This window comes from Spermophilus citellus, assembly GCF_964194105.1.
Source record: "Spermophilus citellus genome assembly, chromosome: X".
Classification (NCBI taxonomy): Eukaryota; Metazoa; Chordata; class Mammalia; order Rodentia; family Sciuridae; genus Spermophilus; species Spermophilus citellus.
The window spans coordinates 79,672,012-79,960,369 of NC_138190.1; the positions used below are offsets into that span (position 1 = coordinate 79,672,012).

The 288,358-nt window shown below is 34.2% G+C and overlaps 1 protein-coding gene and 1 pseudogene across 2 annotated transcripts; both read right to left on the reverse strand.

Annotated features, from left to right (window-relative positions):
* Positions 1-31,520: 31,520 nt before the first annotated feature.
* BRWD3 (bromodomain and WD repeat domain containing 3) lies at positions 31,521-156,260 on the reverse strand. The gene is made up of 41 exons (XM_081278037.1): positions 156,033-156,260; positions 155,845-155,903; positions 155,609-155,638; positions 155,139-155,198; positions 142,776-142,926; positions 140,364-140,462; positions 109,425-109,585; positions 107,505-107,726; positions 103,130-103,230; positions 102,211-102,281; positions 101,228-101,328; positions 98,604-98,644; positions 95,084-95,188; positions 93,381-93,534; positions 86,516-86,650; positions 84,289-84,417; positions 83,189-83,414; positions 81,324-81,491; positions 79,115-79,298; positions 72,849-72,942; positions 70,367-70,516; positions 69,416-69,492; positions 67,558-67,726; positions 66,302-66,415; positions 65,493-65,600; positions 63,661-63,785; positions 62,242-62,324; positions 59,327-59,438; positions 57,886-57,947; positions 57,628-57,783; positions 56,801-56,921; positions 55,308-55,433; positions 54,934-55,012; positions 52,884-52,940; positions 51,705-51,845; positions 50,791-50,865; positions 45,740-45,883; positions 44,119-44,282; positions 43,654-43,751; positions 43,005-43,163; positions 31,521-38,451 (listed from the first exon to the last, which is right to left on the reverse strand). The coding sequence occupies exons 1-41, from the start codon at positions 156,061-156,063 to the stop codon at positions 37,697-37,699; spliced, it is 5,397 nt and encodes a 1,798-aa protein (XP_081134163.1). The 5' UTR covers positions 156,064-156,260; the 3' UTR covers positions 31,521-37,696.
* A 61,358-nt stretch (positions 156,261-217,618) lies between these two features.
* LOC308639283 (mitochondrial nicotinamide adenine dinucleotide transporter SLC25A51-like) lies at positions 217,619-218,517 on the reverse strand (annotated as a pseudogene). The gene has a single exon. The product of its transcript is annotated as a mitochondrial nicotinamide adenine dinucleotide transporter SLC25A51-like (transcript).
* Positions 218,518-288,358: the final 69,841 nt, after the last annotated feature.

Below are 288,358 nucleotides of genomic sequence, written 5' to 3' on the forward strand. Positions count from 1 at the left end.
TTATCATTCCAGGAGGGGAAGGGAGAGAGCCTGAGGCAGAATTGGAAAATTTAGTTGAAAGTGAAGTTTTTTTTTTTTTAATTAAGTAAACAGAGTCTGCAGTCGTAAGTAATCTGACCAAGATAACAGACAAAGATAAAGCGAGTTGAAAATTAACAGGAGTCTAAGCAAGGTTGCATATATGCCTGTAAGCGCAGTTACTCAAGAGGCTGAGAGAGGATCCTCAAGTTTGAAGCAATCTGGACAATTTAGTGAGACTATGAATCAACCCCCCCCCCAAAAAAAAACATAAATAAGTTAAAAATAAAAAGGACTGGGGACTGACATCAGTGGTCAAGTGCTTGAGCATGTGTGATCTCTTGGTTCAATTCCTAATATTGCAAAACAAAACAAAAACCTTCATAGGAAACAATATTTTTTACCAAACACACATTGCAACATAAAGTATCATAATAATGCCTTTCCTTGAGTGACTACATTTTTCCCTAAAAATCCAGAATATCAGAAATATTACTGGTTCAGCCAGACATGGTGGCCATGCCTGTGACTAAGGAGGCTGACAGCGGTAAAGTGCCCCTGAGTTAGAGCCCCAGTAAAAAAAAAAAAAAAAAAAACCGTTTGACACTTGGTGAGAAAGAATGAAATATTCCATATGTGGCCTGGAGTATCGAAATCATATGGACCCACAGAAACAGCCTTGATTTCCAATCAAGCTACAGAGATTCAGACAAGTAGTTTCTAGATATAACATTCCACATCTTTATCACCTTTATTTTTTCCACAGGAAACAGAACCCTGAGTTCACTTTGGAGTCCACTTAGATGTTGATCCCTTTACACACAGCCTTATTTTACCTATAAAAAACATTGCTTTATTTGACTGTCACCTAAATTCCATCCTTCCCTCAAATTGTATAGTAATTCTATTTTTTCCCCTTTGGTGAAACACACCCATGATTCTTTTGGTATGCAAAATAGATTAAAATAGATCAGTAGGGGGCTGGGGTTGTGGCTCAGAGGTAGAGCTCTTGCCTAGCATGCGTGAGACACTGGGTTCAATCCTCAGCACCACATAAAATAAAAAATAAAGATATTGTGCCCACCTATAACTAAAAAATAAATATTTAAAAAGTAGATCGGTAGGGCTGGGGTTGTGGCTCAGTGGTCAAGCACTTGCCTAGACACGTGAGGCCCTATGTTTGATCCTCAACACCACATAAAAATAAATAAATAAAATAAAGGCATGTGCCTGTTCTAGCCCTGCTGTGATTAAAGAACCCGACCAGAACAATTTTAAAGTTTATTTGGGTCTCAACATTTCAGAGGTTTGAATCCATAGACAGCCAGCGTTATTCCTCAGGGCTCCAGGTGAGGCAGGAACAACATGGTGGAAGAATGTGGCAGAGGGAAGCAGAGAGAGACTCCACTCACCAGATACAAATATGTACCCTATAGCCATGCCCCCAGTGAACCACTTCCTCCAGCCACACTTCACCTGCCTCCAGTTAACATTCAATTAATCCCGTCAGGTTAAGGCTATAACCCAGTCATTTCTCCTTTAAACCTTGTTGCATTGTCTCACACATGAGCTTTTGGGGGACACCACATCTAAACCATAACAGCATCCATCTACAACTAAAAAAGATGCTTTTTTAAATGGGTCAGTAAACCCAACTTTGTGAGATTGTAGGTTTATTCCCAGTGGTTTCAGGCTACAAGCCCCCACCACCACCTTTTCTCCATTTTCTACAAAGGAATGTTCTTCTCCAACTTCTAAGGATATCAAGTGAAAGGTTTTCTAGCTATAAATTTGTAGTAGTTTTTCACTGTATTTGTTACCAGAGTTGTAGGTCAGAGACCTGACTCTGGGGATCCCACAAATCAGGTCCAGCCAATTGCCACCAAATCGAAACAGAAAAGGTAATGATGAAAAGAACAAAATGAACTTTAAACAGTATAGCTACATCAGGAAAGGAAGGGGATTCATGTACTTAGCCTGTCTTTGAAGGACTAACAATGACTTAGAAGTTTTATAGAAAGAAGAATGAGGACAAGGATTGGAAATTTGCATTTTTATTTAAATAAATAAAATAAAGGTATTGTGTCCATCTACATCTAAAACAGAAATATTTTTAGAAAGGTAACAATCTAGGATTTAAATCTTGGCACTCTGGCTCCAAAGCATGTTCCTTTAACCACAACACAATACTGTCTCAGCACACTCAGTGCCTTATACCTTCATAGAGCATATAACATCTTTAAAACTGGTTATATCTCAGATACTTTACTAGCTGTTGAAAGTATCAATTATTATCTATGTGCTTAGTTTTGTGACTGTTGTGGTAGGAGGCATTAAAAAGGCATTAAAAAATTGGTATTTCTATTTAGATTTTAGGATCATAAAACTGTCTTTAAAAATCAGAGGAATACATATGGATTAAATAATGCACAGGATGTGCCTGTTTATAATTATGCACAGAACTCTGTGTACTAATTATAGTCCTTGGATTCTTTGTGCAGTAAGAGTTCAGATCAGGGGAAGATGAGCATGTCCTAAAAGAGGTGGCTGAGCTAAGAAGGAATATTTAGAGTGTATGAAAGGGAATTGATTCTGACTTATATACTTTACATTTTAGTTTTTAAAAATTTAGAAGTTTTTTGTAGGGTTGGGTATTAAACCCACAGCCTCAGGTCAAGTTCTCTGTCACTGAGCTATATCTCCAGTCTATCTTCTTTATACTTTTGAAACAAGAAATTTCTTAAAGAAGCAGTTATTGTGTAACCGATGTGATTCTGCAATCTGTATATGGGGTAAAAATGGTAGTTCATAATCCGCTTGAATCAAATGTATGAAATATGATATGTCAAGAGCTTTGTAATGTTTTGAACAACCAATAATAAAAAGAAGCAGTTATTTACATAGCAAATAAAGTTGTAATTAAATTTACTTAAGGTTCCATTGACCATGTTTCTCTGACAGTTTACCATTCCATTAATTTTTAGAGCCTTTAATATTTGGCCTCTCAATTTCTGGATGTTTTGTTTACATTCTGATGACTTCAAACAAGCAAGGATTTTTTTTTCAATTTATTTTTTATACAGTGTTAATAATTGTCATCAGTGAGAGGGTTAAAACAGACACATTTTGCCTCATCATAGCCATAAAAACATCTATTGTTTTTATTTTCTTATAAAAAACTAACTTTTCTTCTGTCCTTGGTATACTTAACTATATAGATAATGAGGAAGTCCAAGATATCATAGTATGGTCTAAATTGGTAGGTTTAAAACCACCTGGATGTTTAATATAACTTTAAAACAACATTGCATCTTACTATTTTACATTGTAGAATTCTGACTCCATGAAAGGGTAAAAGATCACTAGTTGATTCTTCCAGTCAAATCATAGTTGTATTAGAGTGTATAAAAATTATTTACACAAAGGATGCCAAGTATCACTAACATGATTAATGCTGTATAAAAAGAGGCTGTTGGCAGTGGGTAAAGAAATATGGCTGTAGAATAAGATATTCTGCAATTATCCCACCATAAGCACACCAAGTTAGATAGCTATGGGTTTACAAAACTACCTTCAGAAGAGCAGAGAAAACCATATGAGAGAACATGGAACCAATTTTGAGTATAACAAAATGAAAAGATGAATTGATGACAGAAGGAAAGAACTGCCTCAGTCATCCCTTCCCCAATTCCAAGTAGCCCAGCATGAAAAGAGATATATCCCACTTGGGGGAAAGAAAGACAATTAATTCCAGTCCTTGACATGAAAGTAAGTACCAGGACTGTCAAGGTGAAACTGGCAACAGGCCCTTGACTACTATCACCAGGCTCCAAACCTCAGACAGAACCACTGAAATGACCTTAGCCAGGGAGCAGAATATTGCCTCCACTGTCCCTTACACCAACCCCAGGAAGAAGAGCAGAGAGCAATATTCCACCCACTGAGGAGCAGGGCACTAAATCCCTCTATCTTGTAGCTCAGTTCAGACCCATTACAGTGAGACACAATACCAAATAGACATTGAAAGCCCCATAAGCAGGACAGAGCTCAAATCCAGCATTTAGAACTGCCCTGGCATCAGATAGACTTGTCTACCCATGGGACAGACTTAAATTTTGAGTGTATCATAGTAAGCCTTGGAGTGAACCTGGGAGACACACACACACACACACACACACACACTTTAGATTACAAGACTCTGTGGGTGGGTGACTCAGGTGCAACCCAATTTAGGGACAAACTTTGGTAGCCAAGGGATAGTCTACACCACCCAGCAACCAACCTTGGGCAGAACAGCTATCTCTAGGCTAGTGCTCACCAACAGTTCTTTATAATTGACCCAGAACCAAGCAGAGACCAGTGCCCCAGTGGAATGCACACATGGTTTGGCCTGCATCTCTGCCAGCTGCTATGTGAGATTCAGTGTACCCGTGAGGGTGAGCAGGTCCTTGTGGCTATGCTATTAAGATATGGCCCAGCTTAATGTCAGCTTAGTACTGCCTTCACCAGAATTACTACAACCTTGGGAAGTATAACAGAGAGGAAGACCCCATTGGTTGGGGATAGGTCAGTGTAATAAACCAGAGACTTTGCCCTAGAATTTAGTGCTGGGATGGTGAAACCAACAGTGGATAAATATTAATGGCCCCCACCTCTATATCTTCTTTCAGGTGGCACTTCTGGAAGAGGGCTGGTGCCAGGGTAAGACACAAGGCTCCAGACTATTACAATTCCTAGGCTGTGACACCTGTGGATGGTTGCAGCAGTCCTAGAGCATAAGTCCATCTCAGCAGTAGGCATTCAATGCCAATATGGGCATTGGTCCTACACCAGTGCTGTGCTAGCCTTGGTGGAGTAGGGGCTCAAGGTATTATACAGTTTGAATATGTTGGTCAACACAGGCATGACATAAGAGCCTGGGCAGGTCAATCCATGGTAACTCTATGCAAAACTGAACATAATTCTATAGTGCCTGACCACAGACTGGTCACTGTGGATTTGACATCTGGGCCTACCTGAGCTCTAGGGGGAGGTTTATGGTGATATACTACTCTTTCTATATAGTTCTCTGGCTCATTCTGGACAACACAGAAGTTGTGGATTTGGGATAAAGCTGGGTTTGTATCTCCCTCTAGTGCTGAAACAGTGACAACACACAAGTAGCAGTCTTGTGGCAACCCCTGTCTTTGATTGCCATCCCCTGTTGAAATTGTGGAAGTGATTATAGGCTCAGAGTAATTTAAGCAGCATTCTTAAATTTCTGGAAAGGCAGGGTCAAAGTCAGACTAGAAAGACTGCAAAATATACCTAATCCTTCAGTGCCCAAATGCTGTCATATGCCAACAAGTATCATAAACTATCAAGAAATCATGACCTCACCGAATAGTCACCTAATAGCCATAAATTAACCAGGGAGTAATCAGCATGGAAGAACAATCATACAGAAACTTTAACACTACTATTTTAAGGAAACTTAATGAGAGATTGAAGAAATACTTCAAAGGTCTAATAGAAGAATTTAACATGGTAAACAATTTTAAAACATCAAACAGAAATACTGGAACTGAAGAAAACACTCAGCAAAAATAACAACACAATAGAAGTCATCAACAACAGAATACATAAAACAGAAAAAAACAATTAGTAGCCAGGCATGGTAGTACACACCTGTAATCACAGCAGCTCAGGAAGCTGAGGCAGGATTCAGAGTTCAAAGCCAGCCTCAGAAAAAGTGAGAATCTAAGCAATTCAGTGAGACCCTGTCTCTAAATAAAATACAAAATAGGGCTGGGGATGTGATTCAGTGGCCTAGTGCCCCTGATTTCAATCCCCAGTACCAAAAAAAAAAAGGAAGGTTACTATTTGATGATCAAAGATATAAAAAGGTCATTAATTAATGATAAAAGGGAATCAATTCATTAAGGTGAAATGACAGTTCTAAATACACATGAATTCAATATTGATATGGTGAATTTTATAAGTTAAATATCAATAGACCTAAACAGAGAGATAAATTTCAATATTTGGGGACTTTAACATCCCACATTCAGCAAAGAATAGAACATCTAAACAGAAATTAAACAAAGAAACAGCAGAATTAAATCAAACCTTAGACCAAAAATATCCCACAGACAACTCTAGAACATTCTATCCAACAACTTCAGAATAAATATTTTTTCTCTTCAGCTCAGAGAACATTTTTCAGGATAGATAATATGATAGATCACAAAACAAGTCTCAGCATATTTTAATTGCAGTCAGAGTGAGCACAGTGCAATATAACAAAATATCAAGAACAAGAAATCATTTGGAAACTAAAGAAATATCTGAAAACTAAACATCTTACTGCTAAACAACCAGTGGCTCAAGAAAGAAATCAAGAATAAAATTGAAAATGTTCTTGAAACAAATGAACATGGAGGGAAAATATGACAAAACCTATGGGATATAGAACAGGCAGTACTAAGAGGAAAGTTTATAGCAAAAAACATCTACATCAAAAAATCAGGAAAATCTTAAACAAACTATCACTGCATCTAAAAGAACTAGAAAAACAAGAATAAATCAAACCTAAAATTAGTAGGATGATTTAAATAAAGATAAGAGTAGAAACAAATTAAATATAAAGTAAAAGATGATACGAAAGATCAATGACATAAAGAGCTGGTTCTTCAAAAAAGTAAACAAAATAGACAAATAATTAGCTAGACTAATAGAATGAGAGGAAAAAGCAATTAAATAAATCAAAGATGAAAATAGGGACATTACAACTATTTCAACCAGCTTTCATCTAAGGCCATTTTAGTTGGAAGTCTCTTAAGCAACACAAAAGAAGAAGTTGTTAATAACTCCCATTCCTTGTTCTCTCTAAGCAATGCATAGTTCAAGAAAACAAAGAGAAGTACAGATTTACACAGAAAATAAATATCCACTGTTCCACAGTTTCAACCCCTTATTAAAGATAATTCATTTTTCATTAAGTTTTTTTGTTTTTGTATTTGCTTTTTGGTTTGTGAGTGTATGCTTTTTTCCTGTTTCTATTTCTTTTTAGTCATTACTGTTTTGTTGTTGTTGTTTATATTATGTTTGTTTTTGTTTTGTTTTGTTTTGGGTTACTTTCTCATTTCTTCTCATTGTAATCATCAGTTTATATTGTTCTCTTTTTGTTTTGCTCCATTTTTATTTTATTTCATTTCATTTTTTTTCTTTTTTTTCAATAGGTATCAATATTATATTTTATCATTTTCCAAACTAAACACAAAATAGATATTACTGATAATGAAATCATACTATCTTACTAAGAGGCCACATTAGCATTATTTTATTTTTTATTAATGTATTATAGTTATTAATAATATTATAATTATTGTCAGTATAATTATACAAGTATGAAATATAATTTTCTCCAACTCAGTTTCTACTACTTTGCATTCTCTTCCCTCTTCCTTCCAACTATTTCATTTCCTCTATTCTAGTGATCTCATTGTGCATGTGTGTGTATGTGTGTGTGTGTGTGTGTGTGTGTGTATGAAATTCACTGTACTATATTCATATATGTATGAAGGTAAGGAAAGGTTGGTTAGCTTTATTCAACTCTTCCTCCATTTTCTCATCCCTCTCTCCTACCCACTCCAATCCTCTTCTGCTACTTCACTCTTCTCTATTTTATTTTCATGGAATTCCCATCTTGTTTTTTCTTTTCTGTCTTTTTTCCTCTACTTTTGGTCTAGCTTTCATCCATCAGAAAAAAAATTCAACCCCTGATTTTCTTTTCTGGGTCTGGCTCATTTCATTTAGCATGAAGTTATTCAGTTTTATCCAGTTACAAATGGATATAGATATATATATATATATATATATATATATATATATATATATATATATATATATATATATATATAATGGAAATACCATAATTTCATCCTTCTTTATGGCTAAGGAAAACTCCATTGTGTATATATACCATATATTTTCATCCATTCATCTGTTGACAGGGACCTAGATTAGTTCCATAACTTTGTTTTTATGAATTGAACTGCTAAAACATTGATATGGATGTATCCCTATTAAATTCTGATTTTAGATCTTTTGAATATATACTGAGGAGTGACATAGCTGGATCATATAGTGGGTCCAGTCCTAGTTTTTTTTCTTTTTTTGAGAAATTTCCATACTGTTTTCCAGAGTGACTGTACTAATTTGCAGATCCACCAACAATGCATGGAACCTTTTTCCCATATCCTTGCCAACGGAAATAAAATGAAGAATCAATAAGTAGGGTGGCATCAAATGAAAAATCTTCTACACAGCAAAAGAAACAATTAATTAATAGCATGAAGATAGATTAAAGAATGAGGGAAGATCTTTGCCACCTGCACTTCAAGTAGGACATTAATATTCAGAATATAAAATTCAAAAAACTTAATAAAAAACCCAAATAACCATATTAATAAATGGACACAAAAACCTAAACAGACACTTCATAAAGAAGAAATACAAATGGCCAGTAAATATAAGAAAAAAAACTTTCAACATTTCTAGAAATCAAGGAAATGCAAATCAAAACTACATTTAAATTTTATCTCATTCTAGTCAGAATGGCAATTATAAAAAATACAAATATTTTCTTTTTTATGTCCTTAAATATCTATATTTATTCAGATTTCTCTCTTTACATTTTTTGAATATTCTAACTTTTTTGTCTTACTTTTCCAATTTACTTCTCTCAAATAATTTGTATTTTTATCTTTTAGTTTTTATAATTTTTGCTCCCACCATTCCTGTTGCTTTGTTAGTGTTGTGGATATCATTTTTGGCACCTGGTATTTATTTTACTGGTATATGCTGTTCACTGCTATTTTTTGTTGCTTCTGTTGTCAGTTTCCTCTTTTATACTTTTGTAGGTACACTATATTTGCACATAATGGAGGATTTGTTACATATTCATATCTGCACACAATATTGCAGTATAATTTGGCCAGTGTCATTCCCCAGTATTTTCACATTATCTCCTGTTAGCCAACTATTGTCAATTTCTGACCTCATCATTCCTGTTGTAGGTTTTAGCATTGTAGATGTTATTCTTTTTTTTAAAAAATATTCTTTTTTAGTTGTCTTTGGACACAATACCTCTATATTTATTTTTATGTGGTGCTGAGGATCAAACCCAGGGCCTCACATGTGCCAGGCGAGCACTCTACTGATGAGCCATGACCCCAGCCCCCTGTTGATGTTATTCTTGACACTAGGTTTTTACTTTAATGTTGTACCTGGTTTACTGCTGTTTGTTGGTGGTGTTGTTTTTACTTCCCCCTTTATTCAAGGTATTAGAATTATAACATGACATTTTGAGTTATGGGGGTAAATTCTCTGCCACAGATCTACACTCCCATCCCCAGTAAGAGATAACATACCTTGCTACACACACAATATAACCTTGCAAAAACATTGGCAAATCCTTTAACACCAAGAATAGTGAAGATTAAAACACCAAAATAATTACCAGGACCCAGGTAGACATGAATGGGGAACATGAAGACCAACTCCTGGACATCTGCTCCTACAGTAACAGCAGAGAGAAATAACATAGACTGGGGATACCACACCTATAAAGATTGTCAACCTAGGGCTCTCCCATACAAATTCAGAAGATAAATTGTTGACAGATTAGAGGAGTAATCACAAAGAATGTACCCCATATACTCTGTTATTCACAATTTTCTGATCCACTAGAAGGACTCTACTCATGCAAGACCTTAGTTGAATCCTTAGGCTCCAGCAGAGTACATACTGTGCCAACGTTAAGTAATCAGCATGATAGAAGCAGCAGGGAAACTATACTATAAAATCCATGTGGAATTATATTAAACAATACATAGGAATTTGATACATTGTACAGAAAATGTTGTACCCTAAAAAGGCATTCACATAAAAGTGTGAGAAAAATCCAAATCAACAGATGTACAAATCTCAGCATAGAAGTGTAAGAGATATGAAAAACAAGTACTTGCTAAGATTCAGAGTTCACCAGCTACTGACTTCAAAAATATTGAAACATATTAAATGTGAAGTAAAGAATGACTATGTTATACATCCATAAATAACAAGAAAACATAGAAAAAATAACTGAATAAATTAAGGAGGACAGTATAGAATGTGAATAAAATATTCTATAAAGAGAGATTAGAGGTTCATAACCCACTTCAATCTAATGTATGAAATATGATATGTCAAGAGCTTTGTAATGTTGTGAACAACCAATAAAAAAAATAAAACTGACAAGAGATGAAAAAAAAGAGATAAAGATATTTTAAAAGAGTCATATAGAAAAATAACCACATTGAAATGAAAAGTTTATTAAGTCAAATTTAAAAAATGTGGAAATACAAACCAATGAACTAGATCAAGTGGAAGACAGAATTTTGGGGACTTGAAAACAAGATTGAAAAACTAGAAAATTCGGAGAGTAATAAAGGAAAAAAATAAGAAAAATAGGAACAGCATATATAAGATCCCTAAAAAAAAATTAAGAAGACTAATCTACGATTTGTGTGCCTTTAAAGGAGTAGAGATAAATGACAATGACAGAAAACCTATTCAATAAAATAATAGCCAAAAAATAATCTTGTGCATGAGATTAATACTCAAGTATTAGAGAAATTTACAGCCCCAAGTAGACATAACCAGAAAAGAGCCTCTCCAGGATATATTATACATAAAATGCCAAAAATTCAAAATAAAAAAAAGATTATTAAAAAATCAAAAACTGCAAGAGAGACACTACAAGTCACTTATAAAAGTTAGCTGTATCAGAATAAGATCAGATTTCTTAGCAGAAAGGTATAAAATGATACTTTCTAGCATTAAAAGAGAATAAATATCAACATATATTGTTATATCCAACAAAATTATCTTTCATAATAAATGAAAAAATAAAGGCCTTGCAAGATAAAATAAAGGAATTCATAAACATTAAGTCAAGATTGAAGATACTTAAAGTAATACTGTACAGAGAAGAGGAAAGTGAAGACAACCATGAGAGCAAGGGAAAGAACAAATATCAATAGAAGAGGACATATGCAAATGTGGAATCGGAAGGAATAATATATTAGAAATACAACAGTATGGTATAAATGATCTTAAAATTTTGATTAAAATACATACTCATGGATTCCGGTAAAAAAGAAGACTCAACTTTTTCGTGCCTGAAAGAAACATATCTTTTTGGCAAAAAAAAAAAAAAAAAAAAAATCCAGAGACTGAAAGTGAAAGGTTAGAAAATAATGTTCCATGAAAATGGATTCTGAAAGAAAGAAGGAGCCACTCTTGTTTATGACAAAGCAAACTTCCAAACAAAATTAGAACAGACAAAAAAGGTTGTGGTTACATATTGGTAAGGAAACAAACCATCAAGAAAATATAAAAATTGTAAATAGATATGTACTGAATGTTGGTGCACCCAATTTTCTGAAACAAACACAAGGTGATATAAAGGAACAGATAAGCTCCAGTACAATAGTAGTGGGTGATTTCAACATCCCAATTAGCTGGGCATGGTGGTGCATGCTCCCAGTGGCTCAGGAGGCAGGAGGATCTTGAGTTCAAAGCCAGCCTCAGTAACAGTGAGGTGCTAAGCAACTCAGTGAGACCCTGACTCTAAATAAAATACAAAATAGGGCTGGGGATGTGACTCAGTGGCCTAGTGCCCCACAGTTCAATCCTGAGTACCCCCGCAAAAAAATCCTAATTATAGAAATAAGTCATCCAAACAAAAAAATAAAAAAATAATCAGAATTAATTTATACCATAGAACAAATGTACTCAACAATCACATACATTATTTTCAAGATGGCAGAATAGGGAAGACCACTTTTCTGGCTGCTTCATAGCACGAAACCAATAAATCAGACAGCTTCTCAGTATGTGGGTGAACAAATAAAGGGGGGAGGTCCTTACTAGAATTGAATACCAGAAACTCAAAGAAGATCAGAGACTCTGAAGGTTGGATATGATAAAATAAGTAAAAAAATAGAATATACTCTAATACCTGGAGACAACATAATACACTATTGAATGACCACTGTATAGCAGAAGAAATCAGGAATGAAATTAAAAAAAAATACTTAGTGGTAAATGAGAATAGTGACAAAATTTATCAAAATCTCTGGGATACTGTAAAGGCAGTTCTAAGAGGAAAGTTCATTGCATTGAGCTCATTCATTAAAGAATAGAAAGTCTCCAAATGAATAACCTAGAAGTACTTCTCAAAGCCTTGGAAAAAAGAAGAACAAGTCAACAACAAAAGCAGTAGATGACTGGGAATAATTAAAATCAGAGGTGAAATCAATGAAATTAAAAAAAAAATAAGTGAAACAAAAAGTTTGTCCTTTAAAAATAAATAAAATTGACAAACTCAGCCAAGATAATGAAGAGAGAGAGAAAACTCAAATTACTAAAATTCATGCTGAGAAAATTATGAGGAAATATTATGACAGACACTTCTTAAATATAGACAATAATCAGAAACTATTTTGAACACTTATACATCAATAAAATAGAAAATCAAGAAGACATCCACAAATTTCTAGAGAAATATAGCCAATCCAAGTTGAATCAGGAGGACATAGAAAATTTAAGCAGATTGATTTCAAACAATGAAATTAAGACCCCATCAAAAGCCTACCAACAAAGAGAAGCCCAACAGCAGACAAATTCTCAGCTGGGTTCTATGAGACCTTCAAAGAAGAAATAACACCAATCTTCCTCAAATTATTTCATGAAATAGAAAAAGATGCAACCCTGTCAAACTCACCCTATGAAGCCAAAACTAGATGCATAAGGAAAGAAAACTTCAGACCAATATTCCTGATGAACGTAGCAGCAAAGATTCTTAATTAAATACTGGCAAATCTCACTGAAAAGCATATTAAAAAGATAGTGTACCATGATCAAGTGGGTTTCATCCAAGGGATGTAAGGTTGGTTCAACATACATAATTATTAAACATAATTCACCACATCAATAGACTTAAGGATAAGAATCACATGATTATCTCAATAGATGCAGAAAAAAGCATTCAACAAAATCCAGCATCCATTCATGTTCAAGACACTACAAAAACAGATAGTAAGAACATACCTCAACATTGTAAAACACAAGGTGAACATCATTCTAAATGGAGAAAAATTGAAAGCATTCTCTCTAAAAACTGAAAAAAAAAACAGGGATGCTCTATTTCACTGATTCTATTAAACATAATCCTTGGAACCTGTGCCAGAGCAATTAGGCAAAATAAAGAAATTAGAAACATAAAATAGGAAAAGAAGATCTCAAACTATTCTTATTTGATGATGACAGGGTTCTATATTTAAAAGACCCAATAAACTCCACCAGAAAACATGTAGAACTCATAAATGTATTCAGCAAAACAGCAGGATATAAAATTAACACCCATAAATCAATTGTGTTCACATACACCAATGATGAATCAAGTGAAAGAGAAATTAGGAAAACTATCCAATTCACAATAACCTCAAAAAAGTAAAATACTGGGAATCAATCTAAAAAAAGTGATGAAAGACCTCTATAATTAAAACTACAGAACTCTAAAGAAAGAAATTGAAGACCTTAGAATATCGAAAGATCTCCCATGTTCTTGGATAGAATTAATACTATCAAAATGGCCATACTACCAAAATCGCTACTCAGATTCAATACAATTCTTGTTAAAATCCCAATGATGTTCTTCACAGAAATAGAAAAGGCAGTCATGAAATTTATTTGAAAAAAAAAAAAAACAAGAGGTCCAGAATAGCCTGTAGAGAGCAAACTTCCTCCACCACCAAATTCCAATTTAAATGGAATCATACTCTCCAGATGATTCAAGACCAATCTTGTTTGAGAATCATTGATCTAAATGCGACAGCAGAGGAAGCAGAGGTGAGTGAATCTCAGAGGACACTGAGAATGCAAAAAACTCCCTCCCTGTTTGGGGGCATTTTTTTTTTCATTTGTGTAAAAGTTATCAGTAGTACTACATAATCTTTTATTTCGCTTACAGCTTAACTCTGTGCATGAGAGTGGTCCAAGGTATTCTGGTCTTATTCACTTAGCTCTTTATAGAGAACCAGTATTGGGTTATCCATATGTTCCAAAGCATTCAGCACTTTCTAGAATTAGACTTGTCTAAGCATCATTTTTTGTCCACTACAGAGTCATAACAGAGCCAATGGAAATTTACTATTTATAAACAAAGAAATTATATGATCAAAAACCTACCTTGACCAGAAAGTGTTCACTACTGCCCAGCTTTCCAATCTTCTGTACTCTGATAATTTTTCTTTCCTTGTTTTAAAATGTGTGCACTTAATTTTTGTTATATGTCATTTATATTAGTTTATTCTGTGTTTCTTTAAAAATTACCTGAGACTGGGTAATCTATAAGTAAAGAGGTTTATATGGATCATGATCCTATTGGCTGGAAGGTTCAAACAGTAAGGCAACAGCAACTTGGGGAGGGACCATTGCTATATCACAACATGGTGAAGAAACAGAAAGGGAATTAACCCTGCAGAATAAACACAAGGAATTGCTACTCCCAAATGCATGGAATTGTTACTAAGTATCCCGTGGGCAGCTCCTTTCCCACCCTTTGGTAACATAGACAAGATAAGAGGAGGACAGGGCATGATACGAAAGAAAACATAAAATCTATAAAGGGGCAAGATACCACTACTCCCATGAATACCAGATCTTGTGCCCACTGGTGAAATTTTTCTGTTCTATCCTTTAAATAAAACTTCTTTTCTACTCTTGCCTTTGTGTTTCTCAGGTGTTTAATCTTCAACACCTGGGGAGTAAGGAACCAATCCTGATTTTCAAGACCAGTATCATAGGGACCAATTTTCCAGCACATGAACTTCTGAGGGATATTCTCAAATTATATCCAAATATAAGACCCTTGAAATTTTACTACATACGCTTACTTAAAATGTTTTTTTAAAAACCTTAATCTGTGAAATATGGTATATTAAGAACTATGTAATGTTTTGAACAACCAACAATAAAATAAAAAATAAAAAATAAAAGAAAAGAAAAAAAAAACCTTAACCAGCTTCTCAAACAATAAATGAACCTTAAAACACTTTTACTCCAATAGCATTCTTTCTAAATTATTGTTTTTCTGTCATTTGGAAACCCCATAAAAGTAGACATTATTCTTAACTTTACAAATTACTTATTTATATCCATCTAAATATTACCAGATTCCTAATTCTCTTTACCTATTGTGTCACTAACATTTCTTCTGGAATTACTTTATTTTGACATGGGTATATCCTTTGTAAGTTCCTTTAGAAATGGCCTATTAGGGTAAATTATTAAGAGTTCTTTATTTCACATTTGTCCTCAACAATCATTTTTGACTACTTATTTCTAGGTTAAAAGTTATTTTCTCATAGAACTTCAAATATATGAATTGGGATTGTGGTTCAGTGGTACAGCATTCACCTGGCATGTGTGAGGCCTGGATTCAATCACCAAAGAAATACAATTTCAAATACATAAACTTTCATCTACCTTCCATTGTTACTTTAATATGTAGGCTGTCAGTTTATCATTGCATGTGATCTATTTTTCCATTCTAATTTCTCTTCAGAGTTTCTTGCCAGGTGTAAGCCCAGTGACTTTGGAAGCTGAGGCAGGAAGATCAAAAGTTCAAGGCCAGCTTCAGCAATTTAGGGAGACCCTCAACAATATAATGTAATCCTATCTCAAATAAAAAAAAAATAAGGACTGTAGCTCAGTGTAGAGTGCTCCTGGGTTCAATCTCCAGTATCATGAAAACTGTTTCTCTTTGTTTTGAGAATGTTACCAAATGACTAGACAATGTATGCTTTTTTTTCTCTCTTATTGTGTTGAGAATTGAACCAGAGCCTCATGCATGCTGAGCACATGCTGTCTCATTGAGCTATATCCCCAAGCCCTGGACATGCTTTTCTAGTTTGCTAATATTTTATTTAAGTCCATCTAATTCATTTAGCACATACATTAATTTTTGCAAATAATAACTTTTTCAATGTTATTAATTTCATTTGATTTTATATATACATATATATATAACATGTATTTTTATTTAATGATTTTTAGAGTTCATTTTACATTTCATAAAGCATTTGTACATTTTTTTCATAATCTGTATCTGATCATTCTAATAACTGAAGGAATTGGAGTCTAAATTTCTACTTTGTTTTTATCTGTTAACAATCACTCATAATGGTTTTGTCCCTATGTATTTGGTGACCTTCTATTGTGAGCCCACATTCTATTCATCTTTATCTGTGATAGTGTTTAAATTGAAGATGGCTTTCTCTAGAGATCTGTACTTGCCTCTGTGTGGGGGACTAATTTAGTTCCTCTTTGGGGTGATACATTTTTAAGATTTGTTCAGCACACTTTTTGTTATATCTGTATTTACTTAATTTTATGTAGTGCTGAGGATTGAACCCAATGTTGCACATATGCTAGGCAAGTGTTCTACCACTGAGCTATAACCACAGCCTCTGGGGTGATACTTTTTTTAATGTCCCAAGCTTTAATTTCAGTCCTTTTGCTTGATACTGACCCAAAGTTAGTATCCTTGTCTATTTCAGTGATAGTAATAACAGTCCTCATATGTAAATCATATTTCTGCTTGCTTGTTGCTAGCTGCACAGTTTCAGCTTTATTATTTTGGGGTTATGGGCCAGCAAGGAGGACACCTTTAATTTTTCTCATACTTTCTAAGCTCAGCAATACATTCAACGTATGTTTTATTCAGGATATAATTGATCTATTATGAAGAAGCCCTCAAGATTATTTCTAGTTCCCCACACTGATAGAAGTTCTCTTCTCACTCTAGCTTTAATTTACAGGAATCGGATTTCTGCTCTCACTTTTTATCTGAAATTTTTAATACCAAGGTCACCCAAGAATTTCATAATGCTAAATCTAAAAGACTTCTGTCCTTGTTCATATTGACCTTCCAACCATACTAGAGTATCTCATAGTTTCCTTGGTAAGTTCTTTTTTGACTTTTTAAAATTTATTTATTTATTTATTTATTTATTTGTTTGTTTGTTTATTTATTCATTCATTCTAATTGGGTATATATGACAGCAGAATGCATTTTGATTCATTGTACACAATTGCAACACACTTTTTCCTTTCTCTGGTTGTATACAATGTAGCATCACACCATATGTTCAGCCATACATGGTAAGTTCTTTTTATATCATTTATCCCTTAAATGTTAATCTTTCTTAGGATTTAAATCTTAACTCTTTTCCTTTTAAACTCACATAATTTATATTATGCATAAGATCCTTTTTTGTGTGTTTTTAGCTACCATCTATATACATATGGCCACCAACACAGTGTCTTCATCTCAGATAATATCTATCCAACTGCCTATTCTACTTGAATGTTCCATAGTTAGCTCATATTGAATATGTTTAAAACATAAATATCATCTTGATTTCTGTGCTCTCTATCCAAGTTGCACAGGCCAGAAACCACACCATTATTCATAATACTTCCTTCTCCCAAATATTTCATATTCAAAAAAACAGAGTCAGACTTTTCTACATCTCTTGATACATTTACTTTTCTCCACCCTCAATGACACTGTTCTAGTACTGAAAAGTCACTTAGTGAAAAGTTACTTAGTGTTGCTTAAATATTTAAAAATTTAGATCTGAAAATTAACTTAATGGATCTTCTACCAATGAATATCATTTTGAATGATGAAAATGTATATCTTAAGGGGGGGGAAGAAAAGAAGAGGGGGCATCTAGCCCTTGTTTCTGCGGTTCAATCTATTTCTGCTGCTGCCATCTAGTGTTATGTCTGAACTTTTTGCTTGCTTTTTAGCATTAATGTGCATCTTTCTATATCTCTAAATGCCACTACATGAAGGGATATGGATATTCTAATTTCCCTGTCCAATGTTCTTTCTAATTCACCATATTTAGTATCAAATAGGACACAATCATTACAACTGTAGTTCCCATTTGTTTTGGTCCTTGTATTTGACTTAAGTATTTACATACTTTAGCATCCCAAATACTTCCTTATAGCAGTATTTGATTATGCAGTGACTAAAAATTTTCTAAAGCAAATAATCATAGAACATCAGAGTTGGAAAGTATTTTCAGTCCTAGAAGATTCCCAGGAAGTGATTTGGAGGGTAATGGGAATTCTTCACTATCAAGCCCTGCACCTCCCATTCTTTCCTCACCATATAGACACATACCTCTTTATCTATAACACTATTTTATGGCTTTTATTTATTCTCCTTGGGTCCTATATAAGTTATTTCTTCTGTATCAAGTTTGTCCCAAGTAAAGATTCTACTCCTTAAAAATTGAGAATCTAACACCATTCATATTAAAAATGCTGGAAAAGCAAGGATTGAAGGAATTTACCTTAACATCATAAAGGCCATTTTCAACATACCCAAAGCCAACACAATACTAAATGGATAAAAATTAAAAGCATTCCCTTTAAAATCAGTAACAAGACAAGACTATCTCCTCTCACTACTCCTCTTTAATATAGTCCTCAAGGGCTGGGGATGTGGCTCAAGCGGTAGCGTGCTCGCCTGGGGCCCGGGTTTGACCCTCAGCACTACATACCAACAAAGATGTTGTGTCCGCCGAGAACTAAAAAATAAATATTAAAAAAATTCTCTCTCTCTCTCTCTCTCTCTCTCTCTCTCTCTCCTCTCTCTCTCTAATATATATATATATATATATATATATATATATATATATATATATATAGTCCTCAAAACATTAGCCAATCAGGTAAGAAAATGAAATCAATTGGATACAAATAGGAAATGAAGAAATCAAACTATCTCTGTTTGCCAACAATATGATCCTATATATAGAAGACAAAAAAACTCCCCCAGAAGACTTCTAGAGATTATAAATGAGTTTAACAAAGTGGCAGGAGGGCTGGGGATGTGGCTCAAGCCATAGCGCTCGCCTGGCATGTGTGTGGCCCGGGTTCGATCCTCAGCACCACATACCAACAAAGATGTTGTGTCCGCCGAGAACTAAAAAATAAATATTGAAAATTCTCTCTCTCTCTCTCCTCTCTCACTCTCTCTTTAAAAAAAAAAAAAAACAAAGTGGCAGGATACAAGATCAATACCCATGAATCTATAGTGTTCCTATACTTGAAAAGTGATCCATCAGAGGGAAAAATCAGAAAAACCATCCCATTCACAATAACCTCAAAAAAATTAAATACTTTGTAACTAATCTAACTAAGGACATAAAAGATCTCTACAAAGAAAATTATGGAATATTGAAGAAAGAAATTGATGAATACCTTAGAAGATGGGAAGACACCCCATGTTTTTGGATAGACAGAATCAATATGAAATATGAAGAGTCCTTGGAAAACTGAGAATGGAACCACCATTTGACCAGCTATCCCATTCCTCAGTCTATACCCAAAGGACTTAAAAACAGAATACTATAGGGACACAGCCACATCAATGTTTATAGCAGTACAATTCACAATAGCTAAACTGTGGAAGCAACCTAGATGCCCTTCAGTAGATAAATAGATAAAGAAACTGTGGTACATATACACAATGGAATATTACTCAGCATTAAAAGAGAATAAAGTTATGGCATTTGCAGGTAAATGGATGGAGTTAGAGAATATCATGTTAAGCGAAACAAGCCAATCTCAAAAAAACAGGAGCTGAATGTTTTCTGTGATAAATGGGGGCAGGTGGGAAGAGTTGAGGAACTTTGGTTGGGGCAAAGGGGAGGAGGAGGGAGCAAAGGGGAAGGAAAGATGGTGGAATGAGACAGACATGGTTACCCTAGGTACATGTATGATTGCACAAATGGTGTGATGTTACTTCATGCACAACCAAAGAAGTAAAAAATTCTGCTCCATTTGTGTGCAATGAATCAAAGAGCTTTCTACTGTTTTGTATAACTGATTAAAACTAATAAATAAATTTTTAAAAAAGAAGGGCATGGCAGTGGAAAGTAGCTTAGGTCAGGGCAACAAGGAAGAAGAAAGAGAGTTCTGCTCACCAGAAACAAAACAGAAACCCCAAAGTCACATCCCTAATGACCTACCCACTCCAGCCACATTCTATCTGCCTGAAATTATTGTCCAGTCAATCCATATCAGTGATTAGTTTACATCTCTCATAATCTAATATTTCACCTCTGAAATTTCTTGCATTGTCTCACACATGAGCTTTAGAGGGATACCACATATCCAAATCATAAGAATGTTGCAGTAGGAGAACAGGATTGGATTTAAATTTTTTGCAAACAGTTTTTCTGGGCATGCTGATGTACGATTATAATCCCAGTGACTCAGGAGGATTAAGCAGGAGGATTACAAGTTTGAGGCCAGCCTTAGCAATTTAGTAAGTCCTTGATCAAGTTATCAAAATCCTGTCTCAAAATATAAAATTAAAAAGCTGGGGGATGTAGCTTAGTGGTAAAGCTCCCTTGGATCAATCTCAAGTATAAAAAAATAAGTAAAAATATAATGGACTGAGAATGTAGCTCAGTTATAAAATGCGCCCAACTTCAATTCCCAGTACTTCAAAAAATAAATAAATAAAAATAAACAAAGCATTTTGTATTATAGTTTTAGGGGTAAAGCTTTAGGAACTATGGTTCAGGGGAAGATAATATACCATTTATGAATTGCAGTACAAAGATAGAGGCCTCAGCATGTTCCAGATTTGATTTGATGAGATTTGGAGTCAGAAAATTATCAGTACAGTCAGTACAGTCATTTCATGCCCTCATATTCACTCCTTTACCCAAGTCACTTTCTTGTTCTGCATTAGCAGAAAGGAAGGAACAATGAGTGTTAGAAGGTTGTAATGTGACCTTAGGTGGAGGAAACAAATGAGTTCCTAATAGCCGCTGGAATAATGGAAACATGTAGTCCTTGAAGAACTGCCACATAATCTATTTGATGATATTCAGTAACAATCTCACATTGCTATATTATGTGATAAATGAGGAACACCCCCTCCTACCCTTATTTTCAAAGGTGGGGATACAAGAGCAATATTGAAACTAAATGATGACATCCTTGGGTTAATATCTCAAACCCTAAGTCATTTTGTCCTAAATTTGAACATACAGGGGAAAGTGTCTTTTATAAATTATCTGTAGTAGCCAAGTTCTTATTTCTATTTTGCACACACATATTTCTGGATACCACAAATAATTCTTTCACACTATTATTGGTGGTTGACTGAGATCTGGTAAAGGTGTGAATTAAGGGTGATGGTGAAAAATTATCAGAAGAAAATGGCATTCCTCTAAGTTATCATTTTTGTTTTGTTTTGAAATTTTCAATTGTAGGTATAATGGGAAAATATTTAAAAGATGCTGAAATAAATGCTAAACTTAATCAAAAGCTTATTTAACTTTAAAGGAAATCTGATTTTATTAGTTTATTCTTATTCAAAGCGTTATACATTTTAATACCTTTATTGAAATACAACTTAAAGTTCATTTTTTAATATGTACATTTCAATGGTTTTCAGTTTATTTACAGAGTTGTGCTCTTTGAAGTGATGAACATGATTGATAAAATCTTAACCAAATTAACCAAAAGGAGAGAGAAGACCCAAATCCACTCAAAGTGGATCAAAGACCTAGGAATTAGACTAGAAACACTGCAACAGTTAGGAGAAAACACAGGGTAACATTCCACCATGTCAGTATAGGCATTGACTTCCTAAATAAAACTCAAGAAAGAAAACAAAGAATTAATAAACGAACGACGTCAAATTAAAGTTTTTACACAGCAAAGAAAAGCATTAAGGACATGAAGAGACAACCTACAGAATGAAAAAAAAAATGCCAATTACTCTTCCAACAGGGGAAATGTTTGACATTCTGAAATCCATAAGTAACATAACTTTTTAGTTTGGAAAGTTCAAAAAGAAGAAACTAAGAGCAAACACAAGGAAGGAAATAGTATAGAGACAAAGCTGAAATAAACAAAATAAGAACCACAAAAGCAATAGAGAATATTAATGAAACTAAAAATTGACTATGGAAAGATAACAAAATTGACAACATTTAGCTATACTAATGGAAGAAAATGAACAGAAAAACATTCAAATTATTAAAATCAGGAATATAAGACAGAACATAATTACGTACCTCAAAGCAAACAAAAAGATTATTAGGGAATAATAAAAAATGGTGTATTAGTCTGGTAGTGCTCTTATAACAAAATACCACAAATTTGGTAGCTGAAACAATAGAAATTTATTTTCTCATAGTACTAGAGGCTGAAAGTAAGATCAGAGCTCCTAAGAGACTGGCTTTTCCTAAGTCCTCTCTTCTTAATTGGCAGATGTCAGGGAAGGGTGGGAGGGTGGTATCTCTTATAAGGACCCTGTCACCAATCATATGAGACTAGAGTGTCACTCTTGTGACTTCATTGAACCTTAATTTGCTCCTTAAAGGCCCTATCATCAAATGATAGTCCCATGGAAGATGAGAGAGTTGATATCCAGTATGGAAATTAGGGGAAGTCAGAATTCTGTCTATAACAAAGAGATACAAATTAGATAACTTACATGAAATGAACATTTCCTGGAATGACATAAACTACCAAAACCAACTAAAATTCATAAAAAATCTGGATAGACATATAACAAGAGATTGAATCAGTAATTAAAAAAAATCCACAAAGAAAATACCAGTCATAGATGGATTCACTGGTGAAACCTACCAAATATTAAAAAAAATTAACACTAATCCTTCATAAACTATTGTAGAGAGTAGAAAAGAAAGAAAAACCTTCTAGCCCACTTTAAGAAGCTGGTATTAGAAAAAATTACCAAAAATACTAGTAAACCAGATCTAGTGTTCTCTCTCTCTCTCTCTCTCTCTCTCTCTCTCTCTCTCTCTCTCTCTCACACACACACACACACACACACACACACACACACATGCAGGTGAGATTTGTCCTAGAAAAGTGGGTTGGTTTAAATGTGAAAATTAGTGTAATACATAACACTAACATAATAAAATAAAAGCCATATGATCATTTCATTAGAATCAGAATAAAACATTTCACAAAACTCAACACCATGATAAAACTTGAAGCAAAATAAATATTGATGGAAACTTCTTCAATAGATGTTATAATGAATACCAATGAAAATTCCATACCTAAAATCATATTTAAATGTGAATTATACAGTGGTTTCCCCTTATGATCAGGGGATCCCTATAAGACAGAATTTCTGTTCTTCTTCTATTCAGCATTGTCCTGCAGGTCGTACCATGGGCAGTTAGTTAAGAAAAGGGGAAAAATCATCCAGAGTAGAAAAGGAGGAGAAAAACCAAGCCGAGTGCTTTGACTCATGCCTTTAATCCCAGCAAATGATGAGGCTGAAGCACAAGAATCACAAGTTCAAGGATGTATCACCACACCCTGTTCCTTGATGTCTTTGGTTTTGGTATCAGGATGATTCTGGGATCAGAAGAATGAATTTGGGAGTGTTCCCTCCCTTTTTATTTCATGGAATAATTTGAGAAACATTGGCATTAGTTCTTCTTTAAAGGTCTGGTAAAAGTCAGCTGAGAATCCATCCAGTTCCAGGGTTTTCTTTGTAGGAATTCTTCATTTTGATGCTTCAGTCTCATTACTTGCTATTGGTTTGTTTGGGTTTTCTATATCCTCTTGGTTCAATATGGGTAGGTCATGTGTGTCTGGAAATTTATCAATATCTTGTATATTTTATAATTATTGGAATAAAATTTTTCAAACTATTTCCCAATGACCATCCATAATTCAGAAAAGAAACCGTAATAATTCTTTTGATTTCTGTGAGGTAATTATGTCCTGTCTTATATTCCCGATTTTAATAATTTGAGTCTCTTTCTCTTCATTGTTTCCATGAGTGTAGCTGAAGTTTTGTTCATTTTATAGATTTTTTCATGGAGCTAATTTTTAGTTTGATTAATATTGTTGCTTTTGTTATTTTATTTCAGCTCTCCTCTTATTTCCTTCCATGCATTGCTTCTAATTTTCTCTTTTCTAATTTACTAAGCTGAAATTTGCATTATTGTTTTTAGAACTTTTTATATAGAAGTATTTTTAATTATTTACTTCCTTTTCAAATTTTCCCCAGTTCCTCCTGTTGTTGGTTTCTAATTTCATTACACTGAGGCAAGAGAACATACTTTGTATGTCTACTGGAACTTTTTAAAATGCTTTGAATGTAGCATATTACAGAAAATATGTTCTAGAAAATGTGCACTTGACAAAAAGGTGCATTCTGCTATTTTGGGAGTGAAACATTCTATACATGTCTTTCTAGTAGGGAGTATAATGTTCACACCTTTTGTATCCTTGTTTTTCTTCTTAGTAATCTTATCCATTATTTTTTTTAAGAGAGAGAGGAGAGAGAGAGAGAGAGAGAGAGAGAGAGAGAGAGAGAGAGAGAGAGAGAGAGAATTTTTAATATTTATTTTTTTAGTTCTCGGCAGACACAACATCTTTGTTGGTATGTGGTGCTGAGGATCGAACCCGGGCCGCACGCATGCCAGGCGAGCACGCTACCGCTTGAGCCACATCCCCAGCCCTCTTATCCATTATTGAAAGTGAGACATTGAGTCTCAAATATTAAACTATTTTCCCTTCAATTCTATTACTTTTTGATGCATGTATTGGGGGCTCTCTTCTCAGGTGCATATACAATTCATAATTTTTATCTCCCTGAGAGACTGACACTTTTATTATTATAAAATGTAACTCCCTAACTCTTTTGGCTAAAGTCAAATTTGCTTATTTTATTAGGCCCTTTTTAATTTATTTTTGCAGGTTGCATTTTTTGCAGTCCTTATACTTTTCATCTATTTATATTTTTGAGCTAAAATATTATTTCATTTAATAGCATATAGTTAGATTTTGGGTTTTGGATTGTAAAAACTACCTTGTGATGGACTTACTTAATCCACTCACATTTGATGTTATTATTTACATGGTTGATTCTCCTCTGTCATTTTTTTCATTTCACTTTATCTTATGACCATGTTGTTAGAAATTGGAATTTTAGATAATGCTTTGTAGCAACTCTGGGTACTGACGACCCCCATCTGGGGACCCGAAATTTTTGATTGTTTATATGTTTAATGATTAACTGAATTTTTAAAAATTCTCTTTTCCCTCCCAGTTGGTGAGAGACTAATGTTGTTACTCAGGGAGACTCAACCTCTGGTATGCCCACACTCTCCCAGGAAGGTCACGGTTTGAGTAGAGTTCTTTTCCCCACCTTTTGAAATCCATTAATTACAGGTTGATTGTTCAACTGCTTTCAACATCATCTTGTGGCATAAAAATATAAATGAATACCATCAAATTCTGGCTCATTTAAAGAAGTCTTTGAAGTCCACGTTTTTTTTTTTTTTGACCCTTGGAAAGCATCTCCCAACTATCCTATTTCCCACTTCTTCCCTGCAAACTAGCCTGTCGACAGTTTAACTTGTATCTTGAACCCCTATCACTGACCTTTCCCCACAATCTCTTTTGTTCTTAAGAACACTCTCAGGCCTGTTATAAATGAAATCAGAAACTGTTTCATGGTCTGCATCCTCCCACAAGCAAGGCTTAAGGATAGGTGATGAAGACAATGGCAAGCTTCTCTCTGACATCACCCCCCCCCCCATTCTAGGGATTGAGTAGTTAGTGGGGGTAGGGCAGCAGCCTGAAGTCTTCTGGCATTAAACAACTATTTCATGAGCCCAGGCAATGGTGATTAGGGCTTGTCATCTGAGCCTGAAACACCAAAGAGAAACATCTTAATTCAAAGAGGGGGAACTTGAAACGACGACAGCGGTCCCATCTGTCAACCTCAATTATTAGATGTTAGCTTCAGCATCACTAGCTTGAGGAAGAGGAATGAATAAATAAGATGCCCACCTATCAGGAAGAAAGCCCATGGCATGGGGCCTGAGGGAGGAGTTGTTCTGTTCTCTACAATAGTAGTCTATAGTGAAGTCTGGGACAGAAGCGGTACAAAAGAGCTGCCTTGTTCAAATACTAGATTCTCACCTTTCTTAATGAGTTTTCATAAAAGAAGTTTCTTCTATTTAATGTTTGTTCTTTGGACCATTTCCAAAGGCTACAAGTGGTTGTAAAAACTACTTTCCTCCAGTTTCACTGAGAAGTGAGTCATCAGAACTCCTTAAACTGTCATACTATTAATCTTTTCAATTACTTTTTTTAACACTTCCTAAGATGTTCAGTCTTCCCTTATTAAAACTGAAGCCTTCAAAGGCAGATCATGGGATACTTGCCTTCAAATAAGCAATTTTTTACCAGTAGGATAGAGGGCTTATCAAGATTCTAAAAAATTGAGACTTCAAGAAAAATGTTTTGGAGATTAGGAAGATAGATAAGGTGTTGTACAGAACTGTGAGTCCCTTTTAATGTTTAACTCAGTCTTGCACAGTTAAAGACAAGTGAAACTAAGGGAAAATAAGCGACTTGATCAGAGCCACTCAGTAAATTTCTGACACAGCTATGACTAAAACTAGTCCAGTGGGTGGTAGTATATATAACATTTAGGCACACGGGCTTTGGAAATAGATCCATTTGTTATCAGTGGGACCTTTGCATCTCTGCGCCTGTTTCTTCATCTGCAAAATGGAGTTAACATCAATAATGTTCCTAATAGGTTTGAAACCTCAGGAAACATTATTACTAATATAATTCTGACATTGAATTGCTACTATCACCACTAATAATCCCTCTGTGAACTCCCTACCTCCAAGGAACAGAAAATCTCACAGGCTTTCACATTTGTTTCCGCCATTTGGAGGCATTTATACCCAAACACAGAACATTCAAATTTTTTATTCCTTATTAACCCTTCAAACCCCATTACCTTCTCTTTTCTAGTTGAGATGAATTTTAAAAGATCCCAAGTGTCTTTCTTCATGACCTTTCTTAGGCCTCACCAAAATGATGGTACTTAACTGTAGGTCAGGCTACTACCATCTAAAGACCAAGCATACAATACCATGTCACTGAATAGTGTCCAACTATCGAAAAAAAATTTCTGATAATAGATTTCTAGTTTATATTCTCCTAATGTAATCAGGGAGCCAAGCTTTCTCTGTTCTATTTTGAGGACTAAAATAAACCAGAACTAACCAGAAACCAGACAGTAAGCCCTAAGAAAATCTGTACACCTTTCTATCTCCTTTTTGATTTTTTACCAAAATAACTCAATAATCTATCTTCTGGAAAGCAATACTTCGCTTCCTCATATAAGGTTCAGAATAAGTAGAAAGTGTTTAGAAGAAAAAGTGGCATTATGAAATATGAATGAGAGAGTCCCACCCCACCTGCCTAACAAGCAAGCTGGCCTGGCAATAGATCCTGTCGCCCTTTCCTCCAAAGTATTCCCACCAACAGAATGGCACCGTTCCCCATCACTTCTGCTGCCACCGCTCCAGTCCAGCTTCAGTATCTCCCCTGGGATTTCTCTAAGAGCCTCCTGACTGATGTCACTACTTCTATTCCTGCCCCTGCAATCTACTTACTGGACCAGAGTGCTCAGAACTCTGCATGGCTCACATCTCACCTAGGAGAGAAGCCCAAGTCCTCAAAATGACCTTCCCTGCTCCAGTTCCTTTGAGCCTTTATCGCGGTCTACCATGCTCCACATTTTACGTATATTGTCCTGTCTTTCCCATTTCAAAATAAGCTCCAGCAGGGCAGGGATTTTTGTGTTTCCTTTGTGCTGCTGTGTCTCCAGGGTATAGAATACTGTCTGGAACCTATTAGGCGCTCAATATTTTTAATGAAATAAAAAAAAAGAAATATGAATGAGATCAATGTAAATGTCATGAACCAAGTTCAAGTTCAGCACACCTAATGGCTTTTAAAATCCATTGCAAAACCTTGAGAATAAACAGTGAATGTTTTGACTTTAATTACTTGAATTTTTCCCATAATAATATACCAAGGGTTCGAGTTAACTGTAGTGTATCTATAAGCCTATTCAAAGCCTTACCAATCACCACCCTGTCCCAATCTTAAATAAGAAAAAAAAAGCCATTAAAATTATTTGATAGGATTGAATACAAAAATTGAGATAGTAAATGTCTTTTTTGGATCTTGGATCAAAAAATAAATGAGTGCAAAGATGGAGTGAAATTAGATAATGAACAAAATTCAGAAGTAGTTCAAATAACATATATGTTTCCACATATACACAATCCCAAGGAGTAGGGTTCTCTGGTGCACACCTGTAATCCTAGCTACTTGGGAGGCTGATGCAGGGGATTGCAAGCCTAAGGCCAGCCTAGCCAATTTAGTGAGACCCTATCTCAAATAAAACAATTATTCAGCCGTAAAGAAAACTAAAACTATATATTTTCAGGAAAATGGATGGAAATCAAAACATTATGTTAAGCAACATAAGTCAAAATCAAGGGGTTGTATGTTTCCTCTCATATGTGGAAGTTAGAAGAGGAAAAAAGAAAAGACAGGTACAGGGATCTCGTGAAAATCAAAGAGAGATCAGTAGAGTACACAAACCAGAGGAGGAAGAAGAAAAGGAAGAGGGGAAATGGAAATTATATCGGCCAAAATTATATTACAAAATTGTGTGCATGTACAAATATGTAACAATTCCCATCATTATGTACAATTATAATGCACCAAAAATATATGGGAGAGGCTGGGATTGTAGCTCAGTGGTAGAGCTCTTGCCTAGCATGTATGAGACACTGGGTTCATTCTCAGCCCCGCATATAAATAAAATAGTTCTATCAGCAACTCAAAAATATATTTTTTTAAATATGGAAAAAAGGATTGAGAATGTAGCTTAGAGGTACAGTACTTACATTATATGCATATGGCCCAGGGTTCTATCCCCAGCACCAGAGGCAGGGATGGAGGTTGGGAAATGTTCCCACAAGTCTCGAGGGATGATGCATGTCTATTATCTCTATCTCTAGATAGAGACTGGGATAGGAGGATCCAAAATTCTAGGCCAGCCTGATCAACTTGTTAAGACACTGTCTCAAAAAATAGAAGGGTAGGGGCTGGGGATGTGGCTCAAGCGGTAGCGCACTCGCCTGGCATGCGTGCGGCCCGGGTTCGTTTCTCAGCACCACATACCAACAAAGATGTTGTGTCCACCGAGAACTAAAAAAAAAATAAATATTAAAAAATTCTCTCTCTCTCTCTCTCTCTCTCTCTCTCTCCCTTTCTCCTCTCTCACTCTATCTTTAAAAAAAAAATAGAAGGGTATGCTGGGGTTGTAGCTCAGTGGTATAGAGTGTTTGCCTAGCATGTATGAGATACTGCATTCAATCCTTAGCCATAAAAAAATAAAATAAATCTTTAGCCATAAAAAAATAAAGAAAACAAAGGTATTGTGTCCATCTATAACTAATTTAAAAAAATATGTAAAAACAGCTGGGAATGTGGCTTAGTGGTAGAATACCTGTCTTTCATGCAGGAACCCTTGGGTTCAATTATCAGTACAAAACAACAAACAAAAACAAATCTGTAAATTAAACCCAGGGATGAAGTCAGGAACTTTGGCATATTCACTGAGAAGTGTATTTGAAACATATTTTCTCTCAGATGAAAAAAGATGTTCTAGGTTTTGCCCTTGAAATGGAGCATAGTATGAACAGAATTAACTGATCCACTTTGTATCACACACTGTAAAGCATACTTGTGTTGTTTATCAGCAGAATTATTCCTCACTATAAGAGTAAATTCTCTATACTTTTCTTGGATGTTTACTCTTGTGCAAGCGTGTGTTAAAACACACTTTTAAGAGGCTGATTACTTTTTCTACTTCCAACCTACAATCTTTAAAACTATAGTCTCTACCATCTCCCACTAGTAAGTAGCATGAAGACTCATACCACAAAGTCATCTTATATTAAATTATTTAAGCAAGAAACAAAGGGAAGTATGATTTTTAGGATGCACATGCAGGACTTACCAGTCTGTTTCATAGAAATTGGAAAGGAGGAAAATAGAACCAAATACCTATTAATAGGTATAAAAGCTAAGACTAAAAACCTGAAGGAATCGAGACTATTCTATTTAATGACCATATAGAATTAGGAAAATTATTTAATATTACTGAAACTCATTTTTTTTTCATCTGAACATAGGAGTTGACTAATAATGATAGTGTCATTCTGGTAACTGAAACTATGGTTGAGGTATGAACTTTGTGAACTGCCCACCTCTTTAGATGATTACAGTTATTGGCAAATAGAAAGTACTCAGTAAATGTTGAATAAAGAACACACAAATGAATGAGTATGGGGAAAACATTCTAGTCTTCTTTTAACCATTTCTTATCACTAATATAGAACATAGACTATAATCTCCTGAAGTAAAAATCTTCAATGAAGGAGATCACCATACAAATCAAGAAAAAGAATTCAACTCATTTCAGACTTGTGATAATTTCTACTTTTATAATTATAATCAAAGTAATAAAAGATTAGTATTTTTAGTGTGGAAAACTTGTGGTAATTACCAGTCTTAAATTTGTGAAGCAATTGGAAAGCAAAAACATACCTACCATAAGTTTGAACTATTGTTTTGCCTTAGTAACTACTTTTCTTTACCGTGAGAACTACAAACCACATTTAAAATACAAATGGCCAACCTCCAAAATGGAAAGAATTTGGTAATTTAGTGACTATGGGAATGTCAGGGGCATATTTTCTGATCTACAGGGTTAGACTAGAAACGATACACATTTTTATACATGAGATTGGCTTAATTTGTAAATTAAAATTTAACCTAAGGAAAGAATTCAGAACTAACTACTTCATTATTAATATTTTAGATGAACAATACCTAAGGGTAACAAAACATTCCCCTAAAAATCAGCCATTACACAATCTGGGATGGAAGTTTCATTTTAACATGATATTCTAAGCTTTTGTAAAAGGCTAAAAGGAAAAAGAAACACTGTAAGATAGTTTTACTACCTTAAATTATTTCACAGATTAGACAAAATTGCTAATATAAATTAACCTGCTACTATACAACTTTTAATTAGAATTGCAATAAGATAAAAGTCAACCACAAAACAGTCCTAAGAACAAATAAACCTCACCAACTAATATGAATAACCTAAATTAAGCAATTTGACATGTTTTTATTTCTTAATATATTTACTACAAAGCTTATCAAATTGAAAAAAAACGTAAGGACACTGAGAAGACAAGTTAGCAGTTCAAAATTTACAAATGAATAAAGGATAAGAAAGTTTTAAAAGTTTTCAATATCAAATTAAATATTAATCTGTTAATAATCATTGCTTAAATATCTATTAGATATTTGTAATCTGAAGGTGAGAACCAAGTTTATTAAAGTAATTGCCAGAACTGGCAAAGGAAAAGCTATTAGAGTTACAAAGAAGTACAAGAAAAAGAAACATTTTTCTCCAAAACTTCAGGAAAAAAATTAACACCATAAAAACTTCATTTTACTTAATATTATATTTGGTCTATCAGCATTATGCAGCATTAAAAACAACTGAGAAAGAAAATTAAGTATATGGGCTTAAAATATACCTTAAAATCTCATTTTTAAAAAATCAAATAGCAGGCTTAATATATTAGCATCAATTTATTTCGTGCATGTTTGGAATGTATTTTTTAAATAGATGCAAATAATTGAGTGAAAGGGAAAAGAGCACTTTTTTCTTGAACTTCTTAACTAGGAAAAAATGGATCTTCTGAATACTGCTTTTGTCATAAAAATACCTTTAACTTTTCTACTTAAAAAAATCTAGAGGGTAAGAAAACTTGAAAGCCTGTGAACAAAGAGTTTTTAATGTAAATTATACATCTTAAAAGAGGGGCTACCTTTAGCCAACCAAGCAACTAAACAAAATACCAATTTATTCCCACCTTAATCTCTAAATATTGTGAAAAATCTGGCTAATGTGATAGCCAATGGATCTGATACCAGAAGATAAAGGTGATAATTTTATAAATACCTTATTTATTGAATCTAAGCACACAATAGAATAGTATAAAAAATACAGTCCAGTCTTTAGGCAGCTTATCTTGAACCTGGTAGAATTCTTGACTTTGGGAGAAAGAGTGTTCATAATGTATAAATTCAGACTTTGGATAAATGTTCCTGTTAGGGCACTCAGATCCTGAGCATGTCTCACCTGACTTCTGTTCCTACTGCACTTACATGTAATTAAAGCACCATTTGCAATATAGTTAAGCTTTGCAGGAAATTTGACCATAAAAATGCCAGGGATTCATAGCTCAACTGTTAAAATTTATAAACATATAAACCATAAATATGTTAGAAATCTATTCACTTCAAAAAGTTCTATTAAACAAAATTGACTAGAGCTCTGCAGGCTGTTACTTAAGGCACCAGGCAGCCCACATTTAAAGTGTATCACATATATTACCTTAAAGTCACCAAAAGTATATTTGCTATGATTAAGGGAAAACTCTTTTCTTGTATAGAAATCACCCCAGTTTTTTATATAAAAAACATAATAATAAAATATTCTATGACAAAGAAACAAGAAAGGAAAGACTGAAGAGTTACATGTTATAATCTCTAAAGCAGGATAATAGAAAGGTAACTCCATATTTCTTTCTTTTTGTTAATTTATCTCTGGTACATGAGTTAAGGCATAAAGCAGCAAGAGTGCAATTGATTCCAAACAACTTGGAATTTTATTGTAAACATCCCATAAAGAATGGCAACAAATTAATCGATTTTTGTCTTTGAAGGTAATTGCTTAATAATGACTGACAACTGCCAAACAAAACATCTTTTATAAACCAAGCCAGTTTAGTTTACCTTGTTTTCTTAAAACTAAATTTTAGTTTAATGGACATTTTGCCCATATACAATATCACATTGACTATTAACTGAATGATTTTCCATCTTTAAATTTATGGATACTAAGAACAAACAAAGTACAGTTTTGTTAATACTGTGTAAAGGATTACAAAAGACAAGAATGATAAGTTACAGGATAAAGAAATAAATTACTGATTGCCATCACCACAGTATTATTTAAAGAATTAACATTTGTAGTACTGCCTAATATGTATTTGGTGACATGTAAAAACACATTTCCCAACTGGGTTTGTAAATAATTTGTATGTGATTTTAAGCCAATTAACAATGGCAATTTCTATATGTTATCAATAATTTTAGCTTTCTAGAAAATACTTATCATGCTTCTCTATGTCAAAGTATCAAATAATAGATTCAGTTAAAGATGGTAAAATAACAAATGGGCATACACATAAAAAAAACCCCACCTTATTTCTAAACTGCAAGGCTGTTCTACTGCACTTCTCCCATCAATCAAAAAATTTCCAGTCTTGCTGGAATATGCTAATTTAGGTGCAGTCTTTATTGCAGATAAGTAAGTGTGGATAAAAGCAATCAGGAGAGGAAAGACAAAAAAAGAAATAATTAAGGATAAGGCTATATAGGAAATAAATATCAAGAAACCTGAGTGCTATTAATATTCCACAAAAATACAGCACCATGAAAAAAAATTAACTTTATATTGGATTACCAAAACTTGGTAAATTCGATAATCAAAACTTGGTAAAGAAATTGCTAAAATATAAAAAACATGAAAATATTTTCACATCTATTTTCAAAACAGGCCTTAAATCTCAGAATATTCTATTTTTAGTAAAGCGTTAGCCTCATGTACCACAAAAATGTTGGGGATGGGGCTAGAATTTTTAAAAATATGGACTTTAAACAGCAAAAGTCCCAAGTCTTCACCCAGAACTATTCATTTTTTAACTCAAAATGGTATACTTATTTAAGACTGGACATCATAGTATACTAAATATTACTCATTAATTCTCCTTTTTGTGAATGAGAGTATTCCAAATTTGAAGACAAGTACCAGTTGGCAAATGTGCATAAAATGATTCCAAAGATGTAAAAGTGAATAATTAAGTGTTTATCATTTCCACAATCATACAAATTTTGAAAAATGCTCAAAAAGTGTTATCAAAAAGTTAGAAGTGGCATTCACATCTTTCTCTTTCACTCTATTATTGTCTGATGACAATCTACAGAATTAAAACAAAAGTAACAAAAGTTAAGTCACTCAAAATTTCTTCAAAATACTGGAAGGCTGAGTTAGATATCCAAGCACACAGTTGTGCAGAATTTATTTATGAATTTTAATCAGTTTCTTTGCCTCTGGGTTAAACAAAGTGCTGTATGGAATAATTTTAGAACAAGCTTGATCTCTGGGGAGGGAAAGAAAAATAAAACAAAAGAGCAAATAAAATGAAAAGAACAGAGGGATACAAGTTCATGACAAAACCTGTGTTGGTAATCTAGAAAGCATAATGGAATAGATGATCAAGCAATAAATGCTCAGGCTAAGAGACACAGAGGCAAAGAACTGATAGACAATGTCCTCCATCATAAAATATTCTCTCTTTTTTAATGTCTGAGATAAGGTATATCAAGTTGGGGAAAAAACCCTACATACATACAAGCATACACACACACACACACACACACATATACAAAAACAAATTTAGTCATTAGGCTAGAAGTTTAGTTAATGTTTTGGAGAACATCCTATTGCTGGATGAGATAAAACATAGCAAGCCATAGAAGAAACATATGATTCAGTTTTTATAAATATATACACATGCTAAGATCTTAATGCTGGGAATTTAAAAATTGTTATCATTCATGAGAAATATTATAGCTTACTGTCTATTCATAGCTAGCATAGGATTAGGCTTACACATGTGTATGTTTTCATGGACCTAAATGTAACAGTGATTTTTCTTAGCAAATTCTTAGTTAATTTCCTACTTGCTTTGCTATGTCTAAACCCAGACCTTATTTAAAGGGCCCCTAGAAATTAAAAATAATAAAATTATCAATGTGGTACAAATTATGACACATTCACAAGAGGTGATATTACAAAAAAGCAAAGTATAAATGGGGAGAAAAGTCCAGATAAAAAAGTAAAAATAATATCTCCCAAACTTTTATTTTTACACTTATCAAAATAATTTGCATGCAAACAGAAAATTATCTGTTTTTTATAATAAATGATAACTATACTCACCTAACATACCCTGGTGACTAACTCTTTAAATCCTAATAACTGAAATCAACATTACAGCAAAATTGCTGTTCACTAGTATTTTCACAGTATTTCACTACATATAAAATAAGCTTAAAAATGTTTTTAGCCTTATTATTCTAATTACCTAAACCTAGAAAATCTTGACATTTGGGGAATAAATGTGGCATTTTTATTATTCAAAATAAATTATAAATAAAGCTCCAGATAGCTAAGATCACACAAATGACAATTCTTCTACATTTCAAGAGGTCAGCTCTTCATAGAAGAATGTCAACAACAACAAAAAAATTCACACTAAAATGATACACATGATACACATTTGGGTATATCCAGGAATTTAAGCAACTATGTTATTTTGATAAGGGTAGGCCAAAGTATTATTGATTCCAGGAAAACACAGGCACAATTGAGTCTAAATGCCCAAGAGATGAATAACTGAAGTAGTACATTTAGGAAAAAATCAAACGTAGAGTTTCAAATAGGAACATTTTGAATCTATACTATGGTTTAAAATGGCAGCTGAGTTATAACCAGAGTAGTTTTGGTTTAGTGAAAAAAAGGCTACAACAAAAAATATCAGCTTGGTCTATTGTCTAGTAACAGAAGTTAGTGCCATTAACAATTCACAACAATACTTTCTTAAAGCCCGAACATCATTTCTACTGCAAGTGAAAATTGCTTAAAGATGTTAGTCCAAGAATAATTCCCACCCCAACCCTACCAAAAAAGCAAAGTTATGTGTGTACTCCTTCCTCTGTACTTAAGGATTTTCAGATGCATGAAATGATTGAAATCATGAGACAAACATATGAGCTTAAGAAATATCCTAGGATAGATAGCTAGGTATACATTAAGAAGTCTGTTTTATCACACGTTTTGATCTAAATGCAACAAATTTGCTGTTACAAAAACAAAGATCAATATTATCCCTCTCACTTCAAAATTTAAGTATCTAACAAATTAGCAACTCTGCATTCTCAAATTTGAGGAGTAAAATTGATCTTGGGACTCAAGCTCACTTATGGAACCATGTGCACTCTACTGCTGTAAACAAGACCATAAGGGTTTTAATAATTTTTTTTCCATCTATAAAATAATGTTTCAAAATATCAGTGTGCAGTGCAATGAGGTTAATTTCTGAAAAAACTAGACCAGAAGAACCCTTTGGAATGACAAGATCAGAACCTACTGATTCAAAGTATTAGCTAGCCCTAACATTCCAACTCAAACTAGGTGCTTTGTTACATTTTAAGTTTCAAATAAAAATCAGTAATGCACAGCTGTTAAATAGAAAGTGGTAGCAGAGATATATAAGCAGTAGCCCAAGTCTATTTATACAAATGTGTTCTAAGAAAGCCTAAGGTAAAGCATACAATACTTAGGAAAGTTTGTTAATTACAACTATTCATTTGAGAGCCAATATAATAATTGACAACCTCTCAGCTTATAAGTTATGAGTGTTCATTCCTACCAAGCTTGTTCTACTTCTCCTTAGTCATGAGTAACAGCATCTATTTTCCTTAATGTTTCCAGTAGTTGTAGTTTATAGAGGTAGCTGAGCTACTATTCAAAGAAGTTATTCTTTGTGGATGAGGATCTTTGAAATGTTTAAGTTATTCTTTAAGCTACACAAATTCTATTAATGCAATAAAATATAATAGGAAAAAGAAAATGGATGCAAGAAAATTTTGCATTTGGCACCTTGTCTAGATTGATACCTCAAGTATTCTCTTTTAATAAAGTTAATGCACACATCAGGACACACCACAAAGATTTGCTACATATTTACAAGGCACCAACCCTTTCTCACCATTAATGTGAATTAAGCAAATCAATGAAAAGCATATCAAGATTCCCCCCACCCCCAAAAAACTGTAGTATAAATATATACTTCAGTTCACTACAATTAATGAAAGTTTGGCCTGGGAAGAGTAAAATAATCCAGATCGTTCTTACAATATAGAAACTGTAAACATTTAATAGCTGCCTTTAGGATTGGTGTATTGTGCAAAAGTTATTATTACTGGGTATAGGAATCAAAATGGCAAAAACAAACTATATAAAACTCTGTAAGAAGGTGCTATACTTCTGTGATACAAAAGCAAAAGAGGGATAATTCCATTGAGATAAAAATGTCATGCTACTCTTAAGAAGCAGAATGCTCCTTTAATGTAGTAAATCTGTAGTGTGCCTATGTGGTGTGTGTATATGGGGTGTGTGTGTGTGTTTGTGTGTATGTGTGTGTCTGTCTATGTGTGTGTGGGCAGAATTTCTTTTAATTTAAGGCCTAATGAGTAAGGCTTGTTTGAACAAATGAAGTGTGGAGATCAAAAGTCTTGAAACAAATATATACTGGCATAATGGAAAAGCACCAATGTGAAAGGAAGCAGAAGTCCCCACACAACTTGCTTTATAGATTTCCTGGTAAATTCCCTGCAGTAGAAGGCCATTGAATTTTTAAAATTATTCTAAATTTATTAACTGTTAATAATTCCATCCCATGAGATGGCTAACCCTGGCTTTTTCTGTCATTTTACGCACTCTGCCTGATCTGGATGTACCAAGATTCAGAGGATCCTCAGTGGACACAAAATTGTCATTATCAGAATCATCATTGTATAAAACAGTCCTCCTGCCTTGGTTTCTTGTTTTGATTCGAGGCAGTCTACTGAAACGTCCCGAAAACATGGTATCAAACTCATCATCTGCAATACGTGCTCGCTTGGCTCTAGTGGCTCCTCTAGAGGCACCTCTTCCTCCTCTCCCTCTTCCTCTTCCCCTAGTGCCACCACCCCCTCTGCCTCGACCCCCTCGTCCCCTGCCTCCTCTTCCTCTGCCTCCTCTACTCCATCTACCCCATCTTCCCCATCTTCCTCTTCCTCCTGTGCCTCTCATCTTCCAGTTTCTTTTTCCATTGGCATGTTGTTTTCTGAGTTTTCTTTTAGGTCTAGTTTGTATGAATTTGCTATAGTCGTGATCTCCATCTACGTAATCTTGATCTGTTCTGGAAGTTGATTCAGAGTCAGAATCAGAACCACAGGTACTTTCTGAACTTAAACTTGATCCTAACTCTCCACTCTCTGAGGAGGATAGATGTGATTTCTCTTTTGTTTCTTTTTTGTCTTTCTCTTCTCCTCCCATGCTTTCATCTTCTTCTGATGCACTAAGTAGTTTTCTCTTGATTCCTGTTCGGGGCTCTCTGCCATCACCATTTGTAAGAGGTCCATCAAGGGAGTGATCTAAATCAAAATGATTTTTGAAAGTTAAGCTTTGACATTGATAAGATGATTACTTAAGACTCAAAAGTAAAATAAACAGACTATCAAAATATTTACTGACTGAAGATAGTTGTGGCAAAATCATGGAAGGTGGTAAAATAAGAACTTAAATTTGTTTGAAATGGAAGATAGTGAAATTTTGATTTTTGTCTGACTGCTTTTTCAGGGTGGTTATTAGGATATAGAGATAGACTGAAGGGTGGTGATATACCTAGACAGAAATTTTAAAGGCTGACCTTTAGGACTAATTATGTGAGAACATGTATCAGAAGAGTTTCATTAATTTGTTCAACTATGTGCCACAGACACTGCTTGGATCTTGAATTATGGTAATGAATGAGACAAAGTCCTTATTCTTGTAATTTATGTTTTACTGGGGATAGGTTAACAGATAATGACGTAAATGAATAAGTAGTACAATTTCAATTAGTGATATACGCTATAAAAAAAAGGAAAGAGTTTAAAAATAGTGTGAGAGTGTTATTTTAGACAAGGAAGACCTCTCTGAAGTGGTGGGATTTTTTTTTTTCAAATGGTAGGGATCAAACCCAGGGCCTCAAGCATGCTAGGAAAGCACTATAAAGTACCCCCAGGCTCCTGAGACAGGACTTTAAGAAAGAACTGAATGAATTGTGATCTGATGAAAAATATTCAAGTAGAAGAAATATAAAGAAAACCAGGATAATCAGAATGGAACAGAAAAATGGGATGGTCGATGACTGACACAGGAGGGATTTACACTAGAGTAAAATATTTTATTTAAATTGACTGCCATGGTTGTTTTATTGAGAACAGGTTATAGAGGGGACAAGATTGGGATTCCGTTTCAGTAGTCTGGATAATATATAATGAGGGAGGCACCAATAGAAGTGATAAAAAGAGATCAACTTTAGAATATTTCCTTCTAGGAGACACCAAAGTAAACTTTTGATTTTTTAAAGGTTGAACTGCTGGGACTTGCTGAGGGATTAGATATCAAGTGCTAAAATGCAGAAAAAATGCTAACCCCTTGGTTTTATAGCCTGAGCAACTGTGTAAATGGTAGATATATTTTGCTAAGTTGTAATACTATGGTGGAACAAGTTTGAGCAGGGTGCTATAAAAATCAGGCTTCCAGTTATGGATGGTAAAAGAATTCCAAGAAAAGATAATGAAGAAAAAAAACAGATTGGAGATTATGCACATGTAGAAAACATGCTTACCATTCTCAATACCCTCAAAAGTAAAATAAAATTTACAAAGAAGGTAGATATGTCAGCTGGAGCTTATGAGAAAGGATGGATCTGAAGACGAAATTTTGGTAATTTTTCATAGAGATATTTAGGGTCATGGCAACTGGAAGAGCTTACTGAAAGAGCAAGTATAGAGAAAATGGCCAAGGATGGCAATGAGGGATGTTTTACTTAAAGGTAAAGAAGAACCAGCAAAGGTAATTGAGAAGAAAGAGACAATGAGGTTAGAAGAAAACAGAAGAGTAGACTAAAAGGAAGAAAGACTAGGGTTGTATAATGAATACAATGATAAGTTTAATCTAATAATTTAGTTGTTATGGACTAAATAATGCCCCCATCAAATTTCTATGTTGAGGCCCAGACCCCTAATGAGACTGCACATAGAAATTGGGGCCTTTAAGGAAGTAGGTAGTTAATAAAGGTTAAATAAAGTCATAAGGATGTCACCAGTAGGACTGGTGTCATTATAGGTGGAGGAGTAAACTCAGAAACCACCCCCTTTCTCCATACAGGATCATATAAGGACACAATGAGAAGGTGGCCAATTATTAGCCAGCAAAAAAAGCCCTCATCAGACACTAACCCTTATCCATTTTGATTCCTTGGACTGACAGCCTCTAGAATTGTGAGACAATAAATGTCTGTTGTTTAAGTTTCCCAATATATGGAACATACTCATCACAGCAAAAGTGACTAATATATTTGGCTAGAGACCAAGATAATAGCAACAGATAACAGATAAAGAGGTTTCAGTGGTATTAAGAACATTAGTGGGGGGCATGTCATTGTAGCTCAGTAGTGGAGTGCTCATCTAGCATGTGTAAGATACTGGGTTCAATCTTCAGCACCATATAAAAATAAATTTAAAAAAATAAAGGTATTGTGTCTATCTGCAATTAAATTTTTTAAAAAGGAGCATTAGAATTACTGGCTGAATATGAGGAGTAAATGGAGAGTCAAATGTATTATGAAGACTGGGGATGTATCTTGGTAGTACAATGCTTGTCTAAATGAATGAAGGCCCTGGGTTGAATCACCAGTACCACAAAAACAAAAGAAAACTGTGAGATAGGAAAAAGGTGGTACCATTAACTCAAATAATGAGTACACAAAAAGAAGTGAACTTGAGATGAAAAGATGTTAAGCACTGAAGAATTTTTTTAGGGAGCAACTAGAAATGAAATCAGTTAGAATAAAGAGATTTTTGATCTGGGCATATGTACTTGGAGAGACACTGGCATTAAGGTAACTGTTATAGTCTTTAGATTCTATTCTTTGGAGAGGACAAAAATAAACTAAATCCAGGGGCAAACTGCAAACAGAAAATAGGGCCAAAGAGAAGAAAGTAAATACAGGTGAAGCAGAGATACAAGAATATCAGAAGAGTATAGAAACCTGGAAGTAGAGTTCATAGAGGAGGTAGTCGACTGTATGCAATGATACAAAGATAAACAATATAAGGACTAAGAAAAGGACATGGGTTGACCCTTAAATAATACTGGGGATTTTGAGGAGAACAGATTTGGCAAGTGGTTAGAACAGAAGCTAGGTTACAAAACTAAAGGAATATATAGATGGAAAGAAAATAGAGGAAAGAAATATAGGCTATTCTTTCTAAAAACATATCAGTGATAGAAAGGGCAAAATGGGAGAAGGCAATAGCATAAGTTTGCAAAGAGTAGCAAGATCAGAGAAGAGCCGGGAATGGTGGTGCACAACTGTAATCCCAGCAGCTTAGGAGGATAAAACAGGAGGATCCCAAGTTCAAAGCCAGCCTCAGCAACATGGTGAGACCCTGACTCAAAATAAAAATTAAAAGGGCTGGGGATGTGGTTTGGTGGTTAAGTACCCCTGGGTTCAATCCCCAGTTTAAAAAAAAAAATCAGAGGAGAGAGTAAAGATATGGACAGGGAAAAACAAAGGCACATTAATTTCAAGTAATAGGGTATTTTGATATTTTTTCTCATTATTATAAATTATATCTCTAGACTATGTATAGTTGATTTCAATTAAAATGTGCATAAAATTAAATCCATATTCCAATAAAAGCATTTGTAAAAACATATTAAATATTCTCACAAACTTCAAATAGTTGAAAATACTAGAACTGTCTTTGAATATGTTTAGGGGTCATAACATATAGAACTAAGTATAATAAAAAAATTTTGGTAATGATGAAACCTTCAAGTATTTATAATAATCAATGTCCCTGACAAGGACTAAGATGGATGCACATGGTAATGAATTAGGTCAATGATTTCTTTGTCAACACTGAAAATTTTTTTTTTCAAATAAAAAGTTATATGGAAGATCATTATAGGAAATAATAAAATGGCTTAGTTCATCTGGTTAAATGTGTAAGACTTTTCAGGGAATTTCTGAAGTACCTCTATGTATCCCCAGGGCATAATCTGAAAATCAATAACTTAGTGATATAGCAGGCACCTAGGGAAGAAAATATCTGAGCTATATAACTAGATAACCATAGGAAGGCAGGAGAATTGGATACTGACTGAAAGGAGGATCATTTCTCAATTCAGGCCAACTTTTGTTTTACTGGAATAGTCCATAAAAATGTGAGAACTATTTCAAGATGACTTTACAAACTTTTCCCTTCTTATTAATATGATTTACTAATGAAAAATCCTAAATGTGTCTAAGTGTATGTTTCTTCTATGTTTGGGGAAAGAATTCCTTATTTAGTGATTTTCTTCCTATTTATTTTAAAAGACTAAAACATAGCCAGGCATGGTGGCACATTCCTGTACTACAAGTGGCTCTGGAGACTGAAACACGAGGATTCTGATTTCAAAGCCAGCCTCAACAACTCCACATAGTGAGACCCTGTCTCAAAATAAATGATAATAATAATAAAAGGGCTGGGGATGTGCCTCGGTGTTAAAGTGCCCCTGGGTTCCATCCCTAGTACCAAAACCAAAAATGACTAAAACATGATGGGCACAGTGGCACACACCTATAATATTAGCTACCTGGGAGTCTGTGGCAGGGGGAATCAAGTTTGAAGCCAGCATTAGTGAGACTCTATCTACAAATTTTAGGCCAGTCTAGGCAATGTAACAAGACTCCATCTCAAAATAAAATAAAGGGTTGGAAATATGGTTGGCTAGCAAGCATGAGGCTCTGGTTTCAATCCCTGGTACCATAAAAACAACTATGAGGACATACTAGATTTTACTACTCTAGCACATGAGTTTTCAAATGATTCATCTTCCATCATAGGAGAATGAAGAAATGAATGTTCTGTTCCATATTTTTTCCTACCTTGTTTCACTGGCAAAACTCTATTTCGAAATGATTTGGCTTTTCCTGGATCATGGCTATTTCCATTTCGGCTATATCCACTGAAGCTCGATGAAGAAAATGGCCCATCTAGTTCATCATCAAGCAGATATGATGAAAATCCTTCAGCAGCATCTGAAACTTTCATTTTAAACAACTCGTTAGGTTGACATAATTTCATGTTTTCAGGAAAGTTAAATAGGCTGCTTTTAAAACTATGTATCTGCTATTTTACTTTAAAATAAATATTATAAGTTATTATAAGAAGGAAGTATGTATATTTTCAGGACAAATTATCATTCTGTCAAGCACAAAATATCAGATAAATCTTCTCCAAGGAAATCATCTCCAACAATATTGAATGAATGTTCTGAAATAGTATAGATAGTAAAAATCATATAGTCACAGAATTCCCAAACTAAGAGCCATTAAAATGTATCTGTCTAACTAATCAAATTATGTGGCCTATATCCAGGGCCACACTGCTAAGCAAACAGAACTAGAAATAAAACACATTTTTCTAAATCCAAAATTATTCCTTTTTTCATTAAAAGCTGTGCTACCTCTTCCATATCCTTAATATCCATAATTAATTTAGATACAGAACACTAAAGTAAAAAAACATATTTACCAGGAGAGGAGAAAGGAGAACTAGTCCTGGCATAAGTCACTGAGGTATTCTGGTCATTTTTAGGTTGCAACTTCATTTGTTTCTGTTTCCCTTTTGGACTGTAAATAAAAATATGTGATGAAGAACATTTTTTTTTCTGTTAATAACAAATAATGATAGATAGTATGCTATAAAATGCTTAAGTTGACTAAAGAGGAAATATCCCCAAATTCAAGCTTTGAATTGATTCAAATTTGTAATTTGACAAATTTAAGCTTTGTTTAATAATTTTTCTTAAAGAATTTGGTACAGTAAAATCCACATAAACAATGCTTTGGTTACTAAATCCATCTTACTCAGAAACAAGAGTTCTGGGAAAAATGACCACTTAGGATTTCCTCAAACTATTTATAAACTTTGAGAAATGAGGTATACATACAAAATGTTCTGAAACCAGAAAATGAATGCTGCATCAGTATAATATACCTAGGAGCTCTAGTACTAGATAAGGAACTGCTGCTGCTTCTGAGACGTTTTCTGTACCGTGGCCTTCTCCTCTTCTGACTCTGGATTGCTGACTTATATTCAGAGATGATAGTTTTAATATGATTTTCAAATAAGGCAGATAGTCGAAGTGTCATACTATAGATCTGAAAAGGCAGAAATTTTACCAATTACTTTAATCATGTAAAAAAATGGTACAAATATGTCTGGACCAATATCAGCATAATCATTTCAAACAAATATACACTTTATTTATTTACTTGAGAAACTCTTCCTGAAGAATAAAAAAACAAGACATATTTTCACAACAAAATTAATGAATATTTTGAAAACACATATTTAGTTGTTCTGAAGAATAGAAAAAAAGAATCAAACATTGAGGAAATTTTATCTGGAGTAATATTCTAAAGGACAATTTATAAGAGGTACCATAAACATAAAATTATGCATATCTTTGGCTAATAAATTTACCTCTGAAAATGTGTCTTATGAAAATATTAGGGAATTGAATGCAAAATTATGTTCAAGGATATTTAAAATGTTAGCCATAACCATTATTCAGATAAAGTAAAAAACTGGAAAAACCTATATCTTTAGCAACAGGCAGTGGTTAAATAATATAAAATAACCACAAAAATAGAATACCATTGAAAATCTTCTTTTCACAGAGTTATAACATATAAATAATAAAGATCCTAAAACATAAAACCTACTGTTTAAAATACATAAACATATGTGAGGATATGTGTTAATAAGAAACATTTTTAGTATATGTATTAAATATTAACTGTAAACAAAAAAATGAGCTATACAGCTGATTGCTTTTTCTTTTTTCATTTTTATTGGTCTTTTTAGTTATACATGCCAATAGGATTTGACATAATTCTTTTTACTTCTCTGTATTTCCCAAACTTTCTACAAAAAATTGTATATCACTCTTAATAATCATGATTAAAGGATAAAAAGAAAATGTGAAAAAAACTATGCCTCCAGAATTTAGAATGAATGGGCAAATATACATACTATGTAACTCACTTAAAATTTAATGAGATACCAGTGAACAGACAAAAAATATTATTATTATTTTTGTCCTCAAGATATTTTAAGCTCTGTCAAAATATAAGGTATTATTATATGTGAGTATGAATGAACAGTTAAAATTTCCCAACGTGGTTCACTGTTTCTTATAATAAAGGTAACATAAACATTCAGAGCTAATCAAAAAGTTTTATAGAAATTAATACCATCAACTACCATTATATTTAATGAGTAATTTATTGGATATATTAAAGGGCATTCAAATTTATATCTCTTCTTTCCTTCTCTTTTCTCTGGAAGGTGTAAGTATTATTAAAGACTAAAGAAAAGGTAGATATGAGAAAGAAAAATGTGCTTCATTTTAGTATGGTTATGTTAAATGTAACTTTATGTATGCATAATAAAAAATACACATTTCAGAGAAGATACTGAAAACTAAATCGCAGTAACTATGTCAGAAGTGTAGTAAATACTTAATTAGCAATTTCAAAAATGTTGGAAGAAAACTGCCAGTTATGTATGTCATTAAATGCTTAATTAACCCATCTAATAGTGTTTTTCATACCCTTGATTTTTTATTAGAGGTATAAGCTTTGGAGTTGCTGAATATTTGGCGAACATCCTTATAAAATTCCAGAGGACTACCATAGTTTCCTGCTTCTAAAGTTTCTTTCACAGTGCTGAAGTCCATAGGTGTATCTTGATAATCCTACAAAGAATAATGTATTACATTTAAATATCCAAACTACATAACAATAGTAAATAATACATTGGACGGAGATTTGCATTACATACCAATGTAATCCACCATGAAATGAACACATCATCTTTCAACCTGCCAACTACCTTCCCCCAGCTCCAAACCATAATTTGGTTTATAACAAAAAATGTAGGGTCTATGGAAGAGCCTTAATACTACCAACGCAGTCTTTAATCATACATTATTTTGAAGGCATAGAATATAAAATACATAGTCACTGGCTTTATTTTCAGAGTCCACAATATGGAATTCAATTTCCTGCTTAAAGGCTGATGTAACTTCCAACACTTGGCCAACTGTTTAATTAGAGAAGATGGAATTGTGCATGCATAAATAAATGGTTCCACTATACAAATTAGCTATGTATTTCCAAAGTTTTCCAGCTATGAGGACATTTTTACTTGAAGAGTAATTAGCAACTGAAGATCTCGATTTCTTTTTCTCTGTACTTTTTGTCTCCTTTTTATTGGTTCTTTTTAGTTATACATAACAATAGAATTTATTCTGACATAATTATAAAGACATGGAATATAATTTATTCTTATCCAGTTCTTATATTCGGTCCCCTTATCCTCCCCTGCTCTCATCCTACTACTATAGTGATCTTTCTGCTATTCATAGTTTTTTACTTTTAATTAGTGTCTAGTGGATGTAATTGATGGTGAGATACACTGTGGTATATTCATATATTTACATAGGAATGTTATGCCAGATTTATTCTGTCTTTCTCAGTCCCATCCATCTTCACTTCCTTTCATTCCCCTTTGTCTACTCCATTGATCTTTCTTCAATTCTTTTTTATTTCCTCCCCACACCTTATTTTGGGTTAGCTTCCACATATCATAGAAAATATTTGACATTTGGATTTTGAGAACTGTCTTATTTTACTTAGCATGATAGTCTCCAGATCCATCCATTTTCCTGCAAAGGACATGATTATATTTTTATTTATGGCTGAATAAACTGCATTGTGTATATATACCACATTTTCTGTATCTATTCAATTGTTGAAGGGCACCTAGATTGGCTCCACAGCTTAACTACTGTGAATAGTGCTGCTATAAATATTGATGTGTCTGCATCATTGTAGTATGCTGATTTTAAATCCTTTGGATATAAACTGAGCAGTGTGAGTAGTGCAATAGCTAGGTCAAATAGTGGTTCCATTTATGATTTTTTAAATGTAAAAACTAGCCTTTTAAAAAAATTTTTAGCCTATTCCTAAGCTGACATGTTGGAGGTGTTGGTCCTACATTTTCTTCTCTTCTAATTCCTAGGTCTCTAATCCACTTTGAGTTTTGTATAGGGTAAGAGAAAGAGGTTAAATTTTCCTAGCACCATTTGTTAAAAAGGCTATCTTTTCTGCAATGTATGTTTTTAGCACCTTTGTCAAGTATCAGATAATTGTAATTATGTGGGTTTGTCTCTGTGTCTTCTATTCTATTCCATTATTCTCCATACCTTTTTTTGGTGCCCATACTTTTTTTTTTTTTTTTTTTTTTTAACTGTAGCTCTGCAGTATAACTTGAGGTCCCATGTTGTGATGTCTCCTACTTTACTTTTCTTGCTAAGGTTGTTTTGGCCATTCTGGGTCTCATGTTTTTCTAAATGAATTTCATGAATGTTCTTTCTATTTCCATAAAGAACATCATTGGGATTCTGATGGAAATCACTATTGAATCTATATAGCACTTTTGGTAATATGGCCATTTTTACAATACTAACTATGCCTATCTAAGAACATGGGAGGTCTTTCCAACTTCTAAAGTCTTCTTCAATTTCTTTCTTTCGTGTTCTATAGTTTTCATTTTTAGAGGTCCTTCACCTCTTTTGTTAGGTTGATTCCCAAGTATTTTATTTTTTTGAGGCTATTGTGAATGGGATACTTTTTCTAGTTTCTTTTTCAGAAGGTATATAATATATAAGGTATATAAGAACGTGACTGATTCATGGGTGTTGATTTTGTATACCACTATTCTGAATTTATTTATGAATTCTAGAACTATTCTGGTAGTTTTTTTGTGATCTTCTAAGATCATGTTATTGGAAAATAGAGGTAATTTGAGCTCTTCTTTTCCTATTTATATGTCTTTAACTTTCTTTATTTATCAGATGCCTCTGACTGGTGTTTCAGGGACTAAGTTGAATAGGAGTGGTAAAAGTGGGCATCTTTGTCTTGTTCCTGATTTTAGATAACATGCTTTTGAGATTTCTCCATTAAGAATAATGTTGGCCTGGGCTGGGGTTGTGGCTCAGAGGTAGAGCACTCGCCTACTATGTGTGAGGTATTGGGTTCGATCCTCAGCACCACGTAAAAATAAAGATATTGTGTCCACCTATAACTAAAAATAAATATAATAAAAAAGCAAACTTTTCTTTGAAAAAAAAAAAGAATAATGGTGGCCTTGGGTTTGTCATATATAGCTTTTACAATGTTGAGGTATGCTCCTTCTATCCCTAGTTTCTCTACTGTTTTAAACATGAACAGGTGCTGTACCTTGTCAAATGCTGATAATCATGTAATTCTTATCTTTCAGTCTATTTATCTGGTGAATTATGTTTATTGATTTCTTTATTCTGAACCAATCTTGAATCCCTGGGATGAAACCCATTTGATTACTTTTTTTTAAGAGAGAGAGACAGAGACAGACACAGAGAGAATTTTTTTAATATTTATTTTTATTTTTCAGTTTTTGGTGGACACAACATCTTTATTTTCTTTTATGTGGTGCTGAGGATTGAACCCAGCGCCCTGTGCATGCCAGGCGAGCACGTAACTCAAGCGGTAGCTTGAGCCACATCCCCAGCCCAAGTGTACTAACTTATTAATGTGTTTTTATGCAGTTTTCCAATATTTTATTAAGCATTATTGCATCTACATTCATCAGGTGTATTGGTCTGAAGTTTTCTTTCATTGATGTATCTGTCTGATTTTGGTATCGGGGTGATACTGGGTGCATAAAATGAATTTGACAGAGTTCCTTCCTTTTCTATTTCATGAAATAATTTGAGGAGAATAGTATTAGTTCTTCTTTGAAGATCTCATAAAACTTAGTGCTGAGTATCCATCTGGTCCTTGACTTTGGAAGGCTTTTGATTGTTGCTTCAATGTCATTACTAGAAATCAATCTGTTTAAGTTTTCTATATCCTCCTTGTTCAATTTGGGTAGGTCATATATCTCTAGGAATTTGTTCATATCATCAAGATTTTCTAGCTTATTGGAATATAAATTTTCAAAATAATACTAATGATCCTTCGGATTTCCTAAGTTTCTGGGTGATATTTCCTTTTTCATCTCGGACTTTTGATAATTTGAGTTTTTTCCTCTTCTTGATATTTTGGCTAATCATTTATAAATTTTGGTTATCTTTTCAAAAATCAACCCCTTGATTTGTTGCTCTTTTGTATTTTTTATCCCAATTTCATTGATTTCGGCTCTGATTTAATATTTCCTGTCTTTTAATGATTTTGCTGTTCGTTTGTTCTTCTTTTTCTAGGGCCTTGAGATGTTAGATTATTTATTTGGTATCTTTCTATTCTTTTAGTTTATCAGCTCAATGCTATGATCTTTATACTGTCAAAGAGATTTTTTTTTCATTTTTTAGTTGTAGTTGGACACAATAACTTTATTTTTATTTATTTATTTTTATGAAGTGCTGCAGATTGAACCCAGGGCCTCGCACGTTAGGCGAGTGCTCTACCGCTGAGCCACAAGCCCAGCCCTGTCACAGAGATTTTGATATGTTATTTCATTATTCTCATTTACCTCTAAGTATTTTTTATTTCTCCCCCAATTTCTTCTGTATCCATTCATCATTCAAAAGTGTATTATTTAATCTCCAGGTGTTAGTTTCTATTTTTCATCTTTTGGGTAGTACTAGGATACCAGGAATTAAACCCAAGGTCTTTTGAACACTAGGCATGCTCTGTAGAACTGAGCAACACCTCTGATTCTCCTTTTTGATATCTGTGTCTGTGTTTGTATGTGGTGCTAGGGATTTAACCCAGGACTTTGTGCATTTTTTATTTTTTAATCAATGTGTTATTTTTGCTTCATCTGAAATCCTCTGGCTTAGAAGTTCAGAATTTAGTTTGATTTTTTTAGGAGAAAGGGAAGATTCCATATTAAATTAAAAGATTTCAAGTCTAGCTAATATTAGAGTTATCATATGGAATAGTATTTGGTATTTATACCTATATACATATGCTATAATCCTCAATATTTAAGTTTTGAAGTAAAACTCACAGTCAATATTAGAACCCTCATTCTACTTAGAGGGATTAAAAAGTAAAATCACATTTCCTTTAAAGAAGAAATTAAAAGAGCCAGAAGTAGGGCCAGAGAAAATGTATTCTAAATAAGAGAAGACAACATTTTCCAAAGAATGAGAACCCTTAATTGCTCTAAATGTATTATCTTATTTTTTAAATCAGAAAAAAGTCCAAAAGAATATTCTCACAAAACATGGTTTATGAAACACTAATATTTTTATAAAGGCAATTTTTGGGACTTCTGTAATACTATTAAACCCAGACTCAGCCTGCTTGTTGAATTAACTCCTAGGGGGAATAATCAGGTGCACTACAGACAAAATCATATTGTGTAATTGATGTTTTCTACTCTGCTGAATTAAATTTAGTCTATATAAACAAATAAACATCTACATGGGTACTATAAGGAACAACTTTAAGAAACTGTTAAAAATAAAAATTAAAGATAAAAAATGAACAAATATGAGAAGAAAACAGAATTAGAAGGCAATTTTAACAAGTTACAAAGGGCATAGTATTTTTTTAAAAAAACACATACAAAACAACCACCAGTGTATATATTTTTAAAGGCAAATAAGCCTACCTCAGAAAGAGATGGATCTTGTTGTCTTTCTGGAACAACTGACTCTGAGGATTCTCCTTCTTGCTCTTGATGGCCCTATTAGGGTAAAGATCATGCATTTTCCCCCCAGATCACCACTACAAAAATATCAGGTCTTGTAATACAACTATAACTTAAGGCTAAAAAATCCAAAAATGGAAATAATATTTTATAGGTTGTACTTTAATATGAAGGAATTCTGCATTCACCATTATTTTCTGCTATAAAAAATAAGACTAGTATGTTCTGCCCAAACTCTCTAAAAACAAAAAACAAAATGAGCTTTATCTAACATGATATTGTTCCTTAAATATCCTTTCCAAACTGAATCCCATGAATACAGAGAATATGGATGGTTGTTAAGCTTAGCTGATGCTCTGATGTATTTCTGAAATATTGCCATATTTTTCTATGAAAAAGTTTAAAAAAGACTTGTTATTTAATAAAAGTTAATGAAACTATTTGATACATTCCTAGAGGAGAAATCCTATAACCTACTTTCTCATGTTTTTAATGTTTGTTGAAAAGTAATATTCGTATGTTGGCTACTCTAGTGACCATGTTTATTATAAACTAAATAGGACTGACATGTAATTAAGTATTCACGCTGAATAAAAGTATATCATAAATTACCAACATGCGTTCAAGAAATATCTGAAATAAAAGCAGGAAAGAATAGCAAAGAAATTTATTCAAATTTGGTTTTTAAATGAATAATAATTTATGTACCTAGTACATGAAAGCCATTTAAAAAAGTCATGACTAATCACAATTTAAAGATAGAAGTATGGAAGGAAATAAAGAAAAAAGGGGGAAATTGTACTTATCTAGATGCTAGCATGGACATTTAAGGAAAATTATTATATTGGCAATTATTTAAACAAATGCATGCTTACTGGCAAAGGAGGAGGATCAGCTGGCTGTCGAAATGGCTCTGAGTCTTCACGTTCATAAATGAGGCTCAAAAGTTCTTTGCATTGTTTTTTCCAAGCATCAGGATTACACTTCAAAGACTGTCTTCTGCCTCGGCATTTGACCTATAGATTTTTAATAGAATTATATCTAAAGACTATGCCTTTAACTTTTCACTGACTTTTTCATGTATCCCTAGTGTTAATATATTTGTATAAAAAAGAGCAGCCACTATTTAAAAGTTTATACCATTCTCACTGAAAACAAAACAAAACAACAACAAAAAAAAGATAAAACCACTAGACATTGCATTTGTAGAAATGGCAAGATTCTAGAATTCTGAATTTTTATTTAAAAAAACCTGAATCTCAAATAAAGTACAAAAAAGAGAAGAAATGAATGCTTTTCCTATACAAAGCTAATAGATTTATAGATTTAATATTTCTTGATAGTCAAGTTTACTTGACAAGGACACCATCAATTGTTCAGGACAATTTTTTAAAACTAAATCTTTTATGGCCATGATATTCCGATCTTATAATTTGCTGCCTTCTGTTATGATCTCTTTCAATATTTTAAAGGATATTGTTCTTTCTACAGAATAACTTTCATGTCTAATTATCATGGAGAAGAAATATGCAGAAAAGAGTTAACATGAGAGGCCTGAGGTTAATGTCTTTAGCAGGGCTTCACTTAAATGGTTAGCCCATGGCTGACATTTGGAAACTTCCTTTATTATAAAGGTAGTATAAACAATTTGATTTGTGCTAGATACCTACTTTCTCTGGGGAATCTGAAATCTTGGTATATACTAGTTAGATAGTTTCTACATAACTAGTACCTAATAAAATCCTTGAGGACAGCGTCTAATATAACATACAGATTGCTTCATTTTCATTTCTAGGAGAATGACCTCATAGGAGAGGGATAATAGATGAAAACCTGCACATGGATTCCTCCAGACTCTGCCAGTGTCTTTCCCCCTATGATCCAGCAATGTATGCATACTGAGTTACTGTAAAAAAAATCTTAGCCATGAGTAAAACTATAACCTTAGTACCAAGAGTCCTTCTAGCAACTCTCCAATGTGGAATTGCTCTTTGGAATCTCTGACACAGTAAGTATGAAAATGTTTCTTCTCAGTAGTTCACTTAGTTACCTACCCTTCTTCCAGATGAAGTACCAGGACCATCTGAATCTAAATCAACCATTTCTGTATCCTAAGTTAAAAGAGGAAAGTATGAGAAGATATTAAGATTTACAAACTAGAAACCTACAAGTAAATGGCAAATATAATCATAATCAACTTTCCTCAGTGGAGCAGGCAACAAAACAAAGGCTGAAGGGAGACTTACCCCAAACTTTGCCAATATACTGTGAATAATTTGAAAACGATATTGGGAGAACTTAACAAGGTTTCTCTTCAAATTAGAAAAGGAAACAACAGAAAAGTTGTAGTGACTGGAGAACGTTGTTACCTGTGTTAGTATTTCTTATAAAACTTTATTATAGATGACATGTTCACTTAATAAAATTAGAAAATACTCATAATCAATTATTTGTTATTTCAAGAAATAGATCTTTTTTCTATAGGGAAATTTAACTTTTTACTTAGCCATAGGTTCAGTTAATTGTCTCCCTGAGGGATAGTTTGTAGTCAAGGCCTATACCACTGGTGATGGCAAAGCACATAGGTTAAGAGCTACTAATAAAGTAACTAATGAACTATTTATATTCCTTTCTAATATCAGTAGTTAAAAAACAAAGCTGTTAAATTATATTTTACTTTAGTTATCTATCCTAATCCAAGTAGTGCTAGTTTGACAAGAAATTCTTGAAACATCAAATCCTATGTTAAAATACATTTATGAAAAAGGTCAGAGAAAATAGAGGGAATGATAATGATAAACTTTTCTTGGCTTTCAAGAGGATAATATCTAATTTATGTATCGTGTTTTCCTTTTTATTATTATGAAAATAAGATTTAACCCCAATAATACAATGCTTTATAGTCAGATACTTTCATAAAAGGAAAAAAAGTGCCGGGATGTAGCTCAGAGATAGGGTCTTGCTTAGTATGCATAAGGCCCTGTGTTCAATTCCCAATACTACACACACACATACACACACCAAAATAAACATGTAAAATATCACATGCCATTGCAATAAGATCTAGCATAATTGAGTCATTTCTCCCTGGGATGAACTGTTTTCCAGTAAAAATTTTGAATTACCAGTTTTCAATATTATTCCAATTTCTTATCTTGTTTTGGTTTCTATCATAAACTCTGGTCAAATATGGTTTTATGTAAGTTAGGAACAATGATTGGTAAGGAAACACATATGTGAAATTCTGTTGAGAATATAAATTCCATTTTATTCAGCAAAGACTACTTTATATTTAGAAATTTATAGAAATAAATAAAGCTACAACTTCATGAAACTTAAATATTTAGATGTTTAATCTATCATTATAAAATAATTTAATATTTTACATACAATGCATAGAAAATAAAACCCCTAATCAAATTTTCATCAACTAGATATTCTTTTAAAATATTGAGTGCTTTGTCATTTTTTTTAAGGATCAGAAAATAAAGTATTAATTTCTCCTCACTGAAACCCACTGAGTTATACAGGATGACTGGCCTCCTGACCTTGACTAAACCCTCTAGCATGATTATATTTTTGTATAGTCCATCTGAATATAGGTCAAAGCATTTAATATGTCTTTAGCAGGGCTTCACTTAAATGGTTGGCCCATGGCTGACATTTGGAAATTTCCTGTATTATGGAGGTGGTATAAACAATGTGATTTGTGCTAGATACCTGCTTTCTCCTGGGAATCTGAAATCTTGGTATGTGCTAGTTTCTACATAACTAGCAACTAATAAAATCCTTGAGGACTAAGCATCTAATAACATATAGATTGCTTCATTTTCATTTCTAGGAGAATGACCTCATAGGAGAGAGATAATAGATGGAAACCTGCATATAGATTCCTGCAGACTCTGCCAGTGTCTTTCCCCCAAGATCCAGCAATGTAAAGAGTGATTTGACAAAAAACAAGTGATTTGACAAAAAACAGTCAGCTTCCAAAAATCTTTTACTGCTTACTGCTTACAGCCAATTGTAATATTTATGTATGACACTTACTATACTCCAAATAACAGAAAATGAATTCATTACTATTTATCATACTATGATTCTTACCTCCTCTCCATCAGTACTGTTTAGTTCTTCTGCTTTAATTTTATTATAAGTATCCAGTATATCAGTACAGCTCTGATCCCTAAGAAACAAGTCAAAATACATTTCTACTTATTTATTTATTTATTTATTTCTGGTATCAGGGATTGAGTTAGAGGGGCTTAACCACTGAACCACATCCCCTTCCCTTTTTATTTTGAGAAAGTGTCTCTCTGAGTTGCTTATGTCTTTCTTAAGTTGCCGAGGCTGGCAGCAATCCTTCTGCCTCAGCCTCTTAAGTACCTAGAATTACAGATCTACATCACTGTGCCCAGCCATTTCAATAATTTTTAAAAAGCTGTAAGTTAGTCTCTTAGAAGGAAACAAATGCTTCTTACCCAATAAATCGAAGTAAAACATCAGTTACAATTTTGGCTGCTTTAACTATAGGACTGTCTGGCTCATTGAAAGTCCTAGCATTATGCTCAATGTAGCGCACCTCCCACATTAATGCTGATATTCTCCTACAAAAGAAAAAATATCCTATGTTACCTTTGTCTGATACATTTAAACTACATTCTAAGAATAAGCAACAGAAAAAGTAGGCACTTAATCATTTTATGTCAAAGGAGATCCAATATATTAATGTCTCAAATATGTAACTGATGAAGGCTAAAAAAAGGGATGAACAATTTCAGGATTAAAAGCACAGGAGGGAATTTTGAAATACTAGACAGCCTATTAAAACTAGAAGAGAACTGATCCAGGACACTGTGGGTAAAGAGTGATTTGATAATTATGTAAAAACGTGAGTGTGTAACCGATGTGATTCTGCAATTTGTATTTGGGGTAAAAATGGGAGTTCATAACCCAATTGAGTCAAATGTATGAAAGATGATATATCATGAGCTTTGTAATGTTTTGAACAACCAATAAAAAACAAACAAACAAAAGTGTGTTGTGATAAAGACAAAATAATGTTTCATTTTCAGAAGAAGGGGACAAAGAAAAAAATAAACCAGGTTATACAGAATGACAGATTATTCATAATATTTAGTATTGAATAATATTAAAATGTTGTAAAAATACATTCAATTCTTAATTATAAGAGGCAGACTAACCAGTTCATGGGATACTAAGATTAGGGTGAAGTGGACTTCAAATAGAGAAGAACAAAGAACTATCTTCCAAAACCTCCCATAATCATTCCCCTCCCAACCAAAACCAAGGAAAAAGTAACTTGGTTCTTTTACTACATGGTTATTAAACCTAATTAACTACTACCTAATGCCCCAAAGAAGATTTAGACATGCTCTATATCTATGTACAATCTCCCTCTCCCTCTCCCTGTCCTCTCCCCCTCTCTCTTCTTTTTCAGTACTTGGGATTGAACCCAGAGTCTCATACATTCTAGGTAAGCACTCTACAACTCAACTGCATCTGTAGTCCTCTTTATTTACTTATTTTTAATTTTCAGACAGGGTCTCTCTGAGTTGTCCAGGCCAACCTAAAACTTGAAATACTCCTGTTTCAGTCTCCAGAATGGCTAGGATTACAGGTGTGCAGCACTGTGCCTGGCTTTCTGTAGCATCTTAATTATGATGAATCCATAAAACATCTAATTTGCCTTTAATAAACTAAGTTAACTTCACTTTTCATTTTACAACCTAATTATGCATGCTACCCATGTTTTCCTCTTTGTCTTCCTTCCCTATACCCTTTTCACCTTGGAAAAGTGGAAACCGATTAAATAAAAGAAAATTGGTGTTCCACAGTTTTAGAAGAAATTTTAGAGTGAGTCATTGGATGATTATTTAATACCACAAAAACACGATCTCAAAAAAGCAAGTCATAGACATAAAACTGGATTTTTAAATAAAACTAAACAAACCTATAAAAGCGATTTTCAAGTCTCCGCCTGATGGTATTGAGGTCAGTTGGATAAGCAACTACAGTACAATACAAGGGGTAGGCACTGAGATCCACTGGAACAGCAAAAGGGCTGGCAAAATCTACAAAATTACCAAAATCAAAAATAGTTATAAAAGACACTAATATTAAATGTTAACAGTAATAAATAAATAAGGGCAAAATTCTAAATTCAAAAACAATGATGATTCAATTGTATCTTTTTCTTTTTATTTGACATAATATCAATGAATCATGCACAAAACACTAGTTAAACTCAGGTAAAAGAAAACAAAATTAAAGGAGCACCATGTTGAACTTTAGACTGCTAAGTCTTTTCTGGATAAAACAACAAAACTTTTTAAATAATATATTTCTGAAAACATAACTATTCATGTGGGTAAAATACATTATTCACACACTATCTTTATCAAGGAACCCCATCCAAGATCAGGTTCAGGAAATTAGCAGCTAGAGAGTCAAAATGACTCAAGAAAGAAAAAGACACTTACATGCCTGCCTTCAATATTATTCCCCAGAATACTGAAAATATTTATCAGTCATTATTTTGACCAAGCATACAAAAAGTTAATATTTGGCTGGGGATATAGCCGAGTGGAAAAGTGCTTGTCTGGCATGTGTGAGGCCCTGGGTTCAATCCCCAACACCATAAAAAATATTAATATCAAAACTAGTGTCAGTAAGAAAATGCATTTCCTATTATACAACTTAAAATTCTGCTCAGCTTAGCTTCCTTCAGTTGTCTTATTTATTTGTTTGTTTATTTATTTATTTTTGCATTTACCATACCCAGGGAAAGAAGGTGGTTTATGCCCTGAATAACTCTTTCACATTCCTCATCTCTGGAATGAGCCCCCCACTCTCCTTCCTGGGGTTTGTATAGCAAAGCAGTCAATTCCTCTTGGGAAACAGGAACACCAGCACCAACTTCATCTGGAAAGGCAGCTAGGTATTAAGATGAAAAATTAGAAATGATTAGTGTCTAATATCATATTATAGTAATTTTATTTTAAAAGAATTATAATTTGACTTTAAAAGCGTATTTACTTCCTTCTGGAATTGGCTCCATATCCCAGGGACTCATCTTTTCTCTCTCATTATTGTCCCAGCTATTGAAAAACAATGAGATAAAAATTAAGTTTACAAGTGCGTCCATTCATATATTAGTATAATTTGCATAACTTCTAGGAGGGTGAAATTTAGAAAAGGGAAACATAGTAATCATTAAAGTTCAGCTCTGTTTAAGTAAAGATAATAATAATCCACTGCTAGAGAAAACATGCACCAAAATGAAACTTAGTGGTTAGTAAGCCTATTCCTAGTATTTTATTTATCTTTTGTTCCAAATGAGCATATATTCACTATTAAGCCAGGGAAAAGAAAGCAAATATCTTTCAGGTGAAAACAGTTGGTGTAATGGATCACTTCTTTCACTCCACTTCTTTCAATCTCTCTTTTTCTCTTCAGTACAAGGGTCTGAACCTGGGGCCTCATACATGCTAGGTAAGTATTCTAGCACTGAACTACTTCCCCAGCCATTTCTATTTTATTTTGATAAAAGGTCCCACTAGGTTGTTCAGGCTGGCCTCAACCTTGAAAATTTTCCTGCCTCAGCCTCCAATGTAGCTTAGATTATAGTTGGGCACTACGATGTCTTATTGGATCACTTCTTAATTTATCCCAATATCTTAAGTATTTTAGCACTTTCAAAATTTTAATCTTCTCTTTTTATCTATAATATAGTGGCTTTAAAGGCAATCCTCACAAAATGAACATTTTTTCCATAATTTTTGAGAAGCTTCATTCATTAGGAACCTTACAACTCTGGTATTTCCAGAACAATTAAACTAATATTGCAAACAAACAGTATCTCAAAATATAATGCTGTCAGCTCTACCTAGAATTCATGTCATTAAATAACAGACTAAGTAGTAATATTCACTACTATACTACAGATATAACAATTACTTTAAACATTGATTTAATTTCACTATTCTCTATGGGAAAATAATTTCAATTCTTCTTTAAAGAAGAAAGATTTATGCCAGGTATAGTGGTATATGTTTATAATCCTGGCAATTTGGAAGTTTGAGGCAGGAGGATTTCAGATTGGAATCCAGCCTCAGAAACTTAGTAAGACCCTGCATGAAAAATTAAAGGCCATGGGGGAAAGTCAAAAGGGATACAGATGTAGGTCAGTGGTAGAGTGTTCATGGGTTCAATCCCCATTACCACAAAAATATAAAAAGAAGAAATACTTAAGAGAAAAGGTAAACAACAAGGGAGGTAGAAATGCTTTTAGTATTTGCCTGGTTTTAGTATGCACAGTGGCACAAATAGTTTACCATCAAATTCTTTCCAGTAGGTACTATGCTTACTTCCTTATAGTTATTATAAGAGTAGTAATTCAGATAAAAATTTATTATTAATGGTAGTGTTATTATACGACAGTATTATATCAGGCAAAAAAAAATATAACTATACTTACTGAACACTGTAACACTGGAAAGAACTATCAGGATACTCTGGTTGAAAAGGTTGCTGACTCTCTACAGTCCCAAACCACCAGGCATCATCTATTATACTGCGAAATCTATCACCTATAAGGATTAAAATTTAAAAAAGAGTGCTCTTGAAAAATATCAGCTTTGTACCCAGTGTAAATTGCTATTTTTTCTTGAACACGTAATTAGCACTATATCTGGTATTACCAGATTTTTCAAGATGAGTTTTCCAAATAAGTGAATTTTACATTTTACCCTCTTCAAGTATTTTAATTTCCAAGTGGTAGAATTTTTCTCAAGTACATCATACATGTTTATGTCTTCATAGAAAATACTACAAACGTAATTTAACTTTAATGAATATCATTATGCATAACCCTTAGTGTATGGAATGTATGTTAATGTAGTTTCTTTACCTTTTTTTCAGTGCTAAGGCTACAGCTGTTTCTTCTTTTTTTGTTTTTAGTGTTTTGCCTTTAAAAATCTCTTCATCCAGGCTAACTATATCGTATCCAAATGTTTGCATCTAGAAGTGTTTCCAATTTGAGTTTTTCGTATTATATAATATTTGCAAAGATGTTACTGGTTGAACATCACTAATCCAGAAACCTAAAATATGAAATGCTCTATTCATCTTAGAAAGTTTTCAATTTTGGTTCTATATAAGGGTGGAGATAGAAGTTCACTGAATTAGACAAAGGAGAATGAAGGGAAGGGAGGGAAGATGGGAATAGAACAGACAGTAGAATGAATGGGAGATAACTTTCCTATGTTCCTATGAGTAAATGACCAGTATAACTCCACATCATGTTCCACTACAAAAATGGGATCCTAACTAGAATAAGTTATAATCCATGTATTAAAAGGTCAAAATACATTCTACTGTATTGTATGTATATCTAAAAAGAATAAAAGAAATAAGAGAATGCTGAAAAACAGGCTACTGTAAACAAGATAAAAATTACTAATGGATGGAGTGATATATTTGGATATAAAACAAATGTCAAATTATAACCAAAGATTTGTTGTGAATAAAAAAAAATGGACAAAGGAAAGTTTTTGATTTTGGAGCATTTTGAATTTTCAGATACGGGTGCTCAACCTATACTAGTATTCTGCCTTTTTAAATAGCTAAGGATTAAAAAACCAAACCTCTATGGAAAAAATATTCCTTATACACTGAAGAATGTAAAAACACTAATAAGCACATATTCACATGGTTTTTAGTTTGTATCAGGAACCACTGTGTAAGTGCTTTCTATATATTACATCTCTTCCTTGATTACATCAACATTATAGGTGTGCACTGATATAATTTCCCTTTTAAAGATAAAGGGAGTAAGCCATAGAGGGATTGAAAACTTGCCCAAGATCAATGAGATAGTAAGTGACAGAGCCAGAACAAAAATATAGGCAAAATATAGAAATGTGTGAAAAATGCCAATAGTATTAAAGGCCTTATGTTCTGTATTAATAATGACAGAGCTATAAACTAATTTCTTTAAAAAATTCCCTCATACTAGTATTATATTGCTTCTTTTCATCAGAGAAAAGAAAAGAAAAAGAGGGCAGAAGAGTTAGGGCTAAAGGAAAGAAACAATGGTAAGAGGGAGGGAGAAAGAGGAGGAAGGGAGGAAAAAAAGGAAACCTCAATAAGCAATGGTGTTTTTAAAAGCCCATGTATAAAAATACTCCCTAGGGGAATTGACAGTTCAGAATTTTCTTTAATTCAGATTTATATTATTAATAGAGTAGGTATTTGCCCAAGGTTTAGAGACTAAAGTAGTCCCCACCAATTCACAAGGGATATTCTCTAAGACCCCCAATGGATGCCCGAAATTGCAGAGATCACCAAACCCAACATAGTGGTACACTGACGTTGGTGAGGCATTGGCTCAACACTTCTCTAACAGATATTCATAAATGCAGATTCTTAAGAACAGTATAGTATTTGAATATAATCTACAGAATCCTTCCATATATTTTAGATTTCTAGATTACTTACCATTCCTAATAAAATGTAAATTTTATATAAACTGCTATTATACTCTATTGTTTGGTGAATAATGATAAAAATGTACATGTTCAGTACAGATGCATTTTTAAAAAAATATTGTTGATCCATGGTTGATTGAATTCACACACGCAGAAACAATGAATTCAGATAGCCAGCTGTATTTGATTTTTTTCCCCATACATACATACCGGATAGAGTTTATTTTATAAATTAAGCTCAGTAAGAAAGTAGCAATAAGAGAATAATAATAATAATATATAGTAACAAAAATTATGTGAATGCGTTTTTCTCTTGCAAAATCTTATTATACTCACCCATCTTATGATGATGTGAGATGATAAAATGTCTGTTTACATGGTAAGATGAAATTAGGTGAATGATATATGTATTGTGACCCAGTCTTTGTTTACTATGTAAGGATTACCTGATCACAACAAGCAAATGATACGGAGAGTTCAGAACACATAGCTAAATAACTACCAGATATATAGTATAACATAGATATACTGGACAAAGGGATGATTCACATCCTTAGAGGGATGGAATATGATGGTGCATGATTTTTTATCACATAATCCAAAACAGTATGCAATTTAAACTTATGAAATTTTTTAATTTTTGGATTTTCTATTTTACCACCACAGGCAAATGAAAGTACAGAAAGTGAAACAACATATAAGGGGGGCAGGGACTACTATACATACTACACAATATGCATAAAATCACTTAATCTGGAAAAGAAATTTTAACTGAATTTTCCTAGTTTGGCTGACAGCTTTCTTCAACTAAACATTAAACTACATTCTTTCTATTAACTTAGAGTTAAAACTTTACTTATTCTACTTTAAGCTTAATAGTTATTAGCAGCAGTTCTATACTCACCAATCTGCCAGTTCCTTTCTTTGGCTTCATTATAAAACTGATGTAGCACAAGAAAATCAATGACATCTGGCATGTCATGATACCTGTATAGAAAATAAAGCAATGGGAATAGATAACATATATATATATATATATATATATATATATATATATATATATATATATATGTTATTACTTACTAAATGTCCAAGGATATATGTTTAATTGGAACTCATCAAGAACAATTTTGCAAACATCATAATCCTTGGACATATGTTTACTTAAATTAAATCCCATCTGGCTTAATCTTTTTAGGATTGCTTTGCATAATCTTGTATTGCTTTAATAATGTAAAGGCACTAATAAAGGTTTTTAAATTTTAATACAAAACTCTTCATATTGCAAATTTTAAAAAGAACAGTGTGAATTGAAGTTTTCTCATCTCCTTAGATTTGAAATTTGACTTCAAGAAATGAGCCATTGACTATTTCTACTATTATTAAGAGAAAGAAAAGCAACTACCCTGTTTCAACAATAGGCACTTATAAAAGTTAGTCTTTGATTCCTCACAACAATCCTGAAGAAAAATATTAATATATTAGCATTTTCATTTTACACAAGATTGATTAACCTGTTCATGAATCCACCTATCTAACCATTTATATATATGTGTGTGTGTGTGTGTGTGTGTGTGTGTGTGTGTGTGTGAGAGAGAGAGAGAGAGAGAGAGAGAGAGAGAGAGATAAAATTCAGAAATCAATCAAGAAGGGTTGGGGATGTGGCTCAAGCGGTAACACGCTCGCCTGGCATGCACGGGGCACTGGGTTCGATCCTCAGCACCACATAAAAGTAAAATAAAGATGTTGTGTCCACCGAAAACTAAAAAAATATTTTAAAAATTCTAAAAAAAAGAAATCAATCAAAAATTAAACACTAGTGTTTATAACTCTAAGCCCTGTGGTAGTAGTGCTACAGTACTTCCTCTCTTATTAAGTCCTGTACTCTGCACAATATACAATGGGTATTGGGGTAGGGAGGGGGAACATGGAAGGAATAGATGAATTCTAGATAGAGAAGAGGGGAGGGAGGAAAAGGGAGGAGGCAGAGGATTAGCAAGGATGGTGGAATGTGATGGACATAATTATCCAGAGTACATGTGTGAAGACACAAATTGAGTATCAACCTACTTTATATACAAACAGAGATATGAAAACTTGTGGTATATATGTGTAATAAAAATTATAATGCAAAAAAACACTAAAGTACATGTATAAAGACATGAGGTGGTGTGAACATACTTTATATGCAAAGATATGAAAAATTGTGCTCTATATGTGTAATAAGAATTGTAATGCATTCTGCTGTCATGTATTTAAAAGAATAAAATCAATTTAAAAAATACACACATATAAACACAGAGAGCTAGAGATAGCTACTTACTTAATGGAAAAAGACTCTCCAGTCATTTTTCCTGAAATGGGGTCAAGAAATGCAAGCTTCAAGCAGCATAGTGTAGGTGGTCCAACCTCATATTTGATTCCTACAATCTTAACAAACTCTTGCTCCTATTCATGAAAATTTAAATGAATTATTATTTTCAATACAAATAATTACCTAACATTCACACAATATTTCATTACTACTTGAATAATTTAAGAATTATCTGAATACTCACCATATGTTAGGTAATACAAAGACTAATGTTAAAAGTAGTTAAGATATGGCTCTTGACACTTAATACTTAATAGCAGGTTAAAGATAGTTTAGGAAAGGACATTACACTAAGTAAAAGCAGCAGAATCCTCTAGGAAAACATTTTAAAATTCATGTTCCTAAACCCTACTCTTATAGAATCTGATCCTATAGGTCTGAGTTACAGACCAGTAATATATTCTAAAAAGACACTCCATGGGATGATCCAGCTCTGTATACATAAAATTACAACCCTAGCAGTATGTAAACATACAGGTTCATAGATGACATGTTTATATTTGAGAAGATGACTTTTTTGAATGCCTACAATATTACACTACAACAACACTATATATTATCAGTTACACTAAAGAGATGGCAAACTGGTTCTCAGGAGTATAGACACTTGCTTAAAACTTCAGGCTCTTATGCCACACATGCTACCTCCTTTAACTTTCTAGGAACTTGGAGTTAGAATTAGAAATAAGAAATTTTAGGGGCTGGGGATGTGGCTCAAGCGGTAGCGCGCTCGCCTGGCATGCGTGCGACCCGGGTTCGATCCTCAGCACCACATACCAACAAAGATGTTGTGTCCGCCGAGAACTAAAAAATAAATATTAAAAAAAAAATTCTCTCTCTAAAAAAAAAAAAAAAGAAAAAAAGAAATTTTATGTTTTAGTCATTGCCTTAATTCTAAATTCAATTTTTACCTGATTCAAAATAGATGGTAGCTATCCCTATCTCCCAAGAGTTGACTAAATAAACCTCACTTGATATTTTATCAACTTAGAACATTAATACAACTTTTTTACAAATCTCTTAACTAAGTTTTTACTTCAGTAAATATACAGATTCTCTCTAGGTTCCTTCCTGCTAAGCAACATGACATAACAATCCTTTAGTAACATGGAAGACCATAGTAAAATTGCCCTTTATTCTCTTGTTCTCCAAATCACAAAAGCAAAATAGAACAAAATACATAAGCCTAAATAGAAATAATGGCCCAAGTACACCTATGTCTATATGTATGTATATATGTGTATATAAATAAATGACTGAACAGATATTTAGTGACAGAAAATCCTTCAATATAAATAGATATATCTCATTTATTCAATGTCACATAGCTATGTGGGTATTACATCAAAAGATATTCCATAAAGCACCCCATATTTCTAAGCTTCTTGTGATTTATGATATTTAATATATCCCAAAGCTTCCAGAATGTTGACAGTGTCCATAGTCAACATACTCTCTCACTTTGTTGAGTATGCAGAATGTACAAAATTGTTGATGGAGAAAATATCCACAGTAGGGTACTCTTACTTTGTTCTATGTACGGAATGGAACAGAGTACAGGATCTAAATCTTGAAGGAAATTAGGTCAAATAATGAAGAAAATGTCATAAAAATTTTGGGAAACATACAACATATGACCCATCAGAGCCAATTCTATAAGAGTGTCATGTATCAATTTATATTGGATACATGAACAGTGAAATATGAATTATACTGAGAAAAACCTTATGGGTAAAGTAACAAACTATCAACTGCATAGTTTATGAATTTGAAAAACTTACCCTGAGATCCATTTTATTCCATGGCTGTTTCTGTAAATTAACACTATATATTTTTGACTTCCTTACAGCACGCACATAAGCTTCATGCCCTTGCCTAAAATAAATAAGCTAAAAGAGAAAACATAAGGCATTAAATCATCCTATTTAACAACTCCATAAATTCCAGTATATATTCTACAAATACCTTACTGTTTGCAGAAAACACATCATTAGAGTTTTGAAAAATCTATTCCCCATCAAAGAGAACTCAAAATGGCATCATTTGAGCATTAACTCAAAGTAGCAAAATAGCATTAAATTCTACTAAGTGGTAATTAAGACAAAAATCAAGCCAATTATTTTCATGAATTCACAAGCAAATCAAGTTATCTCTGTGTTCAATGAGCTTCTACTATTTTCAAGACACTATGCCAGGCCCTACAAAGAATACAAAGATACGAAGATTCAGTCACTAATCTCAAGAAATATATGATTGAATACAGCATCTAAGACAATGTGTGTAGGTATGTATGTATGTATACATATTTATATCTATATTTATCTATCTATATACATATAATTCACAATGTAAATATTTTATCCAAAATAAAATTAATAATATACATATTCTAAGACTCATTAAAAATTTAGTGCTCTTGAGGATCTGAGAGAAAAAATTTTAACAAGGAACAACCAACCCATCTTGCTGTGCAAGGTGGTACACACCTGTAATTCTAGTTCCTGGGAGACTAGGGTAGGAAGACTGCCTCAGTCTAGGAGTTCAAAATAACACAGCAATATTTCCATGTATCAAAAAAAAAAAAAAATACCTCGTCTCCCATCTGTGGAACAAATGGGGAACGTCGTGGTATAGTATCCAAGATCCACTGTGGGGCAAACCATTCTTCATTGGGTTCACCTGCCATAGAAACCAGTCCTCCTTTCTAAAATATAAATATATTTATAGCACATATATATAAAACATAATTTATAAATGCTTAAACAAATTAATAACAATATGAAACATAGCAGGGAGAGAATGTTAAAACATCAGGTTCAAAGAAACCCTGGAACACACACATTTTAGACTTTTCTTTAGCAATTATAATACCTTTTGTACCAATACAAAAAATCTTCATTTCACCTAACAGATAATAAAACTATATAACATCTAAAAACTAGAAATTTTACTCTTCATATTTGTAGAGTACAACCTGAATTAAAACAACAGTAAGAAATAACTTTCACAAATAGAAGGTGATAATCAAAAAATTACATCTACTAATGAAACAGGACATATAATGTGTATATAATTTTTTTTTTAATTCAAAGAACTATGTGAATTAATTCTTTATGTCATCTAAATGAAATTATAGTGGAAAAAAAGAAACCATTATTGGGATAAATTAAAACCAAAGGAATGGAAGAAGTGCCCTATACAATTAATTACACTTTTCCATTATCTGAGTCAAAAATATATAGAAATTTATGACTGGTAACATTGAAAGAATAATACATTTACACTATAGTTGCTTATTATTCAAGAACTTTGTTATATTTTAACATATAATGATCAATATTATAATGATGAAGACTCAGCCTCTATCTTTGATAAACAAAAATGTCAAAATGAAAGGGAGTGACTCAAAATGGGGTTGGGAGGGAGAGCAAGGGAGGAAGATTACCTCTAGATAGGGAATAGGGGTGGAAGGGAAAGGGAAGGAGAAGAGGAATAGCATGGATGGTGAAAGAAGACTCTCATCATTATACAAAATACATGTATGAAGATGTGAATTTGGTGTCAACATACCTTATACATAATCAGAGATATGATAAATTATTGTATAATGGTGTATTAAGAATTGTAATGCAAAATTAACAAATAAAAATAATAATAAATAAATAAATAAAATGTCAAAATTATTTACATTTGAAATCCATATAAATTACTTTTATTTACTTGTTTTCTCAGCTATAATGTTATTTTAAGATAAGTTAAATGTGACTGTTAAATATTCAAGTATCTAAGGAAAAAACAAACCACTACAATAAAAGCAAAACTAAAACAACCCATATAGTTACAAACCTTCTTTCTAGTCTGTTTAGGTTTCTTTGGCCTTTCTTCTAGTGATTTCAAATTCTCCTCCTCAGAGCTGCTGCATATTTTCCGTGTGGCCTGTCTGGTTTGTCTTTTTGGAGGTTGCAAATTTATTCCAGCATCAGCGGTCCAATCAGAATATTCGCTTGATGAATCACTGTAAATAAACCAAAAGTATGAATACCTTAGTACAGAAAAGTAATAATTTTACCTAATATTTGAATAGTGACCACTATATTATCAAATAGAATTATAAATGACATGGCTGCACAGAAAAAAAAGTGTCAATATAAAATTCTGATCATTATCAATGTGATTTTAATGAAATGCTTCTTGGGTAAAGCATAACACTTAGTTTTCTATAACAGGATTTCGAATCCCTATCTAAACCACAATATCTTATTTAAAAGAAAGACCTACATTATTTCTAGGAATAATCAAATAGGGTTCTCTAAGGTATATAAAGAACTCAAAAAGCTAAGCACCAAAAAAAAAAAAAAAAAAAAACAAACAAATAACCCAATCAATAAATGGACCAAGGACCTGAACAGACACTTCTCAGAAGAGGATATACAATCAATCAACAAATATATGAAAAAATGTTCATCATTACTAGAAACTAGAGAAATGCAAATCAAAAACTACTCTAAGATATCATCTCAATCCAGTCAGAATGGCAGCTATTATGAAGACAAACAAAAAATAAGTGTTGGCGAGGATGTGGGGGGAAAAGGTACACTCATACATTGCTGGTGGGACTGCAAATTGGTGCAGCCAACATGGAAAGCAGTATGGAGATTCTTTGGAAATCTGGGAATGGAACCACCATTTGACCCAGCTATCCCTCTCTTGGTTTTATACCCGAAAGACTTAAAAACAGCATACTACAGGGACATAACCACATCAATGGTTATAGTAGCAGAATTCACAATAGCTAAACTGTGGAGCCAACCTAGATACCCTTCAGTGGATGAATGGATTAAAAAAATGTGGCATATACACACAATGGAATTTTACTCAGCATTATAAGAGAATAAAATCATGGCATTTGCAGGTAAATGGATGGCATTGGAGAAGATAATGCTAAGTGAAATTATACTTAGCATAACTCCCTACACCACTATGAGTCAGCCTCCTTATATCATAGTGGTGTAGGGAGCCGGAGCTTGGGAGGAATAGATGAATTCTAGATAGGGCAGAGGGGTGGGAGGGAAAGGGAGGGGGCAGGGGATTAGCAAGGTTGGTGGAATGTGATGGACATCATTATCCAAAGTACATGTATGAAGACACAAAATAGTATGAATATACTTTAGATACAACCAGAGATATGAAAAATTGTGCTGTATATATGTAATAAGAATTGTAATGCATTTTGCTGTCATTTATTTTTTAATATGAAATAAATATATATATATATATATATATACATATATATATATATATATATATATTCACCAAGATGTAGAATCTAGAATTAAAAAGGGACTTCATTTTACAAATAAAGAAATTAAAAAGCCCAAAAGGACATAAAATAAAGGAAGAGACAAGATAAAAACCACAAGTCTATTGACTTCTAATTCGGTATTCTTTCTTTATATAATATTTTGGGGCTGGGGGGATAGCTCAGTGGTAGAGTGCATGCCTACCACGTGTAAGGCACTAGGTTTGATCCTCAGCACCACATAAAAATAATTAAATAAAATAAAGGTATTGTGTCCATCTACAACCAAAAATATTTGTGAAACATTATTTTAACTCTTGTTTTAACAAATTCCTATAAGAACATATTTTCATATTAAAAACTGCTGAATAATTTTGACTAAGTCAAAAATCATTAAAAAATAACCTGGAAGAACTTTCACTTTGCCATTCAATAACAGGATCCTCTACAGAAGCATCACTTGTGCCAACAGTTTCATCTTCCTACAACAAAGAGTCAATAATTAAGATATATGGTTATTATTAGATAGCATAATATTCATTGGCAAACTACTACCTATTCTATAACACTTTTTTATTTACCCCAAAAGTATTCTAGCTAAAACAGAATTAGTTTTCTCTATATATCTACATCTCACAAGTAAGCTTCCCAGGTATTTATATATTTCTGAATTATACCATCTTATTGACATAAAATAACTTATATTACTTCATAGACTGAAAAACACCTTAAGCCCAAATACAGTATAATCCTCTTATATGTTAAAATATTGTTTTAAATATACTGTAATTTGTCATTCTTTTAAGATTAAGAAATTCATGGGGGAAAGATTTTTTGAAAATATCTAGTTTAAGAATTGTGAATGGCAGGAGAATGGAAGTATCATACTCTACCGATGCACAATTAAATTCCTATTGTGCATGACTAGTGTGGTTAAGGGAATAAAAGGATTGGAGAACAGAAGAACAGGTAGTAACAGAAAATGTGTACATTATGTTGATTTCACAGTCCATAAGTTCTGAAACTCTTATTACTACTGTTTATATCCCATATCTTTCCAATTATAGGAAGATTTTTCTCTTACTGTCTTTCCTCATTGTCCCAAAGTCAAACTTTTGCTTGCATTTGTTATACTCTAACCAAGATAGTATCCTAGGTACGAATCAGAGAAGACATATAAAATAATTTAATATGATGCCTAGATTTGTCCATTAAGCTTCTTATTAATGAGTAAACTTCTTATAACAAAATTCCTAAAATTTTTCTATTAAAGTGACCCTCAAAAGTAAATCCAAATTGACGGCACATACTAGCAAACAAACCACCATATTGAATAAATAACAGAAGATATCAAACCTCTGAGGAGCTATCTGAATCTTCCTGTACACCTGAATTTTGACATGATGCTTGTGAATTATGCTCTATGTTGGACCGTGTTTGATAAGTATGCTGACGCTTGCGTTGTGTCCTTCGTAAAGACCGCCCACAGCTAGGTGGGTAATCATTCTGTAGAAGAAAAGGAAAACACATTTTTAAAAATGAAAAGCTCTGCCTGGCTGTGGTGAGGATTCTGAAGTGGGGTTGGGGGCCAGGGGTGTCCCTGCTATTGGGAACATTTGCCTCTAGTAGATCCAGCCTTAATGTTTTCTGACATCCTAGTGAGAGCAGACCCTGCACAAAGTGGATATCAGAGTTAATACTATAAGGAGACAAAATAATGAGAATAGTTTTACCAAAGATAATGAAATATCGCATAATGTCTGAGTATTACCACTGAATAGAGTGCATCTTTAGAAAACTGAATGCAACAAAAACCCAGGACATTTCTGGAAATTGTATGCTCTCTAGCAATTTTGTGTGAATTTTTATACAAGCACTGTTTTATGAGTTATATAAAATGTTTTAAAAATAGAAAAAAAATGAAAAGCTCCATCAATACAAACAAACTGAAAATAAATAAGTCAATTAATTAGGCAGGGAAGGAATCAGGGATGAGGAAAATTTGCTTAAGAGAGAAACCAATATAAAACTATAATAATAATTAGATACACACAAATATATGACTCATTTTCCACTGATATTGATCACCTTCTTATTTTGAAAATGTTGTGATCAAATCAAAGCTGATAAAAGACTGTGTTGTAAAAATTTGCTCATTCACCATTTGCATATGCTACATTATTTACAATTACGGGATAAAAAAGTTATCTATATTATATTTATGTTAATATGTACATCTTTCATTCCATTAAAAATCTAGGCAAATTTGAAATATCTAATTAGATGTAATGATCTATATTTTTGTTCATTCTAGTTTAGTGTACTTAAAACTGTTAAGAAATATCTTTAAAATCAGTTTAGCCCAATTCTCACCCATCACAGAAAAATGATAGGAGAGTTACTTAATATATATATATATATATATATATATATATATATATATATATATAAACCTTATATTCACTAAACCAATAGAAGGGTGAATATAATGTATATATAAAAAGTAATACATAATTCCATTTTTAGACCACATCAAGGCACACCCAGACATATACCTCAAAATGCATGCCACATTTAAACTCTTATATCACATTGCTTAGTCCCATTTGTAATTATGGATAATTCACTGGTGGTAATAATAATTGTTGGTAGTGTATCCCTTTGGTAAATAGGTCAAAATAAAGATTAAATTTTTACATGGCACAGCTATAACCCCTAATATGTCATTAAGAATAAATAAGTTTAAAAGTCTTACAAATCAGCCTCAAGAGTTAGTTTCTTATTTGTAAAACATCTGTCATTTACATTATATACAAAATGCATAAGGACTGAACACCCCATCTGTTACTCGCAGATAAGACTGATATTTGACAATTTGCCTCAGCAGTAAAAAATGAATAAAAATAATGAATCTGAGTTATTCAAAATCTCTAAAAATTAATCATGCTATAGAAGATCAAATAAGCCAACAAAACCAAAATAGAAAAATTTAAATAAGGCATCAAAATCACCTAAGAATATTTGGAAATATGTATATGAAAAATATCTAAATTTGTGTTTATCAATACTGAAAAAATACTTAATAGTCTACTAACTAGACTTCTTTAACAAAATTATAATCATCCCAGACTCTTAATTACCATACTCTTATTTTATGGTTAGAATTGGAAGAGAGTGAAAAAAGAAACTATTCATTCTTATGCCTCTTGTCTGGTAAACTGAGAGTACTAGTAATGAGCTTACCGTGTACCTAATTGGGTACAGGCATCCTACTCATGGCTTACCAGATTCTACTGTGAAAACATTTACAGTCCTTCCAAATGAGAAGTCCAGCAATAGGTCTACGGCAAGGGTGAGCAAACTATTGTTTTCTAAATAAAGGGTCAGAATACAAGTAGTTTGGTTTTGCAGGGCATATAAATTCTGTTGCCACTTCTCAGCTTTGTCTTTATTGCAAGAAAACAACCGTTGGTAAGATATGAATAAGTGTGGGTGTGTTCCAATAAAATTTAATTAACAATAATAGGAGGCAAAAAGGATTTGGCCTATGGGCCAACCCATTACTTAGGGTATATAAACATTTATTTACATTGTGATTAGGGATAAGGCAGCATTTTAAAAAATCCAATTTAACTAAGGAAAAATGTATTTTAAAATAAATATCCTATACATACAATAACTACATGTCCTAGACTTGGGGTGGACGGTGTAACTAATTTTATTAAGAATAAACATACATCTCAACTGAGGATCATAAGATAGATTCCCTATAAGACAGTCTTTGAATACATAAATGTTGCAAATAATATATCTCAAAGTACTGCACAAATAAACTTACCCTCTGGATAGTATAAGATGGCTTTTTCTTCTTTTCAACTGTATAAAGACCAATTTCTATGTCACCTTTTGCGGTTCGACATTCTTCTTGAACCCTAATTACAAATCAAAGGTCAAAATATCAGAAAATCATAAATAAGGAAACCAATAGTTAAAAAGCCAGCCAGACAAAAAAGAATAGAAAAAAATTTACAAAATAAGTAAAAATTCAGAGAGTAAACATACATTTAAGTATAAAATTTGCCATTTTAATGCTTATAGGTGTTATTACTTCAGTGACAATTAATTACATTCATAATGTTCTGTAACCATTACCAGTATCATTTCAAAAAATTGTCATCACTACAAACATAAAGTCTGCAACTATCAAAGCAATAACTTCCCATTTCAATTCTTCCAGCCTTGGATAACCTCTAATCCATTTTTATGTCTATAAGTAATTTTAGTATAAATATTTTAAGTAAGTGGAATCATACAGTAATTGTCCTCTTGTTTGTCTAGCTTCTTTCACTTAGCATTTTCAGTGTTTTCAATGTCTTTTAACAGCAGGTATCTTTTGTTATGGCTGAATAATTTTCCATTAAATAGATATACCACTTTTTTTTTGTACCAGGAACTGAACCCAGAGGTGCTTAACCACTGACCCACATCCCCAGACACTTTATATTTGTTATTTAGAGATGGAGCCTTTTAAGTTGTGGAGGCTCTCTTTGACCTCATGATCCTCCTGCCTAAGTCTCCCCAGCCACTGGGATTACAGTCATGTACCACCATGCATGGTGATATACCACATTTGATTACCCATTTATCTGCTGACAGACACTTGCATTGTTTCCACAATTTGATTGCTGTAAATAATACTGCAATGAGCATTCATGTACAAATACCTACTTGATTCCCTGTTTTCAGCTCTACTTCTAAAGTTTTGAGTAAAAATTATTTCAAATTGCTCTACTGCCAGGGTTTTTAGCACTCTATTCCTAAGTTCCTAAGTTAGCTATATCTACTTTTTCTTATTAATGCTTCCAGCTTATACTAGAAGGCAGCTTATCTATATATAGATAAGTTGAAATCAAATGACTTTTGCTACTTAGTCAATCTACTAAAAGGCTAGGTAAAGAGGATACATGATTAAAATAAATTTTACATGGTCTTTGTCAATGTCCTTTTCTCTTTCCAAAATCCACTTCCAATTGCTGGGAATTATCTGAAGTTGATATTATAGCAAATTATTAGGATTTATAAATAAGAATAGGAATTTTTAAATTCATTAGGAACAATAAAAGATTCAGAATAGCCAAAGTTATTCTAAGCCAAAAAAGCAATGCTGGAGTCATCACCTGATTTCAAATTATACTAGAGCTATAGTAGCAAAAATTGCATGGTACTGGCATAAAAACAGACACATAGACTAGCGAAACAGAATAGAAGACAGAGAGATAAACTCATACTGACAACAAAAATGTGTTGGGAGAAAATATAGCCTTTTAAACAAATGATGCTGGGAAAACTGGTTTATTCATATGAAGAAGAATATGACTAGATCCTTATGCCTTATCCTGCAAAAAGTCAACTCAAAATTAAAGACCTAGGAATTAGACCAGGGACTATGAAACTGCTTGGAGAAAATGAAGAATCAACACTCCAAAAAAAAAAAAAAAAATAGGTGCAGGCTGTTGAGAGCCACAGCCAAAGGGGCCCTAGCAAACTTCCAGCTGCCAGCAAACTTCCAGCTGCCGTCTGATGATTGGCTCACAGCAGCCCCAGCAACATCTAGCTGATTGGCTCCTCTGCGGTGATGTTCATTGGGCTATTTCCCTGCCCTTCAGACTGCCAGCTGATGATTGGCTCACAGCGGCCCCAGCAACATCTAGCTGATTGGCTCCTCTGCGGTGATGTTCATTGGGCTGTTTTCCTGCCCTTCAGACTGCCAGCTGATGATTGGCTCACAGCGGCCCCAGCAACATCTAGCTGATTGGCTCCTCCACGGAGCTGCTCATTGGGGGACTTCTTTGGCTCTGCCCACGCGACCCAGCCAATCAGCCTCAAGAACAGGAGGATTGTGGGAGGTGGTGAGGGTTGTGTGGGGGTGAGAGGCTTGTGGGAAGCCGGTGGTGGCAGTTGGGCTCTGAGGGTTTTTTCCTGAGGAGCTGTTTTGTTTGGCGTTTGTAGTTCTAAAAATAAAGTTAGTTTCTTTTGACAAGTGGCTCCTGAATTGTGCCCAGCCAGACTGCGGCATTTGGTGGCTCGCACGGGGAGCAACTGAGGGTAAGTATACTGCTCGCCCCTGAGGGCAGGGCGAGAGGATGGGTAGCCATTCTAAGTTTCCTCTTTTGTTTTGCTTCATTTTTGTTTTAACTTGCCTGTCCCTGGAGATGAGTGAGACGGAAGAAAAACCGCTCACATCTGAGGAAAAACTATTTGTGTCTGAGGAACAGATAGGGAGAAAGGACGGATGGACATTTCAGGAGGATAGAAAGGTTGATATAATGATTTTGTATGGTTCCATTTTTATTTCATTCTGTCTCGGTTTTGTTTGGCGTCATCTTGTTGGGTTGTATTATAGCAGAAATACGGGATCAGCAATTAGTAAAAAACAAACCGAAAGACTGTTAAGTAAATTGTTAGAGGAAGTAGGCATCTCAGTAAAATCAAGAGCAGTCAGGGCATACGTTGATACAATACAACAATGTAGCCCATGGCTTTTTAAGGAGGAGTTGTTAGATACATCACAATGGAACCATCATGGTGAAGATTTAAAAAGAATAGAAAAGAACAACCCAGGGACTCTGCCAGTTGGCACATTGCCATTGTGGACACTCGTATCTGGTTTGCTTAGTCCAAAGCCTTCAATTCAGACAAAGGTAGAGGAAGGAGAAGACATACTGATTCAAGTAAAAGAGAAGGTCTCTCAAGTTAGTCAGAAAGAGGAAAAGATTCAAGTAAAAGAGAAGGTCTTTCAAGCTAGTGAGACAGAGGAAGGAAGTTTAGAGCAGAAAAAGCCATCAGGGGAAAAGTTACAACAGGAGACTGCTAATAACACCTTTCTATCAGAGAGCGTAAGTGTCCAACCATCAGCACCACCTCTACAGGAGACTGCTACTAACAGCATTCTATCACCAGAGGGCATAAGTGTCCAATCAACAGCACCACCTCCATATGCTAGGAGGCTCCCAACCCCCGCAGTTGATAGTTGGGATCCTGAGACAGGATCTCAAGTATGCCCTGTATTTGAGGTAGGAGGGCAGCGAATTTACCAGGGTTTAAATTTCAAAACAGTGAAGGAGCTAAAAGAGGCTATAACAACCTATGGTCCTCAAGCACCCTTCACTGTAAGCTTGGTCGAATCCATTACCAACTTAAACATGACGCCAGCAGATTGGGCTAATATTTGTAAAGCTGTGCTAAATGGAGGACAATACCTGTTATGGAAGGTTGCCAATGAGGAATTTTGCAAGGAGACGGCTAGGCGAAATGTAGCAGCTGGTTATCCTCAGAGAAATCTAGATATGTTGTTAGGAAAGGGACCTTATGAGGATCAGCAGCAACAAATTGCATATGATCCTGGCGTATACTCACAAATTGCTGTAGATGCAGTTAAGGCATGGAAGACTTTACAAGGACATGGAGGTTTACAAGGTCAATTATCTAAGATAATACAAGGAGCTAATGAACCTTACGCTGAATTTGTAGATAGGCTTATTCAAACAGCTACCAGAGTTTTTGGGAATACAGAACAAGCAATGCCATTAATAAAACAACTGGCTTATGACCAAGCGAATCGTTGGTGCAGAGATATCATTAGACCATGGAAACAGGAAGCAGGCAATGATTTTGTTAATAGGATTCCTAAAACTCAGGAATTAATGTCAAAAAATATTAAATAGGATGGCATCAAATTAAAAAGCAACAAAGGAAGCCATTAAGACTGTGAAAAGAGAACCTACAGAATGGGAGAGAAATATTTGCTAGCTACTCTTTTGACAGAGAATTAGAACTCAAAAAGTTGAACACTAAAAAATGCATAATACTTAATAGATGGGCAAATGAACTAAACAGACACTTCTCAAAAGAAAAAAAATACAAATGGCCAACAAATATATGAAAAAACATTCAAATCTTTAAAAAATATTTCTTTTAGTTGCAGATGAACACAATACCTTTATTTATATGTGGTGCTGAGGATCAAACCCAGTGTCTCATGCGTGCCAGGCAAGTGCTCTACCACTGAGTCCAGCATTCACATTGTTAGCAATTACAAAAATACAAATCATAACTACACTGAGATTTCATCTTACCCTAGTTGGAATGACAGCTATTTAAAATACAAACAGTAAGGATTGGGATTTTAGCTCAGTGGTAGAACACTTACCTAGCATGTGAGAGGCACTGGGTTTGACCCTCAGCACCACATAAAAATAAGTAAATAAAATAAAGGTGTTATGTCCATCTACAACTAAAATCATTTTTAAAAGAATACAAATAATAATAAAATAGGGATAAGATGTAGAGAAAAAGGAACATTTCTATACCATTGGTGGAATTGTAAATTAGTACACCTACTATGTTACATAGTATAGAGGTTCCTCAAATGACTAGGCATGGAATCACCACATGACCAAGTTAGTCCAGTCTTCAGGACTTACTCTAAAGAGTTAAAGTCTTCATACTATATTAATACATACATAATACTATGGAACTAGTCTAGTTTTCTGTGAATGGATGAATAGATAAAGAAAACTCTACAGAATAGAGCTTCATTGACCCATAAAGAAAAATGAAGTTATGTAATTTGCAGGAAAATGAATTGGAACTTGAGAACATTATGTTAAGCAAAATAAGCCAACCTCAGAGTCAAAGGTCATATGCTTTCTGTCATATGTGAAAGCTAGGGAAGGAAAAGGCAAAAAAGCGGGATTCTCATGAAAATTAAAGTGAGACCAGTAAAGAAGAGGAAAGGGACCAACCAAAGGAGAAAAGGGAAAGGGGAAATACTAGAGATTGATATTGGCCAAATTTTATTGTTGTATTGTGTACATGTTTGAATACATAACAACGGATACCACCAACATGTACAATTATAATGCACCAATAAAAATATTATTTAAAACAAAAAAGAATAAAGATTCTAGGTTTGACATTCATCCTAGTGAAATATTTTTCATCAAATAAAGTCTATTTAAGTGACATTTCTAAACATACTCTAATTACTAGGGTCTAGCAGATAACTACATTTTACCCCAAAACTGCTCCAATATTAAGCTGATGGCTCTCTCCTGGAGCCACTATTGAACACAGGATCTATATACAATTCATATGTTTAATCACATATAACTTCTTATAATTTATTACTTAATAACATTTGCATTCCTATCCTAACCTAGATTATAAAGTCAAAGAAAATAAATCATACACCAGGGGAGGGAAGAGGAGAGGAAAGGGAAGTAATATGGAACAAAATTAACCTAATTATGTTTTTTTATTGAGTACATGTATGAATATATAACAACAAATCCCACTATTATGCATAATTTAAATGCAGTAATAAAAACAAACTTGGAAAAAGAAATCATTCTTTGCATTTTTATATGCCCCAAAGCATTTAGCATATGCTGAACAAATTGACAATAACTGACTATTTGATATGGAGTAAAATAATTGGAGTTATTTTGAAAAATATCTCAGCTAGATTAAAAATTGTCAAAGTTACTAGGAAAACTTAATATAATTTACTTCCTAAAAAATTGTGCTCTGGGGCTCAGGCTGTTGCTCAGTGATAAAGTACTTGCCTCGCATGTGTGAGGCACTAGGTTCAATCCTCAGCACCACATAAAAATACATAAAGATACTGTGTGTTCATCTACAACTAAATAAATATTATTTTTTTTTAAATGTTTATTTTTTAGTTTTCGGCGGACACAACATCTTTGTTTGTATGTGGTGCTGAGGATCGAACCCGGGCCGCACGCATGCCAGGCAAGCGCGCTACCGCTTGAGCCACATCCCCAGCCCTAAATAAATATTATTAAAAACTTGAGCTCTAAATTTTCTTTCTTTTAAAGGTGAATGTTTCTTTTATTTGTTTTTAGTTGTAGATGGACACAATACCTTTGTTTTATTTATTTATTTGTTTGTTTGTTTTTTAAAGTGGTGCTGAGGATCAAACCTAGTGCCTCACACTTGCTAGGCAAGCACTCTACCACTGAGCTACAACCCCATTACTATAGAGCTCTATATTTTATTAGAAATGTTACCTTAGTGACTCACCTACTAACCCCATTATTTAGTTCATTGACCACCACTCTTCTGCTCCATGCCATGAGATCTCGTTCTGTGGCTATCTGGCTCCGAGGAGCATTGTTATGCATCTGTCGAACACCTTCAATTTGACCACTACGTCGAAGTCCTATATTTGGGGAAGAGGATATGTCCATATTTGGACTTCGTAGAGCTGAAACACAAATGAAGAAAAATATAATTTTCTGAGCAATAGCACCAACTTTTAGATGAAGGTTCTTACACAAAATAGGAGATTCAAAGATAGGACTATCTGAAGTATTCCTACCTCTTTGTTCTACATTCTGTACCATCTTTTCTTGTTAATGTCATCAATAAAGGAGCTCAATAAATTTTTAAATCTTCTATAGTTCTTACCATTTACTCAATTCTCACTAAATACAAAAATGGATTCAAATATGATTTGGGAGATTTGCAAATGTTTATTAGTACTGTTTTAGGAAGCATCTTGTTATTCTAAATCCTTCATTTAGTCCATTAAAATATTTCAGAGTAAAGTTTCAATAAAGCTTTCAGAAATAGTATAATAAAGAATATAAACCAAGCCAGGTGTGGTGGTGCATGACTGTAATCCCAGTGACTCAGAGGTGGAGACAGGAGGATCCCATTCAAAGCCAGTATCAGCAACATATGGAGGCCCTAAGCAACTTGGTGAGACCCTGTCTCTAAATAGAATACAAAAAAAGGGCTGGGGATGTGGCTCAGTGATTAAGTGCTCCTGTGTTTAATTCCTGGTACCAAAAAATTAAAATAAAAGTATAACCCAAAGTTTTTAACATTAAATTTTCATTTCCCAAGACTGATGAGCAGCTAGACACAATGAAATGTGACTGTAATTCCAGCTACTTTGGGGGATGAGGCAGGAAGATCACAAGTTTGAGGCCTGTCTGGACAACTTAGTGAGATCCTATCTAAAAATAAATAAATAAAAAGGGCTGAGGATGTAGTTCAGTGGTAAAATGCCCCAGGGTTCAATAACCAGTACCAGAAAAAAAGTAACAGAACTTTTAATTTTCTTTAGGGTACTCTAGATAGGTTCTTGCTATTTTTCTAATACTTGCAACTAAAACACAAATAAAAACTGAAATATTCAACTGCTATCATTAAAACAAAAAGTCAAAACAAATAAACACTGTAAATAATAGCCAATAGGGTCCCTTTGACAAATGGAACTCTATTGAATTTTCAAATCTATCCACAGAAACCTAGTATAGAATTTAGAGCTGAAGGTTGATTTAATAAATGGATGTCTAAATCAGGGAAAGCCCTAAGAAAGTTTTATGTCTTAAAAACAAAGGACTTGGAGATATCAGATTATTATTTACAAGTTCAAGGTTCCATAAAGCTTCTTACCTTGTCATTAGGTGCTCCAAATGGCCCAAAATGAAGAACCAATTTTAATTTAATTTCATGGAGATTGAAGAAATAATTAAGTAAAATATCCTATGAATCACCTTGAATTTAAATATCTTTATTCAATTAATTATGGGCAAACCCAAATGCCATTCTATCCAAATAAATTACCTCAATTATGAAAATATAAAGATATGTGCCAAATTCTCATAAAGCAATTGATAAAGCTAAGATTTATATATAACTGAAATGCACAGTCACTTTTCATTTCAAGTGAAAAAATATAAGTTAGAATATCCATTTTTAAAATACAGTGATTACTTATAACAAAACTTTTACTGATATTAAGATAAATGTATTGTGAAAGTCAATTCAGAGGGCTTCTTGTTTTCCAGCATACTTTTGTAAATTCAAGGGGGGAGACATGGTATGCTGTTCTTCTCTCAGCAAAGAAGGATCAATTTAGGGGGGTAGTGTTTTGTAAACTTAAGGTGGTTTTAAGCTTAAAAACTTATGTTTTTTGTGGTTCCCCTACAAAAGAATTGGACATTGCAAGATTTCACTTCTATAAAAAAGTAAAGATTGCAAATAAATTCAATTAGAAGAAAACAGCATATAAAAATATGACATCTGTGTTTTTAGGAGATACAAAGTCATTTTTGTTACAAATAATAATGAGATTAAAACCCCATGGAGTATCTGACATCACAACTGTAAATTAATAAATGTTTTCATTTATAAATAAAATCTTTTCTCACATATAATTCTTTGTTTAAGTAGAATAAAGTATATTCATTATACTTTTCAGAAATATACAAACACTTACCACCATTAACAGAGTATGATCTATTAAGTGGAAAATGTGGAACATCTCCTTCATTAATTAGTCTCAGATCTTGTTCTCTCTGTAGTTCCCTGATTATACCATCAAGAATGCTCTCATCCTGATCATTGGTTTGCTGTCCAATTACCTGTTCCACCACTTCGCCATCACCTTAATGAGACCAAAGATAAAAAGCCACAAAATTGATTACATTTTAGTATACCCTAAAACCAGTAAAAACAAACTTAACTTCTAAATTTTCAGAGCAATAACTGAAAATTGGCTTAAAATGAAAATAGAGTATGCATCAAACAAATTATTTTATAAATCTTTTAATTTTTATGTGTCAGCTTCTCTTTGATTTAGTCAATGTTCCTAACTTAGACATAATTATGAGGAGCATCTCAAAGAATATAAAAGTTAAAACAATTGATTTTAAAATAAATTTCATCCAAAGAATATTCTAAGGTAAAAATCAGAAATTAAAGATTTAAGTAAGGTTTAAATAGGTTCAGTGACCTGAAATATTTACATCTTTTTTGGTGAAAACTGCTTTCTGAAAGACATAATTATAGTTTTCCAAATGAATATATCATTTGCTAACATCCCATTGTTCTTATGAACAAACAATTTTTATTATGAAATATTGAAACTCGTTGTTTACCTTAAATGAAAATTTTAAATGTTTTTCTGTCTTAGATATCCCTATTTTTTATATTTTCTTATAGTCATATCAAGAGGTATCTGATAGAGTAATCAAGAGATCAGGTCTTATAAGGAATAAAGAGTGATAAATTATTTTTTATTCAGATGTTTTCAGTTTTATACAACATTTAATATTCAGTTTTTCTCCTCAGTTAATAATTATGACATCGTCAGAGTAACTATTGGCATAGTTGTCATACCAGTTCACTGCTTTACAAACCTTTATGAGACAGGCATAAAAGGATGTATGGAACTTTATAAAGATCAATTCAAGCCTTAATCCCCTAGTCAAGAAATTGAATTCCAGTTGCAATTTAATAAACTCACTACTACTCCATACCTAAAGAAAACCTACAAGTACCAAACTGAGATATAAAGACATTCTATGTGGGAAGGGCAATATACAGAATGGAAATATGCCAATCTGAAGAGGCAAAGATTATTTGGCACAGAATAGCTTATTCTAATATTTTATTCTATTATCTTCCCACAGTCCATCAAATTTATTGCTGATTCCCCAATATCTTCCAAGATTAGTCTTATTTAAACAATCACAACCCATTCCCCAATGTCCAGTAACTTTTTGCATTTTAAGTATGAGGATGGGTAAATATCTACTTTGTAATATTTAAAGTTTTTTATAGTGGTAGATAGACAGAATGTCTTTATTTTATTTGCTTATTTTCATGTAGTTCTAATGATCAAACCCAGGGCCTCACACATGCTAGGTAAGCACTCTGCCACTAAGCTAGAGCCCCAGCCCTAGTATGTGGATTTTGAAGTTTCCTCTTCTTAGGTCCAATTAACTAGAGCCTTTTAAACTAAAACACCAATACAATGAACAGAGAAATTTCACCAATATATACATTAAAATTAGTCCATTTAATCATTACTAGAAGGCAATATTACATAGAAGATGATCATATGTAGGGTTTCTATGGAACTAGATCAACACATTCTGTGCTTGAGTATACACTTTTGTTTCTATGTAAAAGTACTCTGGTAGGGTAAAAGGTATTATACAAATGAAAATGAACAGAAGTAGAAGGCAAAACATACCATAACTTATATCAGTATTTAGTGAGGGACAAATGCCATAGAGAGAACAGAATCAAGTATGACATTTGCAAAATATTTCCAATTTAATTATCATGATAACATACCATTGGCCACATATCCCAGTTGTGGTATAAGTTGTTCATCTTTACAATTTTCCCGTCCCGGCACTAGCCGTTGAAATTTTGTGGGATGAGGATTTCCATCAACATCCACCAAGAATGGGGGAGGCATTAAGTGAGGAGCTTGTTGTGTTTGTTCATCTAACACATAGTTATTGGCATCACGGATAAGAGGTCGATAATCCGTGTGGAAGAACATCTGATCTGGAATCTTATGACAGAAGTTTTAGTATTTAATATACATAGGGAACATATAGATTTGGCACTTATTTTCATTTCTAGAGCATACACATTTCTGAGTCAGACAACTTTTGTATTCTCTTGTAGTCCTGTGTTGCCAAATGTTCCATCTGAAGCACATTACCTATATGGTAATTCTCTTCTCTACAAATTCTAGATATGCATTACTTTTTTGCCCTATATCATATTTCTCTAATTATGATAAGAAAACTAAAGCAACAACCATGTAAAGAGTTATTTTAAGTCATAAAAATCATATAAAACTCTATTTTTATTCAAATGAATATAGACCAGAAGTATAACACATATGGTAAGACAAGTAAATATATATCACATTATTGACACTGAAAGCTGATACAAATATTGAGCTGACATCAGTGTTTCTGAGTTCTCTTTCAGCTCTAAGATTCCATAAGCTATTCCAAATTCACAGCTAATAAAATATAAAGAACTATTAAGCTAGCTTCCTAAGTATTTTCACAAGATCAATAATAGGTAAAATAACAATCAGGAAAGTAAACTTTCAGTCACCAACTATTTATTTCCATTCATGATAAGCAGATGATATAGCAGTCTGTTTCAGTTATTCTTATTACACCTGAACAGTAACACAAAATATATTCTAAACCAAAGTTTTTCCTAATGAATGTCTACATCTACATCACCCTGCACTTCAATAGTGACACACACACACTGTGAAGCCTGATGTTCAGCAATGACAAAAACATTTACCAAGAGATACAATATTCTTACTTTGTATCTATTAACCCTTATTAATTTAGGAGTCAAACAAAACTTCTGAATGATATAATCCCAAATTATAGTCTACCCAAAAAAGTACTGACCTTTTCATAGTATTTACTGCAACCAAAACCAAAAAGCAACAAATGCCCATGAGAATCTGTACACGCAAAATGGTTTCCATCTGGTGAAAATTTACAATCAAACACTGCACCATGTCCTTGGCCTTCAATCTGGAATTCAGAGGAGTCGTTTTAAGTAATCTTATGACTTGTTCTAAAATAATAAGTAGGAGATAACATCTCTTTGCTAATACATTGGATGCTGTGAAGCATTAATATCCCAATGTACTCTCTGGCTTCTGTAGCCAGAAACCTAAAGAAATAATGCTCCAAAAGAAAGTAGGGACAGTAAAATTGCAATGAATGGAATCAATCATCGCTAGTAATGGCACACCCTGTGAAATACTATTGGGTGACCAAGGAGATTTTAAAAATATTTAAATGTAACCAAATTGTCACAGGTTTGCTATTACAGAAAAGTTCAGATACTATCTTCATATCTTAAGAGAAATGCAATTAAGCCTTATATTAACCATCCTAAAATTAAATCACACAAATTAATTTTAATAACACAAGACAGGGTAAGTACTCTAGATCTTTATAATGTCTTTCAAGTGGGCTCAAAGGCCAACAAATAGTTTAAAAATGTTGTCAGAACTGTTCATAAGAAAAGTACACTAACTATGGAAAGTATGAACAAAGGGGGAAAAAATCAATAAATATCCTAAGGAACTGAACAGACACTTCATAGAAGAAATACAATTGATCAACAAATATATTAAAAAAATGTTCAACATCTCTAGCAATTAGAGAAATGCAAATAAAAATTACTCTAATATTTCATCTTGTTCCAGTCAGAATGGCAATTATTAAGAATACAAGCAACAATAAATGTTGGTGAGAATGTAGGGCAAAATGTACACTCATACATTGCTGGTGGGATGCAAATTGGTGCAACCACTCTGGAAAGCAGTAGGGAGATTCCTCAGAAACTTGGAATAGAACAACCATTTGACCCAGTTAAATTACTTCTTGGTTTATACCCAAGGGACTTAAAATCAGCATACTACAGTAATGCAGCCGCCTCGATGTTCACAGCAGTTCAACTCACAATAGCTAAACTGCAGAAGCAACCTAAATGCCCTTCAATAGGTAAGCTATGGAACCAACCCAGGTGCCCTTCAACAGATGAATGGATAAAAAAATGTGGTATATATACACAATGGAATATTACTGAGCTTTAAAGAAGAATGAAATTACGGCATTTACTGATAAATGGATGGAGATGAACAATATCATGCTAAGTGAAATAAGTCAATCCCAAAAAACCAAAGGCTGAAGGTTTTCTCTGATATGTGGAGGCTAATTAAAATAAGAGGGGGGGTGGCTAGGGAAGAATAGAGATACTTTGGATTAGACAGAGGGGAGTGACAGGAGGGGAGAGGGTATGGGGCTATAAAGGATAATAAAATAAATTGAACATTACTACCCTATGTGTATATATGATACACAACTGATGTGATTCTACATCATATACAAGAAGAATGAGAAGTTATACTCCATTTATGTATGCTGTGTCCAAATGTATTCTACTGTCATATACAACTAAGTAGAATCAAAAAAAAAAAAAGGAAAGAAATGTTGTCAGAACTGTTATTAAGCAAAGGACACTAGGGGCAAGGGTTGTGGCTCAGTGGTAAAGTATTTGCCTAGCACGTGTGAGGCCTTGGGTTTGATCCTAAGCACCGCATAAAAATAAATAAAATATATTGTGTCCATATACAACTTAAAAAGTTAAAAAAGAAAAGGACACTAAATATGGAAAATATGGTAGTGTTTTCTGATTTATATAAAATATATCTTAAGAGCATCCCTATTTGCAAATCTATTTTTCAACTACTAAGCCATATGAGAGTTACCAGAGACAAATTCAAATTATTACTGTCACTTTTATAATTCATAAATTAGGATTATAGATTAAATAACATTTTTGTGATCTTGGTTAAGAATTAACTGAAAATTTAACAAATTTGAGATTAAGAAGTTTAGAGGTGGGAACCAGAATTTGGAAAATGCTAATACCAAGATAAATGAATCAATTCGGCTTAATTCTCCACTGGCCTTATTATAAGGCTTCTGAATTATTTTCTGAATTATTTTAGCAATTTTAACAGAGATAACAGGAGGTTCCTTTGAACTAAGTATACTCATCAAGTTATCCCATAAAAACAGTTATTTTTAATATAAACTAAACACATATTTCTCTTACCATGTTAAAGTAATTCCGAATTTTGGTCCCCCGGTCAAGGTCCCAAATAAATATGTTTCCATCATGACCCGCTGAAAGAATGATCCTTGGATCAAATGGATGTGCTTCTAAAACAAATACTTCATCATCATGACCCTGTGATAAAAATCAATATTAAAATTTAAAAGCAACACCAAGTATCAGATTTATTTGATCAAAACATCTTGGGAATACTATCAATCAGGTTCAGATGAATTCATGCATTACAATTTAATACATACCATTTACTATGTGGCTACTACATGAATAATACAGTTCAATCTGACTTCCTTAAATGTATAACTGCTGATTTTATAAAGAATGCAACACACACAGAAGACACAGGAAAGTATTTCAAGCTCATTAAACAGGTCTTTGAAGGGAAATTTGGATATCTGCAAATGTACTATTTAAAAGTGATAAAAAAGTGGCAAACAAAATCTTTCATTAACATCTAATTCTGCCACAATGATAACAGACAAACCTTCATTGTTCTTCATCCGGTATTTTCTATGACTGATATTCAAACTGCATTTTGGGAGGCCCCATGATACATTCAAAGGACAAAGCTTAGTGACTTTGTTCTGTATCTACTTTTAACCTGGGATTCCATTTAAGACATTATCTGAAAAATAGATTTTCTGCTAAGAAAACTGAATTTGAAAACCAATGCTAAGTATTACATGCTTCTCTGTAAGCTAATCAAAGTATAGCAGTATATAGAGACCTTAGATCCAGAGAAAAGTAATGGATTCTAGACATGTTTATACAAACAGCCTATAAGCTAAAAATGTTTATGGTTTTAAAAGGTTATATAAAACCCCAAAGCAATAAATAAAACAGCAAACAATATGCAACAGAGATGGAATGTACAAAGTCTAAAATATTTATAATCTGGCCTCATAAAGGAAAAGTTTGCCAACGGTTGAATTAGATCATTGTCATTTCATTAGACTTAACTCCTGGTAAGAGCACATAAAATGAACAATAGACCCCACCCCCAGACTTAAAGCATAGAGAACATCCCAAAGCTGCATTTCACATGGTGATATGCCAACACATAATACATCAGAAGCTTCTAGAAATGATCATATACTGTGAGCCTCATAAGTACATTTTATCCCCAAATTATCAAATTAAAAATAATTCTACTATGTTATAATTATAGAAAAATTACACCTTATTAAAAATCACTGCAGCCTGGATCAAATGCAGTGTTAATATGCATAGGTAAAATTCCCTTACCACAAACACCGTTAGAACTCAAAATTTGCCAAAACTCTTCCAATCACTATTGAAAAATCCTTTCTACAATAAAATCCTTTGTTCAATAGTCTATTTGATACAGTAAATATTTTCTAAATTTCCTTTTCAGTAAATCATAAAATTACTTTGATAAATTCACATGATGATGACATAACTATGGCAGGGTATGTACACTGGGGAAAAGTCATAAGTAGGATTTTCTTTGGTAGGCACATCCCACCAAAGGATTCAGTCAAAGGATTGTGGTGAATAAAATCTAATCAAAATCAATAATGTCGAGGCTGGGGTTGTGGCTCAGCGATAGTGCACCCGCCTAGCACATGTGAGGCCCTGGGGTTCGATCCTCAGCACCACATAAAAATAAAATAAATAAAATAAAGGTATTTTGTCAACTATAACTAAAAAATACAAAAAAAAGAATCAATAATGTCTTGCCTGTAACCACAGCAACCAGGGCAAGGTGAGGCAGGAAGATCACAAGTTCAAGGCCAGCCTCAGCAATTTAGTAAGGCCCTAAGCAATTCAGCAAGATTATTTAGCAAAATAAAAATGAATAAAAAGTGCTGGACATTACAGTTTAGTGGTAATGCACACCTGTTTTCAAACCCCAGTTTAAAAAAATAATACTGTCTTCAGATTTATCATTTGACATATCTACATTTATTAAAACATTTCTATTTCCACCACCAACACAGAAATCTAGATTGTCATGACTCATCCTGGTTGCTACCCTAGATTTCCAGTCTATCTGCTGTCATTCTTACCCCATTCCAATCTATTCTCTCTACTGTAGCCAGAATTACAATGCATTTCTTAAAAAGCAAAACTCACATTCTATTTTGTTGTTGTTGTTTTAAACCCTTGAATTGTTTCCTACTAGTCTTAGAATAGATCTACAAGATCTTGAATGGTCTGACCTCTATCCAATTCTCCAGTCTTATCTGGTGAGACATTCTGCTCCCTGTGCTCTATCCAAATTGGTTTCCTTTCCACCTTAGGATCTTCACACAAGCTGTTTGAATTCCTGGAAGGACTTCCCAATTTCCTTATATATAACCAAATATGTTACTATGACCACAAATAAAGAAACTTTAAGAGGAAAATATTGATTTTTGATAAACAATAATGAAGATAAACAAGGAATGATAAGAAAAAGACTAGGAGACTATCTTAGATTATATGATGAGGGAAAGCCAAACAAGGAAATGTCACTTAAGCTGTGACCTAGGAAATCCCTACTTATGTTTCAATCCTTAACTTAGACTTCATTTCCTTAGCAACAACTTTCTCAGAATCTCTCAGATCATATGTGTCATGCTATTAGAAACTTATAATGGTATATCTTTCATTTTTCATTCTTAGCAGTTATTTAATTAAAAGTTTTTCTCTCTTAATAGGCTGTAAACTGTCGCAGGACAGGACTTTGAATTTTACCATTTATTCCTTCCTAATGCCTAGTTCTAATCTCTAATACCTAATCCAGTGCCTGGCAGAGTTGTTAAAAGGATTAAAAATAGTCAATTCTACAATTTATGCAGTAAAATTCAGTGAAAAGAGATGAAGCATGAGTCAGCCCATGGGAAGAGGTTCTTTAAACAGAATCCAAATTAAGGTATTTAAGGAAGAATTTCACACTGATCTATGAAACCAATGGCTATAACATGGCCTTAAAATTGTGATTTTAGAGATCAGTCTTGTACTGTCTGATACTGTAGCTGCTATCACATGTGATTATTAAGCAAATGAAATGTGGATAGAATAAATGGAGATGATTTGTAAGTATAACATACATGCTAGATTTCAAAGATTTAGCATGAAATAAGAATATAAAATATTTCATTAATAATTTATATATTAATTATAAATTAATGATAATATTTTAAATGCATTAGGTTAAATAAAATACATTATTACTTTCCTTTTATTTTTTATGATGGTTGCTAGAAAAATTAATGATATATGTGGCTTATGTTAAGTTTCTGTTAGACTATATTGACATAGACACACATTTCCTAATAAAGAGTCAAGGAAACAGTACAGGTATTTTTAGACACATTAACAGAAACTTATATCAGGGAATAGGGAAAACCAAAATAGGTAAGCACTGCCTTAGGAGACAAAAGTCGGAATCTAAAACTTCACTAATATACTGTTAGGACTTTGCTTTAGAAAGGGGACTTCGGAGGTATGAGACAGATAAACAAGAAATCCTCCCTATATCAAAACTTGAGAAACATCAGAGGCTTTATGCTAAGATTATCTTACATAAGAGTCGAATAAGGATGATATCATGACATACTACAAAGAAAATTGAATTGAGTTTCTAGTCTAAATCCCATCACTTACTGCTGTCCAAACCATATAGCATTTAGTTTTCTCCCCTTTAAATGATATGAATTTATAAATGAGACAGGAAATGTGGCTTATAAATTAAATATAATATGAAGTCAATCCATACCATGACAAACTGACAAACATCAGCACCACCCATCAGATTTCTGCTATTAAATGTATCAATGTTTCACACCAAACACTGCAGACTCTTACTATAAAAAATAGCTTTTATAAAGAAAAACAAAAAGGACCTTTTTATCCTACTTCTATTCCCCTTACTTCTTGCATAAGCTAATCACTGAATGTAGAATAGGATATCCATAAAATATTTACAATAAAATATCCTAACACTTATAGAAAGAACCTACCTCAGCATCATAAAGACAAAATATGGAAATCCCAAAGCCAACCTCATAATAAATGGAAAAAAAAACCTGAAAGCATGAACTTTAAAATCTGGAATAAGACAAGGATGTCACTCTTTAACATAGTGCTAGAAATTCTAAACACAGGAATTAGGAAGAGAAAGAAATACAGGGGGAAAAATAGGTAAGCACAAAGTCAAATTATCATTGTTTGAAGACATTACAATTTTTTTTTTTCATACCAGGAGTTGAAACAAGGGGTGCTTAACCACTGAAACACATCCCCAGGTAATTTAGTATTTTATTTAGTGATAGGGTCTCACTGAGTTGCTTAGGGCCTTGCTAAGTTGCTAAGACTGGCTTTGAACTCCTGATCCTCATGACTCAGCCTCCCGAGGCTCTGGGATTATAGGTGTGTGCCACCACACTTGGCTTTGAGTGACATGATCTTATACATATTAGATTCCAAAAATTCCACCCAAAGACTGTTAGTGCTAATTAACAAATTTGGCAAAGTAGCAGGTTACCAAATCAACACACAAAAATCAACAGCTTTCCTTTATACCAACAATGAATCTGTTGAGAAAGAAATCAGGAAAACAATTCCATTCACAATAGGTTCAAAAACAAAGTACCTAGAATAAATCTAACCAAGGTAGATAAATACCTCGACAATGAAAACTATAGAACACTGAAGAAGAAATTGAAGATCTCAGAAGATGGAAACACCTCCCATGTTCAGGGACAGGCAGAATTAATATTGTTAAAATGGCCATAACACCAAAAGCAATATAAATATTCAATGAAATCCCCATCAAAATACCAATGACATTCTTCACAGAATTAGAAAAAAACAGTCCTAAAATTCATTTGGAAAAATAAAAGACCCAGAATAGCCAAAGCGTATTAAAGCCAAAATAATCAATGTTGAAGGTATCACAATATCTGACTTCAAATTATACTACAGAGTTATAGTGACAAAAAGTGGGTGGTACAGGCATAAAAACTGATTATAGACCAATGGAACAGAATATAAGATACAGAGACAAACCCACACATCTACAGATATCTGATCCCTGACAGAGGTTACAATAAAATACATTAGAGAAAAGACAGCCTTTTTACAAATGGCTCTGGGAAAGCTGGTGTTATCCACATATAGAAGAAACTGATCACTTATCACTCATTATGAACAAAAATCAAGTCAAAATATATCAAAGACCTAAGAATTAGACAAGAATATATGCAACTCTTAGGAAAAAACACAAGGTCAACATTCCAGCTTTTAGTTACAAGCAACAACAATCTCAGCAGGACCCTTTATAGCTCAAGAAATAAAGCCATGGAGTTAATAAATGGGACAGCATTAAATTTAAGTTTCTACACAGCAAAGGAAACAATTAGGAATGTGAAGAGAGAACCCACAGAATGGGAGAAAATCTTTGCCAGCTACTCATCTATCAGAGGATTAATATCTAGAATATATAAAGAACACACAAAACTTTACACCAAAAAATCAAATAACCCAATTAATAAATGGGCAACTGAATCAAACAAACACTTCTCAACTAAACAAATACAAACAGCCAACAAATATATGAAAAAATGTTCAACATCATTAGCAATTATAGAAATGCATATCGAAACTATACTGAGATTTCTTCTCACCCTGGTCAGAATGGTAGTCATCAGGATCATAAATAATAATAAATGTTGGAGAGAATGAGGAGAATAAAGGAACACTTTTACACTGTTTTGGGGATTTTAAATTAGTACAACCACTATGGAAATCAGTATGGAGGGTCCTCTAAAAACCTAGGCATGGAAACACCATATGACCCACCTATCCCACTTCTCAGTATTCACACCATGATTAATAAAGGTCTCTTACTACAGTAATACATGCATAGCCATGTTTATCGCAGCATAATTCACAATAGCCAAACTACAGAACTAACCTAGGTATCCATCAATGGATTAATGAATACAGAAAATGTGAGATGTGTTTTATTGAGCCATAAAGAAAAATGAAATTATGGCATTTGCAGGAAAAAGGATGGAACAAGAGGCCATCATGTTAAGCAAAATAAGTATAACTCAGAAAGTTAAGGGTTCTCTCATATGTGGAAGCTAGAGAAGAAAAAGGAAAATAAAGTGGGGAGAAGATCTCATGAAAATCGAAGGGAGATCAGTAGAGGAAAGGGACTAAGACATGATAGACAAGGAGTGGGGAGGCAGTGCTAGGGAATGATATTGGTCAAATTATATTGTTATATGCATGTGTGAATATGTAACAACAAATCTCATTAATCTATATATCTCTAATACATCAATAAAAATATGGAAAAAATCTAACCCATGCTAAAACATATTTACATATATCCTTCAAAGCATACCATAACATAATAAATATTAGATCTGGAAAGGATCTTGAAAAGACCTCAAACCTGTTTTTAGTGGTGTATCATGTGTCAGCACTATTTTGCTGATCTATTAAAAGGACTCTGGAATAAATACTTTTCCAAGGGCTAATAGTCATAGAAAGAAAACTATAACTTAAATTTCTTATCTCCTAGAATAATATACTTTTGACCATTAAAACTTTGAGATGAGGTATTCAATATGTTTTGCCCATGCTGGCCCTGAACTTAAGGGATCCTCTAGCCTCAGCCTATGGAATACTAGGACTATACCTATGCACCACTGTGCCAGGCTTAAAGAATAAATTTTCCATTCATTTCTGTATTGATTAATTTATTTCTTTCTTTATTGTGGTACCAAGGATCAAGCCTAAGGCTTTGCAAATACTAGACAAACTCTCTAACCCTGAGATGCACGCCCAGCCCCTGACCATTTTAATGAATCTAAAATAAAATACTCACAGATAAAGTATGAAGAAGCTGCCCTGTAGTAGAATTCCACACTTTCAAAAGGAAATTGTTCACTGCAGTAATAACTGTGGTATCATAACGATCCCAGGCCACCATAGTCACCTTTAGTTTAGTGACTTTGTCTTCTCCTGATGGTAAATTATTCCTAAACAAAACAATTTGCAGTATTCATACCTTATAAACTGTTAACAAAGGTGCATACAAAATAAGAAATTATACTAATTTCTCCAGGCACATGTAAGTGGTTAAATTTTTAAAAACCTCGACTATCATTTAAATATTATGAAATAAAAAATTACATAAATATACTTGCAAATAGGGCAATACAAATGAGCTTATTTCAGGGAGAAAAAAATATCTTAAAAGGACCTCAATGTGGACTTAATTTTGAGAATTCAAAAAAGTGAAATGGAAAATAAATCTATTACTATATTGAAAAATAAAACACAAGGTTACATTGACTACTGGACAATATGAAAATGTATAATGGCCACTGTATTTCTTTCATTATTATTTTAAAAAATCGAATAGGTCTTGCTGGGCATAGTGACACATGCGTATAAAATGACTTGGGAGGCTGAGGCAGGAGGATTGCAAGTTCCAGGTGGGCCTCAGCAACTTAGTGGAACATTGTCCCGAGATTGACTGATTAAATAAATAAATAAATAGAACTGGGGATGTACTTCAGTGGTAAAGCACCCTCTATTCAATCTCCAGTAACCCATCCCCTAAAAACAGTGAACTAATAGGCCTTTAAAAAAAAAAAAAACTATGTAATTCATTAACTTGTTTTTTGGTACCAAGTATTTAACCCAAGAGTGCTTAACCACTAAGCAAAACCTCAGCCCTTTTTTAAGAAAATAATTATTTTGAGAGCTGGGTTGTGACTCAACAGTAGAGCGCTCGCTTAGTATGTGAGAGGACCTGGTTCAATCCTCAGCATCACATAAAATTATATTAAAACATGCTCTGAGTTGCTTAGGGCCCCTTTTTAAGTTGTAGAGGCTGGCCTCAAACTTAAGATTCTCCTGTCTTAGCCTCCTGAGACTTTGGGATTACAGGAGTGTACCACAGCATCCAACTTGTAACTTTTGATTTAACTGAATGGGGCAATAACAATTGCTGGCTATAACTACAGTCAATTCCACATTGTTATTAAGAAGATAATTAATATCATGCTCAAATATTAAAGGAATTTTATTGTCCCAAAAAGATAATTATGTTTCTTCTGTTCAACAGTTAAGATTATGAAACAGGATGTTGATAAAATGTACATATAAACACTAAGCTGGAATGCTATAAACTATTATAAAGGCATATTCAGAAAGTTAAGAGAAAAAGTTAAACATGATGTTAATTACTTAACATGGACAACCCTCATACTAAAGGTAGTAAAGACACATATTTAAAAAGTGACCTATAGAAAACTATAAGGCAGAGAGTGATTCTCTGAACATCAGTAGAGCACAGAGATCTTAGGGTCACAGTAGACCAGAATTTTGGATAAGTCAGCACTGTTCTAATCTATTAATTAACAGCAAAACACAATTTGCTTAGAGACAAAATAAAGATGCAAATATCACATGTACCAATTAAATTGAAAGTATCTATTTACATAAGCTATTTTATGTTCATTATTAAATATGTCAATAGGCCTTAAGAGAACCACTGAAGCATCTAGTATCAGTTCTTACCCACTCATTTTAGTAGCCATATCTAGCACTATACTCTTCCATTCTTGTTGTTGATATTGCCATATTCTTGCTGTTCCATCTCTACTTCCACTAACAAATCTTAAACTGGAAAGAAAAAGTTAAAATAGTCTTGTTACTTTTCTCCAAAATTAGAATAATTTTTTTATTAGAAAAGTAATATATCCACCTTCATACACTACTAGGGGGAATATAAAATGGTGGCACAGTCACTTTGGAAAACAGTTTGGCAGTTTCTTTTTTTTTAAGAGAGAGAGAGAGAGAATTTTTAATATTTATTTTTTAGTTTTCGGTGGACACAACATCTTTATTTTTATGTGGTGCTGAGGATCGAACCCAGCACCCCGCACATGCCAGGCGAGCGTGCTACCACTTGAACCACATCCCCAGCCCTGGCAGTTTCTATAAATACTAAACAAAGTTACCATGTGACCCAGCAATCCTACTCAGTTATATTTTGAAAAAGAAATAAAAACATAATTCCACAGAAAAAACATGCACATGCATACTCATGGACGCATTATTCATAATAAGTCAAAAGTAGAAGCACCTCAAATGTCCATCAGAGGCTCAAATTGGTAAACAGTATATGGCATATATTCATACAATGGAATATTACTCAGTAATGCAAAAGAATGAAAATAATAATATACATTGCAACAAGGATTAATTCTGAATAGGCAAATAAAGAGAAATGAAAAGTAGATTAATGCATGCAAAGAAATGTTGAAAAGGGGATGGAGTATTGGGGTTGACAGCTAAACAGTATGGGTTTTCTTTAAAGGACAATGAAAATGTTCAAAAAATTAACTGTACTAATTGTTACACGACACTATAAATATACTAATAGCATTAAATTCTGTATTATGTGAATTATACCTCAAATAAAAATGCTATTTTAAAATAATATATTTATTCACCCACAATTTTGTTACTGTTAACACTTTAGTATCTATTCTTTTAGACTTTATTAAATACATGAATGTATACTTATATATTTTCCCTTACATGAAAAAAAAATTCACTACATGTTTTTCCCTAGGTTAACTGAATTTTGTAGATTTATTTCTATGTTGACAAGTATAAAACTATCATCACTTTTAATAAGTGCTTAACTATATAAATATTATCAAAATTTATCTAATAAATCTTCTAATGATTAATATTATATCATTTCCCATCTTCAACATGACAATTAATGCTGTAAAGAACATCTCTACATGTCTTTGTATAACCCTATAAATATCTGTGCTAAGTTGAAAAGGAACATTTTTAAAGCTTTTGATACATACTACCACACTATTTCACTAATAGTTTTTTTTTAATTATTTATTGAAACAATTCATACTCTCATGAAAACCTGAGGAAAGTAACTTTTTGAGGGGGTAGGATTACTAGAGATTAAACCCAGAGGTACTTAAGCATTGGGTCATATCCCCAGCCCCTTTCATATTTTATTTTGAAACAAGGTCTTACTAAATTGCTTAGGGCCTCCCTAAGTTGCTGAGGCTGACCTCAAAATTGTGATCCTCCTGCCTCAACATCCCAAGTTGATGGGACTACAGGTGTGTACCACCACACCTGGCACGGAAAGCACTCTTAGTAAAAACCTATAGCCATGATGGATATTATGATTTTGCATTATCTGTTTATTCTGGAGGAAATAATTGTTATTTTAATTTTCATTTCTTTGACTATTAGTAAAACTGGAAATATTTTAAATGAATTACTTTTTGTTTACCTTTATAAATAATAATATACCTTTATAATAATTATTTATTATTTACCTTTAACTAGTAAGAATTTTGAGCATGAACAAAAGTAAAATCACATACATTCCTACCTCATAAAGAAATCAAATACTAATATTTTTATTTTCATATATTGTATACATACATTACATATTCTGCATGCCCCATTTACTGGTTATTTTTCGCTTACTCAAAATAAAGCTCTTTAAAGACATAGTTACAAATAAGCACAAGAAGTTATTTTCAGAAAATGTTTTCACTATAAATGAAATTTATCATGAAGTCTAAAGCATTTAGGGTTATTTTATCCTCTATAAGCTTGTCTATTCAGGCCCAGTTTCCTCATTTGCACAAAGCTCAGCAGACTTTGATATTAGAGTTGTGCTATCATTGAAAAAGCAATTCAGAAGTCTCTCTTCATACTCATATATATAAGCATATATTATTCTATGGATACTGTTATACTTAGTTTAAATTGGACATCTTTTAATATGTGCCACAGAAATAATTAAGACAAAATAATGTGTTTTCATTGAAAACAAAAGCAAGAAAATAAAATTTCAGGTTATTTTAGCATGGAAGAATACTAGGTGTATATATCTTAAAGGCTATAACTCAGTAAGTTAACCTTAAAATTTACTTGAAGCTTTTATCATTCATAATGTAGACATCACTTTGAGGATCATAATTATTTACTCTTGGATTTAACAAACTTGTACAAATTCACCATGGTAATCACCTACTGTTCAAAATATTTAAAAATAAACTGTGGTCACCCATATAAAGTCCTAACAGACATAGATAGATATACGTTTATGCTAAGAGGTTAAAATTTTAAATCCATTCCAGGTTAAATTTTAGACCAGGAAAGACTTATCACTTTGAGGGGACCAGACAATATAGAGGGTTCACAGATATCTGTATAGAATTTCTGAGTTTACAGACATAGGAATATATACATCATGAAAAACAAAGGCAATAAATGATATAGATGTTCAGAGGAAGTCAAGATAAATTAAAAGGCTGGAACACTCAGGAAAGGCTTTCAGGTAGGACATGAACCTTAAAAGGGAGATAAGATTTAGATCAATCAAAAGAAGGGATAGAAAAGAGAAAATAGGAAAATAGGGGGATAGGGAAGGAACAAATGTAGGATAGAAAAAAGGAAAGGTCAGAGGAATGCAGGGAATGACATTTGGGGTTAGGAATGATGGAAAAGTGTAAGCAAAGGAATGGATAAAATAATATACATAGGACATGTCAGGAATAGTGCATAAAGTCAATTAGGCTTAATATAGGGATTCATATGGGGAATAGTAGATCAGGAATCAAAGATAAATCTAAAAAAGTTTTAGGGAGCTCTGAATGTTGGGCGACATTTGATTTCTATTCCATGGGCAAGGGAGAAGGAAACACTAAGGATTTCTAAAGAACTATATTGTACGGGAAGAGATGGGCAGGTGAAATAACACAATTCTTGACTAAGATAGGAAGATTGTTGCCAAAAGAAGTGGAAAGAGCAAAATAAGAAAAGAAATCACTCAGAAAAGAAGAACTTATAGACTATGGTGACTATTTGATTGAGAATCAGGAAGGGATGTGTTGAACACCATTAAGGACATACAAAGTTTTTTTTAAATCTATGTTATGGGATGGAAATAATACATCTACAGTAGAGGTAGATGGTTCCCAGGGATTAGTAGAAAAACATGTCAAACATTTCTTTACACAAATACGTACTACATAATTACCTGTCTCCATTGTTACAGAACTGAACTGCAACAACTTTGTCCTAAGATAAAAAAAGAACAGATTTTTGGTTAAAATAAACTTTTAAAATAGACAATGTATACCTCACTTCATATTCAAATGTGAAAAAGGCATAATGGAGTAGTTTATGATGCTATAATTTCCTTTAAAAATAAGCTACTTTTCTAAAAAGAAAAAAATTTAATTAATGAAGCATAAAACAATGTATTAAGGTGGCAGCAATTTGAAACTTCTTTATGAACCATATATCAAGAGATATAGCTGGGACTGTAGCTCCGTGGTAAAGTGGTTGCCTTGAATGTGTGAGGCACTGGGTTCAATCCTCAGAACCACAAAAAAATAAATAAAGATACTGTATGTTCATCTACAACTAAATAAATATTTTTTTAAAAAAGAGATATATAGTGCTGAGTGTTCCTTTCCTATGGTCTGTAAAAGAAAGAATATTAATCTGACTGAATAATAGCTAAATGAAATTTCCCACTTAATTCTTTTCAATTTCAGAATAAAAATTAATCACTTTCTCATTCCCATGTGGCTTATTTAATTATTTTACAATGCAAAGTATAAGCAAATACTTGGTATTTCCTTCACTTTAGTCCTTGATAAGAAAGCTACAGTGCATCCTCAAATATTGCATATTTTCACAATCTATAACTGCATTTAAATTTAATTTTAAATTAAAAGAAAATGTCAACTATCTTTTTATTTAAGTATTTTAATTTTTTTAAAAAAAATTATAGTCTTCATATATAATGAAGTACTCCTGATTTATATTGTTTTGTGATTTCACTGTTGTATTTATCTGATAGATTCTGAATTCTTACTGACAGGTACAATACTTTGTTTGAAATATTCTGAAAGAATATTTTATGGCTAACATCCATCACTGATTTCAACAGTGTGTATTTAACTTTTCATATTTTTCTTCTTATCTGGACTCCTGCAAATCAAACTACTAAATCAAAATTTCCTCATTATTATACCCCTCAAGTCTTGCCCATTCATTTATTCTCTCCTCTCCTAGCTTTCAATATACTTCAGCACACTTGTATATATACCCTACTTTGGTAATAACTGTAAAGATATCTTCTTATCATGTTCTAGCAGAGATTTCTTCTATTGATGTCTCAGACAGAGACCATCAGTGTTCCCTACGTTTTTCTTTCAAAATTTAAATAATATTTCAGGAATTTTGTATCTAGGAATAAGTGAAAACAAGGTAAGAGTTCAGCTGGATTCAGTATATCTTCATAAGGGAGATACTCAATTATGTTTGAATGATAGGACAAAAAGCAAGAAATTATTTCTAAAAGCTCCCGAGAGGAGGTTTCTTTTTTTTTTAATCGTAATTTCATTTTATTTATTTATTTATTTATTTATTTATTTATTACATTTGAATCAGATGGGATATAATTTCTCATTTTTCTGAGTGTACAGGTTGCAGAATTACATTGCTCATGCAGTCACATATATACCCACAGCAATAATAATATCTATTTTATTCTGCTGTCCTTGGTTTCTAGCAGGAATCTCTCGTACCACAAATTTCAGGAACAATTGATTTTGCACGTTGCAAGATATTTTTAAATCACCTTTTAGAGAACTTATGTGTTTATTGATATATACTAATACTATTCCACATGAGATGTCAACAGTAACAAGAGTAGTAACATTAACACTTGGAAAGCTGAAAGCTTTTAATTGCTTAGTAAACAGTTTCTAAAGTGAGGCACATGAAATGTATTGTGAGCTGAAACAGAAATATCCCCATACTTCACAGTAAACAATTGTTTGAAGTAGTAAGGGGAAAAATAGAGAACGAAGAAAGGTATATGTGGATATAACTAAATAATAATAGTTCAACACTTTCTAAAAAAGCCACTAGAGAGTTGGTGGAGACTAAGAGGACAAGTGCCAGCCACCAACAGCTTTTACCTACAAAATATACCTGATTTTTCTATATTTAAGACAATTGTTGCTAAGGAGGATTGGATTCCACCCACAAGTCTTTCATGACATTCTAAAAATGATCATACTACTAAGTTCATTAAAAAAAAATTGGGAGGTAACCAGGGATTGAATCTAGGGGCACTTAACCACTGGGACACATCCCCAGTTTTTGTTGTTGTTGTTGTTTTGTGACAGGGTATCACTAAGTTGCGTGGGCCTCATTAAATTGATATGGCTGGCTTTGAACTCTTGATCCTCCTTCTTCACCCTCCCAAGCCCCGGGGATTACAGGCATGCACCACCATGCACAGAGAAAAGATGACTTTCACTAAGACACAATTAATATGTCATTATTAAAACTACAGATTTTAAGTAATAAGCAGCTTGCATGTCTAATAAAAACAGGTTAAAAAACAGGATTTTCACAAACTATTAGTGCACTGTGTGTGTATATAAAATATGCATATTGTAGTTCTTTTCTTATGATATACAGTTAAATCGAGCCCATATTGAGTACTACAACTATAATAAATTCAGAATTTCACACTTATCTTCATTATAAAAGAGACTGATCTGAAAAGAGAAAATAAAGTTTTCCAGAGGTTTTAAAATATAAAACAAAACATATTTAAGTTTCATATTTTGTTCTTACCGTATGTGATTCTAACTCAGCAATTTTCTCAGGGATCTCAGAACCCAAATAGTATATTCTAATCACATGGTCAGTGCTACCTGTTGTAATGAACATTCCACCTGGAAGATTAAAAAAAAAAAAACATTCCAAGGAGCTTTTAAAATTCTCTGATTGCTTCCTTACTTGTAAGCTACATCATTATTTATAGAAGGGCTTCAAGAAACACAAGGTTATCTTCTAATAATTAAGAGCACACTAATATTTTAGAGAAAAAGAAATAAAATCAAAGAAAAACAAGAGAAATTTTTGAAATGCCCATATCATTCACCCAACAAAATTCAACTATAAATACAGGATTATGGATTACAAATATTAAAGTTCTTTCTACTTTATGCAAAAGCATAACATTCAAAATTATTTAAGATAATCTAGTTATAATTCTCTTTAGAAAAATTATACTAGTTGAGTATAAAACTGAACTGCCTTCAATACGATGAAAAAGTTCTAGATATTAATGGCAGTAATGGATGCAGAACAAGGTAAATACACCTAAGGCAACTGTACACTTACAAATGGTTGCAATAAATTTGAGGTCATGTATATTTTACCACAACAAAAAAATAAGGGAAAAAAGGTTAGCAAGTATAGAATTCCTTGCAATATAAGAAGCACTGTATCACAATGATTATGGTTTCTGTAAAAGTCAGGGCAAAATTTTTGTATTAAATGTGGAAAGACACCACACATTTTGTTAATGGATATTTGGAGCAAGGATTGCATTTTATCCAATTATTGCTACCTTGTATAAAATGTATTGTATAAAATGTATTATCACATGTTAATCAGAGTCAAAAAAGATTCAACTAGTGTATGGTTTATATTGTTGGAATGCTTCCTTTAATATCAAGTACATAAATTTTTCTTCATAAAGTTAAAAACACATTTTACAAGTAGATCATTTAATATTTTCAGATTTCAAGACTTAAAATTTTTTTACATACCAGAACTGAAAGATGAACACGATATCTGAACTCCAGGTCTTGATCTCTCAGTAAATTTCACTGGGCGATCTCTGAAGGAAACGGGAGGATTTTTTAAAAATGTTTATCTTGTTCATTTAATAGGCAAGAATCTTTGTAGAGTTGTTTTCTGTTTTATTTTGTTTTTTGTTTGAGATTATGGTCTTACTGTGTTGCCCAGCTGGCCTCAGATTCCTGGACTTAAAGGATCCTCCTACCACACCTCTGCTTATAGATGTATGCCACTGTGCCTGGCTTAATGGACAAGAAGCTTAACACATTGCTGGATATTGATTTATTTAGTGACAATATTATAGAGGAAAACTAAAGGGAAATGGCCAGTAAGTACGATCATTAAGGTTAAAATTAAATAAATCTTTCCAGGCGTGGTGGCTCACATCTGTAATTCCAGTGGCTCAGGAGGCTGAGGAAGGAGGATCGTAAGTTCAAAGCCAGCCTCAGCAAAAGTGAAGCTCTAAGCAACTCAGTCAGACCCTGTGTATAAATAAAACACAATATTGGGCTGGGGATGTGGCTCAATGTTAGAGTGCCTCTGAGTTCAATCTCAAGTACCTAAATAAATAAATAAATAAATCTTAGAAATATAATTTATGATCAGCATTATTTATACTTGTTAACATATTATCATGTTATTAGTACATGTTCTTATCAAGAAATGAGGCTCCTTACCAAAATTGTACATGTGAATTAAATAGTCGCTTCAACATTGACTTCATTAAATTTTACTCTAAAATCTCTAACCATCAATTATTATAGGTATGGATATTAATAAAAACACACACATGACATCTTTAAATATTTGGACTATTAAGAATACAGTAGTAAATAAAATAAACATGTTTAAATTTTCACAACATTTGTAAAATTCTTTTAAACTTACCTAAACTTCATTGTTTTTACATGCCATTGCCAAAAACAGATTGTTCCATCAGCACCAGTAGAAGTGAGGTATCTGGTTGTGCCTTTAGTTGATGGACAAAACTTTAAAAGAAAAATCTGATTCAAATATAAAGTTTCTATGTTCAAAATAATTTCAATCAAAGCATGTTTTCAGATTATAATCACTTTTTAATAATGTAATTAACTAAATTCTTTTAAGAATTTCAGTTTCAACACATTAAATTTCCTAGAATAATAAATAACTTTTAAAAATGTAAAATACCAAAAAATAAAATAAAAGGGTAGTTGACATTAGGATAAAATACTTTGGTCCTAAAAAAATAACTACCTTGGGCTCATTTAACATAATACTCCAATAATAATATTTTAATAGCTTTTAGTGGAGAATACTCATGAGGTCATTACTAGTTGAACCATTAAAATGTGCTACATATTTTTTATGTAAAAAAACTGTGGAATTTTAGAGTTATGGATAGAACATCAGAAATATACCTAAAAACTATGATTAGAAAATTTAATATTTAGGTATTTGAGTTTTAATATCTTAAAGACCAACTTCAATGAAGTATATTTTGATCTTTTAAAATTTAAACCATTTTCAATTGTATTCATGTATAAACTAAATACATCAAATCTTTGTTCAATCATTGTGGAAAAATAGACTAAGGAAAAATATAGGTAAGTTACCATTTTTAAAGAACTATTATTATGCTAGAAAAACCATGTCCTTTATCATATAGCTTCTCAGGCTTTGACCATCAGTATTTTACATGCTCAAACAAGAAAATCTTAGAGAAGGGTGGGCCACCAGGCTCTTGGTGTCTAAGACACAAGAATAAATCTGAAAATCAGACCAGAATATCTAGGATTCCTGTGAGTTTTTAAAATCCCAAATAGAGATAATAAATAATTTCCATTTGAGATTGAGATTACATTTACAGATCAAGATACATAGGATTGAAATACATTTTGAACTCAAATCAAAAGAAAATCATCATTATAGATATTAAATCACTTAGTTTTCTTATTTATAAGCACAGAACCTCTAAAGACTTCAGAGTTAAATACAAACAAAATTATTCATAACATATTTGTCAAAATACTTTTTTCATGTATAACTGAAAAAACAAATAAAAATTTAAAAAATAAATTGAATTAAAACAAAAAATTATCAGTAAAAATTATCCATTAATAACCGAAGTACAGTAAAGAAATAAGGACTCTGAGAGTGTCTATACATATTTTCCTTCCTAAAACAGAAAAGCTTTCACTAGAAAACTTAATTCACAATCTATAGCAAAAGTCCACCAACTATGACTCACATACCAAATCCAGCTTTTAGACTCTTTCTGTAAATGAGGTTTTATTGGAACATGGTCACTTTATATTGTGTATATGGTTGCTTTTGCACTATAAAATTAGAGTTAAGTAACTGTGACAGAGATTGCATGGTCTCTAAATCTAAGGTATTTACCATCTGGCCTCTAAATCAGCAATCTTTGATCTCTAGGAATGATGAAATTAACAATAAAATAGTATATAATTTTATTAATTTTGAAAAAACACTCATTAAAACCTTTATTACCTCCATTACATTTAACTTATCTCATCCATCACAATGGGCATCTGACCCACTAATGTTCCTTAATGAAAACATTTAAAATAAGAAATTATATTAGGGGTTGTTTAAGAAATGTATATTCTGGATTACAAATACATACCAATTGTAGAAAAAATAAGAAACTCAATAAAGTAACTCATAATTTTACCATTCAAGGCTAAACACTATTAGCAGATCATTTTATTGCGTTTAAAAGTAATAGAAGAGAAACTGGAAAGATAATATACTATAAATTCATGTAAACTGTTAATAAAGAAGTAATGAAAAAAATGTATAGAATGCCAAATAGTAATCATTACTATGGAGAAAAATGAAACAAAAAAGATGAGATAACAGAGTACTTGTGGGTTACAATTGCAAAGTGGTCAGAGGTCTCCATGAGAAGGTGACATTTACATAAATTACTTAAAAATTAAGAAAACAAAGCATGTGAATATTCGGGGAAGACAATTCCAGAGATGGAAATAGCAAAAGCAAAGACCTGGAATATTCAAAAAATTAGAGAAGATGGCAGCTAAACCAGAGTGAGAAGAAAAATCAAGTGTTAGAAGATGAGGTCAAAGAGAGGGAGCTGGCTTAGAAGGTAGGACATCAAGGTTTACTGTAGACTGACTTTAATTCTAAGACTAGAAGTGGTTGAGGGTTCTCATTGCCAGTGATATGATTTAACTTCCATTTTAAAAGCAACTGGATGCTCTGTAGAGGCTATACTAGGGCAGGCAAAAGGGAAGAAAAGAAACAAGATCAGTTAGAAGTTTAGTTTAAAAATCTAGGCCACAATGGTGTGACCTACTTTGTATACAATCAGAAAAGTGAAAAAGTGTGCTCTATTTGTGTACAATGAATCAAAAAACATTCTACTGTCATGTATAACTGTTTAGAACACACAAATAATTTTTTTAATGAGAAAAAAATCTAGGCCACGGATGACAGTGTCTTAAAATAGGTCACTACTGATAAAAGTCATGAAAATTTGCAAGATTCTATATATATTTTAAAGGTTAGCCAACATGATTAGCTAGTAAGTGGACACTGAGTGAAAAGTCAGGGATGAGTACCCTGAAAAATTAGAAGCATGAAATTGTCATGTGTTTAGATGTTGCTATGGTTTGATGTTGAATGTCTCCTCGAAGACCATGGTAAAGGATTAATACTCAGGGTGATTCTATTGGAAGGTATAGCCTGATGGGAAGTACTTAGAGGGTCTTTGAGTGTGTACCCTCAAGGAACTATAGGACACCAGTCTGTATTTCTGACTTCCTTTTGGATGATGTCATCTCTTACACACAATGTCTCCACCATGGTGGGATTGCTTGCTCCAGCATGCTCCTGCCTTTGCTATTTACACTGTGAAGTAGTACAGCCAAAGGATAATTGCCAAGCCTACACTATACCATTAGGACATAACATTCAAAATTTCAAGGTAAATAAATAATCTTTTCTTCAAAAGTAATCTTCTTCTGGCATTTTATAGTGACAGAAAGCTAATACAGATGGGAAAAGTTTGAAGAGAAATAGGTCTGAGGAAGGAAGATGAGTTTAATTTGAATATGTTGTTTCAGATGCCTAAAAGATATCCATGTGATGATGCCAAGTATGTAGCTGAATAAACAAGTATAAGAGCTAAAAGACAGTTAGTTCAAAGATCGGGATATGTTTGAGAGTTATAAGTTTACAGATGCAGTTCAAAGCCATGAGACTATATGAGATCACTAAGGGAAAGAGTGAGTCAGCGAAGGGGCACATAGATTTACAAGGTACCCCAACTGTAAACAAAATGAGAGAAAAAAATCAAGTGAAATTATGAAAAAAATTAAACACTATCATAAATATTTTCAATATAATCAAATAGTCATTTTATGTTACATGAAAGTATGTCCAATAATCAAGTCAGACATGATGGTGGGAACACATGGAGCAGATAACCTTAAATTAAAATCCATTAAATAATTTCAACTAATAAAAATTTTAAAAAGAAAAATTTCAAACCCATTACACACTGAAGCCAATCATTGTTAATTCCCTATAAAAGGTGATATATTATTAAAATAACACCCAAAAATGGGAGTAATGATCTTCAACAGTGGCATCTTAAACCAGAGTGTAAAACTTTCAGAAGGACTTCTGTTTTGCTGTCAACACAAGTAAGCAGACAAGACTGAAACTTTGTTAGTTCTGTTAAATAAAAGGTCTTTGGGGACATCCAGGCCTTTAAATATCAATATCTAGTAAAAATATTATATGGACAAATATTTAAAAGATGCCAATGTATTTTATTGCAAATATATAATTGAAACAAGAAATCACTGAAACTACAAAATAAAAATTTGCCCAAGATTAGACAACACACATGTTAAATTTGATTGTCAAACATTTTGCATTAAATATTAGAACAAAGCATGCCAATATTCTAGTTAAAACCTGTTTATATGGTAACAGGTTTTAGTGCACTTTAGAAAACATTTACTCCTTTCTTCAAAAATACAAGTGACATAAATAAAACATGTCACACTATATTTGAAAAATCTTTTCAATCATCTTTTTATTTGTTTCTAAAGAGAATAGATTTATATGAAAAGGGAACTTTGAACCAACCTGTATTCAGGGTAGGAACAAAAAACCCTTGTGGGGGTAATTTTCTGATGCCAGTCTTTGTGTTATTATCCATACAATGTAATAAAAATGAGAGAATTCTCATCTGCATTACATACTTCAGAGAGATCATTTTTCTTACCTGTATGGAAGTAATAGAAGCTGAATGTCCCTGCAGGACAGCAACTGGTGCACATGTTCGAAGACACCATACTCTTACAACTTTATCACAGCTGCCTGCGGCAATAAGAGTATTTTCATAGTTAACAGCCATGTCAGAAATTTCGGCAGAGTGCCCTCGAAGTGTAGCAAGGAGACGTCCATCATCTGTAGCCCAAATTTTCACCAAACAGTCATCTGAACCCTATAGTAACACAAAAGGACAGAAGATTAATAATGAAGCCAAAATTTGCCATCCACTCCCCTAAAAATACTAAAAGACAAAGCGATATTTTTAAGTTACTTGTAAACCTTTGCTTCTGAGTCTACTCTCTATAACTCAGATCTAGTATCAAATACAAACTATATCCAAATGATAAGACTGATAAAGCATTGTCCAATTTGGCATTGGTACCTATAAAAAACTCCTCAGAACTCAAAATATTTTAAACTTACTTGTAAATGATTTGTCATTAAGTATTGCTTACTTATTTTTTTCCTTACATCTAACATCCTTTTTTCTTAATTGCTTGAATATTTTTTCTACAAATACTTCTAAATTCAACTTAAAGTCTCCCTCATTTCTCAGGAAACCGGAAGCCATTAATAATCTTCAGTGAAAACAGAATGTCAAACTTCCTATTATTTCAAGAGCTTTAAATATATTAAAAAGCAATTTTATTCTACTGTGGCAGGTAAGATACTTAATAATCTATTAAAAGATGGCATTCACCATCCTCAGTGTGATCATTAACATCCAAATATTTAGGTGATATACTTGAAGACATGAAGTCATCAAAATAAGAGAAGTGTGAAATGAAATCTCAGGAGTCATAATTTCTCAAAATACAAATCCAAACCACTTCTTCTTCTGTAAGTAGAAAAAGAAGATTATGCTATTAAATGCACCTCTATGTTACAACAGTAAGGAAGCAATAAAATTAATATTTCTTAGAAATGCAAACAGTATGACTTGGTCAATAAAAATTCAATTTTAAAAATAACTAGTAGTAAAAGAAAGATACAAAATAATGACTCTTTCTTTCTGGTAGCAGGAATTGAACCTAGGAGCCCTTAACCACAGAGCCACTTTCCTGGCTTTTTTTTTTTTTTTTTTTTTTTTTTTTTTTTGAGGCAAGGTCTCCCTAAGTTGCACAGGGCCTTGCTAAGTTGCTGAAGTTGACTTTGAACTTGCAACCTTCCTGTCTCTGCCTCCTGGGTCACTGAGATAAGAATAGTGTGCCAACATGCCCAGCTACTACTCTTCATTAACTGTGCAGTTCAACTATTCAGTCACAAGGATGATGGAATCATTAATTAAGCAAAACTGTCAGCAATTACAATGTGACACACAGAAAATGCATTTAAATAAATATTTGCTAAAATGGAATGAATACACTCATTTTCCATAGATTAACCACTCCTAGAATATAATATATTCTGAAGAATTACTTTTATTTTTTTATTTTTTTTAAAGAGAGAGTGAGAGAGGAGAGGGAGAGAGAGAGAGAGAGAGAGAGAGAGAGAGAGAGAGAGAGAGAGAGAGAGAGAATTTTTTAATATTTATTTTTTAGTTCTCGGCGGACACAACATCTTTGTTGGTATGTGGTGCTGAGGGTCAAACCCGGGCCGCACGCATGCCAGGCGAGCACGCTACTGCTTGAGCCACCTCCCCAGCCCTGAAGAATTATTTTTTAAATTAAATCCCCAACAGATAATGAACATTATAATTCACCCTTTATTTATATAAAACAAGGGAAAAAGTTAAATTCCTACTCATCTTTTCTTGCATTCTCAGGTCCAAAAAGGATGAACTCCTTACAAAGCACAATGCAATGCCATGAAATCTATCTTCAATTCTTATAAGTATGTAACAATTTCATATCATAAATTTTAAACTCACTGTAAAAATTCTTCTCCCACTTCGGTCAAATGCTACACAGTAGACTGAAGATAGGTGTCCCAGAATTCTCTTATGCATCTTAATGTGCTGGTAAGCAGATGAAGGAAAAATATGGCTGAAGCGACTACATCCGGTTAATTGCCTGGCAGAAGTGATATTTACTGAAAAAAAATAAAATTAGAGATTAATTTCTTAAAATCTAAAAGTCAAAACTATTTCATGAAATTCAGTTATGAATATTAAAACAAAGCAGGGTACACACGCCACAGCAATTCAACCCTGTGAGAAATCTAAATTACCTTAACATGTTTCATGGTATTATAAATTAAATTGACTAAAACAATGCATTCACAATACTTATCTATTAAATCTAAGGTTCTGATGTTCTGCTTGGCTTATTGTGGTTTCTCAAGCACATTCACATTTTCCCTTTCTTGATATACTACAATGAGAGACTCAGTCACTTTAAATATATAGATAAATTATCCTATAACACAAAGGAATTAAAATTTTAAAAAACTGTATTTGGTTAAGTATATACATCTTAAAATTTATACAGGAAATTTTATAAACTCCTGTCCTATCTTTTCAATATTTGTCCCTAATATTTCAAAAATAATATAAGAGACCTACACAGTGAAGAGAGAAGGGAAGCTATAACACTACATAGATTTGAAATAGAAAACAATTCTTTCCAGGTTTGTCTATGGTTCTCCCCGTTTTGGTTTCTGAATCTGGAAGTTCTTCTTTTAGTTACAATGAACTTTTGAGACTTCATCTCCCATGAGATCATTTTAGAGCCTATCACATTTTTGGTTTGTTTAGTTTTCTGAATTTTCTTTAAAAAAAAAAAAAGCCAAGATAAAGCACATGTCTACACAATTCCCCTTCAAGTACCACCTAGATTCTGTCCATTTCTGAAATTGAGATCTGTTCCACATACAAGGATTTACAGCCATCTATTTCTGTGAAATTATTCCTGTCTATCTTTATAGAATGGAAATACTTGACACCCCACATACTGTATTTTAATCAAAACAAAGGATTCCTACAAGTTCAAAGTCACCTTAGGGGAAGGTGACATTTACCACACTGTATAAATAATATAGTACAAGTGACAATAGCTTTATGTTTAAGCAAGGCAAAATTAAGGCAAGAACTGAGTTCTAGCTAGATTAGTACAATTAGAGCCATGCCACAATCAAAATATAAAACCTTTCAATGTCTCACAATCTTAAGAGCAATGAAGTCTGTCTTTCAGGCAAAGGTAGATCCACTGGCCATTTTAAACTGACAAAATGACAAAAAATTAATGATGAATAGGCAAAATCAGTGAAACTTTTAACGCAAATCATAAGAACAAATTAGTGATCTAGTATATAATACTGCAAGATGCTTAATATATAATGGTAAAGAATGTTGACCTAGGTAAGAGGGGTTATTTTGTTTGTTTTGGTTTGGTTTGGTTTGTTTTTTTTTTTTGCAGCTGGTTCCCAACCAACAAGAAATTACTACAACTGGAAGAGTAGGCAACCTAACTTGAGAATTTGGTAATCTTTTTCCAAACATTTCTCAGTGATCTGAGTTCCTTGAAACAATTGACCATTATTTCTGATTTCCTTTGTCTTTTCCACACTTTGCAGGTAGATTGAGAAAAAGGTATGTTACTTCAAGGCAATATTTTCTTATCTGAAGAACTCAGGATACTCCAGACTAGATGATTGTTAGAAGGGGCTTCCATACATTGTAGTGTGTTTAGCAGCAGCCTTGGCCTATGCCCACTACATTGCCAGTAGTACAACCAGCACTAAGTTGTGAGAAGAAAAAATTCTTCCATGCACTGCCAAATATTTCCTGTAGGGGAAAAAAACTACTTAAAAAATCATAAGTATAAGAACAAAAACAATTAACTTGGAAAAAATAATAGAAAAGCAATTTTGAGAATGGGAGCAGGAGATAGAGAATGAGCCAGTCCATGTACATGGAATAGCTTTTAATTTATTGTGTCTTCTTCAATTTCTGTCATCAGTGTTTTATTGTTTATAATGTGTAGCTCTTTGATATCCATGATTAAATGTACTTTTAAGTATTTTAATTTTGATGTTATTTTAAATGAAATTGGTTTCATAATTTCTCTCTCAAATAGTTCATTGTTAGGGTATAGAAACACTAAATATTTTCGTATGTTGTTTTTGCGACTTGCAGCTTCACTGGATTTTTTTTTTAATCTGTGTTAACTTTTTTTAAAATTTTAAATGTTTTTGAGTAGAGTCTTTAGGGGTTTCTCTATATAAGATCATGTCATCAGAAATAGACAATTTCACTTCTTCCTTTCCTATAGAGATGTGTTTTATTTCTTTTTCTTGCCTAATTGCCCCAGCAAGATCTTCCAGTATTATGCTGAATGAAAGTGAGAAAGGAAATCATGTTTTGTTCCTGATCTTAGAGAAGAAGCATCCAACTTTCCATTGTTGATTATTATATTAGCTGTGGGCTTGCAAAATACGGTATTCTGTTGAGGTACATTTCTTCTATATCCATTTTTCAAAGGTTTTATTACATATGTATATTGAATTGTGTCAAATGCATTTTCTATATCTTTAGAGGTGATTATGTGGCATTTTACCTTCTTTTTACTAACTTCTCCATCTCATTTATTGATTTAGGTGTTCTATACTATCCTTGCATTAAAGGAATAAATGTTTCAAAATGATAGTGAATGATCTTTGAATATGCTGTGGAGTTCAATTCACTAGAATTTGTTTGATGATTTTGCATCTATGATCATCAGGAATACTGGTCTGTAGTTTCCTTTTCTTGTAGTATCCTTGCCTGGCTTTGGTATCAGAGTATTGTGACTTCTTGAGTTGAGTTCGAATGTACTCAATTGTTTTAGAAGAGTCTGAAGAGGATTAATGAGCCAATCCATGGACGTGGAATAGCTTTCAATTTATTCAATTAACTTCTTTTTAACACTTTGGTAGCATTCAACAGTGAACCCATAAGAACTTGAGCTTTTTTTTTTTGATGACAGACTTTGTACACATTATTAGTTTGTTCATATTTTCTATTCCTTTCTGGTACAGCCTTGATATATTGTATGCTTCTAGAAATTCATGCATTCTTCTAGGTTATCTGATTTGTATATAGTTGTTCATAATAGTCTTTATGGTTATTTGTATTTCTGTGGTATTGGTTTTAATAGCTCCACATGTTTTATTTTTTATTTTTGTTTGGCTCTTTTCTTAATTTTCTTTGTTAGTTTATCTAAAGATTTTTCAACTTATATTTTCAAAAAATGAACTTTTAGATTTCCTTTTATTTCCTATTATTTTTCTAGTCTTTTTTTCTGCTCTGATATTTATTTCCTTCTTTTGTCTAATTTTGGTACTACTTTATTCTTTCTCTAGTTCTTACAAGTGTAACACTAGGTTTCTTACTTGAGATCATTCTTTTGTCCTCTAGACATTTATGGCTACAAACTTCACTTTGAGGACTGATTTTGCATCCAGTAAGTTATGGTACATTCTGTTTTCATTTTTATTTGTCTCAAGTGATTTTTTTTTCTAATTGAAATTTAATTCTTCCTTGACCCATTGGATGTTCAGGAGTATATTTTATTTTATTTTTTTTTAAGAAAGAGTGAGAGAGAGTGAGAAAGAGGGGGAGAGAGAGAGAGAACTTTAATATTTATTTTTCAGTATTTGGCGGACACAGCATCTTTGTCTGTATGTGGTGCTGAGGATCGAACCCCGGCCGCATGCATGCCAGGTGAGCGCGCTACCACTTGAGCCACATCCCCAGCCCAGGAGTATATTTTAATTTTCACATATTTGTGAGTCTTTCAACATTTATCCAGTACAGGTTGAATATCCTTATCCAAAATGCTTGGAAATATAAGTTAATGATTTCATATTTGGGGGTATTTTAGAATATTTGGATATTCATGATAAGGTATCTTGGTAATGTGATCCAAGTCTAAATAAAAAATGTATTTATGTTTCATATACACCTTACATATATATCCCAAATATGAATTTATATATTATTTTAGTGTAACTACTTTTTTACTTTGAGAAGTCACATCAGATCAGGTGTGAAATTTTCCTCTTATGGCATCATGTAATCACTCAAAAAGCTTCAGCTGTTGGGCATTTTAGATTTAGAATATTTGGATTCAAGGTGCTCAATCTGTATTTATTTCTAGTTTCATGCCACTGTATTCAGAAAAATACTTAATATGATTTCAATATTCTTAAATTTGTATAGACATATTTTGAGGTCTAAAATATAATATATGCTACAAAATGTTGAGTGTACATGTGAGGAGAATTTATATTCTATTGCTGTTGTATGGAAGATATATAAATATTTCTTACATCCAATTGGTGTGAGTGTGGTACAAGTTTAAAGTTTCCTTACTGACTTTCTTGTTGGGATGACCTAACCAATGTTGGAAATGGAATAATGAAGTCTCTTACTGTTGTACTGCAGTCTGTCTCTCCTTTCAAATATATTAATATCTACTTTATCTATTTTGGTGATCCAATGCTGGGTATATATATTTATATATAAATTCTTGATGAATTAATATCTTTATCATTATCATATAGTGAGTAATTTTTTCTCTTTTTATGGTTTTCCACTCAGAATCCATTTTTTTTAATATATTGAGCCACCCCCACTCTGTTTTGGCTTCCTTTTACATGGAATATCTTTTTCATCCTTAGTCTATGTGGGTCCTTAGAGGAAGCAGAATGGGATCATATTTTTTATCTGTCCACCCACTTGGTGTCGAAAATATTCATAAAACTCAAAAGTAACCTATAGATTCAATCCAATCCCTATCAAAATTCTGATGACCACCTAAACAGACACTTCTCAGAAGATGATATACAATCAATCAACAAATATACGAAAAAATGTTCATCATCACTAGAAATTAGAGAAATGCAAATCAAAACCTTTCTAAGATTTCATCTCATTTCAATCAGAATGGCAGCTATTATGAAGACAAACAACAATAAGTGTTGGTGAGGATGTGGAGAAAAAGGTACACTCAGACACTGCTGGTGGGACTACAAATTGGTGCAGCCAATATAGAAAGCAGTATGGAGATTTCTTGGAAAATTGGGAATGGAACCACCATTTGACCCAGCTATCCCCACTCCTCTGTCTGTACCCAAAGGACTTAAAAACAGCATACTACAGGGGCACAGCAACATCATGTTTATAGCAGGACAATTCACAATAGCTAAACTGTGCAACCAAACTAGATGCCCTTCAATAGATGAATGGATAAAAAAAATTGGCATATATACACAATGGAATATTACTCAGCAATAAAAGAGAATAAAATCATGGCATCTGCAGGTAAATGGATGGCGTTGGAGAAGATAATGCTAAGTGAAGTTAGCCAATCCCCCCCCAAAAAAAAAAATGCCAAATGTTTTCTCTGATAAAAGGAGGCTGATTCATAGTGGGACAGGGAGAGGGAGCATGGGAGGAATAGAAGAACTCTAGATAGGGCAGAGGGGTGAGAGGGGAAGGGAGGGGGCAGGGGTTAGCAAGGATAGTGGAATGTGATGGACATCATTATCCAAAGTACATGTATGAAGACACAAATTGGTGTGAACATACTTTATATACAACCAGAGATATGAAAAATTGTTCTGTATATGTGTAATAAGAATTGTAATGCATTCTGCTGTCATTTAAAAAAATCAATTATTTTTTTTTTAAATATGATGTTTTGAATAGAAATAGAAAAAAATTACTAAAATCCAAATGGAACAAAAAAGACCGTAACTAAAGCAACCCGATCACAAAGAACAAAGCTAGAAATATCACATTCCCTGATTTCCAAATATAAAACTATTATTTCAAACCAGCATAATTTTGGAATAAAACATATATATTGACCAATGGAAAAGAATAGAAATTACAGAAATAAACCCAAACATTTATATTCAACTAATATTCAACAAATGTGACAATGAAGAAAGGCATGTTCTTCAATAAATGGTGTTGGAAAAACTGGATAGTCACATGGAAAAAGAATAAATGATCCAGACCTCACACCATATGCAAAAATTTGAGCAAAATGTATCACATTTAAATGCAATATTTGAAGCTGTAAAGCTACTAGAATAAAACAGAAGCACCATAATAATGATTGTACAATAATTTCTGAGGACACTAAAAGCACATGTAAAAAGAGTAAAAAATAGAAAAATGGGATTGCATCAAATTAAAACACTTCTTCACAGTACAGAAAACAACAAGAGTGAAGAGACAATAAACAGATTTCTAGAAAGTACTTGCAAACCATACATCTGATAAGGAGCTAATACCCAAAATATATAAGGAACTCAAAGAACTCAACAGCAAGAAAACAAACTGACCCAATTCCCAGCAATTTATCTGAACAGACATTCCAAAAGATACACAAATATGCAACAGGAACACACACACAAAAAAATGTTCAACATCTCTAACCATCTAGGAAATTGAAATTAAAACTACAAGGAGACATCACTGCACAACTGCTAGAATGGCCATTATGAAAAAGATAAATGATCACAAGTGTTGGCAAGGATGTAGAATAAAGAAAGCCCTGTAGACTTTTGGTGAAAATGCAAATTAATAGTCATTTTGGAAAAATATGGAGGCTCCTCAAGAAAATAACATAAGATACAAAAATCTCTGTCCAAAGAAGGTGAATTTACTATGCTGAAGACATATGTATAGTTCCATGTTCATTTCAGTATTACTCATAATAACCAAGATTTGGAGGAAACCTCAGGATCCATCAACAGATCAATGGATAAAGACAATGTCGTATATATATACATAATGAAATATTATACAAGGATGGAACTAAAGAATATTATGCTAAGTAAAATGAGCCAGGCACAGAAAAATAAATACTAGGAGCTGGGTACTTGTAGCTCAGTGATAGACTGCTTGCCTAGCATTTGTGAGGTACTGAGTTTGATCCTCAGCACCACATAAAAATAAAATATATTAACAAAGGTATAGTATATTTCAAATTGCTTATATATAGGTTTAATACATTTTTAAATTATATAAATGACATGTAATAATTACACATATTTAGAGGTACAATATGATATTTCAATAAATGTATATATTGTACAATGATTATATCAGGATAACTTATCAATCACATCAGACATTTATCATTTATTTGTATAGGAAACATTTTCAATCCTTTCTACTTAAAGTATCTTACCTGTATAGCTCATTTCCTCCTTTATATATTTATCTTCTAGATTACATCAGCTAGCCATTGTATCATTTTCTAAAAACTAGGTATTTTTGTGATATTAGGGATCAAACACAGAGCCTCAAACACATCAGGCAAGCACTTTTACCACTGGTAAAAATTGGGTATTTTTACCATTGTCCCTAGCTATCAGAAAAATTAATTTATTTCAGTTTAATTTCCTATGTTTCCCCAACATGAATGTTAAGTACTAATGACCAAGTAAATAGAGACAGTTTAAGATAATATCAGTCATCCCATTAAAAGCCTCCAATCATATTTTAAAGAATTAATCAGTGGCTCAGGAGGCTGAGGCAGGAGGATTGCAAGTTCAAAGCCAACTTCTGAAAAAGCAAGGTGCTAAGCAACTCAGGGAGACCCTGTCCCTAAATAAAATACAAAAGAGGGCTGAGGTGGGTGTGGCTCTGTGGATGAGTGCCCCTGGGGTTGTGGCTCAGTGTGAGGCACTTGGTTTGATCCTCAGCACCACATAAAAAATAAATAAAATAAAGGTATTGTACCCAACTATGACTAAAAAAAAATAAATAAAGATAAAAACAATTAATCAGGCTTATCAGGCTGGGTGTGGTGGTATATGCCTATAATGCCAGCAACTTGGGAGGCTGAACAAAGAGGATTCAAAGTTCGAGGTCAGCCTCAGCAGCAACTTGGCAAGATTCCTTCTCAAAATAAAAAATATAAAAGGGCTAGAGATGTAGTGGGTAAAGCTTGTCTGGGTTTAATCCACAGTATAGCCCCCCAAAAGGGAATAAAATTCATATAACAATTCTGAAATTGCTTAATTTTTACTACTAATACTTTCAAATGTTATTGAATTAATTTTAGAAATTAAAAATAATGGTCTTTGATAAAAGGTATAAATGTCATTATTTGAAGTATATTGTCAACAGTTTAATATACATCGAATTATTAATAGATCACTTCACATATTTAAATTCCTTTTTTCCAGTACTAAATATGGAAACCAGCATCTTTCATTCATCCTAGGAAAGGGTTCTACAACTACAATACATTCCCTGGCTCTAAGTTCCTTTTGTTTAAAATTACAGTATAGAATACTGTAATACAAATTCAGAAAATGCAAACCAGGCTGTGGCTTTCTCTTATTTGTCTTCCATAATAGCTTTGCTTTACTTACTGTGTAGCATACTGTATTTATTATAAGGATATGATTCTTTTCTTATTTTACTCCTTTCTTCAGTATCCTGTCTACTACCACTCTATCCCATTGTTTTCTAAAACAAATTACCAATAACCTATTACAATTCTGATGTTTGAAAAATGTGTATCTATTTTAGAACATCTGTCTGGTGAATTACAACATGTACTAATCTACTATCCTGACTTAAAAATTTTAGTACCATACCCTCAATTACGACTTGATGATTAAAAACCCTAAAAAAATAAAATAAAAAGACAAGCCAGATGTGGTGGCACACTCCTGTATTCCCAGCAACTTCTGAGGCTAAGGCAGGAGGATTGCAAGTTCAAGGACAGCCTTAGCAAATTAGCAAGGCCCTAGGCAACTCTGGGAGACCCTGTCTCAAAATCTAACATAAAAAGGGCTGGAGATGTGGCTCAGTGGTTAAATACCCCTAGGTTCAATCCCCAGTACAAAAAAAAAAAAAAAGAATCAATAACAATGATGCTCAATAACAGTAAATCAAAATCAAGGACTTACTATAGGGTTGTTCTTGTAAGAATACTTTATTTACTACATCAGCTTAGTCCTGTAACAGTTTAATTTGTTCTCCTAAAATAAATTAATCATATCAAAATACCCAGGTCAGAAATCAAGAAATAATAGATGGGGTCATTGAAAATGTGTAACTTTTGTGGAAAATACCTCAAAGAACATTCTCTTTAAACATGAAATACTAAATATTATCAATAGACCAGAAAAAGCTCAGGGAGCTTATGGTGAAACATACTGAAGCACAATTATACAACAGGTAGGAAAAACAAAAATTTATAGTACTAAACAAGTCAAGTCTGGCAAGTTTAAGAGGTAAGTATAAAATAATTTTTTAAACTTAAAGCTAAATTTAAAGTTTGATATCTTAATAAATAATATTTTCAATTAGATTTCTTAAGCATCTTGAGTCCTCCTAATCCATTAAGTCTAGAAACAGTTCCATTGTAGACTTAAAATGAATGTTTCTTATAAAAACACATACTCCACAAAATTTCACTTGGGAACACAGCTGTAATAGCAGAATCCAAATATAAATTGCATTAGAAAGCTACTTTTATGTAGAAAACATAGATTCAAATAAGTATAAAAATCAACCCCATGAATAAATATTTGCCTACAGGTACAATTAGAGATTTAATATTTCTACTCATTTTCTAGGTCCTTCTCATGAAATTTTCATTGGAATTCACATTTATATGTCACTTAGCTTCATGCTCTAATTCTAGAGATAGGAAATAAGGAAGACAGGAAATATACCTTACTTTGGCAGTAATAAAATTTAAATAAACTCTAATGAAGATTCTAAGAAGTTAATCATAATTTCTGAGGCTCTATCTATCATGTAATTTATAAGCAACCATATTTGGACTTTCTCTTAGAACTGGCATCTATTATAGAATTATGCTAGAGTTTAAAGGGATTTTAAAGATTAATTTTTAGTCCAACCCCTCATTTTACATAGAGCAAACTAAAATCCAGGCTAATGGAGTAAGTTTTCCAAAATCATAAAAAGTTTAAGTGACTGAGAAAGGGCATGAACTTCAAATGTTCATTTTCTTATGTCATAATTGCCTCTCAGTGCTTTATGTTTAAATATATCAGCAATGTTTATTTCCTACCAAATAAAATATACTGATAGATCTAAAGCAGTGAACTCTCCCTCTAATTTTGGGGGCAACAAATCTTTATTCAAAATCAAGAGATAAACCATGGGGGTGCATATTTGTGGAGGGGTTAGAGAGGGACACAGGCCTTAATAGAAAGTGATCCTGTTTGAAAACCAAAGAGTCAGTGAGTAGCTCAATTAACTGCTGGGAGATTTATCTCTGGCTTTTATCAATTCCACCCACTTTGACAGGATGATGTAGTAAATAGTAAAAATATGAAACAGAGTATGGAAAAAAGAACAAGCAGCCTAAGCCTAGCTTCTTCCTTATACAAAATAGGCATTTTACTATCAATCTAAAAATTGAAAATGACTTTGTAGAATGTATAATACAGAAAGCATTTATACAGTAAAGACTGATTCCTTTCTTCTACCCTTTCTTTTCCACTTTGGGGTATCAGTGTTCTCACATTACAGAATGAGGTAATGTGAAGTGGGGTAAGTTTGGCATAAGGTGACTATAGTGGACAGTGATTTATTATGCTCAAGTCTCTCATAAAAAATGGTATAGTATTTGCATATATCCATTCACAGCCTCCTTTATACTTTAAATCATCTCATATTTATACATTTAAATCATTATAAGATTACTTGTAATACCTGAGGGGTGGGAGGGAAAGGAGAGGGCAGGGGATTAACAAGGACAGTGGAATGTGATGGGCATCATTATCCAAAGTACATGTATGAAGACTCAAATTGGGTGTCAACCTACTTTTTATACAGAGATATGAAAAATTGTGGTATATATGTGTAATAAGAATTATAATGCAAAAAAACAAAGTACATGTATAAAGTCATGAATTGGCATGAACATACTCTATATACAAAGATATGAAAAATTGTACTCTATATGTATAATAAGAATTATAATGCATTCTGCTGTCATGTATTTAAAAAAATAAAATCAATAAAACTAAAAAAAGATAAAGGGGGTCTATTCAGCCAAAGAAATAATTCTAAATATATTTATACCCAATATCAAAGCATCCAAGTATATAAATCAAGTATTAGTAGACTAAATGGAGAAATAGATGTCATACAATAATAGCTGGGGACTTTAACATCTCACTTTCAGCAATGAACAAATCATTTAGACAGAAAATCAACAAAAAAATGGCAAAGCTAAATGGAACCCTAGACCAAATCCATCTCAAAGACATCTACAGAACATTCTACCCAGCAATTACAGAATAACATTCTTCTTATAAGCCCAAGGAGGATTCTCTACAATGGATCACACAAGAGGCCGCAAAATAAGCCTCAATAAATTAAATGAAATAATATTGAGGATCATTTCTGACAACAAGAGAATAAAACAAAATATCATTATAAAGATAACTTTGGGAAACAATAAATACATATAAACAACTTATTTCAATGGATCTTGCAAGAAATCAAGCAGGAAATTTAAAAATTTCTTGAAACCAATGAAAAGGGACAAAGAACATACCAAACCTATGGAATATAGCAAAAGCAGTACTAAGAGGGTGTTTAGAGCAGTTTGTGTCTTATATAAAGCCCAAAGATCTCAAATGAACAACTGATCACTGCTTCTCAAAGAACAAATGAAAGCAAATTTAGTAGAAAGAAAACATCAAAGACCAGACCAGAAATAAATGAAATGGAGATGAGCAAAACAATACAAAAGATTAATGAAATAAAGACCTGATTCTTCAAAAACAAGCAAACAATCAAACTCTTAGCAGGACTAAGAGAGAGAAACCAGGAGAGTGGTGCATGCCAGTAAATACCCGCAACTCAGAAGGCTGAGGGCAAGATGATGGTAAGTCTGAGGGCTTCCTATGCCACTTAGCAAGACTGTCTCAAAATAACAAGTAATAATAACAAAAAACACTGGGGATGTAGTTCAGTGTGAAGCTGCTACCCCCAGTTCAATCCCCAGTACAAAAAGAGAGAGACAGAAGGAGAAAGATACAGAAAAATAAATCAGAAACCAAAAAGAGAAGCATTCAACTATCACCACAGAAATATGAAGAATCATTAGAGATTATCATGAACAACTGTACATCAACAAATTTGATAACCATGAAGAAATGGACACATTCCTAGACATATACACCTTACCAAACTGAATCATGTATAGAAAACTTTAGTAGAATAATAAGTAATGAGATCAAACCAATAATTAAGTCTCCTATCAAAGAAAAGCCTGGGACCAAACAGATTCACTGTTGTAATCTAGCAAACATTTAAGGAAAAACTAATAGAAATTCTGTTAACATTATTCCAAAAAACAAAGAGGAATTCTTCTAAACATGCCCTATGAGGCCAACATTACTCTGATATTAAAACCAGATAATGACAACAAAAAAGAAAACTGCAGGCCAGTATCCTTGATTAACATAGATGCAAATATAATTAACAAAAATACTAGCCAGCCAATCCAATAGCACATTGAAAAAGATTATTCAAAGGCCAGACACGGTGATGCATACCTATAAGCCCAGCTAGTTAGCTGAAGGATTTCAAGTTCCAGGCCAATCTGAGCAAACTAAACAAGACTCTGTCTCAAAATAAAGTAGGGAGTGTGCTGTGGATGTAGTTCAGAAGTAGAGTACTCCTGGGTTCAATCCTCATTACAAAAAAAAATCTAAAATCCAAAGGTTTTGATTGTTGACATGATGCCACAAGTGGAATATTCCACATGTGGCCTCATGATAGGGTCACAGTCAACCTGAAGGTACACTAAAATATTGTCTAATATTACCTTCAGGCTATATATGTAAGATGTATATAAAACATAAATGAATCCCACATTTTTACTTGATTCCTAGCACCAACATAGCTCATTAGGTATAGGAAAACATTTCAAAATTTGAAAAACAAAACATTTCTGGTCCTAAGCATTTTAGACAAAAGATACTTAATCTGTATGTACTATGTCCTGTATTTAAGTAGAATGGAAAACCACAACCCAATCCAGGCAGGACTACAAAAGAACCAGCTGTTTCAAGAATAAAGGTTTCAATTATAATATTTTGCCACTCTGGATAGTGCAAGAGATGACATGAATACCAGCCATGATCAGTTGACCAGTTAAAGAAATGAGGATTGTAATTGCTATAAATATTCCTATATAAAGATAATTTCTTTGCTTTCCCCTATTATGCAATATATCATAAATATTATCACTGGTACTATGTTATTGTTATGAATTTTACATTATAATATTTTAGTTAGTATATACCAAGAAGAATAACCATTCCTCATGGACTCTTACTGTTCTAGTGAAGGTGGTTAATGCATTTCAGTTATACACAGGATAGTTGTATTATGTTAGGCAAAATCATGACATTGTTAATGTCTTTATTTGGAGACTAAGTATGGTTTTAAAACATGTATACAGGTGCCAAGTTGACACATGTGCCAAGTTGACAAGGGGTGGACTTTGATGGTGTAATGTTAACTAGACTAAACCACAAAGTGCCCAGATGCTCAGTTAAAATATTATTCTGGGTGTGTCTGGATAAGATTAACATTTGAATTGGTAGACTCAATAAAGCAGATTGCTCTCCTCAGTGAATGAGATGGAACTCATTAAGGTTAAGTTAGGATTTGATCTCTCTGCCTATAATCTTTGTTTTTAGCATGGGGATTGAACATAGGGCCACTTAACCCAGGGGCACCAAACCCTGAGCCACCACATCCCCACCATTTCATATATTTTATTTAGAGACAGGGTTTCACTAAGGCGCTTAGGACCTCACTATGTTGCTGACGCTGGCTTTGAACTCATGATCCTCCTGCCTTAGCCTCCCAAGCACTGGGATTACAGGAGTGCACCACTACCCCCTGGTTCTCTGCCTGTTTTGTAGCTGAGACTTCTGTCTTCTCCTGTACTTAGACCAAAACTAATACTCTTGGTTCTCCTGATTTTCAAGTCTGAAATCAGGCTAACATTTAGTTCTTCTGGGTCATCAGCTTGCAAATTGCAAATCACTGGACTCTTTAACCTCCACAATCACATGAGCCAATTCTTTATTTTCAATCAATCCATCAAACTATCTAACTCCTGTTATTTCTGTTTGTCTAGAGAACCCTAACATATACAGCAGCCATTGAGTCAACAGGAATAAAACCTACAATGAGGTACTGCCCTACAGAAACTTGACAATAGCTAAATGAACAGAAAATGCTCCAGTTACTTTGTGAAGGAGTTTGGCAGTTTCATAAAAAATAAATATTCAATTACTATATGATCCTCAATTGCCATCTTGGGGTAATTATTCAAAAAAAAGGTGTGTTCACAAAATCCCCTGTACATGAATGTTGATAGTAGCTTTATTTGTAATTGTTTTTAAGAATGGAATCAGCCCAGATTATCTGTAGTACAGCCATATCATGGAATATTACTCAGTAATGAAAAGAAATGAATATTAACATATGAAAACAACACAGATGAATATCCAGGGAATTATGGTGAATGAAAGTTACTTATATACTGTATTATTCCATTTATAGAATGTTTCGAAATAATAAAACTGTTGAAATTGAGCACAAACTCTTCTCCACATTCATGGGCTACGCTAACCAATCACTGAGTAAAAGTATTTGAAAAAATAGGCTAGGAAGTGGTTCAACAGCAGAGCACTTGCAAACCTGAGCAAAGCCTGTGTCCAGTCTCTAGCACTGTCAAAAATTATATTTGATGGGGCTGGAATTGTGGCTCAGTGGTACAGCGCTCGTTTAGCATGGGCGGGACCCGGGTTAGATTCTCAGCACCACATAAAAATAAAGGCATTGAGTTGTGTCCATCTACAAAAAAAAGATTCTCTCTCTCTCTCTCTCTCTTTTTAAAAAAATTAAATTTAAAAACAAACTACATCTGTGCTGAACATATACAGATGATTTTATTGTCCATTATTCCCTGAAATGCAAAGTATAACACTTAGCAATTATGTTGTATTAGGTATTATAAGTAATCCAGAAGTGACTTAAAACATATAGAAGGATATGTACAGGTTTTGTGTAAATACTATGCATTTATGTATGTATGTATGTATGTATCTATCTATCTATCTATGCAGTGCTGGGGATCAAACCCAGAAAGTTGTGCACATTGGGCAAGTGCTCTACCACTGAGCTACATCCCTAGCCCTGTTGTACCATTCTATATAAGGGCCTTGAGCATCCATGAATTTTGGTGTCTGAGGAGGGTCCTGGAACCAATGTTCCATAACAGTAAGGGACAGTTACATAAGATTAAGAATAGTAGTTTGTAAGACTTGGGAGGATTAGATAGGAGAGAAGTGGATGCATAATAAACAGGCAACATAACAGATCTTTGTAGTGATAAAACTTCTTAAAAATACCTGTGGTGATGGACACACGTGAGAAAACTATATAAAACTCAAAATACATACATATACCTGAGTATCAAAAAAAAAAAACTGAGAATATGTGAAATGAACATAGGCAATCTTTGTAGCCTTCAACCAAATTTCTCCCAGCTTACCACCCTGGCATCCTTTGCTTCTGCTATTCCTTGAGCTGTATGCCCACCTTTGCCATTTCAGTCTGTCAATATACTTCTTACCCTTGGAGGCATAACCTAAAATCACCTCCATTTTCATAAACTCATTCTGAATCACTTCAGCCAAAGTGAACTCTCCTTCAGTTTTGGACCTTATAATGATTTACCTCATATTAGTTACTTATACATATTTCTGATCTAAGATTGTGAGCACTTTAAGAATAGGGATTAATATCTCACCTATAATGTACTGACCTAGCTCATTAACTTGGAACAAAAAAGCATTTGTTTTTAATTAATCGGGTCCTACTGTTTCCAAAATACCCAACCAAAATTTCTACTCCTCCAGGGCATACATTGTCCACTTGGAATCAGACAGGTCTTCTCTCAGGTATCCTTTCACTTGAAATGTTACATATACCTAATTATAATTAACCCTTCAAAGTTAATCTCAAAGTCTTTCCTTGTTTCTCTTAATCACTTCTATCTCTTCCTCCTATAAAACCTATTATACTTTGTATTTCCCTTTATACAAATCCTATTCTCTGTACTGTAATCATATTCTGGCAGGGATCTAAACCTCCCCCCAAAGAGTCAATTCCTTGACACCAAGGACTGCCCTGAACACTTTGGTTAACGCTTTGTACATATTTGCTGTTTGCATATTTTCTGAATGGAAAAACACTTATTTTTTAGAAGTTTCAGAAATGTTAATTATCATTCAACCTTCCAGTACCATTGAGAATATTAATTCTGTAGGATAAGTGTTATAGGGAATGTTGATCAAATTTGCAGTTCTCTTCTTATGACTTAAAAGATATCATTCTTTATTCTCCTGTGACTCTCTAAACCTCAGTTTCTTAGACTCTCACATTAGTCCAGGGTTGTTTTTTTTGTTGTTGTTGTTGTTTGTTTTGTTTTGTTTTGTTTGTTATTAGAGATTGAACCTAGTTGCACTCAACAACTAAGCTACATCCCCAGTCCGTTTTATATTTGAGACAGGTTCTCTCTAAATGGCTTAAGGTCTCACTAAGATACTGAGGCTGGCTTTGAATTCAAAATCTTCCTGCCTCATCTTCCCAAACTGCTGGGATTAGAGAAGGGCAGGCACCCAGCATGGCCAAGACTTTTTGAAACACTGATGTTTTCTTCAAATTCTATCCAGGTAACTCTTCTCTATCCTCATATTGTCCCTGAGTGATCTTACCTATCCACATAATAATTATTTTTTAATGTTAATCTCTAATCTTTCACCTTAGCCATAGGCCCACATTTTCAACTACTGAATGGACAACATACTTTCCCAACCAAAATGCATCATTGATGGAGATTTGTGAATCTTCACCTTCCATCACAAGTTCCCTATGAAGTCTCCATATCAACTTTAACATTATATTTTTAATTATTTTACTCCTTATATCCAACAAAACTGTATTTTTAATCCCACCTCCAAAATCTAGCATGAATTGATTCAGTTATCTCCATTTATATTACTACTATCTCCATACTCATTGCTTCTTGTCTACATCTATTAATAACCTCCCTATGATTTCCCTGCCTGCCTCTTCCAACTTCTCCATAATTTATCCTATATCATATCACCTGAGCCATATTTTCAAAATAAAATTCCAATCATTTAATTTTTCTACTAAAAAATATACAATGGTTTTCCTCATTACTTATAGGCTATAACCTAAAGTCACTATATAACGAATAGCAAGGGTTAGCTAACAAAGGTCCATAGCCCAAAAATAGCCCATCATCTCTTTTTATAAATATAGTTTATTGGAAATAGCCATGTCCTTTCATTTACACATTATCTTTTACTGTTTTCAAACTACAACAGATTTGAGCAACTGAAATAGGGAACAAATGAACCTCGAAGGTCATAAACATTTATTATCAAGCCCTTTACACAAAAAGTTTGCCAATCCCTGGCATGGAGTATCTCTAATAATTGGCCACCAACCTCCCTTTCTATTTTCAACTTCCACTGCAAACTCTAGGCTCTCATTATGCAAGCAGGTCTTCCACTTATTAGTAAAACTGGTACTCAATTTTCAAGGTGCTGTACATGATATAGTTTGCTCAACGTATATTGAATAAAACAACAGCTTTTACCAACTCCCATACAGTGAATAAAAGCTATCATTTTATTCAATATACATCAAGCAATTCAGATTTCAGATTTTAGAGTGGGGATGCTCAAATAGTAAATTCTTTGCAAATATCCCATAAATCAAAAAACTCCAGAAGTCTGAAATACTGCTAATCCCAAGCATTTTGAGTAATGTATTCTCAAACTGTATTTACTTTGCGAAGGTAATTTGTAGAAAGAGCAATGAAGTAGAAGTCAAAAGACCTAGGTCTGATACTTGTTTGGATATTAAAGTAGAGCCCCATTAGAGTTATATGTAAACTACACAGTTTTTCCATGAAGATAACTCAAACACTAAATTTTTAACCTATGACTCATTATCATCATTGCCAACATTATTATCAGCATCTGTGATTCAATGATAATTAAAATTATATTTGCATAACATTTTAAAGTTTATAATGTAATTCCAAAGATACCTCAATGGAGTTCACAATAATCCTATGAGATTTTAAAGCAAAGTGTTCACTTTTTATGTAGAAAATAAGGCCCAAAAAGCTATCTTTCCTGGTAAAGCCTAAATTCAATCCAAGACTCCTGATTCTAGCTCAATAATCCCACTTTTCAATGCTATTTAATGATATTATAGAAAATAAATCTGCTATGAACTTGAAACAGGAAATAATTTTAAAACAAAATTCTACAATATTACATCCACTCATGAAACTTACAATCAGCAGAGATTCTGGCTTCTACTAAATTGAGTTCTACTGAAAAGCTCACCAACATAACAAGAGTATTCCAATATTACCATATCAGATTTGTTCATTAAATTTTATTTGTATTAAAATTGTTTCACAATGGCATGAAATTTTGAACTGACATCAGAAAATACCTGTAGGCTACAATAAAAGATTTTCAACTCAACAGACTAAGAACATCCAGAACAGTCTTAATTAAATCAATAACAAATTGCCATATGTTAACCATGTGCTTTTAATAAAAGAATTGTAAGCTGTGCATTGGCATGGTGGTGCACACCTGTAATCCTAGCAACTAGAGAGGCTGAGGCAGGAGGACTGCAAGTTTGAAGCCAACCTCAGCAACTTAGGGAGGCCCAAAACAACTTAGTGAAACCTTGTCTCAAAAATAATAACAAGGGATGGGCATGTAGCTCAGTGGTAAAATGCCCATGGGTTCAATCCCCAGAACATTTTATTTTTGTTTTAAAAATTAAATAGTTGTTTTGTAAGACCATGTGTTGAAAGAGTCAAAATTTATCTGGGACTACAAGAGTGAATATCATCAAGGACTGAGTCAAAAACAGCCCTGCAATTAATTAGGCTTGGGAGGATAGACAGATAAACTCAGCTGCATTTTTTTCCAAGGTCAGGCAACAGTTGTAAAATATCATTAATGACCCCCTCTTGAGCCATTACTGCTTTCTTAAGAATGATATCCCCAGATCCACTTTGCTATTTTTGTTTACTGATACCAACTCCTAAACTACCCTTGCTTCATGGTAGCACCTACTTGCTTCCCCAATCTGCCTCAGAAAGAATCTCGAATCCAGAACTGACCTTGGCTTCCTTTAGACCCTCCTCACAATGTTTTTAGTGTAAGCCAAACATTTCCTGGGCTGAGGTTGTGGCTCAGCAGTAGAGTGTTTGCCTAGCACATGTGAGGCTCTAGGTTTGATCCTCACCACCACATAAAAATAAATACATAAAATAAAGGTATTGTGTCCAACTACAACTAAAAATAAATAAATATTACAAAATAAAATAAAAGACATTTCCCTCATGCACCTTATCCAGGGGCACTGCATGGTTTATTGGAAGTTTATCCCCTCCCTGTGAGTTAATAAATGTGATTTCATAATACAGAATTAGTTCTTGGTGGTCTTTGGTTGATTATACTTCAACAAGAAATTTTATTTTTAATTACCCTACACTTTCAGCAGTTTAATCCTGAAAAAAATTATCTCTAAATCCATACACCAAAAAACTTCTGACCTAGGCACAGTGGCACAGGCTGAAGCAGGAGGATTGCAACTTCAAAGCCAGCCTCAGCAACTTTGCAAGGTCATAAGCAACTTAGTGAGAACCTGTCTTAAAATACAAAATTAAAAGGAAAGAAAACAAAAAAAAAAAGAAACCTATGAGCCCAAAAGAAAATCACTAACCATAAGAGATTATTACTGCCAGAAAAGATATAATAACTCACTAAATTCTACTGCTTATATCACAGAAAATATTCTGATAAATAATGCTAAGAGATATGGAACTTAACCAAAGCCAGTTAACTTCCACATCTGTTGGCAAAGAGTTTACCATCAACTTGGCACCATGAACCACATAAAAACCAAAAGTACACAAATTGATGATATGTGATGGTTAATAAAAATGAATCATATAACTCTGGAGCAATTTTATCTATCACTTACAATCTAATAATAGGTTGTACATAGCATTCATAAAATCCTTGTGTAGTTTTCTAATATTTATTTATTTATTTACTTACTTGCTTACTTACCTACTTACTTATTGGTACTGGAATTGAACCCAGGGACATTTAGCCACTGAGACATATCCCCAGCCCTATTTTATTTTTTATTTTGAGACAGTTTGCTAAGTTTCTTAGGGCCTCACTAAATTGTTGAGGTGGGTTTTGAAACTGTGATCCTCCTGCCTCACCTTCCCAGTAGGAATAAAGGAAATGTGCCACCACACCTGGCTCTAATTTTTAAATTTTAAACTTCAATATAAATTACATAAAATATAATATTTTCAATTTTCTACAAATGGCATTGAAAGACAAACTGAATTTTTTTAGCCAAATGTTAAGCAAATTTCATATATAAATAAAAGCCACATTTCATTTGTCACATGGTAAATTTAAGATTCTATTGTGTTTTGAACTTTATATAACACATTGTGTTTAAAAGTGCCTTGTTGGGCTGGGGCTGGGGCTCAGAGGCAGAGCGCTCGCTCACCTGGCATGGGTGAGGCACTGGGTTTGATTCTCAGCACCACATAAAATAAAATAAAGTTATTGTGTCCACCTATAATTTAAAAATAAATATTTAACAAAAAAATCAAAGTGCCTTGTTGGGGCTGGGGCTCAGTGGTAGAGTGCTCACCTAGCACATGTGAGGCCCTGGGTTCGATCCTCAGCACCACATAAAAATAAGTAAATAAAGTTATTGAGTCCAACCACAACTAAAACATAAATAAATGTTTAAAAAAATAAAACAAGAGTGCCTTGTTACCAATAACCATTCAGAAAAATCCCAACACAAGTTTGTATATTCCAGTCTATGAGAGGAATGAAAGCACAATACTACCTGCTGGCAGCTGGAAGTTTGCCCAGCTGCCAGCAACTACCAAAATAATATTCTAATATACTGCCTATAGGATAAAGAAAAGTTTTTAGAATATTCTAGGCCAACTTAAAAATAATGTAACAAAGTGTTGAACTTATAAGAAATAGTGGCTACAATCCTATCTCAAATACAAGTGAGGAATGTGGAAGTGTGATGGGGGAATGAAGCAGGGAGAAGTATGCTTTCAGAAAAAGCTTAAGGCTGAATCAAAAACAGCACAAGGCTCAGACACTAACTGCTGACCAAATAGCAGTTTTAAGGTTTTATATGTTTGGGGCAGAAATGACTACTCTGCATAGATCAAGCTTCTTATACCACACCCATTACCATCAAATTCTAATCATAAAATACAAAGAGATTTTATTCCCAGGAAACAAGCTGTACTTAGGCAGGGCTCAAATAATTTTAGATTGACATTCTCTCTTTTACAAAAAGATCACTGGGTCAACATTAGTACTTTATTTTTTTAATCTTAATAAGAAAATGATGCATATGTGCAACCTCGATTGATTAAAATGTAATAAACGTTAACAGCTCCATGAAATAGGAAGGACAATAAAACTAAAAAGATAGCCTGCCAAAACCACTGAAAACATTGGGCTGGAAGTGTAGCTCAGTGGCAGAATATTTGCCTAGCATGTGTTATGTCCTGGGTTTCATCCTAAATAGCATTAAAAAAAACACTACTAGAAATTAACTCATGAAATTCAATGTCAGTGATATAAGGGGGGGGGTGACTCAAAGTGGGGTAGGGAGGGAGAGCATAGGAGGAAAATTATCTCTAGATAGGGAATAGGGGTGGGAGGGAAAGGGAGGGAGAAGGGGAATAGCTAGGATGGTGGAAGGATAGGATCATCATTATACAAAATTCATGTATGAAGATGTGAAGTTGGTATCAACATACCTTATATACAAACAGAGATATGATAAATGATGGTATAAAGGTGCATTAAAAATTGTATGCAAAAAAATAAGAGAGCTCATGTATAATGGTATAATGTGGTGTGATCATACTTTATATACAGTTACAAAAAATTGTGCTGTGAATGGATAATTATGAATGTAATGCACTCCACTATTGTCATGTATGTAAAAATAAATTTAAAAAGAAAGGAAAAAAAGAAATTCAATGTCAGTTCTAGATCTGCAATATTTGATGTGAATAATAGTTGAGTTTTCAAAAAAAAGCTCTACCAACAAAATATTAACATAGATTAAAGATAAAAGAGTAGACAAGAAATAAAAACAAATTCAAAGAAAATCTTAAAACTCCAGGAAATGTACAAAACTGCAAAATTATTTCATTCAGTATTTAATGTTACTATGAATCAAATTGTCTCTAAAATTTCAACCATCCATAGGTAAAGCTTTATAGTTTTTAAGGCTGATGTCAATCCCATCCCATAATACCCATCCACAGTATAATTTAAATAACACAGTGAATCCTACAGGATTACTAGTTCATGGTCATTGAATGTGTTATTCCTTGGCTAATACAAGATATGGCAAAGAAACCCTATTTCCAATTCTGTTCAGATTTTTCTCCAAAATTCCCTTAGTAAAAATGGGGATAATAAATATCTCAAATCTTATTTTCATCCTCTTCCAAACCTTTCAACCTGATTTAATTATGCACAGAAATTTCAGACTGCCTTTTCTTCCAACTAAACAAACCTGGCAGTTTTACAGATTCCCTTTGTGAAATATGAATGTAAGGTTCTATTTCTGTAAAGTACTCAGTTACATTTAGAGAGTAAATATAAAAAGATTATTTTAGAATACTTTAGCATATATTAAAAGAAAAGACCAAAGGAGTTATAAGGAATAATGACAAAAGAAAAAATATATTCATAATAGCATTCAAAGAAATTATTTTCTCATTATATTTTATATTTTATATGATGAAAATAAGCCACCTATAAAATGTTTTCCTGTAAACATACTAAAATTGTTAATCCAAATATTACTACAATATAGATTTCAGAAATAGATACAAGGGACTGGAAATTCAGCTGTATACAACCATATAATATTGTTTAAAGCAAGCCAAGGTACTGCATGCCAGTAATTCCAGCTACCGTGGAGGCTAAGACGGGAGGATCACAAATTCAAGGAGAGTCTGAGAAACTTAGCAAGCCCCTGTCTCAAAATAAAATTTTAAAAAGAGGTTGGGGGGGCTGGTGTTGTGGCTCAATGGCAGAGTCCTTGCCTTGCACATGTGAGGCTCGGGGTTCAATCCTCAGCACTATATAAAAATAAATAAACAAAATAACAAAATAAAGATAGTGTCCATGTATAACAAAGAAAAAAAAATTTAAAAGAGGTTAGGGATGTAGGTCAGTAGTAGAACACTTGCCTAGCATGAGCAAGGCTTTGGGTTCAATACTCAAGTTAAAAGCAATCACATTTAAAAGGGACATTTCAGTTTCCATGTGGAAGTAATTATAGCACTTCCATCCATTTAATATTTAGTGAGCACTCACAATGCAGCACATACAAAAGAATCTGAGTTTATATTTCAGTTTTAATTACTTGCAGGTGTGAAAACCATCCCTTGCTCTTTTCCAGATACATAAGAGTAATGACTTTAGAAGCAACTTGTTTTGTGCACAATCATGTGAGTACAAAAAGGAGGAGGTAGTAACTGGAGGAAGACAAAAAATGAAAATGCAAGACCTGACAGAAATGTGACCCTTTGGCAAGGGATAATAACTACATAAAATTAGAGAGGGAGGATGACAAATATTCCTGGCAGAAACTCAAGTCATCTCATCCAGACTTTAAAAAGTACAAATGAGATTACTTTCTTTCATATTTATGTACTGACAAGAAACAGAGTTCCCACCTCCAAAAGAATTGCCATTAAATGTGACACATATTCATACAATGGCCAATAAGTCAAGAGTCAATATTAAATAGAAACTTACCAGCAACACATAAATATTAATTTGGTTTAGAATTAATGCAAGCTTCCTGAGGTGTATACAGTATAAATAAAGGCTTACTTTATAAATTACAGGACTGTATTATAAGCTAATTGTACTAAGGATAAAAGGGGTAAAAGTTTAAAAATTGAGTCTTATTACATCATACATTTGACTCAGTCTAGAAATATAAGTATGTACATTTGTTCTTTAGTTGTAACATCACTTTTATTAAATGAATAAGTCATCCTGCTGTCATTTCCACAGGGAATTTTCTGAAAACTATTTAGATAATTGGGAAAAATTCTGAAACTTTTACCATGATGAGTACTAACTATAATACTAGTTCTACAAATAGATATGAATCAAACTTTTAAAAATTACTTCTATACTGACCACCTAGCACAGCAACAGAGTTGTATTTGTATGAAAACTTCAAATTGCAGAAATTTTCCAAAAATAAATACTACTCTTTAAAAGAAAGAAGGAGAAACAACTTAGTGTTGGATGTATAAGACCTCAAACAATACTACAGATAATTACATATGGCTCAGAATTTCTTTGAGTGGCACTGGATATTAATATTGTTTTAAAATTTAGTTTTCTTCCTCTGAATTCTTCCTCTGAATTAACTTTGGCACAATGCAAAACCAACTTGATCTGTTAAGCATACAGATAATGAAATAGCATGATTAAAACTTAATTCTGCAATAAAATAAATATTATAGGCATATTTGTTGTTGCCCTAGAGGAATTTAGAAAGTCACCCCTGGAAAAAGTAAATATAAATATAAATATATATATAAATTTAATATATGTATATTTATAATAATTATATATTTATAATAATTTATCATAAATTTAATAATATATATTATTTATATATATATATAAATTTATATCTAACTATATATATGTGTGTGTGTGTGTGTGTGTATACACACACACACACACACACACACACACACACATATATTTAAAGTACTACAATAGTTTGGAGAATGGGATCTAAGAATTAACTCACAAATTCTTTCTCCAGGCTCCCTCCCCTGCATTTCATTAAATTACTAAACAACAGGCAGATTAACCACACAGAGAATGGGAACTTTGGAATAAATAATTCAACATAGACTGGTGCAGTGGTGCACACCTGTAATCCCAGGGGTTTAACAGGCTAAGGCAGGAGCCAGCCACAGCAACAGCAAGGTGCTAATAAGCAATTCAGTGAGACCCTGTCTCTAAATAAAATACAAAATAGGGCTGTGATGTGGCTCAGTGGTTAAATGTCCCTGAGTTCAATCCCCAGTACAAAAAAAAAGTCAAAACATTTTTTTAAAATGAGACCAAAGTTAAGAAACTCACATAGGATAAAGTGCAGAAATAGGCAATACATACATGGTCTATCACGAGGCAAGGTAATCCTTGGCAAGGGGAAAGAATAGTATTTTCCACAAATGGTTCTAACACATTTGGATATCCACATGCAAAAAAATGAACTCACCTAAACCATAAATCTAATATAAAAATTAACTCAAAAAGTACCAAAAATCCAAATTTAAAACAAAACTTCTCAAAGAATATATAAGATAAAATCCTTGTTATCCTGTGTTAGGCAAAGATTTCCTAGGACACCAAAAGCATAAATTTTATGATAAAATTTATAAACAGGACTTCATAAAAAACTTGTTCTTTTAAAGACAGTTAAAAATGTAAAGACAGGGGGCTGGGGTTGTGGCTCAAGCAGTAATGCGCTCACCTGACATGCGCAGGGCACCACATAAAAATATTTAAAATAAAGATGTTGTGTCCACCAAAAACTAAAAAATAAATATTAAAAAAACTCTCTCTCTCTCTCTCTCTCTCTCTCTCTCTCTCTCTCTCTCTCTCTCTCTCTCTCTCTTTAAAAAAAAAATGTAAAGACAGTTCCGCACAGTGATACACACATGTAATCCCAGCAGCTCAGGAGGCTGAAGCAGGAGGATCACAAGTTCAAAGCCAGACTCAGCAAAAGATGCTAAGCAACTCAGTGAGACCTGTCTCCAAATAATGTAGAAAACAGGGATGGAGATGTCACTCTGTGGTCGAATGCCCCTAAGTTCAATCCCTGCTATCCAAAAAATAAAAATAAAAAAGTGCTGGTGATATAGCTCAGTGATAAACTGCCCCAATTTAATCCCCAGTATGCTAAAATAAAAACCAAGACAGCCATAGCAGGGACAAAATATATGAAAAATACAAAGAACTTGTACACAAACTGTATATAAAAACTCCAAACCCAACAATAAGAAAAATAAATCAATTTTTTTAAAAAAATAGGCAAAAAGCAGCCAGGCCTGTTGATGCACACCTATAATCTTAGCTACTTGGGAGACTGAAGCAAGAGGATCACAGGCTCAAGGACAGCCATGATAACTTAGTGAGACCCTTGTCTCAATTTGCTTTAAAGAGCTAGGGATATACCTTTGTTTTTGCCTATCATGCTTATGCTGGAGGCACTAGGTTCATCCCCATTAATGCAAAAGAAGTAGGGGGGTTAAAAGATATAAACAAGTACTTCATGTTATGATTCAGATATGAAGTGTCCCACAAAAGTTAATGTGTGAGCCAATGCAAGAAAGTTTAGAGTGAAATGACTGGGATAAGAGTCTTAATCAGTGCATTAATCCCCTGACAAGGATCAACAGAGTGGTGACTGTAGACAGGGTATGACAAGAGGAGGTAGGTCATTGGGGGATGTGTCTTATATTTTATCCTTGGTGAGAGAACTCTCTCTTTCCTTCCTGGTGCCAAGTTCCCAGTTGCTTTCCTCTATTACACACTGTAATCATGATGTTCTGCCTCACATCAGGCCCCAAGGAATGGAATGGGCTGTCTATGGATTAAGAATTCTTGAACCGTGAGCCCTAAAATAAACTTTTCCTCCTTAAAATTGTTATTGTCTGGTCTTTTGGTCACAGCAGCAAAAAAGCTGACTAAAACACCTCACTAAAGAAGACACACAGATTGGCAATTATACACATAAAAAGATATCAACTGACAGTATCAGAAGGTAGTGAGAATATGAAGCAACTGGAAATCTCATATATTGCTAGTGGGAACACAGAAGAGGACAGCCACTGTTCAGTTTGGCAGTTTCTTACAAAGCTAAACCTGTACTCACCATATAATCTAAAATTTCTACTATTTAGATATTCATGCCCCAGAATTCATGAAAAGATCTGCACAATAATGTTAGGAGTAGCTTTATTCATAATAGCCAAAATGTAAAAACAATGTGAATGTCCATCAACTGAAAAATGAACACATAGCAATATATCCAAACAATGGAATATTATTTTGTAATAAGGATCAAACTACTGATAAATGAAATTACATGCATGAATCTTAAAAGCACTGGTTCATATGAAATCAGACTAACAAAAAGATTATATTCTATACAATTTAACTTAGAAGACATTCTAAATAAGGTGAAATACAGTCACAGAAAAAAAGATTAATGATTTTCAAAATTTGTGGAAAGGATATTAAGGAAGTAATAGTAATATTCTGTATTTTTCGTGTGTCAGTGTTCATACAAATGTATACACTGCAAAAACTCCTTGAACTACCCACTTAACAAGGGAGAATTTTATTAACTATACCTTAATATACTTGACTTTAAAAAATAAAAGTTAGCTGGGCAAGGTGTTACATGCATAATCCCAGCAACTTGGGAGGTTGAAGCAAGAAGACTGCAAGTTTGAGGTCAGCCCTAAGCAACTTAGTAAGATCTTGTCTCAAAATAAAAAAAATAAATAAATAAATAAAAGGTCTGAGGATGTGGCTCGCACCCCTGGAATTCCCTGTACCAATCAATCAATCAATCAATTAAAAAATGAATGAGTGTGTAATACACCCAAACCTCTACCTTTATAGATCTGTAAGTATAGATATATTAGAGCAAGAAAGTATAGTACCATATGACCATGAACATGATATAAAAATAGAAGTAGATTTGAAGGCAAGCAATATATCTTATTCCAATTACATGACTACTCTTGGCTTTAGGCTTCCCTGCTATAAACAGAAGGGTTTGCAACAGTTTCCTAAATCAGAATGTTCCTAAACATTCAGAATCTTCACAGTTATTCTGGGGGAAGGTTTCCAAGATCAAATTACTTGAGATATGGTACCCATAACGTGAATAATAATTTAATTTAGCATATGAAAAGGCAAAGTATTCCTATATCTATTCAATATTTTCCTATTATTGTAAAACTCACTTCACTGAACCCTGTTTTTCAACAAAATGTTGCTATAGTTTTCTCTAGTTCTAAGATTCTTTGAAAAAACTTTTATAAGACTTATCTACCTAATTAAGTTCTGTGTAGACTGTACCCCACAATGAAAAACCTGCCTCAAATCACAAAGTCAAAAGCAAATTTCATATTTATCTTGATTACTATCTTAGAAATCCTGAGGATTTTTTTTTAATCCTCTGAGTTTTCAATCAGGCTCTGCATTCCAATTCTCTTTAACTTAGGTATGGTTCACTACTATGTACTACCTGAAGATACACGATTGAATTACCTCTATTCTAAAAGCCCTTCCCAAATAACAGCAGATTTTAAGAATTTGAGAGCAATACCAGGAATACAACAATTCCTAAGAAATTACTAAAAGTATAATAAACTGATTCAAGTCAGTGTAAAAATCTTACTATACAAAACCAGCATAAATTTGAAAGAGCATGCTTAGTTAAAAGAAAAAGGAGGAGCTGCTTGTTGTAGTTCAGTGGTAGAACACTTGCCTAGCACATGTGAGCCACTGAGTTTGATCCCCAGCACCATATAAAACTACATGAACAAAATAAAGATATTGTGTCCATCTACAACTAAAGATATTTTTTAAAAAGAAAAAGGAAACAAGATGGAAGGTTAGAGAAGATTTTAAAAGCCTGAAAATACTTTGAAGTCTGCTCTTCTGCTCTTCACATGTGACCACTAAAGAAGTATAACACACCACAAAAATAACATTGAATAGTATGGCTAAAAATATATATTGTTAGCAAAAATAAATGGATGGAAATTGTCTCAATTCAGTGCAATAAATTATGAAGTTTTAAGTGGTTTAAGGGAAAGTGCACATTGAAGAATTCTGGTGAGGTAAACAAAGTACCCTTTAAAGTGAAAAAAAAATGTTAGCAATGTTACATCCAATTAAACCCAACCCAGTAATGTATTTGCCAACTAACTTCAGACTATAAAAAACTATTGCTAACGGTACAATTGAAAGTATCAAATTTCCCTTAATATGTCTTGTGAATGTTCTTTAATCAATGAATTTGCACAAATATCTTTTTTTTTGGGGGGGGGGTACTAGGGGGGGTACTGAACCCTGGAGTGCATTCCCTCTAAGCTACAATCCCAGTCCATTTTTTGTTTTGTGGTGGTGGGGAGGTTGTTTGTTTTTGTTTTGTTTTATTTTATTTTGTTTTTGAGACAGGGTCTTACCAAGTTGCTTGGGCTGGCCTTATACTTTTGCTGCCCTCCTGCCTTAGCCTCCCAAGTCACTGGAATTATAGGTGTGCATTACCACACCTGATTTAAATAGTTTTATTTATTTTACTTATTTATTTGTTTTTTGGTACTGGGGATTTAATCCAGGATCACTTTACCAATAAGCCACATTTCTAGCCTTATTTATTTATTTGTTTGTTTGTTTAGAATCAGGGTCTTGCTAAGTCACTGAAGCTGGCCTTGAACTCATAATCCTTCTGTCTCAACCCCCAGGGTTGCTGAGATTACAGGTATGCACCACCATGACCAGCTGTGGTCTAAATATATTTTTAAATAATTTCTAACACTAACTTATTTAATGTCTGGAGGTAAATACATTCTTATAAACTTATTGTATATAATAGTATCCTTTTGTAAAAAAGTATTCTATTTTTTTTTCTTTATACCAGGCATTGAAACCTGTACACTTTACCAGTGGGCTACATCCCTAGTCCTTTTTAATTCTTATTTCCTGACAGGGTCTCAACTAAGTTGTCCAGGCTGAACTAAAACTTGTGATCTTCCTGCCTCAGTCTCTAGAGTAGCTGGCATTACAGTCATGCACCACCATGCCAGCTTAAAAAAATACTCTTATTTTTCAATCTGAAATTCAGTCCTTTAAAATTTTAATACATACTCTATAACACTATGCACTGTAAAAACTATATAATTTTTGAAGAGGGAGAAAACAGAGAAACAGAATGGCAGTTCATCCAACACCTTGTTTGGCAAATGTGTTGTGAGAGCTAATCATATAAATGGTTTTGTGCCTAAATCTCCTTGGGAACCACAACTAGTATTTCTTCAAAATGTTCTGGCCAGAGATGTCCCAATAGTAATTTGAATGGGAGATGTAAATTGAAGTAAAGTAGAATTGGGAAGAGTGACTTTTTTTCTTAATAAGACACATAAACATCATTACAAGTTTGGCAAACAGATATAAGCAGAATATACTTTTGTTTCCTTGTGAAAGCAATCAGAAGGGATAAGTTTTGGGAAACTTTTGGGAAAAGTAAAACCTTCTGGGAAATCCAGCACACAGACAATCACGGGGATAAAAACATCTGTACTATATTTTTTAAAAGAAATGTTTTTGGCAAGAAAGAAATGAAATGAAAAAAAGTCACCTTTTACCAAAAAAAAAAAAAAAACATGGTTATATTTTGTTTTAACTAAAAATGACTTAAAATCCAGATTAACAAACTCCTTAGGAACATAACCAGTTTATTTATACTTCAAATTTAATTTTTATAAACATTTTTGCCTTTCTAATAAGTTCAAGGAAGAATGAATCAAGAACATGTTTATAACTCAAGTGGATAATTACTCACCCACATTTGGAGGTTTCACATAATTTACAGGTAGTTCTGGAGGCCTGCCTCTATGTAGAGCTGCAAAAGCAGACCCATTCCATAGTGTACTCTTACAGTCTGTGTAAAAAGACTAAAAGTTAGTCAAGGAATACAGCAGTATTTTTCTTTTCCTTTGTGCCTCTGAGGCACATATCTGATTTCAATTTCATTTCTTGGAATATATGTTGCCCTATTAAAGCCACAACAAAATGATATTCATATATTTAAACATTTCTTAAACTAAATTATAACTAGTAAACACAATACCTTCACATATTAATCCCAGGATATTGTATTTCTGCATTTCTTTCAAACTGAAACTTCTTTTATGTACATTTAAATCTTATGCAACTGTGTCACAGATGAAAAAAAAAATTGGTTTACATTTTTCTTCTTGATCTTTAGGCTTATACATGCCTACTCACGACACTGTATAAGCAAAGATCTGATCAAATCTTTGTACAAATTTTCCACAGAGAATTCAGGCACATTTACACATTGTGCAAGCTCATATTATTGAGTACTTACAGGTTGTGTCATAAGAGGTAACACAGCATATCAGATGATTACTAACTATAAATAGTCATCATTTTTGTCTCTTATGTTTGTTAAAAATTTGAAAAAAAAATCTAAATATTCCTAATAATTAGACTGAGAAATAAAAATATATGAGTACTCTTAAAAGCTTCCAAATTAACTCAATGAAAGAATTGCAATTATAAAATGAGATGCTTAAAATCTGCAACAGCCAAGTACAGTGGTGAATGACTGTAATCCCAGCAGGTTGGGAGGATGAAGCAGGAGGTCCTCAAGTTCAAAGCCAGCTTCAACAACTTAGCAAAACTTAGGGAGATCCTGTCTCAACATAAAAAATAAAAAAGTGGTGGAGGATATGGCTCAATGATCAAGTGACCCTAGTACCAAAATAAAATAAAATCTGGCATCATTTATGCAACTATCTCTTTTTTAAAATATTTATTTTTCAGTTGTAGTTGGACACAATACCTTTAATTTATTTATTTTTATGTGGTGCTGAGGATCAAACTCAGAGCCTTGCACATGCTAGGCAAGCGCTCTACCACTGAGCCACAACCATGTAACTATCTTAATGAAGTAGATCTTTAAAAACAGTATGCTAATAAAACAATACATACAAATAAACTGGTTGCTTGCCCAGAAGTATTTAATATTCTAAGAGGTATTCTTAATGCCCAATTTTACTTTTTTTTGGTACTAGGATTTAACCCAGGATTTGACTTTACCACTGAGCTACATCCCCAGTTCATTTTTATCTTATTTATTTATTTTAATTTTTACAATAGGTCTTGCTAATTTGCCAGGTTAGATTAAACTTGTGATCCACCTGCTTCAGCTTCCCATATCACTGGGCTCATAGGCATTCATCACCATGTCAGGCTAATTTCACATTTTTATATTAGAAAATTCCACTTTATATGTTTTACATTTGGGGGTTCCATGTTGGAAAAAAGTCTATAAAAACTGAAAAGTAGCAAAATAGAGAAACCAGTATTTGACAGTCACCAGTGATTAATATTTTTGGTTTAAATATTTTAATTATGAAAAATTTACATCTAATTTTCATTTATTTGTCATGAAATGAACAATAAGATTAGACTATATTATTAAGACTAATAAAGAGAAAAACATTATAAAATAAGAAAATAATTTTTAAACATTTATACTATTGTAATCACAGCAGTAGCCTTTGAGATTTCTATTTCAAAATTATAAAGGGGTTTTATATTCTTTTTTTTTGAGAGGGGGTACTTTTCTTTTTCTTTTTTAAAATTTTTATTTGTTTTAATTAGTTATACATGACAGAAGAATGCATTTATATACTTTGATATATCATACATAGATGGAATATAATTTCTCATTTTTCTGAATATACATAGTATACAATCATACTGGTCATACAGTCACATATATACATAAAGTAATAATGTCTGTTTCATTCTACTATTTTTCTTATCCCCACATCCCCTGCCTTCCCCTCCTTTCACTTCCCTCTACCTAATCTAAGGTAACGATATTCATTTTTTTTTGCCTTTATACATGTACTTTTTTTTACATTATAATTCTTTATACACATATATACCACAGTTTTTGTATCTGTTTGTATATAAATTATGAAGACCTGAATTGGGTATCAACATACTTCATTTTATATTCTTTTTCTCTAATATTCAGATTGACACAAAGGGTTTCTTTATAGGCCTCTAAAAATTTACTTGTACACTAAGAAAGTAAAAACAATATGGACAAGATAACAAAATCTAGAAGTAAATGAGTATTTATCAAAAACAAGAGAACATTTTTTCTCTTTACTCGTTCCTCTAATAACAAAGTTCTAATGTATGAAAATCTTACCTTTGGCATCCCGTAACAGAGACTGCCGACCAACACCTAGTAATGTTTGTACCCCAGGAACACTCTGAGGGATCTCCTTATCTAGTAAGGGACCAATCCGCTCACAAATTTTAAGGAGGTAGTCTGGAGGAATGTGTGCATTGGCTGCCACCTAAAACAGAGAAATTAAACACAAAAGGAAAAACATAACATTTTTGGCTTACAAACATTAATTGAGTCTCTTACCATTTCCATCATGGAGCAGAGTATAGTTTTAAATATGAAATTAGTAAAATAAAATTTTAAACATTTAGTGCTTGAACTAAATTAAGAAAACAGCCACAAAATAAGCACATTTAAATGATATGACAGGGCTGGGGTTGTGGCTCAGTGGTAGAGCACTTGCCTAGCATGGGTGAGGCACTGGATTTGATCCTTAGCACCACATAAAAACAAATGAATAAAATAAATGTTAAATTCTTTAAAAAAAAGAATGATATGACAACATTTAAATGAGATGGCACTCTAACTTACTTTAATATATCTGTATAAACTTATATGCTTAGCTGTTACTTTCACAAAATATGTGTTACAAAGCAGCAAAAGTATCCACGCCAAACAAAAGCAATGTGTAAACACTGTTACTTGATTTACTCAATACTGATAATGAACTTATCAAGAATTAGAAATGCTGGATTCTATACAAATGATAAGAACAAAAATGAAAGATATTACTTGCATCAAATCTCACCCAAGTCCCTTTATAATTAAGGTAACACATTTATACAATAAAGTAGAATTAGTTTTCCTGTGTAAGTTCATTTGTTTCTAAAAAGGAATCTAATTAATGATTTTTATAAATACCACACTCTAGAAAAAGAATCCACGTAACAAACATGACTTGTAACTTAGACTCAATTTTTTTTAATTGCAAGTAAATGTCAGAACATGAGCAAACACATAAAGTAGGAACTAATCAATAAAGAAACAATTTTAAAATCTAAGCTAATGCTCAAATCCTTGAAAGGTTTCATAAATACCTAATTATGAAAGCAGTAAACAGAAAATAAGATTGTTAGCTACAAAGAGCATCCATACTCTCACGTTGACATAGGTCCACTTCTGGCTAGAATGCCATTTTTTATATGTACTTCATATATATATTGCAAAGGACATACATTAACAGGTCAAGAACAACAGTAAAACACAAAAGAAAAATTTTGTAAATCATCACTGGTGATCACTCTGAGAAAAGATATTTTGTCTTTTGTTCACTGCCATATTCCTAGTACTGAGAAAGTCCCTTGCATAAAGAATACATATTTGTTGAACAAATCAATGAATGAATGAATATCAAAGTAAAGTCTACGTATAATCAATGTTATAAGAATTTCTAGAGGAAAAATTTCAGTGCCTTTTTTGTCTTAGGAAATATAGGTTAAAGAACTAGAATATATGTATTCAGAATTCTGGGAATATAAATGATTCTATTAAGAGTATTATTTTTTGAAGTTATTTCCTTTTGTAAAATATCACTCATAAGCTCCTGAAGGAAAAAAAATTTTACTCTACTAAAATAGGTAGGGCCCAAGCAACTATCATAAAGCTCAGAAGAATAGCAACGAGGTTACATCTACTAGTTTTAGCTTATGGGTTGAGACAAAGTATCAAACAAAATCTTTTAATTATTTCTCATAACTTAACACAATATAGGGCTTTTCCTATCATGTGCATACACATATAGTTAGTACTATTAAAATATATACAGTTTCTGAATGGGGAAAACAGCTTTAAGGTACTGCATATTACTATTTATAACAGCTGTGCTTTTCCCAATACTGTCTTAGAAAAACCAGGCTTCTGATATCAGCCATTATTTTTTGATCAAGTAAATGCTATACCAGGGGCTTTATACAGGATGCTACTAGATATCTTTTATTGACAATTTTCTTTTTCTCATCCCCTGACCAACTCAACAGTTATATAAAACTTGTTATACAAAAGCTTAACTAAATACCATAGAACCTTGTACATGCTAGGTGAGCACTGTAGCATTTGGCCATATCCTCAGTTTCTCTAATTAGAACTTTATTTGTATGATAAACCAGCAAATAAAGTTCACTTGATATTTACACAACAGAGAACTGTTGAATTTCTAAGCAGTCTCAAAAACAACTTTTCTGTAAAATCAATAAAAATGTCATTATTGGTAGTACTAAAGAAATACAGAGTCTACAAAAAGAATGGCAATAACAATATTTTGACTTTAAGCATACTAACTTCTCCTTAAACACTGGCATACTCCCAGACTTTATCAATGCGGTTCTTACAATGTTCCTTCCAAATCAAATTTGGGGTTTTAGAAGTGGTAGTTAATGTTTACTGGAATCCATTTATTTCTTAATAAAAATAGAGTTATTTTAAGATGATCTTTTCAGACATAAGAGCTGTGTACAGAGTCTGGGGTTCTATTGTGGCTTAGTGGGAGAGTGCTTGACTGGCATGGCTGAGGCACTGGATTCAATCCTCAGCACCAAATAAAAATGAATAAATAAAACAAAGGTATTTTGTCCATCTACAACTAAAAATATTTTTAAAAAAGAACTGTGAACACTGAAATTTTCAAAACTTTTTATAAGCCAGGCATGGTGGTGCATCCTATAATTCCTATGGCTCAAGAGGCTGAGGCAGGAGGACTGTGAGTTAAAAGCCAGCCTCAGGAACTTAACGGCACTCTAAGCAACTCAACAAAACCATGTATCTCAATAAAATATAAAAAAGGGCTGGGGATGTGGCTCAGTGGTTAAGGGCAAGTGAATTCAATCCCCAATTCCCCCCCCCCCCAAAAAAAAAGATTTTCTATAATTCTCCATTAAAATCTATGTAAATGTAAAATAATATGTCACAAAATATAATTGTAAAAGTATGTACTTAAGTCAGGTAAGGTAGCACACATTAGTAATCCCAGTTACTTGGGAGACCGAGGCAGGTGGATCAGAAATTCAAGGCCCACCTCAGAAAATTAGCAAGACTCTGTCTCAAATAAAAAAGAACTGGGGATATAGCTCACTCAGTCATAAAGCACCCCAGAGTTCAATCTCCAGTACCAAAAAAAAAAAAAAAAAAAAAAAAAAAGTCTGTACTTAAAATATTCTTTCATGGCTTTCATGGCTTAATATTATAAACAACTCTTTTCAATTTTTTCAATTAAAGCTCAAACATCCTAATTTCAATCTTTCAACCACATGTTTATCTTGGGAATATAATGGCTGACTAGTAACTCTTCTCGAGCGTTTTGGGAACTTCTCTGAAAACAAAGTTTAAGAGTATAACACAAGTATTATTCTATAAAACAACTCCAATGCATTATAGAATATTTGAATTGGAAGGACATTTTGTATAATCAACCCATCTCCTCGTTACAGAGAAGTGAAGTGCTTTGTTTAAATGTCACAATGAATAGACAGGAATCTGGAACTCTGCCCACTCCTCTCTACCACTCATATTAACAGTTGAAAATTATAAAGTTGGAAACTGACAAAAAGGCTGCAAAAAGATGTAAACTATAAACCTGAATATATTGAAAGCAAAACTAAAAAATCCTAAATTATAAACCTTTTTGATAGAAGACTGGCTGACCTAGAGAGCAAACCTAATGACTGAATTCACTTCAGAATCATTATGGCAAGCGGGAAGACCTGAAATGCTAGATAATCCTGCATATCATAATTAGTTAAGAGAAATCCCGTTGAGCACTGAGTAAAGTGCTATATAGGTAGCTATCTTGGAAGGACAGTCCTACACCAAGAACTACATCTAAAATATAATTTTTCAAGTGGAAATGGTATAATTTTTTGAACCAAAGCTTTTAAAAATAATACAAACAAGTAACTCTTAAAAGTATAAGAAAAATTGTTTGTTTTTAACTAAGACTATGGCTACAGAGGTAAAATGAAGAAGCAAAAAGGTATTGTATGCTTAAGGAAAATGAAACACTATCTGGTATTTTTAAATTAGTTTTACAAAGGAAGATGGAAGACACATACAAAAGTTAGTCACATAATCTTAAAATCAATAGGGATAAAAAACAAAATAGATTTTGAAAAATAGGTTTAACTATGTTAATAGAAGTATAGATAGAAGCAAGCTACTTTGAAATCTGTCAGGCTGGATTATTCAGGCTCTAAAATTTACTAGCTTTTACTGTTTTTCACAATGTGATATAGAAGACTTAGTTATGAATAATTCCAGCATCCCCAGTTTCTACTTATGTGACCCTGGGCGAAGTTACTTAGCCTCTCTGAATCTGAGCTTCCTCATTTATAAAAAAGGAAGCAGTGACAACTACCTCATCTGATTTTGTTCAGACAAAAACAAAATCATTCACTTGCATTCATTCATTCACAATTGAAATGTAAGGGATGCAAGGAAAAGAAGATTCAACTGCTGCCCTAAGGGAACCCATAGTCCAAGTGAAGGAAACAAACTAGTAAATAGAAACAAATGAAAACTGCAAGGGCCCAGAGGCTAATACACAGTGCTAAAGAAAGGAAGTACAGTACCTAATATTGCCTGAAGGTAAGGGTTCATGTCCAGTTTTACACCTGAAGGATAAGTGAAAATTCAAAAGACAAAGAGTATGGACCAAGCATTCCAGGCAAAGAGAAATACAACCCCACCCAGTAAAACCCTTTGCACAGTGACTAACATATAATATCTTCTCGATGTTTAAGTATTTTCTGCTAATGTTATGAAAAATTACAAATTATGTCCTTCAGAGTACCATCTGATTTTGAAGGAAAAGAATACAAATGCTTGTACAAAAAAAATTAAACAAAAAAATTAACCATAGTTTCGTTTCTTCTACATAATCTTCCAAAAAATTAAAATATCTAAATAGCCAGGCATAGTGGTGTACACCTATTCCTGCTAGTCAGGAAGATAAGGTGGGAAAACCACTTGGGCCCATGATTTTGAGAACTGCTTGGGAAATAAAGGGAGACCCACTTCTCAAAAAAAAAAAAAAATACACACACACACACACACACACACACACACGTGTGTGTGTGTGTGTGTGTGTGTGTGTGTGTGTAAATGCCTACATTGTAATTTAAAGTGTTGTGTTTTAATATTTACCGAATTTGAAAGGAAAGAGTAAACCTGGGCAGAAATGGGGAAGGCAAGCAGGTCTTTCTCTAGTCAAACCATTGGTTAGCAAGGTGGGCTACAAAGTATTAATATTTCCCATGACCTTCTTTTGAAAATGTTAATTATTATCCATAAAATTACTTTTTATTTTTATTAATTTTAAGATTTACTCAGGGCCACGTATGGGAGCCTGAAATTCCAGCAGCTCAGGATGCTGAGACAGAAGGATTGCTTTGAGGCCAGCCTCAGCAACTTAGGGAGAACCTGTCTCAAATTTAAAAAATAATAATAAAAAGGGCTGGGGAAGTAGCTCAATGGTAAAGTGCCCCTGGGTTCAATACCAAAAAACAAAGGTACACTCAGGAAGCCAGGGCCACCCTCCTAGGTTTAAGTATTCTCTAGGGTAAGGTACTTCTCAACAGAGTGCTAAAAGTATAACCCTGAGGGCAAATGAAATCAAGATTAGGACAGAGGAACTACCTAAATTCTAGAAGTTGTTCAGCAGAGAAAGGTCCAATGAAAGAACTCCTCAGCACCAGTTAACAGATTAAATAAATATAAAATATATGTATCATGAAATAAGGTATGGTGGCACACAATTGTAATTCCAGATACTCAGGAGGATGGCAAGTTCCAGACCAGTCTAGACAACTTAACAAAACTCTGTATTAAAATAAACTAAATGGCTGGGAATAAACCTCCGTGTTTGCTTAATATGTGCAAGGCCCCAGGTTCAAAACCATATATGAATGTGTATGTGTATGTGTGTGTGTGTGTGTGTGTGTATGTGTATATATAATATATATATATATATATATATATATATATATATATAAAAATATATATGACTATGTGTTTGTATATATCTACATTAATCTGATATTATATCTTTAAATAGGCATGTCCATATAATATATAGATATTACATCTATATACAGATATATATATACACCCATAGTTATATACACATAAGTATAAACACACACACATAGACACACACACATATATACACACACACACATAAACATATGCACACATAAAAAATGCTTCTAAAAAGTTAAGAAAATTAAATAATAATTGAGGGCCAGCTAACTACCACCATGGTAGATACTAAACAGCATAAGAAAACACCTTAAGCAAGATAACTTAAAATACAATAATTATAAATAATATATAGAAAATAAGTTCAATGAGAAGGGATGAGAATCTCTGAAATAAGATATCTGAAAGACTCACTCTACTTTCTAAGAGTGAATACTATATCAATGTCATACTGAATTGTTTTTATGGCATAAAATGTGAATAATACTAAATATCATTTGACATATGTTCTTTCTTTTTGGTACAGGGGATTGAACCTTGAGGTGCTTTATCACCAAGCTACATCCCCAGTCATTTTGATTTTTTTTTTTTTTTATTTTGAGACAGTGTCTTACCAAGCACCTGAGGTTTACCTGGAACCTGCAATCCTCCTGTTTCAGTCTCCTAAGTCACTGAGAGCACAAGTGTGCACCACCATGCTGATCTAACTCATTTTTTTCTGCTAACACACACTTCAAAACACTAATCTGGCATTCAATTCTGAAGCTCATGTTTTAAATACTCTTTTATATAGTATTGTTTTATATATCCCTTATATAATATTTAGAAAATTAGAAAAATACAAATTCTGGGGTTACAGTTGCCCAGATTTCCATGCATTGCCATCCAGCCACTCTAACCAAATTTTAAGAAGTAGCAACATAATAGTGCACACTTGTAATTAGGAGGCTGAGACAGGAAGATCACATGTTCAAGGCCAGCCCATGCAACTTAGGGATATCTTGTCTCAAAATGGGGTTGGGGGAGACTAGGAATGTACCTAAGTGGTAGAGCAAGAACATCACTGGGTTCAATCCTTGGTACCACAAAAAATGAAAACACACACAAACACACTAAAGCATACTAATATTCAATTTTGAGAACAATGATCACAGGAAAAAAAATTTGTAAGGCAAATTTACAGAATCCAAATTCTTACCTAACAACAGTTCTCTTTACTTTTATAATATCATCTCATTTGTACTGAGATAACAAATTTCCTAATCTCCAGAATTTTAATCACTGAAAGTGTGTTTCCTAGCCAAGCACAGTGGCACAAGCCTGTGATACCAGCTATTCAGGAGGCTGAGTCAGGAAGATGACAAATTCAAGGCCAAGCTCAGAAAGTTAGCAAGACCCTTTCTCAAAATGTAAATAAATGCACACATACATATATATATATATATATATATATATATATATATATATATATATACACACAAAGGTCTGGGAAGTAGAGTAGTTTGGTAGTAGAATGCCTCTAGGTTCAATACCAGTAATACACACACACAAACACAAAGTGTTTTCTAGAACCCAAATGTGAAAACCAAGAATCAACCCATAAAAACAGCTACAGATAAAATGTCTGGAGAGCAAAAGAGTCTATACCTGACTCAGTAAGTCAGGAGTCAGGAATCCTGGTTTCCACATATTAATTGTTCTCTGCCATAAAACCTATAAGCATCATATGCACGCTATGCTGCACTGGGCTTAAGCAGCACATGGATTTTGGTTTCTCATGAAAAATTCTGTTCTTCCAAACTATGGCTGTGTGTCCAAATGGCAGTTAATAAATCACACATATGTAAACTTCTTCAATACTAAGAGATGCGTGACTATGCTAGTAGAACTGAAGTGTCATTCAGTTATAATAGACAATTCAAACTATTAACTAGTGATTGGAGAACAACAGCTAGGTTAGGTAAGGAAAGAATACAGATATGTCAGGAATTCAAATAATGTTTTAAATTAGTTGGTGAGAATCAATTGAGTAAAATTGTGGATGTGTAACCGACATGATTCTGCAATCTGCATTTGGGGTAAAATTGGGAGTTCATAACCCACTTCAATCTAATGTATGAAATATGATATGTCAAGAGCTTTGTAATGTTGTGAACAACCAATAAAAACATAAAAAAAGAGAATCAATTGATACAATGTGAAACCACTTTTAAACTTGAATGTTTTATATGCAGATGCAAATTCTAGTAACATTTATCATCATAGATGCATGTATTCTTTTAAAGATATTAATGAACTTATAATCTTGAAAGATTTTTTTAAATACCATTAAATTACTTCAAGTCTTTTGTATATAAAATGAAGGTAGTACAATCTATGTCACTTCAAATGTAAGCACTAACTAGTGCTTTCAATTTTTTAGATAAAAATCTTGAACAAATGTAAAAATATGTAACATACCTGAAGATAATTATATCTTTGGCTAAGTCTTATGATGGGAAGACTCTTAAAATGGCTCAAAAATATTAAGCCATGTCTTATTAAAAGTTTCTAAACCATAATTTCAATATATAAAATTTAATATTAACAAAAACTATTTAAAGATACACAACACACAGAGAGACAGACACATCCTTGATGCCAACAATTCACCAGGATCACCAAAAATAAAAGGACATTTGCAATTATTTAAATTATAACTTTAAGATAAATTGCAAGCAGCAAATCTATTGTCAATAACAGCCAACTAGAAAACAGAAAATAAGGAAAAATGCCCAAATCAAACTTCAGACACAATCACAATTTCAAAACTCTCCACCATTACTTAAAATTCTGGAAAACTAATTTAGATTGCTTTATTTTGAATGCCATATTCACAAAACTTAGTTCAATATGAACTTCCAAACATTTTATGTACAGACTCATTTTTTTAAAGGTACTTCTGATCTAGATATGTCAATACATACCTACTGGTAACTTTAACAAAAAATTACCTTCCCTTTTATTCCAAATTAGGAGTAAAAAATGCATCAAATGAATTTTTTAAAAAGTGGGGGGGGGTCCCCTGGGAGAGGTAATAGTAAAAGTAGTAATTTAGTGGTGAAGATGCAAAATTTATCCTTTCCTTAATAGTTTTCTGGATTAATCAAGCTAAGACTGCAATGAATTCAAAGTATATAATATGAACAGACAGGCAGGGTTTTTGTTTTATACATGAAGTACATAAAGTTATACAATTCTGATCAAATGTTGATATCCCTGTTTACAATCTTTCACCACTTCATTATGAATTTTTATTCTTTCCTTTTCATACCCAAGTATTCCTTAAGTTTGAAGTATTACTATATAATTTAATGAGCCATATATATCAAAATTATGCTATTTATTAATACTGAGCCCTAAATTTCAATACAAAACATGTAGCTAAATCAAAGACCACACTCTATAAATTCATTGCTCTAATAACAGCACTTTTAAAAATATTTACCAAGAAAAAATAATCCATCTTTTGCACAATTAAGCCACTCAAATTTAGAGGTCAGATATGTATTAATTTTAATCTACAACTGATGAATCTAGCAATTAATAATGCACACACAGTTCTTAGCCACTGTATTTCTGTTCCTTCTGTTCAAATTCTCACTCAACCCTGCCCCTTGTTTCTTTACAAAGAAATTCACAGGTAGAGAACAGATTTAAGACAGAATATCAAAAAGTAATATCCCTTGAAAATATGCATCTAAGTATGACAAAATATCTAAAAGCATGATATACAAATTACATGAAACACAAAAAGTATACATAATGTTCAAATAATAATAGCAAAATTATCTGTGTATATAAATTTTTAACAATGTATAAGGAGAGTAGGTGTGGTAAAGGACACATATAATTGTAGCTACTAGGGAAGTTGAGGTAGGAGTAGTACAAGTTCCAGGTCAGCCTGGACAAACTGTCTCAAATGAAAAAAGGGCTAGAGATGTATCTCAGTGCTTTCCTAGCATGTATGAGGCCCCAGGTTCAATGCCTAGTACAGAAAAAAACAATGTATAAAGAAGGGCTGGTAGAGTAGCTCAAATGGTAGAACACTTGCTTAGCTTGTGCAAGGTCCTAGCAATCAATCCCTAACACAGAAAAAAAAGCATAAGGAAATATTAAAATAAAAAAGAATCAGTAAATAAAAAATAAAAAAATTTTTAAAAAATCAAGGTTAAAGTATATCCTTTATAAATGGGTTAACAAGAATTCAAAATAAATGGTTAAAGGTTAAGCCTCACTCATAATAAAAATAAGGTCATTTAAATCAACTAGGGTCCATTATCACCTATTAAAGCCACCAAAAGACTAAAAAATCATAATGAAAACTCACATTAAGTTGCTAGAAGTGGACATTAAAAATTAGTACAGTTACAGTCTTCTGTAGATTAATCTTATAACATATGACAAAAGCATTTTAAACTGATAAGCCCCTTGACCTGATAAATCCACTTTAAAGTCTAAGAAAATAACTCAAGGGAAGCAGGGTGCAGAAAAAAAAAAAAAAAACACCTAGCCAGGAAAAAACATAAGTGAAAAAGTAGAAGCAACAAATGCTCAACTGGAAGATGGGATCAAAATATAACATCTTAAATAAAACTGAATTTTCTCTTACCATTAAAAAATGATGACTATTTAATTACACAGGTTAAGTATGTGCAAAAAATATAAAGCATAAAACATACAGAGAAATATAAAGCATGAAATGAACATTGGTTACAATTTTGTAAAACTTTGCCTTTACAATATAAACAAAAGGAAATATCTAGTAAGCTGACTTTTTTACTTAAATATCCCATCAAGTTAATTTTTAAAAAAATCTTTTTAAGTCTCCTTTTCCACTTCCTTAAAAAAGACTAACCTGTATACACATACAGACTGTAAGAGGCACAAAGGTAAAGAAAAACATTTTCAATATACTTCAACTTTAAAACTGTTTTTAAAGCAGTATTGGTAATTATATGTTAAAACATATATTAGTAGGCATTGTTGTTTTTGCCTTTTGATGGACAGGCAGAACTTAAGTCCAACAAAGAGCCTGAATATAAATAACCTGGTAATACATAGTTTTTCAAAAATAATTTTATACTGCTGAGAAATTATTACCATTGATAGTACAGATGTCTAATTTACCCTTGTAATGATTCTTATATCACCTTTGGTAATTTGCAAAATAAAAAAATGTTTAATGAGTAGATTTATAATAATTAATAACATGAACTCACTTGCAAAACAATACAAAGAAATATCAAAATAAACAAGTAATTTAATATTGTTCTATTAAAAGCATATTTTAAACCATCTTGTTTATATTTAATGCTCCAACTTTCTTTAACTTTGCCTGATTTTCCTCATTTGGATCTTATTTGATGGAAAGATAGCTGAATTTAGATTTCAGTAACAGCACCCCTTTCGTGTTTCATTACCTTACAATTCACTATGCCTATGATTAATAAAGAAATCCTCTCCAAAATAAAAAGGACCATGTTTTTGTGTCAATGCTGAGCAGAAGGTACATTTACAGTAGGTACTGTATTTGTAGGAGATACAACAGTCAATTCAATGCCTTTGGTCCTTTAATAGAGTATATTTTTAAATATGCCCATTGTTATCTCCTTGTAATCCCAAAATCATATTTCACCAATTCTCAAAAAGGTCATAATCCACAGTTTTTATTTCGTGAAAACGCATCTGTATAAATGTGATTTACTGAAAATTTAATGAGCTATTTTCTATGATCTGAGATATACAACGATATGCTTTTTATTCGGTAGCCTATTATCTAAAACCGGCAAATTTTGGAATCACTCGATGTTCCTTATTATTTTTAATTGTGTCGTTTCTCCTAGTCCGGGGTCCGTCAACTCCCCTTCTGAGCCCCTTCTCCCCCCTCAAAAAAAAAAAAAAGAGAGAGAAAAAAAAAAAGACCAAGCCTGGCCTCAGTTCCCGTATTTCAAGCCAGGACCAACCAGAAACCAGTTTTCTTCCACTAATCCGGAACTCCGGGCTGTTACCAACGCTGTCATTGGCTAGCGTCAGTCCTTGGTACGTGCCCCAAGATAACCCCCTGGTTTCTCTCCCTTTTCCCCCTACAATGGGCCTTCCCTGATGTTTGTAACATTCATAATCCACAACAGGGCATCTCTAATAATCAACTCACATTCTTCAAAGTTTTGGGGTAGAAACAAGCGTGGCTGAAGGGAAGGCTAGGTACCCTTTTTTCCGACTCGCGGGGGAGGGGGAAGGGGCAGTCGTCCTTAGGCTAGGCAACAAGCTCTGGAGCGCCGTAGGATGAGGGGTCAGGGGAGGGTTGGGGGTACAAGGTGGGGAGGGAGTGGAGAAAGAGTTGGATTAAGTTGAAATGAAAACTTTACTCACCAGATCCTCGAAGCTTCTTCGGTGCTCTTTCCCCTCCCAGTCTAAGCGGCGCGGAATCAGCTGGGGGCCGGAGGAAAAGAAAGGGGGAGGGGGGGGGCAAACGATGAAGGCGAAGCCTCCACTCCCCATCAATTGGACCCAGGTCCTCGACCCTTGGTGTCTTTATTTCTCTTGTCCCAGTAGCGACTACCTCAAAGGTAGACGGGTGTGTGTGTGGAGGGGTGGGGGGAAGGCCGAGGGGTGGTATATCCTCTAAAACCGACTCCCAAAGACATAAAGAGGGGGCGAGTTAAGACCCCAGCATCGGCCACCCCCTTTGAGAGAAGAAACCGGTTCACCCTTGTGATAACATCTATGGGTGCCCATATAGAAGCCTCCCTCCTGGCGCCTGCCCTCCGCCTAGGACTTGCCCTCCCCTTCCTACAGTCTCACCCCAACCCTCCCCACCCCTTCCCGAAGGGGCTCCTTACCTGATGCTCCTCGAGCTCCTGCACTAGCACCTGAGCAAAAGGGAAACACGGATATGAGGAGCAGCTCAAATCACCAACCCATTCCTCCTTTTCCACTTAGAACCCAGCCACTGACGGTAGGACTAGTCAAGGCCGGCCTTTCCCTCACCCTCAACGCAACTGCTCTCACCCCGCTGCCTCAATTTCCCCCACAAGAACCATTCCCCACGACTCCCGGATCACCTTCTCCCTCTCACCTGAGCGGATTTGTTGCAGGGTCCGGACTGCAAGAACCTAGCGATCAGGTAATACAGCTCTGAGGAAGAGGAGGGGGGAAAAGAGGTTGAGAGGAAGGTAAAGAAGAGAAATAGAAGCTTTTTCAAAAGAAACTGACAGCCATCGCGCTAAGCCCCCATCCCCTTAGCCTCTGGACACAGCTACCCACCGGCTTCGATCTGAGTAGGTGCCGCCGCCATCCTTTTCCCGAGGGGGTTTGGGGGGCTCGCTTCGGAGGGGTTGGCGGGGGCGGGTGGGGGCGCTGCCTCTATTGTGGTGAAGCCCCCATGCCCGGGAGTCCCGCCGCTTCCGCCGCACTCCTCGTCCCAGTTTCGGTCTCTCTCGAATTCATCGCATCACGTTTCGACCCATAGATATTCTAGCCCAAGAGCTGAGGAGGCGGAGGAGGAAGGAGAGGGAGAGAGAAGAGGAGGGAGGAGCCGAAGTCGCGGAGGGGTGGGCGGGGGCAAAGGGGGTGGAGAGAGGGGAGGGTAAAAACGTTGAAACAAGCCTGCAGCACTCGCTGGTCGCCGCCAGAGGCACTAACGCAAACGCCTGACTTTAGCTCTTCCAGAGGACTGAGGGTTGCCTAGCTACGGGCTCTAGAAAGGAGAAGGAGGTGCTAACTGACAACCGACGCTCTGGCAACCGCCATAGAACTCTGTGGTGGCGTTGGCGTCCGCGAGCTCTGGTCTCGCTTGCCATTCCTGTGAGGGCAGTTGGGCCCTTTCCGGCAGAGAATTCTTCCTGCTTGGGTGGTGAAGAACTTGTGGGGGGCTGCCTAGACTCAGTTGCCTTCATGGGGCACCTAAGCGGTTTTGTTTTTCTCCCTCCCCCACCAACAGGAGGCTAGCCCATAAGGGGCATTATGATTGAGGGAAGAAAACATGATTTTTGTACCAATTGAAAATGCTGTACTTACCGGTCCCCAGTGTGGTGCTAAAATTGTTACAAGACTACTTAAAATGTCCCCTGATTCTGAAAAAGATTGCTTGAGAAATTTTCTGTCAGCCATGAAGCATTTTACCCCTTCTGAAAGTTTAACATAAGCTATATCTGTCCCATTCCTATTGGATAGTTTTTATCGTGTTTTCAAACATTATCCGACTACTTAAGGATTTTTTTTTACGTATGGCCTGGTTATGGAAATCTGTATATTCAAGGTAGTTTTCCACAGATTTGGGACTGCGTTTGTTATTTAATATGTAACCCCCACTCTCAGTACACACTGTCTTTTGATCAAAGTGTTTGTGTAATAATTGACACAGACAGTAAACTAGGTCTCTCTGTTCCTACTTACATCCTGTTCCCACCCCACCTTTAACTAATATAATTAATAAAAGCTGAACCCGATGAGGCTAGAAATGTTGTTGGAGTTGTGTATATTATGTTGAAATATCCAAATTTGAAATTTCACCTAAATTTAGGGTGTTATTAGGAATTTGATTTCCTCACTTATAATTCAGGCATTGACCACAGTGGGTCTAGAATTCCATTAAATTGACATGAACTTTATCCAAATTGACTAGCTTGCTCCTGTAAGTGCCCTCTCTCTCCCCCCTCCCTCTCCCCCTCCCCCTCCCCCTCCCCCTCCCCCTCCCCCTCCCTCTCCCCCTCCCTCTCCCCCTCCCTCTCCCCAGCTCCCTCTCCCCAGCTCCCTCTCCCCAGCTCCCTCTCCCCAGCTCCCTCTCCCCAGCTCCCTCTCCCCAGCTCCCTCCCTCTCCCCCCCATCCACCCCGCCATTTTTTTCCTCAGCAATAAATATATGGTAATTTTAAATTTATGGATTTATCTTTGCTTTGCTATGGTACTTGACAAAACAAACACCATTAACAAAAAATTAGATAATGAAAAGATATAAGACCTAGACAAATCGTTACAAGTGATTTAGCAAAATACCTGAGTGAATAATTTTATCATTCAAGTATAATATTTTATCAAACCGCTACAATGTACTAAGTACTTTACATTCTTTTACCTCATTTAATCTTTACAGTGACCCTAGGAGTAGGTTAGAAAATCACTCTATTATACAGATAATAAAAATGACTTTATGACTTTGGACCCCTCACATTCTGTGAACCTTATTCCTCATCTGTAAAGTGTGAGTAATGAATAGTATTTTCCATGCTTCACAAGAATTTTTGTAAAAGTCATGTGAGAATATGTTTATGTTCAATTTCAAAATTTATGTGGCACTGTTGTTTCAACAATTACTTCTGTATAAGTAGAGAAAAGAGAGAAAAAGCATACAATAATTAGAACAGAAATCTAAGGTGAAGAATAATAACAGAAGATTGGAGTAAGGAGGTATTATCTAGTAAGGACTAAAAAGAACTCCAGAGAATATAGACTACAAGATATATAGTAGACATGGGAGATAAAATGGATATAGCCAGTACCACCTAGAAATTATATAGAACACCCTCCACCCCAGCTCTACAACCAGAGCTAAGCTTCAGATTTTGTTGAAGTTGCGGCTGACAGGCTTGCTCACCCAATGGCAGGAAAAATGCTGCAATGCCTTGCAGGCAGAAATTGCTAACACTCCAAACTCTGAAAATTACTGAAATTTGTCCCACTGGAACTTTCTAGAAACTCATCCTCTAGAATCAATCTTCTAGGGCTCCTGAGAAAGACATTCACAGGGAAGTCTCACCAGAGGCACTTTACTACAAAACCAACCAGAGAGAGGATACCAGGGGAAGTTGCTTGTTCCTGCTGAAACTGCATCACAGAAGCCAGACAAAAAAAAAAGAGGTTGTACATCTTTAAGGAGCAGACTATCCATTGAGCACAGAAGCAGAAAGCAAAATCTCCTGCACTATCTTTCTTTTTTTTTAAACCTTCTTTTTTTTAAGAGAGAGTGAGAGGGGGAGAGAGAGAGAGAGAATTTTTAATATTTATTTTTTAGTTTTTCGGCGGACACAACATCTTTGTTGGTATGTGGTGCTGAGGATCAAACCCAGGCCGCACGCATGCCAGGAGAGCACGCCACCGCTTGAGCCATATCCCCAGCCCTCCTGCACTATCTTTCCAGCATCTTTTACTGATAAAGTGTTGATGCCAGATCACAAAAGAAAAAAATATTTAAATGACCCAGATGCTTTATCACAGAGAAGTGAGGGTGAATTTGGAGATGATAAGCAACTAGTTGATGAAAATGGCACAAATTATATGCTGTTCTCTTGGCTGTAATGAAAAACATAAAGAAGTTATTGGAATGTGTATGTTCACTGAAAATGCATTTGTTTATTGTTCAGAATTAATGCTAATTAATTGGAGCTAATACTTTAAAGATTTTATAACATTTTGAATCAATAGCTTTAACTGTGGGACCAAAGTTTTAATTGGGAAGAGAGTGAAAACTTCATAAAACTATAGCCAAAACATGGATTTACAAAGAAAATATTCTAGAATGTTTACTAGGTAGGTGTATTAGTTTCCTAGGGCTGCCATAAATCATTATGAACTGGATGGCTTCTAACAACAGAAATTTGTTCTCCCACAGTTGTGGAGGCCCAAAATCCAAAATAAGAGCCATGCTACCGCTGAAAGCTCTCAATGATAATCCATCTTTGACTCTTCCAGCTTCTGGTGACTCCTAGCAGTTGGCAGTTTTTATTGTTTCCTAATCTCAGCTTCTTTAAGAAAACTAAATTGTATAGAATAATTTAAAAACGCATACATTGTAATGTTAATATTTTAAACATACTTCTTAGGTTTAAAATGCTTAACAATAATAGGAAAAGGGGGACAAGGGAGTAGGACTGTTTAAAAGTAACATTTGTATAACTCATAAGAACTAAGAGTATGTGAGAGTAAAGTATATTCTGATAAGCTAAGAGTTATATAGTATGCACAAAAGCAACTACTAAAAAAAGCCCAGAAAATATAGTGAAACTATCATTATAAGTTGCACTGCAAAATACTTAATGCAAAAGAAAGCAAGAAAGGAGAAATAGAACAAAAATACATGAGATATATAGAAAACAGAATTGAAATGGGAAATGTAAACTCATCTACATTAATAGTAACATTACATGTGAGTGGAAACATACCACTTCCACCTGACAGCATGAGTTTTGTGGACAAGCTCCCAAATGAAATTGATGAAAATACAAACAACCATCTAAAGTCTCTGGAAATTGTCCTAATGACATAAAGCAAATGAAAAAAAAAATCATTCAAGAAAATGTAAAACTCTTAAGAACTGATAAAGTCTGTGGTACTTGAACCAAGACTCAATCTGTCCCAAGCCTGCTCTCCCAAGCCCAGTGTAAAGGGAAATTTGGCTCCCAACCAAAATAGGCAAGAATGGAGGACACCTAATTCCCTGGTGGAGGGTAACTCCCTTCCTGGAAGGGGCAGGACAATAGCATTTTTTTTTTTTTTAAGAGAGAGGGGAGAGAGAGAGAGAGATTTTAATATTTATTTTTTAGTTTTCGGCGGACACAACATCTTTGTTGGTATGTGGTGCTGAGGATCGAACCCGGGCCACACGCATGCCAGGCGAGCACGCTACCGCTTGAGCCACATCCCCAGCCCAGCAATAGCATTTCTAATGTTTCCCCTGATTCCTTGTTATTGAGGCTAAATGCTTCTCCAGTGTAGACACTAGGTGGTGGTTACCTTCTACTCAGCTGTATACATGGCACAAAACTACATGTTGGATGTGGTGCCACCGAGTATAGTGGAGCCTCAAATGCCAGGGACTTTAATTGAAGAGCAATAGTCATGATAGAGAAGCAAGCCAAATGACCTAGGGCTACTTCCCACTTCCTCTTGCAAACGGGCATTTTTTAAAGTAGGAATATCAAAGAGAAATCAGCTGTGTCCCAGCCCATATTACCAGATTTGTGCCTCAGAGATTTTGCTCTAGGGAAAATGCAGACCTTAGAAGAGCAAGCTCCAAATTTGTGCTCAAAGGAAATGACATTATTTGCAACCCAGTGTGGAGAAATTCAAGCCTATGAATGCTTTAGAAAACAAAGATGGTTGTGATAAAAGGCAGCTGGGAGGAAATTGATTGATTCATTGGAGTCTTAGGCTAAACTGTAGGCCAGCTAATTTGCTAGAAACAGAGGAAAAGGACACCTGGGAAGAGCCCTCCAGGAGCCAGACCAAATCTCAAAACATTGACCTAGAGAAATATCCTTTCAAAGGAACCCAAATTTGACTGGCTCTGTCTGAAGCAATTTATCCCCCAGGGCATTGTTGGAGACAATAGGGCAATCAATCAGCAGACAACTAGTGGTAGTGGGGTTTAAGAGCTGAAAATGGTCAGAGGAAAAAATCCCCAAAAACAAAGAGAGCCCTGACACAAACCAGTATAGTTCAAGGATGATTTTGTGCATACTCAAGACCGCACTCACTGAGGGGCAACAGCAGTGGCTTTACACAATGAATTAGCAAGCACATAACAATAAAAAGACCAGGAGTAGCTGGAACTAGTACTTAGGGCTGCTACAATATATTTTCTAAAGTACCCAGTTTCCAATAAAAAATTATGAGACATGACAAGAAACAGGGAAGTATAAACCATATGCTAGAAACAAGAAAGGAGCAGAAACTGCCTGTGAAAATGAGCACATCAGATTTAACTAATTAAGTCTTCAAAGTAGCCATTATAAATGTGTTCCAAGAAATAAAGAAGACTGATTAAATAAAATAAAGGTGATGACAACTTCCACTAAAAAATGAATATAAAAAAAGGTAAAGGAAGATGGGCGCAGAATCCCATCAGCTGGGGAGGCTGAGACAATCATGAGTTCAAAGCCAGCCTCAGCAAAAAAGAAGTGCTAAGCAACTCAGTGATACTCCGTTTTTAAATAAAATACAAAATAGGGCTGGGGATGTGGCTCAGTGGCCAAGTTCCCCTGAGTTCAATCCCCAGTACCAAAAAAATAAAAAATATAAATAAAAAATGGAAAGGCAGGGGCCATGGCACACACCTGTAATCAATCCCAGCAACTCTGGAGGCTGAGGCAGGAGGATCATGAGTTAGAGGTCATCTTAAGCAATTTAGTGGGACCCTATCTCAAAATAAAAATTCACGGGGGTGTGTCTCAGTGGTAGAGTGCCTCTGAGTTCATCTGAAATAATTCTTCCACGCAAGACACTTCACCGGGAGAGTTCCACTTTATTACTAAAGTCTGTGGGCTTATATAGCTCTAAGGAGAGATGGCAGGGCTTAGGTAAATGACGGGCCACTCGTTTATTGGTAAGTTCCTCCAGATGTCAGTTCCGGAGGGGGGGGGGGTGTTGTAGCTGCCATTATACCTTTTCCCAACACAATCCTCAATACCTTTTCCCAACACAATCCTCAATACCAAAAAAAGAAAAAGAAATAATAAAAAAGTGTTTACAAATTGGTCATTAAATTGATATAGATTATGAACTCTGAAAAACAGAAAAAAGTGATGAAATATGAAAAAAAAATGAAGTGAGCTTTAGAGAAATGTGGGTCAACATTAAATATACTAATATATATGTTATTTAGAAGTCTTAGAAGGAAGAGCAAGAAGGAAGCAGAAAAAGAATTATTCAAAGAAGTAATGTCTGAAACCTTTCTAAATTTGTTGAAAAACCATAAACCTATATAATACAGGAAGCTCAGTGAACTGCAAGTAGGATAAATGCAGAGACCCATAAAACATACATACTATATTAAAATGCTGAAAGTCAAAGAAAATTTGAAAGCAGCAAGAAAAATGTGACTCCTAACTTTTAGGGAAACATTACAGCTGAATTCCCATCAAAAACTATGGAGAACAGAAGGCAGTAGGATGACATATTTAATGTGACCAAAGAATGAACACATCAAACAAAAATGCTATTTTCAGCAAAGATAACTTTAAAAATGGAAGTGAGGATGTCCAGTGTAGTGGCACAAACTGGTAATCCTAGCAGCTTGGAAGACTGAGGCAGGAGGCTCACAAGTTCTTAACCAGTCTCAGCAATTTAGCAAGGCCCTAAGGAACTTAGTGAGATCCTAAGTGAAACCCTGACTCAAAATAAATAAATAAATAAATAAATAAATAAATAAATAAATAAGGGCTAGGGATGTCGTTCAATGATAAAGCACCCCTGTATTAAATCCACAGTAACCCCCAAAATGGAGATGAAAAAAGACATTCCTAGATAAATAAAAACTGAAAATGAATTTTTTGCTACCAGAACCATAGGAAATACTAAAGGAAGTTACTCTTTGAGCTGGAAACAACTGAATTCAGAAGGTTCAGTGCTGCCTGATTATCCATAAGAGATACATTTCAAGACCTCCAGTGGTCCTGGGTACATGCCTGCAATCCCAGAGGCTGGGGAGGCAGAGGCAGGAGGATCAAGAGTTCATGAGCAAGCCTCAGCAATTTAGCTAAGCCCTGAGCAACTCAGTGAGACCCTGTCTCTAAATAAATATAAAAGGAGCTGGGGATGTGGCTCAGTGTTTAAGTACCCCTGGGTTTAATCGCTGGTACAAAAAAAAAAAAAAAGAAAGAAAAGAAAGATTACACAGGAATGCACAAAAATGTCAATGTGAATAGCTTGGTGTAGTGGATTTTTACGGTCCACTTTATATTTTTCCAGTTTTTCTAAATTAGTTTAAGCTATTTTATAATCAGAAAAAAAGTTTTCTTAAATCGAATACACTATTACCTGACAATAAAGAAATACCATTTAAATTTTGAAAAAAAAGAAAAAATACTGAATATATTTATACAATTAAAGAGATTGATTTAGCTATCAAAAAAAAAAAAATCCCAGTAACACCTAAGCCCATTTAGCTTCACTGGTGAATTCTAGCAAACATTTAAAGAATCCTTAGCAAATATACACAAACTCTTACAAAACAAATGATGATGTGAATGATCCCTAACTCATTTTATAAGGTCATATTAACTTTATATCAATTATAGTGTACTAAAAAAATAATAAAAATAGTAGGGAGCTCAGTAGAGTAGAGCAAGGAGATCAATGGATTTAGGTGTAGAAGAAAAGGGAAGACACTGGGGAATGAGCTAGATCAAATTATCTCATTTTATGTGTGAATACTACAATATATAAGTATAATGAACCAATGGGGAAAAAAAAGCAGACAAAAATCATGAGAAAATAATACTATAGACTATTTCTTATGAATAAAGATGCAAAAAACCACTACAAAGCTGGGCACAGGCGCCACATGCCTGTAATCCTAACAACTTGGGAGGCTGATGCTGAGACCCTGTCTCAAAATAAAAAATAAAAGGGACTGAAGATGTATCTCAGTGGTAAAGGGCCAATGGGCTCAATCCCCAGTACCAAAAACAAAAAAGCCAAAAATGCTCAACAAAATACTAGTAATCTAAATTCAAACACATAAAATGGATTACAAATCATGAGTAATCACGATTTATCACAGGAATGCAAGGTAAATTTAAAATGTGAAAAACAATTAATGAAATACATCATAACACTAAAATATAGGATAAAACCACATGATCATTTGAATACTTGCAGAAAAATCATCTGACAAAATGCAACACTACTTCATGATAAAAGAAGTCACTCAACAAACTAATAATAATAAAAAAATTATTCAGCCTGATACAGGACATTTATTAAATACCCTACAGCTATATAATACTTAATGGGGAAAAGAAGGTCTTAGTTTTATCTGCCCTTAGAGATCAGGGACAAACAAGGATGTCTCTTCATCGCATCTGTTAAACTTTTTACTGCAGATTCTAGCAAGGACAATTGAAAAACAAAATGAAAGAAAAGCCATACACTTTGGAATGGATGAAGTAAAACTATTTATAGGTGGGCATGATCTTGTATATAGGAAATATGAAAGGATACACTAAAAAAACAATTAGAAATAATGAGTTCTGCGAACTTGCAGGATAAAAGATCAATATACAAAAAGTCAATTGTATTTTTGTATATTTTCAGTAAAAAATCTGAAAACATAATTGAAGAAACAAGTGCATTTACAATAGCATTAAAAAGAATAAAATACTTGGGAATAAATTTAACCAAAAAAACTGAGGACATGGACACTAAAACTACCAAATATTGTTCAAAGTAGTTAAATATGACCTTCATAAATGGAAAGACATGTCAGTGTTTATGTATCAGAAGACTCACTATTAGGATGGCAATATTTTTTTAAATTGGTCTGCAGATTTAATATAATCCCTATCAAAATCCCAGGTTTGGTTTTGTTTGTTTTTATTTCAGAAATTGGCCAATTGAGACTAAAATTCATCTAGAAGTGAAAAGGACCAAAATCACCATAAAATACTTGAAAAAGATCAAAATTGGATGATTCACTTCTTGCTTACAAAACTTATTACAAAGTTACAAATAGTCAAGACAGTATGGTACTGATATAAGAACACACAGTTCAATGGTTTGAAGTAAACCCTCATATTTTCTGTAGCTTGATTTTTGACAAGAGTGTCAAGATAATTCAATAGGGAAAACAATAGTCTCTTCAACAATTAGTGCTATGATAACTGGATATTCATATTGACAAGTATGAATCTAGAACATTATCTTATACCACATACAAAAATGAACTCAAAATAGATTAAAGACATAAATGTAAGAGCTAAAATAATAAAACTATTGGGGGCTGGGGATGTGGCTCAAGCGGTAGCGCGCTCCCCTGGCATGCGTGCGGCCCGGGTTCGATCCTCAGCACCACATACAAAACAAAGATGTTGTGTCCGCCGAAAACTAAAAAATAAATATTAAAATTCTCTCTCCCTCTCTCTTTAAAAAATAATTAAACTATTAGGAGAAAACATAAATTTCATGATTTAAAATTGGGCAATAATTTCAGAGATAAGGCAACAAAAACTCAGACAAAAAAACAAAAACAAAAAATATGTGTAAGTTGCATTTCATCACAATCAAAAATTTTTGTGCATCAAAGGACACTACCAAGAAATTGTAAATAAAATCTACATAGCAAGAAAAATATTTGCAAATCATATATCAAGAACCCTCCAAAATAAAAAGGTAAATACAAAAATTTGAAAATAGACAAATAATTCAAATAAATAAATGAAAAGATCTTCAACATATTTAACCAAAATGAAAATGCAAATCAAAACTACTTCATAGCCATGTGGATATGGTTATGAATTAAATAGTTAATAATGACTGCAGGTGAGGATATGGGGAAGTGAACTCCTCAAACACTGCTCTTGGGAATGTAAAATCATGCAGCAGTTTTACAAAACTGGCAGTTGCTCAAAAATATAAACATAGAACTACCCAACAATTCCACTGTTGAATACATACCCAAGGGAATTGAAAACATATGTCCATAAATGTTCACCAATGTTCTTAGAAGCATTATTTATAATAACCAAAAGTAGAAACAACTGAAATTTACATCAACTGATAAATAGATCAACATAATGTAGTATACTTACAGAATGAAATCATATTCTTCAATTAAGAGGGAAGAAGTATAGATACATGCTATAAACATGGAATAAACTTTGAAAATTGGCTAAATTAAAGAATTCATTCACAAAACACCACATATTGTATGGTTCCATGTATATGACCTGTCCAAAATAGGTCATTTATTGATTGAGACAGGAAGTAACTTTTTGGTTGCCTGGAGCTTGGAGGGTTGCAGGAAAATGGGGAATGATTGCCTGAGAGGAGATAGGGTGTGGGGGCCTTTGGGGGAATGATGAAATGTTCTAAAATTGATTGTGGTTATGGTGGCATACATGATTGAAATTATTCCCCTAACCTCAAAAGCATAAAATCTTGGAATGGCCTAAGGAAAGAGAATAAGTTTGTGAGTAAACCACAAAGTATAGATATTTCCTGAAGACATTCAGCATGATTAAAGCGTTATTGCCTGCCATCCTCTGCCTCCAGAAATATGTGGAGGCTTTGGGTAAGAGAATAATCTTTCAAGGAACATAGCCTAATTATGGATGATCTCCCTACACAGGTGGTACTCAGTGCCCATCTGAGATTTAAGTATCCTCAATTATTCAATCAGTAAGTGTGTTAGTAAAGCTAATGTCTATGATTGATTGATTTAAGGGGTTCTGTTTCATTTAAATTTAGGTTTTGTAAACAGATCTGTAGGTAGTAAAATACTAGGCAGTAATAAAATGCAGTGAATGTAGAGAAAGAAGGAATATACTGCAGAAAGTAGTTACAATACTTTTGTTAAAAACTTTCAATTTGTCATGCTCCCTTATAAATCATTACAACAATAAAGTCCTGAAGTACAATATTTATTCAGGAAAGCCAACTAACAAAGATGAACTGAAACAAAACTTCTGTCCTTTGGGTAGAGGAGAGTTGTAAGTATAATATAGTTTTCACATCATACAGTCTGACATTATGAATATCTGGGTATAAATTTTTATACAGTTGAAGCACACAGGAAAAGAACTACTAGAAAAAAGGCTCTAAAGAACATGGAGTAACACTGATATTAATGTATCTTGATTATTAAACTTGATTTTGTCATTACTTAAAAGAGAGTATCATTAGTTTCCAAAGTTGGTCATTATTTAATGCATTAAAGCTAGACAAAAGTGTTTGCTTTCATAGCCTTTTTCATATCCTGTTTCCCTTACTAGCCACTTTCCAACATACACCACAGAAAATACATTATTATATATATTCAGCTATTTCTTCATATGTAAAGAACACTTGCTTACATCGCAACAACAAAAAGATAAACAAAACAATTTTAACGTGGACAAAGTATTTGAATAAATATTTTCCAAAGAACATAACTAAAAGATCAACAGTCACATGAAAAGTTGCTCAGTGTCCTTAGTCATTAGGTAAATACATATTAAAATCACAATGAAATATCACTTTCCACCCAGTAGAATGGATATAATAAAAAAGACACTGATAAATATTGGTGACTATTCAGAGACATTGGAAAACTCACATATTGCTGAGGGGTAGACAAAAGATACAGCCACTTTGGAAAACTATTTCTCAGTTCCTCAAAAAGTTAAATACTTGCCAACACTCAAGAGAATTGAAAACTAAGTTCAGCAAAAAGTTGTACACAAAAGTTTACAGCCATATAACCCATAATAGACCAAAGTAGAAACAATCCCAATGTCTATCAACTGGTGATTAGGTAAACAGGATATGGTAAACTCATACAAGTGAATATTATTTAAACAAGAAAAGGAATGAAGTACGGATACATGCTACAAGATAGATGGACCTTGAAAATATTATACTAAGTGAAAGAAGCCAGTCACAAAGGACACATAGTATATGATTCCATGTATATCTAATTTGCAGAATAGGAAAATTTATAGAGAAAATGGTAGGTTAGGGCTATTTGGGCTAAGGTGGAGGGCTGGGAATGTACAAAAAAGTACTGTGTTTGGGGCTGGGGATGTGGCTCAAGCGATGGCGCGCTCGCCTGGCGTGCGTGCGGCCCGGGTTCGATCCTCAGCACCACATACCAACAAAGATGTGTCCGCCGAGAACTAAAAAAAAAATGAATGTTAAAATTCTCTCTCTCTCCCTCTCTCTCTCACTCTCTCTTTAAAAAAAAAAAGTACTGTGTTTCCTTAGGGGAGATATACGGATGATCAGAGATAAGCATTTCTCAAACTTAGATATTCAGAGAATAAAAGAAAGATTCTGAAATGAGCTCAAAAATATGTATACATATACTTCAAATAAGGAGAAACTGATCAGATTTTTTTTTAATCTGCCAGTGAAAATAGCAAGTACTCGTAGTATAGCTATTCAGTAGAGTGCTTGTTTGACACTCACAAAGCCCTAGGTTCAATCCTCAGAATCAAAAAATGACATCCTGGGGTAAGATATAGAAAAAGTACTCATGAAATTCATTTGGAAAAATAAGAAACCAAAAGAATAGCCAAAAGAATAGCCAACACAATCCTTAGCAAGAAGAGTGAAGCAAGAGGCATCATGATGATACCTGACCTTAACCTATACTACAAAGCCATGGTAACAAAAACAGCATGGTATTGGCACCAAAATAGGCATGTAGACCAATGGTACAGAATAAAAGACACAGAGACAAACCCACATAAATACAGTTACCTCAAACTAGACGACAAAGGCACCAAAAACATACAGTGGAGAAAAGATTGCCTCTTCAACAAATGGTGCTGGGCAAACTGGAACTCCATATGAAGCACAATGAAACTAAACCCCTATCTCTCACCATGCACAAAAACCAACTCAAAGTGGATCAAGGACTCAGGAAATAGGCCAGAGACCCTATGCCTAATAGAAGAAAAAGTAGGCCCAAATCTTTATCATGTCAGATTAGGCTCTGACTTCCTTAACACAACTCCTAAAGCATCAGAAATAAAATCAAGAATCAATAAATGGGATGGATTCAAACTAAAAACCTTCTTCTCATCAACAGAAATAATCAATGAGGTGAACCGAGAGCCTACATTTGGGGAGCAAATTTTTGCCACATGCACATCAGATAGAGCACTAATCTCCAGGATATATAAAGAATTCAAGAAACTTAACACCAAATAAAGAAACAACCCATCAATAAATGGGCTAAGGAGCTGAACAGGCACTTCTCAGAAGAAGATATACAATCGATCAACAAATATATGAAAAAATGTCAACATCCCTAGTAACTAGAGAAATGCAAATCAAAACTACTCTTGAGATTTCATCTCACTCCAGTCAGGATGGCAGTTATCAAGAATACAAAGAACAATAAGTGTTGGCAAGGATATGGGAGAAAAGGCACACTCATACATTGCTGGTGGGACTACAACTCAGTGCAAACAATCAGGAAGGCAATATGGAGATCCTTGAAATACTTGGAATGGAACCACCATTTGACCCAGCTATCCCACACCTTGTTCTATACCCAAAGGACTTAAAACCAGCATACTACAGTGACACAGTCACATCAGTGTTTATAGCAGCACAATTCACAATACCCAACTGTGGAACCAACTTAGATGCCCTTCAATGGATGAATGGATAAAGAAACTGTGGTATACATACAAAATAGAATATTACTCAGCATTAAAAGAGAATAAAATTATGGCATTTGCGGGTAAATGGATGCAGTTGGAGAATATCATGCTAAGTGAAGTAAGCCAATCCCTAAGAAACAGGGACTGAATGTTTTCTGTGATAAGTGGATGCTAATCCATAAAATGGGTGGGGCATGGGATGAGGGAAAGAACTTTGGATGGGGCAAAGGGGAGGGGGAGAGGGGATGGGGTTAGGAAAGATGGTGGAATGAGATGGACATCATTACCCTAGGTACCTATATGATTGCATGGATATTGTGACCCTACTTTGGATACTACCAGAGAAGTCAAAATTCTGCTTCATTTGTGTACAATGAATTGAAGAGCTTTCTACTGTCACATATAACCAATTAGAACAAATTTTTAAAAGAGAGAAATTCTAAAACACTCTATTATTGCTACAAATAAGAAAAACTCTAAAATATTTTAAATCAGCATGGACCTTATATCTGCGTTTGAGAACATAAAGAGGATTTACTCCCACATAGATTACACGTGGCAAAGAAATGTGGAAATCCTGGGTAAAATGAAGAAAAACTAAAATTCAGATGCATTATGGGTTTAATTTTTTAAATAATTAGTTGTAATATTTACTGCACTATTGTCAGTTGATTCTTGATATTTCTTTTAACATGGTAGTATGTAAAAGTGAAAAGAATTCTACCATTTAAAAAATGGATCATATAGAATTAAGTTTAGTAGAGGTAATAAGACTACAAACGCAATTTGGATGTTATTAGATAAAATATGGTAACTAAAGTCAAGAGAATATAAGTTACATAGATTAGAGAAATAAACAAAAAATAACTGAGATCTAAATATTCAGACTTTAGAATGAGAATTAAGTAATGTGAGGAGAAGTTGGATATCATTAAACATGGAAGGAACAATTGACTATTCAGGAATAAAAAAGGAATACCTTAATACCATGGAATTTTTAGTAAGAGTTTCAAGAAGTTCGTTTTTTAAGCAGCCAATTTGAATCTAGAAATGTGGTTGAATTTCACAATCATTTTCAGTAGCAGTAGGAATAGAAGACTGTTTGGAAGGAATTAAGGAGTGAATTAATCTGAATATATGTATTTTCTGGGCCTCATTGGGAGAAAGAAATAAAACAGTAACTTGAATGGTATAAATTTAAGATAAACAATGTTATCTATAACAACAGATGAGAATAACCACAAATTTGCTATAAAGAATTGAGGCGATCTTTTTTTAGAAAAGGAAATAGAAAGCAATCACTGAAACAATGGCTGAAATAGAACACTCAAGGAAGAAACTTACACCATCATCTCCTAACCTCCCAACTCAGGGCTAAGATCCAGACTTTGTTTTACTGGAGGTTATCATGGAAGGGAAGTCACCCTGGTTAAATGCTGGTGGAACTTGATGGAAACTTGTCCTACCAAGCTTATCAGAAAATCACCCCCTAAGGCACCTTAGGAAAGCTGATCAAGTGAAGGTAGAATGTGTCTCATTTGGAAATATTACACTAGAATAATGCTTGAGGAGAAAGTGATACCAAAGAAAGACACAGGAGATGAGCACTGAAGAAGCCCCCTGTACTTCTGGATCTAGGCACTTGGGAAATCACATGAACTATGGGGGCATTGGAGAAGCTGTCCATGCTGCATAAGTTGTGCAGTGAAGAAGCCATATATCACCTCAGAAATATGCATGCGAATCTCCATGAGGAAAGTCTATAGAGAAACTCCTGTCTTCATGTGAAAGCTAGACGTTTTCAGAATTATAATCATGTTTTAAGATAAAGCATAATTTTCTTAACAAAGGATCAGAGGCTCCACAAAGTACACCATAGGAAGGAAAAAAGAAAAACTTAGAAAAATTAAGAGCAAAATAGAGTAGAGATATACCAGATAAGTATTTCCATCTTGAAGGAGGTTATAGAAATAAGAGATTCAAGTCTTCATTGATTAGATATTGAAAATTGAAAGGGGAGAATGGATGCAGTGAAAGAGTTTGTAATCCCGGTGATTTGGGAGGCTGAGGCAGGAGGATAACAGGCAATTTAGCAAGACCCTGACTCAAAATAAAAATTTAAAAATAAGGAGCTGAGGGTATAGCTCAGTGGTAAAGTTCACCTGGATTCAACCCTCAGTACCATAAAAAAATTGAAATTGAGGAAATGATGGGATGGAAGTAAACACCACAATAACAGAATTCTAGAGCCAGAAAGAGTACATTCATTATATAGATTTTTCCCCTGGGGTTACACAGATAATGAAGAAAACATGATTGGAATAAAAATTTTCCACCCCTCACACTGTTACTATTTCTACTGTGTCATGCTAGAAAGAGCTATTTTGAGAGAAATAAGACTACTAGTAAGCACATCAATATTTCGATGTACACTCATAAAATTCATTTTGATGTTGTTAGCTCAGGTGGAAAACAAGTTTATTCAGACTAAAAAATTGACATCAGACACTCATGTAGGGAGACTTTAATTTGAGGCACTTTGAAGATAGAGCAGCTATTTTGTGAGTAGGTGATTTAACTTCAACTATAGTATTCAAAATATGAAACACTACATTTTTTTCCTTTTTTTAACTTTATTTTTTTATTGGTTGTTCACAACATTACAAAGCTCTTGACATATCATATTTCATACATTAGATTGAAGTGGGTTATGAACTCCCAATTTTACACCAAATGCAGATTGCAGAATCATGTCGGTTACACATCCACAATTTTACATAATGCCCTATTAGTAATTGTTGTATTCTGCTACCTTTCCTATCCCCTACTATCCCCCATCCCCTCCCCTCCCATCTTCTCTCTCTACCCCATCTACTGTAATTCATTTCTCTCCTTGTTTATTTTCCCATTCCCCTCACAACCTCTTATATGTAATTTTGTATAGCAATGAGGGTCTCCCTTCATTTCCATGCAATTTCCCTTTTCTCTCCCTTCCCCTCCCATCTCATGTCTCTGTTTAATGTTAATCTTTTCTTCCTACTCTTCCTCCCTGCTCTGTTCATAGATGCTCTCATTATATCAAAGAAGACATTTGGTATTTGTTTTTTAGGGATTGGCTAGCTTCACTAAGCATAATCTGCTCTAGCCATCCATTTCCCTGCAAATTCTATGATTTTGTCATTTTTTATTGCTGCATAGTACTCCATTGTGTATAGATGCCACATTTTTTTTTTATCCATTCATCTATTGAAGGGCATCTGGGTTGATTCCACAGTCTAGCAATTGTGAATTGTGCTGCTATGAACATCGATGTGGCAGTATCCCTGTAGCATGCTCTTTTAAGGTCTTCAGGGAATAGTCCGAGAAGGGCAATAGCAGGGTCAAATGGTGGTTCCATTCCCATCTTTCCCAGGAATCTCCAAACTGCTTTCCAAATTGGCCGCACCAATTTGCAGTCCCACCAGCAATGTACAAGTGTACCCTTTTCTCCACATCCTCGCCAGCACTTGTTGTTGTTTGACTTCATAGTGGCTGCCAATCTTACTGGAGTGAGATGGTATCTTAGGGTGGTTTTGATTTGCATTTCTCTGACTGCTAGAGATGGTGAGCATTTTTTCATGTACTGGTTGATTGATTGTATGTCCTCCTCTGAGAAGTGTCTGTTCAGGTCCTTGGCCCATTTGTTGATTGGGTTATTTGTTATCTTATTGACTAATTTTTTGAGTTCTTTGTATACTCTGGATATTAGAGCTCTATCTGAAGTGTGAGGAGTAAAAATTTGTTCCCAGGATGTAGGCTCCCTATTTACCTCTCTTATTGTTTCTCTTGCTGAGAAAAAACTTTTTAGTTTAAGTAAGTCCCATTTGTTGATTCTTGTTATTAACTCTTGTGCTATGGGTGTCCTATTAAGGAATTTGGAGCCCGACCCCACAATATGTAGATCGGAGCCAACTTTTTCTTCTATCAGACGCAGAGTCTCTGATTTGATATCAAGCTCCTTGATCCATTTTGAGTTAACTTTTGTGCATGGCGAGAGAAAGGGATTCATATTCATTTTGTTGCATATGGATTTCCAGTTTTCCCAGCACCATTTGTTGAAGATGCTATCCTTCCTCCATTGCATGCTTTTAGCCCCTTTATCAAATATAAGATAGTTGTAACTTTGTGGATTAGTCTCTGTGTCCTCTATTCTATACCATTGGTCGACCCACCTGTTTTGGTACCAGTACCATGCTGTTTTTGTCACTATTGCTCTGTAATATAGTTTGAAATCTGGTATCCCTATACTGCCTGATTCACACTTCCTGCTTAGAATTGCTTTTGCTATTCTGGGTCTTTTATTTTTCCATATGAATTTCATGATTGCTTTATCTATTTCTACAAGAAATGCCGTTGGGATTTTGATTGGCATTGCATTAAACCTATAGAGAACTTTTGGTAATATCGCCATTTTGATAATGTTAGTTCTGCCTATCCATGAACAGGGTATATTTTTCCATCTTCTAAGATCTTCTTCTACTTCTCTCTTTAGGGTTCTGTAGTTTTCATTGTATAAATCTTTCACCTCTTTTGTTAGGTTGATTCCCAAGTATTTTTTTTTTTTTGAGGATATTGTGAATGGAGTGTTTTTCCTCATTTCCATTTCAGAATTTTTGTCGCTGATATACAGAAATGCCTTTGATTTATGCGTGTTGATTTTATATCCTGCCACTTTGCTGAATTCATTTATTAGTTCTAGTAGTTTCTTTGTAGACCCTTTTGGGTCTTCTAGGTATAGAATCATGTCATCTGCAAATAGTGATAATTTAAGTTCTTCTTTTCCTATTTTTATGCCTTTAATTTCTTTCGTCTGTCTAATTGCTCTGGCCAGTGTTTCGAGAACTATATTGAATAGAAGTGGTGATAGAGGGCATCCCTGTCTTGTTCCAGATTTTAGAGGGAATGCCTTTAACTTTTGTCCATTCAGAATGATGCTAGCCTGAGGCTTAGCATATATAGCTTTTACAATGTCAAGGTAAGTTCCTGTTATCCCTAGTTTTTCTAATGTTTTGAACATAAAGGGATGCTGTACTTTGTCGAATGCTTTCTCTGTGTCTATCGAGATGATCATATGGTTCTTATCCTTAAGTCTATTGATGTGGTGAATAACATTTATTGATTTCCGTATATTGAACCATCCTTGCATCCCAGGGATGAATCCTACTTGATCATGGTGCACAATTTTTTTGATGTGTTTTTGTATTTGATTCGCCAGAATTTTATTGAGGATTTTTGCATCTAGGTTCATTAGAGATATTGGTCTGTAGTTTTCTTTCTTTGAGGTGTCTTTGTCTGGTTTAGGAATCAGGGTGATGTTGGCCTCATAGAATGAATTTGGAAGAGCTCCCTCTTTTTCTATTTCCTGAAATAACTTGAAAAGTATTGGTATTAATTCTTCTTTAAAGGTTTTGAAACACTACATTGAATGATCAATGACTTCAAATCATTGTAAATTAATTAGTTTAAGATCTTTATTTTACTCAGAGAGCTTGGGAAATGAGGAATTATGGCATATATTACATGATTAATCATATTTCCTTAAAACTACAGGAATATATTTTCATATATTAGTAAATAAAAATACTAAAATCATTTTTCTTTGAAGACCAACAATTCTATTTTAGGCTCTTAGGATTAAATAACACCATGGTTTTCTTTTGGATATTATTCTATAGAATTGCAGTATGGACAGACATTAGACTATTTATATATAGTGCTCCTAAAGTATTCCCTAAAATTTGAAACAAAAATTTCCTTGAAATGTTTTGGCTAAAACTAAATGGTACATAATTAATTAATTACAACTGAGATTGTTGCTTAATTGGATGCAACTGGGATTTTACCAGGATTGGCTCTGGTTGAATTTGTAAACAACAATTAATTGTAGAGAAGAATTAAGGGGGTAATTTTAAAATTTAAGGAAGAAATCATTCAATTGTGACTATTAAACTTTTGAATGATACTATGTGCACTGTCCCCAGGCAATGAAAAAACTGCCAAAATTCACGAAAGAAAATATCTACTCCAGAGATTTAAAAAAATCTGGCATTCACAGGCCAGATCTAGCTTTCAGATATGTTGGGACCTTTTGTTTTATTTTAATTTGTTTTGCCCATACAGGGTTTTTATTCTTTATTTTATTTTTTGGCATTACTGTGGACTAAACCCAGAAAAGGATCTAGCACATGAAAGGCTAAGTTGTGCTCTGTCATGGAGCTATAACCCCAACTAGAATTAAATGGCTGCTTGAGGAATTTATCACAAAATTTTGGATTTACATCTTCTAAAAAACTCAGATTTGTCACATTGAGTCAACATTCCAACTTTACAACATTTTTTAATAATCATACTCCACAGAGCCCAGCTATGCCCATTCTTACTAAGAACTGTTTTGAAAATTTTGATAAGTGTGATAAGACAGGAATTAAAATAAATATAAAGAGCCAGGTGTGGTGTTACATACCTGTATTCCCAGCAACTCAGGAAGCTGAGGCAGGACAATCACATATTCCAGAACAGTCTCCATAAATTAGTGAGACACTAATCAATATGGGAGACTGAATTGGTCAGAAATTTTTAAAAATTTAAAAAATGCTAAGTATGTGGTAGCTCAATGGTAAAGTGTCCTTTGTTTCAACTCCCAGGACAAAACAAATTGATCAATTTAAAATTCAGAAAGGAAATGAAATCACTTTTAAAACGGGTACAGTGGTGCATGCCTATAATCCCAGCAGATTGGGAAGGCTAAGGCAGGAAGATAGTGAGTAAACATATTTTTAAAAAGCACTTCCTAGTAGGAGGTGAAACTCAACAAAAGTTCAAAGCCAGCCTCACCAACTAAAGGAGGCCTGTAGCAACTTAACAAGAACCTGTCTCAAAATAAAATATATACCTTTAAAAAGGGTTGAGGATGTAGCTTAGTAGTTAAGCACCACTGGGTTCAATCTGTGGTACCCAAAACCAATTACTGTTAATAAACGACTTAATTTTCTACCTACAGAAACCTACAATTATAAAATTACAAGAAAACTGTTAGTAAATAATTATTGTTTCCCGTGAAACAGATACACCTAATCTCATTTAGTCCCCACAATAATCCTATAAAGTAAATACTACTGTCTCCTATGCACACATGAAGGAATTGAGGATTAGAAATTAAGCAGCTTGCTTCAAGATCACTTAAGTGTCTGAGCCTAGATTCAAACTGCTTTATTCAAGGCACTTTGAATCTATATATTAAGGGCTCCTAAACTTCTATAGTATATGGCCTCAGAATCAATAAATGGGTTAGAATTAAAATAATATTTAGGCACTGCACAACAGTTCATTCAGATGTCTCTAGCTTCAACAGTATCAGCAAAACATATATCTAAGAATTCCCCTATTCTAGTCTCCTAACACTCTCCACCCTTCCTACTGTCCATGTTCTAGACCAACTCCAGCTTCCAGTAGCAGCTAACACCTTTTTTTTTTTTTTGTGGTAAGCTCCATGTCAGTGGCCAACCATGAGTTCCCAGATCCTCTAAAATTAATCTGCCAATGTCAAAATTGACATCATCTGCATTGTATCAGGCTTCCTACATAGATCTCTCTCTAGGCTTCTGTTTGAACCACAAATATGTGGCATGGAAGGGTATAAGCCACTTCTTCCATAAATTGGTAGAAAAGCACAGGGGTTCTGAGGGTCTCTTGAATATGGAAAACCAACAATGTAGCCAAATCTTCTTTCCAGACATATGGAAACTACCATTCTAAGTTGAGTGGGGTTGCTGAGGAGACCACAATGATGCTGAAAATAACCTGAACCAGGCCTTCTGGATCTGCATGCCCTGAATTCATTAGGTACACAGACAAAGTAAAAACAGTGTGATAAGACACTTCCTAAGGCTGGGGCTATAGCTTAGGGGTGGAGCACTTGCCTCAAATGTGTGACACACTGGTTTTGATAAATAAAAGTATCATGCCCATCTATAACTAAAAGTATATTAAAAAAAAACACTTCCTAGTAGGAGGTGAAACTCAACAAGAAAAGGGTTGATCACCTAATCAACCTTTACAGAGTGGCAGGGTAGAGGCTTGGCTGATTGAGAACCTTTTGGCAAAAAGTTGGATACTTCAAAGTTCAGTGCTTTATGATGTTCCCCCATCCTAATTCTAATCAGCATAAGAAGACTTTTTTAACTACCCAGATCTCTCTGCCAGTCCATCAACCAAATGAGACCAGTAAAAATTCTTTTTTTCCCCTGCAAAACATAGTACAAATAACTTGCTGAATTTAAAATATATGTTAAATAGCTTTTCTAGTGTCCAGCAATAACCAATTAAAACAACATTAAGTGGTGGTAGTGGAAGAACTCTTTTAAAACAAGAAAATGAAATACTGTACTAAATTAAGGGATCTTTAATATTTACTAGTTTTTGGCTGCAAGCACCCATTTAATGTCTTGGAGACTTCATTTCCTTATCTCTGTGGTGGAGATAGAACAATTTTAACAAGGGATATAAGAATCTTTGTAAAGAATATTTTAGTAAGGATTATGAATGTGTAAATCAGTAATGAAGAAACATGAATATACATAGCACAAAAATTGTACTCAAGGATGCAATGTAGGGATGGGGTTGTAGCTCACTGATAGAGTGCTTGCCAAACATGCGTGAGGCACTGGGTTTGAGTCTCAGCATTGTGTATAAATAAATTTTAAAAAATAAAGGTCCATTGACAACAAAAAAATCCTTTCAATTAGTAATTCCAAAATTATGAATCTATCCTGAGACACTAATCCAAAATATATTCAAAGATAAAAGCATAGATATGTTAAATTGTGCTTTAGTGATATTAACAAAGAGGAAAGAAACCAAATATAAACTATTAAGTTAATTATAATATATATATATATATATATATATATATATAACAAATTATACAGTAATTAAGACATATAACAAACATTTTGGAGGGGATGCCATCTTTTTATTTGTTTTAATTAGTTATACCTGAAGCAGAATGCAGTATGATACATCATATATAATGGAGTATAATTTCTCATTGTTCAGGTTGTACATTGTTGGGAAAAGTATAAACAGCAGCTGCCCCCCAGAGAAAAACCCCAACATGGCGCCTAAGGACCTTCTCTTCCTACTTTCCCCTTTTTTTCACTGGCGCAAAAATTTCCCGCTGGCGTGAACTCTCCCGCTGGCGCCTATTTCAAATCTCGCTAGCGGGGAAACTTAGCCCCAATAAGAACTAATTCTTGGGCTCCGGAGCTGATATCTGGAAGAACTTGACAATAAACGGGTGGCCCGCCATTTATCTAAGCCCTGCCATCTCTCCTTAGATCTATATAAGCACACAGCCTTTTGCAATAAAATTGGAATTCTCCCGGCGAAGTGTCTTTGCGTGGAGGATTCTTTCATACATGATGTAGAATTACAACAGTCATATTGTTATATATGTACATAGGGTAATAATGTCTGATTTTCTGCTATCCTCTTTTAAATTTGTTTGTTCTAATTGGTTATATGTGACAGCAGAGTGCTCTTCGATTCATTGTACACAAATGAAGCAGAATTTTGACTTCTCTGGTAGTATCCAAAGTAGGGTCACAATATCCATGCAATCATGGATGTACTAGGGTAATGATGTCCATCTCATTCCACCATCTTTCCTAACCCGATTCCCTCTCCCCCTCCCCTTTGCCCCATCCAAAGTTCTTTCCCTCATCCCATGCCCCACCCATTTTATGGATTAGCATCCACTTATCACAGAAAACATTCAGTCCCTGTTTCTTAGGGATTGGCTTACTTCACTTAGCATGATATTCTCCAACTGCATCCATTTACCCGCAAATGCCATAATTTTATTCTCTTTTAATGCTGAGTAATATTCTATTTTGTATGTATACCACAGTTTCTTTATCCATTCATCCATTGAAGGGCATCTAAGTTGGTTCCACAGTTGGGTATTGTGAATTGTGCTGCTATAAACACTGATGTGACTGTGTCACTGTAGTATGCTGGTTTTAAGTCCTTTGGGTATAGAACAAGGTGTGGGATAGCTGGGTCAAATGGTGGTTCCATTCCAAGTATTTCAAGGATCTCCATATTGCCTTCCTGATTGTTTGCACTGAGTTGTAGTCCCACCAGCAATGTATGAGTGTTCCTTTTCTCCCATATCCTTGCCAACACTTATTGTTCTTTGTATTCTTGATAACTGCCATCCTGACTGGAGTGAGATGAAATCTCAAGAGTAGTTTTGATTTGCATTTCTCTAGTTACTAGGGATGTTGACATTTTTTCATATATTTGTTGATCGATTGTATATCTTCTTCTGAGAAGTGCCTGTTCAGCTCCTTAGCCCATTTATTGATGGGTTGTTTCTTTATTTGGTGTTAAGTTTCTTGAATTCTTTATATATCCTGGAGATTAGTGCTCTATCTGATGTGCATGTGGCAAAAATTTGCTCCCCAAATGTAGGCTCTCGGTTCACCTCATTGATTATTTCTGTTGATGAGAAGAAGGTTTTTAGTTTGAATCCATCCCATTTATTGATTCTTGATTTTATTTCTGATGCTTTAGGAGTTGTGTTAAGGAAGTCAGAGCCTAATCTGACATGATAAAGATTTGGGCCTACTTTTTCTTCTATTAGGCATAGGGTCTCTGGCCTATTTCCTGAGTCCTTGATCCACTTTGAGTTGGTTTTTGTGCATGGTGAGAGATAGGGGTTTAGTTTCATTGTGCTTCATATGGAGTTCCAGTTTGCCCAGCACCATTTGTTGAAGAGGCAATCTTTTCTCCACTGTATGTTTTTGGTGCCTTTGTCTAGTTTGAGGTAACTGTATTTATGTGGGTTTGTCTCTGTGTCTTTTATTCTGTACCATTGGTCTACATGCCTATTTTGGTGCCAATACCATGCTGTTTTTGTTACCATGGCTTTGTAGTATAGGTTAAGGTCAGGTATCATCATGATGCCTCTTGCTTCACTCTTCTTGCTAAGGATTGCTTTGGCTATTCTTTTGGTCTCTTATTTTTTCCAAATGAATTTCATGAGTACTTTTTGTAATTTTATGAGGAATGACATTAGGATTTATTTTGAATCACATTGAATCTGTATAGCCTTTTGCGTAGTACGGTCATTTTGACGATATTAATTCTGCCTATCCAAGAACATGGGAGATATTTCCATCTTCTAAGGTCTTCTTTAATTTCTTTCTTTAGTATTCTGTATTTTTCATTATAGAGGTCTTTCACCTTTTTTTGTTGATTCCCAACTATTTTATTTTGTTGGGGCTATTGTGAATGGGGTAATTTCCCTAATTTCTCTTTTAGAGGATTCATCACAGATGTATATAAATGCATTTGATTTACACATATTTATTTTGTATCTTGCTACTTTGCTGAATTCATTATTAATTCTAGAGGTTTTATGCTTGAAGTTTTCCCTCTTAGAATCATGTCGTTGGCAAATAATAATTGAGTTCTTCTTTTTCTATTCATATCCTTGTAAGTTCCTTCATCTGTCTAATTGGTTATCCAAATTTTTTATCCAAAAAATATTGAGTGATTTCTATGTGGCAGACACCATGATTGTTATGGTTTGGATGTGAGGTGACTGCCAAAAGCTCATGTGTGAGACAGTGCAAGAAGGTTTAGAGGATAAATGATTGAGTCATGAGAGTCTTAACCTAATCAGTGAATTTATCCCCCCATGGGATTAATTGAGTTTTAACAAAGGCATGTAGGGCATGGCAGAGGAGGTAGGTGCCTATGGGTTTCCCTTTGGGACATATGTTTTGCATCTGGAGAGTGGAGTCTCTCTCTTTCTGCTCCTGATCATAACATGAGCTGTTTGCCTCCACTACACTTTTCTGCCATCATATTCTGTCTCACCTCAGGCCCTGAAGAATGGAGCTGGCTGTGTATGGAGTGAGACCTCTGAACCTCTCAGTCCCAAAGGAAACTTTTCTTCCCCTAATGTTGTTCTTGTTGGGTCTTTTAGTTACAGCAGTAAAAAAAATCTGTCTAAAACAATGATAGATAATGAAAATACAAAGGTAAACAAGAAACATTCCATACATATGGCAAACTTGTTGACCTGTGGTGAATACTGACAAGTAAAAAAATGTATTACTATATTCATGGTAAGTGCTACATTTGAATTAGAAAGTATTATGAGAACATAAAAAAAAGGAACACTTAATCTAATCTTGGGGGATGTCAGGGAGGACTTCACAAAGAATGCAAGTAGAGACTTGAAGGATGTGTAGGAGTTAACCAGGTGAGGTGGGGTAGAATGGGAGGACAAGGTTAAAAGGACAGTTCTAGGAAGAAGGAACAGCATGTGCAAACAACTGTATGTCATAGAGAAGACAGTATACTGGGAGGAACAAGAATGAATTAAGACCATAGAGTTTCAGATCAAGTAGCCATCTTCAAATTGTCTACTCCTTCAACATTGCTTTTCGATGTTTTTCCAACTTCTAATTCACTATGTACAAGTGAACAAAAAACACATTTTGCCATCCTTCTTAAAAGTTCTTCTCAATTTCAATCCTTGTGCTTTTCTGTTCAAATCTACAAATTGTATCCTTTTATGCCCATTTTCTCTTATAATGAGCATTGCTGTTCTTTTGCTTTGGCATTGACCAAAAAGACTATGTCATAAACAATTGTTTTATTTTTTTTTTTTTGAGAGAGAGAGAGAGAGAGAGAATTTTGATATTTATTTTTTAGTTTTCGGCGGACACAACATCTTTGTTTGTATGTGGTGCTGAGGATCGAACCCGGGCCGCACGCATGCCAGGCAAGCACGCTACCGCTTGAGCCACATCCCCAGCCCAACAATTGTTTTATTTAATGAAAGACACTTGTACCTAGTTCACTAATTGTTTATTCATATACTAAAATATTTATTGAGTGTATTCTGTTTCCAGGTGGTGTTCTGAGCAAAACAGGTAACAAGGGTGAATAAGATAGGTAGAACTCTTGCCCTCGTGGAGCTTATATCAGTAGCAATTTTTGAATGTATGACTTATTTTTCCAGTGGAATTAAGAGCTTCTTGAGGCCACAGACAGTGATTTACACTTTTATAGTAAATCTTATTCAATTCAGAGTAATGAGAAATTTTAAAAAATTTTTCAAGATGAACAGTAGAAAAGTTTAGATACAAAAAGGATTCTTACAAATATCCTTAAGTGCTGTAGACACATTTTCTAGTAAATGGAACAGTTAGTAGGAAATAGTCTATTCTGATTTTTAGTATTTTAAAGATAAACATTTCTATTTTGCAACTGTTTATTATAACATATACTTTAAACATATATTTTTCATTAATTTTTGATAACTATAACTTCCATACACTAGTTCAGAGGGTCTCAAACCCATCACTATTGACATTTGGGGCCACATAATTCTTTGTTTTGTGTGTGTGTGTGTGTGTGTGTGTGTACTTTGGAGGTTGTCCTATGCATAGTAGGATATTTTGTACTATCCTGTTCCTGTTTCTACTAGATATCTGAAGCCCACCTGTACCCAAGCTGACACCAAAAATATCTTAAGACATTGAAAAATCTAAGGAGAAGAATCATCCTATTTATGGTCTTCTGTGCTCCTACTCTGAGATTGAGTTGTATATTAAAGATAACACCAATAACTTCTACACCAATATTCAAAATAAGATCCCCATACATTTGCTATTCTACAAAAGTCTGAGAATCTCTCACACAAGTCATTCATTCATTTTTAGAAATGAATAAGAAATCTACTCATTGTTTTATATTATGTCTGATTCAATTATAAACTATCATTTATTAGCCATGTGTTGTGCTATTGTTTTGCATGCATTATCTCACTTTAATTCCTGTGATAACACTGAGGAATTGGTACATCAGTATATGAAGAAACTGAGGTCAAGACATTTAAATAATTTGTCTAAATTTATGCAGATTGTGGTGTAAATGGGTTTCAAATCCAGTTCTCTGGCAACAAAACTACTATACTTTCTATTAAACACATTGAAATTTCTCAGTAATTTTCTATTAAGAATAAGTTTTAAATTCAAAATTATATAGAATCCTATATTATATATAGTCTTATGAAATTCAAAATCATAATTCTATCACCTTTTTTTTGTGATGCTGGGGATTGAACCCATGACATTGTACATGCAAGGCAAGCACTCTGTGATGGACATCATTATCTAAAGCACAGTTATAAGATACCTATTGGTGTAAACATACTTTATATACAACCAGAAATATGAAAAATTGTGCTCTATATGTGTAATAAGAATTGTAATGCATTCTGCTGTCATTTATTTTTAAAAATTCAATAAAAAATTAATAAAAAATAAAGTCATATTGCCCCCCCCAAAAAATCATAATTATAAAAGTGATGCGTTTTTATTACCATCAGAATGTGGTGACTAATAATTTCCCACATATTTATTCAGTGTAATTCTATAATTTCATTTTACTTTGGTTAAATAATTAACTTCAGCCATTATTTGGTCCACCATCTCACTTTTTGTCTTGTTTAATGATATAACCTACTAAAACCTAACTCATTAGTTACTAAACAAATATGTTTCCAAACTAGAAAATAAAGTGATTAATTTCCATTACCTATAAATAAATCAGTAATGTTATGAGAACAGAGTCACTTTGTGATATGTTTCAGTAGAATTACAGAGATTTCAGTAATCTTTTGTCTGGTCAAAAGTATCATTTGTCATAGAGGTCATAGCAAGATACAGTTTAAAATATAGTAATCTAGAATGAGAAAGTTCTATTCTGGGAATGAGGAAAACCAGGAAATTTTAGTTTTGGTTCTATCATTAACATAATTAAGAACCTGAGCAAGTTATTTCTCTTGGGCTGGGGTTGTGGCTCATCGGTAGAGTGCTTGTCTGGCATGTGCGAGGCCCTGGTTTCGATCCTCAGCACCACATTAAAAAAATAAATAAATAAAATAAAGGTATTGTGTCCAACTACTTCTAAAAAATAAATGTTTTTTAAAAAGATTATTTCTCTACTCTGGGCCTCATGTTATTTCCCTATAAAAGGAAAGGAGAGGTCCATTTGATTTCTATGGTCCTTTTCAGTTCTGAAATTCTAGAAATATTAGTGTTATAGAAAATTCTTCAGAAAGAAGTCAAATTAGGAAATAAAACATCATATATGACTATTAAGATTTTAACATTTTGTGTGTGTGTGTGTGTGTGTTACTGTGTACTGAATCCAGGGCTTCATACAGGCTATGCAAGTGCTCTGCTACTGAGCTACACCCCCACTCAAGTTTTCATTTTTTAATTTAAAAAATTGGTGTTTGAGTGATGATAGAATTTCAAAATTATTTAGAATCCTAAAGTTGATGGTTCATTAGGATTTTTAATTTTTTTTTTTTTTTTTTTTTTTTTTTTTGCTTTGGTACCTGGGATTGAACTCAGGGAAACTTAATCATGAGCCACATCCCAAGCCCTTTTTTGTATTTTATCTAGAGACAGGTCTCACTGAGTTGCTTAGGACCTCACCAAGTTGCTGAGGTTGGCTTTGAACTCACAATCCTCCTGTCTCAGCCTCCCAAGCCGCTAGGGGATTACAGGTGTGGGCCGCCATGCCTGGCTTTTAATTTGCTTTAAATTTGATTTGCATTTCGCTCCATTCTTGCTTAAGGAATTTTTTTTCCCAAATTTCCTCTAGATGGTGCTCCACAACAAAAAATCACATTTTATTTTAGTCTAATAGCTATCAAAAATGTCCTTAGTCAAGAAGACACTCCCTTTTGTTTCCAAATTCTGTAGTATATCTTATCTGTATCATAATTTATAAGATATTGGCACTATGAAATATAAATATATTTTACTGTTTTACAAATGTATTTAATATAGCACAAAGTGCCATCTGTATGGAATAATACCATCTGTTACTGCATGTACCAATTCCATTTCTTATATCTGTGTTATGGCAGCCAGCCATCAATTGAATTTAGATGTTCAGTATTGTGTTGATCTTGCAGACAGTATGTATGTCAGTTTAAAAATCAGTACACCTAGAGTTAAATTTTCTTTATATGTATTTCACAGATGTATTTTGAATATTTTAAAGACAAAATAATTTACTAATATATTATATTTACTTATATATTTATATTATAATGTGTTTTATTTTGCCAACACATTAAAACTTCAATTCATGCATAGGAGATATTCCAGACAAAATATTTTGTTTTACTTGTATTGAAAAAAGGATACATTTCAAGTTTTAGAATGTAGTATTGCATTTAAGTTTTTAGTTATGGTTTGGATCTTATTTTTTTCTTTTTCATTTAGTGCTGTGGTTTGAATCCAGGGGTGCTTAAACACTAAGTCACATCCTCAACCCTTTTTTACATTTTATTTAGAGACAAGATCTCACTGAATGCCTCAGGGCCTTGCTAAAGTACTGAAGCTGGCTTCTAACTTGCAATGCTCATGTCTCAGCCTCCTGAGATGCTGGGATTATAGTCATGCACTGACATGCCCAACTTCTTTATTTTGAGTCAGGGTCTTATCTTTCTAAGTTGTTGAACCTGTCCTGGAATTTCCAGTCCTCCTGCCTCATCTTTCCATGACACTGGGATTACAGACATGTGCAGGTCTCCACAATGTTTTGATTTGATATATTTCTCATCCATTCTTGGAACTATTTTTAAAACAGAAATACCCTCAAAGTAATTAAAAGTCAATGGACAGGGGATCTAGAGACAAGTTCTGGTCTTGGCTCATGTCTACAAATTAGGCCACAACTGTGTATCTGTAGGCTTTCAATCTAATCTCTTTTATCTGTCTATCTATCTATCTATCTATCTATCTATCTATCTATCTATCTATCTATTTATCTATCTATTTTTACCAGGGATTGAATCCAGGGACACTAAACCACTAAGTTTCATCCCCAGCCCTTTTATTTATTAGTTTTTTTTTTTTAATTTTGAGATGGGGTCTCACTCAGTTGTTTAGTGCCTTGCTGAATTGCTGAGGCTGGCTTTAATGTAAAATCCTCCTGCTTCAGCCTCTCAAACTAGTGGGACTACAGATGTGTACCACTCTGCCTGGCTTCACTTTTTTTCTTTTAAAATTTTATTTGTTATTTTTAGATATTCATGACAGTAGAGTGTTTTTTTAAGAGAGAGTGAAAGAGGGGGGAGAGAGAGAGAGAGACAGAGAGAGAGAGAGAGAGAGAGAGAGAGAATTTTTAATATTTATTTTTTAGTTCTCGGCAGACACAACATCTTTGTTGGTATGTGGTGCTGAGGATCGAACCCTGGTCGCACGCATCCCAGGCGAGCGCGCTACCGCTTGAGCCACATCCCCAGCCCAGTAGAGTGTTTTTTGACAGATTATAAATACATGGAGTAGAACTTATTCTAATTAGAATCCCTTTCTTGTAGTTGTAAATGATGTGGAGTTATACTGATCATGTGTTCATATATGAACATTGGAAAGTTTTGTCTGATTCATTCTACTGTCTTTTCTATTCTTACCCCTCCCTTCCTTTTGTTCCCCTTTGTTTAATCCACTGAACTTCTATTCTCCCCCCCCCTTATCATTGTTAATTGTTAGCATCCACATATGAGAGAGAACATTTAGCCTTTGGTTTTTTGGGCCTGGCTTATTTGAGTTAGCATGATAATCTCCAGTTCCTTCCATTTTCCAGATAATGCCATAATCTCATTGAAATATTATATTGTGTATATATGCCATATTTTCTTTATCGGTTCATCTGTTGATGATGAATCTATGGAATCTAGGTTGGTTCCATAACTTAGCTATTGTGAATTGAACTGCTATAAACATTGATGTGGCCACGACACTGTAATATGCTGATTTTAAGTCCTTTGGGTATTTACCAAGGAGTGGGATAACTGGACCAAATGGTTGTTCCATTCCACGTTTTCTGAGGACTCTGTATATTGTTTTCCAGAGTGGTTGCACCGATTTGAAGTATTACTGGCAATGTATGAATATACCATTTTTCCCACAACCTCACCAACATTTATTGTAATCTTGATAATTCTGGCATCACTTTTCTTGTTGGAACAACTGCAAAATATAAAACACTAAACAAATACAATGTATTAGTATCATTATTACACAATGGAATATATTCCTGTTATCCCCTAATAAATGCAAAGTATGGAACAATAAGCTTATTAAAACTTACAAGGATATAATATTTCTTTTTTTTTTCCTATAACATACTTCGTGAGTTTTACTGTTCCAATTGGGCTTTTCCCCAACTAGACAAACTTGCAGCGAGAGTTAGTGCATTTTCAGGTTGCTCTGGCCCTTGCCATATTAGGCATTGGAAGGTGACAGCTGCACACTTGGGAGACTACTTGAGTACAGATGCTTCTAGCTTTCTATCCCCCCAAAGAAGCAGAATAGTTAAATTTTTAAAAATATTATACATATAGTATCTTATTGTTCATGAGCAGAGAGCAGAAGGAATGAAAGAGGAGGAAGAGAAAAACATGACAAAAATTTGGTTTTTCATAGATTCATAGAATTTCAACAATGGCAGGGACCTTAAAGATCATCTTGTTGGGCTGGGTTTGTAGCTCAGTGATAGAGTGCTTTCTTTGCATGTGTGATCCACTGGGTTTGATTCTCAGCACCACATATGAATAACATAAAAGTACATTGACAACTAAAAACATATTTTTTGAAAAAAGATCATCTTGTATAATCATGCATGCTTTTCCTTCATTTTACCTCAGAACACCTAAAGACATAAGTTGATTTTTCCATTAACTAATGTTTAAAAAGTATATAAGACTAAGTAATCAATAAAAAAGGTGGTATGTGTGGACTTTTGAAGATATATATCAATATCAAAAATAATGTCAGAATCTAACATATAAATACAATTAAATATGTTTTTCCCAATGAGGTGGCATCTCACTATCTTGCTTAGGTTGGCTTTGAACACTTGAAATCAAGGGATCCCCCTGTCTCAGGCTCTAATGTAGCTTGGACTATAGGCATATGCCACAGTGCTAGCTAAAATGCTTTAATTACAGCTAAAACAAACATCAAGTGGGTAAAATCTGGACTGCAGGGAATCACTGTAATCAATATATTAACTTATTTTAGTAGCTTTATTAGTTTATCTATTGTACTATGTAATAAATTATTCTAAAACTTAGAGATCTTTTATGCTTTTATTAGTGCATTATAGTTACACATAGTGGTCGGGTTCATTCTGACATAATTATACATGAATTGAATTTAGTTTGCCCCATGGTGCTCCTCATTTTCCTCTCCTCCTCCCTACTATTTTCCTGCCTCTAGTCTACTGATTTTTCATTTATTTATTTATTTATTTGTGCTTTATAGATACATATAAACATTAATTCACTGTGGTATGTTTATACATATCCATATTGTAATTTATAAAATTCATTCTCCATTCCTTCCCTTTTCTTATCTCTCCTCCCTCCTCTCAATTTTATCAATTTCTTTATTCTAAGTCATTGATCTTACTGCTATCTTTATGTTATCTGACACCCCCTCCCCCCGCCAATGTTTTCCCCTTACTTTGCTCTAGCTTCCCCGTATGAGACATAACATTCAACCCTCAATTTCCTGAGTCTGGCTTATTTCACTGAGTATAATTTTCTCCAGTTGCATCCATTCACTGGTAAATATCATAACTTCATTTTTATTTATGGTTGAGTAAAACTTCATTATACACACACACACATTTTAAAAAAATATTTTTAAAATATTCATCTATGGATAGGTCTGGTTCTATAACTTGGCTATTGTGAACTGAATTGCTATAAATGTTGATGGGGATGTTTCAATCACTACAGTATGCTGATTTTAGTTCTTTTGAATAATTTACCAAAAAGTGGGATAGATGTGTCATGCAGTAGTTCCATTCTTAGTCTTTTTTTTTTTTTTTTTGGTACTGCAGATTTAACCCAGAGATGTTTTACAACTGAACTATGTCCCCAGCCCTGTTTATCTATTTTTTTTTTTAATTTTGAGACAGGGACTCATTAAATTGCTGAGGTCCTCACTAATTTGCTGAAGGTGGCCTTAAACTTGTAATTCTCCTGTCCCAGCCTCCTAGGTTGTTGGGATTATGGACATGCACCACCATATGGAGCTCCATTCCTGGTCTTTTGAGGAATCTCCATACTGCTTTCCAGAGTGGTTGTACTAATTTTTAGCCCCACCAACAATGTATTAGAACCCCCAGTCCAAATCCTTGCTTAAAACTTACAGACTTAAAAGACAAGCATTTGTCTTGAGGTTTCTTTGTGTCTGGAATATAAATACAGAATTTTATTTGGGTCACTCTACTCAGGGAGTTTTAGGAGACTGCATCCAGAATGTTGCCTGGGGTTGGTTGCTGACATTTCAAGGTTCAACTGGGGAGGATTTGCTTCCACTCTCACTCACGTGGTTCTTGGTGGGCTCCAGATTCTTGCTCACTGTTGGCTAGAGATTTATCAGTTTATTGCCATGTGGGTATTTCACAATGTAGTGGTTGCTCACAATATGATGATTGGCTTCTCAGAGCAAGTAAGAAGGAAGAAGTTGCACAACACAGGAGGCACAGTTTCTTTGTATCCTAATTTTGGAAGTTACATTCCATTATTGTTACTGTATCCTATTTATTAGAAGCAAGTCATCAAGTCCAGCTCACACTCAAGGGAAGGAAATTACTCATGAGGATGTGTATACTAGAGTTGGGGATTATTATGGACCTTTTCAGAGGCTGCTTACCATAGAAGCTTTAAAAATTTCATTATTTTGAAGGAGGAAAAGCAATTTGAAAATGTTTTACCATCATTAATTCATTATAGTACATGTTAATATATCCAGTATGGTGAAAAGTAAGCATATTTTAATTAATTAGCTGAAAAGTTTGCATTCTGAATTCTCTTATAGTTCTTGTATATTATTAAAATTAAATATTGAGAGTTCCCAATTCTGGTCAAGATGGAGTGGACCCCTCCTTACAAGACCTCTCTACCTTACAACTAATAAACCCTGGATGTAATAAACAACATGAAAATGAGAGAAGACAGATTGTCTATGGAACTTCGGACTTTAAACATGATTGGCAATGAGTTAATTGGTTCTTCTAGTGCTTTAGGATTAATAATAATTAATAAAGTAATAAATCAGACCTCATTATAGAGTTACAAAAACTTGCAACATGTCACTCTATTGGCCGAAGTGACATTTCTTGGAAAATAATTTTTAAAATATTAATCTAGTATGATATTGTTACTAATTCTCCCCCCCTCCCCGCTTCTGCAACTAGTACATGGAATTGAGTGAGGACACTTTTTGCTTAGTTTGCCAGTTATTTGATTTGAAGAAAATAAAGTTTATTTGGAGCCAGGCCCGGTGATGCACGCCTGTAATCGCAGAGGCTCCTGAAGCTGAGGAAGGAGGATTGCAAGTTCAAAGAAGCCAGTCTCAGCAATTTATCAAGGCCCTAAGCAACTCAGGAGACCCTGTCTCTAAATAAAATATTTAAAAAGGGCTGAGGAGCTGGACATAGTGTGCACAACTGAATTCCAGTGGTTCTGGAGGCTGAGGCAGGAAAATCACGAGTTCAAAGCCAACCTCAGCAATGGCGAGGCACTGAGCAACTCAGTGAAACCGTGTCTCTAAATAAAATAGGGCTGGGGATGTGGCTCAGTGGTTAAGTGCCCCTGTGTTCAATCCCTGGTATGGAAAAAAAAGAGCTTTTTTAGTCACTGTAATTTATTTGTTCTTCTGTGTCCTTTGTAATAAACATTTATAAACATTTAATTACTAACATTAAAAACAAAGCTACCATAGTCTGAGGTTTAAAATTCTTTTAAAACTTTGTTATTCAAGACAGTGATATGCTATCTTCCAAAACATTTTTCTGTACATATACACAATAAAACATTATTCATCCATAAAAAAAATGAAATACTGTCATTTGCAGTAACGTGGATAGAACTGGAGATCATTATGTTAAGGTAAATTTTTCAGGTGCAAAAAGACAAGTACCATATGACTGCGCTCTCATGTAGTATCTACAAAAGTTGATCACATAGAAATTGAGAGTAGTGGGGGCTAGGATTCTGGCTCAATGGTAGAGTGCTCACCAAACACCAGCAAGGCCTGGGGTTTGATTCTCAGCACCATATAAAAATAAAATAAAGATATTGTGTTCAACCACAACTGAAAAATAAATATTAAAAAAGAAAAGAAATTGAGAGTAGAATGGTGGTTACCAGAGGATAGGGAGAAAGAATTGGGAAAGATTGAGTAATATGTACTGTTACAGTTAGATAGGAAATATAAGTTTGGTGTTCTACTGCACAGTATGGTAACTAAAGATAATGATAATGTACTTCCTGGTGCCATGTTCCCAGCTACTTTCCTCTGCCACACCCTTCCACCAAGATATTCTGCTTTTGGGCTCTGAGAGCCAGCTGTCTATGGACTGAGACCTCTGAAACTGTCCTACTCTAAAAGAAGGAGGCTGAATACTTCACGGCATTGTGAAGCCCCAGTTAGATCTGATTTATTATCTCAATGAAATAAGAATAATAACTTATTTTGTGAAAGACAACTAAAGAAAGGGACAACAAAAGGAACAACAGAAAAAAGTTTCATAAAAACCTACTTAAATTCTTATCAAAACAAAAAAAATGTAAAAAGAATTTCAGACACTGGAATGTTCAACAACCTTTGTCTGTCAGTCCATACTTAACATGATGTTCTAAAAGATGATTGGAAACTGTTGGTGAAAGCAAAAACCTTATCAAAATAAGGGTTTATTGGTTTGGCAAATGAGTGCTGAGCAGCCTTTTTATTTGGGAGACCCTGAATGTCAGTTGTCTCTGGGGCCACTGAGTTCTTCTAGAATAAATTATCTAAATATTTTTCTTAGATATGGAATTTTCAAAATTATGCTAAATTTCACCTAGTTTCTCCCCTTTTTTGAATTAGTGTCTCAACTTCCATCTTCACTTTGTCTGGAGTGCAGAGTATCTCTGTTCACATTTTCATAAGAAATAAACATGTGTTGTATTGAAAAATAAATAAAGGGAATGATTTTGAATGTTTTTACCATAAAGACATGATACATGTTTGAGGAGACTGCTATGTTTACTCTGATTTAAACATTAATCCAATGTGCTATATCAAAACATCACATGGCACTTTATAAATATGTATAAATTCAATGTTTTATGTATCAGTTAGAATACGTTTAATTAAAATTAAACTTTTCTTTTAAATAAATGTTTTTTTAAGTATAAGTGGAAAGAGTATCTTATTTGCCAAATTTTTTTAATGTAGAAAAACTCACTATATTAGTAGATACATTTTATTAAAGACGTTGCAAAATTTTTTATTTGGAATAAAAATTATGTCTCCAATTTGTCAAAAATATATTTATCCATGGATCTATGCCTCATTTACAGATCAGTACATTTTTGTGAGTAAATATATGAAGTAATGTACATGTAAAAATTAGTCATACCAGCTTTCTATTGTGTTAAGGTTTTATAAACAGAAACTCATATCACTTTAAAACTACTGTTTATCCAGGAGTAGAAAAAGGGGATGGAGGGAGAAGTTCTGAGGAGTGGTATAGGCCAAATCATAGTATTATATTGTATGTATGTACTAATATGTAACAATAAACCCCACCATTATGTACAAGTATAATGCACCAATAAAAAACTAGAAGAATAAAAGCTAATCCCATAGAAACTGAGAGTAGAATAGTGGTTGTCAGATGCTGGAAGAGCAGAGGGGAGAGAGGAATGGGAAAAGTTTGATAATTGGGTATTAAGCTATAGTTAGAGAAGAAAAAGAAGTTCTGGTGTTCACAATAGGGTGAGTATAGATAATAACAATGTACTGTGAATTTATAAATGCTAGAAAGAATTTTGAATATTTTCCCCATCAAGAAATGGTAAATGTTTGAGAAGATATACATTTAGCTGAATTTAAACCTTTTACAATGTATACATGTATCTCAACATCCTGTTACCCCATTAATATGTATAATTCTTTGTTTTTACCTATAAGTTAATATGTGAGTTTAATTTAAATTTAAAAAGTAAAACAAAAATAATAATTCATTGTACTGATTACCTGTTAACATTGCAATAATTGAAATATATTGGGTTAAATAAAATGTTATTAAAAATTTAAACACTACTATATATTACATGCTTACCTGATGAAGAACACAAGGCTAAGGAAGATTATATGCAGTAGAATAATGTAGTCAAATTAATACACTCTTGCCAAGCATGGTCCCTTATGCCTGTAATCCCAGCTGCTTGGGAGGCTGAGGCAGGAGAATCACATGTTCAAAGCCAGTCTCAGCAATATTTTTTTTCTTTTTTTTAATATTTATTTTAGTTTTTGGCAGACACAACATCTTTGTTTGTATGTGGTGCTGAGGATCGAACCCGGAGAGAGTCTACAGCCTGGGAGAAAATATTTACCACATGCAGTCTCAGCAATATTGAGACCCTAAACAACTTACCCAGACCCTGTCTCACAATAAAATATAAAAAGGGCAGGCTGGGCTTGTGGCTCAGTGGTTGAGCCCCACTGGGTTCAATCCATGATAGTATATATTAAATGTAAGTATATTTATTAATATATATTAAATATAATATAAGAATGTTTATATTTCAACATATATAGCATCATTATATATAATATATAATTATATTTATATAATATATTATACTTAAATGTAAGACTATTGATATATAAGTACATTATATAAATTCAGAAGTCTGAATTTATAAAAGATTCAAATCCTTCACAGTAAAAATTTAATTAGCTGCTTAATATGAAGCCCATTTAATCATTAAGCAAATATCACAAGTCATTTATACCATCAGCTTCAATCAATTCCTCATAACTAGAGCAGCCAGAGTAATACTTTCTTTTAATAAATATATACCATTTACTGAATACACAAGACACATACATACACACATACATTAATAATTAATGTATATTGTATTCAGTATAAAATTGTTTCCAGCAAAGGGGGAGAAGAATTTTAGGTTAAGGGAACATACAGCTGCTTTCTGATATAAAACCTAAAAATAAAATTAAAAAAGCAGAATAAAAATTCACATAGCCATCTGATGAAGTACCCCATACTAAAAGTTGGTATATGTGGGTGTCTCTGTGGTGATTGGGAAACACTTAAGAGATCATTCTTACAACTGTGGTGTATCTTTAGAAATATTTTAACCAAAACTTTTTTAAAAAGGATGTTTTTAAGTCAGTGTTAGGAGTAGAACTCAGGGGTGTTTTATCACTGAATAATATCCACAGCCCTTTTTGCTTTTTTTTTTTTTTAAATTTTGAGATGGGTTCTCACTATGTTGTTGAGGGCCTCACTTAGTTGCTGAGGCTGGCTTGGAACTTGTGATCATTGTGCCTCAATCACCATGTCACTGGGATTATAGACTTGCACCATCATGTCTGACATAAAAGCTTGTTTTTAGAGAAGGATGGTCATCTGCATAGGTTCTTGGGAAAGGGCAGTCTGTAATATACAAAGTGAATATTTATCTTTGTAGGAAAGAGTATACCCTGAGCACCTAACATTATATCAAAAATAGATATAGGTGTTATCAGGCCATTATGTAACTGTTAGGATCATTTGCCTCCTTAACTCTGACTCTGTAGTCACCAAGGAAACTTTTGAGAGAAATGTAGTTTCTTATAAAGTCTTTCTAAAAAATATATTAAATTTTCTTGATCTTCTTTAGATGTATTTTCTTATTATAAATTAACAAACATACATTCTGGTTTACCAAGCAGCCTCTCATAAATTGATTAGCATCCATCACATACTTTAATGAACTTTAATGAACCGTGTCAAAAGATTAAACCAAGTTCCTTAACCTGTAGGCAGGATCTGACTCTTGGAGAACTTACTATAGAATAAGTTTCAAATACTTTAGCTTATGATACAAAGCCTTTCATAATTTGTTTGTAGCCTATTTTTAATCCTTATTTTTTACTGATTTTTTAAAATAAATGACAGCAGAATGCATTACAATTCTTATTACATGTATATAGCAAAATTTTTCATATCTCTGGTATTTGTCATTACCTGGAATCCTCCTTTCGACCAGAGTGAAAATATTCACTAATCTCTAAATCCAACCTATATTACTGTTCTTATATATTGTTTCAGATACCTCTTGTGTGCTACTTTGTAAATCCTCTTCAATCTCCTCTTTCAGTTTCTGCTGTAATGACAAGTTCCAATCACTTTTCCACCAGTTTTGTGCAATCACATCCTGATAGTATGAACTTTGGTCTGTTCCACATCCTCCTCATTTTCTATTCCAGTGCTTCATTGACATGTGTGAGAAAATGTTGAGAACCTGCTTCTTAGTCAAAAAATGTATAGCCCTGAGTGTGGGAAAGTTAATGCCCATTGGTCTTTTAGGGGGGCAGACAGATGAAAATGGTGGGAACACAAGGTTAAGGGAATAATTCTATGAAATGAGCCCACTGTGCTGACCCCCAAATGCTTTCTTTGCCAAAAACTAATTTATCTGCAGTCCTTCCAGGCTTAAGTGGACAGGATATATCACATTCCTCAGAAAACTACCTGTTATCTGCAAGGAAATGAAGGCAGGAAATAACATTGATAAGAGTAACACAAGTTGCTTTGAAGGGAAAGACTTTTGTGATCCTTTTCACAGACTAGATCCTGAAAGATAAGGATAATTCCTCCTAACCATAAAACCTATAACAATTATTAAGAATGCAATTAGAACTGCTCAGCATGGGCTAAGGTGACATAGAGTTGCCATGACAGTGGGGACTTGATGCCATTTTGTTGTCAGACAAAAGTCAAGAGAGGGACTTGGGCAGGACTCTGGAAACTTCCCTGGAACCTCCAATAAAACTGGAGTGTAGGTCTGGGGATGTAGCTCAGTGGTAGAGCACTGATTACCATGCACAGGGCCCTAGGTTCAATCTCCAGCACTGAAAAACAAACAAACAAACAAAAAAACCAACCAAACAAACAAAAAAAAAACTGGAGTTCAGAAGGGGCACATTTTCTCTCTCCTCTCTGAAAACCCTTCTTTCTTCCTTGAGAGTTTTTCCTTTCCCTTTTCTTATCCCTTCAATAAACTCATTCTTTTTACTCTATGTGACATGTCAGAAATCTTTCTGACTTGATCACAAGAATCAGGGTTTTAAGGGGGAGTTTTCATGCTGCCTCAGTTTCTTGGCGGGCCCCAGTTCTGTAATAGGTCCACCCTTCATCAATGAGTGAAAGAAACCAATAAATAAATATTTCTTTCCTTTGTCTCCTGAATGAAAAGTTCTAAAAGATGCATTTAATAAGGCTCCTCAGAAGTTCCACATGATTCCAATTAACTTGCCAAATGAAGTGTCTGTCTCAGATTCCATCTAGGGGGTAAGCCAGGCTAAGTACATGCTTTTTAAATTTCTATATTTCTCCTCAGGGCTATTTTCTCTCCTTTTGTTTTCTGCCTGGCAAACCTCCATTCATGCTTCAGGCCCTACACGAATTTCCTCAGTTCTCTGTGACTTTCCCATAATCTCCTGCTCCAATTTAGTGACTCTCTTCTGCATTTTGTCACTGAGTTTTATTAAAGTACTATAAAACTTCGCATTGCATTGTAATAATTTGTCTCTTTCCCCCACTAAATTATGATATCCTTGAAGATGGAAATTGCCACAGAGCATGGTGGTGCACACCTGTAATCTTAACTACTTGGGAGGATGAGGTAGGAGGACCACAAGTTCCAGGCCAGCCTCAAAATGAAAAATAAGAAAGAGCTGGGGATGTAGTTCAGTGGTAGAGTGCCTCTGGGTTCAATCTCCAGTACTAGAAAGAAAAAAAAAAGAAAAAGGAAAAGACAGGGACTGTCTACTTCAACTCTGATCATTCATTCTTTCATTTATTGTTTCTTCATTTTTAAGGAGCATATACAGGCACCAGGTACTTTGATATGCACTAGTGGTATAATTATAAAGACAAAAATCTCTGACCTCATCTCACACAACCTGGCACATAACAGATGTTTAATAAATCTTTGATAACTTCCTTGGTATCTTTTTAGCTCCATTCTCTCCATCCCACCACCAAATTAATATACGATAATAATAACCACATGTAAATATATCTGATTGAAGTAATTAGAACAATGGACATACTACTCACATTTCTAGAGAAAGCTCTAACTTACCAATTTAAAATTAATTTTAGTAATATACACATAAAGAAATTTGCTAGGCTGGGGTTGTGGCTCAGTGGTAGAGTGCTCACCTAGAATGTGCAAGGCCCTGGGTTCAATCCTCAGTACCACATAAATGTAAAATAAAGATATTGTGTCCACCTAAAACCAAAAATTAAATGTTTTTTTTTAAAGAAATTTGCTATTTTTATTTTTAACTGAACAGTTTGGTGGTATTAAATACTTTCCCACAGATGTGTAACAATTACCACCATCCATCTTCCAAACTCGGTTCATTTTAAAAAATTTAAACTCTGTACACATTAAACTGTAATTCCCCATTTCTTTCTGCCTCCAACTCCTAGTAATTACTTTTCTACCTTTCTATATCTATGAGTTGGACTTATATAGGTGCCTCATATGAATAGAATCTTGCAGTATTTGTATTTTAGTAGTTGATTTATTTGATATACTATAATGTCATTATGTTTCATCTATGTTGTATCATGTGTCAGTATTTCTTTCCATATTAAGGATGAAAAATATTCTATTGTATTCATATACTACATTTTGTTTATGCACTCATCTGTACATAGACATTTGGGTTGCTTCCATCTTTTGTTTCTTGTGAATAACTGTATCTTATCACTGTAAATTGTACTAATAACTAATTATGTAAATATTTCAGTATCCTATGATTGTCTGTTGAATCTCTCAGATATTATCTTTATTTTACTAAGATTTTATTAGTTTTCTTCTTTTTTATCATTTTCTTTTACTTTTTTTTTGGATTTTCCTAATTATTAAAATATAGTCTATTAATGGAACATTGAAGGAATGCATTTCTTTTAATATTTTTAGTTGTAGATAGAAATAATGCCTTTATTTTACTTATTTTTATGTGGTGCTAAGTATCAAAATCAGTGTCACACACATGATTGGCAAGCACTCTACCAATGAGCTACAAACCTAGAACAGGAATGCATTTCTTAATGTATTATTGTTTCCATTTTTATCTAATATAGGTTTCAGAGGCCTGAAGTGGAGATGAGTATTCTAATTCATGATATTCTTTTCTATAGTTCAAATGTTTCTTTAAGATTTCTTATGGAGGGGTTGGGGTGGTAGCTCAGTGGTAAAGCACTTGACTGGCATGTGTGAGGCCCTGGGTTTGATCCTCAGCACCACATAAAAATAAATAAATAAATAAAATTAAGATATTGTGTCCATCTACAACTAAAAAAAAGATTTTAAAAGATTGCTTATGGAAATCTGGGTGTGGTGGCAAATGCCTGTCATCCCAGCAGTTTGAGGAATGTGAATTTATAGCTAGCCTCAGCAATATAATGAGGCTTTATGCAACTTAATGAGACCCTGTCTCTAAATAAAATATAAAAAAGGAGTCTCTCAGTGGTTGAGTGCCCCTGGGTTCAATACACAGTACCAAAAATGCTTACAGATCATAAATTAATAAACAAATAGTATGTTGTTGTCTACAAGGTAACACTCTTTTTTTTTTGCCTTTCCTATCCTCTACTATCCCCCCTCCCCTCCCCTCAAGGTAACACTCTTAAGACAACAATGCATGCTACATTCATGTGTTAAAATATCACACTGAACTACATTAATATATATATATATATATATATAGTTAATACATGTAAAACAAAAAATATTAACAATTATATAATTTGATTTTTAAAAAGATATACACATCTTAGAATGCTTAAAAAGTCAGGATTACATTAATCATTATAGTCATACCTCCAACAGTATTGCTAAAATCACCTAACAGCTAATGCCAAAAAAATGTTTTTGAGTGGAAATGCTCATTGATTTTAATTTCATAGCCAAAAAATAATAGAAATGTTATTTTTAGCAAAGTTTTTAATTAAATCTTTCAAATATGTTTTTAACAAAAGACATTTGAATCTCTTTTTAAGGTTAGCTTAGCAAAAGATGCTTGAGATAGACTTTAATTTCAAGATATTTTCACCTATTTAAGGCACTTAGAGTATAGAGAAAATTACTTGGATTACTGACCATTTATAGAACATTTCAGAGTGGATTATGTTACCATAGTAACAAAACAACTTTTAAAGTGAGCAATGTATGTCAAAATCAGAAAAACTGCCCCATACTTTTACTATTAGGATAAACACAAGTTATCTGGTAGTCCTGACTCATTCATCCGAAATCAGTCTTAAAAATCTACCAGAAAGCCTGAAAAACTGAATTCAAGAGTTCCCCAAACATATAAAATAATGCAAGGAATACAATTTTGTTTTAAAAATCATGTAGCTAGAAAAAATGAATTTTTATGGAACTGTGGATTGAAAACAGGGGTGTTCTACCACTTTGTCACATCACCAGCCCTTTTTAATTTTGAGATAGGATTTCACTAAGTTTTCACAGCTGGTCTCAAAATTGTGATCTTCTTGCCTCAGCCTTCTGAGTTCATGGGATTATAGATGTGCACTGCTGAACCTTGGTTAAATAATTTATACTGTTAGAAAATAGTAGAAAGTTTCTTTGAGAAATATTAAAGGATTTATTTTATTATTTTCAGGATTTTAAAAATAGTTGCTATCTTTTAAAAATTAGCATGTGCATTACAGGAAAAAAACAACAACAAAGAACAAAGTCATCCAGGTATTATAGAATTTATATATTAGTATATATAAATGGAATATATTAGTATCTAAAGATGGAAGTGCTAATGAAAAACTTTAAGTCATTTCAATCCTCTTTCTCTTCTATTAACAAACTTTTTAATTATCTCTTTTCTTTTCCTAAATATTCTAGTAAATTTTGAGGCATGCTCTTACATGAGCTGTTCAATGTAGTCATATAGCCTACAAAACTCTTTACAAGTCTGGCTCCATCTCACCTGTCTAGCATTATCCCCTTACACTACTTCCTCCATCAACACTGTTCACTTATTCTCCATACCACATTTCCCAAACACTTAGAGAACTTTACTAGCTGTATATCTTTGCTTATATTATTTTCCTTCTCAGTCTGAGAAACACATCCTTCAAAAGACAGCACAGCCCAGCACAGTGGCACAAACTTGTAATCCCAATGGCTTGGAAGGCTGAGGTAGGAGGATCACAAGTTCATGAGTCAGCCTCAGCAATTTAGTGAGACCCTAAGCAAATCAGTGAGAACCTGTCTCTAAATAAAATATCCAAAAGGCATGGGGGCTGGGAGTGTAGCTCAGTGGAAGAGCACTTGCCTAGCATGTGTATGACACTGGGTTTGATTTCTTAGTACCTTATATAAATAAATAAAATAAAGGTCCATCAACAACTAAAAGTAATTTTTAAAAAGGTTTGGGGATGTGGCTCAGTGGTTAAGTGCCTCTGGATTCAATTCTCAGCATCAAAAAAAGAAAAAAAAAAGAAGCTCAAATTTCACTTATGCTGTCAAAATTTCCCTAACTCTAGTGCTGAAATGCACTTGTTAATTGTTTAAGCTTGAACAAATTACTCTATAAGTTAAACAACTTCTGTTATTAAGTGCTTAGTTGAGTTTTAGTTTTTTCAAGTTATAAAATGGGATAATCAAAAGTAGTTTAATGAGTTGTTTCAAAAAGTGAATAAAATGACCAACACACACATTGTCTAGAACATTATTCCCTTCAAAATAATAGTTCTTATTAGTAGATATCATAACTTATTTGGGTGTAGTCAGTCTTCAATGCTCTTCTAACACATTGTGTATATCTCTATTACAGTACTTATCATCCTCTATCATGATTTTACTTTACTTTCTTTTACTTTTTCAGTATTGGGGATTAAACTCAGGGTGCTGTACCACAAAGCTATATCTCTAGCCCTTTTATTTTTTATTTTGAGATGGGGAGGGTCTCACTATGTTACCCAGGCTGATCTTGAACTTCCAATTCTCCTGCCTCAGACTCCTGCATAGCTGGAATTATAAGCATGCACTACTGTACACAGCAAGAACTCTTTTTATTATTTGTCAATATTTTCCAGATATTATGTAATAAAAACTTACATGCTATTTATTCTTATAACTTCTGCACTTTCCAGTTCATTATGTTTATGTGTTTATGTATTGTTTTTAAATTTATGAACAACAGAAATATTTTTCTTATAGTTCTGGAGTATGGGAAATCTAAAATCAAGATGCCTGAATATTTAATGATTGGTGTGAACTCTCTTTCATAAATATGGCTTCTTCTCAATGTTTCCTCAAATGGTAGATAGAAAGGGTAAACAAGCTACTGCAGGCTTCTTTTATGAGAGCACTTACATGTAAAGAATTTCAGTGTATTAAATATATATGTATACATATATAAATGAAATTTAGAAACAGTGATCAGAAAACAACAAAGTCTAAGAAGTAAACAGAAACAATAAGACAGCCAGATAGAAATCCCAGAGATGAAGAATACAGTGACTGAACTGAAAAATTCTGTAGTTTCAGCAGCAAACTCTACCAAGCAGAAGAAAAATATCAATGGGCAAGAATATATATGAATCTTAAATTACACAGTCAGGGGTAAATAAAAAAACATAAAAAAATGAAAAAATGAAGAAATATACTGGCAATTATGGGCAATCATTAAGATACCACATATTTGTATAATAGAATTTACATAAGAAGAAGAAGGAGAAAAAAAGGTCAGAAAGTTAATGTATTTAAATTATAGCTGAAAAAACCCCTAATCTGAGAATAGATGCCAATACTTAGGTATGGGAAGCACAAAGATCTTGTGCTATTTAAATAGCCCATGTTCAGATCTCACTTTCTAAAAGCTTTGACAGCTCTAATAGCTACCTTTGATAGCTTTAATAACGTGTTGTTTTTTACACGAAAAATATAATACAGACTTGTAAAATAAGTTTACATTAGAAATTTTCACAATGAATATACAAAAGAGTTGAATCTATTCAAAAGAAAACCTTGAAATTTTGCTTCATTACTCCTGTGTTCTTATCCCACTGAACTGTATCAACAAGTCTACCAGGCTCAAATATGTTTTACAATGAGACAATGAGATCCAAGTAAGGAGGTGGGGGAAGGAGAAAGGCGAGAGAGAGGGGGACTGAATGATTATTATGTATATAACTAGATTTTACTCAATGTCTTAAATGGCATTTCAAAGAATAACTAAGTTTATGAGACTCCAAGATTATTGTAAAATGTTAAAGTCTGAGAACATACAGGATGCTTTGCTTTATGACTATTTTGTCATAAGGTATGTAAAATAACATAACATTCTTCTTGTGAAAGTATGATAGCACTATTCTTGAAGGACAGAAAGAAATTGTCTTCTATGGTAAATAGAGAGAAAATTAATGATTCATAGATACAGGGTTTGGTGTTTGCTTTTAAATAGAGGAGCAAAGGACACCAGTTGAGACTATTTTGGAGTGTCATTTAGTATTTCATTTCAGGAAACATTTCTTGAAAGATGGGAATTTGAAGTGAACCTTTGGCAGTTTAAGGAATGTAATTTTATACAGAATGAAGAATGAGATCCTGGGTGAATATCAGAGCTTATTGGAGCAATGATGTATATCAGTGTGAAAATTAACCCTTTCCATGCTGTATATGTACTTAAAAAATTCATTTGAGTTGGGAGACAGGGATTATTACAAATAAAGCCTGTTAAATATACAGTTGTTATATGCAAGAGATAATCTGGGTTAGTAAAATATATGGTCATTCCAGGATTTGTGGGGAGAAGGAATGAGTGAGAAACTAAGAGAACATCCTGATGTAGTTTAGAATGTGAATTGGATGTTCAAAGGAAATTGAAAAGTTGAGAAATTTAGGACAGATTTCAAATGAGAAATGAGTAAGCAAAAATCTCTCTAAGGTTAGAAGTGAGCAAAAGCTTAGCAGACTCAGAATAATTAAAACTAGAGAATAATTCTACCTACACTGGGATAGCTGACTACAAAACAAGAGGAAAAAAAATCACTTCCTCACTGTTCATGAGACTACAGTTATACTGGAAGTAGAAGAGAAGTGGAGGTAGAAAAAGAAACTAGTAGAGGAACTGGAGGCAGATGGATTGCATAGTTATACCTGACTAGGATTGATGGAGCTGAAGAATCAAGTGTGTGAGGGAATAAGAGTAGAACATGAAAAATTGATTCAAGTTCTGAAAAACAAACCTGAAGAACTTAGACTGTTGTGGAATGTGATGGGGGATTACAAAAGGCTTAACACAAGTGAGTAGTGTTGTAAAAATGGCTTATGAGCATTAAAATCTTGGTCACAACATTTGGAATTATTCAAAAGTACAAGATTTAAAGAAACCAGTGAATATAATATTGCATTACTCTAGTCAGGAGATTATTAAAACCTAGATTATTAAAACATTTGGTTATGGAAATAGAAAGGAAAACTAAGGACTAAGACTAAGGACTGAGGAAATCAAGATAAATCTGAGATTTTTATACTTGAAGTGTTGCCTGTGGTGGTAAATTTCACACCTATTATTGTTACAGAGCTGGAGCTTTCTGGGAAGCTGAGACAGTGTGAAGAACTCGCTTCAAATCCTTATTCTTGTGATCAAGTCAGAAAGATTTCAGATACATTGCTCATAAGAACAGGTATGACTTTATTGAAGGGATAGGAAAAAGGAAAGGGGGCACTATAAAGAAGAGAGTTGGTTCTCTCAGAGAGGAGAGATACAATGTGGCTCTCCTGCATTTAAGTTTTATTGGGGATCCCAAGGAAGTTTGCAAAGACTCCAACCCAGGTTTATCTCTTGACTTTTGACTGACAGCAAGATGACATCAGACTTAGAAGTCCCAATGCCATGACAACTGTATGCCACCTTGGCCCATTATAACTGGATTCTTAATAATTTTTATAAGTCTTATGATTAGGAGGAATTATCCTTATATTCTGGGATCTAGTCTGTGTAAAGGGGCACAAAAGTAACTCCCTTCAAAGTAACTGTGTTCCTCTTATCAATGTTATTTCCTTGCAGATAACAAGTAGTTTGCTGAGGAATGTGACAGGATAGACAGGACAGACAGGACTGCAGGTAAATTGCTTTTTGGCAAAAGAAGTATGTGGGATTCAGCACAGCGGGCCCATTTTGTAGGGTTATTCTCTTGACCTTGTGTTCCCACTGCCCTCATCTTTCTATCACCTAACATCATGATAGAAATAAAGATTTCAGAGGTGGCTAAAACTCTCATTAAGAATTGTTCTTGCTATGTTGAAATTGAAATTGCAGCTACATGCACAGAAGGGAGGAAATGAAAACTTAGGAAAATGCAAATGAGCGTCAGATCAAAGCCAGGAAAGGCCATATCCTTTTCTTTTAATGAATTATTGAAAGAGATAATCATGGATTAGTATCATTTATTTCTGGTTAAACTTCCTTGAAAAAATTGTACCAAAATAGTGGGAGCATTTTGTTGTAAAACTCTAGTGTCACAAAATATTCTTAATACCTGAATCTGAAATGAAGTGACAGAAACTTAAATTTAGAATTCTTATATTACAATCACTTTCTGAGATTCTGAAGTAATCATTTTTGTAGTTAATATAATAATATTGATCTTACAATTAGATTTTGATAGTTACAGCTACATGTTTACAACACCTGTCTGTTTTTGTTTTGTTTTATTTGACATTTGAGTTTTCTTCTTGGAAACAAATTTTGTATGGTTAGGAGCTGAAGCTCTCTCTAAATAATCTCATATGTGGAATTTTATAAGTATTTTCCTGGCATAATGTTTGATCTTTATACTCAGGCCTATGTCAATATTGAAAGCATAATTTGAAGTAAATATGAAACCAGGAAAACCAGGCATAAATTTTAGAGTTCTCTCCTACTAAGAAAGAATGTTGACATGCAAGGGGCAGATTACTTGAAATTAGGACTAATAAAAATTTGTGACATATGGTTACTACACTACATACAAAATCTTTTGTTCAGATAGGTCCTAAACCATACATTAATATGTTTTACTTAAATTATGCCTGTTAGGGCTATTATGCCAAGAATAAATTTTTTATGTGCTGAGAGTATAATCTAGGGATGTTTTATCACTGAGCTAATTTCTCAAGTTTTTTTTTTTTTTTATATAGGGTCTAAATTGCTGAGAGTCCCACTACTTTGCTGAGGCTGGCTTTGAACTTGCAGTAACTCCTGTCTCAGCCTCCTGAGCCACTGGGATTATAGATGCATGCCACTGTGCCTGCTTAAAACTAAAATTTTAAGAGAAAAGGTTGATTCATCTTTCTAACATTTAAAAAAGAATAAAAATCATAACCCATAACCACTTCACAAAGTTTTTGCTATGTAGTTACTTTTTTTAATTGGGTTACCCCACTAAAGGGAAAATTAATGTTTCTCAGAGTATTTAGAAATATTGCTCTAGGAAACAAAAAAGGGTTAAAAAAAGAACTCTCACTTGTCACTAAGTTTAAAAAATGCGACTCGAGAAAGCTAAAGAATTATATAGATATGCAAATATGGTAGTCCCAGTCCAAAGAAGAATAAAATGACAAATTAAACTGAAACTTATTTGATAGAAATTAAGTTCTTGAGAAAGGAATCCTAGGGTACATTCTTTGTTGTCAATCAGTAAATAAAGACATTATTTCAAGAATTTTCTTAACATCCTTAGTGAAAAACTGTTAAATGGGACTTAGAAGTAGGTGTGCCTACACATTTAGGCTATAATTTGAGGTTGGGGAAAGGTTCTCTGTCCAAGACAATATAAATTGACTTGAGAACCATCATGCATTCTTTGGATATAGTATTTGGCTTAAGCTTGATTCTTTTTTTTTTATTTTTTTTTTTATTTTTTTATTTTTTAAAGAGAGAGTGAGAGAGGAGGGGGGGGGAGAGAGAGAGAGAGAGAGAGAGAGAGAGAGAGAGAGAGAGAGAGAGAATTTTTAATATTTATTTTTTAGTTTTCGGTGGACACACATCTTTGTTTGTATGTGGTGCTGAGGATCGAACCCAGGCCGCACGCATGCCAGGCGAGCACGCTACCGCTTGAGCCACATCCCCAGCCCCTTAAGCTTGATTCTTTTTGTTAAAACTATGGATCTTTTCAAAATCATAAGCATCTGCAGAGACTTTAAGCTAGTATTGGTCATTGTGAATGACTTTTGTAAGCCACTCTGTTCATTTACACCTCAGAGAATAATTGAATTTGGCTGTGGTTATGGTAAGAGTAAGGATGTTTAGTTCTGGTGTGCTTGGAGTGGGGAAAAAGGAGGGGATGTGAGTGAGAAAATGTACAAAGAATTGTAAGATTAGATCCTAATCAGACTAGAGGAGGAAAAAATCATTATTGGGCAGCAGCATGCACAGAGGTACGAGGATGGACATAGTTTGGAACATTAGAGTAATAAAGCAGTTACAAATAGGTAGAATATAGTGTGCAAAGCAGGGAGTGATGGGGAGATGATTTTGGTGAAATGAGCAGGATTATCCTGAGGATAATAGAATTCCATTAAAAATGTTAAGATGGAGTCTGGAATGTTCACGTTTCCATTTTGGATGGGGTATTTACAGCAGCAAAGATGACAGATTAGAAGGAAGAAAAATGGAGGAGATTATTGAAATTGGCCAGAGGACAGTTGATGAATCAAGGTAGTTGCAGCAGGCACTTGGAGAGGGATGCCCAGGAAACTACAGGTTTTTTTTTTTCATGTTTTTGCATAATGTTAATTCTGACATAAGTTGTTTGGGAACCCTTCCTTCTTTTTTCCTTTCTTTCTTTTTTGTGGCACTGAGGATTGAACCCAGTGGTGCTTTACCATTATACTACATCCCAAGCTCTTCCTTCTTTATTGTTTATTTTGAGACAGGCTCTTTTAAGTTGCCAGGCTGGCCTCAAATTTTTGTCTCAGTCTCCCAAGCAGCTGTGATTATAGGTGTGAACTATTGTGCCTGGATGATTTTGTGTTTTGACTTTGTATACTATTGTTCTGATGAATTCACTTATTAGTTCTTATACATTCTGATGGAGTGTTTATAGTATCCTACATGTAATATCATATCATATGAACAGACAAAATTTTTTCTTTTCTTTCTAATGTGATATGCCTTTTATTTCTTTTTCTTGACTAATTTCTCTGGCTAGGAATTCCATTACTATGTTCAATAGAAGTGGTAAGAGCATGCATCCTTACCTTGTTTGTGATTCTAGAGGAAATGATTTTATATTGAGTATGATATTAGCTGTGGACTTTTCATCAATGGTCTTTGTTTTTTGAGGTAATTTTTTTGCATTCCTAGTTTGTTGAGTTGGATGACGATGATGATGACGACGACGACGATGATGATGATGATGATGAAAGTAAGGTGAATTTTTTTTGTCTTTGGTTTTGAAATTTTAATAAAAGTAAAAAATGAATGCAAATTGAACACAATGTTGTAAAAACATGAATCTCTTTAGATTTTCAAATATGCTATAATACCAATTTTGTTCATGCTATCTTATGTTTTTGTGAATTCAAATCACTTAGGTTCAATATATCTGCTCCAAACTATTGGCAGAACTTTTACAGATTTATATTTTTGGCTACATAATTTCTTTTTAAAAATATTTTGTTTATTTAGTTGTACCCAATACCTTTATTTTATTTTTATGTGGTGCTGAGGATTGAACCTAGTGCCTCACGCATGCTAGGCAAGAATCTACCTCTGAGCTGCAACCCCAGCCCTTCTAAAATATAGTTTTTTTAAAAAAATTATTTATTTATGTATCTTTTTAGTTTTAGGTGGATACATTTGTTTGTTTTTATGTGGTGCCAAGGATCGAACCCAGTGCCTCATGCATGCTAGGCGTGCACTCTACGACCGAGCCACCACTCCAGCCCCTAAAATATAGATTTATTGTCAGTTTAAGAGAATAAATGTTTGTTGTTTGTGCATGATCAAGTGTTTTTATCTAGTAACTTTGGTTTGCATAGAATGTAGACATCTTCATTGGAAAATGTTTTTCCATAACTAATCATTCGTTTTTATTTTCTGTATGTGTATAAGTGATCATTCAAAATTTCAGAATGATTTATTTTCTTCAAAAAAAACCTATAAAACTCATTATCTCCAGAAACCTAGAATTTACTCAAGATGTTGAATCTTTTCATATTTTTTTTCTGCATCTATTGAGATTATCATGTGTTTTTGTCCTATACCCTGTTAGTGTTATGTATTACATTGGTTGATTTTTAATAAGTTGAAATCTACTTGCATTCCAAGAATTAATACACTTGACTTTTGTGTATAATCCTTTTAAGGTACAGTTGAATTTAGTTTATATTTTATTGAGGACATTTATGTTGATATTCATGAAGGATATTGGTTTGTGGTTTGATTGTATTGTTATTTATGGCTTTGATATCAGGGCAATCTTGGCTTCATAGAATGAGGATGGACACATATAGCTTCCCTTTAGTTTTTAAGAAGAATTTCAAGAGAAATTATTTTAATTTTTCTTAAATATTTAGTAGAATATTCTAGTGAATTTATTTGGTCCTGGTCTTTGCTTTGTTGGAAAGCTTTTTTTTTTCTCTAGCATATTTTTGTTTCTTTTGTTGTTGTTGTTGTTGTTACTAGTAATTGAACCCAGGAGTTACCCACTGATCCACATTCCCAGTTATTTTTATGTTTAATTTTGAGAGAGTCTCATTAAGTTCCTGAGGCTGACCTCAAACGTACAATCTTCCTGCCTCAGCCTCTCCAGTCACCAGGATTACATGTGTACACCACTATATCTGGCTGTTGGGAAGTTTTTGATTACTGATTCAATCTTTTTAGTAATTTTATTCAGATTTTCTATTTCTTCATGTTTTAGTGTTGGTATATTATGTGCTTCTAGGAATTTATCCATGTCTTCTATGTTATGCAACGTTTTGGCCTGCAATTATCCTTTTGATTTCTGTGACATCAGTTGTAATGCATCCGTATTTATTATTTTAGTTGGATTCTTTAACTTTGTTTTTCTTCCTTTTCCTATGTGGTCCTGGGGATTGAACCCTGGGGTATGCTACAATTAAGGTACATCTCCAATTCTTTTTAATTTTTTTTTAAATTTGAGGCAGTCTCATTAAGTTACCCAGACTAGCTTCAAACTTATGATCCTCCTGCCTCAGCCAGGTAACTCCTCCTTCTTTTTTTCTTACTTAATCCAGTTAAGCATTTGTGAGTGCTATTGATCTTTTCAGAAAATCATCTTTAGTTTTGTTCATATTTTCTATTGTTTCTCTATTCTCTATGTCTCTCATATCTGCTATACTCATTATTTTATTTTTTTCTGCTGTGAGTTTAGTTTTTTTTTTTCTAGTTTTTTGAAAGGTAAATTTAAATTGTTGTTTTGAGATATTTATTCTTTTTAATGTATGAAATTACAGATATAAATTTATTTCTTCACATTGATTTTACTACATCCCATACATTTTGGTATATTATGTTTTTATTTTCATTTGTCTCAAATTTTTAAAAATTTTCTGTGTGACTTTTTGAACTGTACTAGTGTGTTGTTTAATGTCCACAGATTTACTTCAAATATTCTAGTTTGCCTTTTGCTATTCATGTCTAATAATTTCATTGTGATCAGAAAATATATTTTGTATGATTTCAGTGTTCCTGAAATTTCTAAGACTTGTTTTGCAGCCTAACATATAGTAAATCCTGAAGAGTATTCCATGTGCACTAGAGAAGAATATATATTCGTCTTTTTTATGTAAATCAAAAATCAACTGATATTTCATCTAATTCCAGTTAGAATGGCAATTATCAAGGATGCCAACAATAGCCAGGCTCAGCGGCCCATTCTTATAACCCCAGTGACTTCAGAGACTGAGGAAGGAGGGTTGCAAGTCCAAGGCCAGTCTCAACAATCTAAGCAATTTATCAAGACCTTGTCTAAAAATTAAAACAAACAAACAAAAAATAAATAAAAAGGCTTGGGATGTAGCCTAGTAGTAAAGTGCACATAGTTTCAGTCTCTAGTACAAAAAAAAGAGAAAGAAATATTAAAATATTAGAAACAATGATAAATGCTAGAGAAGACATGCAGAAAGAGGAACACTTTTAAACTGTTGCTGGAACTATATATTAGTATATTCACTATAGAAATCAGTGTTGAAATTCATCTAAAGACTAGGAATGGAACCAACACATGACTCAAATATACAAATATATATATTTATACAAAAGAATTAAGGTCATCATATCATAGCAGTAGGTGCATACTATGTTTATAGCAGCACAATTCACAAAAGCCATTATGGACTTAGTGTCCATCAAGGGATAAATTGATAAAGAAAATGTGGTATATAAATATAATGGAATTTTATTGAGCAATAAATAAGAATGAAATCATGTCATTTGTAGGGAATTGATGGAACTTGAGAGCATTAAGTGAAATAATACAAACTCAGAAAGTCAAAGGTCATACATTTTTGTTCATATGTGGAAGCTAAAGAGAAAAATGGTGAAAAAAGGTGGGGGAGAGGTCTTATAAAAATAGAAGGAAGATGAATAGAGTACAGGAAAGGAACAAGGAGGAGGGAGGAGGAGAGGAAAGGGGAGATACAGGGAAACAATATTAACCAAATTATATTATTATATTGTGTCTATGAATGAATATGTAATGATAAATCCCACTATCATGTATAATTATAATGCACCAATAAAAACCAGGAAAATAAAGAAAAATATTTATAATTTTCTTTGTGAATTGACATTTTATAATTATTTCATTCCTTGTTTCATAATTTCCATCAGTTTTTTATTCAATTTATTTTTTTCTGATATTTTTTATTTTACTTTTTTATTTGTTCTAATTGGTATACATAAACCAATTAGAACGCATTTCAACTCATTGTACACAAATGGACCACAACTTCTCATTTCACTGCTGTACATGATGCAGAGTCACACCATTTGTGCAACATACATGTACAGAGGGTAATAATATCCATCTTATTCTACCGTCTTTCCTACTCCCACACCCCTCCCCTTCCTCACTCCCTTCTGCCCAATCCAAAGTTCCTTCTTCCCTAGCTGTCCCCCATTATGGATCAGCATCTGCATATCAGAGAAAGCATTTGGACTTTGGGTTTTGGGATTGTTTTATTTTGCTCAACATGATATGCTCCAACTCCATCCATTTACTGGCAAATGCCAAAATTTCATTCTTCTTTAAGGCTGAGTAATATTCCATTGTGTATATGTACCATATTTTCTTTATCCATTCATCTGTTGAAGGGCATCTAATTTGGTTCCATAGTTTAGCTATTGTGAATTGGGTTGCTATAAACACTGATGTGGCTGAGTTACTGTAGTATGCTGATTTTAAGTCCTTTGGGTATAAATCAAGAAGAGGGATAGCTGGATCAAATGGTGGTTCCATTCCAAGTTTTCTAAGGAATCTCCATACTACTTTCTAGATTGGTTGCAACAATTTGCAGTCCCACCAGCAATGTATGAGTGTACCTTTTCCCCCCACATCCTTTCCAGCACTTATTGTTGCTTGTATTCTTGATAATTGCTATTGGGACTGGAGTGAGATGAAATCTTAAAATAGTTTTGACTTTCATTTCTCTAATTGCTAGAGATGTTGACCATTTTTTCATATACTGTAACTCCTGCTATTTGTTGTTAACATTTACATGGGTTATCTTTTCCTATACTTTCATATTCAGTTTATATGTGTCTTTAGATCTAAAGGTGAGTAATATTTTAGGAAACATGTAGTTTTATCCTGGTTTTTAAATTCATTCAATCTATGTTTTTATTTGTTCATATTCATTATACAGAATTGTGGCTTTTATTGTGATATATTCATACATGCTTATAAAATAATAAGGTCAAAATCATTCCCCTTTTCCTCTCTTTTCCCTCTTATCTCCATTTCCCTGATCATGCTTTCCCCTGCACTAATTGTATCCCTTTTACATTAATAATGTACTTTTTCCTTTCCTCTAGTTTCCACATAAGAGAGAAAACAAGCAATACTTGCTTTTCAAAGTGGGATTTATTTCACTCAATATAATGCTGACAAATTCCATCCATTTTCCTACAAATGACAATTCTATTTTTCTTTTGGCTGAATGAGGATCCATTGAACACATATGTATCACATTATCTGTATCTATTTATTGACAGAAACTGAGAATAATACCATAACTTGGCTATTTTGAATTGTGCTGCAGTAAACATGGGTATGCAATGTATCACTAAAATATATTGACTTCAGTTATTTTAGATAAATACCAAGAAAGGGTATAGCTGAGTCATATGATAGTTTTATCTTTTAAAGATATATTTAGTTGTAGATGAACACAATACCTATATTTATTTATTTATTTTCATGTGGTGCTGAGGATAGGGTCTAGTGTATAACACCAGCCCCTGTATTCATCATTTTGAGGATCTTCCATTCTGAATTCTATAGTGGTTGTACTAATTTAAATTCCCATCAACAATGTATAAAAGTTCCTTTTCTCTGAATCTTCACCAACATTTACAGTAGTTTTTTCCCTCAATAATTGCCATTTAGAATAGAGTAAGTTAGAATTTCAGGATAGTTTTTGCCGCAGTCTGGCTGGGCACAATTCAGGAGCCACTTGTCAAAAAAAACGAACTTTATTTTTAGAGCACACACACCGCACCACACAGCTCCTCAGGAAAACCCTCAGAGCCCAACTGCCACCACCGGCTTCCCACAAGCCTCTCAACCTCCCCCACTCCTCCTGCTCTTGAGGCCCATTGGCTGGGTCGCGTGGGCAGAGCCAAAAAATGTCCCCCAATGAGCAGCTCCGTGGTCTGAAAGGGCGGGGAAACAGCCCAATGAGCATCACCACAGAGGAGCCAATCAGTTGGCAGCTAGGAGTTTGCTGGGGTGCTGTGATCAATCATCAGCTGGCAGCTAGAAGTTTGCTGGCAGCTGGAAGTTTGCTGGCAGCTGGAAGTTTGCTGGGGCCCCTTTGGCTGTGGCTCTCAACAAGTTTTGATTCTGATTTCTCTGAAGGCTAAAATTGTTGAATATTTTTTCATATACTTGTTGGCCATTTGTACTTTCTTTTGAAAAGTGTCTGTACATTTCATTTGCCCATTTACTGAGCGGGTTATTAGGAATTTTTGATGCTGAGTGTTAGTTATTTTATATTCTCTGGATATTAATCATCTGATGGAAAGTAAGAGGGAAAGATATTACTCAATTCTTTAGGTTGTCTCTTCAATCTGTAAATTGTTTACTTTACTGTATAGAACATTTTCATTTTTATTTCATTTATTGGCCTTGTTATTTTCTGAGTTATAGTAGTCCTATTCATGAAGTTGTCACCTGTGCCTATGTGTTAAAGAATTTCCCTTATGTTTAATTCTAGAAATTGCAAAGATTCTAATCTTAAACCTAGGCCTTTATTTTTTTGAGTTGATTTTGTGCAGGGTGAGAGATGGAGAACAAATTTTGTGTTTCTTCATATGGATACCCAATTTTCCTAACACAAATTATTGGAGAGGCTGTCGTTACACACCAGGTTTTTGGTACCTTTGTCAAGATAAGGTGAGTGGCTCTGTCTCTGTGTCTTATATTCTATTCCATTGGTTTATGTTTCTATTTTTATGCCCATACCATGCTGTTTTTTTTTTTTTGCTCCACAGTATAATTTTTTTGTGTGTGAAAAAAATATTTTATTTGAGGAAAAATCTTATTTTACATATGCTGAGGTAATGGTAAAATCAAACAAATTTATGTTGGATGGAGGACATTTCACTTCTATTTTTTTGTAATATATTTATTATTAATTTTATTAGTCTTTTTTAGTTATGCATTACAGTAGAATCCATTTTTCATAATTATAAAAGCATGGAATATATCTTGTTCTTATTCAGTTCCTAGTGGATACTCTTCACATCCCCTACTCTATCTCCCTCCCTCTTTCCTTTCCTCTGCTTTACTGATATTTCTGCCATTTATCCTTAGTTGTTTTTAAAATTAATTTCTTACAGATGTACTTAATGCTGAGATTCACTGAGGCAAATTTATTTATGTATGGGAAAGTGATGTCAGATTCATTCCACTGTCTTTCCTTTTCCCATTCCTCCTCCATTCCCCTTTGTGCACTTCACTGAAATTTTATTTTTTAATGCTGCTTTATTGTGAATTTACTCTCAAATGTCAGAGAATAAATTTTACCTTTGGGGTTTTTTGCAGGGTATTGGCTTATTTCACTTTGTATGATAGTCTCCAGATACATCCATTTATCTGTGAATGTCATAAAGTCATTCTTCTTCATTGCTGAGTAATACTCCATTGTATGTTTAAACCACATTATATTTATCCATTCATCTGATGAAGGGCGCCTAGATTGACTGCATAGTATAGCTATTTTGAATTGTGCTGCTATAAATATTGATGTGGCTGTGTTACTGTAGTCTGTAGTATCCTTGGGTATGTACTGAGGCATGGGATAACTGGGTCAAATGAGGTTTTAATTCCAAGTTTTCTGAGGAATCTTCATACTGCTTTCCAGAGTGGTTGCACCAATTTGCACTCCCACTAACAATATAAGAGTGTACCCTTTCCCCATATCCTTGCCAGCATTTATTTTTACTTACAGAGTGAATCTTTTTAAAAATATTTTTTAGTGTTGACGGACCTTTATTTTATTCATTTATTTATATCGGTGCTGAGAATTGAACCCAGTGACTCACCATTTATTTTACTTATATTCTTGATAATTTTCAGTCTGACTGGAGTGAGATGAAATCTCTGTGTAGTTTTAATTTGCATTTATATAATAGCCAGAGATGTTGAACATTTTTTTGTCATATATTTGTTGACTGTTCATATTTCTTCTTTTGAGAAGAGTGTTTAGTTTCTTTGATCATTTATTTACTGAGTTGTTTGAATTTTTGGTGATAAGTTTTTTGAGTCCTTTGAGTATCCTGGGAGTAAAGGCTTTATTTGAGGTGCAGGTGGCAAATATTTTTTTCCCATTTTGTAGGCCCTTTCTTCATGCTCTTGATGGTTTCCTTTGCTGTGAAGAAGATTTTTAATTTGATGCCATCACAATATTGAATTTTTATTTTATTTCTTATGATTTAGTAGTCCTGTTAAGATACTAAGCTCCTAAGTCAACATGTTCGAGTGTTGGGCCTATATTTACTTATCACAAGTGCAGATTTCTAGTCTAATTCTTAGGTCTTTGATCCATTTTGAGTTCAGTTTTGTTCAGGGTGAGAGATAGGGATTAAATTTCATTCTGCTACAAATGGATTTCCAGTTTTCCAAGTACCATTTGTTGAAGAGGCTATCTTTTCTCCAAGGTATGTTTTTGGCACCTTTGTCAAGTATGAGATAACTGTATTTATGCGGATGTTTCTTTGTATCTTCCTTTCTATTACACTGGTATTCTTGCCTGTTTTGGTGCCAATACCATGCTGTTTTTGTTACTAAAGCTCTGTAGTATTATTTGAGGTCTGGTATTGTGATGCCTCCTGCTTTGCTTCTTTTCACTAAGGATTGTTTGGCTATTCTGGGACTCTTATTCTTCCAAATGGATTTTATAACTGCTTTTTCTATTCCTATGAAGAATGTCATTGGTATTTTGATGGAATTGCATAGAAATGTATAGTTATTCTGGTAGTTTGGTTGTTTTGAAAATATTAATTCTGCCTATCCAAGAATATGGGAGATCTTTCCAACTTCTAAAGTCTTCTCCAATTTTTTTTCTTTAGTATTCTATAGTTTTCATTATGGAGGGTCTTCATCTCTTTTGTTAGATTGATTCCCAATATTTTATTTTATTTTTTGAGGCTGTTGTGAATGGAGAAAAAAGTATTTGACAAAGTATGGCATTCATGAATGTTAAAACACTAGAAAACTAAGGATAAAAGAAACATCCTTCAATATTGTAAAGGCCATATATAAAAAAAACTGGGGCCAGCATTATTCTGAATTGAGAAAAATTGAAAGTATTTCCTTTAAAAACAGGAATAAGACAGGGATGCCCACTTTTTTTCTACTGAAATGTTTTATTGTTTTTATTTTTGTTGTTGTTGAAGATTAAGGAAATTAACTTTGCCCATAATTCATGTGGTCTGTACTTAATGACACCAACTTATATTTGAGGCAATTAGGAATAAGACCAAACTATATTCTTTTTAAATATTTTGTTTTATTTGTACACAATACATTTATTTTGTTTGTTTATTTTTATGTGGTGCTGAGGATGGAACCCGGGGCTTTGCTCGTGCCAGGTGAGCGCTCTACAGCCGAGCCACAGCCCCATCCCCTATTTTCTTTTTTATATGGACCAATTTATCTGTCTATCTATCTATGTATCTATCTATCTATTTATATGTGGTGCTGAGAATCAATCCCAGTGCCTCACACATGCTTGTCAAGCACTCTACCACTGAGCTACAACACCAGCCCCCAAACTACATTCTTAGGTCTATTTAGTTGACAAATGGTACTTCACCAATGACTTTTCTCATATAATCTTTAACAGGAACTCATAAGTAGCACTGATTATGTCCCAAGAGATAAGAGACTGATGGTATTTCAGATCTGCACCTATGAAAAGATATGTCAGTTTCCCCTCATGTTCAAGCCAGATTGTTTTGAAAAACTTGGGGAAAGACTGAAACTCCCCAATATTCTGAGGCTGTGTGCAAGTTTTAACAACACCAATTGGAAAAAAAAAAAACAAGAATACCAACATGGCACCCAATAGACCTCCCCAGATAAAGTCACTGACCAAATGAGCACTGTGAGTCATTGTAGTAGGCAGATATTCCTTAATGGGACCTCAAAGGCCCAAAAAGGACAATACTGAACCCATTAAAGAAAATAATGGGCACGAATCCTCAATAACATTCTCCAATTCCATAGCATTTCAGTGCTCTGAAAGCCTGATAAGTGTTTGTGAACTTGTTATGATGCTTGTGGTCTTGAAGGAATGTCTGAATTCTTTCCAACGGAATTAAAATGTCTTCTATTGTTTCTGTAAGGTACTGCTGCCACACCATGTGTTGCAAACGCTGTGGCACTGACATGCTTTTGGAGAAGGCAAGACAAAAACTTATATAGCATGAATATAAGTGACATGGTGGTTGTTTTCTGCATTAATGGCAGAAGGATCCTGTGATACAAGTTTCTAAATCCATCCCTCCTCAACTGAAGCACAACATTGTGGGTTTAGATTGCATAGTGCTGCTGCCAAAGAAGGATCTTCTCAATGGGAAGTATGATGGCTATGTTGGTGAAAGTTGCTCAGCAGCTGTACATGTAATGCTTCATCTCACCAACATTTGTAATATGAGGTGAGCTGTCTTGTTTTGAAGATGTAAGGATCCATGGCTTCTTTTCATGAGCTTCTGAATCCATCATGTTGCTTAAGATCTTTCTTCTTCATGAAGATTTTTTTTTAAAACCTGTGATATCAGCTGAATATATGGTATGAGGGATATTAGCATTCTAGTAACTTTTCCGATTATTTCCTTTGTTACTGGTTTGTCAGGTTCTTTCTTCTGGAGGCAATTTTGATAACTAAATTTCCATGGCTACAGGCCCCCTGGTCTGAGTTGTCGCCTGCAGGATCATAGCCATGAGCACACAAGCCAGCTCCCCTGTCAGGGATGCCCACTTTTACCACTCCTATTTTACATAGTCCTTGAAACTTTAACCAGACCAATTAGGAATGATAAATATATATTTTTAATTGATTTTTTTGAAAAAAATAAATGACAGCAGAAGGAAAAATAAACCTATTAAAGGAATACAAACTGGAAAGAAAGAGCTCAAATTATCTATTTGCCAATGACATATTCCTATATTTAGAAGATCCAAAAACTCCATCAGAATACTTCTAGAACTCATAAATGAATTCAGCAACGAAGCAGGATATAAAATCAACACCTATAAATCAATTGTGTTCCTATACCTGAATGATGAATTTACTGAAAAAGAAATTAGGAAAACTATCCCATTCATAATATACACAGTATAATTTTAATTGATTTTGTTGTGCCTTCAGTATGACACTTTCTTTAGGATTTCCTTGGCTATTCCGGGTTTTTCATTCTTCTATGTGAATTTTAGGATTGCTTTTCCAGTTTTATGAAGAATATCACTGTTATTTTAATGGAGATTGAATAAACTCTGTAGATAATTTTCAGCAATACAGCTATTTAAAAAAAAACTTTATTTATTTATTTATTTATTTATTTATTTATTTATTTATTTATTTATATGTGGTTCTGAGGCTCAAACCCAGCGCCTCTCACATGCTAAGCAAGCACTCTACTGCCGAGCCACAACCCCAGCCCCAATACAGCCATTTTAACAATATTAATTTTGATTATCCATGAATTTGGGAAGCTTATGCATCCTCTAACATCTTCAACTCTTTCTACCATTCTGTAACTTTACTTGTAGAAATATTTTACTTCATTGATCAGATTTATATCTACATAATTGTTTTTGTTTTTTCTACTGGGGATTGAACCCACAGGCATTTTGCCACTCAGTTACATCCCCTGTCCTTTTTTTCTTATTTGTTTTAAGACAGGGTATCACTAAATTGCTGAGGGTGATCTTAAACTTGCAATCCTCTTTCCTCAGTCTCCTGAGTTATGAAAATTAAAGGCGTGAACCATCAAGCCTGACCCTACATATGTTTTAAGCTACTATGAATGGAATTGTTTTCCTTGTTTTTTTTTCTTGGTGGGCTTAATATTGGATGTATAAAAAACTATTGATTTTTGCATGGTTTTTTGTATCCTGCTATTTTGCTGAAATTTTTATTAGATCTAGATGTCTTCTTATGGAACCTTTAGGGACTTCTAAGTATTGGTTCATGTAATCTGCAAAGAGGGAAAATTTGGCTTCCTCCTTTCCTATTTGTATACTTTATATTTCCTTCTCTTGCCTAATTGTTCAGGTAATGTTTTAAGTATTATGAATAGCAGTAGTTAGAGTAGACATCCTTGACTTGTTTCTGATGTTATAGCAAATGCTATCAATTTTCCCCTGCATTATTATTGTGGACTTTGGTTTGTTATATATACTCTTATGATATTGAGGTAAGTTTTTTCCTACTGTCTTTGAATTTTTTAAACCATGAAGATGTATTTAATTTTGACAAAGCCTTTTTCTATACCTATGGCGATGATCATGGGATTTTTGTCCTTGGTTCTATTTATGTGGTAAATTATATTTCTTCATTTGTGTATGTTAAACTATTCTAATATCCCCAGAATCAAGTCAACTTCATCATGGTGTTTGACATTTTTAGATATTTTGCTGAGTTCAAATTGCAAGTGTTTTATTAATGATGTTTGCATTCATCAAGGTTATTGGTCTTCAATTTTATTCCCTTGATGTGCGCTTATTAGATTTTGGTATCAGGATCATACTGGTTTTATACAATGAGTTTTGAAGTATTCTTGCCTTCATATTTAATGGAATAATATGAGGGGTAGTCATGTTAGTTTTTCTTTAAATTTCTGGGAAAATCGTGCTTTGAATTTATCTTAGCCTGATGGTGTCTTTGTTGGGAGGCTTTTCATTTCTGCTACAATTTCATTGTGTGTTGTCTATCTGCTTAGGTGTTTTGTTTGCTCTCAGTTAAGTTTTAGTAGGTTGTGTATCTATAAATATATAGATTTCTTCTATATTTTCCAATTCATTGGAAAATAAATTTTCAAAATTGATCTTAATAATCCTATGGATTTCAGTGGTGTCTCTTTTAGTATTTTCATTTTCATCTGTAATTTTATTAATTTCAGTCTTCCTTCTTATTTTTCTTATTTTTTAATTATTTTTGATTACTTTTTCAAATAATAACCTCTGCCTCATTGATACTGTATATATTTTATTCTCTGTCTTTAATTTCACCTCTAATCTTTATTATTTTTCTTTCTATTATCTTTGGCATTGTTATTTTTTTTCCTAAGATATTTGGATGCACCTTCAGGTTGTTTATTTGTAACCTTTCTGCTTTTTTTTAAATGTAGGCACTTATAGCTGTAAACTTCACTCTTCGAATTGCCATTACTCTCTCCTCTGGTATGTTGTGTTTCTATCTTCTTTAGATTTTAAGAATTTTTAAAGTTTCCCCTCCTGATTTCTTCAATAACTCACTCATTATTCAAAAGTGTATTGTTCAATCTCCAGGTGTCTGTACATATTCTGCAGTTTTTCTTGCTATTTATTTCTAATTTTATTACAGTATAATTTGAAAAGATACAAGAGATTTTTTCAATTTTTCATTTGTTAAGGGTTGTTTTTATGGCCTAATACATGATCAGATTTATAGAAAGTTCTAAGAGAAACTGAAAACAAAGTATTTTGAGCTCCTGTAGGATGAAATTTTCTGTAGGCATCTGTTAAGTCCATTTGATGTATAGTATAGTTTAAGTTTGCTTTGTCTGCATTAATTTTCTGTCTTGATAACCTATCTGTTGGTGGTAATGGAATATTAAATTGTCACTTACTATTGTATTGGGGCCTGTATGTCTCTTTATGTTGAATAATGTTTGCTTTTTGAAATTAGGTGCATGGCATTAAAGCATAAATATTTGCATTTGTTATACCTTTTTGTTAGATTATTCCCTTTACTGATATATAATGATCTTCTTTGTCTCTTCTGACTAATTTTGGCATAAAGTGTATGTTTTCAGGTAGAAGAGTAACTGCCTGCTTGATTTAAAATTCCATTGGTATGGAATGATATTATACTTCCTTCCTCTTTCAGTCTATGAAGGTCTTTGGTTATGAGGTATGTTTTTTGGATGCACCATAGCATTGGGTCTTGTTTTTGTTAATCCAATCTTATAGTAAATGTCTTTTATTTAGAGAGTTAAACCATTTACATTGAGAAACATTACAGAGACATATGTGCTACTTCTTGTCATTTTGCCTTTTTTGGCAGGGGAGGATACCAGGGATTGAATTCAGGGGCACTTGACCACTGAGCCACATCCCCAGCATATTTTGTATTTTATTTAGAGATAAGATCTCACTGAGTTTCTTAGCACCTGGCTTTTGCTAAGGTTGTCTTTGAACTTGTGATCCTTCTGCCTCAGCCTCCTGAGCCACTGGAATTACAGGCATGCACCAACATCTCTGGCTTTCTCTGCTTTAATATAGGAAGAATTTCTAATATTCATTTGGTTATTTATTCTAATGAGATTTATTCATTTTCATGCTCTCTTGGTTATTTTTGTCTTCCTTTTTCTGTCTGTAGAATTCCTGTATCTCCTGCATTACTTGCTTAATGGTGATGAACTCATAGTTTATGCATATTGTGGAGGATTTTTAAATATTTTCTTCAATTCTGAAGGATGTTATTGCTTCTTTTTATCAGGTTTTTTGCCACTGTGACCAAAAGACCTTGACAAGAACAATTTTATAGGAGGAAAATTTTATTTGAGGGTTCACACTTTCAGAGGTCCCAGTCTGTAGATGTTCAGTTCCATTACTCTGGCCTAATGTTGAGTTTAAACAGACAGAGGAAAGCAGTTTAGAACAGGACATCAGAAAGTGGAGAGAGATTCCCCTCACCACAGACAAAATATATACGCCAAAGGGATTCCCCAAATGACCCACCTGCTCCAGTTGCATCCTCACTGCCTAGAGTTACTACACAATTAATCCCTATATGAGGATTAATGCATTGATTCACTCAAGACTCTCATAACCCAATAGTTTCACCTCTAAACTCTTTCATTGTCTCACACACGAGCTTTTGAGGGTATATCTAATATCTAAACCACAGCACTGCTGGATTGCTGGATATAGTCATCTGGGTTGGAAGACATTATTATTATTGTTGTTATTATTATTATTATTATTATTATTATTATTATTATTTGGTACCAGAGATTGAACCCTGGGGCACTTAATCTTTGGGCCACATCTCGAGCTCGTTTTAGATTTTATTCAGAGACAGGGTCTTGGGAGATACTGTCAGCCTTAGCAATTTAGTGAGGATAGTGAACTCACTATCCTCCTGCCTCAGCCTCCTGAGTCAGTGGGGTTACAGGCATACAACAAATAGGTGGAAGATATCATTTTACAGTAGTTAGAATATGACATTCAGTGCCCTCTTAACATTTAGAATTTCTGTTGCTAAATCTATTGTTATTCTAATTAATTTGCCTTTTTAAGTGACTTTGTGTTTCTCTCTTGAGGCTTCTAAAATTCTTTGTTATGGATTTTTTTGCATATTATTTTTAAAAAAAAATTTAATATTTATTTTTTAGTCGTAGTTGGACACAATAACTTTATTTTATTTATTTATTTTTATGTGGTGCTGAGGATGGAACCCAGGACGTCGCACATGCTAAGCAAGCATTCTACTGCTGAGCAACAACCCAAGCTCCTCAACTGCTAATTTTTTTAAAATTTAATTGATTTTATTTTTTTAAATACACAAAAGCGGAATGCATTACAACTGCTAATTTTTTTTAATTTAATTGATTTTATTTTTTTAAATACACAAAAGCGGAATGCATTACACTTCTTATTACACATATAGAGCACAATTTTTCATATCTTTGTATATAAAGTATGTTCACACCAATTCATATCTTTATACATGTACTTTGGGTTTTTTAAAATTAAAATTATCATTACACATATATACCACAATTATTCATATCTCTGTGTATAAAGTAGGTTGACACCCAATTCCTGTCTTGAGGATGTGGGGAAAAAGGTACACTCATAGATTGCTAGTGGGACTGCAAATTGGTGCAGCCAATATGGAAAACAGTATGAAGATTCCTTGGAAAACTGGGAATGGAACCACTATTTGACCCAGCTATCCCTCTCTTCAGACTATACCCAAAGGACTTAAAAACAGCATACTACAGGGACACAGCCACATCAATGTTTATAGCAGCACAATTCACAATAGCTAAACTGTGGAACCAAACTAGATGCCCTTCAGTGGATGAATGGATAAAGAAAATGTGGCATATATTTTTGCATTTTAATTTTAGGCCATCAAAAAATTCCTTTCTGATCCTTTCTATTTGGAGTTCTAAATACTTCCAGTATCTATATGTCTATCATCTTCCCAGGAGTAGAGAAATTTTCTGCTCTGGTTTGATTGCATACATTTTCTATACCATTATTATGTATAACCTCTCTTTCCTTAGTATCTATTAGTACTTTTTTGTGGCCATTGGGATTGAACTCGGGGGCACTTAACCGCTGAGATAAATCCCCAGTCTTTTGTTTTGAGACAGGGTCTAGCTGAATCACTAAGGCTGACCTTGAACTTGAAATCTTTCTTGCTCAGCCTCCTGAGTGGATGTGGTTATGGGATTTACCACCATGCCCAGCACTTTGTAGGCTCAATTTTTATTTTCTAATGTTATTCTGGATCTTTTGTATAGTCCGTTCATTATAATTTTTTCTTTATTACTGTCTGAGAGTTCTACTTCCTGCATCTTATCATCCAGTGCTGATACTGTTTCTTCTGCTTCATGTAGTCTGTTGGTGAGAATTTCCACTAAGTTTGTTGTTTAATTTATTTCTTCTCCAAGATTTCTATTTGGCTCTTATTTTTTTATAATTCCTCTTTATTAAAAATTCTTCCCTATCCTGATTTTATCCCTTAGTTAATTTTGTGGTTATTCTTTTAATCTATCGAACATTTTAACAGGAACTTTTTGGATTTTTTGTCCAGAATTTCCTCCACTTTGATATCTATTAGTTTTTAGACAGTTATAAATTTTTAGAAATATCTTATTTCCTTGCTTTCTAGTGATTATTGTGTTTCTTTATTGAGATTTTCACATCTGTTGGGACGTATATCTCTTCTATTATTATATGAATTCCTTCCTTCTTTTCTTTTTCTTTCTTTCTTTCCTGGAGATTGAACCCAGAAGTGCTTTACTACTCAGCAAAATCCCCAGTCTTACTTTTTATTTTGAAACAGGGTCGCACTAAATTGCTAAGGACCATGCTAATTTGCAGAGGCTATGATTGAATTTTCAATCCTCCTGCCTCCTGAATTGCTGGGATTACAGGTGTGTGCCACCACTACTAGCATGGGTTCACTTTAGTGGGCTACATTTTCCTTGATATATACCCAGACTGGCGGTATATCTCAACATCAAAGAACATACTCAACAAGTTCAAAGAGCTATAATCAACCCTTAGCACCATTTTGAGTGTAGAAAATAATCACCTGAAATTGAGACCATTTGAAGGAAAACATATACTAATAAAACATAAGAACTTATTGAAAATTCTCTGTATACTATGCTAATACAAAGGTAGAGTATTTTTCTAGAATCGACCCCAAAGTTGGAAATTAGCAAAATCAATATTAAACTTAGAGGAGTCATTGTCTCACTATATTGATTCTAAACTGCAGAGGGGCTGAGATGTGTTGCCAGTTTTAAACCCTGACATCTTGATCTTCCAATCTATGGCTTTTTGAATGAGAATTTTAATTCATTTATATTTAAATAATTTTTATTGGTAGAGAAAACTTTCTAAAGTAATTTTATTTTTTCTTTATGTCTTTTAGCTTTTCCTCTCCTTCCTTTACTTTATTACTGCATTCTTTTTTTTTTCATTGATTTTTTCATGATATGCTTTGATTCCATTCTCAGTTTGTTACAGATATTTTCTTTGTTACTGCTATTGTAATCATATAAATTATCTTAAAATTCTAGCAGTCTATTTTAAACTGTTAACTTCAATCACACATAAAACGTTGTTCTTGGGGATGGGGTCATGGCTCAGTGGTAGAGCGCTTGCCTTGCACCTCAGCACCACATAAAAATGAATAAAGGTATTGTGTCTATCTACAACGAAAAAAAATCCTAAAATCTGTAGTTCTTTATGACTCTATTCCCCTACTTTTTATTAGTGTTACAAATCACTTTTTTGTATAGTATATACCCATAAACATAGATTTATAGTTTTTATAAACTTTTTTTTGTATTGGAATTCTATGCATATAAATTTGAATAGTGTTTGTTACTATATATTTTATACATTTACCATAGATTGGAAACCTTTATTTTTATATACTTTCATGTTTCTGTCTATTGTACATTCATTTCAATTTGAAAGGCTTTCTTTAGTATTTTTTATAGTGTGACTTCATTAATAACCACATCCTTCAGATTTTGTTTATCTCATTATCTCCTTCCTCATTGAAGGGTAGTTTTTCCAGAAAAAAAAGGGTTCTTCAATTACTTTTGTGTGGTAATGGGGATTGATCCCAGGGGCTCTCTACCACTCATATACATGCAAAGCCAATTTTATTTTTATTTTGAAATAAGGTCTTGCTAATTTGTATAGGCTAACATTGTATTGTAAACCTACTGCCTCAATCTCCTAGGTAATTGGGATTATAAGCATGCACCACTCTGCTTGGTAAGATATATAGCACTTTATTTCCTTCTTTTTTTTTTTTTTTTTACTTTTTTTCTTGCTTCCTTTCATACTTGCTTGCTTTTATTTTATTTTTTTCCTCTTTTTTTGTGGCAATGGATATTTAATCCAGGAGTGCTTTACCACTGAAAACATCCCCAGCCCTTTTCATGTTATTATTTTGAAAAATTAAGACAGGTTCTCAATACATTGATTAAGTTGGCCTCAAACTTTCGATCTTCCTGCCTCATCCTCTTAATCACTGTAATTACATGGGATCATAGTGCCACCATGTGCCACATGCCTGGCTAGCATCTTGACTATGTTATCCCACTCCATTCTGACGTAAATACTTTTTGCTGAAAAATGTGACTGCAATCTTACGGATGTTTCCTTGTACTTGATGAATAGCTTTTTTTTGTGTTACTTTCATGATCCCCTGTCTTTGACGTTAAAGTTTTGTTACAAAAGTGATCCTTTGTTTACAATGAGATTATATCTTAGCCAACACAAATAATTTGAAAAATATAATAAATCAAAATGCATTTAGTGAATGTAAATTTATTTTCACTGAACATCATAGGTTAGCAACACAATACACCAGAGAGAATTGTTATGTATCCTCATGATCATATTACAGACTGGGTGCCACGCCATGGTGCTGCTTTCCATCAGAGTATCATATAACATATCACTAGGAAAATATAAAAATTCAAAATTCAATGCATAATTTTGATCTCATATATATTGCCTTTCCAATATTATAAAGATAAAAAAACCAAGTTGAATCATTGTAAGTTGAGGTAAATCTATAATTTGTCTTAATTTTTTTCTTTGGATTCATTCTAGTCAAAGATTTTGGAGCTTCTTAAATCAGTATGTACTTTTATTTTTTCAGATTTAGAAGTGTTGGGACAAATTTCTTCAAATAATCTTTCTCTTTCTTCTTCTGATATTACCATAATATGTATTATTCTGCTGGATTTTGTCCCATAAACACCTTATGATCTTGCACAGTTCATTACCTGTCAGCTTGGCTGTAGCTGGTAGGTTTTGTTCCCCAGTGCCACAGAATTTCCAACAACACATGACTGACTAACCAATGGCTTTCAGTTTCAGGTCTTGGAGACAGTGTAAATACACACACACACACACACACACACACACACACACACACACACACACAAATACAAAACAAAAAGCCAACTTAGGCTCCCTTTGATTTTTTTTCATTCTTTGTTATCTTTGCTCCTCTGACTCAGTTTATTTATCCATTTCACCATTGATGGACATTTGTGTTATTTTCAGTGTTTGGATCTTACTATTAAAGCTGACATAAATAGTCATTTGCATGCCCTTTTGTGGGAATGTGCTGTCTTCTGTTTGCATAAATTCCTAGGAGACGAATGGCTGGTTTTACTCTTTTAACATTTTCACTGGCATTGAATGAGAGTTCCAATTCCTTCACATATATGCTAATATTTCTATGGATAGTCTTTTTAATTTTAGACACTCTAATAGATATATAATGGTATCTCATGGAGATTTTAATTTAGATTCACCTAGTGAAGAACAATGTTGAATAACTTTTCATGCATTTGTTTTCCATCATTTATTATTACTGACAAAGCTTTTGTTAAAATTTTATGCCAATATTTTCTCGGTTGTTATTTACTTTTCATAGAATTTCAAGGTGTCTTTTAATATTCTGGTTACAAGTCATTCATCAGTTATGTTTTGCAAGAATTTTATCACAATATTTGGATAGTTATTTCATTATCTTGACAGCATCTATTTAAGATTAGAAGCTTTTAAAAAATTTGATGAATCTCCATTTAGTATTTTATCACTTATGTGTATCACCATTGTTGTTATATCTAAGAAGTCTTTGTTTAAGAAAGCAACGAATATTTTCTATTGTGTTTTCTTCTAAATTTTTGTTTTCATCTTACATATAGCTCTATAATTTTCTTATTCATTTTTTCCATGTTCTTATTGGTGCATATAATTGTAGATAGTGGTGGCATTTTGTTGTTGCATATTCATCCATACACGATATAACTATATAATTTGGACAATATCATTCCCCAGTATTTCCCCTTTTACTCTCCTCCTTTGTATTATTTATATTCTACTGATCTCTTGATTTTCTTGAGATCATCCTGCACCTTTCTTTTCCTTTTTCCTCTCTAGCTTCCATGAGTAAAGGAAAGTATATGACCCTGGACTTTCAAAATTTGACTTATTTTTCTTAACATAATATTCTCAAGTTTCATCTAGTTCCATGTAAATGACATAATTTCATTCTTTGTGGCTCAATAAAACTCCATTGTGCCTAGCAGCTCTGGAGACTGAAACAGGAGAATTGCCAGTTCAAAGCCAGCCTCTGCAATGGCAACTCAGTGAGACCTTGTCTCTAAATTAAAAAAAAAAAAATTACAAACTAGGGCTGGGAATGTTGCTCAGTGGTCAAGGGCCCCTGAGTTCAATCCCTGGTATAGCCCCTCCCTCCAAAAAAGAAAAACCAAAAAAACTCTGTTGTGTATATATAGCACATGTTCTTCATCGATTTAACTATTGATGGACACCTAGGCTGCTTCCATAATTTGGCTATTATGAATTGTGTGGTTATAAACATGGGAATCTATATGTCACTATACTGTGCTAATTCTTTAGTATAAATACTAAGGAGTAGAATAGCTACGTATTGTGGTGTTTATGTTATTAGTTTTTTTTAATTTTAGTTGTAAATGAACACAAAGACTTTATTTTTATTTATTCATTTTTATGTGGTGCTGAGTATCAAACCGGGTGCGTCACAAGTGCCAGGCAAATGCTCTACCACTGAGCAACAGCCCCATCCCATATTCTTAGTTTTTTGTGGAAACTCCATGCTGATTTCCATAGCAGTTAGAACAATTTGCCATCCCATTAACAGTGTCAAAGTGATCCCTTTTCTCCGCAACCTACCCACCATTTATTATTGTTTGTATTCTTGATGGCTGTTATTCTAAATATTGTAAGATGAAATTTCAGTATAGATTTTTCCCACATTTTTATTGGTGCATTATAGTTATACATATTGATGGGATTTCTTGTTACATATTTGTATGTACATACAATATAACAATATAATTTGGCCAGTATCACTCCCCAGCACTTCCTTGCTCCCTCTACAACCCCCACCACTTGGTCCCTTTCCTCTACCAATCTCCCTTTGATTTTAATGAGTTCCTCTCCACCTTTCTTTTCCTTTGTCCTCTCTAGCTTCCACATATGAGAGAAAACATATAGCCCTTAAGCATCCAAGTTTTACTTATTTTCCGTAACATGATGGTCTCTAGTTCCATCCATTTTCCTGCAAATGACATAATTTTATTTTTATTTATGGCTGAATAAAACTCCATTGTGTAGATATACCACATTTTCTTTATCCATTTATTTCTTCATGAAAACCTAGGCTGTTTTCATAGTTTGGTTATTGTGAATTGTGCTGCTAGAAACATGGGTATGTATGTATCACTATAGTATGGTGGCTTTAATTCTTCAAGATAAATACCGAGGAGGGGTATAGCTGGATCACAGGGTGGTTCCATGTCTACTCTTTTGAGGAAACTTTATACTGATTTCCATAGTGGTTGTACTAATTTACAGTCCTAGCAACAGTATAAAAGTGTTCATTTTACGCCATATCGTCTCATCATTTACTATCATTTGTGATCCCGATGATTGTTATTCTGAGTGGTTGTCAGATGAAATCACACTGTAGTTTGAATTTGCATTTGCCTAATTACAAATTATGTCAAACATATATATACATATATATATGTGTATATATATACATACATACATATTTATGTATATCTATCCATTTGCATTTCTTCTTTTGAGAAGTGTCTTTTTAGTTCATTTGCTCATTTATTAATTGGTATTTTATTAATTATTTTCATTTACTATTAATGATTATTAATAATTTTATTAATTATTAATTTATAAATTAATTTTTAGGTGCTTTTAAAATTTCTTTGAACATTCTAGATATCAATTCCCTGTCAGAAGAGTAGCTAGCAAAGATTTTCTTCTATTCTGTAGGTTCTGTTTTCACATATTTAATGATTTCCTTTGCTGTACAAAGGCTATCTAATCTGATGCCATCCCATTTATTAACTCTTAACATTATTTTCTGAACTTTTGGGGAAAATTGATGCCCATGCATATGTTGCTCCTAGGTTTTCTTTATAATTATTGGTATAATTCCTAGGTCTTTGATCCATTTTGATTTGACTTTGTGCAGGGTGAGAAGTAAGGATTTAGTTTTTTTTTTTTTTTTTTACATACAGATAAGCAATTTTTCCAGCACCATTTGTAAAATGATTGTGTTTTCTGAAATGCATGTTTTTGGTACCTTTGTTAAGGATCAGATGGCTGTAGATGCATGGGTTTGTCTCTGTGTTTTTCATTCTGCGCCAGTGGTCCATGTGTTTGTTTCTATGCCAGTATCATGCAGATTCTATTGCTATAGCTCTGTAGCATAGTTTGAAATCAGGAATTGTGATGCCTCCAACATTGCTTTTTTGGCTTAGAATTTATTTGGCTATTCTGGGTCTTTATTCTTCCAAATGAATTTTAAAGCTTTTTTTCTATTTCTGTGAAGAATGCCATTGATATTTTGTTGGGCATTACATTGACTCTATATATTGCTTTTGGCGGTATGATTATTTTAACAATACTGATTCTGCATATTCATGGACGTAGGAGGTCCTTCCATCTCCTTATGTCTTTTTCAATTTATTTCTTCAGTGTTCTATAGTTTTCATTGTAGAGGTCTTTCACCTCCTTGGTTACATTTATTCTCAGGTATTTTTTGAGGCTGCTTAGAATGGGACTTTTAATTTCTTTTTCAGGGGCTATATTAATGGTATACAGGAAAGCAATTGATTTTTTTTACTTATTGATTTTGAAATTGCTACTTTGCTGAAATGGTTTATTTCCCCTAGAAGTCTCCAGGTTGAACTTTTGGGATCTTCTAATTGTAGAATTACATCATCTTCAAACAGTGACCATTTGGCTGATTCCTTTTCCATTTTTATCCCTTTTATTTCCTTCTCTTGCCTAAGTGTTCTGGCTAGAATTTCTATTACTATGTTGAATAGGAATGGTGAGAGTGGCATTCTTGTGTTGTTCCAGATTTTAAAAGAAATGCTTTTAGTTTTTCCCTATTCGCTATGATGTTGATTTTGGGTTTGTAATATGTAGGTTTTCAAATGTTTAGTTAGGTTCCTTCTATCCCGAGTTTCTTGAGAGTTTTTATTATGTTTGAGTACTGCAGTTTTTGAAGGCTTTATCTACATCTATTGAAATGGATATGTGAATTTTTTCCTTGATTCTCTTTATGTCATGAAATGTTTATTGTTTTATATATGATAAACCTTTCTTGCATCCTTGATATAAAACCAACTTGGTCATGATATACAATCTTCTAAATATATCATGTACTGTGATTTCATAACATTTTATCAAGAATTTTTATATCTAAGTTTCTGATCCTTAGTGTTTTTTCTTTTATATGTCCTCATCTAGTTTTGGCATGAGGATGATACTGGCATCATAGAATGGATTTGGAAGTGTTGAATGTCTTTCTATTTCATGGAGTCATTTGAGGAGCATTAGTATTAGTTCTCCTTTAAAGATGTGGTAGAATTCAGCTGACATTCCCTTTTGTCCTGGGCTTTTCTTTTTTGGAAAGCTTTTTATTATTGCTTTTAACACATTGGAAGTTTTTGGTCTGTTTATGCTTTCTGTGTCCTCCTGATTCAACTTTGGCAAGTCATGTATGTCTGAAGTGGATCAATTTCTTAAAAGTTTTCAAATTTATTAGAGTATAAGTTTTCAATATTTTCTCTAAATAGTCTCTGGATTTTTGTGATGTCTGTGGTGATTTTTCCTTTTTCATCTCTAATTTTATTAATTTGGGTCATATCTATCTCCCTCCCTCCCTCTCTCTCTCTCTTTTGTATAGGGTATTGAACCCAGGGATGCTTAACCACTTAGCCACATCCTCAGCCCTTTATTGTATTTTATTTAGAGAAAGGGTCTTGCTGAGTTGCTTAGGACCTTGCTGAGTTGCTGAGGCTACTCTGAACTCAGGATTCTCCTGTCTCAGTCTCCCAAGCTGCTGGGATTACAGGCATGCACTAGAGTGCCCAACTCTCTTTTTCTTTTGCTTAGTTTGTTTTTGCCTCATCATTCTTTTTTTTGTCTTTTCTCAGAACCAATTCTTAATTCCATGGAAGTTTTTATTGCTCTTTTAAAAATTATTAATCTTGAGAGATTCCAACATGGCAGCGGGTGCGGAGAGATCAAGTCTCTGACCTCTTCAGCTGTGCGGGCATAGGGAGTCGTAAACAACCTAAATCTGTTTGCTCAGGATCACTAGGCAATGCTGAGCTGACGTGGATCTGGGGCGAACAGTCTGGGCCTCTCAGAACACACACTGAGCCCAGATCGGCTGAATTAAAGCTCCCGTTCGCCTGCTTCCCGCAGACAAACAGCTGTGACTCAGCACTAATCCATCCGGCTGAAACAACTGGTCAGCCCTTCTCATCCTACGAAGGTAAATGCCTACCGAGCCTTCATAGGTAGTGGCCACAGGTTTGAAACGGGGCTTGGGAGAGACAGTAAGGACCCACCCGTTGCATTGGTCGCCCGGCAAAGGGAAACAAACCGTCGCCATTTGCAAGAGACACCACTATGGCAGAGAACTGACGTCATCAGACTGCGGCGGAGAAGATAACTTCATTACAGGTGTGTAATCCCCTAGCCTTCCCTCTCCACACATCGGGGAAACCTTAAGGGCCCCTCCCAGCTCTCCCGTAAGGGCCCCTCCCAGCTCTCCCGTGAGCGCGACAGCCAGCCCGAGGGAATCAGAGGTGGCGCGGGACCAGCGGCACGGAACTACCGCTCCCACCAGGGCTGACTGCTGAGGTCTCTTGCACCAGCTACCGGGGGCGTGGCTACCGGAGGGCAAGTAAAATTCGCTGAGGATCCTCAGCCCCAAGCTCTACAAACTTAGGGTCTGAGGGAATGGCAAACTGGAAGAGTGTGACCAGTCATTCATGAAAACAGGGCTCCTGGGAGCAGCAGACCTGGCGTGTAGCCAGTATTGTGGTGAGAGGGGCCTGGCTAGAGGAAAAGTGGGAAGTGACTAGACACAAGAGGAGGCCCTAGACACTCAGGATTTGAGACTCGCCCAGTCTGGGAGGAGCTGCTGCACAGTGATTGGTTCCTGCGTATTGACAGGAGAAACTTGACCTGGTGGGCACAGCGCCACCTACTGGAAGAGAAGTTAATCAAACTCTAAGACTGCATTTATTAGTTTTTTTTTTCTTTTCTCTCTTTTTTTTTTGATTTGGGTTTTTCTTTCATTTTCATTTTTCTTTCTAGTTGTTTTTTTAATTTTTTTTACAATTTTTTAAAAATTTTTTTTCTTCTAATTATAATTTTCATTTTTTTTATTATTTTTTTTTAAATTTTTTTTCTTTTTTTCTTTCCTATTTTTTTCTTCTTTTGTACTTTCATTTCGCTTATCCCCCCTTCCTTGAATTCTACCTGCTTACTCTCATTCTCTTTAGTGACTTCTTCCCTTCCCTTCTAATACCTTTCCTCCCAAGCATCAAATAAATTTATAGGAGCAAACAGTAACTCAGCAGTCAAACAGAACAAGAAGTAACATGAGCAGCTTCAAAAAGCAAGGAAGAAAAGGAGTACAAACAATGCAGGACAGCCTAAATATTCAGGAGGACCTAGAGTCATCAGAAAAATGGTCATATAAAGAACTCAAGGAACACCTTAGACAGATGGAATGGAACCTTAAAGAAGATACAAGACAGCAAATTCAAGCAGCGAAAGAACACATTGAGAATGAATTACATAAACAGATAAGAGAAGAAGTTAAGCATCTTTATCAGGAGATAGAGATTATAAAAAATGATCAAACAATAATTCTAGAAATGAAGGAAACGATAAACCAAATTAAAAACTCAATTGAGAGTATCACTAACAGAGTGGAGCAAGTAGAAGCCAGAACATCAGATAATGAAGACAAAATATATCATCTTGAAAAGAGTCTAGCCAACTCAGAAAGGCTGGTAAAAAATCACGAGAAAAACATCCAAGAGTTATGGGATAACATAAAAAAACAAACTTACGAGTCATCGGGATAGAAGAAGGTACAGAGATTCAAACCAAGGGAATGAGTAACCTGCTGAATGAAATAATTACAGAAAACTTTCCAGAAATAAAAAAGGAAACAGATATACAAATTGAAGATGCATACAGGACACCGAGCACACAAAATCACAGTAGACCAATGCCAAGACACATTGTTATGAAGATATCCAATATACAGAACAAAGAGAAAATATTAAAAGCTACAAGAGAAAGGAGACAGATTACATTCAGGGGTAAACCAATAACGTTAACAATGGATTTTTCATCACAGACACTGAAAGCAAGAAGGTCATTGTCTTTCAAACACTGAAAGACAATGGATGCCAACCAAGAATTCTGTATCCAGCAAAATTAAGCTTTAGGTATGACAACGAAATAAAAATCTTTCATGATAAACAAAAGTTAAAAGAATTTGCAGCCAGAAAACCAGCATTGCAAAGCATTTTGAGCAAAACACTACACGAGGAAGAAATGAAAAACAATAACCAAAACCATCAGCGGGAAGTGCCTCGGTAAAGACAGAGGGCAAGGGGAAAGATAATCATGGAGAAACAAACTAAATTTTTTTTAAAAAGGATAAATAATCAAACATGGATGGAAGTACAAACCATATATCAATAGTAACTCTGAATGTTAATGGCTTAAACTCTTCAATAAAACGACATAGGCTGGTATCATGGATTAAAAAAACAAATCCAACAATATGCTGCCTCCAGGAGACACATCTGATGGGAAAAGACATACACAGGCTCAAGGTGAAAGGATGGGAAAAAATATACCACGCACACGGTCCTCATAAGCAAGCAGGGGTGGCCATCCTCATATCGAATAAAATCGACTTCAAGACTAAGTTAATCAAAAGGGATAAAGAAGGTCATTATATACTGTTAAAAGGAACCATTCACCAACAAGACATAACAATTATCAATATTTATGCACCAAACAACGGTGCTGCAACATTCATAAAACAAATTCTCCTCAAGTTCAAGAATCAAATAGACCACAACACAATATTTATGGGTGACTTCAACACACCTCTCTCACCATTGGACAGATCCTCTAAACAAAAGTTGAATAAAGAAACTATAGAACTCAATATCACAATCAATAACCTAGACTTAACTGACATATATAGAATATATCAACCATCATCAAATGGATATACTTTTTTCTCAGCATCACATGGATCCTTCTCAAAAATAGACCATATATTATGCCATAGGGCAACCCTCAGTAAATATAAAGGGGTGGAGATAATACCATGCATTTTATCTGATCATAATGGAATGAAACTGGAAATCAATGATAAAAGAAGGAAGGAAAAATCCTACATCACATGGAAAATGAACAATATGTTACTGAATGATCAATGGGTTACAGAAGACATAAAGGAGGAAATCAAAAAATTCTTAGAGATAAATTAAAATACAGACACAATATATCGGAATCTATGGGACACAATGAAAGCAGTTTTAAGAGGAAAATTCATCGCCTGGTGGTCATTCCTCAAAAAAAGGAAAAAACAACAAATAAATGAGCTCACACTTCATCTCAAAGCCCTAGAAAAGGAAGAGCAAAACAACAGCAAATGTAGCAGAAGGCAAGAAATAATTAAAATCAGAGCGGAAATCAATGAAATTGAAACAAAAGAAACTATTGAAAAAATTAACAAAACTAAAAGTTGGTTCTTCGAAAAAATAAATAAGATCAACAGACCTTTAGCCATGCTAATGAAGAGAAGAAGAGAGAGAACTCAAATTACTAACATACGGGATGAAAAAGGCAATATCACAACAGATGCTACAGAAATACAGAAGACAATTAGAAATTATTTTGAAAACCTATATTCCAATAAAATAGAAGATAGTGAAGACATCGATAAATTTCTTAAGTCATATGATTTGCCCAGACTGAGTCAGGAGGATACACACAATTTGAACAGACCAATATCAATGGATGAAATTGAAGAAGCCATCAAAAGACTACCAACCAATAAAAGCCCAGGACCGGATGGGTATACAGCGGAGTTTTAAAAAACCTTTAAAGAAGAATTAATACCAATACTTTTCAAGTTATTTCAGGAAATAGAAAAAGAGGGAGCTCTTCCAAATTCATTCTATGAGGCCAACATCACCCTGATTCCGAAACCAGACAAAGACACCTCAAAGAAAGAAAACAACAGACCAATATCAATAATGAACCTAGATGCAAAAATCCTCAATAAAATTCTGGCGAATCAAATACAAAAACACATCAAAAAAATTGTGCACCATGATCAAGTAGGATTCATCCCTGGGATGCAAGGATGGTTCAATATACGGAAATCAATAATTGTTATTCACCACATCAATAGACTTAAAGATAAGAACCATATGATCATCTCGATAGATGCAGAGAAAGCATTCGACAAAGTACAGCATCCCTTTATGTTCAAAACATTAGAAAAACTAGGGATAACAGGAACTTACCTTGACATTGTAAAAGCTATCTATGCTAATCCTCAGGCTAGCATCATTCTGAATGGACAAAAGTTGAAGGCATTCCCTCTAAAATCCGGAACAAGACAGGGATGCCCTCTATCACCACTTCTATTCAATATAGTACTCGAAACACTGGCCAGAGCAATTAGACAGACGAAAGAATTAAAGGCATAAAAATTGGAAAAGAAGAACTTAAATTATCACTATTTGCAGATGACATGATTCTATACCTAGAAGACCCAAAAGGGTCTACAAAGAAACTACTAGAACTAATAAATGAATTCAGCAAAGTGGCAGGATATAAAATCAACATGCATAAATCAAAGGCATTTCTGTATATCAGCGACAAAAATTCTGAAATGGAAATGAGGAAAAACACTCCATTCACAATATCCTCAAAAAAAAAATACTTGGGAATCAACCTAACAAAAGAGGTGAAAGATTTATACAATGAAAACTACAGAACCCTAAAGAGAGAAGTAGAAGAAGATCTTAGAAGATGGAAAAATATACCCTGTTCATGGATAGGCAGAACTAACATTATCAAAATGGTGATATTACCAAAAGTTCTCTATAGGTTTAATGCAATGCCAATCAAAATACCAATGGCATTTCTTGTGGAAATAGATAAAGCAATCATGAAATTCATATGGAAAAATAAAAGACCCAGAATAGCAAAAGCAATTCTAAGCAGGAAGTGTGAATCAGGTGGTATAGCGATACCAGATTTCAAACTATATTACAGAGCAATAGTGACAAAAACAGCATGGTACTGGTACCAAAACAGGTGGGTGGACCAATGGTATAGAATAGTAGCTACTCCTGTTTGTTTTCAGGCTTTGTTTGCATAGTATATAAATTTCTATCTTTTTAGCTTTAGACTGTAACTGCTTTTGCCATTGTGGTGAGTCTCTTGAAAACAATATACAGTTGTAAATTGTTTTTAATCCATTCTGTGAGCATATGCCATTTAATTGGAGAGTTGAGATCATTTATAGTCAATGTTATATAGATATTTGTTAATTTCTGCATTTCTGTTTAATTTGGTCCAGCTTCTTATTTTCTTAGTTTTCAAATGAGATTTGTCCATTTGTGAGTTCTGGTGTTTTTGATTTCTTCTATGTGTAGTATTTCTTTCAGTATTGTATGTAGTGCTGGCTTAGTAGTCATAACTTATTCTTGTTTCAGGTTTTCTTGTAAGGCTTTTATTTCTTCTTTGGTTCTACAGGACAGATTTGCTGGATATAGCAATCTTCATTAGAAGTTATTTTTCTTTCATGCTTTTGAACATACTATTTCAAACCCTCATGGATTTGGAAGTAATTCAGATTTATTTCCCTCTAAAAGTGACCTAACTTTTTTTTTTTTCTCGAGGCTTCTAAAATTCTGTACTTGTTCTGTATGTTAGGCATTTTATGTATAATGTTGTGTTATTTAGAAGTTCTTTGTTGATCTTGTCTATTTGGAGCTTTGAATGCCTCTTGTACATTGATGCCTGTTTCACTCTCTAATTTTGTAAAATGTTGTATTATTATTTTCCTAAAGAGTTATCCCTGAAATCAGCCTGCATTTCTCAACCCTCTTCACTTCTGATGATTCTTAAATTTGGTCTCTTAATGTTGTCCCAGAGTTTTTCTGAGCCTACTAACTCATTTTTTCCTTAGTATTATCTGAATGCTCAAGAATAGCCTTTTGCCTTCCAGCTCTCAGAGACTGTTTTAGCATGGTTTACTGTATTAGAGAGACTTTAAGTTGAACATTTGATTTGATGTATTTTATCTTTCATCTCCAAGATTCATGTTTTGGGTCTTTTTAAATATCTCTATCTCCTTATTGAATTTCTTGCTCCTACCCTATACTGACTAATTTATTCCATTGTTTTTCTATGTTCTCTTGTAATTCATTAATCATTTCTATAGTCATTCTTTTGAATTCTTTATCCCATTTTTATACAGTTCAGTATCTTTGGATTCAGTTTTTGATGAATTATGAACTTTAGTAGGAGTTGTGTTATCTTGATTTTTTAATTATTTCCTGTATTTCTGTGTTGGCTTTTATGCATTTGTTGTGAAGGGTCTCTATCCCACCATTCTTTGTGGGCCTTTTTAGGGCACAGACTTTTACAGTATCCTAGAGTGCTCTAGATTGAAACCCATACCCATCATATTTGTAGTATCCACAGTTTTTGTGTTAATACTTCTGTTTTTGCTATCGGAGTGGATATCTATGAGTGGGACCTGCAGCAGCATCTCCCAGTGTTATTTCAGGTCTGGCCTTTAGTGTGTTTTTTTCTTATATTATTTGTATTGATTCATCTTTGAAGTCTGAGTGTGGTTTATTTGTGTGTGGAGCAAGGTGTGCTGTCTCTTGGCTCAGGTTAGTTCAGAACCTACCCCATGAACTTGTGGTGTCTCTGCAGATTCCCAGAACATCACAGAAAATGGGAAACAAAAGAACAGCAACAACTGAAACAACATAGAATGATAGGGTAATCAATTGCCAATAAGAAAACCTATAACAGCTATAATCAAAATCTGGCATGAAAGAGCAGGTGTCAACTATGATGTCCATAATATAATGACTGCAACAACATGAATCATGGGAGTAGAAATTATATAAATCAAATACTTCTAAAATATGCGAAAATAAATTTCATTGAGATAAAAGATAATGTGATAGGAAGTAAAAGAAAGTTTGTAATTTTCAAAATGTGAACAGAGAGTATTCAAAAGAGATGTAGAGGGCTGGGGATGTGGCTCAAGCGGTAGCACGCTCGCCTGGCATGCGTGCGGCCCGGGTTCGATCCTCAGCACCACATACCAACAAAGATGTTGTGTCCGCCGAGAACTAAAAATAAATATTAAAAATTCTCTCTCTCTCTCTCTCTCTCTCTCTCTCTCTCTCTCTCTCTCCTCTCTCACTCTCTCTTTAAAAAAAAAGAGATGTAGAAAGTGGTGTCTATTAAAAAAATAGAAAAAATACAAAGGCAGAGAGAGTATATAAGAGAATTTTGCTCCTAGGGCAAGAAGAAAGAAGAGAAATAGAAACAAATAAAACAAAACAAAAAAAATCAAAAAACCCTGACCATCAAAAGACAAGACAGAAAAATAGCAATTGTAAAGCAATGCCAAAAATGAGAGAAAAAGAAACAAATATATATACATACATATATATATATATATATATATATATATATATATACACACACATATATGTATATACATCCATGAACCAATTGGCAGAGCAACAATGGCAACAACAAAATGAGAGGGGGGGGAGAGAGAGAGAGAGAGAGAGAGAGAGAGAGAGAGAGAGAGAGAGAGAGAGAGAGAGAGAGAGAGAGAGAGAGAAAAAAAGACTCTTGAGATGGTCAAACAGTTCATAAGGATGGATTGCCATTGCCTATGTCCTATTGTTCTTCTTTTTTGTTTCTTCTGGAGCTAAGCACTGGGACGGAGAGAGAGAGAGACAGAGAGAATGAATGAATATATGAGTGACAGACAGATATTGAGAGAGAGAACACAAATGGTAGCTGTTAACTTCTTCCATTTTTGTGTTTCTCACGGCCTAAATTCTATTTGGTTTAAATAGCTCTAAGATTCCTTTATCCTGAGTATAATATAGGATGGAATGTGAAGTACTATGCACTGGAGTTTTGTCTGGAGAATTCAGATCAGTGCACTCCTCCCAGGAAGCGGTTGCAGTAAAGTTCTAAGGGGATTTCTTTTGGTTGGGACTTAGATCTAATCAGGGTTTAGGGACTTTTCTGGGTGATGTTTTCTCTGGAAAGTTTAGATCAACACATCTACAGGGCCAGGCAGATGCTGATTTCTGTTAGGAGTCTGAATTTCATGAGTATCCCAAGAATTCTATTCAGGGAGCAGGGTATTTAGCCTTCTACATGTCTCACATTTTCTGCTCCCCATGCATATGGAATTCCCTGGCTTAGTCCCTTAGTACATTCAAACTTGCCTTTTGAGTTTTCCAACCTTCTGGCTAAATTTTTGAGCCTCCAGATTTAAAGGAAAAGTGAGATGTACCCCTTTCTGTATTTCTGACTTTATTCCCCTTGAATATAATTGTCTCTGTGCCTGTTTCACTTGTGTTCATCTTGGTACACATGATGAACATCTAGGCCACATGGAAGACACTTGCTGGGGCAGTAGGTCAATGTTTGGTATGATCTACCAGGGTTTCACAGTAGAAAGATGCACATGAACTCTTCAAGATCACTCCTGCCTCAGATCCCTGTTTGCCAGTTGAGAAACCCAGAGCACTTTTTAGATGCCAGTTTGCTGTCCAGCCTCTGAATCAGCTAAGTTCAAGGTGATTTTCTGATGTACATGTTTTTCTGTGCCAAATTTATCTGTTGTGTTAATCCCTCTGTATTATTCCTCTGTAGTGAACAAGCATTACTGCCACTGCTGCCAGATCAGCTCCAATGTATTCTTGCTTGCTTTTTGTTTAATGCATTTGAATGTTTCAGTCTCTAAGAAACTCTGACTGACTGAGATTGAATTTCAGTGAATTCCCTTTTCTATAGTCCTCACTGAAAAGCAGTACTTTTGCTATTTGAATGCAGAGTCACAGAGAAGCTGGAAATACAAACTTCCTCTAATTTGCTTAGGTGTATGATTTATTTTGACTTTTATTGTAAATATGATTAAAAAATGAATATGGTTTGAGGCAAGTGTTTAACTTTGTTTGCTTATTTCTTTATGTTTCCAAGTGAATGTCCCTTTCTGGTCCTTGTTGAAAAGATTATTCTTTTCCCATTGCATTGCTTTTGCACCTTTGCCAAGAATAAATCATTCAATATAATGAAGGAAGGGGCTTGAGAGGGAGGTAGGAAAGGAAGACATTTGGAAGTACAGGGAAATGACATCCATCAAATTATTCTGTCTATGTACAAAATATACCACAATGAATCCCACTTATACAATGATAATAAGCTAATTAAAATAATAATGATGATGCAAAGGAAATTGGTAGATTAAAAAAGGTGTGTGGGGGGGGAGAGATAGAGGAGGAAAACAGAAGGTACTGGGGAAAGAGTTTGAGGAAATTATTTTATGTGCATGTACAAATATGGCATAATGAAACCTACTATTATGTATAATTATAATGCACAAATAAAAATCAGTTGTCCATATAGTTTCAAGTTTATTTATAAGCTCTGTATTATCCTGCATTTATCTATTTGTCTATTTTTTGCCAGTCACACAGGTAAATAACGCATCTTGAGATTATACAGTTTTAGTCCTCCAACATTTTTCTTTATTTTCAAACATGTTTGTGACTATTTTAAATCTTTTGATTTTCCCTGTGTGTTTTCATTGTTTTGCTTAGAACAAATAATTTGAAAAATATTCTTTTAATATTTTTTAATATTTTTTAATATTTATTATTTTTTTAGTAATCGGCAGACACAATATCTTTGTTTGTATGTGGTGCTAAGGATCGAACCCGGGCCGCACGCATGCCAGGCGAGTGCGCTACCGCTTGAGCCACATCCCCAGCCCTCATTTCAATCCTGATGACTTTTTTTTTCCATTTATCATTCTATTTTTATTTGTTTTACTTTTCTATTGGTTTTGAACAGTAATTTCATACCTCTTTATTATTTCCCACAAAATATAAAGAAAAACACATTGGCATTCTAAAAACACGTGGTATTCAACTTCACATCTTTGCAAAATTTAATGTTTCTGTTTTCCCTAATTGTTTGAAAATGCACACAACTATGTAGACTTTCATTTCCTTTAATAGAAAAAAAATAAGGAATTATGACATACTCTGGAAACCCAAATGTTATGCTACTCTCCATTGTTTATAAAGACTACCTATACATGGAGATTTACAACTTTGGGACTTTATGAATTCCTTTAAAGACAGGGAATGCATCCTAATGACTGTGTGGTGTGTGTTCTGGTCATGTTTGATATGATTTGACAGTTGAATTCATTGTATAATGATTTTATTTCCTTATTATAAGAGAATTTTAACTTTTCCTTATTAAACTTACTCATCAACACATATAATATTACAGTATTACACAAGGAAACAACCCTGAAAATAGATGAGGATAAGGAACTGAGTAGGAAAATTGTGTCTATGTCTCTAAAAAGACCATTGCCTCTGACTTTTCTTTTGTTATTTTTTTGATTTGTTATATATGACAGAAGAATGTATTACAATTCATATTGATTTTTATTAAATAGCTGAAGTAAGCTGCCAAATGACTCTCAACTAAAAGATTCCCATGGGCTTCACCAAAATGCTTGTCTCCTAAATAATAATAATTTTGCCTAGTGTGTAGCCATATTCTTATAATGTTTTCCTTAGGGGGGTGGTGAAAATCAGTACCATCTAATTCCATGGCAGACTTGGAGAAATTGATGACTTTTATTTCTTTTCTTTCTCTTCTTCTCTTTCTCCTTCCTTTCTTTGCTCCATTCCTTCTTGCTCTTGCCTGTTTACACTAATCAGAGCTTCCAGTATAATATTAAAGAGCAGTGATCAGAAAGGAAAAGGTATCTTTGGCTTCTCATAAATCTTACAGGGTAATTTTTTAGTCTCTCACCACTAAGTTTAGTGTTTGGGGAAGGTTAAACTCCTTGTCAGGTTAACTCATAATAAATCTTATGAGTTTTGGTTTTCTGAGAGTTTTGGGGGACCAGATGTTGGATTTGGTCAATTAATTTTTATACTTCTATTTGAATTATCTTTTTTCCTTTTTTATTCTTGCCATGTGATTAATTATATGGTGCACCCCTCTTTGGGGGTTTTAATTTTTATTTATTCCAATCCACTGTAAGAAATAAACTATATGACTGAATTCATGGGTATATATAATATTTTATTTCACTTAAATTGATTTATTGACCTACTCAATGGTCATAGTCCATGGTTTTTTAACTACCTAAAAGTGTTTGGGCAGGACAGGTATTATTTCCTCTTTTAAATCTCCGATATAATTCATCTTTAAAGACTAAGTTTTCTTTGTAAGCCACAAATCAATTTCCCTAGTAGATACAGGGCTACTCAGGATATGTCATCTGAGTGAGATTTGGTCATTTATGGTCTTCAAGAAATTTTTATGTTTTGTTGACAAATTTATTGTCATAAAGTTAATAGTAATACACTATTTTTTTTTTCTGAACTAGCATATTTTATTGGAGTAGAATAGAATGGGCAAATGATTGTCCTGTGATTCTTCTGATTAAGGAACGGTACAAATATAGTTCCAGCAACATTCAAGTACCATAATCCTAGAGCAGGTTTTCTCAAACATTAGTAGTCATTAGAATCACTTGGGAGGCTTGTGAAAACACTGTTAGGCTCCCTTCTGAGTTTCTGATCCTGTAGGTCTTGGTAGGCCACAAGAATTTGCATTCTACCAAGTTCCCAAAAAAAAAAAAAAAAGTAATACACTATTTTTAAATGTTAACTTTTTAGTTTTTTAGGTGGACACAATATATTTTATTTTTATGTGGTTCTGAGGATCAAACCCAGTGCCTCATGCATGCCAGGTGAGCGCTCTACCACTTGAGCCACAACCCCAACCCCATTAATACACTAGTATTTTTTAACATCTGTATTATCATTAAATTTTGTTGTTTTTCTTTTTCTTGATATTGACAAATTTTGTCTTCTCTGTTTGTTTCCTGGTCACTATGTCTGTAATTTTGGATTTACCTAATTCTTGTAGTTCTGTCAGTTTTTATTTATGTATTTCAAAGCTCTATGATTAGTTGTGTACCTATTTAGTATTATTATGTCTTCTTAATTTATTGTTAACTTTATAACTGAGAATTGACCTGATTTATCCCTGGTGATATTATTTGCTGTGAAATCTACATTGTTTGATATTGAAATATCCACCCAAGTGATTTGAGTTTTTAAGTATGATTTGCATGGCATATCATGTTCCATTTTTAACTTATGTGTGTTTTTATACTTAAGTTGCATTTCTTTAATGCATAGTATCACTACATCTTGCTTTTTATCCAATCTGACAATGTCTAACTTTTGATTTGAATATTTGAACCAGAGACCTTTAAGGTGATCATGGACATAGCTAGGATTAAATCTATTTGCTATTTTTCTTTTTTTCAAATATTTATAGTTTTTAGTTGTGGTTGGACACAATACATTTATTTTATTTATTTATTTTTTATGTGGTGCTAAGGATTGAACCCAGGACCTCACCCGTGCTAGGTAGGCACTCTACCGCTGAGCCACAACCCCAGCCCCTATTTGCTATTTTTCTATTTGTCCAATTTTTGTCTCTTTTTTCCTCTTTTATGCCTCCTTTTATATTGAATAACTTTATTACATTTTATCTCCTTGCTGCATTTTTTATTTTAGTGGTTAATTTAAATTCTATAACATACAACTTTACATATATCACAGTGTATCTTCAATTTATATTTAAAATTTTAGTAAGGAGCAAGCAACAAGTTTCAGAGGTCCAATATATATCATGGTGACTATAATTAGCAGCAATATAATACATTTATGAAAATGGTAAGAGTATAGATTTTAAATGTTCTCACTACAAAAAGATGATATGTTAGGTACTACATAATTAAATAATTAAATACTTTGATTTAACCATTCCACAATGTGAATCGAAACCTCATATTCTATGCTATATATGTATATATATGTATGTGTATATATATGTATATATATATAAAATTACCAAATTCCAATTAAGTAGTTTAAACATACTATGTTAGCTTGAGGGAAAATATGAGCATAATTCATAAGAGTTTAAGTAGTCTATTGCTTAGTGAAGTCTTTGTTTTTTTGGTGTGAGGGATTTAACCCAGGAGTGCTTTACCACTGAGCTACATCCTTATTTCTTTTTTTTTTAAAGAATTTGATACAGAGTCTCACTAAGTTGCCAAGTTTCACTAGATTGCCGAGGCTGGCCTACAACTTTTGATTCTCCTGTCTCAGCCTCCAGAGTTTCTGGGATTGCAGGCATGCACCACTGCACCTGGTGGTAAAAGTATTTTTGTTTTTGTTTGTTTTGCTTTAAGCAACATAAATTTGAAGTTCAAACTATTCCAATACTTTCATTTTCTTCTATTTTTAAAATTTATTTTTATTAGGTGGGTGCATCATAATTATAATATTAGTGGGATTTATTATACTACATTCATGCCTGTACTTAATTTGCTCAATCTGTTTTCCCAGTAACTTCCTTTTCCCTTCCTTCCTCCTTCTCTAATAATTAATTACTTATATAAGTCATAATTATGATAAAATAGAGAAGGATTTTGTATAATTAAAATTTGTGCCCGGTGGAGTGGCACACACCTGTAATCCCAGTGATTCTGGAGGCTGAGACAGGAGGATCGGAGTTCAAAGCCAGCCTCAGCAATTTAGAGAGGCCCTAAGCCACTTAGCAAGATCCTGTCTCTAAACAAAATACAAAAAAAAAAGGACTGGTAATATGACCCAGTGGTTAATCAACCCTGAGTTCAATCTCTGATACCAAAAAAAAAAAAAATGTTGTATACATAAAATATCCTTTCTTTTCCACGTGAATTTACCTAGGGGATGTCTTTACATGCTGTTCTGGATGCCTTTGTCTGGAGGTAAAATAGCAAAGCAAAGAAAAAATGCTAGAGTGAGAAAACCGTTGATCTGTTGTAAAGCCTGAAATAAATGGTCTTAGGAAAATATGATATGATCTGTGAAAGACTCAGTTGAAAAATCAGAAGATAATATGAGGAAATCTCTGAGAACCTACTGCAAAAGACAAAGATAATGGAAAACAAGTAAGACCTAAAGCACTAGGCCAAGAAATTCTCCATTTCATTACTAGGAGTTCCAGAAAGAATATATCAAGAAGAAAAGATGGCAGGACCAATAAAATGATCCAAAATAATTCTTCAATGTCAAAAGCATTATTTATGCATTTAAAAGGGCTTACTATATGCCTACTACAATGATAGATAAACATAGACTCATACCAAGTATTATGTTATTTAAGAACTGTGGGGGAAAAAGAGTATTCTGTAAACTCTGAGTGGGGAAAGGAAAAAATAGAAACTAGAAATGAGAGAGAGAGAGAGAGAGAGAGAGAGAGAGAGAGAGAGAGAGAGAGAGAGAGAGAGAGAGACACTGAGAGAATGAAAAAGAGACAGAGAGAGAAAGTCACATTATACAAACATATAAAATAAAAAGGGCTGAGGATGTGGCTCAGTGGTAAAATGATCCTAGATTCAATACCCAGTCCATAAATTAAAAAACAAATAAAAACAATACCAAACAAACAAACACATCTCCTTATCATTGGGGAGCTAGACTCTTCCTTGATGCTATTTTTAATATGCTTTAATATGCTGATGTTTTCTCTCTTCATGTTCACAGATAATATTAGTCTATGTGATAGTATTCCAAGCACAAAAGAAGGAGTCAAAAGGGGCCATGCAAATCAAGAAAATAATTTCATTAATGCAAGCACCAAAAAATAAAATAATTAGGAGTGAAATGCTTTAGTATTTTGATTAAATTATGACCTCCAATGGTCCATTGTGATTAAAAGTTTGGTTCACAGGGTAACACTGACAGGAGGTGAGCCCCAATTGAAAGATTCTTATGTCACTGGCAATGTGAGGTAGTTCAACTGAGTGAGTTCTTTTGGGAGGAATGTTATAAAAGGAGGAAGCCTGAAATGAAATGCATTTTGATGTCATGTATAACTAATTAGAACAAATAAAAATAAATTTAAAAAGGAGAAAGCCTGTAGTAACCCATAGTCTTTTTCCTCTGTTCCTGATTGAGATGTGAGTGTCCCTCTGACACCCACTCCTGCCCTTGCCATTCTGCCATTTGCTATAAAGTCCTAACCAAAACTGAGCTAATGAAGGTGCCATACCTCTGAACCTCCAAAACTGTGCTAAATGAACATTATATCTTTACAAAGTTAAATGCTTCAGGTATTTTGTTTTAGTAATGCAAAACTGAGTAATATATATGTGAAAACAGATGTAGGTTTGAAAATTTTAAATAGGCTTTTTATAATTTCAATGAATATCTGAGTAGACATTTGAGATTCAAAGAAATTTGACATAGTTTTTAATTTTGTAGGACTACACAGTACATTTATGACACCTAGTATTTATGAGACTCAGCTACTCAATGCTAGCAATACTCCAGTCATCATGACAACAAGGACACCACTCTTATTGCTTTCTAAAACAATTTCTGGATGCTCATTTGTCCCACTGAGACAAAAGCTTCTTCATCTTATGAGGCTGTATACACTGCCACTTGAACAAAATTGGGGTTTTGTTAGCAAGAAAAAGGCAGGATAGCTCTTAGGGAGGCCACAAACAATGTCTGATAAAAACTGGGTATTGATCATTTATCCTTTTCCTCATATTACTTATATTTTGTACCCATTCCAGGGAAATCAAACATATTCCCCAAATCATATTTATCAATATGTGATTTTGATGCTAGACAAAACAAAATGTGTTCATTTCAAACTTTTAACTGGGTTCATTGGATGTTGTTGGTTATTTGATGAGTAACATTTATTATGTAAATCTACACCTCATGTTGCTTCTTCTACCTTAAAAACAATAAACCTAATACACTTATGAATTTTTGCTAGCAATAAGTCTGATTTTCTGTAAAATCAGAGGAACAACTCTTAGATATTGGCATTAGCATTCTTAGGGGAGGCATGAAGTTAAGTAACATAAATTGTAGCTTATTTTAATTCTGTTAGATAATTTAGGCTTGTCTGACTTATTTGTAATTGAAGATTTTGTATTCATTATCTTTTTATGTTCTGCTCTCATAGTGATCATACTATAGCAGAGGAGATCTAAAATCTTGCTATATTATAGATTACCATTGCACTGTAAAATTATAGAGATAACTTGAGTGTTGAGACCATCATGGGCTCATTTGAGAGTTTGCTCAGCTATACAATGTGAGATAAGACTTTATGGGATGAAAGAACTATCCAACTTGCTGAACTAGCCCTGAAAAGGCCACTTGATCAGTTATTTTATGGAACTAAAAAGGAATTGGAAAATTTTGAGTCTATTACTTAAGAAATTCTCATTACCAGAAACTATAGTATTCTATGCAGAGTAATGAGAATTCCTACAACTAATCTTATTTAGAATTCAGTTTTCTTTTGACAGTACAGTAGACAACCAAAATCAATCTATACAAATCAGGACTTCCTGATGGGAGGTGTAAGGGTTTGTGAGGGAAATAATATGTTGGAAACAATATTCAGATTGGAGGTATACAGTATACCAAAGTTTTCAATGTGCCTTTCTTACAGAAAGATAAGATGCACTAGGCAGAGTAATCAGACAAAAAAACTAGTGGGAGAGATCACATAGATTCCGGCCCATAGGCATGCTTAAATAAAAAGGGGCAAAAAGTGCTTCAGCTTATGCTCAAACTTTGCCTTATCTTGTTCTTTTTATTCATTGATTTTAATTTGCATCTTTGGCTTGACTTTTGGGTTTGAAAACATTTCTTAGTAATGTTATTTGATTTGCCACTCTAGACAGCGCCGTCTTTAATAATAGTCCTACCCCTACTGCATTGCTCTCTCCTAACCCATTAATAAATTTCTTCCTACTTTTATGAAATTCCTGTATACTCAGAGGGGTATGTGAACATTAAAAACTTTGATACCAGAGTTCAGAAGGGTAAATCCAGTAGAAAAGGAGTGCCTAAGAAAAAAGAAGTTGAAGCAAGATTATAAAATTTTTGGTCTGAGTTAGTTAGCATAATCTAAGTTCTACTGGATGATGAAATAAAGTTTACAAAGTAATTTCTTGCCATTGTGTTGCTCTGGGGATTAGGATGGAGCCAGATTCATGGTGGGAAGGCAAAAGTAGATAGAGCAAGACGAAAGCAAACAAGGTCTTTCTAGCTTAAGTTCAACATTTTATATATTTTTTCAAGTTTTATTTGAGGTTATAGTTTACAAATAAAAATTTAGTATATTTAAGATATACAACATACTGTTTTGATGTTTTCCCTGTGAAAAGACTACCACAGTAAAGCTAATTAATATTTCCCTCACCTTGCGTATTTTTTTTTTTTTTGCTGTGTGTATGTGTGCTGAGAATACATAAGATCCACTCTCTTAAAAATTTCAAGTAGACAATTCAGTATTAATAACTATGGTCACCATTTGGGTCTTCAGAATTTATTCATCTTAAATTCCCCCACCTTTTCCTGGTAGCTGCCCTTCTATTCTATTTCAATAAGTTTGACTTCTTTAGATTGCACATATACATAAGATCATACAGAATGTGTTTTAGTATTTTTCCTTCTTTCTTTTTGATATTATGGGTTGAGCACAACTATGTTTTAGTACTGAACTACATTCCCAGCCTTTTATGTTGTATTTTCAGACAGGGACTTCCTAACTTGCTTAGGATCTCTTTATGTTGCTGAGCATGGCCTCAAACTTGTGATCTTCCTTTCTCAGCCTTCTGAGTTGCTGGGATTATACATGACTGCCATAGCACCCCCAAAATATCCAGTGTTTTGAACAATATTTATTGAAGAGACTCTGCTGTAATTTTTGTGTATTTTGGGTGCCTTTGTTGAAGGTAAGGTGACTCTGCATGCATTGAATAACTTTCTGGGCTTTCTCTTCTGTTCTGTTGGTATATGTGCATATTCCTATATTAGTGTCATTTTTTTGTTGATTACGCTCAAGGCTATCATTTTAAAATGTGTTTTTTAAATGTTATTTTATTGGCATAAATAATTAGGACAGGTGTTCATTGTTAACATTATTTCTTTTGATTAATTTGTTCAACTAGACAGGCCTCAGCCCAAAATAACACCCTAACCTGAACCACATATTTATTCTCTTTCATAGATCTTGAAGTTATGATAAGCAAAATGCAAACTCAGAAAACTTACATTATCTCAATCAATGTTTTTCCAATTTGAGATACTAATTTTACTAGTGTCTTGAAATTGCAGAATTAGAAGAATCATTGATTATTATCTAGCTCAACAATTCACCAAATAATCCACAAGATCCAGGGTCTTCTAGGGAGTCCTCAAGGTAAAATCATTATCTTACTTAGATGTTATTAGTTTTTAGTTATTAGTTATTAGTTTTTTTTTTAAAACTGATAATACAATGGTTGGTGAAATCATTGACACCTTAGCACAAAGAAAAGCAGCAACACAAAATGTATTAGTAGTCATTGTATTTATCTGTGCCATGCACTTTGTAGGGTGAAGATTCAGATTTACTTCATTGATGAAGCAGTAAAGTCGATCAGGTTTAAAAAATATCTCAATCCCATTTAATGGAAAATAGAGGCATAAAGTGCTTCGATTGCATACCAAATTACTATGGTTATCCCAAGGAAAAGCACTTTTGTGGTTATTTGAGTTGTGAACTGAACTATTCACTTTTTCAAATTTGGGTATTTGGGAGACATTTTCTCAAAACACTAACAGAGGTAGCCTGCTGTTTTAGTCAGCTTTTTAGATGCTGTGACTAAAATGTCTGACCAGAACAATTGTAGAGGAGGAAAAGTTTATTGGAGGGCTCACAGTTTCAGAGGTCTTAGTCCAGAGAAGGCCTGCTCCATTCCTTGGCTGGAGGTGAGGCTGAACATCATGGCGGAGAAGGTGGCAGAGGGAAGCAGCTCAAATCATGGTGATCAGAAAGCAGAGAGATAGTCTACGCTCCAGATACAAATATATGCCCAAAGCCATACCCTAATTCCCACCTCCTCCAGCCACAGCCTTCAGTTAATATCTTTCAGGGGATTAAATCACTGAATTGGGTTAAGACTCTTACAACCCAATCATTTCTCCTCTAATCCTTCTTGGCTGTATCACATGTGAGCTTTTGTGGGACACCTCACATCCAAACCATAACACTTGCCACTTAAAAAAAAGCAATTGACAGTATCCATTACTAATGATAAACTTCAAGATCAAGTACAATTCAGAATTGGAAAATTTGTATACATCACTCTATGTTGAAAAATTTCTATAATTAAACAACTTTCTGATATGACCAGTGGTGATATTAGTAACTGTGATTATTTTATTTTGTATCAAGAAGTGTGTTATTTGTTGATAAGCTTTTGGAGTTCTTTGTATATCCTAGAAATTAACGCCTTTTCTGAGTTGAAGGTGGCAAAGATTTTCTCCAATTCTGAAGGTTCTCTCTTCGTGCTCTTGATTGTTTCCTTTGCTGTGAAGAAGCTTTTTATTTTGATACCATTTTATTTATTGATTTTTTAATTTTATTTCTTGTGCTTTAGGAGTCTTGTTGAGGAAGTCAGTTCCTAAGCTGACATGTTGGAATGTGGGGAAAAGAGAAAACTCATAGATTGTTGTTGGGAATCTAAATAAGTACAACCACTCTGGAAAGTAGTATGGAGATTCCTCAAAAAGCTAGGAATAGAACCACCATTTGACCTAATTATCCTACTCCTCAGTATATATCCAAAGGAGTTAAAATCAGCATACTGCAGCAACACAGCCACATCAATATTTATAGCAGCACAATTTGCAACATCTAAGTTATGGAATCAACCTAAATGCCCATCAAGAAATGAATGAATAAAGAAATTGTGGTATATATAAAAATTGGGGTATTGCTCAGATATGAATAAAAATGACTTCAACATTCGTTGGTAAATGGCTGGATCTAGAGACTATCACGCTACATGAAATAAGCCAGTCCCCCCAAAAAGCAAATGTCAAGTGTTCACTCTGATATGTGGATGCTAACCCACAATGGGGGGGGTGAGGGGGATAGAAGTTCAATGCATTCGAAAAAGGTGAATATAGGGATGAAGGAAGGCAGGGAGGAGAGAAATAGGAATGACACAGAACATAATTTTCCTGTGTGTGTGTGTGTGTGTGTGTGTGTGTGTGTGTATACATATATATATGAATACACCATAATGAATCTCAACATTGTGTACAAATACAACACTGGGATCTTAATTAGAATAAGGTATATTTTATGCTTGTACAAATATATCAAAATAGATTCTTCTGTCATGTATAATGAAATAGCACAAATAAAAATAAATAATAAATAATAAAAAGTAAAGAAATATATTAACATTTGAAAGAATCTGTGTAACTCAGTTAACCAATGTTTTTATCAATACCCAATACATAATGTTGTACAATTAGAAATTCAAAGTAAAAGATAGTATAATAGATTTTATTTTTTAAGACAAGCTTCATCTTTTTTTATACCTTTATTTTATTTATTTATATGTGGTTCTGAGGATGGAACCCAGTGCTAGGCAAGTGCTCTACCACTAAGCTACAACCCTAGCCACTGTAGTAGATTTTAATGTAACAGTATACAAAGTTTCTTGATATAATTTAAAATTCCACATTGCAACTAAATTATAAGAATACATTGCTTGTTGAATTTTAGTGTAGTAGCAAAGAATATTTTACAATTGTGTAAAAATACTATTAAGACACTTTTGCATTTACCAACTATACCTCTGTGTGAGGTTGATTTTGTTCCAATACTTCAGTATAAACAGTATATTAAACAAGATCAAATGTATAAATATGTATAATTAAACCTACTAGTAGACGTTAAATGGATTTACAAAATATAAAATAGTATTATTCTTTTTGTAAATTTATTTTGTTTGGGAAGATAAATATTTTCACAAAAATAAATTTTATTTATTTAATCCTAATCTTCTTATTTTGCAAATGGGAAACTGGGACTTTTTTAGATACTTCAATGTTTTATTTCTTTTTATCAGTGCAAAAATAGAGTCTGAATCAGAAGAGAATCCAGAAACCATGAAAGCAGGTAGTTCACTATGGTAGTTATATGTCTTATAAGGAAATACAGTAGTACGTTTTGAAATGTTAGGTATTTATTGCCAGTCAGTAGAAAGTAAGGTCTCATCTTTCCTGAGACAAATCTTATAGATTTCATTATTTTTCTTGTGAATATGTTAATTTTGAAACCAATTATCCAAAATAAAAAGAAAATGTAGTTCACAGAAGTGGAAATAATGCTTGGCCGATTAATATATGTAGAGCAATACAATCTTACAGATAGTGGAAGAAATTAAAATAAAACAAAAATACATGATTTTACATCCATCAAACTGACAAATGTAAAGAAATTGAAAATGCAAAAGGCTATCAAGAGTGTGGAAAAATTCTCACTCTCATACAATGCTAGTTGAAATTGTGGCAATCTTCTTTCATTGGAAGTTATCTGACCATATCCCCACTAACTGAAAAGTGATTATACTCTTTTATCTTGCAATTTTATTTTGAGAATTATAGCCTGTATAAGTAAAATCCCCAATACATATGAATATGCATACTAGTTAGGCATGTTGGCACACAACTGTAATCCTAGCTATTTGGGAGGCTGAGGCAGGAAAAATAAAACTTCCAGGACAGCCTCAACAACTTAGTGAGAGTCTGTCTCAAAATAAAATTTTAAAAAGTGCTTGGGACATAGTTCAGTGGTAGAGTTCAAACCCCAGCTTCATAAAGAAAAAAAAAACAAAGAAATATACATACAAGGATGTTTATTATTGGAGTGTTGTTTATAGTTTGTGTGAGTCCAGAAGAAATGAAAATATTGGAAGATAAATTAATAAGGGAAAATTAATACAGTAAATTCTGTGCATTAGTATGGAATATTATAGAACATCAGGAAATACAAATGTAGTGGCTAAAAAGAATACATTGTTGGCATTTCTCTGATTAGTGGATGCTGATCTATGATGGGGGGCATGGGAAGAATGGAGGAACTTTGGATTGGGCAAAGGGGAGGGTTGGTAGGGGCTATGGGGGTAGGAAAAATGGTGGAATGAGATGGACATCATAACCCTAGTTACATGTATGATTACATGAATGATGCGTCTCTACATTGTGTACAACCAGAGAATTGAAATGTTGTGCTCCATTTGAGTACAATGAATTGAAATGCGTTCTGCTGTCATGTACAATTAAGTAGAACAAATAATAATAACAATAAAATGAAATATGTTGCATTTGAGTGAATTGAGGGGTGTCTATCGTGTATTATTAAGAAGAATAAATTTTAAAATAATTGTGTAAGATGACCCTATATTTTACAAAAATACATAAAAGTACACACTTAATTACATCAGACATTATTGCATTACATCTTGGAATAAAATATTTTGCAATTTTGAATGGAAACTTTATTAGATTCAATGTTATATGGCAATGCAAATTATGAAGTGTTAATTATATCATTGTTGTGAAATTAAGTCTTCTATTAACATTTATTTTGAAACCTGTACACAGATTTTTAAGTCATTCTAAAATGCAATTCAACCATATAATTGGTGTTAAGGGTCACAAAATCAATTTCCTTGAATTATTTATTGTTCATACCTCTTTTGTAATATCTCTACCTCAGAATTAATACTGTAATGCTGAATATTACAGACAGTTTACCTAAATTCTCTTCAAATCATGAAAATTATGGTAAAACATGTTGTAAATCTTTATTAGATAGTTTAGTGAGAAAATTATTTAGCCTAAGATTTTGTATGTATCCACACAACATTAAGGAAAAAATGTTTTCTGTGTTTCAAAGTATGTCTGATTTATATGATAGAAAATTTGCTCATATAATTATGTGCCCTCCTCCATCATACAGAACACTATCACAGAGTTGATGGAACTAATTTTTGGCTATACAAGCTATAAGGTTTGTCACAACATAAATTAATGCCTTATGAGTCTTGGCTATTGATCATTCAATCACAAATATAGCAACTAGATTAGGGGTGGAGCTTCAGAACATTCACAACTTCAAAGTGCAATAATATCCTGGATGAATTTTGTTGGCATATAAGCTTATCATTATTTCATGAGATATAAAATTATATATATATATATATATATATATATATATATATATATATATATATATGGTTGTCATATACACTGAAAGGATGACAGAGATGACACAGGTCACCTAATGTGACTTCTCTGTTTTGTCTATAAGGAAACTCAGACTCAAAGAGATTAAGTGGCCAGATATGGTGGCACATGCTTATAATCCCAGCTACTAGAGTCTACAGTAGTAAGATCACAAATTCTAGGCAAGTCTGGAAAATTTATTAAGACCCTGCCTCAAAACCAAAAAAAAAAAAATTTTAAAGGGCAGGGATGTATTTCAGTGACAGAGCACTAGCCATGCATAGGCAAGGCCCTGAGCTTGATCCCCGGTACTGCAAAAAGCAAACACACAAAGAATTGTGTCAACCACTTTGGAAAGCTGTATGGAGATGCCTCAAAAGATAGTAATTTAACCACCACATGACCCAGCTATCTCATTCCTTGCTGTTTAACCTAAAGAACTAAAATTAATAAACTATTATGATAGAGTTACACCACCTTTTATAGCAGCACAGTTCACAATAGCCAAGTTATACAATCAAACCAGGTGCCCCTCAACAGATAATGGATAAAGAAAAGGTGGTGTTTATGTATGATATAGATTTACTCAGTCACAAAGAATGAAATTATGGCATTTTCTGGTAAATGAATGAAACTGGAGAACTTCATGCTAAGTGAAATAAGCCAGGCTTGGGGACTTAAAGGTTGAATGTTTTCTCTTTTATGCTGAAGCTAGACCAAAATAAAGGGGAAAGGGGAAGGAATCCTATAAAAATAAAGGGAAATAAGTGAAGTAGAAGAAGTTGAAAGACAGTGAGGGAGGCAGGATGGGAAAAGTGAGGAACAGTGAAATGAAGATGACCAACTATGCTATGTAAATATGTGAATTTCACATTTTTGAATATGAATTACCAATTAAAAACTGTATAAAATAAATTGAAAGAAGATCAGTAGAATAGAGGAAGAATCTGCGGCAAGGAGAAGAAGAGAGTAAGAGGAAATACCAGGAACTGAAGTGGAGCAAATTATATTCCATGCTTGTGTGATTACATAAACATGAACTATAACATTGTATATAACTGAAATGTACTGATAAAAATACTAAAACAGAAGGAATCCTCAAAAATTTTCTCATTAAGAAAATGATTTTTTCCCCCGGTTTCATCAAAATTTTCTATTTGTATTCTCATGTATCTGGGGGCTGGGGATATAGCTCAGTTGGTAGAGTGCTTGCTTCACATGCATAAAGCCCTAGGTTCAATCCCCAGCATTGCAAAAAAAAAAAAAAACATTCTTTAACATCATTTTGAATTTTTCTTTGATAATTTATAATTTTTTTCTTTGGATCAGTTACTAGAGAACTAATGTGTTATGTTGGTGTTTCATATTTTCATGCTTATAAAATGTTTTTTTTTTGTTTTGAATTTTTATCTGTGTATCTGGTGGAGCAGTCACCTCTTCCATACTTTATACAGTTTCTTTATGGAACTTTCACTTTTACATTGGCTTGAGGTTGCCAGTTGAGCAGGGTGCTTTGGCTCTGGTTCCACATTTGTACAGTGTTAGATTCTCTGTGCAGTTTCTTCAGTTGTCATCGATGTTAGCAATGACTGTGTATTCCTCAATGGTCTAGTTTGCAGGAATTTGTGAGTTACAGTGATTATGTATGCTATTTGTACATGAACTTTAGGGATCCCCCAGTTCATATCTTCCCTAAAATTAGGAGTCTTAGTTAGGGGTATCACTCAGGATATTACAAATGAGATGAATTACAGACATTTAGAGCAGCACTGGGATCCAGGCATAATTGTTGTGGAATCAAAATCTTGAGCTCAGAATCTTGAAAAACTACTCTAGCACCTAGTATTTAAGGCATAGGTTCACTCTTCAAGGGAAGATACCAATTTCACATTAACAAAAGAGTCTGTTGTTCTCAGCCACACAATAATCTTTTTTTGTTGTTGTTGTTGTTTTTTTCTTTTTTTATTGTTGGTTGTTCAAAACATTACATAGTTCTTGACATATCATATCTCACATTTTGATTCAAGTGGGTTATGAACTCCCATTTTTACCCCGTATACAGATTGCAGAATCACATCAGTTACACTTCCATTGATTTACATATTGCCATACTAGTGTCTGTTGTATTCTGCTGCCTTTCCTATCCTCTACTATCCTCCCTCCCCTCCCCTCCCCTCCCCTCTTCTCTCTCTACACCCTCTACTGTAATTCATTTCTCCCCCTTGTATTATTTTTCCCTTTCCCCTCACTTCCTCTTGTATGTAATTTTGTATAACCATGAGGGTCTCCTTCCATTTCCATGCAATTTCCCTTCCCTCTCGCTTTCCCTCCCACCTCTCATCCCTGTTTAATGTTAATCTTCTTCTCATGCTCTTCGTCCCTACTCTGTTCTTAGTTACTCTCCTCCCACCTCTCATCCCTGTTTAATGTTAATCTTCTTCTCATGCTCTTCGTCCCTACTCTGTTCTTAGTTACTCTCCTTATATCAAAGAAGACATTTGGCATTTGTTTTTTAGGGATTGGCTGGCTTCACTTAGCATAATCTGCTCTAATGCCATCCATTTCCCTCCAAATTCTATGATTTTGTCATTTTTTAATGCAGAGTAATACTCCATTGTGTATAGATGCCACATTTTTTTTATCCATTCATCTATTGAAGGGCATCTGGGTTGGTTTCACAGTCTAGCTATTGTGAATTGTGCTGCTATGAACATCGATGTAGCAGTGTCCCTGTATCATGCTCTTTTTAGGTCTTTAGGGAATAGACCGAGAAGGGGAATAGCTGGGTCAAATGGTGGTTCCATTCCCAGCTTTCCAAGAAATCTCCATACTGCTTTCCAAATTGCAGTCCCACCAACAATGAGCAAGTGTACCCTTTTCCCCACATCCTCGCCAGCACTTGTTGTTGTTTGACTTCCTAATGGCTGCCAATCTTACTGGAGTGAGATGGTATCTTAGGGTGGTTTTGATTTGCATTTCTCTGACTGCTAGAGATGCTGAGCATTTTTTCATGTGCTTGTTGATTGATTGTATATCCTCCTCTGAGAATTGTCTGTTCAGGTCCTTGGCCGATCTGTTGATTGGGTTATTTGTTATCTTATTGTCTAATTTTTTGAGTTCTTTGTATACTCTGGATATTAGGGCTCTAACTGAAGTGTGAGGAGTAAAGATTTGTTCCCAGGACGTAGGCTCCCTATTTACCTCTCTTATTGTTTCTTTTGCTGAGAAAAAAACTTTTTAGTTTGAGTAAGTCCCATTTGTTGATTCTAGTTATTAACTCTTGTGCTATGGATGTCCTATTGAGGAATTTGGGGACCGACCCCACAGTATGTAGATCATAGCCAACTTTTTCTTCTATCAGACGCCGTGTCTCTGATTTGATATCAAGCTCCTTGATCCATTTTGAGTTAACTTTTGTGCATGGCGAGAGAAAGGGATTCAGTTTCATTTTGATGCATATGGATTTCCAGTTTTCCCAGCACCATTTGTTGAAGATGCTATCCTTCCTCCATTGCATGCTTTTAGCCCCTTTATCAAATACAAGATAGTTGTAGTTTTGTGGATTGGTTTCTGTGTCCTCTATTCTGTACCATTGGTCCACCCGCCTGTTTTGGTACCAGTACCATGCTGTTTTTGTTACTATTGCTCTGTAGTATAGTTTGAAGTCTGGTATTGCTATACCGCCTGATTCACACTTCCTGCTTAGCATTGTTTTTGCTATTCTGGGTCTTTTGTTTTTCCATATGAATTTCATGATTGCTTTATCTATTTCTACAGGAAATGCCGTTGGGATTTTGATTGGCATTGCATTAAACCTATAGAGAACTTTTGGTAATATCGCCATTTTGATGATGTTAGTTCTGCCTATCCATGAACAGGGTATATTTTTCCATCTTCTAAGATCTTCTTCTATTTCTCTCTTTAGGGTTCTGTAGTTTTCATTGTACAAGTCTTTCACCTCTTTTGTTAGGTTGATTCCCAAGTATTTTATTTTTTTTGAGGATATTGTGAATGGAGTGTTTTTCCTCATTTCCATTTCAGAGGATTTGTCGCTGATATACAGGAATGCCTTTGATTTATGCGTGTTGATTTTATATCCTGCCACTTTGCTGAATTCATTTATTAGCTCTAATAGTTTCTTTGTAGACCCTTTTGGGTCTTCTAGGTATAGAATTATGTCATCTGCAAATAGTGATAATTTAAGTTCTTCTTTTCCTATTTTTATGCCTTTAATTTCTTTTGTCTGTCTAATTGCTCTGGCCAGTGTTTCGAGAACTCTGTTGAACAGAGTGGTGAGAGAGGGCATCCCTGTCTTGTTCCAGATTTTAGAGGGAATGCCTTCAATTTTTCTCCATTCAGAATGATGCTAGCCTGAGGCTTAGCATAGATTGCTTTTACAATGTTGAGGTATGTTCCTGTTATCCCTAGTTTTTCTAGAGTTTTGAACATAAAGGGATGCTGTACTTTGTCAAATGCTTTTTCTGCATCTATCGAGATGATCATATGGTTCTTAATTTTAAGTCTATTGATGTGGTGAATAACATTTATTGATTTCTGTATATTGAACCAGCCTTGCATCCCAGGGATGAATCCTAATTGATCATGATGCACAATTTTTTTGATATGTTTTTGAATCCGATTTGCCTGAATTTTATTGAGGATTTTTGCTTCTAAGTTCATTAGAGATATTGGTCTGTAGTTTTCTTTCTTTGAATTGTCTTTGTCTGGTTTAGGAATCAGGGTGATGTTGGCCTCGTAGAATGAATTTTGAAGTTCTCCCTCTTTTTCTATTTCCTGAAATAGCTTGAAAAGTATTGGTATTAGTTCCTCTTTAAAGGTTTTGTAAAACTCTGCTGTATACCCATCCGGTCCTGGGCTTTTCTTAGTTGGTAGTCTTTTGATGGTTTCTTCTATTTCTTCAATTTATATTGGTCTGTTTAGGTTATCTATATCCTCCTGACTCAATCTGGGCAGATCATATGACTTAAGAAATTTATCGATGCCTTCACTATCTTCTAATTTATTGGAGTATAAGGATTCAAAATAATTTCTGATTATCTTCTGTATTTCTGAAGTGTCTGTTGTGATGTTGCCTTTTTCATCCTGTATGCTAGTAATTTGAGTTCTCTCTCCTCTTTGTTAGCATGACTAAGGGTCTGACGATTTTATTTATTTTTTCAAAGAACCAACTTTTAGTTTTGTCAATTTTTTCAATTGTTTCTTTTGTTTTGATTTCATTAATTTCAGCTCTGATTTTAATTATTTCTTGCCTTCTACTTCTTTTGCTGTTGTTTTGCTCTTCTTTTTCTAGGATTTTGAGATGAAGTATGAGATCATTTATTTTTTTGTTTTTTTCTTTTTTTAGGGAATTAATTCCAAGCAATGAATTTTCCTCTTAGAAATGCTTTCAATGTGTCCCATAGATTCCGATATGTTGTGTCTGAGTTTTCATTTATCTCTAAGAATTTTTTAATTTCCTCCTTGATGTCTTCTATAACCCATTGATCATTCTGTAACCTATTGTTCATTCTCCAAGTGATGCATGATTTTTCCTTCCTTCTTTTATCGTTCATTTTCAGTTTCATTCCATTATGATCAGATAAGATGCATGGTATTATGTCTACTCCTTTATATTGTCTAAGAGTTGCCCTGTGACATAATATATGATCTATTTTTGAGAAGGATCCATGTGCTGCTGAGAAAAAAGTGTAACTGCTTGATGTTGGGTGGTATATTCTATATATGTCAATTAAGTCTAGGTTATTAATTGTGTTATTGAGTTCTATAGTTTCCTTATTCAACTTTTGTTTGGAAGATCTGTCCAGTGGTGAGAGAGGTGTGTTGAAGTCTCCCATGATTATTGTATGGTGGTCTATTAGACTCTTGAACTTGAGAAGAATTTGCTTGATGAACATAGCTGCACCATTGTTTGGGGCATATATATTTATGATTGTTATGTCTTGTTGGTGTATGGTTCCCTTGAGCAGTATGTAGTGTCCCTCTTTATCCCTTTTGATTAACTTTGGCTTGAAATCTATATTATTAGATATGAGTATGGACACTCCTGCTTGTTTCCGAAGTCCTTATGAGTGATATGATTTTTCCCAACCTTTCACCTTCAGTCTATGTATATCTTTTCCTATCAAATGCGTCTCCTGTAGGCAGCATATTGTTGGGTCTTGTTTTGTGATCCATTCTACTAGCCTGTGTCTCTTAATTGGTGAGTTTAAGCCATTAACATTTAGGGTTATTATTGAGATATGGTTTGTTCTTCCAGCCATATTTGTTTATTTATGTTACTAAACATGGTTTGTTTTCCTCTTTGATTATTTTCTCCCCTTTACTGTCCTACCTCCCACTGTTGGTTTTCATTGTTGTTTTCCATTTCCTCTTCCTGAAATGTTTTGCCAAGGATGTTTTGAAGAGATGGTTTTCTAGCTGCAAGTTCTTTTAACTTTTGTTTATCGTGGAAGGTTTTAATTTCATCTTCCATCCTGAAGCTTAATTTCTCTGGATACATGATTCTTGGTTGGAACCCATTTTCTTTCAGAGTTTGAAATATGTTATTCAAGGATCTTCTAGCTTTCAGAGTCTGTGTTGAAAGATCAGCTGTTATCCTGATTGGTTTACCCCTAAATGTAATCTGCTTCCTTTCTCTTGTAGCTTTTAAAATTCTCTCCTTATTCTGTATGCCGGGCATCTTCATTATAATGTGTCTAGGTGTGGATCTCTTATGATTTTGCACATTCGGCGTCCTGTAGGCTTCTAGGATTTGGGATTCTGTCTCATTCTTCAAGTCTGGGAAGTTTTCTCGTATTATTTCATTGAATAGATTGCTCATTCCTTTGGTTTGGACCTCTATACCTTCCTGTTTCCCAATGACTCTTAAGTTTGGTCTCTTTATGTTGTCCCATATTTCTTGAATGTTCTGCTCATGGTTCCTTAACAGTCTTGCTGAGCTGTCTATGTTCTTTTCAAGTTGAAATACTTTGTCTTCATTGTCTGATGTTCTATCTTCTAAGTGTTCTACTCTGCTGGTAGTATTCTCAATTGAGTTTTTAAGTTGATTTATTGCTTCCTGCATTTCTAGGATTTCTGTTTGTTTGTTTTTTATTACCTCTATCTCCCTGTATAGTTGATCTTTTGCTTCTTGGATTTGTTTATGTAATTCATTGCCAAAGTGATCTTTCATTGACTGATTTTGCTGTCTCATGTCTTCCTTGAGACTCCAGATCATCTGAAGCGTGTATATCCTGAATTCTTTATCTGACATTCCATCTGTTGCAGCTATTACCTCTTCTAAAGTTGAGTTGACCTGCATTGCTTGTGGTCCTTTCTTTCCTTGTTGTTTCATACTGCTCGCGTTTCTTTCTGCTTGGTGAAACTGTTGTGTTTTTGAAATTTTCCCCCTATATATTTATATTACTCTTGTATAGTTGAAAAGTCTCCCTTGCAGGGCGGGCAGCGGCTGTGCCCCTCCTCCAGTTGGTGTGACGTGTGTACCACGCCCGCAGACCCCTGGGCCTGTTCTGCCGGTCAGTCGCAGGTCTGCCTACCTTGCAGGTGCGGGCGGCGGCTCTGCTCTGCCCTTACACCAATTGGGGTGACGTGTCTACCACGCTGGGGGGTCACTGGGCCTGTTCTTGGCGCGGGGGCGGCTCTGCTTTGCCCCTACTCCAATTGGTGTGACGTGTCTACCACTCTGGCGGGTCGCTGGGCCTGTTCCGGGCATGGGCGGCGGCTCTGCTCTACCCCTACTCCAATTGGTGTGACGTAACTACCATGCTGGCGGGCCACTGGGCCTTTCCGGGTGTGGGCAACGGCTCTGCTCTGCCCCTTCTCCAATTGGGGTGATGTGACCACCACGCCGGCGGGCCTCTGGGCCTGTCCCGGGCGCGAGCAGCGGCTCTCCTCTGCCCCTCCTCCAATTGGTGTGACGTGTCTACCACGCCTGCGGACCTCTGGGCCTGTTGTGCCGGTCATTCGCAGGTCTGCCTAACTTGCGGGCACGGGTGGCGGCTCTGCTCTGCCCCTTCTCCAATTGGGGTGACGTGACTACCACGCCCGCGGGTCGTTGGGTCTGTTCCGGATGCGGGCGGCAGCTGTGCTCTGCTCCTACTCCAATTGGTGTGACTTGTCTACCACGCCGGCAGGCTGCTGGGCCTGTCCTGCCGGTCGGTTGCAGGTCTGCCTACCTTGCGGGCTCAGGCGGCGGCTCTGCTCGGCCCCTACTGCAGTTGGGGTGAAGTGATACCACGCTGGCGGGTCACTAGGCCTGTTCCGGGTGCGGGCGGCGGCTCTGCTCTGCCCCTATTCCAATTGGTGTGACGTATCTACCACACCGGCAGGCCGCTGGGCCTGTTCTGCCGGTCGGTCGCAGGTCTGCCTATCTTGCAGGCTCGGGCGGCGGCTCTGCTCGGCCCCTATTGCAGTTGGGATGAAGTGATACCACACCGGTGGGTCGCTAGGCCTGTTCCGGGTGCGGGCGGCAGCTCTGCTCTGCCCCTACTCCAATTGGTGTGACGTGTCTACCACGCCGGCAGGCCACTGGGCCTGTCCCGCCGGTCGGTCGCAGGTCTGCCTATCTTGCGGGCTCGGACGGCGGCTCTGCTCAGCCCCTACTGCAGTTGGGGTGAAGTGATACCATGCCGGCGGGTCGCTAGGCCTGTTCCGGGTACGGGCGGCGGTTCTGCTCTGCCCCTACTCCAATTGGTGGGACGTGTCTACCACACTGGCGGGTCGCTAGGCCTGTTCCGGGCGCGGGTGGCGGCCCTGCTCTGCCCCTACTCCAATTGGTGTGATGTGTCTACCATGCCAGCAGGCCGCTGGGCCTGTCCCGCTGGTCGGTCGCAGGTCTGCCTACCTTGTGGGCTCGGGCGGCAGCTCTGCTCGGCCCCCACTGCAGTTGGGGTGAAGCGATACCACGACGGCGGGTCACTAGGCCCACTCTGGGCACGGGCGGCGGCCCTGCTCTGCCCCTACTCCCATTGGTGTGACGTGTCTACCACGCTGGAAGGCCGCTGGGCCCGTTCCACCGATCAGCGGGTGGTCTGCCTACCTTGCGGGCTTGGGCGGCAGCTCTGCTCAGCCCCCACCGCAGTTGGGGTGAAGTGATACCATGCCGGCGGGTCGCTGGGGCTGTTCCGGACGCGGGCTGCAGCTCTGCTCTGCCCCTGTGGCCCCCACAGCACTCAGCAGGATCCGGACCGAGAAGCAGTCTCCGCGGGTTCCTCAGCCCTGGGTCAGAGCAGCTCCGGGAGCCAGAACTCGGCCGCTCTGGGCTCCGTGCATGCTCTGATAGGAGCAGGCTCCAAGAAGCAGTTTCCGCGGGTTCTTCAGCCCTGGGCCAGAGCAGTTCCGGGAGCCAAATTCGGCCGCCCCGGGCTCCATGTATGTTCTGATAGGAGCAGGCCCCAAGAAGCAGTTTCCGCGGGTTCTTCAGCCCTGGGCCAGAGCAGTTCCGGGAGCCAGAACCCGGCCGCTCTGGGCTCCGTGCATGCTCTGATAGGAGCAGGCTCCAAGAAGCAGCCTCCGTGGGCTCCTTAGCCCTGGGCCAGAGCAGTTCCGGGATCCAGAATTCGGCCGCCCCGGGCTCCGTGTATGTTTTGATAGGAGCAGGCCCCAAGAAGCAGTTTCCGCGAATTCTTTAGCACTGCGCCTGAGTAATTTGTCTGCGAGACGCAGGCGAATGGCAGCCTGAAATTACCTGTTCTATGGTTGAATGAGCTGCGATCAGTCGAAAACAGGGATGATGACGTCAACTCTCCAAGATGGTGGCCGCTGGCTTCCTCTGTGGTCTGACCGGTGTGGAGAACCGAACTGGACCGCTTCCTTCACCCGTCTCAAACCCAGAATTCATCACTGTGTACAGTGATTGCACAGCTGGCAGGAGCCCACAGAATCCGCAGCGCTGTATCTTTGCGTTGCTATCTCTTGCTTCCCAGCGCGTGCCGCAGATTCTAGCCACGGGGCAATTTTCTGAATAAGCGGCGTGACCCTCCGTGTGGACAAATCGCTCGCGTTTGAGCCCCTGTAGCTGATCCTCGTGCAATGAAAATCCTTCCACTAGGTTTTGGAGCACCCCAGTTTTGCTAGAAATTTCTAACAAGATAGTTTTTAGCTGTTCTAACTCATCATTCTTCCGAACAGTGACGCGGTACACAGGAGTGATACACTCCCTTCGCCGCCATCTTCCCCCTCCCACACAATAATCTTGAGTTCTCTGTTCTTTCACATTGCGATTTTTCTGATCCTAGGGAAGAGAGTATAGCACTAGCATAATTCAAGGGAATAAGAGGTACTTGGGGAGAAGGGCACAGCTACAAGTCTGTATCCAATTCCAATGTAACAGAGTGACAGTTTGGGCTGTGGAGGATGAAGTATCATGGTACTTCATATGGTACTTTATGATTCTGGATCCCAGGATGGTGGTACATTGTAGTAGCCAGGCTTTGTCAGGTCTGGTGCAGCAGCAGGAACAGAATGATTCAGGAATGGAAAAATTGCTCTGTGAATTGTATTTTGGAAGGTCTAGAGTAGTAGAATGATGATGTGGTATTCAGAGTCACAGCTGCTCTAACATCTGATGGCCCTTGGGTTTGGAGTTCTGCCTTACTTTCTGTGCAGGAGATTCGAGGCCTTTGATTCAGAAAGAGGTGTAGCATCTCTTTTGGGGCCAGAGGTTTGACTGTTCCAAGGTGTTGTTGGTCTAAGATCCCTGGTGGGGTGGAATATTACTTTGGCTGTGGTTCTGGGAAACACAACTTCTCTGGTAGTACAAAATTCCAGGTCCCTAGAGGTGCACCCCCCCCTTAAGTTTAGCTCTTAGAGACGAGTAGACTAGTGACTTGGATGGGAAGATGCAGCAGCACTGTGGTAGCTTGACCCTAAAGGGTAGGGTATAGCAAAAGCATTGCTTGAAAATAGCATAGAAATTGTACGGAGATGTTTGGGTTTTAGTGATGGAAGGATGTAATGGATCTTCATTTAGGAAGACCCCAGTAGTCCCCAACACCACAACAGACACTGTTGTGGAATTTACTCTAGCATCTTAGAACTCTGGTTCTAAGATGTCACAAAGCAATACCAGCAAAGAGCATAGGGAACAGGGCACAAAGTTATGCCTTTCTCTGGAGATAGTTGAATATGTGGACTGCAGGGTGTTACCCCATTCACAAGAGCCTCAAAAAACAAACAAACAACAACAACAAAAAAACTTGGGAATCAATCTAACAAAAGAGGTGAAAGTACTCTACAACGAAAACTACAGAACACTAAAGAAATAAATTGAAGAAGGCTTAAGAAGATGGAAAGATCTCCCATGCTCTTGCATAGGCAGAGTCAATATTGTCAAAATGGCCATACTACCCAAAGTGCTGCACAGATTTAACGTGATTCCAATTAAAATCACAATGTCATTCCTTATAGAAATAGACAAAGCAATCATGAAATTCATTTGGAAAAATAAGAGATTGAGAATAGTCAAAGCAACCCTTAGCAAGAAGAGTGAAGTGGGAGGCATCACAATACCAGAAGTTAAACTATACTACAAAGCTATAGTGACAAAAATTGCATAGTATTGGCACCAAAATAGGCATGTATACCAATGCTACAGAATAGAAGACACAGAGACAAACCTACATAAATATAGTTACCTCATACTAGACAAAGGTGCCAAAAATATACATGGGAGAAAAGATAGCCTCTTCAACAAATGGTGCTGGGAAAACTGGAAATCCATATGCAGCAAAATGAAACTAAACCCTTATCTCTCAGCATGCACAAAAAATCAACTCAATGTGGATCAAGGATCTAGGAATTAAACCAGAGATCCTATACCTATTAGAAGAAAAAGTATGTCCAAATCTTCATCATGTCAGATTAGGTCCCGACTTCCTTATCAAGACTCCTAAAGCACAAGAAATAAAATCACGAATCAATAAATGGATGGATCCAAACTGAAAAGCTTCTTCTCAGCAAAAGAAACAATCAATGAAGTGAACAGAGAGCCTACATTTTGGGAGCAAATTTTTGCCACACACATCAGATAAAGCACTAATCTCCAGGATATATAGGAATTTTCAATAGTGAAGACTGCAGGTGTCTGTTGTGGTGTTGGGGACTACTGGGGTCTTCCTGAATACCTTTTACACAGGGAAACATGCCCCCAGGTTTGCAGCTGATACCAAAAGGAGGGAATGCAGTGGTATTATAAGGCAAGACATCTTCTTCCTTTCTATACAAAGGCAACCTGACTTCCTATGATCTGTAAGATTTCTATTGTTGCTTTGCTGTTCTCTGGGGTTCTTAACTCAGCATTTGTTTAAACTGTGGTTATTTTATATTTTGTGTTTTTTGTAGAACACTAGAAACTTCTAGTTGGATACCTTCACAAGAGGTATGTTTTTTAAAAAAGCAGAGTAACAGAGTAGCTAGATACATAGGGAAATGTAATTTAGAGAGCAGCTTTCAAAGAGGAGAGATATTATAGTGCCAGAGTGATTATAGGAATGATCACTGGAGATAGATACATTGATGAGAAAGTAAACATAGCAGATAACTTCTAGAGTAAAGTCCTGAAGAATTAAGAGGTATGCAAGTATAGTGCTATATACTACAACTGACCTTAGGAAGGAGGAGGATTTTTTAATAAAAATACTAATACTTATTTCAAATATACTTTGTGACAGAATCAATTCAAATTGTTACTAACTAATTTCATCCTCATGACATCCCCATTAGAAAATAACTATTTTTATTACGTTTTTTATGAGAATACCAAGAAACTGAGATAAGTGCTCCATACACCTTGGACACAGATAAATCTAAAAGTGGATATATACAGATAAATTTGCAGACAGTATGGTAGATTAATTAAAAATTAATATTTTCGGACAGTATGGTAGAAAATTACATTGTTCTCGTTTGCTTGTTTCAATATTCTCAATTAAATAAAATATAAAGTGATAAGCAAGATTGAAGACAAAAAAGTAGTTTTGGAATTTTGAGGAGAGATGAGAAGATAATGAATACTTGTCTTAGAGAGTAGAAAATAAGATCATGATGAATAAATAAAACAGAATTTTCAAGAGTGGAAACGACCATAGTTTTAAAGTTAGATAGTCAACATGGTTCTGTGATGATTTTCACCTATATTCTGCTGTCTAATTCAGGTGTATAATAGGTGGCAAGGCATGTTTATGTAAATTTAGTTTTTCACAAGGTGATTATGACAGAAGAAAAATAAGGTCAAGGAGTGTATGCAAGAAAATGGTTATATAGTGATGGACTACTATGTTTTACATCTGAAACGTACCCTGAAGCCTCATCTGTTGAAGGTTTGCTTGGTTCCCCACTACAGCATTGGTCATTGGTAGGGCCTTTGGAAGATGGTGCATCATGAGAAATCTAACCTCATCAACGAACTAATTCATTGACCAATTCATAATTTAATGGGCTACTGGGAGGTGGTAGTACTCAGGAGGGAGGGCCCCATTGGAGGAAGTAGGTTCTTGAGGACAAATCCTTGAAGCCTGTGTTTTATCCCCACATCCTTCATCCTCTCTCTTTTACTCTGCTTCCTGGTTGTATGAGGTGAGCAGCTCTTATCCATCAAATATACCACACCATGATGCTCTACCTCACCAGGGATCTAGAAACATCGGGGCTAAAAGACCAAGGAATGAAATTTCTAAAATAGTGGACAAAAATGTTTCCTCTTTTAAGTTTTTTTTTTCCAGGAATTTTGTCACAACAATGGAAACCTGACATGGGCCCTGAACTCTATCTGGATGACGAAGAAAATAAGGACATGTAGTTGATAAAGAGTGAAAACGTCCTTAGATAAAGGGTTAAAGATCTTGCTAGATTTGGAAAGAACATAAATCTAGCTCTTATCACATCTGTGATACATTATTCAAATACAATTTTCCCATCTCACTTTCATTTCTGGCTTCATCCCAATAGATATTGCATACCAAAATGGGTGTGAGACAGATTGTTATATGCAAAATTTTAAAGTCAAAGTTGCCCGCCTATTGAATTTTCTGACTTTAAAGTTTATAAAAGGGGAAAGAGGAGAAGGAGGAGAAATTATGAGGTGATTTGTTTTGGAAAGAGCTTCTCCACTGCTGTGAGTTCTCATATACCCTTAAAGGATGAGAGGCAAGAAAGTTCTTCCTCTTCTAATAAAAATTAATGGTAGGGTTTTCATGGAATAACATAGCTTGAAATGTTTTCTCTACAGTTAGGAGAACACAGAGGACTAATGCTAGCCTTACACATGAGAAAGGTAAAGTAGGCTATAAAAGCAGGATTGAGGTAAAAGTATTGCACTTTGGATAAGTGATGCTTGAGTATTTTATGGGGACTAGATGTGGACCACATGAAATAATTAGAAGGAGGTCATTCTGGGTACCTTTGACAGGGTTACTTAGAGGGATGATGATGAGGATTTCAGCAGCAAGACCTAGAGGTGAATGCTAGATTCATATGAACTAAAGAAGGAGTCACCAGTGACCCATGAGGGTAGACACACCAATCTCCTAATCAAGAGAATCACAGGAGAGTTCTTCTAAAGTACCCCAAACAACAGTTAGTCCCACCATTGTGTATATCCACAATAAAGTAATTAAACTAACTATAGGTAAATGGCAGAAAGATCATGGAAGGGAGCAGAGCTTGGGGGGAGAGGTTAGGAAGAAGAGGTACTGGGGACTCAATTAGAACAAGGTATATTCTATGGTTTTATAATTATGTCAAAATGGATTATATTGTCATGTATAACTAAGAAGAACCAATAAAAATGATAGTTAGTTTTAAATATCATTTGTACACAGAGAATATAAAGCCAGTCTAGAGCAGAACCATTCCAATGAGACTATCCCATACTTATACCCACCAAAGGAGGGAGTAGTGGGTAAATGCAAAGCAAAAAAAAAAAAAAGAAAGAAAAGAAATACAAAGAAATAAACAACCATACTTTCCTGCCATTTAAGTAAGTTCAAATTGGGTAAGGGTTTATTTGAATAATAATTAAACTTCAGAGTTTTATTGTTATCATATATTAAATATTTTTATTTTTCCATTTATTGTATTTTTGATTTAAGGTCACAATTGGACTTATTACCTATGGATGATTTTAAAAAGTATGGGTTTTGTTGGAGTATTTTTAAAGGAAGAGGAATATTACCTCCAATAAATAAAAATTCAAGAGAAAGTAAGAAACAAAATAATAACAATAATAAAGTTGTATTTTCATTATACCATGAGTATGCTTAACCAATGTATGTTATACCACTATCCAACCAAACTGAATTTATAATTTTTCTACAAACAAAACAACAAACCAGATAAAAATTGAATAATAACATGAATGTGATTTATGATATTATTTTGTTGAAATTAAATTGGATATGCAACTATGTACCTCAGCAAGAGTTCATTTGAATTAACTTTGTTTAATTTGTTGATTGCTTAAGCATTATAATTCTTTCAATATTTTTCTGTATTTAAACTATATTAGAAATTCCATCCACTGATGCATTCTGAAAAGGGATTAATAAATGGTGGTGAATTCATTGAAAAAACCGAAAGGGACATAATGAAAACAAAATGTCTTAAGTATAAATTTAAGGCATATACATGCACATAGAATAACCAAACTTTTGTACTAGCACAGACATTTTTCTTGGGTATGGAGTTCGATGTCAACTTTCTCACATAAACTGTATCTATTTCAGTTTAAGTTTTATTAGAACGAATCAAGAAATTAAAGGTATTTACAAAGTAATCTTACTGCAGAATTCTAGATTATAATGATATCCACTTGTTTACACCTTTTTAAAAAATTATACGTCAACATTGTTTTATGAACAACACAATGTTTTCAAAGTATATGTATATTGTGGAATGATTAAGTCTAGCCAATCAACAAATGTACTTCCTTCCATAGTTATCATTTTTTGTGATGATAGCACATAGCATCCATTTTCTTACACTTGCATCACCCACACTTAATATGAGAGAAAAATCATTTAATGATATTTATTGAGTATTTCCAAAATTTTTACTTTACATATATCTTCCATTTTGCACTTATTCCATCAATTTAGATGATATTTAATAATATTTACACGACTTATATAATTATGTGTTTTATATTATATATGTTATATAATTTATAATTACAACAAATGTAATTGGAATAAACATGTTTTGAGCACAGTTAACTCAGTAAATATATGACTCAATGGGTGAGAACAGAGGTACTCAAATTTTCTAGAATTGTGTTGAATAATACAAAAGTCATTAGTAACATATGGCAATGTAAGTTTAAATGGAATTAAATTAAAAATTTCAGCTAGGGTTCAGTATGTATGTCTGTTATTCCACTACCTTGGAGTCTGTGGCAGAAGGAGCACGAGTTCAACACCAGCACTTGTAAGTTATAAAGACCTGTCTTAAAAATAAATAAAAAATAATAATTCCTCAAAAGTCTAAGAATGGACCACCATATGATTCAGCTATCTCACTCCTTGTTATTTTTCAAAAAGAACTAACATCAGCATACTACTCTCCAAGTATTGGAGAATTATTTAAGAGTTTTTAATCTGGTATTTAACCTGGTCAGATTTAAATTGGAGAGGAAAAAGACAAGTAATAGGAAGCTCTGAAAATGATACATGTAGGAATGGAGAGAAGATTATAATTTGAGAAATGTTTTTTTCATGTGAAAGAAGCAGTTATAGATGTGAAAGGGAAGAATTAGCTGAATCTTAGATTTATAATTTAGGTGAAATGGACAATTTCTGAGAAATAACATACAAAAGAAAGGTAAATGTGTACAGGAAAATTTGTTTGAAAAGTTCAGATGATAAATCCTGGGGCTCAAGATAATCTTGGGAAAAAAAAGAGAAATCATATTACTGCTCATAATTATATAAGTAATGGAATAAATGTGGGACTTGGAGTTTAAAAAGCAGGTTTTAAGAAAGCAATATCATAAAGGAATTGGTAAAATAATAAGTTAGAGACATACTTGCATATTAAACTTAATTTCTTTGAAGTTGAACAGAATTAAAATCAAGGTATAGACACGTGAGAGTGCTGCTTAAAGTAGAATGGTGAAGGTCCTGTTATTGGAAGGCTAGGTTTGAAGCTGTATTACCTGTATAGATATTTAAATAACAATAATGAAATGAAAACTGCCTACATTTACCATTAACTATGGAACAAACATGATGCTATGTTGTTTGTTCAATTCTTCCAGCAATCTTATGAGATAGTATTATCCTGTTTTGCACAAGAAAACTAAGAATAACAGTAAATCTCTTTTTTTCTTTTTTTTTAAAGAGAGAGAGAGAGAGAGAGAGAGAGAGAGAGAGAGAGAGAGAATTTTATTTATTTATTAGTTTTTTCGGTGGACACAACATCTTTGTTGGTATGTGGTGCTGAGGATCGAACCCGGGCCGCACGCATGCCAGGCGAGCGCGCTACCACTTGAGCTACATCCCCAGCCCCAACAGTAAATCTCTTGCCAAATGTTATACCATTGATAAGTATTTGAATCTGTATATCAACTCAGATATGTTTGAATCTAAAAATCTGTACTCTTTCCAGTATATCATGCTGCCTCTCATAACATAGGATTATGAGATTATGACAAAAGTTACAAAAGAGTGTCAATATATTAAAAATTCATTAATTCACAAATAACAATATTAAATATTGAAAGTACTATATGATAGACATTCTCTTTTTTTTTAGAGGAGGAAATATTTATTTTGGAGCTCATGATTTCAGAGGTCTCAGTCCATAAAAGGCCAATTCCATACTTTGGGGCCTAAGGAGAGGCAAAACATAATAGCAGAAATGTGTGGTGGAGAAAAATGGCTCAGGACGTGGTGATCAGAAAGTAGAGAGAGAGAGACCATCACTCAATGAGGACAAAATATACACCCCAAAGGCACACTCTCAGTGACCCAGCTCCTCCAGCCACACCCCATCTGCTTTCAGTTGCCCTCATAACCCAAGCATTTTATCTCTTAGCATTCTTGCAGTGTCTCACACATGAGCTTTTTGGGGATACCTCATACCCATATCATAACATCAAATATGAAGCAAATTCACCTGCACAGCAGCCCTACGAAGGTCACTGTTACTGTAAGGTGAGGCGACAGGGACAGTATTTTCAGGATTTTGACCAGGCCATAGAAATAGTAGACGGCAGGGGCACCCCTAGCAGTCTGTCACTAGGATCTGACCCACTCCACCCACCTCTGTGTGAGCAGCCACTGAAGGGTGTAAGACCTTCCTGTGGCTGCTGTAATGAAGTATTGTAGATGATAGGAGGGGGGCTGGGGAACTTAAACAACAGGATTTCATTGTCTGGTAGTTCTGGAGGCTGCAAGTCTCAGGTCAAGGTGTCAGTAGGGATTATTCCTCCTGAGGACCATGAGAGAGAATCTGTTCTGCTATTTTCCCCTTGTTTCTTGTGTTGGCTGATGATCTTTGGCAATGTGTCTTTAGCCACATTGACACATCTCTTCCTTCATCTTCCCATGGCATTCTCCCTGTTTCCAGACATGCCCCCATTTTTTAAAAATAAGGACACCAGTCATATTGGATTAGGAAGTTGCCTTACTTCAGAATGACCTCAACTTATATTTGAAATTCTTCTCTTTCAAAACAAGGTCACTTTCTGCAGGATTTAACATGTGAGCTTTTGGGGGGAACAGTTCAGCCGGTAACAGATGAAGTTTCTGAACCTATCAAAAACTGTTATGAGCCTAACCTGTTGTAAGCACCCACCATTCTGTACTTCATGCCATGTGGATTGATACCCATGGAAGCATTTGCTCACTCCCCTGATGTAGGCTTTCTTGTTTCCGACTCAGCTGTTCCCAGAGACTGGGCAGACAATAAAAATGAACACATGAATGAATACACGCATCAGCTAGAGGACAGTGTGGTGGGGAAGGTGGGAACCAGAGCACAAATGCTCCCTCCACACAGAGCAGCTCACACCAGTTCCAGCTGATTGTTGCTGAGGGAATATGGACCTGGTACTGCCAGGCCCTAAGTACTCCATGACTAGGTGGAAATTTAGAATTTTGTGTGAACTTTTGTGACTTTTGAAAGTTGTAGCTACTTAAAACATTTTGTAACTCTGTAGGCTAAGCAAACAAAAAACAGAAGGGGCCTGGCACTGTACATTCACCAGCCCTTCTGTAATGTCTCCCTGTTAAAACAGGCCCAAACTCAGTCTGAGTTCTGTGAGATAGGAAAATATTATTGTAGAGTCAAAATTTATGTCCAAGAAAACTAAATAATAGCTACTGTTTTCCAAATTCCAAAGAGTGGAAGTCTATTACAAGGATCTCTCCTTCTTCTTCCTCATCTACAAGGTTCTTGGAGCCCTTTGTTCTGGAATAAGGAAGAGCAAGAAAAGTAATCACTGGGGCAGCTGTCTTCTGCTTATTTCTTGTGCACATATTCCAGTTCTGTGACTGAGCTGGCTGTAGGATGTTGCTCTGGGGTGCTTAGGCCTGGTTCTGGTGAAAGGACTCAGAACTTGTATTTCTTTCACCTTAAGTCAAGGCTAGCTTATTCTAGCTGAATAAATTAAAGGAAATCTAGCTTCTTTCCTACCAAGACAGTAGGTAAAGATAAGCTGGAATTCAAACCTAGTTTGCTTTCTTTCTCCACCTTATTTTGAACAACTATAAAAACTTTACAACAGTTGCGAGAACAGTATAGAGAGTACCTGTTTCTCTTCATTCTGGTCACTAAAGGTTCCCATTTTGGCACACTTGCCTCCCTCCTTTTCTGTCCCTCAACCTTCCCCCAGAGAATTTGAAAGTCCCCTGGAGATCTGATGACACTGCATCTTGAAATGCCTCCACAGGTCTGTCATACAGCAAGGGCATTCTCCCACATAACCACACGTAGTTGGCTGCCAGGAAGCTTAACCTTCATACAGGACCATTACATAGCATGTGGTCTGCATTTCTCAATATCTCTGATAATGTACTGTGAGTTGTTCCCCCCAAACTGGTGTTGGCTTTGGGTGCCAGGGCTTCAGTCTCCTTCAGGTTCAAGTGACTCACCCAACTTTTTGCCTCTTATCTAAACATTTTGAAAGTTCCAGCCTATTTCTCCACAATTTGGATTTTTTCAAGCACACTTTGATTTAGGCTAAATATTTTTTTGCAAGATGTAGGTATTGCCACATGGGCGCATGAAGACAGTGTTTTCTATCATTGATAATGAGTGTGTCTGTCTGGTTAAGGTGGCATCTCCTGGATTTCTCTGGTGTAAGCTACCTTTTTGCCTTTATAATTAACATCTAATCTGTGGACACTGTGGGAAAGAACTGTATCTTCATGGACATCCACCTAATAACTTCTGCATTTACTGCTGTCACTGCCAGAACATATTAATTCTATGCTGGCCGTAAACCAGTTTTTCTATATTTAGTTGTTGCCATTCGTTTGTAAAGAAGAGACCTTCTTTTCTTCCTTCCTTTCTTTTTTTTTAGTTGAACATGGACACAATACCTTTGTTTTACTTATTTATTTTATGTGGTGCTGATGATTGAACCCAGTGTCTCACATGTGTCGGGCAAGTGCTCTACCACTCAACTGCAACCTAGCCCTTTTTCTTCCTTTCTTCTCTTTGTCCTTCCTGTTTTCATATGGACTCATTTTTGTCCAACCTATTAAATTTCACTCCTGTCGTTATTCCTTTTGATGCTTGGCTTGGTCCCAGGGTAGACTGTAGGAGTCCTTTCAAGCTGCCTCTGGTGTCTTTTTGACACCTATTACTTTCTTTTTTTTAAAAAAAAAATATTTTATTTGTTTTAATTAGTTATACATGACAGTATAATGAATTTATGTACTTTGGTATATCATATATAGATGGTATATAATTTCTCATTTTTCTGAGTGTACATGCTGTAGAATCACATTTGTCATACAGTGACATATATACATAAAGTAATAAAGTCTGCTTCATGTTTCATTTTACTATCCTTCCTATCCCTACATCCCCTCCCCTCCCCTCCCTTCACTTCCCTCTACCTAATCTAAGGTAATTCTGCTCTTCTCTAGTGCCCCTTCCCTTATTGTGAATTAGCATCCACATATTAGAGAAAACATTTTGCCTTTGGTTTTTTGGAATTGTGTTATTTCACTTAGCATGATATTTTCCAACACCATCCATTTACTGGCAAATACCATAATTTCATTCTTCTTTAAAGTTGAGTTATATTTCATTGAAAAAAATATATATATCACATTTTCTTTATCCATTCATCTATTGAAGGACACCTAGGTTGGTTCTGTAGTTTAGCGATTGTGAATTGAGCTGTTATAAATATTGACTTGAATGCATTACTGTGCTATGCTGATTTTAAGTCCTGTGGGTATAAACCGAGGGGTATAATAGCTGGGTCAAATGGTGATTCCATTCCAAGTTTTCTGAGGAATATCCATACTGCTTTCCATAGTGATTGTTCCAATTTGCAGTCTCACCAGCAATATATGAGTGTACATTTTTCCCCACATGCTCATCAACATTTATTGTTGCCTGTATTCTTTTTTTTATTTTTTTAAAATTTTGGAATTTAATCGATGGGAATCAAAAAGCAGAGGAAGAAAAAATAACAATATTCACAAAAATTATAAAGTATTATTGTAAAACCTTTATTATACGTTTTACAAACAACCCTTGACAAAACATTCTAAACTTCTAAAAAAACTGCAAACACATTTAAAAAAAATGCTCCTTAAATATATTAATGTTAGTATATTGCCAGAATATAGGATTTGGCTCTGCTAATATTCAATGGAATAGGCTTAGAAAATTGTCATTGATCTGCAAGTTAGGCATAAGTTGATATTTAAAAGGACATATTGAGATTAAAGCTCTACAGCATGCATAAAAAATTGGAATATTTCTATGATATAAGTAACTAAAAATGGTTTTGGAGAAAAAAATCAAAGAGCATGAAATTAGAAAATAAATAATAAGTAAACAAGTACATGTTGCCTGTATTCTTGATGCTTGCCATTCTGACTGGAGTTAGATGAAATCTTTTGATTTGCATTTCCCTAATTGCTAGAGATGTTGAACACTTTTTCATATATTTGTTGATCAATTGTATTTCTTCTTCTGTGAGGTGTCTTTTCAGTTACTTAGCCCATTTATTTATTGGGTTATTTGTTTTTTTGGTGTTAAGTTTTTTTAGTTCTTTATATATTTTAGAGATTAATGCTTTATTGGAGATGCATGTGGTGAAGATTTTGTCCCAATCTGTAGGCTCGCTCCTCACATTATTGATTGTTTCTTTTTCAGAGAAAAAGTTTTTTAATTTGAATGCATCCCATTTATTGATTCTTGATTTTACTTCTTGTGCTTTAGGGGTCTTCTTAACGAAGTCAGATCCTAGGCTGACATAGTGAAGATTTGGGCCTACCTTTTCTTCTATTAGATGCAGGGTCTCTGTTCTTTGATGCACTTTGAGTTGATTTTTGTGCAGGGGGAGAGATAGAGGTTTAATTTCATTTTGTTACATATGGATTCCCAGTTTTTCCAGGATGATTTGTGAAGAGGATATCCTTTCTCCAATATATGTTTTTGGTGCCTTTGTCTAGTATGAGATAACTGTATTTATTGAGAACTAATAAATGTATACAGCAAACTAGCAGGATATAAAATCAACACCCATAAATCAAACACATTCCTAAATATCAGCAATGAATTCATTGACAGAGAAATTAGGAAAACTATCCCATTCACAATTGCCTCAAAAAAAAAAAAAAAGAGTACCTGGGAATCAAAGAAAAGAGGTAAAAGACCTTCACAACAAAAACTACAAAACACTAAAGAAAGAAATTGAAGAAAACCTCAGAAGATGGAAAGATCTCTGTGTCCTCTATTCTGTACCATTGGTTATAAGTCTATTTTCATGCCAATACCATGCCATTTTTGTTACTATAGCTTTGTAGTATAGTTTAAGTTTTGGTATTGTGATGCCTCCTGTTTCACTTTTCTTGCTAAGGATTGCTTTAAGTATTCTTGCTCTCTTATTTTTCCAAATAAATTTCATGATTGCTTTTTCTACTTCTATGAAGAATGTCATTGGGATTTTAATTGGAATTACATTAAATCTGTATAATACTTTTGATAGTATGGCCATTTTGACAATATTAATTCTTTCTATCCAGGAGCATGGGAGATATTTCCATTTTTTGAAGGCATTTTTTACTTCATTTTTTGAATTTGATCTGTTTAAAGCATGTATGACTTCCTCATTCAGTTTGGGTAGGTAATATGTCTCTAGGAATTTGTTGATGTCTTTGATATTTTCTATTTTATTCAAGAATCAATTTTCAAAATAGTTTCTAATTATCTTCTGTATTTCAGACGTGTCCATTGTGATAGTTCATTATTCATCTTGTATTTTATTAATTTTATTTTCTCTCTTTTTCTCTTCATTAGCATGGCCAGGGGTTTATCTATTTTATTTATTTTTTCAATGAACCAACTTTTTTATTTGTCCATTTTTTCAATTGTTTCTTTTGTTTTAATTTCATTAATTTCAGCTCTGATTTTAATTATTTCCTGTCTTTTACTGCTTTTGGTGTTGATTTGTTCTTTTTTTCCTAGGGCTTTAAGATGTAGTGTTAGTACATTTACTTGTTAATTTTATTTATTTGTTAACTTTTTTATTCTTTAAATGAATGCACTCAATGCAATGAACTTTCTTCTTAGTACTGCCTTCATAGTGTCCCAGAGATATGTTTTGATGTGTTGTATCAGTGTTCTCATTTACCTCTAAGATTTTTTTAATTTGATCCTTGATTTCTTCTACTATCCATTCATCATGCAATAGTGTATTATTTAATCTCCATTTGTTAGAGTAGCTTCTAGTTTTTATTTTATCATTGACTTCTAATTTATTTCCATTGTGAACTGATAGAGTGCAGGGTATTATCTCTGTTTTTTTTCTGTATTTACTAAGAGTTGTTTTGTGGCATAGATATGGTGTATTTTAGAGTAGTAGTCATGTACTGATGAGAAGAAAGTATATTAGCTCATTGATGGAAGAAATATTCTATCTATGCTTGTTAAGTCTAAATTATTGATTGTGTTATTCAGTTCTGTATTTTCTTGATTTTTGTTTAGGAGATCTGTCCAATGGTGAGAGAGTGTATTAAAGTTACCCATTATTATTGTGTTGTGTTCTTTTTGATTTTAGAAATTGAGGAGGGATTTTTTGATGTACATAGGTGCTCATTGTTTGGGGAGCATCTATGTTCATCAAACAAACAAAAATATTTATAATTGTTATGTCTTGCTGATATATACTTCCCTTAAGAAATATGAAATGTTCTTCTTTGTCTCTTTTGGTTAACTTTGGCTTGAAGTCTACTTTATCTGAGATGAGGATGGAAACCTCTGCTATGACAGGCACTCTTTATTTGGATATTTCATTAAACTTTTTAACCCAAGGAGAAAGGTATCCTTATTATAATTTTATAGATGAAAAAACTGAGGGAGAGTAAAGGACCTTGATATAGGTTGTACATCTAGTTAGCAGTGATAGTAGGGATTTAAACCTGGGTTTGACAAGAGTTAGAGACCACATACTGTGAAGAAAACAAATGTGACTCAGTGGAAAACTATGCATTGTGTACCATCTATAGAACACCCTTCTGGGTTATCTGAATCTGGGAAATATTTTACAACCATGTAAATTGTAAATAACTGATAGTAATAGAAATAATAGTTGTTTATAAAGTTGTGAATTATGTCCTGTGCAGTAGGAGTCCAATAGACTTCCCTTTCTCAGTTCCACCCCTATTGAAAAAGTTTTTACCTCCATTTGCACATTCATTTTAATTTTCCTTATCTATTAATGTGTTTGTTCTTCAGAGTTTCTTTTTAACTAGTAATCTCATCTGCCTTATTCTTTCATGATTAAATAAAATATCTGTATGAGTCATGTTTTTACTTTTTTTGTGAAAATTTTTTATTGGTTTTCCAGAGATGCCCAAAGGACTTATACAACAAAGCCAGATAAACTTTCTAAAAAGAGATGTGCATCTCATGGGCAGTTTAAAAACAGATAGTTGTTAGGTGTGGTGACACATGCCACAGCAGTTTGGGAGACTGAGACAGGAGGATCATGAGTGCAAAGACAGCCTCAGAAACTTGGTAAGGCCTTATGTAACTCAGTGAGACCCTGTCTCTAAATATAATATAAAAAAAGGGCTGGGGGAGATGTGGCTCAGTGGTTAAACAACTTTATCTCGATTTATAATCGTCTTCTTTTCTAGTTTTGTGTTTTGTATTTTGGTGTGGTTTTGGTTTATTTATAGTTGATAAGGTATATCCCATTGGTGGTAACAATTATTGGGAATTTGGTTTTATAGACTATATATTGGAATTTTGAGTTTTCTAGTCTCATCAATGTTTTCTATAAGTGGGTTAATAGGCATTTATTCTCTGTTCAGCGAGAAACAACAGAGAATCTTAATTGTGGTTGTTGTTTATGTTTGTTTTGCTTACTTGTCCACTTTGAGCTAAAATCATTAGCAAGAAGAGCTCTTTGATATCTATACTAGTAACTCACTCCCTTTCTTCCTTCCTTCATTCCTTCTTTTCTTCCTTTCATTTTTCCTTTTTTTTCCTTTTTCTTTCTTTCTTTTATAATGAAGATTTCGACACTGTGGTGCTTTATCACTGAGCTAAATACTGAGGCATCCTCAACCTTCTTTATTTTTTTTTAAATTTTGAGACAGAGTCTCACCAAATTGTTGAGGTTGGCCTTGAACATGTGAGTCCTGCCTCAGCCTCACAAGTTGCTAGGATCATAGATATGTGCCATAGCATCTGGCTGGACTGATAACATTTTGTGCTGAAATTTTAGAATTGAAGCTATAAACCCTCTCTATGTGTCTTTATCCAGGTGCCTGTAATTCATAAAGTTCTTGACCTCTCATTATGTATGTGATATTTCTACCTCCAGATGATGTTAATAAATTCTATCACTTTAATACAATAAGTGAAAGCAACTAATTTTGCCTAAAAATAAATTATATCATAAAGTCCCTTAAATTAAAGGATTTCTATTTTGTATAGCCGATAGAGAAAAATAGAAACTTATGTAAAATGAATATTTCTAAGATTCCAAGAAATTAAGGAAACTGAGTATTTAAAAATTTCCATGTGGTAAAAATATTATTCTTGAGGAAACTGACTTAGAAATGTTTTACAAATCAAGGTTTTCATATTTTAGGTGAAATTTAGCAGATGAGAGAAATCTACAATTGTGGCTTTATGAAAGTAGTTGTGTTTTCTTCTCTGAATGTCAGTGTTAAGTAAAATATAAGAAAACAGTTTTTATTATGCTTGGATATTTTTTTCCTCAACTTATACAAGTTTACTGACCAATTAAGCTAGCAGTATTTCTACTTGCTGTTAAGATTACGAAAAATTGTAAAATGTTCATTTAAACAAATCAAATCATTATTCTGGTAAGCTTCATTTCAGCTCCATGCTTTAGGGTATATCAACTTGGAGATAATTTTCAAGACCTCTAAGCAACTTAAAATCTTGGACTGGTTAAAAAGAATATCTTGGGGCTGGGGATGTGGCTCAAGCGGTAGCGTGCTTGCCTGGCAAGCGTGCGGCCCGGGTTCGATCCTCAGCACCACATACAAAGAAAGATGTCGTGTCCACCGAAAACTAAAAAATAAACATTAAAAATTCTCTCTCTCTTTGTGTCTGCCGAGAACTAAAAAAAATAAATATTAAAAAAAATTCTCTCTCTCTCTCTCTCTCTCTCCCTCTATCACTCTCTCTTAAAAAAAAATTCTCTCTCTCTCTCTCTCTCTAAAAAAATATCTTGGACATATAGTGAATTCAGCTAATTAATGGATTCACTGGATGTCTACATCAAATCTAAATAAAATGAAACTGATGACTAAGCAGAAATTTATATTTATATATTTCCACTTCATATTCTTATAGATGAAGTATGTCTTTCAGTCATAGTAATATGTTCATTTTTTGCAACATTGAAAGGTTATATGTGGAATGTGTATGGCTGTAAAAGTTGTATGTGTGTCCAAAAGCTCTCCTTAAGCACTAAATGCTGATGCATAGCAGGAAATTCTCAATTACCCATCCCTAGTTTTATGTGAATAAATGTTACTGATCTGGGGATGTGAAGTTCAGTGATAGATCATTTGCCTAGCATGCACAAGTCCCTGGGTCCAATCCTCAGGCCTGAAAAAAAGAAAGAAAGAAAAAAAGGAAAGCCAACAGCTGTGGTAGACAACTGTGATCACAATAATTCAGAAGTCTATGAAAGGAAGATTCATATACAGCCTCAGCAACTTAGTGAGACCCTGGTGAATGCTTTCTAGAATGTTTACAGTTTACTCTCCCCTGACCTATCAGAGGAATCATATCTATTTCAGCTATAGCCTTACGAGGTGCTATTTCTTAAATAAAACTTAAACATTGAAATTACTTCTTGATACATAGATTGCAGAAAAGATGTTTTATCAGACATGAAAAAAAATTAGTCTAATTTCACAGCTCAACCAGAGTTCTTAGGTAACCAGGTACAGTGTTCTTTCATTCTTTTTTTTATTTGTTGTGTTTTTTAGATATACTTGACAGTAGGGTATATTTTGACACATTATACAAACATGGGATGCAACCCATTACGTTTTTGATCCCATTCTTATGGTTGTTAATGACAGTAATATTTTGAAAGCAATATTTTTTTCTGAGCAGTAGGTTGTAATTATAGACTTAAAATATTCAAGAAACTGTGCTTAAACAAGTGTGCACTCATCCAGGCATTGTTGTTCCAATTGTGGAGGATGGGCACAACAGATTTAGGCCGCAATTCTTACAGGCCCTTGTATTTTTCTAAATGGTGAATAAAAGTTAAATTAAAATAGATGAACATTGAATCCATCTTGAAGTTGCCAACACTTAAGCCCTAAAAGAGAGTTATCTTATCTTTCAAAACTTTGATGCCTGACATTCATTTCTCCACTCTAGCTATGGAAATCCTATATGGCCTCTTCTTGCAATATAAGACTGTCTCACCTACATTGAAATTTTTGTTTAATATACCCACCTTCATCAATTATACTAGCCAGATCATCTGGAAACTTACTACAACTTCTATGTCAATATTTGTTGTTTCACTTTGTACTTTTATCTTTTGGAGACAATTTTTTCCTTAAATTTCATGAACCAACCTCTGCTAACTGCAAATTTTTTTTCTGTACCTTCCTCACCTCTTTCAGTCTTCACAGAATTGAAGAGTTAGAGTCTTGCTATAGATTAGACTTTAATTTAACATAATATTATAGCTGGTTTGATCTTATATCTAGATCAGCATACAATTTTCTATGTCAACAGTAAGGCTGTTTCATTTTCTGATCATTTATGTGTTAACTGGAGTAACCTATTTAATTTCCTTCAGGAAATTTTCTTTTGCATTGATAATTTGACTTACTGTTTGGCAAAGGAGACAGCTTTTGGCCAATCTCAGCCTATGATTTTCTTTCCTCACCAAGTGATCATTTCTCGGCTTTTATTTAAAGTGAAAGATGTGTGTGTATTCCCTTCACTTGAGCACTTAAAAGTCATTGTAGGGTTATTAATTGGTTTAGTTTAATATAGTTTTATCTGAAATAAATGGAAAGCCTGTGGAGTGGGACAGAGATGAGGAAAGTGCGGCTCAGTGGAGCAGTCAATACACAAAACATCTTAATTAAATTCACTCTCTTAAATGGGTGAGGATCTTGGCACCTCAAAGCAATTTTAATAGTAATATCAAAGACCACTGATGACAGATACCACAACATATAAAATAATAGCTAAAAAGATTGAAATATTCCTAGAATTCCAAAATATGACACAGAAACAGCAAGTGAGCATATGCTTTTGAAAAAAATGGCACCTGTGGTCTTGCTCAATGCAGGTTTGCCAAAATCTTCTTTAAAAAAAAACAGTGTTTGTGAAGCACATTAAAAAGGTATGCCTATGCTGCATGTGGTAGCACACAACAGTAATTCCAGTGACTCTGAAGGCTGAGGCAGGAGGATCACAAGTTCAAGGCAAACCTTAGCAATTTCGCAAAGTATTAAGCAAATCAGAGAGACCGTGACCCAAAATTTAAAAAAAAAAAATGGTACAGAACCAACTATGGTGCCCTTCAACAGATAAATGGATAATGAAAATGTGGTATATATACATAATGTAATTTTACTTAGCCATAAAGAAAAATGAAATTATGGCATTTGCCAGTAAAAGGATGGAACTGAAGATTATAATGCTAAGTGAAATAAGCCAATCCCCTCAAAACAACCAAAGGCTGAATGTTCTGTGATATGTGGATGCTAACATACAATAATGGAGGGTGAGGGAAGAGTAGGAGTTCATTATATTAGACAAATGGGAATGAAGGAAAGGGATTGGGAATGGGAAAAGGGAAGACAGTAGAACAAATCAGACATAACTTTCCTATGTTCATATATGAACACAACTGGTATAACTCTGTATCATTTATAACCACAAGAATGTGATTCTAATTAGAATAAGTTATACTCAATATATGTATAATATATCAAAATATACTTTACTGTCATGTATGTATCCAAAGAACAAATTGAAAATTAAAAAAAAAAAAAAAACATTAAAAGGGCTGGGCATGCAGCTTAGTGGTTAAACACCCATGGTTCAACTCATGGTTAAAAAAAATGTTGTGCCTGTACTTTATTTTGCATGCCACAGAAATGACCAAATTTCCTTGCAGATGTATTATTCTTTTCATAAATTTTCAACACATCTTTCACTTTTGAAAAATCAGCCATAGCCATTTTAAATGACTATAATTTATATATAGTTTCTGTTTTAGTCAGTTTTCCTGAATTTCTGCAATCAGATTCTATCCAGAATTCCCATTTTTAACCAAGAACTAGTGTCTCAGAGCCCTATGGAAAGAGACTGCACCAGATATTTCAGTGTTAACACTTCAATACTCCTGTGTACTTTTGATGTCATACCTTCAACAACTTTTTTTGGAGGGGTACTGCCGCAGTCTGGCTGGGCACAATTCAGGAGCCACTTGTCAAAAGAAACTAACTTTATTTTAGAACTACAAACGCCAAACAAAACAGCTCCTCAGGAAAAACCCCTCAGAGCCCAACTGCCACCACCGGCTTCCCCAAGCCTCTCACCCCCACGCAAACCTCACCACCTCCCACAATCCTCCTGCTCTTGAGGCTGATTGGCTGGGTCACGTGAGCGGAGCCAAAGAAGTCCCCTAATGAGCAGCTCCGTGGTGGAGCCAATCAGCTAGATGTTGCTGGGGCCGCTGTGAACCAATCATCAGCTGGCAGTCTGAAGGGCGGGGAAACAGCCCAATGAACATCACCGCAGAGGAGCCAATCAGCTAGATGTTGCTGGGGCCGCTGTGAGCCAATCATCAGCCGGCAGCTGGAAGTTTGCTGGCAGCTGGAAGTTTGCTGGGGCCCCTTTGGCTGTGGCTCTCAACATCTCCCCCTCTCTGTTTAAACAACAAGCATGTGGCTTAGGGACCGTGCCTGCCTTAGGTTGTCCAATACTACATATGGTCCTTACCCGTCTTCAGATGAGCTGACCTCAGGGCATCAGCCTCCTGTCTTAGGTTGGTACCATTGTAATTGGATCTTACCCGTCATTGACTACTGGTCCAGTATACAGCCACACCTGTGGAGAGGTCTTTGTCATGACAAGCAGAAGGGAGGAAGATACACCAAGCCAATTGACGGCTCTTGTTGGAAAAATTGTATAACCGATGACATCATCAGTAAAAATACTCCAACACTACCACAAGTCGCTGCACCAACAGATAGTTCACAATGCATACAAGTGAGTTCACAATGCATACAAGTGACACATAGTTTAGGCAAGTTCTGCAAGCAGTTCAGTGATGGCTATTGCAGAAACTGTAGATTAGTTTTATCTTTGTCTTCATCGGCACTGGGATGAAGATAGGAATTCTAGCAATAATGGCTAAAGAAAAAATTATGTAACATTCCAGAAGGCACTAAAAGAAAACAATTTTCTTAACAATTTACATTATCTTGAAGAGAAAAGAAAACAATTTTCTTAACAATTTACATTATCTTGAAGAGAATTATTAAATATAATGAAAAGGAAAGGTGAAAGTAAACAAACAGATCTATTAACCTTGTTTTTTGTTTACATATTAAAACAATTCTTAACAGTTATTTACCCAATTTAAATTAAACCATTTAAATCACGTGAATAAAAAAAAAATTGGATCCATTTTTTCATGAGCGCTCATCATATATGATATATGGACATACGTACATTCAAACATATAACACAAAACAGAAGTGTGCACACATAATATAATACATACAACACATAACATAATAGTAAAGGCCTTATAACTTTTTACAGGTGAAATCTCCATTGCAATGTTTAAAAACTCTATAGTAAAAAAAAAAAAATAGAACTGATCAGCAAAATATTAACGTAGGTCTCTATGAGCTCAAAAAACAAAATAGAACTTCATGATATGGGAAAGGGCAATAATAAAATAGATATTGAAAAAAGCATCCTGGTTCTGTCGCAGATGTAAGGATAGCCAAATTGGAGTTTTGGATATCAGCTGTTTTGGATTTGAGCCAAATCATCTTCTTTTTGGTCTGTAGAAATCGCTTTAGTTAATCTCTCTGGAATCCAAATCGGCTGCTGTTCTCCCTGTGGAAATACACAAACAGACCCCCGACTCCAGACAATTACTGGGTCAGGACCTTTCCACTGTCCTGTTAGAATCTTTCCAAAGTACCTGGGGCTTATGTACATTTTTTGGACACATATGCCTTTCTGCAGCACTAAGTCCTGATGAATCCAAATTTAAAAAGTTTAGAGTAAAAAGGGTTATTTTAAGTTTATCTTTGGGGAATATATACCCCTTCCCAATTCCGTCTTTTTGCTTTAATAAGTACATTTTAATAGTTTGATGAGCTCTTTCAACTATGCCTTGTCCCTGTGGATTGTATGGGATTCCTGTTATATGAGTAATGCCAAATGATGAGCAAAATTGTTTAAAAGAGGTA

Coding starts and splice junctions, on each gene's coding strand:
- BRWD3 (XM_081278037.1), bottom strand. CDS start 156,063: ATGGCGGCGGCACCTACTCAGATCGAAGCCG. Junction 140,463..142,775: donor TCTGTTACGGGATGCCAAAG/GTAAGATTTTCA, acceptor CTTTTTACACAG/ACTGTAAGAGTACACTATGG. Junction 72,943..79,114: donor CTAAATAATGGGGTTAGTAG/GTGAGTCACTAA, acceptor ATTTGTAATTAG/GGTTCAAGAAGAATGTCGAA.